The sequence below is a fragment of a genome, unplaced genomic scaffold (genome assembly GCF_019419815.1).
Source record: "Pyrus x bretschneideri cultivar Hongxiangsu unplaced genomic scaffold, Pyrus_bretschneideri_v1 Contig17, whole genome shotgun sequence".
Taxonomy (NCBI): domain Eukaryota; kingdom Viridiplantae; phylum Streptophyta; class Magnoliopsida; order Rosales; family Rosaceae; genus Pyrus; species Pyrus x bretschneideri.
Genome location: NW_025999468.1, coordinates 3,330,663 through 3,615,066, shown reverse-complemented (window position 1 = coordinate 3,615,066; position 284,404 = coordinate 3,330,663). Strand labels below are relative to the sequence as shown.

Sequence of the window (284,404 nt, the reverse complement as noted above, 5' to 3'; positions counted from 1 at the left end):
AAATATTATCCCATAATGGCGGATTATTTCTTATTTATTTCTATTTGTACATGGCCATGTATCATGTTATATGGTTACTTTATGTGTGTCTATTTTACACGACGATCTCTACAACTATGTGTCAAGCCATCTCCAGGCCAAAATTGTAAGCCATTTTATCCCGCAAATGTGCAATTCAAGTAGAGGGGTATATCCTAGTCAACAGAACGGCTATAAGTAGCCTTCTCGTTGACTTCTTATCTAACAAAGGTTTTTGTAGAGGTTCCGTTAGGCTTCTTCTATCTTCCTGCACTTTCTAAATACAGTAACTATTATTGTACAACCTTGTACTAGAAGAGATGGAAAAGAAATAGTTGAGGTTAAATGTAAAAAATAATATTTTAAAAAATTGAATCACAATCCGCCGTATTTTTTATTCTTAAACTGCTCATGACCTCATGTCATGTGATGATTCATATGTTAATCTTTTTTGATAAATAATAAAATTTAAAATCAAATATGCACAACTATACGTTATTCCATATAACGCTGGTATCTCTTTTCACAAGGAAAATTATGTCTTATCTTTCATTATATAGTAATATTTTAAAGAAAAAAATATACGAATTTTGTTTAATTAAGTTTGTTGTTTTTGTTATTTAATCCGATTTTCAAAAGATAACGAATAATAGTCAGTGTTGAAAATTACTGAGCATGAGAAAAACAACCTAGTAGGAAGTTGGCTAATGCTAATTGTAACGTAACTAGTGAGAGAGAGAGAGAGACTGAAAGGCATCCCCCATTGCCCAAAACCATAAGCATCAACGCCAGTCGCTTTCAATCCGTTCGGTCGGGAAGGAAGGCCCTCAATCACTCCTCTCTCTCTCTCTCACTCTCTCTCTCTAACTTTGAACAAAAGAATAGTAAGGCGGTGCCAGACACCTTGAGCTAAACCAATACCCATTCTCTTTTCATTTTCCTGAATGACTGCTCTCTCTCTCTCTCTCTCTCTCTCTCTCTCTCTCTCTCTGTGATGTGTGGACCCTACCCAAACAGCGGCACCATTGGTCTTTACTTGGTTTCCAAGCTCACCCACCACCCCCTCTCTCTCTCTCTCCTCTCTCCTCTCTCTCTCTCTCTCGCTCTCTCTAGTCTCTACAGTCTGCACTGCATGCATAGCCATATCCATATCATAACATTTCATCCTCATCCCATATATTTATTATAAATAAATCCAAACACCACCTCACCCCATCTCTCTTCCACTTCCTCCTCCTCCTGCCCCCTCCCCATCAACTTCATAACCCCCTAAATCCTCCCTCTCCTTCCTCTTTATTTTATTCATTTCTCTCCCCAAAAACCCAATAAATCCCAAAAATAAAAAAGAAAGAGAGAGGAAGGATAAACAAATATGAGAGGTGAGTATGTTGACAGCAAGAGTGACTCCCAAAACATCTTCTCCAAGCTTCACCACCCAAACCAACAAAACCCCCACCACCAACACTTACACCACCACGCCCACCAATTCTCCAGCCCCTTCCAAGTCATCCCCCTCCGCGAATCCCAAACCTCCGAAGAAGAAGACACCAGCCGAACCAGCAGCGGCACAGCCACCATCACCACCACCAACCCATCTCCCCACAATCCCCACCCCAACTCCTCCTCCGACCCCAACAACATCAACAACCCATCTGCCGATGGCGCCACCATTGAAGTCATCCGACGGCCCCGAGGCCGCCCACCTGGCTCCAAAAACAAACCCAAGCCCCCCGTCATCATAACTCGCGATTCTGAGCCTCCAATGAGCCCCTACATTCTCGAAGTGCACTCCGGAAACGACGTCGTCGAAGCAGTCTCCCGCTTCTGCTCTAGCAAAAATATTGGGCTCTGCGTTCTCACCGGCTCCGGAACCGTGGCAAACGTCACCCTTCGCCAGCCGTCAACTACGCCAGGCGCCACCGTAACTTTTCACGGCCGTTTCGACATCCTCTCCATATCCGCTACTTTCCTCTCCCAATCGTTGCCGTCTTGCCCCGTCTCCAACCCCAGCGGCTTCACCATCTCTCTGGCGGGCCCGCAGGGCCAGATCGTCGGGGGCCTCGTGGCCGGAGCCCTAATAGCCGCAGGAACCGTTTACCTAGTCGCCGCGTCGTTTACCAATCCTTCTTACCATCGGCTCCCCGTGGAAGACGAGGTGGTCAGGAACTCGGGTGAGGGTGAGGGTCATTCGCCGCAGGTTTCTGCGGGTGCAGCAGAGAGTGGGGGACACGCGCCGCAGCCGTCACAAACGTGTGGGATGACCATGTACAGCGGTCACTTGCCTACTGATGTAATATGGGTTCCAACTGCAAGGCAACCACCGCCTCCACCGCCTTACTGAGAACCTTGATGTCTCTCTTATTCGCCTTTTTTGTATTCTGTCTCTAGTTACTGTGAATTAAGAAACGAGAAGCTACTTTTATTGTTTTTTTTTGTAACTTTGGGTACTTTACATTTTAAATTTCTTGTTTAATTTCTATGTGAATTACCGTTGGTATTCTATGCGATTTTGGTTGTGTGTTTTCATGCAGGATTTTAATGTGACGTTAGAATTTAGAAAGCTGTTTTTCCTATTAATTAATTATCATTTGGTACTCTTATTTTGTCACCTGTTTATAATAGAAATAGTTAAGGAGCTGTTATTGACACTGATCATTAGTCATTGTTCGCGCTTCTCTCCTAATTTGAAACGTGAAACCTGAAGCATGATTATTGTAAAGTGTTAATTACAGTTATTTATAACTATTTTAGAGTGCTAATTACTCTTGTTATTCTATGTGATTTTAGTTATTGTTTAGATGATTATCTGTTAGTGTTTGATTTAAATTTTGAAGGGGGATATCAAACCATGCAGGAATTTTATGTGAATTTTGAAGCTGTTTTTGTTATTAATTAATTACTATTTGGTTCTGTAATTTTGTCAAATGTAAGTTATAAATTAGTGAGTGGTTGTTGACACTCTAAAATAATTATCCTTCATGCTTCTCTTGTAGTTTTCAAATGAAAACTGAAACGGAAAACGTAAAACATGACTATTTTAGAGTGTTAATATTTTTCGATGACTGTTTTAGAGTGCAATACACTAGTGTTTTCAGTATGGTAGTTAATGAATGTGGCAGTTATGTTACGGTCAAATGTAAGTTATAAGTTTTCAGCTGCTTTGAGCCTTTGGGGGGGGGGGGGGGGGGGGGGGACGGCGGGTTGTTGGTGGTCTTTAATGGGGTCTGGACCGGCTCTTTGCCTCTTGCCTCTTGGGCGATGTCAAAAGTCGAAGTCGAAATTCAAAAGTGCTGTTCTTTTTGGCTTTTGATTGGTTTTGGAGAGAGAGAGGGAGAGGTATTGGCGGTTTGTGGCTTTTGATTGCTTGAAGTTTAGAGCTGATTGCTCAATGGCTTGATGGGAAGGATGAGTTTCCTATGGGTGGGAGTACACTATTTGATTCCGATGCTTAGCTGTTTTCTGCTCTGGCTTTCTGCAGAAGCAGAAGCACCACTGGCTCATCAAAGATAATGCCTGATTTTTTTTTTCTTTGAATTTTTCTAGATTCTGGATTTGGATAGAGTGTATGACAGTGATGAAACGTGGCTTAGGGTTTGTCATTTGCCAGTCCAGTCGGTTCCTTTTCATACACGCACTTTCTTTTATCCAACAGCTACTTAAAGGAGCATTTTTCTCACCATCACACATCTCATCGTAACGAGATGTATAATGAGCTTACATTATAGTTATAGTGATGAGGAAAAATGCTTCCGTTACTTAAATGGTCTCTTCATGAATAGTATAAGACCATGTTAATAGTGAATCTCAAAGAAACGTTGCATACGTTTAGGAGTTATTCTGTTTAAAGAGAACTCTTAAAAGAAGAACATAACCTATTGTGATGTTCCGTATCACCTATAGAACAATTTGTACAAATTTTTCTTTACAAAAATTTATATTGACACAAGACGACACGATGATTAAATCTACTGTGCCATGAACTTGTAGAACTTGGTCACTACGTCATGAATTAGTATAATTATCGATTCACGATCAGATGTGTTGTAATTATATTTAAGGATTATATCTAATTATTTATGAGTGATTTTTTCTTAAGAAAATGAGATCAGCTGGTAGTTTTGCCACGATAATCCATCTTTTTTAAGGTTTGATATATCCATAAAAGCATTTCAACCTCTCTATCCATTATCTTGCAATTCATCAACATCAAAATTCAAATTGAAGACATACCATATGAAATAGTGCCTTCTCCTATGACTTTATATTTTCTCCATATTGGTTTTTTTTTTCAGTCAAATATGTGTGCGTACTTTGTGGTTTGTCACCATTTTACTGTGCTCCCCATCCTTTCCTTGATGGGAAAAAGCAACATAATGAAAGCCAAAGCATGCTGGCTCTTCCCGAGCCTCACAAAAACCATAATATTTCACGTTTTCTTTTATGTTTCTTCATTCTTGGAAGAAGAAGAAGAAGAAAACAGAAGTTAGAACCACTTTATTTCATGTCATGTTTTGCAGCTGTTGCAAAAGTGCAAATCAGTGTGGAATCTTCAATACTTTCTGCTTGAACTGATCACATGAAATAATTGAACGTGGGCGACTCATATTGTCCATGACGTTTTTATTGTTGGATTTTGAATGAAATTTCAATTCAAATGTGGGGTATTATTAGAAATTTTGAACAGAAATTTTATTATTTCACATTGGTCATTGTCAAAATGAGCATTTTTGCTCACCATCATTTAGTGCGGTGTATGCTCACCACCTTATTCATCACCGTTAGATGAGTTTGAATTTCAAGATTCGTGTAGTAGATAAGTACAAATCTCAAAATTCAAAATCATCTAATGGTAATAAATTGGGTGGTGAGCAAAAATGCACTCATTCCCAAAAGGATTCCTCACTTTACAAGGCTTTGTCCTTTATAGATAGTGATTGGAGTGAAGGACCATAGAGAAAGAAATTGAGTTTAACCTTGGAGTTAGGCTTTGGGGTGTACTAATTAATTGATAATTAATTAATAATTAACATATATAATTAATTATCAAAAGATAGGCTTGGGGCTCTGAAGCTTAAATTCTTTAATTAATTATTTTTAATTATTTTTGAATTTAATTAAATTATTTTTTATATGAACAGACTCATCTTTTCAGATGAAGTCTGAGAACGTATGAAAATATTTGAGAAACAGATGGAGCAACACACCCTTTGCGTTGAACAGTCGCCTCCCAAAAACATGTCTATTGCGAACAGACATATGCTCACTATAAATACATGCATCTACATATCATTCAATTCACTGAAAATCATTAATCTTTATATACCAAGCATACTGAGAGTACCACAAAGAAATTCGCTAGAAGTCTAGTTTTCCGGTGCAGGAATTCTAACTTAGATCGTTGAATCCTAGTGAAGCAAACGTCCATAGAACTACAAGCATTGAGTAGGGACAAAATTTCTGTTTCAAGGACCTTGTGGTACGCAAGCCTCGATCTTCTGTTTATCTGCTTAAATATTATTTCATTTTGTTTATTCTATGTAATATATTTATTCACATTTATTATTAGCATATTTAAGTTTATCACATATTGTTGACATATATCCAACATTTATGTGTGTCTTGAAATGTTTGTATTCACAAATTATACATTGGCAATTCCAATTAGGAAAAAGCCAGTCGATTTGTGCTCGAGTTTCACAGAACTGAATCGGGAGATTTCTTTTGAAATCTCTTCTATAGATTTTTCTAACAATGAGAAGAGAAATCTCGTTAAACTAATAGTTAATTAAATGTTGGTTTTTTTTTATCATGATTGACTTTAGATGTTATGATTTCAAAAACATTTCATGTCAAGAAATTGGTTACTAGAGAGAAAAAAAGAACTTGAGAGAGTTTGAGTAGCAAGCGGCAATTACCATTTATAATTTTTTTTTATTTTTTTATTTTTGTCTACCATCATTTTTCTGATTTAATGTTATTTATATGAAATAAATTGATTTTTGGCTTACAGTTTATTATATTGGAGAGTTAGATATGGCTAATGTGGATCCATTTGATACCGAATGTGTAGGTAATGTGGATGGATTTGATGCCGAATGTGCAAGTGATAAGAAATTGGATGTACTAAAAGTACATTAAGGGCTCATTTCAGAGTAAACTTTATCACAATATGAGAACATGTGTCGTGCTCAAACTTAACGGCTATATGTGTTCCAATATAATTGAATTATGTGTGAGTTTTTTAGGTGGTGTATTAGGGATTATGGCATCTTAGTGTCATAATTTATAACGGTCCAACTACAACAAAAATTAATGGGTCAAAAACCAAAAAGATTATTAGTAATAATAATTTGTAAAATTTGTAGTATTTTATAGCTAGTAGGAGTTCCAACTTTAAAGCTTTGAATAATAAAGCTTAATAAAAAAACTATAGTGTGTTGGACAATTGCTTTCATGCAATCTGTTGACTATGGCCTACGGCCATATGCATTCATGTGAAAGTGATTTTAAAATGATCAAAACGTTTTTTGTAAAAATATTTTTGAAACCAATTTTTAGTAAAAACGTAAGTGAATTCTAAAAATAAGCATTTAAAGTGCTTTTAAAACAAAAAATATTATATCTAAAAGCGCTCCAAGTATTTCAAACGAACCCGTAGTAGTATTGAAATTTGAAAAATAACTTAAGGTGAAATTGTTGTATCATGTCACTATGTTGATTCATACTCGTCGACTCGCCGTGATGATATTGCAAGTGCATTGAAATTTGAATTCGTTTACAAAGATTTCAATTGTCAAATATGAAATTTATGATAGGAAAATATTTGCATACATCTCATGGGGCGCACCACCTTACTCACCCCTTGCAATTAATATCATATTTCTACTTATTCATTTTTTTCAACTTTTATAATCAGAATATTGTCATTTCTTGATAATTATTTATATTGGTTGAACAAATAGATGGTGACACATCCCGGTCCGGGCCTCCATCACATTCCGGGCTCTACTTCACCATAGCACGATATTGTCAGCTTTGGGCCCCGACCATGCCGTCACGGTTTTGTTTATGGGAACTCATATGAGAACTTTCCAGGGGATCACCCATCCTGGGATTACTCTCGCGTGAACTCGCTTAACTTCGGAGTTCTTACAGAATTCGAAGCCAGTGAGCTCCCAAAAGACCTCGTGCTAGGTAGAGATGAGAATATACATATAAGGCTTACATGATCCATTCCCTTGACGATGTGGGATGTTATAGATGGTGTTGGTACTAAGTAACATATTTAAATAAACAATTCAATTATTTGATACATACATGATAATTAAATGATTTATGTTTTGATTATTTTTTGTAGAAATGATCTTGAAAGATGATCATGAAATTAAACAATAATGTTGTTGGTACTAAGTAACATATTTAAATGAACAATTCAGTTATTAAAAAATCAATGATAAAGATTAAATGCAAGTATTGTCTAGACATAGTACAAACCAAGGGTTCCAACAATATCAATATTGTCCCTAATTAATAAATTACAAAAAAACCTTGGTATTAATTGACATGAGGTTATGATATTTAAACTCTTCTTTTCTCATAGAGACAACCAATGTCCACATTTCAACAATTTCACCTAATATCAGCAAGGACAAGTGATCAATTTTTCGTCTAATCCCACCAAATTTTGGAGAATTATTTTGCCAAAACCCAAATTTTCTTTTATTTATAACTATTCTGTTTCCATTGCGTTGGACTTGGATGGATTAGTAGAGAATAAAGCTATCTAAGATTATGTTAATTTGCATATAAGTCATCATATATATAATTAACTAGCCGTGCAGGCGCCCAATTTTCTTGACTATTAGTAGTCTTTTATTCCCTTAATTTCAAACCCTCTTGTTTATTCTAAGAATTAATCATGTTTTCCTGCCAACTTAACTTTTGATTAATGATCTTAATGATTTCTGCGATCGTTATGATCAGCAGCCAACAATCGATGGACTCACTGTGTTCATTTTTTCGGTGCTAAAGCTAATCGATGGACTCAGTGTGTTCATTTCTACTTGACTTTCTTTTATCTGTGGACTTTTTTGTTTTTAGTTTTGTTTTTTTTCGTTTTTTTTTTTTTTTCTGGCTTTGGGTCTCTATTGTTGCCTTGAACTCGAAGTCTGTAATATACAAATGCATTTTGTAAAACGTGATTAATTGTGTCCCTAATTCTAGATTATTGAGTGATGAAATTGATGTGTGGAACATTGTATTTTCTAGATTCATATGAACAATAAAATTAACGAGATCACCGATGTTGAATAATTAAGCCGTATCCAATTTTTCGGAAACCGAAAATGTCAAACCAAAAACAAATGAAATTGAAATTTTCGGTAACCCGAAAAATTGGATTGGTTTCCTTTTGGTTTGGTAAACTGAAAAATTGGATCAAGCTTTGTTTGTTAGACCAACTGTTTTCGGATCTCCCATTTTTAGCCCATATATAAGTGACTTTGAGTACAAATTTTGGTGTAATTTTTATGAGAATTTGAGGGTTCGAAGTTGAGTGCCAAATTTTATCTTAACTTCAAAATTTAAATGGCATAACACCAAAGTTTAAGTTCAAGTTGAAACCTGAAATAGAAAGCAACTTGCAATTACAAAGAGATTACAAGAATTTTACCTTGACTTAAGCTAAAGGAGATAGACTGAGAGTGAGACTAAGGTGAGTCGTTGCTGAGCGCTGATGATGTCGAGAGGAATGAGAGAGAGAATGAGTCAAGAGGGAGGGGGAGAGAGAGAGTGAGTTGAGAGATAGGGAGAGGGTGAGTCGAGATAGAAGAGAAAGAATGACTTAATAAATTTGGCTTTAGGAATCAATGGTTGAGATTAATCTCAACCAAATACACTAAAATATATTTAATATAATAAATTTCAATTCGGTAATTTTTGGTTTCAGAAGTTTGATTCAATTCGATTTCATTGTTCAGTTCATAAAGTATTAAGCCCTACCACTAACAAAAATAGCAATTAGTAATTCATGGTAGTTATTGTTGAAGTAAGAATAGTGTTAGTAGTGGCAAAGCGTAAAAGATGTGGGCGTTGGTGTAAAAAGGGACCCTTTACTACTATTTTGTATTTATATTTAGTATATCGACATTTTTACACTAAGAGAAAGAGAAGTTCGGCTAAGTCACACAATGGGAAATCTAATTTGATATCGAATTCACCATCCACGAGATTCGAACCTAAGACCTCTCACTTTCAAGTGAAGAGGAATACTATCAGACAGTAGTGCTGAATGGTTGCTACTATTTGTTGTCACTGTTAACACAAACAGCGCCAAAATGACACTTTCTACACAAACTCAAATTTTTTTTACTCGTTGCAATTATTTTCCAATATTGTCTATTGGTGACTATTGCACTTTTTTTGTAGTAAATGGGAAACAAATTGGTTTGTTAGTTTTACCTAAGAGCATCTCCAAGCGAGGTAGTAGTTGGATAGTAAAGTTAAATTTGTTATGGTACTAAGAAAAAACGTATCTCCAACAAAAGTAGCAACCCAATTAGCAAATTGAAAAATTAGAAATTGACCTTGTATATTACAAGGCCAAATGCCACTTGTTCAAGTTAACAAGTTGAGTTCCGCAATATATTTTATTGAAAAAATTTGTTTGGTAAAGATTTTGAATATTAAAATTTGGGTTTCAAAAGATAAGAGAAAGTTATTAGATTAATATTTTAAAGTAGTTTGGGTGACAAATTTTTAAGATAGTCTAAAAGCGTCAAATAAGTTAACAAATAACAATTAAAAAAAAAAAATTTGCTAACTCGTTTGAAAATGCTCTAAAACCTCTAATGAAACCAAATCATGTTTAGTTCGGTCAGTTTGGGTCCAAGCCCATTATTTCTTTTTCTTTTGCATTTTTTTTCTAGTTGCTTAGTCATCCTTTTTATTTTAGTTATAACAAACCAAATTTTGCAATGAAATAAAAATAAAATGTGGCGACTAGCCTGAGTAAAAGATGTTGATCTATTTCTTTTTGCTACTTGTATTTTAATTTTTTTTAGCTGATTAGGACTTATTTGATTGGGTTACCACAGTGCATGCAGTTCCAACAATTGTTAAAAAATGTAACTTGGTACACGTGGCATCATATATAATTCCATCTTATTACATAGAATTTATTAAAAAAATTTATTTATTACAAAGAATGTATTAAAAATTTCATTTTCTTATTGCAGAGAATGTATTATATTGTTGTTAATTCATAATAAAATGAATAGCGCAAACGGTTAATTTAGTTACTAAATTATCACTTTAGTGAAAATTAGGTCTTTAAATTACTTTTTTAGAAAAAATCAATCCTTAAATTAAAAAAAATATGCCAATTACATCTCTAATATTATATTCAAAGCTACTATATTCAATTTCCCATTAATTTAAGTCACATTACTTGCATGTGATACACACGGAGGATAGATTGGTAGTTTTTCATAAAGAAATAGTGTATGGAATTAACTTTGGAGGGTAAATTGATAGTTTTTCATAAGAAATAGTGTAAAAAATGGAAGGTAAATTAGATGTTAGATTCGCAACCTAATGAAATGTTAAGGGTTTATAAGCGAAAAAATAGCGGTATTACACACTAAAGTATATCAAGTGACTTAAGTTGATAAAAAAATTGATAGAATAGCATTAAATATAATAATATGGATGATATTAGTAATTTTTAATGACTTTAAGAACTTATTTTACTGAAAAAATAAATCAAAGATCTAATTTTTACTAAAATGATAATTCAAATATTAAATCGGCACTTCGTTCAAATAAATATAAATTCCACATTCCGCGGCACCGACAATATAATATGCACGTGGTATTTTAGTCATTGTACTTCAATATGTATATTCAAATTGCTCATCGGGTCAGGGGCATACATAAACACGGGTCAAAGGGTGACCCTACTATGAATGGGATAATAAATTATGCCTTTGACTGGCCTTCTCAAAGAAAAAGAAAAATGAGTCGTTGAATGGATTCATAAAGAAGTTAATCTTTTATTATAAAATTGGGATAATATTTTATTCATAAATTATGCCTTTGACGGTCCTTAATTAATAATATTTTTTTATTGAAATTTTTGTGGATTTCAGTTTTGATCAAAATTCTTGACATTAATGTAATAATGTATTTCTATGTAAGTTATTATAATTTTAAATTAATATTTTTTTTTAGTTATTTATATTAATGAGATTTTTTAAATAAAATCCACAATTTATGGGATAAAAAAAATATTATAGATAAATTATACTCTCCAATAGATTATACATATACATGGATACGTTCATCAAAACTAAACAAAAAATTATTGCACCAAAACATGGGTACATTTTTCACAATATATATATATATATATATATATATATTAGGCTTAATAACATTATTAAATTTCTTCTATTAAACTTGGCATGGATACATTCTCAAATCAACCAAATAGAATGTATCCATATAAGTTTAAAAAATGGAATAGAAAAAAGATTGAATGAATTTTATATGAACAAATAGGTTCAATTTATATTAAAAAAGGTACATTTTACAGATAACAATTTGGTATATGAATGGGTACACATAAGATTAAAAAATTGAATTTTTTTTTTATGAAATTTTGAAATTAAAAAAAAAACTAATGTGCAAAAATTTATTCTAATTTTATTTTTTTATATTTTGAAAATTAATTAGGAGTTTAATAAAGATGTGAGTATTAAAACCCTAAATCAATTACTAATTTTTATTTTAAAAAATTATGTAACTGACATGTAATTCATTGATACATTAATACTAGGAACTTTGATCAAAATCTAAAAAGTGATAACGTCTCAATCAATGAACATTAGAAACTAGGAACCAAATACTAATTTTTCCTAAAATTAAACGGTAATAGAGTGAGTGCTTTAACTTATTTTTAAGTTCATGCAAGATCATTCCTTTCATTTATGTGAGATTTATTTTCAGCATTCCCCCTCACATATAGCTAATTTTCAAGTCTAACACGTAAACATTATAAATTGGATGACGTGGAGCACATGTAGACGTTAGGCTTCACACGCGGGACAACATGTTCTGATGTCATAAAAATAGTTGAAATTCTACTATAAAACTAATTAAAAAGCAACTCAACTTATAAATTCATATAAGGCCTTTCATTCCATCAACGAGAGATACATTAACTCTCAAGAGATGCAATGCGTGGCGAGGTTGATGAAAAGCATGAGCTAGCATACGGAAAGAGATCGTCGGACAGCAATCTTTCAGCCGAAAAGAAAAATGAGAACATTGTTGCTGCTTTCTTGGACATCGCCGTAACACAAGGGATACTTGCGGTGTGTACGGCTGTCTAACTTTTTTCATGACTTTCAGTTTCCGTGGAAAAGCTAAACCGTGTACATATCCACATATATTCAGGCGCGGTGCCTGCATGCATGCATGGATGCTTGCTATATGCTTTGCCCATGAAATTTGGTTGCATGCATGACTCTTCAACTGAATTCTTTTTTAGCTGGATATTAACAAACAATACCCTTCTCAAGTAATTTATATGTAATTAATTAGATTGATTCTTCCAACATATATACCGCCCAGTATCAAATTATCAAATATCGATCGGGACTTTATATCCACTCGTACGTACTTTGTTTCTGGAAAAAAAAAGGCAAATGGAATTCAAAATCAAGCTGAAATACAAAAGTCACTAAATTGTTGGAATATAATTATGATGATGTTGGTTTTACTATATGTGTATTTAATGTACAGAGGCGCATTATAAGATTGGTATATGGATATACGTATAATCAACGGGTGTGATAAGATTTATGACTAAGGTGGGTTGTAGGGGCGTAGTCCGGGAAGGATTTTTGTGAACGCATGCTTTAATTGTTTGAATCCACCATTAAATTCATATCTCTGCAATTTCCTTACTTTCTATTGAGATTTTTCAATAAGTGCCACCTTTGGTATGATCTTAATCTCTTTATTTACTTATTCTTGGTTTAATTAGTAGGTTAATTATTTATCTAGTCAGTTAGGGTTACGATTTTGAGAATAGTTTATATATATTCTACTGTTGTTGTTTCATGTTGATTATTATATTTATATAGGCAGAAAAATGAAGATATGATTTTATGGTACTAATTTCAGCTAGACCACCGAAGAAAAAAAATCCTAGCTCCGTCCTTGGTCTTATCATGAAAAGATAGACCATTTAAAAAAATCTCACAACTCTCAGCAAAGAGTATCTATAAAAGTATAGTTCATTCCTCCAGACAAATCATTCAAATGTGAAATCTATTCCTCTTATTCCCTTTGGTCTGCTATTTATCCCTTGATATTACTGCATAGTAATTAATAGTCTAACAACATTAAGACTTAGATCTTGTTATTGCCTAAAGAGCGTCCTAAATAAAATCAAGCAACTCTTTGCCGAGAGAATTAGTAATGCGATCGATTTGATATTTTATGCTTTTAAAGAACCGAGAGTAGTACTCCAAACTATGTAGAAAATAATAAAACACACCTATCCATGTTCAACTGGGAACTAAGTTCAAGCCGATGAGCACACATTAATTTCAACTTGACAAAAGAATTTGGATGATTCCACTCTTATCTATCCCCAACCAAAAACCACCAAATCCAAGTGGCTTAAACGTAGGCCAAATTCAAGACGACGGGGTCCACCCAAACAAGTGGATGGGAATAGGGCATGGGTTTGGTGCAACTTGGCATGAGGGTCTAAAGGCTGTCATCATTGGTGCTGACAGCGCTTTTGGTTTGATCTTTGAATTTGAAACTTAAAGAAGAAAGAACTTATATGACATCGGTATATTGTTATATCACAGTATCATTTTGTGCAAGTAAAATAAAACTTATGTAAGTTTTCGTTCATTATTTCAATTTTATTGACACGAAATATCACGTGAGATGTTATCCTTGCCGTATAAGTTATTCTGAATCTCAACTTGGAGAGGATGATGTGGACCAAGGTCTGTAAGTATGCATATATGGGCTAGGTCTGTAACGTGTGGGCCGTTTATTTGGAGTGATTCGATTCGGTTTGTCTTCCTTCAACGTTCAAATTCCCCGCCAACGATCACGTGCCGTGAGTAATAGTTGACTTTCCGGTCAACATTTATATGCCCCAACTTCTCACTTTTACTAAAATCCGACAGCCTCCACTTTCTTTTTCTATTTTTGGTTGGCCTTCACTCTTGACTACTTTTTTTTTTCTTTCTATTTTTGGTTCGCCTTCAATCTTGACTCAATTGCAGATAAGCCTTTTTTTCGGGGTGACGTTCGCACTACGAATGTTTGTTTGGGAACATTCACACTTTGTAACACATGTTCTATTTTAACTAGATAATATTTGCCACAAAAGTCCCACCCGAAGTTTTTCTTCCAAGGTTATACTCATTACCTAGGGGTGGATTTTTTTGCCAAATTGGCGTATCAACCATGTCATACCGCTTTTATGCCAAATTTTTTATGTCAATTGGTAATGGTACGATATTGTATCGTACTGAAATTTCTTGATACGGTATTAGTAATGGATACCATTACCATGGTATTATAGTACCGTAAAATATAATATAATATATAATTTATAAATTATATAATATATAATTATATAACACATATTTATAATATATATATTTATAATATTCCAATAATTTGAAAATAAAACCCTACTTATTAGCATTGGTGTTGGTGACTTTGATCTCTTGAGTTGGTGGAAATCAAACACAATAAAGTTCCCAATTCTTTCACAAATAGCTAAGGATATCTTTGCAACCCCCACTATTACTGTTGCTAGTGAAAATGCATTTAGCCTAGGGAGAAGGGTTGTGGACCCTTTTAGGGCATCATTGACTCCTAAAATGGTAGAAACACTAGTGTGTACTAGTGATTGGCTTAGGACGGATGAAGTAAACTTCTACAAGGAACCAACGAGAGATATGCGTCAATTTTACAAAGAAATGGGAGAAGTGGAAACAAGTATGATATGTTTTAATTTTTTTGGTAAATTTGTCATTAAATGGTTTTCAACTTTAATTCTTCTTGCTACTAATATGTTTTCCTTGCTTGTAATGTAGTCTTGACACAAGCTCAATCTTCTACAAATTCAATGCCTTCTCCAAAAGCTTTGGCATCTCAAGCTTGAAGGATTGATGAATGAATTTTACTTTTTGAAGTTTAGTTCCAATTTCATTTGGTTTGAAACTTTAGCTTCTATTTGGATTGTTAACTTCTATTTGTTTTGGTTCATAACTTCTATTTGGATTGTAGGCTTAATTTTCATCATGAATCTTGATGCATATCATTTGAATTATTGTGTGCGTGAATTGTGAATGATGAATAATAAATGAATTTAGGCTACAATGTATGAGATAAAGGTATAAGAAAAAAAAAAAGAAAAAAAAGTTTTTCCCTTGAAGTGAGTTACAAAAACAAAATTAGATTTTGTCCCAAAACAAAGTGACAATTACTATTATCATACCATGTCAACCAAATTATTTGGTAATACCGAACTTCGGTATACTGAAAGTTTGATACAAAAATTGGTACGAGATTTTTAGGACGATAATTGTACTTGACCCACCCCTACTTGTACCCGCCTTGTTTTTGTTTGATGTCGTATGTTGTTATCATGTGTCATGTGACATATGATGAGTTAGTCATATTTAGGTATCAAACTCTCCATAAACGAAAATCAGACCTTGAAATCTTCTATTTAGTTTTCGTCCGGTTGCACTATTTCCTATTTGCATTACAAGAGAGGCTTTTACTCAAACGCTGAACGAATTCCGCCATCTTTTGTTAACTTCAACACAAATTTTGATCCCCATAAACTAAAATTACGACATGAACGAAGCAATGACTTCTACTTCTCTACCTGTAGTCGCCTACGCACAATTAAACATTGTGAAACTCATTTGCATCAACGGCTAAAAGTTCACACTCACGCACCATATCTTCGTCGAAGCTTTAAGATGGTTGTGTTAATAATATTAGACTTGAACAGGGTAACCGGAAAAAAGGCCACGGCCTCCATCTCTTTTATTTACCGCTTTCAAACATAAAATATACGAGAATCAAATGTTTACCGTTCTTTCTCTACTATTGATTTTCTAAATTTTACATCCCCTAAAGAGTCGGGTCCTAATCTCTCCGTGCCGGTTTCCCTATTTCTACTACTACTACTTGCTAACTTTCTACATTGTTTAGTGGTGTCAGAGTGCAAAAAAGTAACCGTCGCTGCGCCAAACGAATCTACTGGCTTGCTACTCCCAATAGTTTCAGGGGAAACTGAAGCATACCTGTTCGAATCAGAGAGGGGTGAATGCTTAGTACTGGAGGGTGAGGAAGAGGATGTGGAAGAAGTGTCAGAATCCGAAAAATTTCTCCAGGATCTACTCCAACCACGCCCGGAATGACCAAATATGTAATCGGACAAGTCATCGGTGCTGGTAGAGCAACGAGTACTACCAGTACTATAAGAACTTTCGTCGGAGTTGTTGCTGATAAGGGAAGAATTGTCACTTGATGAGTCCTCTTCCAAAATCCTTCGCAGCTCCTCTGGTGGATATGCATTGGGTACAGAATGGTCAACACCCGAATGTGTGGAGAGTCTGGAGACAGATTTGGGTTTCAAGTTGGTAGCCTTTCCACCGATCCAAGAAGGAATGGCTCGATGTTTGGGATCATTAGATATAATTCTGTTCCTTATCAATCTCGGGGCCCTTGGCAAACATCTGCAAGGTAGTTCAGTCAAAAGCCCAAAAAACAGCGACGAAAGGAACTATACGAGAGAAAGATAGGAGAGAGAAGAGCAAACAAAACAGAAGAGATCCATCACCTTGAATAAAGAAGCATGTAAGCGCCTTTCGTCAAGACCTTTTCAAGTTCCACAGGGGTTACCTGCCCAACCAAAGCCAACACATTATCAGTTAAAAAGTCCTAGGATATGAAATTACAACAACATTCTGGTTATGCATGAAAATAAATAAGCAAGACACTGGAGACTAAAAGATAAGACATCGCTGAAAGGTCCAGTATAGAAATTCAAGTTGTAATTCTTAAAAGGGTTGGATGCTACCTAATAATGCATCATATCATCACAATTGGAGGTAAAACAAAATTTCATCGGTGACAAACATAGTTAATATAAATCCCTGTAGTTGTAGAGAACCAAATCTTCGGGTGACGTGGAAGGAGGTTGACCATTTGTGGGACAGTTCATTTTTTGTCATCCTTGTGGGCTACGGTTTCTTGTTTTACATGTAGACTAAATGAAGTTTGAAGGAGAAACCTTGTTCATTGCGTTGTATTTTCCTTCAGGTAACCCATTGACTTACAGTAGACACTAGATAGCTAAAAGCAAAAGCTAAATAACAACAAAGTAAAGAGTAAAGTTGCAACCCATATTAAAGAAATAACTTCGTAAAAAACATACCGTGCTGTCATCAACCTTGAACCACTTGTTGTGGGAATTCCTGACATAGCACACGTAGTGACCAGAAAATGCTGCATTCATGATATCTAAGTGCACAACCACCCCGTAAAGTCTGTATATAGGCGATTTATCACTTGTACCACTCATAAAAGGTGCCAAGTCCAGGATCTCAGGAAACCGGATAGGCTTATTGATCTTCCCAAACTTACCAGACTGTTTACAGGAGAACACATCAGATAAAAGAAAAGGAATCTACAAAAACCCGAGACTGAAAACACGTCCTTCAATAACTCAATTACCTGAAAACGCTTTAGTGCAATTGTAAGGATATTTGGAGCTTCCAGTATTGTCAACTTCTTTTTGGCCTTCTCATAAGATTTGCAACTGATTGACATGATATTGAAATGCACCAACAAAATTAGTGCATCTTAGCCAACAATTCCATAAAATTAGAAAAACTTAAATGTATTTATTTTTTGTTTATAGTTGTTCAAACTCTGAGGGCAGATCAATGAGTAACCATCCATAAGCAGACTACAAAAGGGGGAAAAGAGGGGGAATACAATAACTCCAGAAAAAAAAAAACTACATCCAGTATAATTTGATAACAATCGGACAAAAAAACTAACCTTGGTAAGGTCCAGAACTAAAATTGTAATAAGAACTTCATTTTTCGTGTACCCTTCACTCTAAACCAAACCTTGGCGAATAATCAAGCCAAAGCGAAGAAAATAATAGTATGATTCAATTTTGTATATAGAACAGAGAGTTTGAAGCCCTAGTTTGATGCCCTATAGCCCATAATATCTACTCAGAATGTGAAATTAATATAGTATTCATCGCATTGCCAAAATGGTTCACCAAGTTATAATTCATTGCCCTAAAGGTTGATTAAGAAAACATAATGTTTGCTGTAACCAGAATTAATAGATGTTCAAACATATTTATAGAAGAAAAGGGAAAAAAAGGACAACTAACCTGCTACATTGGTATTTGTTCTCCCCATCCAAGGTCTCAGTACCCGTAAATCGACGAAGAGCCTCTTCCAGGGTTCCTATATCACCCTCAATCTCTACAGTAAGATCCATCATTCTTTCCTGCCGCTCAGACTTGCCTTGGCACTTTGTGCATTTTATCTGCAACACAAAATCAAATTTATACATTCTATTAGGAAAATTATTATCCAAGCTCAGACAAGATAACACAAACTTGGTTGTATAAAACTTATAATAACAGTAATACATACCTTTGATCGAAGGTAGCCTCCAAATGTAAGGCCTATTAAAGTTGTTTCTTCGTTCAAAGAGCGCGAAGAATTAACCCCAGTTTCCGTAAGGCAAACAGATTGCATCATGTCAATTGCATACCTGTCAATTTAACTTATCAAGTCAATAAAAGGTTTTTCCAGAAGAACAGTAATACTGTTACTAATGCATAGAATAGTATGTTAGGCTCCAGAGATGTACAGAGTTGGCACACCTTAGAAATTCATGGGCATCTTCTTCTCTCCCATTACCAAGTTGACTTCCAATTTTTCTTAACTGGGAAAGGATTCCCATAGGAGGCAGAGGAGAGTTCCCTTCCTTTGCCATCAAAACTAGACTTTCAAACTCACACATGAAACACCATCCCTTCTTTACACCTGACCCATTAAAATCTCATCAATAAACTGTGCAGAATACAAGACCTACTGACTGTACCAAACAAGTACTTGCTAGGAATCCAAAGGGGAGAGCATGTTCGAAAGCTTACAAGCTTTAGAATGAAGTCCTTGAAGCAAATAAGCAGTCAGAGGTGGAGTAAATGACAAGCACTGTAGCACTGCATTGGCATAACAGCTGCAGAATAAAAATAGAGAATATGTTAAAAACAGAATGACCACACTTCTGATAAAAAAACTCAAAGCTTGATCCATCAAATCTGTTATAAAATGAAACGAGCAAAAACATATAATAAAGTTTTATGCACATAATAATTGAAGCAAATTCAGTTAAACAGTGTAATAATCGTGTCCTCACATCAAGGTCATTTTCCATTTCTGGTTTAGAAGACTGAAATATGGAATTGCACCATATATGTGGAACTGGGTAATACTGACTATGTAAAGCAACAAGTAGCAACATGCAAGTTCACCTTACCAAGAAGACATAGTAACTAAAAGCAAGGTTACAGCTGCAAGACTTTCTGAAGATCTAATCCGATTCACATGACTAATTGATTCTATGCAATTATTTTTCTTCCAAAAACGACCACATGAACAGGTACCACATGATGTTACCTGTTACCGCAATTTATAAGGCCAGAAGGGCGCAATTCCACCTTGTTCCAATTGTAAAGCTTGACGAATAATTCATAAGAAAAGAGTTCCTGCTGAAACAAATACAGATGATCAATTTACAATTATTTCTAGCCAGTTAAAATCTTAAGAAATAGGCACTACAAAACAGTAAAAGGTCAAACCTTCTCGCTATATTTTCCTGCAATCTCACTCCCAACTCCCAAAGGATAGTGCTTTGGTATTTTGGATCCTCGAAACTGATCGAAAACCTTAAATACAGAGGTTTTCAAGCCATTCCTATCATTTGAAAGATTTGTGGCTTGAGATGAAACAGTATCACTAGCCTCAACACAGTCCACTTTTCCAGATTTTACACGTGGAAGTGCACCTCCAACAGCAGATGCAAGGCGAGCATCAGAAACACTGGGTGGTGGAGTTCCAGCTTCCCTAGACTTTAAAACATCAGAAGTTCTGCTGCAGTTCTTAACAGCATGACCTGACCTTTCTGAACTTGTGGATAGCACTCTACTAGAGTTCAGAGCATCTGTGCTTTTTGAAACTCTTTCAGTGCCAAGAGATCTTTGAACTGAAGGCGAGGAGGATGACATAGACTTAATTTCTCTGAACTTCAAGGCATGTGAATTACTGCTAGATTCATTATCCTCTTTTTTCAACCCTTTACTGTTCCGTGATGGGGAATTCTTGACCTTAACAGCATCTCCACTAATCTTTTCTGATAAATCTGCTCCATGAGTAGACTTACTGAGCTCTGAAGAATCTAGAAGATCATCACCTAACCTCGTGCCCCTTGACTTGGAGCCTAGCCTATGAAGGGGAGGTGCAGTACTTCCAGACAAGTTGAATGAAAAATGTAAGGAATCTCCAGAATCAGATATCTTTGTATTACTGGCTACACTGGAATTGGACACTTGGGCATCACTCTTGGACCCTATGGAATCAAGAGTGTTCCCCCAGAAATCAGAAGAAGGTGTACAAGACTCGGCAACTGGACACTCACTCATGCCACTGTCGTTCAAACCTGAAGAAAAATTTGATCTCTGCACATTTTCTTCATCATTTATACTAGGTTTAACCTGATTCAACTTACTTAACTTAGCAAAACCATCAACAGAATCAACCAAGCTAGCAAACTTTGGAGATGATGGCTTAGATTGATCGATGTTGTTAACATTAAAGGGAATCTGCTGGATGTCAAAGGCATCATTAGCAGATGGTTGTCCATCTGATCTGTCAGGTTCAAATGAACTAACACTCCCACTGACAGAAACATCGTCCGAAGATTCAGTACTGCTGGCAGAAGTAGAAAATCCAGAAAACGAGGTAGCTGCTGAGTCAGACGTACAATTTGTTCCTTTCCTCTCGGCAAGAAATTCATCTTCACTATCATCATCCCTTATACATTCAACATCGGGAAAGCAATGAGGATTAGGCAATGCAGGTTCCCCAGAAGATTTTTCAACAGACTGCCTACTTTGAAACTTGTCGGTATTAATTTCAAGGTCTTCTTTGGTTACCTTCACACCAGAATCACTTCCCACATCAATATTCTGGTGAACTATGGTAAAAGGACGGCACTCTTCCTTGTGACCTTGTCGCCAGTGAACAATTTGACACTTCCCAGAACTGAAACATTTAATTAGATGTAATGTCCATGAAAATAAATACCATACCAATTACAGATGCCCGCATTTAAATGAATAAAACTATAATTCCACAAAGTTTTTAATTTCTTATCAAAGTTTATAGGGGTTGGCTACAGCCACCTACAAGGATTTTTATTTCATCATTCAGCATTATCAAACATATTATAGTGGCAACAGCTATTTAAAATTTTAACAAACTAACTATGGCATTTAGCCAATCTTTTACCATTTTTCCTTTCAGACAAGTAGCACAATCTCAGTTATGCCATGTGGTACTTCTTGAAAATAAGCATATACAAAAACAACAAAAAACGATCTACAAATGGCTGTTAATCATCGTTAGTTCGCAGATGTCGTAACATCTTAACAAACAATTCCCATAACATTTGTAAATACTCACGGGAGATTCTGTAACATCAAAAACAACATAAAAATCATCAAATTCGTTCCCCTGTCTGCGTCAAATACAGGTTTTCAAGTGTTAGCTTCTTCAACATATTCAGGAAATAAAATCAGATTAATTACCAAAAAAAACCACCCCTGATCAGCAAAAGGGAAAATAAGAGGGGGTGTATTCAATTGGGATTTTGAGGGATTTTAATTCTTTTAATGAATTTAGGGGTATTCAATCAGGATTTTAAGTGATTCATTGACATTCAATGTGTATTCAATCAGAATTTTTAAGATAGTTTATTAAAATCCTTAGAAATATTCAATTAGAATTTTAAAGATATTTATAACATTCCAGGTGTATTCAATTAGAATTAGAATTTAAAGAATTTGGAAAAGCTGAGGAATTAGAAGGAAGTGGAGAGATTTTGTAGTGTATTTTAAGCATCCACAGATCTCACCTCTCCCCATGAGATTTCAAGGGAATTGAATCAAAATTTTTCATAAAATCTTTACAAATCAGTTAAACTCCATAAACATCCATAGATTTATAAATCCATTAAAATCTCTCAAATTTCCAATTAAATACACCCACCTAAATAATTAATTGACTGGGATTCACATTGAAATTTCCCAAAAAAAATACTTAATATACTCAACATGCAATGTAATCAACAATCACAAATTACCACCCAAAACGCACAATTTGGAAACAAAATCACAGAAAATAGAATTAAATTTCAATATAATATATCAGAAAACTTACCAGTAGCGAACCGCTTTGCAGCGGGCGCAGCGCGTGGTGGTGGGGCAGTAACAAACAACGCAATAAGGACCCTTAATCTCAGCCACCGAAGCGGCGCCGTACCCAGCCGTGACCTCGAACTCAGCTCTAGCAGCTTCCTCCTTGGCCAAGACCAAAAGTCTCCTGATCTCCTCCCTCCTGGCGTTAGCGAGGCGCCATTTTCTCCGAACCACGAAGAATCCGATCACCGGCGCCAGAAAACAAGCCACCAGCACGAGGCTCCGAAACCCTAGATCCCCAGCCACATGCATTTATCCCCCTCCCAAAAACTCACGCTTCCAAGCAGACCCAAAAACATAGATTTAGTAATTACCAACGGCAACGCCTGCGGCGGCGGTTGTGGTGGTGATTGAAGAGACGGACGATCACAGCCGTCCAAATTGGGCCACGGGCGAAACCGACGGTTGCTAACGATGGCGGAAATCGGAGAGATGAAACGAAACTGCGAGGAAATGGGAATTCAGGTGGGAAAGGAGAACGCGTTTGGTTGCTTGGAGACAGTGTGAATTTTGGGATTTTTAGCGACGGTTTTTTTTTTCATTCGGACAATAAACTGGGGGAAAAATCGGTTCAGATTTTACTTTTAGGGCTCGTTCGTAAGGGAGCCAGAAATAGAGTTGTGAGAAATATTCGGGGAAAAAGTAAATTAAATTAAATTACAATTCAAAGAATATAATTTTCTATTTAATTTTTTTAATTTTGTTTTGTACGTTGAGAAAATATTTAATTCGGTTGGAAACAGAAAAATATTAAATTCGGAAAATTGAAGGTCGGGGGTAAGGAATTTTGCAGCAGGGCATCGAGAAGCGTGAATTCTTCGCTCTAATAATATTCGGTTCGACCGCCGGTCCGGTTCAATTTCCGGTTTGATTTGATTTGACGGATACGGAATTGGACGGTTGCATGGTGTCTCATGCGTGTGGAGAGTCAGAGACTCAAAGGTAGTGCGAGCGTGGGGCAAGTGATCGGGAGGAGATCCAACGGTGGTGATTGATTGGCCGCTGGAGGATGATGGTTCCCTCACCATTTTGGATGTTTGCCTGTATATAGTGAGTAGGAATCCACTAGGGATTAGGCAATTCAATGGTAGTTGTCTTTCCTTAGGTATACGTTGGTTGAAATTGGCAGTACATGGTGTAAGTTAGGTTCGATTTTCGACGGTGATATTGAATGAATTGAAGAAGATGGATAAGAAAAAAATATCAAGCATGTGCGGGAGGTAAAAATAAGTATGTGAATAGCACTTTACTTAAATGACCATAAATATTCCCAAAAAAATTACCCTAAGTATGTTAAATTGTAAAAGCAAACGCTACTTTAGCTAAATTAGAACTTTCGTATGTGTAAAATGCTTGGTTTTATATGATATGTGTGATCTGCAACTGATATTACGTATATGAGTTTTATTAGTATACTTGATGAAAGATTAAATGGTGAGATTTTCTTCGTCACTGAAAAAACACGTAAATCGTTTATAAATCGATGTTTAACAAGAAAAATAGAATTAAAAGTCGCTATTCTTGGTCAAAAATTGATGCACTCAGTAGACATTTACTTTTTATAGTCTTTTGATGACATTGAGAAGCCATTTCCATTTCGGATTTTAAAGCCATTTCAATTTTGATGTAATAATAATAATAATAATAATAATAATAATAATAATAATAATAATAATAATAATAATAATAACAATAATAATAATAATAATAATATCTTTAGTAAACAATACATTCACATAAAATGGAAGCAGGAGGCATAGCCTTCCATATAATTCAGAGTGCGGAAGTAAAGCATATAAAGAATGTAATGAATTAAATGTAAGGCTATGCCTCCTGCTTCTATTTTATATTTTACTTCCGCACTTTACATTCTATGGACGGCTTTGCCGCCTGCTGCTGTTAGTTCCGCCCCATTTGGTATCAGAGCCTAGTGGTTGGTAATTGCATTAGCATCTATCTGATCTATTTCTGATTCATACATTCTTATATTCTATCTGCATTTCTTAATCGTCGGTCCTCAGTTCTTCTTTCTTCCAGCCAAACAGTAAGGCGTGGTCCAAACATTAAGTCTCAGGAGAGGCATGAGCAGGGGAAGAGTCTAGACATACGAGGAAGGTGAATCTTTTAAGTCTTGCATATAGCATATTTGTTTTTGTGTGCATCATGAGTAGATTATTTAGATCTAATTCAATAGCCAGCACTAACTCTAGATCCAACTTAGGAACTATACCTGACATTGTCAATGAGGAACAAAAACTTGATTTTCAAACAGATGAAAGTATTGATTTTTCTGACTGGAACCTTTCAAAAGTTTCAACCAAAATATTTACAAGAAAAAATGGTCTTTGACTTCTTTTAAATCAGAACATCACGTCAAAACAGTTGAGAAGACTTATGCTCTTAGCAAAGAACATAAGACTTGTCAATTATTTTCTCCGAAACAAATTAAAGCGCATCGCAAAAATGGTCATAACTATCTTCATATTGGTTTAGTTCAAATCGCAGTTAAACCATTAACACGAAAAGGTCTCAACACTTCTATCCTTTTATGTTTACACGACGCTAGATTTACTGATTTCAACGATAGTATACTCGGAATGATCGAATCTAGTCTTTACAACGGACCTATCCATTTTGATTGTTTTCCAGATCTCACAATAAGTCTTTCAGACCCACATGTTTTAAAAGCTCTTACTCTCAATATCAAAACCTCCGGGTACCAAGTCCTGGAAGGAGCACAACCTTTGGCACTCATTTTTAGAATTTATTACAAAGTCACTGGCACAAACATGAATTTCAAGCTTTGAACAAAAGTCCTCGTGACCACACTCTTTTGATCCAAACAACCCAAGAAGGCGCAAACATAAGAGTACCAAGAACCATTAGGTGGTCAGACATCAGTCTCCCTTCAGATTGGTGTTTAATCAACGAAAGTAAACCGGTTTCCGTCCAAAACAGTCTTGTTAATCTTGACAACATTGAACAATATTTTAACGGCACTGTAAAAATCAATTTTGATAGACCAGCAAGAAAATCTTGTGAATCAATACATTCACATAAATCTTTTACTCCAAGCAGATAGTCTTTTTCTGGATCCACATCAACCGATAGACTGGGTCGAGATCAAGATTTAATCATATCTTTAGTAAACAAAAAGTTAAAAGAGCAGGAAGCTGCACAACAAGATTTAATCAATGATTTGCTCAAATTAAAGTCTGTCGACACTTCTTCACAAGTTGCACGTCCTGTTTATCATCCTCCAAACCAAGAAGAACCCACTTCTCCAACTGCTTCTGATTTTGAAACAACATCGGTGAATCACCAATTACTTGTTTTAAACAAACCACATAAAATCCGATGGAGTAAGCTTAAAGCAGACATCGCTTCTAAGGAAAATATTCCCAGAAGAAATATTTTTAGAAAAAAGTATTGTGATGATGAAAAGCTAGCCATTTATGCCGAGTGGAAAGCTTTTGTAGAACAATACCAATTTGAAATATCTTTCTTTGATTTCATTGAAAAACATTATGAGACCAAAAATAAAGTTACGGTTGTTACCAAAGAAAATTGGGTTAAGGAAGACAAAACTTTGGTTTCCTCTAGTCATCCTCCCAAAGAAACTATTTTAATTTCCACTGGTAATACCAACATCCCCGCAACTCCTTTCAAAATTCCAAAAGAAGATTCTGGTATTAAACCTGTCATCGAACAGAACAATTTTACAAACCAAAGTCTTCACACCATTGGAAAACAGTTAGACAAAATTGAAACCAAAATCGACAATTTGTCTCAACCAATTTCTTCTCCAAAAGAAAAACCTTTAGTAAACTTTACTAATACTTCTTCAAGCTCTACTGCTTTAAAATCTATGACTACTTTACAAAAAATTGATCATATGCTCACTGAGCTCAAAAAAGAGAAAATTGTCAATGTTTTGCAAAACAATAATGTTTCTGTTGAAGAAGAAAACACATCTAGCCCAGATTCTTCTCAGGACAAGGAAACTAGTTCTGCTATCCAAAATATTGAAAATGCTTTTCAAAACATTGATCTTCAGCCAACTTTTGATTTGAAACGCATTCATACTCGTCCTGTCAACCCTACTTCTCATACAAAAAACTGGTATCCCAAGCCAACTCCCCCTGATCTTCAGTTTGAAGAAAGAAATATCCAAAATCAATTTTCAGTCTCTGCTGACAAACTTTATGATTGGAATATAGATGGATTGTCAGAACAAGAACTTTTGAACAAACTCCAACATATGTCCATGGTCGCCAATAGCTACATTTCAAATCACAATTTTACACAAACACAAATCGTTGATCTTCTCGTCACTGGTTTCATTGGAATGCTTCATTCTTGGTGGGAAAAGCACTTAACTTCTCAGTCCAGAGATGAAATACGTTTTGCGGTCAAAAAAGATGAGGAAGGACTTCCCATCTTTGATGAAACGATAGGACAGGGAATACCCGACGGAGTAAATACTTTACTTTATACGATTATAGAACACTTTATAGGAACACCTAGCAACGTTACTACACGTATTCACGACCAACTGAGTAATTTAAGGTGTCCAACCTTAAGTGATTTCAGATGGTATAAAGATGTTTTTATATCCAGAGTTATGCTTCGGGAAGATAGTAATCAACCTTTTTGGAAAGAAAAATTTATTAATGGTTTACCAAACCTTTTTGCTCACAAAATTCGAAATGTTTTAGTAAACGAAGAAGGTGTCATACCTTATCATATCCTTACTTATGGTAACATAGTCAATGTTATACAAAAGGAAGGATTGAAAATGTGTATCGACATGAAGATTTCAAAACAAGTTAATAAAGATAAATCTATTGCTAAATACGAACTTGGAACGTTTTGTGAACAATACGGTTTACCTCTAATTGCTCCTTCGAGTAAAAAGAAAAAAACCCAACAAACCAGCAAGTTTTCTAAATATCAATCCAGATTTTATAAAAACAAAAGATCTTCCAACAAACCTTTTCAAACAAATAAATTTTATGAAAAACCATCTCCAAACAAAAAACCTTTTAGAAAGCCTAAAAAGGATTTTCAAAATAAAAAGGGAAAATGTTACAAATGTGGCAAGTTTGGTCATTTTGCAAATGAATGTAAAGTTAAAAAGGTTATTAACCAACTAAAAATCTCTGAAGAGGAGAAGGTTCAACTTATTCAGGCTTTAGAAATTAGAAATACCGACTCTAGTCAATCTGATAAAAATCCCGATTTTTCCGTCTCTGACTCTAGCAGTTCTAGCGACGTCTCCTCGCCAAACATTAAGTTTGGGTGCACGGACACTTGTTGTAATAAAATTTCAGTGCTTAATAAGCAAGAAGAACAAGAAGAGTTTTTAATGGAATTAATTAGTAAAGTTGATGACCCTGATTTAAAATCTTTTTATCTGAAAAAACTCAAAAATTTGATTTCTTCTCATGAACCTGGCACTAGTCAGACCTCTTCTCAAAAGATTTCTCTCAGCACCACTTTGGAACGGTTTAATAAACCAAAAAAGGATTTAACCATCCAGGATTTACAAAAAGAAATTAATCAAATTAAATCAGAAATTAAGTTTTTAAAATCGGAAAATACCGAAATTCGTTCACAACTCAGTAGAACACGTACACAAGCACTTGTAGAAGAAACAGGTAATTCTTCCTCAAACTCCGATTCCGACGCTCACTCAAAAAAATCTTCTTCTTCAAAGGATCTTGTTTTAAGTCTTTTAGACAAAATTAGAATTAGAAAATGGTATTCTAAAATCAAAATAATAATTCACGATTTTTCCTTAGAAACCATCGCTTTAATCGATTCAGGTGCAGATTTAAATTGCATTCAAGAAGGGTTAATACCTACAAAGTATTATCACAAATCAACTGAGGTACTTAGCGCTGCTAATCAATCCCCAATGAATTTAAAATATGAGATCCCCAAAGCTCATGTTTGTCAACAAAATGTTTGTTTTAAAACTCCATTCGTTTTAATTAAAAATATTTCTGATCCAGTTATTTTGGGATTCCCTTTCATTGCATTAATTTATCCTTTTAAAGTTCATCACAACTGTATTTCGACAAAGGTTTTTGGCCAAATTCTTACTTTTGAATTTTGCATAGAAACAGATCTTAAAAAGTTAAAACAACTACAAAAGGATAGTGTTTCAAAAACTCTCAACCAGATTACTGCAAAATCCCAACAAATTGCTTTTTTACAGGAAGAAATTCTTCACAAAAGAATTGAAGAACAGTTAACAAACAAATCTTTATTAGATTCTATTCGCCACTTTTCTGATAAGCTTACCAAAGAAATTTGTTCAGATCTTCCAAATGCTTTTTGGCATAGAAAACAACATATTGTTAAACTCCCTTATATTAAAGATTTTGTTGAATCAAAAATCCCTACCAAGGCACGACCGATTCAAATGAACCAAGAAGTTTTAGAGTTTTGTAAAACCGAAATTAATCAATACAGCCATTTTTCGATTGTTTATATTGATGATGTATTAATTTTCTCAAAATCAATAGATGAGCATTGGAAACATTTGCATGCATTTGTTAGGATCATTAGGTCTAATGGGTTAGTCGTCTCGGCATCTAAGATTAAGTTATTTCAGACCAAAGTTAGATTTTTAGGTTACCATATTTATAGGTCTACCATTCAACCAATTGATCGAGTCATCCAGTTTGCTGATAAGTTTCCAGACCAAATTATGGACAAAACCCAGCTTCAGCGATTCCTTGGATCTCTCAATTATGTTTCAGAATTTTATCCTCATCTTCGTCAACAATGTAAACCTTTGTTTGATCGTCTCAAGGAGAATCCTCCATCATGGACTCAAAATCATACTTCCATTGTTAAACAGATAAAGAATCATGTCAAGACTTTACCTTGCCTTGGCATTCAAACTCCCGGCTCTCTCAAAATAGTCGAGACCGATGCTTCTGATATCGGTTATGGAGGTATCCTCAAACAAAAAACTTCTTCCAAATCTCCTGAACAAATTGTTCGTTTCCATTCAGGAATTTGGAATCCGGCTCAAAGTAACTATAGTACTATTAAAAAAGAAATTTTATCAATTGTATTATGCATTAGCAAATTCCAAGATGATTTATTAAATCAAAAATTTTTAGTTCGTGTTGATTGCAAATCTGCAAAACATGTTTTACAAAAGGATGTTCAAAATATTGCATCAAAACAAATTTTTGCACGCTGGCAAGCCATATTAAGTATTTTTGATTTCGAAATTGAATACATTAAAGGCAGCCAGAATTGCATACCAGATTTTCTGACCAGAGAATTTTTGCAGGGGAAGAATGGGTTCCAATCCTAATCAAAGAAGGCTTCCAGCCACTCTCACCCAAACCCCAGCACCAGTAAAACAAGAGTCTATTCCCGACTCTTCTTTGGCCTTCGCCATTACAAACAGATTCACTCCATTAGGATCCACACTAGGAAATATCCGACCAAATTACCAAACAGCTTTAGCTACTCCTTTTGATCCTTACTCTTCAGTACGTTCTCCAACACCTTCACAACCCAAAACACCTAGCTATGCTAAAACCTCTCCATATATCCAAAACCCCACTACTGAAAAGCTTTTTTGCATACCTCTTGACATTGATAAAAATCAACCTCCAGAACGCATTGCTAAATTGCTTCTGCCCCCAAATTCTCATTATCTCCCAGCAGCACCATACAAAAGCCTCAAATACTACCAGGCCATTCTCTCTGAGACCGAAAGCATTGCTATTAAGCCAATCTATAGCACCACTAACCAAAATAAAATTTTATACCATTCACTTCATATTGGAAAATTTCTCATTGAGCAAGATTGGGGTCTCCCACTTTATCATACCAAACCCCTTCACACCCAGCATGTTCTCATACCAAACAACAATTATAATTATTATGATTACATTCAAGTTTGGATTAATATTTTTCTTCATCAGACGGAAGATTTTAGTCATTCATGGTTCGTGACTTTTGATAAAAGTTTCAGAATGAGATTCCCAGCATGGTTTCCAGACTGGTGGGCTACTCATGGCCCAAATATTTCCCTTGTTCCTGATGATCTTCGTTAAGCACTAAACAATAGTTTCAAGACTGGTTTTGACCGTAGCCGTTTTGACAGCAGGGTTTCCCTATTCTCTCTATTCATGGCCAAATACAGAGTTCCATGGATCTTAAAATGGAATTTCCAGTTAGACAATGGAGGAATCTTCAGGGCCCGGTGGGTAAAATGGTGGGACAAATTCAATCACCAGAAGATTCTTGATCTAGTTCGTGCAGATTTTCCCCAAAGTTCAACCCCAGCAATTGCTGCATCTCCCTCGCAGGCCTTGCCAGACACTCAGCAATTTCCTGAGCTCCCGAGAGCTCAAGAACCAGTTCAGTCTCTATCAGACATTAGTCCATCCTTCTCCCTCAAAGAAAAGTCCAAGTCAGCCAAATCCTCTAGCTCAAAGAAAGAAAAATCTGCAAAGACTACCCAGCTTCTGGATATGGCCCATCAGCTCATGGCTGAAGCAGCAATGCTCCAGAAAAAGAAAGGTTCCGATTTGGACTCTGACGCTTCTGATGCAGGATCTCAACCTCCCGCCAATTAGGCTGATCAAGTGGGCCTTCAAGACGCACAAGATCCGTTTGATTATTGAACTGCATTTTTTGCCCATGTGATTATGTTAGCCCAACAACATCATCAGCAGTAGCTGCTATCATCCCTTTCACAAAAGACAAGGCATTATTCTTCAATAGTGAAAAACAAAAAGGTCACTATTCACAATAGTGAAAAACAAAAAGGTCACTATTCATTTAACTTTTGTAAAAGAATCAAAGCATCTTCACTATTCATTCAGCTTTTGTAAAAGTAACAACGTGACTCCACAGTAGAGGTTCATCAGTCAGCCAGCGGGATTCCCGGATCAAAATGGCATCCTTCAATCATTCTTCTCCCTCTATAAAAGAAGAACTCATCTTCAGAAGAAGGATATAGTTTTTTAAACACTCTCTGCGTATTCAAAAGAACAGAGAATATTTCCAAACACTTGTAATACATATTATTCAGGATGCCTGCGAGCTCCACCTTGTTTACTTATTTCATCTGCCATTAGGAAATACCTGTTTGAAATCTGCATTGCAGTAAGTTTTCAATAAAACTTATTTTCAAAAATATATTTGCATCATTACATTTAATTCATTATTTTTTTTATATGCTTTACTTCCGCACTCTGAATTATATGGAAGGTTATGCCTCCTGCTGTTCTTTTTAATTCAATATATTGATATGTTTATTTGTTTTTATATGCTTTACTTCCGCACTCTTAATTATATGGAAGGCTATGCCTCCTACCACTAGTTCCGCCCCATTTGGTATCTGGTAGGAGGCATAGCCTTCCATATAATTAAGAGTGCGGAAGTAAAACATATAAAAACAAATAAACATATCAATATATTGAATTAAAAAGAACAGCAGGAGGCATAGCCTTCGATATAATTCAGAGTGCGGAAGTAAAACATATAAAGAAAATAATGAATTAAATGTAATGATGCAAATATATTTTTGAAAATAAGTTTTATTGAAAACTTACTGCAATGCAGATTACAAACAGGTATTGCCTAATGGCAAATGAAATAAGTAAACAAGGTGGAGCTCGCAGGCATCCTGAATAATATGTATTACAAGTGTTTGGAAATATTCTCTGTTCTTTTGAATACGCAGAGAGTGTTTAAAAAACTATATCCGTCCTCTGAAGATGAGTCCTCCTTATATAGAGCGAGGAGACTGAATGAGGCTTGCCAAATGGATCCAGGAATCCCGCTGTCTTCTGAAGAAGGCTGACAAAGCTGTGTAATCACGTTGTTTCTTCTTCAAAAGTTGAATGAATAGTGAAGATGCTTTAATTCTTTTACAAAAGTTAAATGAATAGTAAAGACGCTTTGATTCTTTTACAAAAGCTGGATGAATAGTGACCTTTTTGTTTTTCACTATTGGAGAATAATGGTTTGTCTTTTACGGAAGAGATGATAGCAGCTACTGCTGATGATGTTGTTTGGCTGGCACAATCACATGGGCAAATACTGTAGGTTAATAATCAAATGGGTCATGGGCATCTTGAAGTTCTGTTTGATCTGCCCATTTGGAGGGAAGTTGAGATGAGGCATCAGATGCGTCAGAGTCCGAATCTGAACCTTTTCTTTTTTGTAGCATTGCTGCTTCAGCCATGAGCAGTTGGGCCATATCCAGAAGCTGGGTAGACTTTGTAGATTTTTCTTTCTTCGAACTAGAGGACTTAGCAGGTTTTCCTTTGAGGGAAGATGACGGACTAATGTCTGATAGGGATTGAATTGGCTCCTGGGTTTTTAACAATTCAGGAAATTGTTGATGAACTGGCAAAGCTTGTGAGGACGAAGTTGAAACTTTGATTGGTAGTGCCTGAGAAGATACCTGGGGAAATTCCATTTTTACAAGATCAATAATTTTTTGGTAGTTGAATTTATCCCACCATTTTACCCATCGGGATCTGTAAATACCACCAGTGTCTACTTCAAAGTTCCATTTGAGAATCCATGGAATCTTATACTTGGCCATGAGCAGTGAAAAAATAGTAACTCTGTTGTCGAAACGACTTCTGTCAAAAATGGGCTGGAAATTGTTTGTGAGTACATGACGAAGGTCATCCGGAATGATAGAAGAGCTTGGGCCATGGGAAGCCCACCAATCTGGAAACCATGCAGGAAACCGTAATCTGAAACTTTTATCAAAGGTTATGAACCATGAATGGCTAAAGTCTTCTGTCTGGTGGAGAAAAATGTTGGTCCATGCTTGGATATAATCATAGTAATTGTAATGATTGTTTGGGATGAGGACATGCTGAGTATGAAGGGGTTTTGTGTGATAAAGGGGAATTCCCCATTCGAGTTCGGTAAGGAATTTTCCAATATGCAGTGAATGATACAATATTTTGTTTTGATGAGTGGTACTGTAAATTGGCTTAATAGCAATGCTTTCTGTTTCTGAAAGGATAGCCTGGTAATATTTTAGGCTTTTATAGGATTCAGTTGGTAAGAAATGAAAATTTGGTGGAAGGAGTAATTTGGCAATGCGCTCTGGGGGTTGGTTTTTGTCAATGTGAAGAGGGATGCTAAAAAGCTTTTCTGAATTGGGATTTTGGACATATGGGGATGTTTTAGCATAGCTAGGTGTTTTAGGCTGTGAAGGAGCTGGAGAACGAACTGAAGAGTAGGGATCATAAGGGGTGGCTAAAGCCGTTTGGTAGTTTGGTCGGATATTTCCTACTGTTGATCCAAAGGGAGTAAATCTGTTTGTAATGGCGAGGGCCGATGAAGAGTCGGGAATAGACTCTTGTTTTACTGGTGCTGGGGTTTGGGTGAGAGTGGCTGGAAGCCTTCTTTGATTAGGATTGGAACCCATTCTTCCCCTGCAAAAATTCTCTGGTCAGAAAATCTGGTATGCAATTCTGGCTGCCTTTAATGTATTCAATGTCAAAATCAAAAATACTTAATATGGCTTGCCACCGTGCAAAAATTTGTTTTGATGCAATATTTTGAACATCCTTTTGTAAAACATGTTTTGCAGATTTGCAATCAACACGAACTAAAAATTTTTGATTTAATAAATCATCTTGGAATTTCCTAATGCATAATACAATTGATAAAATCTCTTTTTTAATAGTACTATAGTTACTTTGAGCCGGATTCCAAATTCCTGAATGGAAACGAACAATTTTTCAGGAGATTCGGAAGAAGTTTTTTGTTTGAGGATACCTCTATAACCGATATCAGAAGCATCGGTCTCGACTATTTTGAGAGAGTCGGGAGTTGGAATGCCAAGGCAAGGTAAAGTCTTGACATGATTTTTTATCTGTTTAACAATGTAAGTATGATTTTGAGACCATGATGGAGGATTCTCCTTGAGACGATCAAACAAAGGTTTACATTGTTGACGAAGATGAGGATAAAATTCTGAAACATAATTGAAAGAACCAAGGAATCTCTGAAGCTGGGTTTTATCAATAATTTGATCTGGAAATTTATCAGCAAAATGGATGACTCGATCAATTGGCTGAATGGTAGACCTGTAAATATGGTAACCTAAAAATCTAACTTTGGTTTGAAATAACTTAATCTTAGATGCCGAGACGACTAACCCATTAGACCTAATGATCCTAACAAATGCATGCAAATGTTTCCAATGCTCACCTATTGATTTTGAGAAAATTAATACATCATCAATATAAACAATCGAAAAATGGCTGTATTGATTAAAAATCTCATTCATAATATTTTGAAATTCACTTGGTGCGTTTTTCAAACCGAAAGGCATTACATTCCATTCATAGTGTCCGAAAGGAGTTACAAAAGCAGTTTTGTACTTATCAGATTCATGAATTTGAATTTGCCAAAAGCCTGATTTCATGTCAAATTTGGAAAAAACAGTTGCTTGAGAAAGTCTTTTTATCAAATCTCTTTTGTTGGGGATTGGATATCGGATCCATTCTAAAACATCATTCAAAGGTTTGTAGTTAATAACTAATCGTGGAACGCCGCGTTCTAATTCTGCATTTTTCTGGACATAAAAAGCAGGGCAAGACCATGGAGATTTGCTTTTACGGATAATTACTTTTTCTAAAAGTTGATTAATTTCAGTTTTACAAAACTCTAAAACTTCTTGGTTCATTTGAATCGGTCGTGCTTTGGTGGGGATTTTTGATTCAACAAAATCTTTAATATAAGGGAGTTTAACAATATGTTGTTTTCTATGCCAAAAAGCATTTGGAAGATCTGAACAAATTTCTTTGGTAAGCTTATCAGAAAAGTGGGGAATAGAGTCTAATAAAGATTTGTTTGTTAACTGTTATTCAATTCTTTTGTGAAGAATTTCCTCCTGTAAAAAAGCAATTTGTTGGGATTTTGCAGTAATCTGGTTGAGAGTTTTTGAAACATTATCCTTTTGTAGTTGTTTTAACTTTTTAAGATCTGTTTCTACGCAAAATTCAAAAGTAATCTTTTGGCCAAAAACCTTTGTTGAAATACAGTTGTGATGAACTTTAAAAGGATAAATTAATGCAATGAAAGGAAGTCCCAAAATAACTGGATCAGAAATATTTTTAATTAAAACAAATGGAGTTTTAAAACAAACATTTTGTTGACAAACATGGGCTTTGGGGATCTCATATTTTAAATTCATTGGGGATTGATTAGCAGCGCTAAGTACCTCAGTTGATTTGTGATAATACTTTGTAGGTATTAACCCTTCTTGAATGCAATTTAAATCTGCGCCTGAATCAATTAAAGCGATAGTTTCTAAAGAAAAATCGTCAATTATTATTTTGATTTTAGAATACCATTTTCTAATTCTAATTTTGTCTAAAAGACTTAAAACAAGGTCCTTTGAAGAAGAAGATTTTTTTGAGTGAGTGTCGGAATCAGAGTTTGAGGAAGAATTACCTTGTTCTTCTAAAAGCGCTTGTGTACGAGCTCTACTGAGTTGTGAACGAATTTCTGTATTTTCAGATTTTAAAAATTTAATTTCTGATTTAATTTGGTTAATTTCTTTTTGTAAATCCTTGATGGTTAAATCCTTTTTTGGTTTATTAAACCGTTCCAAAGTGGTGCTGAGAGAAATCTTTTGAGAAGAAGTTTGACTAATGCCAGGTTCATGAGAAGAAATCAAATTTTTGAGTTTTTTCAAATAAAAAGATTTTAAATCAGGGTCATCGACTTTACTAATTAATTCCATTAAAAACTCTTCTTGTTCTTCTTGCTTATTAAGCACTGAAATTTTATTACAACAAGTGTCCGTGCACCCAAACTTAATATTTGGCGAGGAGACGTCGCTAGAACTGCTAGAGTCAGAGACGGAAAAATCGGAATTTTTATCAGATTGACTAGAGTCGGTATTTCTAATTTCTAAAGCCTGAATAAGTTGAACCTTCTCTTCTTCAGAGATTTTTAGTTGGTTAATAACCTTTTTAACTCTACATTCATTTGCATAATTACCAAATTTGCCACACTTGTAGCATTTTCCCTTTTTTATTTTGAAAATCCTTTTTAGGCTTTCGGAAAGGTTTTTTGCTTGGAGATGGTTTTTCATAAAATTTATTTGTTTGAAAAGGTTTGTTGGAAGATTTTTTGTTTTTATAAAATCTGGATTGATATTTGGAAAATCTGCTGGTTTGTTGGGCTTTTTTCTTTCTATTCGAAGGAGCAATCGGAGGTAAACCATATTGTTCACAAAATGTTCCAAGTTCGTATTTAGCAACAGATTTATCCTTATTAACTTGTTTTGAAATCTTCATGTCAATACACATTTTCAATCCTTCCTTTTGTATAACATTAACTATGTTACCATAAGTAAGGGTATGATAAGGTATGACACCTTCTTCGTTTACTAAAACATTTCGGATTTTGTGAGCAAAAAGATTTGGTAAACCATTGATAAATTTTTCTTTCCAAAATGGTTGATTACTATCTTCTCTAAGCATAACTCTGGATATGAGAACACCTTTATACCATCTGAAATCACTTAAGGTTGGACACCTTAAATTACTCAGTTGGTCGTGAATACGAGTAGTGACGTTGCTGGGTGTTCCTATAAAGTGTTCTATAATCGGATAAAGTAAAGTATTTACTCCGTCGAGTATTCCTTGTCCTATCGTTTCATCAAAGATGGGAAGTCCTTCCTCATCTTTTTTTACCGCAAAACGTATTTCATCTCTGGACTGAGAAGTTAAGTGCTTCTCCCACCAAGAATGAAGCATTCCAGTGAAACCAGTGACGAGAAGATCAACGATTTGTGTTTGTGTAAAATTGTGATTTGAAATGTAGCTATTAGCAACCATGGACATATGTTGAAGTTTGTTCAAAAGTTCTTGTTCCGACAATCCATCTATATTCCATTCATAGAGTTTGTCAGCAGAGACTGAAAATTGATTTTGGATATTTCTTTCTTCAAACTGAAGATCAGGGGGAGTTGGCCTGGGATACCAGTTTTTTGTAAGAGAAGTAGGGTTGACAGGATGAGTACGAATGCGTTTTAAATCAAAAGTTGGCTGAAGATCAATGTTTTGAAAAACATTTTCAATATTTTGAATAGCAGAACTAGTTTCCATGTCCTGAGAAGAATCTAGACCAGATGTGTTGTCTTCTTCAATGGAAACATCATTGTTTTGCAAAACATTAACAACTTTCTCTTTTTTGAGCTCAGTGAGCATATGATCAATTTTTTGTAAAGTAGTCATAGATTTTAAAGCAGTGGAACTTGAGGCAGTATCAGTAAAATTTACTAAAGGTTTTTCTTTTTGAGAAGATTTTGGTTGAGACAATTTGTCAATTTTTGTTTTAATTTTATCTAACTGTTTTCCAATAGTGTGAAGACTTTGGTTTGTAAAATTATTCTGCTCGATGACAGGTTTAACCCCAGAATCCTCTTTTGGAATTTTGAAAGGGGTTGCGGGAATGTTGGTATTACCAGTAGAAATTAAAATAGTTTCTTTGGGAGGATGACTAGAGGAAACCAAGGTTTTGTCTTCCTTAACCCAATTTTCTTTGGTAACAACCGTAACTTTATTTTTGGTTTCATAATGTTTTTCAATAAAATCAAAGAAAGATATTTCAAATTGGTATTGTTCCACAAAAGCTTTCCATTCGGCATATATGGCTAGCTTTTCTTCATCACAATACTTTTTTCTAAAAATATTTCTTCTGGGAATATTTTCCTTAGAAGCGATGTCTGCTTTAAGCTTCCTCCATCGGATTTTATGTGGTTTGTTTAAAACAAGTAATTGGTGATTCACCGATGTTGTTTCAAAATCAGAAGCAGTTGGAGAAGTGGGTTCTTCTTGGTTTGGAGGATGATAAACAGGACGTGCAACTTGTGAAGAAGTGTCGACAGACTTTAATTTGAGCAAATCATTGATTAAATCTTGTTGTGCAGCTTCCTGCTCTTTTAACTTTTTGTTTACTAAAGATATGATTAAATCTTGATCTCGACCCAGTCTATCGGTTGACGTGGATCCAGAAAAAGACTGTCTGCTTGGAGTAAAGGATTTATGTGAATGTATTGATTCACAAGATTTTCTTGCTGGTCTATCAAAATTGATTTTTACAGTGCCGTCAAAATATTGTTTAATGTTATCAAGATTAACAAGACTGTTTTGGACGGAAACCGGTTTACTTTCGTTGATTAAACACCAATCTGAAGGGAGACTGATGTCTGACCACCTAATGGTTCTTGGTACTCTTATGTTTGCGCCTTCTTGGGTTGTTTGGATCAAAAGAGTGTGGTCATGAGGACTTTTGTTCAAAGCTTGAAAATTCATGTTTGTGCCAGTGACTTTGTAATAAATTCTAAAAATGAGTGCCAAAGGTTGTGTTCCTTCCAGGACTTGGTACGCGGAGGTTTTGATATTGAGAGTAAGAGCTTTTAAAACATGTGGGTCTGAAAGACTTATTGTGAGATCTGGAAAACAATCAAAATGGATAGGTCCGTTGTAAAGACTAGATTCGATCATTCCGAGTATATTATCGTTGAAATCAGTAAATCTAGCGTCGCGTAAACATAAAAGGATAGAAGTGTTGAGACCTTTTCGTGTTAATGGTTTAATTGCGATTTGAACTAAACCAATATGAAGATAGTTATGACCATTTTTGCGATGCGCTTTGATTTGTTCCGGAGAAAATAATTGACAAGTCTCATGTTCTTTGCTAAGAGCATAAGCCTTCTCAACTGTTTTGACGTGATGTTCTGATTTAAAAGAAGTCAAAGACCATTTTTTCTTGTAAATATTTTGGGTTGAAACTTTTGGAAGGTTCCAGTCAGAAAAATCAATACTTTCATCTGTTTGAAAATCAAGTTTTTGTTCTTCATTGACAATGTCAGGTATAGTTCCTAAGTTGGATCTAGAGCTAGTGCTGGCTATTGAATTAGATCTAAATAATCTACTCATGATGCACACAAAAACAAATATGCTATATGCAAGACTTAAAAGATTCACCTTCCTCGTATGTCTAGACTCTTCCCCCGCTCATGCCTCTCCTGGGACTTAATGTTTGGACCACGCCTTACTGTTTGGCTGGAAGAAAGAAGAACTGAGGACCGACGATTAAGAAATGCAGATAGAATATAAGAATGTATGAATCAGAAATAGATCAGATAGATGCTAATGCAATTACTGTTTGGCTCTGATATAATAATAATAATAATAATAATAATAATAATATGGGCCATTGGAAATATAGAAAAATGGATGGACTTGTGTGCCGGTCAGTCAAAAGACGGAAAGCATGAAGTACAAAGATGATGATAAACCAACCAACATATTTTGACGAATGAGTAGGATGTCCCCTTTTTTCTTTTGGTATGGTAGTTTTTCCTCATAACGGGTGTCTTTTCTTTGTAGCAAAACGTTTTGCTGAAAAGACAAGAGCACATGAAAAAGAAGAATCCTAGTCCACATATTACAAGCAAAGAATTGTTGTGGTTTCAAAGTTTAAGCAATTGGTCTAAGATGTGAAATTCAATGTGTTTTTAATAGGGTGTAAATATTTTTTTTTTTTAACAAACAATATTATTTACACTAAGCAGAAGGGGTGGGCTGTCACACCCCAATACCGATATACATCCAAGATCGACACGTGACATCACCACATCTCTGTTTATCCATCATGTCTTGCCTCCAGAACAACCAAAACACAATCAATGATTCAACCACGCAATCATTTTTTTATATTTCATGGCTGCATCTAATATTAGCGTTAGACCGCCTACGTACCCTAAGAAGGGATCAAGCCTTTTGTAATTCACCCTTCACTGCACTCCGATGTTTATCCCAGTACGTTCTAACAGAAAGACATAGTATTCCTCAATCAATTATTGGGACTTGACAAGCATGAATTATTTGATTCAGGCTACATAACGAACCTGCATGACAATCAAGATTTCCATTCCATCAATCATATAAATCATTATGTTTTCAACATATACCGCAATCCATAGCATGTAACATATCAAAGAATCAACAAAGCACATTAGTATTATTCTCTAGTCACATTGATCAACTAATCTAATCATACTAATAACAATCATATCCAACATCATTCCATAATCACTTCAATTAACCAATTCCATGAATCAAAGATGCAAGATATTAACATTTAACTATGTTAATCAATCAACAAGATCACATATCATTTCACAAAATTTAATAAAAAAACTCTACACAGTTCCCTACTTGGATTATAAATAATAACATGGGAAATCTAATTTATATTCACAACGTCTACTGTGGGTAATTCTCATTCATTCGAATCTAGGGTTCCAGTCCAACTTTATGGAAATAAGCAAGAGTAATGATTCCAGACCACTCAACGGAATCGAACTAAAATATGGTCGCCTACCGAAATGTACCAAGTACAACTAATCCTCATCACCCCTAGTATGTGTATGGTCCTCCATTGCGGAAATACCAAGCAGAACCATATGCATAATCTAAGCGTGCAGACAGTGATCACCCATCGCGGATATACCAAACATGATCACCCCTGAAATGCATACGGTCCCCCATTGCGGATAAACCAAGCAGAACCATAGGCATCGTCTTATAACGTAGGCAGTGATCACCCATCGCGGATATATCAAGCATTGTCACCCCTAACAATCCTTCATCGCGTATATACCAAGCAGGATTGTATCCTATAGCTCTAGGTAGTGATCACCCATTGCGAATATACTAAGCATGATCAATCCTAGAATGCGTATGGTCCTCCATTGCTGATATACCAAGCATAACCATAAGCATAATTTAATCGTGTAGGTGGTGATCACCCATCGTGGATATACCAAGCATGATCACCTCTGTAATACGTATGGTCCCCTATCGTGGATATACTAAGCAGGACCATCCATGTACCATTGCTACATGGTGTAGTAAGTTCAACACACAACCTACCTCAACCTCAACCCCTATGAGTTACTGCACTATGAACTTCTCATGGCCACTAACTAACATGTCACACAAGCATAAAAGTTCTACAGAAATACTTCTAATAGGATTCTAGACTCACATTGTCATAACAGTTATTATACATATCATTCATATTATCAAAAAGATAAATACACACACACGCACACATGCGCACACACACACACACACACACACACACAAACACACACACACACACACACATATATATATATATCTATCACAATAAGGTGTCCCATACATGTAAACCGAGGTATATTATATATGGGATAACTCAATAACCAATACAGGCCCACTAAGCCCTACATAGTCTCTAGTAATACTAGTTTTAGTATTTAAGAACGAATAAGAACATTTTGACCAAAATCAACCCTAGTAAATCAATTAGGAAGATCTGCTCACTAGATTTCCAATCCGTAAGTTACTAAGGTCCTCAAATAATACGTACAAATCCTTACTAAAATTTGGTGACGATCTAACGATCGGTTTATCATTCACTAGAAAGGTCAAGGGGCAGCAATCTACGAAACTAGGCTCAAACAACGAAATAACATCAAAAAACTATCAAAATTAGATTTAGAATATCGAATTTATCCTAGAAAGACAAATTTGGCCCATTGGCCACGCGCCACCACATGCAGCGGTTTCCGGCGAACGGAAACCCAATTTTCCAACTAACTCAAAAAATTACCAAGTTTTACAAAAATGTAGAGTACATCTAGGGGAATAATTTTCATACTTGGGCCGAAGTCCAATACAACCTGAAAACCACCTCGATCTGTCGGAAACCTTAAAAATGGATGTTCTCGATTCATCGCCAAAACGAACTCTGACGCCTCATCCAATGCTTGGGCCTTACTCTTGGGGTTGAGGGGAGTCTATTGGTGGTGGTGATCGATGGCAATCGTTGTTGGAATCACTGGAAAAGGGAAAAACTAGCTGGACAAACCATAATTTTATGGCTTCGATTTGTAAAATTCGGTTAGGAATTTAGAAATCTAACACCACAGAGACATTGGGCTTGCCAAGAGCTTTCCATAGACATCAAAACCACCTCGAAAGGACATCGGACGAAAGAGATAGAACCGAGTCAAGAAACCGGGTCGGGTGGAGAAACCGGGTTGGTCGATTCACTTATTCTCCCTTCCCTCATTTCCCCTCATTTCCTCCTTCTGTTTGGTGCCCTTTTCTCCCTCATTTCTCTCCTTTTCTCCCTATTTCCCACTGCTATATGGCAGATTCCAGTCTCTTTTTTTTTTTTTTTTTACTAATTATGAAAAACCAAACTTTGTAACTAAATAATTAAAATTATAATATTAACAAAAATATAGTTAATAAATCTAATAGATACGAAATATGTAAATTAAATAATGAAATTCTGGGGATGGGATTTCACATGGGCTAAGTGACACACCTCGACCAAAATCAAGGCATGCTGGCCATCACGTGAGAGTGACGTAGCCATATGCGCAGTGCGGAAATGATATTGATAAAAAGAAATGCGAGTAACTAAGAACCAAGCTAGCTAATTTACACTAAGCAAATGTAAGTGCAAATCCCGATATTTAAGTGTGATACACCATAATCAGAGTATAGGTAGCCTAAGTGCATTCCAACAGGACACGTACCAATTATAGAATGCCAGAGGTGGTCCAACATTAGTGATAATCTGTCAGAACCGCCGTCAATTCCTCGTAAGCCACCAACAAGCACTCTTACCTAAAACCTGGAGGGGCGCAAAACAGAAAATGTAAGTGGGCAAAAACAAAGCTTTTCAAAACCATTTAAATTATCAAAGGTAGTAACCCATTGCCGTAAAACCTGTATAATTTCCCAGAAATTAGATTACATATCTATATCACAACCATGCTCAGAATAGCAAAATCCATAGGTATACCATGCCAAAAATCTCAGTATAACGAATTAGATAAACTGGGTGAAGTAAGTCAATGACAAGTAACATATCAGCCGGAGTCACCTAACATGACCTGTATGGTTGAGTCTATAGCTTATCCATCCAGCCAGAGTCACCTAATGTGACATGTATGGCTCAACCAATAGCTCAACAAGTATGTCTGCACACCAGTCGGAACCACCTAAAGTGGTCTATATGACAGGACTGGGTGTAAATAAATATGCTCAAGTGCTATGATCACGTGAAGACTGTACAAATGATGGTGGGTCACCTACGAGTAGGAACCACCTATAGTGGTTTGTACGACAAGACTATGCACCTAACTTGAATCCAAGGTGAGCGTATGGTGTGAAAGGTAAACATCACATGAAAGACTGTGCCCTGACCACGGGCGGGAGCACTAACATCAGGGTGCAGGTTATAAGTTGTAGATACATCTCATCATAATCATGCAACTCACATCCACAAGCTATAAACTCACCTGGAACTTACCTGAGCGTCCGCAACGTCAAACATAAATATGTGCAACTACTAAATGCATATTCTAAATATAAAACATTTGGCATGGCATTTTAAAACACAAGTCCATTTAAACACGTTTTCTGGGAAAATACCAAGCATATATATATATATATATATATATATATATATATATATATATATATATATATATATATATATACTGAAAACCAAAAGCCCACTCACTGATATGTGGAAGGGTCGTATCCCGAGTTTCGCTTGACTGCACTCGTCTTCTGGAAAAGTCTCACCTATATGCGAAACAACTATTTTAACGTTATTTTTAAGCACATAAACAAAACTAAGTAATAACTTCTCAGACGTTGCTCAATTGGGGTGTTTAAATATACCAACATGATCTACTCAACCCCACGAACATCCTAATATTTTAGAAAAAAAATTTCGATGTCCCACGTGCCGGCCAAGGTATGGACACACGCGTAGGCACGTGTTTGCCACCTTGGACGGAATCCTTAACGGCGTTAGGAAATATTCCGTTAAATAATGGAATATACCATTAAATATACCTGACGTCGTTAGCATATTCTGTCAACTTTGACAGAATATTCTCTTCCTTCTTCCTTGGTTCGTCGGAGTCCGATGCCCGCCACCGCTGCTATCGCCGGATTCTGGGAAAATTTCAAACCTTAATATTTCATCCATTTCTTAACTAAAATTCATGAAATTTGTACCAAATGAAGCTTAGGACGAAGGGAACACATCCTTACCACTTTTAGGACTTAAAACTGACGGAATCTCGCTGGAAAAATTCATGAAAACCGGCCAAACCCTGCAACTCGATAAACCCAAGTGTTCCTACATCAAAACTATTCTAAAATTGATCCAAAGTGCTAGAAAAGCAAGAATAGAACCTTCTTAAGTCTCAAAACTACCTGAAACCTTCGCGATGAGATCGGATAACTTGAGTTCTACAAGTCCTCACGTCCAATCAAAACTATAGCTCGACTCTTGAGCTTGCAAGGAACATGAAAACGACTTCCACAACTTCGATCTATGAGTGATGAAGTTGGTTGAAAGGTTGTTCGTACAGTTGTACGAAATAGAAGAAAAATCCAAGAGGGAGAGAGAAAAATGGTGAACGGGTGTGTGTGTGGTCCAGGTTGGCAACCAAACAAAACAAACAAAAATCTTAACTTCCAATTGGGTCCAAATATTTAGGAAGGAAAAGAATTGGTCCCAAGCCCTAAGCTCATTTAAACAACACACTCAATGTTCAAGGGCATAAAAGTCATTTCCACATTATCGAGGATAAAATATATTATAATTCGGAACAGATTGTCAGACTAAGCCTCAGAGCATCTTCAATGGAGACCCTAAATGAAGTCCTTACAACCGTAAAGTCCCTAAATATGGGGACAAATGACTTCCAATGAGCTGGAATTAAACTCCTCAAAGTGCCACAATACACATGGACTCACCAGATACCTCAAAAAAATTCTCAACTATGAGGACTACATATAGGGACTCAAATAGTGGACTTCATATTAATTTTGAGGGGGAATGGTGCTGCTCTTTATGTTTTTTCCCTTGTTTTTTGAACCCATCCAAGTGGGGCAACTTCTCATTTGCCCTTTTTTTTTTTTTTTTTTTTTAATTTTTATTTTAATTCTTGAAAAATCAATGGTAGAGATAATTTTTTTATTTTTATCTATGGTTATAATATTTCAATGAAATGAATAATAATTTTTTAATATTTTAGTCCTTATATTTAGGGATTATATTGTAAGGAATTTTCATTGTAGACTATTTTTTTAGGAACTCGAATTTTACCATTGGAGATGCTTTCACAATGGGCTTGGGCGATAATTGAACCTAAGACGTCTCACTTACAAATGAAGATGAATACTATTAGACCGTAGTACTAAGTGTAAGGATGTTAATTTTAGATTAAAAAAATTATATGATATGAATTGGGTGGGACTTATTTGACACATACTCACACAAATCATATTGATTCTCAATTAAATTATATTCCCAAAGTCATAGGTTTACTATTCATGTCTAATGGCAAGTGATTATCTAGTTTGGTATTGTTGAAATTTTTTAAAAAACAGTTTTTTGAAAAAAGTTGAGGTTAAAATTGTGTTTGGTAAATGAAAAAAAAAAGTGTTTTTTTCTAAAATTAAGGATCCAAAGCAGCAGAAAGCAGAAGCAACTCTACCCTTACTTCTGAAAACAACATATTTTTTCACAACATACCAACCCCAAACTAGTCAAGTGGCATTTTATTTTTATTTTATTAATTGTTAGACGACAGTTGTTGTTCATCAAAATTAACAAAAATGAAATCTCCTAATAAAACATCACCTCGGAATAGCATTTGTCATATATGACAAGTGTGAGCACATATATTTTCTGTCTCTAAAATATTATGCCAACAAGTCACACACAATAGAAATTCACTATATAAAAACATATAAGTTATGATTGATAATTTTTGCACACTTTTTAAATATTTGTTGCTCTTCTATCCCTTTGTCTTTTAACTTATAGGTAGGCCTTGAACAAAGAGCAAACAAATATTAAAAATTTGCAAAGTTCTGTGAAAGTCACCACCTATAAGTCATCTTAGTTTTTTTCCACAACGTATACTTAGTTTTGATTTTTTTTTTTTTTTTAAATCTATGATTGCAGAGTGTAAGCTTACGTAACATTAGTTCTGTAAGTCGTTATCAAAATCAATTCTTATTTGTACCTCGTATAATTAAAGAGAGAAAACCATAGTTGCAAGAAAGAAAAAAAAAAAAGATAACGAACTCATCATTGTTGACCCCTACTTTTGTCCTTGGGGCTGGTGGAAAACCCTCAAGGTCTCTTCCCTCGTATAACCATGGAGAGGAAATCATAGTCGCAAGAAAGAAAGGAAAAAAAAGGTAATGAACTCATCATTGTTGACCCTTACTTTGTCCTTAGGGCCAGTGGAAATCCCTTTAAGGTCTATTCCCTCTCACCCCCACCCCATTTGTTTCTCTCATCTTTTAACCATCATCATCTCTTATTATAGTTGCCCTCTCACACTATCAAAAAGGATCTTTCCAAAAAAATAATGTTATGTATTCCTAAATGCTTCCCTATGTTAGTCTTGTGTTGAATTTGAAAAATACTTAACAATATCATTTTTCAATTGTATTACTCGAAAAACAAAAGTTAAATATGTGAAAGTTGATATTATGACCTGAGACAGTAGAGAACTAATTTAGAAGACTCAAGATTCCTCTAGCAACTTTAGTAGAGGCTTTACTGAAAATCAGACAATCATCAACAAATACTAGATTAGAAACTGGCGAAATAAATAAAATTGAAATCAACATGATGAAAGTGCTAAAAAAAGAATTAAACAAGTCAAAAGAGCAAAGCTAATGGATATATCTCAACATAAAACTTAATGAGGAAAATTCGTGTTGCTTGTGTAGAAAGTATTGAATCAAATGCAATCGCCCATAGGCAAATCACATAAATATAAAATATAGATGGTGTTTTTTTGTTTTTTCAAAAGGTAGGGGGTTGTTTTCTATTCAACTTTTCTCTCTCTCCCATATATTTCCCAAAAAAGACAAAAAAAAAAAAAAAAAAAAAAAAAAGAAGGGTTTCATGCTGGTTGGATATTACATACCAGCCCCAAGTGAACAACCACATAATTAACGGTATTTACAATAAAAATAAAATTATAAAATAAAAAGGTACACAAAATAAAAATTAAGAATAAAAAATAATTTTAAATTTGTTTTCACTCTTAAAATGTTGTTTTCAGTGATTCTCTTCATTTCCTCCCACCACCCTTCCTGTTTTCTCATTTCTCTAATACTCTGTTTGGATGAGTAAATTTAAGATTACTGTTGATGCACAAAATCGGCAAGGACTTTGGTACAAGAGAAAGTGTGAAGTTTGTGACCTTCGCTAGGTTGCTCTGGTCATTAGTGTGGATAAGTATGTAAATGAATAGAGACAAGGAAGCAAACAACATAAGACGTACGTGATTCACCCAGATTGGCTACGTCCACGAAGTAGAGGAGTTCTTATTCGTTGTGAAGAGTTTACACAAATACATAGGTTCAAGCTCTCTTTTAGTGAGTTCTAGTGAATAGTTTAGTACAAATGGCATTAGGAATTATGGTGGGAGAATGATCCCCTTTTATAGAAGAGAGTTTCTAGCTTTGTTCTGACATTGACACGTGTCGTGTTGTGAGTAGCCTATGATATCGACACGTGTCACGCTGTGATTGGCTTCTGATACTGACATGTGTCGTGTTGTGATTGGCCTCCTGGTTGGAGGAAAAGTCTTGTGGGTCCTTGACGGTATGCTGTTGACCGGTGCTTAGTAGTTTCGGGATTGGTCAAGTATGGTACAAACAATTACTATGGAATTTTAAAAAGACATAATTTTATTTTCTAAAATTTGTGAGTTTTCTTGTTTGGCTAACCTAAAAAACAATGAAATTTTAATACGGAATTCGTTATTTTTATACTCACTCATGGAAACTTAGAAATGACACTTATTTACATGGATTTTAAAATTGGAATTGAAGGTCTCAAATCCCAAGATTTTTTTTCCATGCGAAAATTCTAAATTTCTATGTTTATGAATTTAAATAAGGGAATTGATACATGTTAAGTTATAAATTTTGACTTTTGTCAAAATTTCAATTTATTTTCTTCATCCAAACATTGTGTAATACTTTTTCTATATTTCATGCATAGCATAAATGTAAAAACTAAAAAGTGAAATTATTATAAAATGAATTCACATTATGTGCTGAGTTAAAATTAATTTGAATAAATGGTAAGTGATTAATTTTATAAGTTATAAAAAAAATTTCACTCTACCTTTAATTTGAAACAGGACGGGATTTAGTTAGGGTAAAGAAGCCATATACTCCCTTAAATGGCTCACGGATTGTTCACGCGACAAATCATACAAAATAATAAATGCAAAATTTAAAATCTGATGTTGAGCATATATAAATTGTTAAGCGTGTAATTGGATAAAATAAAAGTTCAGATGAAAAATTAAAATCATACAACTTTAAGGAGGTGTTTGTTTTCCCTCACTAAAGTTCACTGGACTCGATTGAACTAAGGGTTAGTCCAGTTTGGTGTTTGCTAGCAGCATGGCCTAGGTTTAATGAGACTAAGGGGGACTCAGCCTACACTAAAAGCTTCACTAACTGATCCTAGCGAGCGCCCCCCCTCCCCAACCAAAAAAATTGGGAGGATTGCTAAGAACTCTATGCAGCTTCGCCCTTCCTATCTACTTCGTCCCTTTGCTTAGCCGCTGTGCGCATCTCGACTTCTCGCCGTTTAGAGAAACCCAAACCAAAACTAGTTCTTCCTCACTTCACCCCTCCCGTTGTGGGCATCTCAATTTCTCGCCGTTTGAAGAAACCCAAAACAAAAACCCAAATCGAAGAGACCACTTGAAAATCGCCCGGCGAGATCCATAAGGAAAGAGGGTCATTGTTTGGAAGCTCTGATGCAGAACCTTCGATTCGAATTGCATAACTCCAATTCTTTGGAGCTCTGCAATAACTCCAATCCTTTGAAGCTTTGCACCACCTATAGAGCCTTTTCAAGAAACAAAAAAGAGCAAGAAAAAGTTCGAATACCCCAATGCTTTGAAGCTTTGCATCAGTTGTAGAGCAACTTTTCCAGAAGAAAAAAAGGAACAAAAGAGCAGGAAAAGGGAAAGCATTCGAGAATTCTAGAAAAAAGTAAAAGAAAAAGAAAAAAAAAGAATTAATTTTTATTATTATACTTCTTAATCCGACATTGTACCAAACGTTTCACTATGTCAATCAAGCTTAGTCTAGTCTAAGCTAGTCGGACTTAGTCCTTGAAGTTAGTTTAGTGCAACAAACGCACCCCAAAGGAATAAACAAAAACTTTCTTTTTTAGTTTTATTTCTAAAAAAAAAAAAAAAAAAAAAAAAAAAAAAAAAGAAAGATTGGTCACAAGGATAAAATTGGAAGTTAAAAACTGCAAAAATATTGTTGGGTCTGGACTTTGAAGAACTAATAACATGGGCCCGGCCCAAAAAGAAAAATATAAACATACGAGTGTGAGTGAATCAGCCCTAATATTGATTCTCTTTCTCCCCAACTGAGCAACAGTTAAAAACTCTCCTTCAAGCCGCAACCGGACTTCTCTGAGATTTCCCCTCACCTTCTCTGCATTTGAAGCTCTGCCTCCAAATCTTCCGCAAAGCTTCGTTCGAACACTGTAAGTCCTTATCTCCACTCTCTCTCTCTCTCTCTCTCTCTCTCTCTTCATATGCGTATGTTTGAATTCGTTTTCTGCAGAGTTTCATCACAAATTGAATCGATTCTGAAATCTATTTATTCATATGTAGCCAATTTTGTAAATTTTCTCGCTTTCGCTTAGGGTTTTGTTGCAAGACATATAATCTGTGAAAGAGTTTTGAATCGGAGAATATGTTTCATGCTGATTTTCTGACGAACAGGAAGACGAGCTCTAGGCTGAATTTTCTTACCGTTTCTCGGAAACCAAACATAGATTTTATTTTTTTCATGACCGGAATTTTTTTTTTTTTTTTGTATGTTTATGCTGTGAAATTGGGTATTTTAATTTTTGCCTGTTCTGTTAGTTCTCTTACGATAAGATCTTTTTGTGTATGTTTTGAATGCAGATTCTTGTGATTTTTCTTTGACTTGTTGCGGTTTTCTTGTACGAAAGGATGGCATCTCGATTTTGGACTCAGGTATTTACTTTAATTTGTGATATGATTAGGGTTTTGTTTATAAATACTTCTGGCTTGTGTGTTTCTGTTAGATAGTGTTTCCTAATTTGTTATTTTGTGTTAATTTAGCCTGGGAGCGATTCTGAGGAAGAGGAGAGCGACTATGAAGAGGAGGTTGAACCTACAGGTGGTGAGACTACCACTGAACCAGGCCTAAACCCTTACCTTCAGGCTAATGCAAGTGATAGCGAAGATTCTGATGACCAGAAGCGAGTCGTTAGATCAGCGAAGGACAAGCGCTTTGATGAATTGTCTGCTACTGTTCATCAAATGAAGAATGCCATGAATATCAATGACTGGGTTAGCTTGCAGGAGAGCTTTGACAAGATAAATAAGCAGCTTGAGAAGGTCATGCGTGTTACCGAGGCTGTAAAAGTACCTACTCTTTACATAAAAGCTCTTGTATTGTTGGAAGACTTTCTGGCTCAGGCTTTAGCAAACAAAGATGCTAAGAAGAAGATGAGTAGTAGCAATGCCAAGGCCTTGAACTCAATGAAACAGAAACTGAAGAAGAACAATAAGCAATATGAGGACTTAATTAATAATTATAGGGAGAATCCTGAGCAGAGTGAAGATGATAAGCCTCCGGAAGAGGAATCGGATGATAGCGATGGAACAGAATCTGTAATTGATCCTAATGATATTGTGTCTTCAGATAACGAACAACCGGATGAGGACGACCCAGAAGAGGACGAGCCAACTGAAGAAGGTTGGCAGAAGAAGATGAGTAAGAAAGATAAGCTCATGGATAAGCAATTCAGTAAGGACCCTAGTGAGATCACATGGGATAGTGTTAACAAGAAATTTAAAGAGGTTGTGGCTGCTCGGGGCAGGAAGGGAACTGGAAGGTTTGAGCAGGTCGAGCAGCTTACGTTCTTGACAAAGGTTGCTAAGACCCCTGCACAGAAGCTGGAGATATTTTTCAGTGTTGTTTCTGCTCAGTTTGATGTGAATCCTGGTCTCAACGGGCACATGCCTATAAATGTGTGGAAGAAATGTGTGCAGAATATGCAAGTTATACTTGATATTCTTGTGAAGTATCCTAATATTGCGGTGGATGACATGGTAGAGCCTGATGAAAATGAATCCCAGAAGGGACCAGATTATGATGGGACAATTAGGGTTTGGGGAAACTTGGTGGCCTTCTTGGAAAGGATAGATACTGAATTCTTCAAGAGCTTGCAATGCATTGATCCCCACACTCGTGAGTACATTGAAAGACTCAGGGATGAGCCTATGTTTTTGGTTCTAGCTCAAAATGTTCAAGAGTATTTAGAACAGGTTGAAAATTACAAAGCTGCTGCGAAGGTAGCCCTAAGGCGGGTTGAACTTATTTATTATAAACCACAAGAAGTTTATGATGCCATGCGAAAATTGGCTGAACATACAGGAGATAGTGATTATGGTGAAGAACCTAAAGCTGCTGAGGAAAGTCGTGCTCCATCTTCATTTATTGTAGTTCCCGAGCTCGTTCCTCGAAAACCCACCTTCTCTGAGAGTAGCAGGACTATGATGGATATATTGGTTTCCCTTATATACAAGTATGGGGATGAGAGGACTAAAGCTCGTGCAATGCTTTGTGATATTTACCACCATGCTCTACTGGATCAGTTTTCCACCTCCCGTGACTTGCTGCTTATGAGTCACCTGCAAGATAATGTTCAGCAGATGGACATTTCGACCCAGATACTTTATAACAGGGCCATGGCCCAACTTGGTCTGTGTGCATTTCGTAATGGATTAATTACTGAAGCACATAGCTGCCTTTCTGAACTGTATTCTGGTGGAAGAGTGAAAGAGTTGCTTGCCCAAGGTGTCTCACAAAGTAGATATCATGAAAAAACTCCCGAACAGGTGTGCAAGTGCCTCTGTTATATTTTTACATGTTCTTGTTCATTTTATTATCGCTTTATTTGTGTATCGCCACCCAACTCGTATCCCAAGAATTTCTTCTTCCAAAGTCCCTCACAGGGAGCAAGATCCCATAATATAGTGGGACCAAACCTATGTGAGAATTGGGGCAAAAATTGGGGAAGAGCAGGGTCATATAGCATCATTCTTCTATATTATTTGAAGTCATTGTTTTGTTCGCAAAAAGAAATCCACAAGTTTAAAACTTTAGTGTCTTTTTTTAGAACTAGCTGTTGGTTTCAACAACCAAATAAAACTTGTATGAAATCTTTCCTTTATAACAGTGCTGAAATGATTTATTATTTAAGAATTACATTATCTGTAAAAACTATTTTTTGTGAATTCGATAAAGTCCTGACAAGCATATTATATGCTTTAAATTTATACCTGCACGTTGCAATAATATGTCGAAAGTTTAAACTAGGACTTGTTAGAGTTATATTATTAAATCATTTAAGATGTTTGTGAACATTTAAGGTGTCAAAATCTTTACTCTTAACGTTCTTATTGCTCATCTAGAGTGGTTTTTCGCCAAAGATACTGATTCTGTGGAGTTATTAAATTCATTTTATTTTTGGCCCTGTATTACTACTCTGAAATTGCTGCAGGTGCGCTGTTTGCCTAATTGATAGAACAAAATGATCACTTGAGTAAGTTAGGTAGGAACAACAGATGATTCTCATTCGGAAAAGCTGAAACTTGTAATAGAGTATGGTGTAGCCACATGTTATGGGAAATTGTTGTAACCAGACTCTACAATAGTACTGCTCTGAGTACACTTTGATATCATGCCTCTATTCTATATAATTGTTTTATTTTTTTTCCTTTTTCAGGAAAGGCTGGAGAGGAGACGACAAATGCCTTACCATATGCATATCAACCCTGAACTCCTGGAGGCAGTGCATTTGATATGTGCCATGCTGCTGGAAGTGCCTAATATGGCAGCTAACACCCATGATGCGAAGCGCAGACTGGTCAGCAAGACATTCCGACGGTTGCTTGAGGTCAGTGAGAAGCAAACATTCACTGGTCCTCCAGAAAATGTTAGGGACCACGTAATGGCAGCTTCCAGGGCCCTTGTCAAAGGTGACTTCCAGAAGGCCATTGATGTCATCAATTCTCTTGATATTTGGAAGCTCCTGAGGAACCGTGAGCATGTCCTTGAGATGCTCAAGGCTAAGATCAAGGAAGAAGCTCTCAGGACCTATCTTTTTACCTTCTCCTCATCCTACAAGACTCTGAGCTTGGAACAACTCAGCATGTTGTTTGACCTTACAGAGGCCCAGACACACAGCATTGTTAGCAAGATGATGATCAACGAAGAGCTCCTTGCCAGTTGGGACCAGCCAACATGTTGCATTGTTTTCCATGACATTGAGCAGACTAGGCTGCAGGCGCTAGCATTCCAGTTGACTGAGAAGCTGTCAATCCTTGCAGAAAGTAATGAAAGGGCAACAGAAGCAAGAATTGGTGGCGGTGGTGGATTAGATCTACCTCAAAGGCGCAGAGACAACCAGGACTACGGTGCTGGATCAGTTGCTGGGAGTGGCGGTAGATGGCAAGATAACATGTCCTTCAATCAAAGGCAAGGTGGTGGTGCTGGGCGCACAGGATACAACACTGGAGGGAGACAATTCAACCAAAATGCTGGAGGTGGCTATAATAGGGACCGCACAGGCCAATACAGAGGGACAGGGCAAAACACCCGTTATCAAGATGGTGCATATGCGGGATCAGGGAGGTCCGCCAGGGGTTCTCAGGATACTTCAAGTCGCATGGTCAGTCTAAACAAGGGGCTTCGCGCTTAAACATCTACAAAAGAAGCATAGTTATTTAGCAGCATTTTGATTACAGTGCTTTCTGTTTTGTTTTTGTTCTCGATTAAGCTATCCCGATCGTTTGGATTTTCATATTTAGAGGCTTAAATTTTGGACCTATAAACTTTGAGAGGTGGGGTTTTGTATGCTAAAACATCATGGTTATCAAAGCATGCAAGGTTTTTCTTTGTTTTTGTTTAATATTTTGCCTGATAAATTACATTTTACCACATTAAGTTTCGGAACGTGAACACAGTTCAGGATGTTTGCTTGGAAGAAGAATATAGATCGAAAGGCAGAATATACTCGGAAGAGAGACGAAGTAATGGGCTGTTTTATTGACTTTTATCTCGACGTGACGTTACTTGGCATTTGGTTTTGATGCGTCAATTTTTATGTACTTCACGGCCAATCGTTTTTCTGGGTTGCTTACTGATGCTTGGTTTGTCGGAAAGAGATCCTCTCCGGATCTTTTCCACCAATACCACTTCATCCAACGGTCAAAAATTATTATAACTTTAAAGAGGTCAAAATAGGTGGGCCGTTGGATGAAATTTTAAAGGCCTGGATCACTTGATCCGGTGACCTTAGTAGAAGAGATCTAGAGAGGATCTCTTTCCTTGGTTTGTCAAACAGCTTTCTTGATTGCTGACCCGAATCGGGTTCCAACATGGTGAAAATGAGCAATTGTTGTGCTAAATGCTGTTTATCACTTGAACTATAAACTCTTTATTGCGGTTTAAGATTGTTATTTTTTAACTTTCCCTTAGATCAAAACCTAACCTGTATGAACTGTGCCCACACGCGTTGTATGAACATTTAACGGCGCCGACATATTCTGCTAACAACAAGTATATTCTTTGATGTCAATGGATTATTTCATAGGAAAACTAATGAAAAAGATTTAAAAACTTTGAGTTTTAATTAAAAGGACAAAAATGTGTTGTAAGTGAATAGTACCAGGAGTTACTTTTTAGAGTAAAAATGTCATTTTTCGTTAAAGTGAACAGTATCGGAAGTGTTTCATTAAAATTTCCTTATTTCATTGCGTGACCGGAATCTAGAAGATTTCGGCAACATTGATGGAATAAACCACCTCGGCGCATGACACCTGAAATATACTTTTAATCACTTTCAACCTCTGTTTTGAGCAAACGAGAATTTCAAGTCTTTTCCTTAGTATTTACGAAGTAGTTTAAAGATTAGTGTAGTGGTTTTCCATATAAGAGAGACTTATCCCATGAATTACAAGGGCCAAGCAAGGCACGGCTACGACTTTATTTTCAATCTATTTTAAGTATATAGTTTTCATGATCGCTTTGACGATTGTTTTGCAACATGCCACTTTTAATGAGAAATTTTATATTGTTGAGATTTATGAAATTATGACGGCATTGATCCTACATATTTTATTTGCTCATCATGCATGCTTACATCGGTGAATTTAGTACTCGTTAGGGCCATGATTAGCTTCAAGTGTATGTTCACGTTGTACCGTTGCACTCACTTTGGATCCATTATAGGTGTTAACCTGTACTAGTTGCTTTTGCATCTAGAATTCGTATATGATGCGCTTAGTACTAGCTTCACGTATATGTAGTACTTGAGCGTAAATCATTACACCCACCCTGTTCATGTGGCTACTTTCTGCATGGGACTCTTGTGTGCTGCATAATTTGATGAGCATATATATATATATATATTGTTGTTAGGATATTGTGGTTTACGTGTACCCTTAAATTAATTGTTTTACACTGATACTTTATTTTTCATACTTACACGTAATATGATTTTGGAAACTATACTGGTTTTACAGCGAGAAGTTATTATGTTGTGAAAAATCAAAGGTTTTTAGTAAATCGCTATTTTTGCCCACTCACACTTTCTATTTTGTGACCCTCCACGACTTTGTAGTTGGTTTCTGTGGCGAGTGAGGGATTATTAGGGTTCTGACACTCCAATTAATGTAGGGAATTTATTTCCTGTAATTTGTACAATATCTATCTTACACAGGATAAGAATATCCTTACTTTTACTACACAATATCTATTCTCTAATACTCATGCATTGTAATAAGGATTCATCCGCATTGCACTCTCACTCTTAGTTTTAATTTAGCTCTCGACTTTGGTTTTAATTTATTCATATTTTTGCACATCACTTGCATATTATGACTTCTTCACCTTCCAAATGCAAGTATTCGCCAATATCCCTCGAATTCCGGTGTCTACTTGAATATGTGGGTCGAGGTATGTCATTTTACATAACCATTATGTTTTGACTAGCATTCACATTTCAAGCTTCTGCATTACTGATTATGGCCACATGATGATGCTTGAATGAGAATTTCCTTTTTCCTTAGCAAATTTAACAACTAAAATTTAGACCCATCCATTTAAAATATGCATTTGTATGTAAAGAAATGGATAATAACTATATTATGCGCAACCATTTAATACTATGGTCTAGTATATTTCTTTAGACCCATCCATTTAAAATATGCATTTGTATGTAAAGAAATGGATAATAACTATATTATGCACAACCATTTAATACTACGGTCTAGTATATTTCTCTTTACTTGTAAGTGAGAGGTCTTAGGTTTAATTCTTACCAAAGGTGAATTTGAACCACATTATTGCTAGTCTATTGTGAGACTTAGCCTATTGTAACGATCCGTCCCTAACTTTACGGTTTTTATAATTTTAGAAGTGTGATTTTACCAAAGAACCCTTCGAGGCGAAAAATGTTGACCGTTTTGTCATGCCATGTTTCCTTAGTATATCTTTGTAGTACTCGTCGCTATGAACGGGTGAATGCACGCAGAATTAAAATTGGAGCTAGACTGAGGATTTTACGAAAGTCAAAACGTTGGGGGTATATTGGTAATTTTGTGTCTCACGGGATATTTTTCTGTTTCGTCTTTTCATGTCTTGTTTGGTGAGCCAGTGGGGCCTACCCCTGTCTTCTTTGTTCTTCAGCCCATCCATTTTTTCTCTCATTTCTTCCTTCTTCTTGTGAACCTCTCTATCTTCCTTTCTCTCCTTTCATCTCTCTACAATTCTCTCTCCCCGAGCTCTCACCCACACAACAACCACAAAGACAACACCCTCACCACCCCCCACGTCCTCTGCGAGACCTTTGGACCCAAGGAAAGGAGGAAAATTCCTTAAACTTCTCATCCCATCGCTGCACAGTAACCGTCAATTTGCAAAAAGTCCCTCATGTGAGTTGTCATCGTCTCCGATGCAGGTAAGCCCCTAGAAACCTCTAGATCGTGTTTTAAGGTTAGATTAGAGTAGTTATTAAGTGTTAATCGCGTGTTAGATGTAGAAACAACTTGGGAAGCCAATTTCTAGTTTTCCGACGAAGACATCCTTTTTACAAGCATTTTCCGGCCACCAGTCGGCCTCTTTTTGGTACGAATCCCTTCTCCTCATTCCAAGCTTCATTTCCATAGCTAGAATGTAAAAATGGTGAAGAAATGAGCTCAAACGGAGCTCTGGAAAATTTCCCCAGAATTAGGCTAGTTTCAGACCTCGCGAGGAAGGCGACGTGTGAGGCTAAGCGTGTGATTGTCGTACTCGGTGCGTGGAGCACACATGCCTCCCTGAAGGTACTGTGCTCTATCGTTATCGACGACGACAACCACGGCGGGGCCAATGACTTTTCCGGCCAACTTTTCGGCGACCCAACTCGGCACGTGCGGTGGCGCGTGGCTTCCCAAGCCATCGTCCCGTGGCGCCACGTGGGGGAACCCAAGGTCCCTCCTTAGGTTTTTAGACATCTCAAATCCAAATTCGGCATCCGTTTTCCCAAATTCAATCGTTTTAGTAGGGTTTTTCTAATTGATCTTTTTATGTGCTTAGGTACATTTATTTGTGGCGACCCCATCCTTTCTAGTTTGCAAGGCTATTCAGTGACAAAATATTTGTGAGTAGACCCCTTCTTAGAATGCATGATTTTAAATGCTAAGGTTGCGTACACGAAAAACATGATACGTCTATTTGGGTACATTAGCGGTTGATTTATGAGCTTTTATGGATTTGTCTGCGGGTGCTTTCGATATCACTTTTAGAGATGAATTTATTGTATACAAACATTTTTGGCATGTTAGAGTTTCTAGAAAAAAAAACCTATTTTGTAGTATTATATTATTTTCAAAATAAAGGGCTAATATGTTCAAAAAGAAAACGGTTTTACTTAGTATTATTATTATAAACTTTGGTCCACTCACATTTTGTTTTGCGCTCCCTTCAGGACTTAGAATCGAGGCGTACAATCCTAGCGTTATGGCACTTCCGCATTGGTATCTTCAAGTCCTCTCGGTGTAGGACCCACTTTCTTTGTAATCGCATTTATTTCGTAATATTCGTTTCACACTATTCTTGATTAATTGTATGCCCTGAACACGTTCCAACATCCGCACATTTTCATTAAATTTAAGTTTACTTATTTTATTTACCTTCGTTCTTCCTTTATAACTCGCATGCATGTTAAAATGGTTTCGTCACCCTTGGGTGTCGGCCAGCACGTGCCCATCTTGGTATTTGGGAATATCAGGGTCAAGGCGTGTCACCTACTCTCTCACCCACTTAGTGTAGATAATATCATTTGTTCGAAGGAAAAAAAAATACTACATTCTGCATATAAAATAAAACAATAAAAAAAATTACCTTCTGCATATAAAGTAAAAGTCTAAACCATTTTGGCATTTTTCAAAATAAGTTAACACAAGTGGTACTTTTAGCACATGATAAAAATTGGCACACTTGCCTAATTGGGTCCAGAATAAAACTAAAAAATCATGCAAGTTTGCTAGAGGACAATGCTAACGTTGGGTAGGCAAATGCTTGACAAATTATCGTTAATAAATACAATTATACAACCATAATGGACTAAACAATATTTAAACATTTATAAAATTATACTCACATTTATGTCGTGCTTGCACAATATGCATCATTCTCAACCTCTTTTCTTTTCACTTATATTAACAAATCAAAGAACGAGAAATAAAAAGAAATTTTATGAGAAACTCTAATTCTTTTTATTGCCTAAAATAAACAAGGTATAAAAGAATTGTCATAAGTAAAGAATAAGACTATTATTGGTAAGATGACTAATGTTGTTCTTAAAAATTACACAATCTACATGGCGCACAGACTGAATTATGAGCTATTTATGTCCTTTTGAATTTGAGTGACAAGATACACAATAGAATACTGATACTAAAATTCACAATATTTCCAACTGTTCAACAAAAGCAACCAACCCTCACTAGGGACAATGCCCACAGGCTCCCAAAAGAAAGTCCAAAAGAAATACAAGAAAAGATATCGAGGTAACCTAATCACTTCAAAATCTCTGACCTCTGTCAACTACCCCAAGAACTACTCGTATCTACTAAGCTCTAGTTTGGTACTGAGGTAATTCTGAAAAAAAAGTGGCTATAAAAAAAAGTTGGGAGCTTTTTTATGTTTGGTAAACATTCAGCTTCATCTTTTTTTTTTCACAGTTTTGGATGAAAAAAAGCCAAAAACACAAAGCTGCAAAACCCAGCTTTCAAAAACTAGCTTTTTTTCACATCTGTTTTACATAAAAGTTTATCAAACACTATAATACTGCTTTTTTTTTTTTTTTTTTTTCTTTGAAAAGCACTTTTACAAAAATGTTTACCAAACACTCTGCTGCTTTATTTCACAACTGCTTATTTTCACAGCACAGTAGAAGCAGTTTTTTTTCAAAGCACATCAATACCAAACCAGCCCTAACACTTGTCACCTACACAATTGCCCCTACACATGGTCCACTTAAAATACAGTCTTCTTGTTAAAAAATGAGATTCATCTAATTTTCATGTTATCTCCTCCTCAACCTTACGGACTTGGCTAGAATAAATTCATGATTCATGTACTTAGTACAATCACCCTATTAAGTGAAACATGTTAGTAATGACATTCAACGATTATATGTGAGCATCGATGATAACATAGGAAATTAAAGTTAAGATATATAGTCTTCATCTAGGTACATAAATGTATTCATAACTGAACATCAAGCTTTGTAAATATTTGGAAGAAATTACAGTTAAGATACATAGTATTCTTCTGGTGGAGAAAGTTTCTGCAGATGTAAAATGAATAGTGTATAGCAGCAATAAGGTATAAGTAACAACACGGGTGTATTACCATCTATCTTTTACCATCTTTCATTGAGTTTGCGTCGTGTACTGACAAAAGCATAACAGAATTACTGAATACCTTTGAACCGTTGCAAGCTTGTCAATAATCCGTGCAGTAACAAGACATTAAATTTGATGCAAGAAAACACAAGGGATGACGCAAAGGTAGATATGTGTGTCTGGAAATCGCAGGAAGGCGAAGGGCCGGAATGAAAGATGTAGTCGATGAACAAGAAGTGAATATTTTTGTCCTACCGTGGAGAGGCTTTGGTAATTACGAACTAGTCTAAAAGGACAAGGTACTGTTTATAAATTGAGATGGATGTACTTGTTTTATGATTTCACATATGTTGACTTATTGTCACCCACACAAGTTTCGTACTTTATTTGGATTGTTGCTTTGCCCGGTGCACCATTCCCACATAGTAGGGGCGATTGTGCAGGTGACATGTGTTAGTAGATATGAGGAGCTCTTGGGATAGCAAACAGAGAGCTTGGAATGATTAGGTTACCCCTATATCTTTCCTTGTATTTATCACTGTTCTAAAAATCGGCCTAGGCGCTGGGCGGTGGAGCCCAGCCCTGATTTTAGGCGAGGCATTTGGAAAAATCAGTTCGAAGCTAGGTGGTGCCTAGGCGGGCTAGGCGGGCCTAGGCAGTTTTTTTTATATATATATATTTATATTTTTTTATTAATTGTGGGCTTTTTTCTTTTTTGGTTTCATGGTAGTATACTTATGGAAATGGTGTACCTAATTTGCAAATGATGGATTTACTACAAGTTCATCCAATAGTGAAACGAATTGGAGCACTTTTGAGGGGATACATACAAAGAAAAGAAATAAACTAGATACAACAAGGTTAAATAATTTAGTGTATGTCTAATCCAATACAAGGATCATGATTCATGAACAAGAAGAATTTAGTCTATCATCCAAATCCTCCTTATTATGATTATATGTTTACTGTTTTTTAAATATTGAACTTTTTGGATGTATATAATTTGTGTATTATTCTACTTCTATTTTTGCATTTTATCATTCTTTTATTATCCATACAAGTATAAATTTTTTTAGGTGTAAATAGACACTTGACACATCCCGACCGAAATCAAGGCATGCTAGCCGTCACGTGAGGGTGGCTTAGCCATGTGCACAGTGCAGAAGCAAAATATAAAAATAAAAGTACGAATAAATAAAAACCAAACTACTAAACAATGTAGTTAACTTACAAGTGCAAGTGTAAGTGTAACAAACAATATTCAGAGCACGGAAAGCCTATTGCAGTCCAGAGGAACAAACACTAGCTAAACACACCCAGATGTGGTCCTACACTGGTGATAATCTGTCAGATATGCCGTGGATTCCTCGTAAGCCACCAAAAGAGCAAACCAAACTAGAACCTGGAGGGGCGCAAAACAGAAAGTGTGAGTGGGCAAAAACAAAGCTTTTCAAAATCATTTCATTATCAAAAGTTCTAACCCTTCGCCATAAAACCTGTATAATTTCCCAGAAATAAAATACACACATATATCAAAAACATGTTCAAAAATATGCCATGTCGAATGCCTCCACATAAAATATAAGTAACCCAGGTAATGTCAATCAATGCAATGTAACATGTCAGCCGGAGTCACCTAACGTGGCCTGTATGGCTGAATCTAGAGCTCAAATCCGCAACTCACTAACTATACCTGCACACGAGTCGGAACCACCTAAAGTGGTCTGTACGACAGGACTGGGTGTAAATAAATAAGCTCAAGTGCTACGATCACATGAAGACTGGGCAAATAATCGCGGGTCACCTATGAGTCGGAACCACCTATAGTGGTCTGTACGACATGACTGTGCACCTAACTTGGATCCAAGATGAGCGTGTGGTGCGGGAGGTGAACATCACGTAAAGGACTGTGGCCTACTCTGGGCAGGAGCACTAACACTGGGGATGCAAGTTATGAGCTCTCTATGCATCTCACATAACCACTAATTCATAACCATAAACCATAAACTTACCTGTCACTTACCTGTGTGTCCGCAACACCAAACATACATATATGCAACTACTAATGCATAAATAAATATGCAAACGTTATGCATGGCATTTAAAACATATAAACATTTCATTTCATTTTCTGGGAAAAACCACAAGTATATAGGTATATATGGAAAACCAAAAGCCCACTCACTGATATGTGGAAGGGTCGTAACCCCCTTGCCTCGAGTGACTGCGCTCGTCCTCGGGATAGGTTTCACCTATATGCAAAACAACTATAAAAACGTCAATTAAAGCACATAACCAAAACTACGTAATAACTTCTCATACAATGCTCAAATGGGGTGTGTGAATACACCAACGTGATCTACTCAACCTCACAAACATCCCCATAATTTTAAAATAATTTTTCGAGGCTCCACGCGCCTGCGAGGGCACGGCCCTACGCGCCTCCCACGCGTGGCCACGTGCCAGGCACACTGACGGCATTAGTTAACACCGTCAGGAATATTCTGTTAAACCCTAACAGATTCCGTTAAAACTGACTGACGGCGTCAGAATATTCTATCCAAACTGACGGAATATTCCGTCTTCTTCTCCGGCGAATCGTCGGTCGCTGGAAAACTGGAAAATTTTCAAATCTTCGTTTCTCACTCATTTTTTCACCAATTTCTATGAAATTTGCACCAATGGAAAGTTGGAGATGAGTAGAACAACGTTATACCTGTTTGAAACCTCAAAGATCACAGGATCTCGCCGGAGAAATTCGAGGAAAATCAGCCAAATTTGCAACTCACGATCCTGACGTCCAAATCCTTCCAACGAACCACCCCGAGTTTCCTAAGGACCTCATTAAGCTTCCTATAAGCTTCAAATTCTCTGAAAAACAACATTTCACGTGTGCATGAACAGTGACCAAAACGGAGATTCTTGGTTCGACGTGAAATCGAAGGATTCCTTACCTGAAATTGGTATGGTTGAACTCCTATGGTCTTCACGAACACAAAGGTATAATTTTCCACCTTGATCTGCAACGTTTACAAGGGTTTTGGGTCTTGTCCGTACAAATGGAGAAGTAGAGAGAGAGAGATTGTTCGAGACAGAGAAGGTACACGGGGGAAGGAGATAAGGATGAGGGTAAGTGTGTGGTCCAGATGCAACCATCCAAACAACACAACAACCACCCAAAATAACAAATACCCACCAAGGGCAAAAACGTCAATTAACACCTAGGTACGAATAATTCGGGACGGGCTGTCACACACTTATTTACAAGATATATAATAAATTTACATAAATTCGCTTAGACCACCTAGGCGTTAGGCCCCTGCCCGCTGCCCGACTAGCACCTAACGATTTTTAGAACCTTGGTATTTATTTTGGACTGTCTTTTTGGGAGCCTAAGGGCATGTCACCCTAGTGAGCGTTAGTTACATTTTGTTGTAAATATTGTGAATTTCAGTTCAGTATTTCTTATTTTTATTTCCTTGCACCCATGCACCTGAGCGCCACGTGTTGATCCTATAGACGTATGTCAAGATCAAGGCGTAACATATGCACCCTTCCATTAGAGATTGCATTCTTTCAATCATAGACATAAAATTGGACCTACATGTATTGATCACAAAAGTTAATTCACGAATTTTCTAGTATGCACCGGTGTGTACTATTTATCGATATTTGTGACTGTTAAACTCTTACCTGTTAGATATTTAACTATACATCTAACTCTTCATTCTTCTGAAAAATATTATACACCAGAGTATATAGTAAAAATTTTAGTCACATCGTTTCATAATTCATGATTCATATCATGTGTGAAGTGTGCGACACTGCATGCAACCTTGGCTGCCGTATGCTTTGTACCTTCTGTGGCGTTTGTAGAAAAGTAATAGACAAGGGTCTCGTGAGCGAGTACTGATGAAATTTATAATTGACTTGAGCATCTTCTAAAAAATATCCAAATCATTGTGCATTTGTTATTATTTGGATTGTATTTGTAGCATCTCAAAGTTGTGGTTTTGGAGCCTATTCGCAATTTTATGTTTTTTTTCTTTGGTTTTGGCTTCTATGGCCGTCTCTAATTGAATGGACTAAATATAATTCTGTTCAGATTTATAGCCTTGCAAGAAATTACTTTTTGATGAATAGTGTCAGACTATATTCATCTACTATCTCTAATCGAATGAGATAAGCATAGCCTGCTCTTTTTGAAACAATTGAACCAAAATTCACGAAAAAAAAAGAGGACCAGTCGTCGAGCTTCGTGTCTCTCACTAGGCCGAGGAAGCTCTATTTTAGCATTTTTTTTCTTGAGGTGTTTGATTCGGCTAATGTGATCAATGAAACTCCAGAAGTTTAAACTTTGGAAATTTTGTCTCAATTTGTGAGATGAAGAACAATCAGCGAGCATGAACAATGATTCAATTCAGTAATAGCACGCGCCGTGGATTGGGTTTTGTTTCAACATTTGACAGTTAGATATGCATCTGCTATTGGTGACCCCAAGTAAACGGGCTGGGTATCAGACCAAACTTGGCCAACCCGATGCCTTTTTGGTCATGTTTTGACTTGGTGAGCTCCATTAATTAAATTTTAACCCAATCTTCATTTAGTGATGGGTTTTTTTTTTTACTTCAAATCCTGTCATATTTTGACCTTTTAACCCTCTCCATTGAAGATGAAAACAATTGTTGTGACATCCAAGTAATTGAGATTAACAGTGTAATCACGGGAGTATGGTGGGGTAATGTGCCAAACTACAAACTAAGTGATAAAACCACAGCCACGAAAAGTTCTTTCGAATCTAACCTTTGTGAGTATTGTGAGATTCCTTATGGAACTCGAAATTAATTAAGTGTAACTTATATGTAATCGGGGTATGTCTTTCAATATTTCTTTCTTGCTTCTCATGTGATTGATTATACGAAGAGTGAAATAGGAACATTGAAAATATATTTCTGACATTTATGATCGTTTTCCCTTAACCATTCTAGATATTGGAATAGTATCAATTGTGAGTGAACAATCATTAACATATAATGTTTGCGAGCCATGAATTAGCAACGATTGTGATAGCATCAAGTGCAAACTATTGACTGACGCTACAACAACTCGTTACCTATATATATCTAGTTTTTTTTTTGTTTTGTTTTGTTTTGTTTTTTTTTAAATCTTTTTAGAAATTGTAGGAAGACATATTCACATTTTTAGAGTTGGATAATGATTTCTGCATAATCTTTTTGTCCTTTTCCGTATTTTAATTTATTTTTTGTATTTAGATTGAATGTTTTAAATAAAAATAAATAAATAAATAAAAGAGACTCACACTAATTGGGCGATCACGTGCATGTTGTTGCCCCCATCTCCCCATCTGTCAGAAAATTCAAAATTAAAAGGGAAATTTGGAAAAATAAACAAAATTTTGACTATGAACTGAATTTTAACCAACCATTATTATCTTTTATAATTCTAATCAAAATTTGACATGAAAGTACATCAATACCCTTCTTAAACTAAATTAATTACAAAAATATATCATCTCCATCTATTCATGGTCCAAATTTTGACTATGTATCAAAACTCCCTTCTGTTTTTTTTTTCTTTTTTTTTTTCACAGGATTTCTGAGGAGGAATATGTCAAAGCCATCAAGGAGGAAATTAACAAGGTTGTTAAACTTGAGGAAGAGCTCGACATTGATGTCCTGATTATATTACCTGTCAATTAAAAATTATGTTCTCCCTTTAAGCTGAGGGAGTCTCTTATGCAGAAAGAATGCATTTTCCATTTAACTGAGTGTCAAAATATAAATGGGTCTTTGGAAATAATATGCCTACCTTAATCAGCTTCTGCTGAGATTAGAAAGAGAATAATTATCCAGTCCGTTAGGTCTACAGGTGTTAATTCTATCAGACGAACGATAGGGTTGAGTACTTTGGAGAGCAATTGTCGTGCTTTTCCTTTACCGCCAATGGGTAGGTGCAATCATATGGATCTCGATGAGTAAAACCTCCAATCGTCTACGATGATGTGAGCCGCCCCAAGCCTATAATTGTGTTCTGGTCATCTGCTGCTTAGAGCATGACTGCCTGCCCTATGACTGTTCTTGACTAAAGCAAAGTATAGATAGAAAAGATATAGGTTTGCAAATATTTTAGTTAAGGATGGGTATAGTAGTATTTTCATATTAAGTTTTGGTTAGATTTATAATAATTTGTAATAGTTGGCTAGAATGATCCAATTTTTGACTATTTTTCTAAATTTTCAAAATTAGAAGACACTAACACTAATTGGGCGATCACGAACATGTTAGTGGAGCCGGTGCTGGGCCATGGCGAAAAGTTTCTTAACCCCGTGACCGACCGCATCTCGGCATCGGCCCAAGTAAGGACAGTAAGCAAAGATGGTGCTGTCATCCACTGCTGCTATGCAAAACCCCTCCAATGGTGTCTTCTTATATCCATTGCACACTTAAAAATGTAAAATCATACGACTTGAATTGCTAATGAGCTATTGAATTGCTAATGAGCTGGATGTCAAAATGGGTTCATAAAATACCATGACTTCATACCTAATGAAGTAGATCAACAATTCATTAGTTAAAAGTTAATGGAAAACTTACTCGACCTAAATTGAACATGAAACGAACTGTAAACTCAGACGTTTTAGATTCAAACATTCACACAGAAGTGAAAACATTCGACTTTACCTCATACGTATGGTTTTCAAGTGATTGTATCCACTCAAATTTCACCTTAGGACCTCGAACAGGCGTTAGGTATTCTTTATTTCCGAAAAAGAAAATAAGTTAAAAAGAAATAATGTCATCAGGAACCCTAAACCTAAAGTCTAACTTCCTCGCTTAGTTTGACTAATGTAATTTGATGTTTTGTGCAGTACTTATAACACATCCTAGGTCACACGACGCAATATTTGAGATTCACTCAGAAATTTGAAATTCACCAAGTAGCAGTAGCACCCCTCTATTTTCTCAGGCAGATAGATATGGAGGTTGAAGTTTAGGGTTTGAACTCTGCTAAATAACGACATTCTTCTTTTGGACCAATCAAAGAGCTTTGCTGTTTTGGGATCCTGCATATGAACTGATCAGTTGTCATAAGCTGCACATCCTCCAAACTCATCATTTTTGGGTGTATTCTCACCAATGGTCCCCATAATTTTCACATGATTTTATAGGATATTAACTTATAAATTCGCAGTAATTCTTGGGATGCATTGCTTGCAATAATTTAACTCCACCAAACTTTATATATATATCTTGGCTCTCATAACCCTTGACGCACACTACAAGCTTTCTTTCCTCAGCTTATCTCGACTCCAAAGTCATGGACTTGAAGAATACTTCCCCATTTTTCTTCTTTGCCCTATTGATCTCTGTTACCAAAGCCCTTGATCCTTCTTGTGTCTCCCAATCTGACGGCTCCGATGACATCTCCATCATTCCCACCTACAGCAAATGCTCTCCCTTCTCCCCACCCAAAACAGACTCTTTGGTCACCACTGTCCTCAACATGGCCTCCAAAGATCCAGCTAGGGTTAACTACTTGTCAACCCTAGTGGCCCAAAAGACCACCTCTGCTCCGATTGCTTCAGGCCAGCAGGTCCTCAACATTGCCAACTACGTGGTCCAGCTCAAGCTCGGTACCCCGGGTCAACTCATGAACATGGTCCTAGACACTAGCAACGACATTACTTGGGCGCCATGTTCCGGCTGCACGGGGTGCTCCTCTACCACCTTCTCACCCAACTCATCGAGCACATATGGGTCACTTGAATGCTCTGTGCCCGAATGTGCTCAAGCTCGCGGACTCTCGTGCCCGGCCACTGGGTCTACTGGGGCCAATGTTTGCTTCTTTAACCAATCGTACGGTGGAGATTCATCATTTTCTGCCACCTTAGTGCAAGATGCTTTGAGATTAGGTAAAGATGTCATTCCCAAATACTCTTTTGGTTGCATCAATTCCATCTCGGGTGGGTCCGTCCCTTCTCAAGGGTTATTAGGCCTGGGTCGCGGATCCATGTCGTTACCCTCACAATCCGGGTCGCTCTACTCGGGTGTGTTTTCGTATTGTTTACCAAGTTTCAAATCATACTACTTTTCGGGGTCACTCAAGCTTGGCCCGCCAGGCCAGCCCAAGGCAATCCGGACCACCCCACTTCTAAGAAACCCACGCCGTCCGTCACTGTACTATGTCAACCTGACCGGAATCAGTGTGGGCCGGGTTCTCGTACCGATTTCCCCAGAGCTTCTAGCATTCAACCCTAACACCGGGGCGGGAACAATCATAGACTCGGGCACAGTCATAACTCGATTCGTGCCACCCGTCTACACGGCACTCCGCGACGAATTTAGAAAACAAGTGAATGGAACATTTTCGTCATTGGGAGCCTTTGACACTTGTTTTTCTGCCACCAATGAAGTTGTGGCCCCAGCCATTACGTTTCAATTCACGGGGTTGAAGTTGACACTGCCATTGGAGAACAGCTTGATTCACAGCAGCTCAGGCTCACTGGCTTGCTTAGCGATGGCGGCAGCTCCCAATAATGCGAACTCGGTGTTGAACGTGATAGCCAATTTGCAGCAGCAGAACCTTAGAATTTTGTTTGACGTTGCCAACTCTGTCGTTGGCATTGCTCGTGAGAGTTGTAATTAACTAGTTACGTCGGGTTTCTGGTGTTTTGTCTCTTTGTGTTGTATTTAAATTGTCGCAATGCAATATATATAGGTGATGGCTTGTGACAAATAAAAATGCAGGATAAGCCCTGCTGGTGTTGAATTTGGAGATGGTGTGTAAGCTGTTAATAATTACTGGGAAGAGAACTTAATTATTGGAGTTTTTATTCTGAATCTCTGATTGTGACTTGATGAGCTTTGAAATGAACTAATTTTGGAGTTCACATAACTATAACAGTAGCCGTTTAGATTAAAAGAACACAAGAATTTAACGAGGTTAGTAATTTATGTTTTCGTTCTTGTGATCACCTTGAGAAATTTCATTAGTAGAAAGAAGCAACTTTAGCTAAAAGAACTCGCTTAATTATCCCTTTTTGTTAAATCCTAGGTCTTAATTTCTTTGTCACCTGTTCTAAGCCATAAGCGTCTGATATTGTCAAACACTTAATTGTCCAAATTTTCGACTACAAACTTCGTCCCAACAATTTTAGTGATCCAAACCATAAAACGTAACAAAAACAAACAAGGTAGTGCAGAGGCCAAATATTTAAAAATGTTAAACAACAACTGACATACAACTCACATTTACTCTTGCAGTTGATTCCCCTAATTGATTACGACTCAAGCAATTGAAGGTAACTAAATTTTTTTGCCTCAAGAATAAGGCGTTGAGTAATTCAACAAAAATGCAAATATCCATTATGACTTGTGAGTCTATGACCCGCAGGCAAATTCTTGACAATTATTGGGTTATAAGAGTTTGGAACAATGACTCCCATCGACCCGCCACTTTCATTACTGGGCTAACTCCAAAGTGGCTTAGAGTCTCAAATTTAGACTTAGTAAATGGGCCGTGTTTGTCATATTCACGTCATTTTTATGTCATACTTATAATCATAATAGATCGTGTCGTGTTAAAGCCGTTATCTTAACGGGTTCGTAACAAGTGACCCAATAACGACCTGCACGACTCTTTAACAAGTCGTGTCGTTTCGTGCCAAGTTAATAGGTCATACAAGAAATTGTCATGCATAATGTCAAGACGTGACAAACGGTAGTGTTCGTGTCGTTTACGTGTCATACCCGTTTTTTTAACTGGTTTTTAACATGTGACCCTTTAACGACCTAATTCGTATTGACCCCAAATCTGTTATTTTCATGTCATTTCTTGTCGAGTTAATAGGTTGTGCAAGAAAGCCAGCCCTACTCAAACCTTTCTTTATCAAAGGCAAGATAGAACATTTTAAACACACGGTTGGTGAAACTAGAGAACAAATCCACACAAGATAAAACATAATAAACTTGATAAAAACTTAATAAACTTAATAAAATGCATATATAATATTATGAAAAGAAGATGAATTTAGATGCCTCATTTATGAGAAAACTGTGAGATTACTTGTTAATGTTTTGTCTTTTGTGTATTTGAATCAAAAGGAATTTCAGTGTTTTGGTAAGAAATCAGAGCAGAGAAAATGAGAATGAAGGGAAGTGACGGCTGCTCAACATTGCAGCTTTACACACACACACACACACACACACACACACATATCATCAAAATGGTAAGGTTTTTGGTCCCATTTACGGTCATCAGTCTTATCTCCATTAAGAAAGAAGACAAAGGACTCTACCTAACCTTGTAGTGTTCTAATCTTAACCATACAACCCAGTTTTAGGGCTGGTTTGGTATTGCTGTGCTTTAAAAAAAAGCTGCTTCTGTTGTGCTGTGAAAAAAAGCGGCTGTAAAAAAAAGCCAGCAGAGTGTTTGGTAAGTTTTTTTGTGAAAGTGCTTTTGGAAAAAAAAGCAGTATGATAGTGTTTGGTAAACTTTTATGTAAAACAGCTGTGACTGTAAAATGACCAAAAAGGGTATAATACTAGATGTGCCATTAATTTAATTTTCTTAACCAATAAAGGTGAATTACTAAATATACTTTATTTGTAAAACAAACATATTTATAAACTTTATCTTAAATATTAATTAGTATGACAAACTACTTCAATTGAAATATTTTAGAATGAATAGTTAAAATTCATTAGTACAATATTGTTAATGTACTTAAATTTGGATTCCGTAGCACGGATAGAAAAACCCTTGTATCATGTGCAGTGCCAAATCATGAATCAAATCATGAATCACTATTATTGAGTAGAATCAGATCACAAATATTAGAAACAATAACGAGCTCAACTCGCAAATACAAATCATCCAAAATTACAGGGGAATAAAGAGAAACTGAAACAAGTGTGGCTTCCATCTGCACTGCTTTGGCTGTAGAGGCACAAGGACGATCCCTCTCTCTCCCTATCTACAGATAAATATATCTTATAACCGCTGTTCAATGCTTGGTAAACTTCCTAAGGACTTCAAAGTAATCGGGGAATGTTTTTCTGGTACAACCGGGATCCTTGATAGTAACTGGAACGTCTCCACAGGCAGCAAGAGAGAAAGCCATGGCCATTCGGTGGTCATCATACGTGTCTATTGCTGTCACGTTTAATTTTTCTGGCGGTGTGATTATGCAGTAATCTGGTCCCTCTTCAACAGTTGCTCCCAGCTGAAATTTAGGTCCGAAAAATGTTAGAGAAGTAATAAGCATATGAAAGTGTGGGACTATCAAGTGTGAGGGCAGCCAACTAAAACGAACCTTTCTTAGTTCAGTGCATATGGCGATCATCCTTTCTGTCTCCTTCACTCTCCAACTTGCCACTGATGATAAGAACTCAAGAAGTCAAAGCAGGCCTTTGTGATTGTTTTCACATGTTATTTTTGAATAATATGAACTACTTTTAAAACCATAAGCATTCTGCTCAGATACGCAAAAAGATTAATCTTGAATGATAAATGTATCAGCAAAGGCCTCAACCCGGAAAATATTCATCCTCACTTCTAACTGTTAAGAAAAGGATTTTTAGCATGGATCCATTAACCACGAGATTGATTTGTTACTTGTCTATTTACCAGTTCTAAACACCTATGCGGACTCCACCCACCCTATTCCTTTATTGTCTACTAACAACGAAAATAGTGAGCACAAGCCATTCACAGGAAAAAGACTAGACCATACCATCTCTTATGGCAGTTGGTCCATCAGCAAAAAGAGCAACTACAGCAAGAGTCATGGCAACATCTGGCATGTTGTTCATGTTGACGTCAACAGCTTTCAAGTGTTTTCCTCCAGAAGAAAGTCGTTGAGGTCCTGTAACTGTGACAGAATATCTACTTCACATATCACGCGATTACCCATATGACTAAACTCAATAGAATCTATCAAGTAAAATTGGATTGTTTGAACCACAATGCCTCTACTAGACAATCTTAACGCCATTAGCATCTAAATCCCAACAATAATCCGTTTCATCTCTTTTACTCGTTCCTCTTGTAGCAGCCATAGCTACCGATGCATATCGATGGAATTTGAATTTCGCAAACCCTTCTCGCATCACAACCAATAAAAGTTGACAAACAAAAAATTAAACATCTTTTGTGCCTGATTGTTGCAAATTTATTGTCTTTGCAATTCCTACATGACTTGAGCTACAAAACTAAAAACCATCCAATCAATCCGGAGCCTCGGCTAATCGAACTTCAGCTAATTAAGCTAACCAACAATTTCGCTAACCAAAAAACTAAATCAAAATTAAACTTGCATAATCAGACTTCAGCTAAGCTAATCATATAAATCAAACTAATAAACCATTTCACATATTTCTTTCAAGTTACCATATCGATTTCACCGAACGATCTCCTCCGCTATGACATCCGACACGGAACCGAGCCAAACACCAACTGACTCGGCGAGTCAGATCGGAGCGAACCGGACCGCAAGCTTTGGACTTTCAGCCGCAATTCAGATAAACAAATTTGAATTGGCGCTGGAGAAGACGATAATGGGAAGCGAACAAAGCGGAAGAGAAAAATTTCGGCCCCTTTTTCGAACCTTTTTTTTCGATTTTGTTTTGTTTCTCTCTCTAGAAATTGAGGTATGGAAGATTGTATACGAAAAAGATTTGAAAGCGAAGAAGGAAGAGGAGAACAGGGAAACGAAGAGGAGAACACAGGCGAGAAAAGGGCAAAATCGAAAAAATGGAAAAACCAAAATAAGGGTATGAAATTTTACGAGAAACAAAATCTGGGATAAGAAGAATTGCAACGCAGCAAAAGAAAAGAGCAGCCAAACCCTAATCTAAAAATTTAATTAATTAATTATAGCAAAAATTGAAAGCAAGTCGAGTAGTTGGTACCTGGAAGGCGACGGCGGTGTGGCGTTGAGAGTGACGGAGAGAAACGAAAAGGAGGAGGAGGAAGAGGTGCAGCGGCGGGAGGGAAGAGGGGTGTAGAGTGCAGCGGCGGGAGTTTTTTGCAACAGAGAAGGAGAGAGTGCAGAGTGTAGGATCGGGAGAAGGAGAAAGGAGAAAGGAGGGGGCAGTTTTGGTAAATTGAAAAAATTCATTAATTGGGTACTGTAGCTCCGCGTTTTGGAAAAATAAGCCGCTTCTGGAAGCTGCAAAATGCAGCTTCCACTTTTTGGCTTTTTTTCATGTGAAACTTTGAAATAAAGCTGTTTTGGGATGTTTACCAAACACCAAAATCCTTATCAGCTTTTTTTCATGGCAGCTTTTTAAAAAATCACCTCAACCCCAAACTGGGGCTTAATCTGCCCTCCATTTGTCTATTCGGACTTGGCTAGAGAACTAGCCGTTGGTCTTTTGAACTCAACCATCATTTTGAACTTCGTGAATATGTTGAACACCTCAGACTTATACCTCATGAAATATGCCCAACACATCCTAGTATGATCATCTATGAAGGTTAAATTTTTTTTGTTCTTACTCACTTTTGCAGTTTGCATTGAACCACAAACATCTATGTGGATAATTTCCACAGATTGTGTAGCTCTCCAAGTCTTGCATGTCTCAAAACTATCTCTATGATGCTTGCTAAGACACATCCTCCACAGGTTTCATTTCCTTCTTGCAGCTCAGGTAGTCCTAGGACCATTTCCAGTTTCCGCAAGTCTCTCAAACTTTGAAAATTCAAGTGGCTATATCTCTTATACCATAGCCAAGTAGTCTTTGTGACACTTGTTCTCAGTGAGATAGACTGACGGTAGCTTAGTAACAATGGAAAGCTTCTGTTTACTGTCATTTAAACCCTGGTAACCAAGTTCTCCAAGCCTCTGTCATCAAAGATTTCTACCATTGAGTCACCAAAAATAGAAAATAGCATGTAGTATCATCTGGCCTACACTTAACAAATTCTTATCAAGCCCAGGTACCAACAAGACTTCTTTGATATATCTTCTTCCTTGTTTTGTTTCAATATATCACCAAAGTGCTTCTACCAGTGGCTTTCACAAGTTGTCCGTTGCCCATTTTAACTCTTCCAGTAAATTCCCTGTCAATGTTGATGAGTAAAGACTTATGTGCAGTCATACGGTTGCTGCACCCATTGTCAATGTACCATACACATTTATTCTTCTCAATGGTAGTGACATTGCAAGCATAGAACAAATTTGTCTCCTCTTCAACTTTGTGTGCATATTTTACAGTTGATTTCCTTTAGAACCACAGTCCTCGGACAAATGACCAAACGTTTTACATTTGTGACATTTGGGTTTCCCCTTGAACCAACAAACACCGAGATGATCATTATCACAGATTTTGCAGAGCGGCTTTGGGCCTTATGCACTATTATTTCTCACAGGCAAGCTTGGTTTTCCTTCCCATTTTTTACTTTTCCCTTTCCATGTTTTCTTTTGTTGCTTGAAGTTGTTATATGACCAGTTGAATCCCCTCTCTAGGATTAACACTAAAGGACTAAAAAGTCCTTTCTATGGGCGCACCAGCATGCCTTTCTAGCCTTTGCTCAAAAGCTTTCAAAGAAGCCATAACTTGTGCATGTGTCGATGTCCTTAGCCTACTCTATAACTTTACTATAGAATCATAGGGTCTTGTCAAACTGATTAGTAATTCTGTACAAGTCTTTCCTTGGGTAGTTCTTCCCCAAGAGTTGTCATTTGGTTCACAGCATCAAACAATCTATTAAGAGGTTCACCCTCTCTCGTGCGTGTATATCAGAATCACGTCTAAGAGATTGAAGTTCTACTTGGGTTATCTTCTTGTCACCTCTGTATTCTCTTTGCAGGACCTCTCATGGCCGTCTCTTCATGTGATATTCGGGGGGAAATGGCATCTGAAACTGCCCCTTGTATTGTTCCCAGAGCTTTAGCATCTCTCATCTCATTATCTCTCAATATATTTTTCAAATCACAGAGTTCCTCATCATCCTCTAACTCATCATCAGACTCTGGAATTTCATACCCTTAATTGAACCATTTTCCAGTGGTCTTGTGACTTGAAGATGGTGGTCATCCTAATCCTTCTCATAGTTCTCTCCGTTGAAAATATGAGCTCTAAGCTCACTGCTGCTTAATCCAGACTTCCTATCAGTTCTTGAATCGCTTTCTAGGCTCTGATACCATGTTAATGTATTGTATTTGTGTATTTGAATCAAAGGGAGTTTCAGTGTTTCGGTAAGAAATCAAAGCAGAGAGAATGTGAATGAAAGGAAGGCATGGCTCCCCAACATTGCAGCTTTACATTCATATATGCATCATCAAATTGGTAGGTTTCTGGTCCCTTTTACAGTCGTCAATCTTACCTCCATTGAGAAAGAAGATAAAGGACTCTACCTAACCTTGTACTGTTCTAATCTTAACCATACAACCCAGTTTGAATCTCACCCCTCCATTTGTCTCTTTGGACTTTGCTTGAGAACTAGCTGTTGGTCTTTTAAACAAAACTAGCCGTTGGCTTCTTCTTGTTGCTGGAAACTGTTTGGCTTCCAACATTTCTCACTAGCCTGTAAAACCATGATCTCAATTCATACACATCTGGGCAGCTTAGCTTTGAATCATGACTAAATGATACAAGTACCAAAAATCAATGAAAGAATTAGCAGCAGCACACTCTATATATATATATATATATATATATATATATCTCTCTCTGTATTTCTTTGTTTGTTTTGATTTTTTTGTTTAATAACATAACACCCCTCCAACTTTCAATTGAAACCATTCCTCGTGTCACAAACGCTTCATCTTCTTTTATGGTCAATTGATCTTCAGAGAGCTTCTTCTTCATGACGACGAATTATATAAACTCTAAGCCCATACATACAAGGTAGTACACACCAACACAACAAACGCAATCGAAAAAAGAAAACAAAAAAGAAAAAACATTAACAAAACAACGACAATTTTTGCTTGCTATATTGTTACCTCTCTCTCTCCATCTCTCTCTCTCTCTCTGAAATCATGAAACTCCCTCTGCTCTCTCTCTCTCTGTCTCTATGCCTCGGAAACTTTTTTCTGTCTAACCCCACCATTGATGCACCGCAACACCTTCGTCCCGAAGCTGTCCGTACAATGCCAAGCACTGCCAATATGCCCTGCGGCTCCTAACATTAATTTTTCGATTATGTCCCTGTGGCTTGCACTCCAAGAAAAGCTCATCCACCAAATGAATCGCTTTACTCTTCACCATCTCCTCCACCACCTCGGCCTCAGCCTTCATCACCACGTACTCCTCATCCTTCACATTCTTGTTCAGCCACTCCGATATTCCGGTCTGAACCACCTCCTTCCCGGAACTATCCTCTGTCACTGTCTCGATCTTGTACATCTCAAAGTTCTTGTCCCGGGTAGGGTAGTTCTTCGCGAACCAGCTCGTCCCACTTCCGCCTTCCTTTTCTGGCAACCCTACGTCAATGAAAACCCTTCTAGGGTAGCTCTCAAGCGAGTCACCCATCAAGTCTGGGAGGTACCTCGTTCGCTTCAAGTAACGCCTCGATTTCCCAGATGAGGCTCTCGGGGGCTCTAGAAGCACATCTTCAAGCTTCTTCAGCGCCTCCTTCTTTGCCTCCTCAGCCAAGAGCCTTCTCCTTGTGGGAGAGGTGGTGGTAGAGGATGAAGTTTCGGTTGCATGGGTGCTGGTCTTCCTCATTGCCAAAATGGTCGTCTCAAATCGCCTCAGGTACACCATCTTGTAGTTGTTAGGCTTCTTGAAGCTGTTGGAGGCGTCATTGCTGAGCGGAAGCACGACAATCCCACTGATTTTAAGGGTCCTTTCGATAAACTTTGAGGCATCAGGGAAGGCAGAGACGAAGGCAAAGTCGATTGAGTTTTCAGGGGTTGAGCTTTGTTTGTCGGAGTTGATGAGCTCGATTTCATTAATATCATCGTTATCGAGGATCTGAGATGCTTTGATAGCTTCTTCATCTCCGTTGCTTACGTAAACAGCTTTATGTGTGCCTTTCTTGTATAGACCTTCGTTGGCCAAGTCGCGGAAGATCAAGGGCAGAAGCTCCAGATTAACCACGTCGGATGAGCTCATTATTTCAGGCAGAGAAGTGGTTGCTGTGGGAAGGAGTGAGTTCAACCACGGGAGTGAGGCGATGCACAAAGCCAAGATCAAAGAACGAGCAACGAGGATCAAGGCTCTGGAATTGGGAACCCGAATAACCAAATACTTGGCATCTGGATACAATCCGATTGGAGCAGCATGCTTCGGGTGGCATTTGGTACGGAAGCCTTGGATCAAATTGATCGCCATAGTTGCGAAAAAATTTGGGTATTATTACTGTGTGCAAATTTGAGAATTTCTAGACTAATAATTCGGTCGGACAGGTAAAAGATTGAATTGTGAGAAAAAAAAAAAAAAAAAGAGAGCAGATGAATGATTGTTTTGGGACAGAGAGGGAGAGGGCCACACGAAGAGCGAAAATAATTTAGCGAGTACAAAACCGGGCGGCGGTGTGATTCCCACCCACGAGGGCCACACGAGCGCTTTGCATTCTAGACCATAATAACATCAACTGCCTCATCCTCTGCACCTCCATTCCTCTTGATTTTTTTACCCAGATCGGTGTGTTTAATGTGAGTCTCCGCCAATTGCTACACTTTATTTGCTCGTCGTCATCATCATAACTTGTACGATGCATGTGTAAATTAGCGAGACATTGTGCGCGAAAACCACATTACACCCCGATCAGAGATTCATGGAGGGAGGACTGCAGAGAAAGGCGTTGTTGTTTCTTTTTTTTTTTTTTTGTTTGTTTGGTCTAGAGGAAAATGATATGTACAATTGGGCGATGGGGTGGTGGGAATGGGAGAGAGGAAGAATATATATTTATATACACGGGACGCTTTACAGACAGGTTTTGAAAGGGAGAGAGAAGGGGGAGGTCTTAAAACACGGACAGAGCTAAATTTTGCTGTGAGAAAGAAATGGCCGGTGCAACGAGAATCGAGTTTGGCCGTTGCTTCGTCCTTCATGCATATTCGTGCATGTATGCATGGATTGTAATTTTTCCTATCAAACTGCTATAATTAAGCGTAATTGGTTGTAACATACACAGCGACTTCAGGGTGGCATATATGCATTGCTTCACTTAGAATCATTGATATAGGTAACATTTTGCTAACATATTGGTTGGGTGGCTTGTGAACCACGCGCAGTGGATGTATACTATTAGAATGTCTACCGAATAGGTTCCGAAACCATCTATAATTGGAAACAAGTACTTCTATTTGTACCATCTTAACTGATCATTTATTATCTCGGATAGGGGTATATACACCGTTAGATAGATAAGCAATAATTATATATATTGCTACATAGAAAGATAATACAAAACATGCCTGCTCCGTTGAGATAATACACCTAATTTTATTCCAATTTGAAGTAGAGCAATGCTAGGTCTTATTAAAGAGGTGGTACAACGTGATCTCTCAAAATTTGGTCTCTTTAGTATTTTCTTTAACAATATGCTTCTATCTTGAGCATATGTATAAAAAGGACCCACACACCTCCCTCAAAGAGCCTCAGCCCACCTTCAACGGCCTCTCCCAGTTTTATTCAAACTAACAGTAACAGTAGATATGACTCCGAAAAGAAAAGAAAAGAAAAATTCTATGGCATTGCTAGCTAGCTTGAAGCATTTTGTTTTAATTATAAATTAGAAACCATACACTTTCAAATTATAAATATAGCTTTCACCATTTCACAATAAGAATGTTTATCATAAAAGCACATCAAATGAAATAAACAATACAACAATTTTAACAAGTTGCTCAAACCAAACCACCAGTGTAAGGGACTCCAGTGTCAGGCAACCAATTATCCCCCAGCAAGAAGTTGGAGACTGTAAAATTAGCAGCAACAGTTGCATTGATCACATGGTAACCGGGCCATGTAACTCTATTTGTAGTGTTTGATCCAGGACCAGTGTTATTGTACTCAGCATAATACAATGTACTCAGTGCAAAGTCTCCACTCCAAGCAAGCCATCCAGCAGGATCAATTAAACTTCCCATGAAAGTTTGCATGTAAACTGTTCTTGAATACTCCTTCCATGGCCTCCCTAGATAGGTCTGGACAGTATAATTACTCGAAGCCAAATCAGGTGTAGGTGTAATAGTGCAATTGTGGATTGAAGTTCCTGTGTTCTGATTCGGGTCCGTTCTACCTTGAGCTGTGATGGGATTGGATTGCCCTTGATTAGGCTGACGAGGGTAGATATTGCAATTTTGTAGAACAACAGCAGCATTGCCGAATATGAAATCAACTGTTCCATAGATATCACATTCTCTGTAGAATTGTCTAAGGGAATGTGTGTACAAGGTATCTTGGTACCCTTCAAAGCTGCAACTATAGAACACTGAAAAATCCGCTCCGCTTCGAAGTGCAACTGCTTGTCCTTTGCTTGGTCCAGCTGTGTTACGTACAGTGATGTTTACTGCCATAAACCCTTGTGCCACCACAGCTGCAATGGTGATCACGAAGCAAATTATATAGCTTATATCAATCATCTTTAAAATATTTGCAATTGTAACATATTGTATAGATTTTTAATTCTCACACACACATATATTTTGTCAGACAATCATATATATATATGTATATATGTTACGTTGTCAGCTTGTTTATTAAATTTTGAACCTCACCTAAAGTAGCAGAATTGAAAGTTGTCGATCCATCTCCTACGCTGTTATTTCCTGTGATGATAGTCTGATTGATACCATCTCCGACGAACAACAAATACTTCTTTTGTGATATAATTGACACGTACTCTTTATAAACACCGGCAGTGATATATATCATGAAGTACCCACCACTAGCAACAGAGTTATTTGGTGCAACGGCAATGGCTTGATTGATGGTGGTGAAGTTTCCACTTCCATCTTGACTCACAACCACAATGTCCTTCACCAAAACTTCTTCGTCTCCCACCTGAAGTAGCCTTCTTCCCCGATGATTGATAGCGGAGTCATAAATTGCACGAGCATGGGTTGACATTTTCAAGTTCAAACGTCCCTTCCCGAATTTGAACTGCCTCTTGGGTTGCTTTGGCACCCCATTTTTGTCCTTAGGCACCCAACCCTTGGTAAAGAGAGCCAAAGAGGTACTATACAATTTTGTGTTGTTAGAGAGTGGAACTGATAGATCACCTAGGACACTCCCAGCTGAAGAAGGCAGAGATGCAATCCCATCGGAACAAGTTTGATGGTTGGTTAGAATTGCGCTAAGCAATGTTTGGACATCATCGGCATCCAAGATAGGAAGAACATCACTCGCTTTGTTAACAGTTTCGAGGGAGCTCGATAAGAAATCAATGTTTAACAATGCAAGCTGCTTGCAGTCCTCAAGTGCTTGGATTGCAGGATTTGTTAAACTTGAACCCTTTTGAAGATATTTTTCATACAAATCTAAGAGCTTATGGGATTCGGAAAGTGCACGTTGGACTGAAAACCTGCCAAAGTCATAGACACTTTCGTTGTTGTGGGGAAGGACAGATGTGCAGTAAGAAGGATGTGGGGTGGACTTGCAAATGGTTTCTGGTGGGAGAGGAGTGTTTAGAGGGACATCTGCTAGAGATCGAGAGCTGAGGAAATGGAAGATTATGAGAAATGATGAAACTTTCACAAGATGAAAGAACTTAGAAGCCATTGCCACAATGGAGAGGTTTGAGGAATTAGTGTGTAATAAGGTCACGGGGTGTACATCTATATATAATATGATCAGGAATTTGACTATTATTTTAGAGAATATAAAGTTGGTATAGATTGTCGAGAAGTAAACGTGCACGATTTTATGTCCAGATTAAGAGTGCTCCAGTCTTCACAATTCAGATGGATATACACTATATTGATATATTGACGAGGAAGAATGGAGGCTACAGCAGCTGTCACATATATATTAATCAATATAGAATACGAATGTGCATGTTAGATTTTATTATACTTCATAATGTATATGTCATTCTATTTTGTAGTTTATGATAAAATTATATATATATATTTTTTTTTTAAGTATAGACACACACTTATTTACACGAAATATAATACATTTAATTAAGTCCACCTAGTCCGCCTAGGCCACGCCTAGCCGTCTAACCGCTAGGCCCTAATCCACTGCCCGTCTAATGCCTAACATCTTCTAGAATCTTGATTCTATGCTGTTGAAAGCTAGATCCACATGAGGTGTGTGATGCATAGCTGAAAAAAAGGCCAGTTACTATCTGAATGACTAAATAAATACCAGCTAACGTGCCGAACCCCCACCAATAAGAAATAACTAAGATTGCTTAGAAAATGGGTGTTATTCCCCCATGGCAATAACGAGAAACGGTTTATCTTTATTCTTACGAGGCGTAACTATATATATATATATATATATTTTTTTTTTTTTTTTTTTTTACTTTCATATCAATATCAATTATTACGAGCAGAGTAAATTGAAACATTGACTAATGTTATGAATAATATTGGACTACTTAAAGAATGACTAAGAGTTCCTACTTAAAATTTTTCGTTGCCGATTTATAGAACTTCGTGTATATGATCAACCATTCATATTATAAATCACTTTATAAATATCACATCTGCAAAAAATCAATTAAAACTAAGGTCGTTAGTCATCAAACTGTATAAAAACAGTTGATCGTAATTGGTAATAACATTACGAACCGTCTATGTCTTTTTTACAATAGATTGACTAAAAGATCTTAGTTTTAATTTTTATTTTATTTTATTTTATTTTTTTGCAGAGATGATCTTTATACAATAATTTATAATATGAACAGTTGTGATAATTAGCACAAAACTCTATGATTCGAACATGTAAATTTTTTGGTAGGAGTTCCTATCTTTGAATAGGCAAATGTTGTTCTAACGTGATTACCTCGTTAAATAGTGTAGAAACAAGATTTTTCCTTTGATGCTATTGGTTTATTTAACGATATACTAGTAATAGATATATTCCTGGACGAGTCGTTTGTGTCGCTCCACTGTCCTGTCATATGTCATTTGTCGACGTTGGGGTCAATTGGCATTTGGTGCCTAAACGGAATATATATATTAAAACACCATGTACACAAGTGGACGTATTCAATTTAATCATTTTTAGTGTCGGTGACATAGCAGGCCATGTTCCAACCTTACGTAGTCTAATATTCCAAAGGATATTAAGAGTGGCTTAATTGAAAAATAAAAGGTATTTGGAAGTTATTAGGTGATGAGGATTAGAGATGGATGGCATAACCCTAAGTTTAGAGAAGAACGCGTTAGGGCCGCCGCATCCATGCGTATAGTCAACGTACACGACGTGCATGATGTTTGGGCGCGCACCAGAAGACATAGATCCCCAATACATATTACATACATATATACACACAAAAAGTTGACGAAATTAAGTACCCTACGGTGTTATAAAAATCTTCGCTTAACACTGTCTAGACCCGTATAGGCGTTAGGCGACTATCATGATTAATCCATAAGCGTTTAAAAAAATAAGAAATGGTGACAACCTGTTAATACCCCTAGGCACTTGTCTAGACTGCATAGATTATGATTCTCACTTAGAAAATTGATGATTTTTATTTTGCAATTTTTTTTTCAATAAATTGTAAGAGACTTAGACTTATTGGATACTTTGATGAACATTCATTATATGTTTGGTAATTTATGTATTTTTTAAGCATAAGTAAACATTTATTTACATGTTATATAATAAATTTATTTAAAATTAAACAAACCGTCTAGGTAGGCTAGGCCCCTTCTTGCCGTCCAACTAGCGCCTTGTGCTTTTTAAAATCATGCCCTATATATAATTAAAAGGAAAATTGTAAAATGAGTAAATTATTCATTTCAAAACGAGAATATTTTTAAGAGATATTTCGCCTACCATTTTTAAAGATATTTCAACTACCATCTCTTCAAGGGAGGAGAATTTTTAAAGGTATTTCACCTACCAAAATTATTATTATATGAGTTCTTCCAAAAAAAAAAAAAAATTATTATTATATGATATAATCAAGCATCGGAATTTGGATCAGAGGCATACTCCGTTCTTTAAGAAATTAAGGTAAACTAGCCTAAGGCCTGATTTGGTACTAAGATGATTTTAAAAAAGCTGGTATTAAAAAAGTTGGGAGCTATTTTTGTATTTGGTAAACATTCAATTTCAGTTTTTTTTCACAGTTTTGGGTGAAAAAAAGCCAAAAACAAGAAGCTGCAAAATCCAGCTTTGAAAAACCGACTTTTTTTTACATCTGTTTTACATAAAAGTTTACCAAACACTATAATACTGCTTTTTATTTTTTCAAAAGCACTTTTACAAAAAAGTTTACCAAACACTCTGCTGCTTTATTTCACAGCTGCTTATTTTCACAGTACAGCAGAAACAGCTTTTTTTCAAAGCACAGCAATACCAAACCAGCCCTAACTAGGGTAAACAAGTTAGACTAGTTAACCGACAGTAATACATTTATACTAAATAATACAAATGTATTTCTGTCGGTTATAACCGACAGGAAATCCAACATAAGCAAAAAAAAAAAATGGCCAGCCCGAGGCTGGCTGGCTGGCAGAAAGTGGCTAGCCCTCTAGCCCTTTGGGATTCCGTGGGGCCCTCTCGGATTCCAGAGCCCTCTGGCTTAGCCTTCGGTTGGAGACGGTTTTTGAACTATTTACGGCCCTCTGATCCTTTGGACCCTTCGGTTGGAGATGGCCTAACAGAAGGGACCAACCCTTGATTTTGGAGAGTTGAACGACAAAGTCTTCAAGCTAGTTATTAGTCACTTGCTATTTCATAAATAAGATACAACACCGACTCCTTTGATTGAAAACCAGTTCCATAGTTAAGCATGTGATTTCTCAGATTATATATATCTAGTTTAACAAGTTGGGTTGCATGACAAAGTCAGAGAACAAATACAGCTGCTGCGCTGCATGCTTCAATCTAATTAGTAGTTTAGACTGCTTTACTCACTTCTGAAACAATTTGCTCTACCATGGAATTCTGTTAATCTCTAGGTATAACAAACCCGCACATGTCTACTTGATGTTCTATACTAATCACACCAAGCTAGATTGAGTTGACACGGAAATATAGGAGTTTCTGGGTTTGACTTTGCTTGATTAGATTACGTAGTCATCTTACCCATCGTTTCTCAACTCGATCATCATTTCCATAATCTGTTTGACTAACAAATAGTTCATCAACTTGGCAGTCTACCTGATTAATCTTTGACTTCAAACTCTTTTACATTTGAGCACCAGATATAAAGGTTGTTTAAAGATAGACTTTTACAAGTCTTATTTTCTAGACAAAAAAATTCACTCAATTTTAATAAAAGATAATGCTAGGGAAACTAAAATTTTTAAACTAAATGACATGGAAGTTGATGATTGGATCATAACTTAAGTGTTGATTAATGACTTATTTCTTAGTGACACGTCATTGAATTTGCAATTTTAGTCTACAAAGTTAATCTCTCTAGCATTATTCTTTAATAAAACCCAAATTAATGAAAAATTGCCAATAGGAAAGTAATTTGACCTCTTATTATGAAATATTTACCCCTAACATATAATATGAACATATTATACCCCCAATATATATAATATATATGCACATATATAGTACTACATACACATTCAAAAATATTATACTAGTTAATTTATGGTGAGCAAATACCATATATTTTATAGGTAAGTTAATTTTGTTCTCCCATAAGGCTATAAAAGGAAAAAAAAAAAAAATCTCCCGTAAGGCTATAAAAGGAACTTTCAAAAAGAATTTGTATGTCTTTTCTTTTCTTTATTCACTAGATGGATTCACAAAAATAAAACTGTTATGCACTATCATAAACTTTCACTATTTTCCTTAAGCTATCGATGGTTGTTTTTATTTTTGTTTAACTATACAACGATATATTTACATTAAGGGATGATAATAAAAATACTTCTAAACTCGCTATTCACTAGATTTAAACTTAAAATATCTTACAAATTAAGAGGAATATCACTAAACTGTAGAAGTAAGTAGTGGAACATCGATGACTATTAAGAATTCTGACTACAGAGTACGTATGAAACTATTAAATGATTATATTATTATGGTTCTTCTAACACATTACAATACGTAAGTGGTAGCCACGTATCAGTCTCTTGAACAATTCCTTCATTTTCATCTAAAGTATCTTTTGACTATAATGTTCACTAGATCCTAAGCATATATTTTTCCATTTTGGCTTCTTATTTTGTTATGATTATTTCAGTTTGCCTATTGTTTAATGTTCAAGCTTTTAAATGAAAATATTGACTTTCATGTCTAGATGTGTTGCCCACCCTACAAGAATAAATATTCTAACGCATACATTATTCTCTCATAATCGTACGCATAGATCTAATTTATTCACACCAAATTTTTTTTTTTTTTTTTTCTTTTTCTGCTGCCAAAAACTCACATAAATATATACATGATGCTTCTACAATGTGAGTTCAATTGAACGATATGAGTGCTGTGGAGCTAAAAATAATTTAGAAAATTCTACAACTGACACATAGTATTTTATTTATTATTAACGATAATGTCCTCATTAAATTGATGAGACTCACATTTGTTCCATGCACAGTTCAACCATCAAAGAGTATTGAGCTGCTGACTACAATTTCTTCTGAAATTGGTATCAGGTGGAATATCTTGTATATAAAAATTATAATCTACTAGACTGACTAACCAAACCCGCTAGTCAACTAAGATAGATTTGTTAGTCAATAAATCTAAAATTCAAATACCAATTTCAATTTCCAAAAACTATTTTAGTCAGGAAGGCTGTGTTTCGTTACAAGTTATTAATGTGTCAATTAAGCATAGTAGTGAATACAATAAACAATATGCCAAAATGATTTGACAAAAATTAAGGGTATTTTTGTCATTTTATCCTTATTTTATGGAGATTTTTTCATTGAATGACCAAAATGTTTGATTGTGGACAAACTCAGGGACCAATTCTATCGATTTCAAATCTCAGAGACCAAAGTAAGGAATTATCCAAATCTCATGGACCATTTTGGCTAAAAGCCAATATTAAATTTCCATTTTCGGGCATGAGATTGGTTCTTCAAGCGTATCTAACTTTGACTACTGATGGTAATGGTGGTGATGACGATGATGGTGATGCTAGGCCAGAGTTGGCAATGGAAGAAGGCCATACTGGAGGTATCCTTACAAAATAATACGTCTATATAATTTTATTTAATATTAATTAATGATAAACTTTTAGGTTCGGTATGGCTAAAACTAATATTGCCCCGATAGCCCTTAGTGATATTAATCAGGAGTGCAGTCCCCTTTATATATATTGGAGTAATGCGACCAACTCTTTAAACCAAATTTACAAGTCACACGATGAGTCACCAATAGAAAATAAGTACGTTAATCAACATTTAAGTAATAATCTAATCATAAATAACCATGTCATATAGTTTACAAAATTTTATTTAAAAAGTTGGTCTCTCTAGCATTATCCTATAGATTGTATATTATTTTGTTATATTTTCTAGCATTACCCTATAGATTGTATATTATTTTGTTATATTTTCTAAAGTAGGATTACTTTGTTATATCTTCTGTAGAATTTTTCCATTTGTTTTCAAATTGTAATAATTATTTTTAGGACAAATTTGGTTCCTATCCCTAATTCGGGTGCATTTGTGCTCACCATCTACTTATTATTATTGGGTGACTTTATATTTTGAGATTTGTGTATATCTGCTATACATAACTCTAAATTTAAACTCATCTAACATTGATAAATAGAGTAGTGTGTATCACCATCACTTAAAGGTAGTGAGCAAAAATATTCTCCCCTAACTTTCAGTATTGTGTGATTGAAGCCTTATGAATTGTAAAATTTGATCGAGGTCATATATGTAGTAGGTATATATATTACATTTGCATGAATTCATTAGTTTCTAATCCTATTCATGTACTACAGTATAATAACATTCATCCTTACTTGTAAGTGAGAGGTCTCAGGTTCGATTCTCGCCAAATATAAATATGAACTACATTATTGTTAGCCCATTGTAAAGCTATACTCAACCCCTTAGTGTAGATAATATCTATTGTTCAATAAAAATCCTATTCACCTAGGTATATTTTCTTGTTTTCTATCACCTTCACTATAAGTAAAATATTTCCTTATAGACAATATCAACACAATACATTTTCTTGTTTTCTATGACCTGCACTATAGGTAAATATATTTTCCATGACTTTAAACTAAAACTATTGACTTTCATGACTGGATGTGTTCCCTAACTAAAAGAACAAATATTCTAGAGCATACGTTGTTATCTAATAGTCATATGCATACACCATAAGAAACTTTCATTTTGAAGAATATTTTTTTTAAGGACAAACGATAAGAAAATCTACATTAAACTACGTTGAGGGAGATTTGAACACATAATTTCGGATACAAGAACAAATATTGGTCTTAATTAACTGAGTTACAAACCACTTGCTTTACCTTTAAAGAATTCGGTTGCCTACATGATTAAATTATAAAAACCGCGTTAATTAAGAAAGGCTTAATTCATAAAATACAAATTCCAGCGGAGTGATTGCTCAAAAGACAAGTCTATGAGATGAATGAGACCAACTAAACCCAAGTTGCCGAGTTTGTTGGGTCGTCGGCCGCAGTTGATTGGATCCATATTTGCCTATAAATTGATGTTATCCATGGCAAGTGGAAATTAACTACTTATATTGACTTGAATGGATTGACATTACTTAGTCATAGATCGATAATCCTGCTTTCACACACTTAATTATAGTGGACTTACAACCATCACACGATGGTTTAATGGTTGAGAATGAATTCTAAGTCCGTATTCTACATGACACGTACTGAATTCGATTCCTGTCATTGGTGAATTACACGATAGGGGTCAGGAAAAAATTGAAATGCATATATGAGTCATCCTAACCTCCGAAAGAATGAATTGTTGCGACAATGCTTGCAAGTCCCTTAAAAAATTAAAAAAATTTATAGTGGACTTACTAAATCTAATGTAGTCAATAACGTACCTCATGATGAAACAGGTGCATGCATTCTTTCTCTCTTTCTCAATCATAAGGCGAGTTGAAAGACTTTTAGTTTTTATTTTTTTTATGGTTTGACATTTTTTTGTCTATGTATGTTAATTCTTTTGTGATACGGTACATAATAAAAGAGATAAAGACAAAAGAATAATAAACCTGAGATGGATAAGTTAAATATACCCCTCATAATATTACGCATCAATACTTAACAAGAGGATCATTCGAAACGACGAAGAAAACTTATGTGATATAAGTGTATAGCAACGATTTAAACATATTCAGGAGTGTCAAACCCATTTGAGCAACAATAAAGGATGGATGACAAGTTTAATACCAGATTAAAATAGATTATTATTTTTTAATATGTGAGGTGTCTCATTATACACGGATGATAAACTAATTCCCTCTCATTCAGGACTTGTAACACATGAGATGGTATTGTACCTTTGATCCCCAAGTCAAATGGTACATCAAAGCAAAGCCGATGGCCCTAATAAATGCAAGGAGTTCAAACTCAAGTTTTGTTTCAAAACCTTTTCTCGCTTTCCACTAGACCAACCTTTTAGAAAAAGGATATCATTTACTTTTAAAAGGTCATAACGCCTTTCGATCAAAATGGTCCCCATAATAGAAAATAAAACTTTGTTATGTGGGGATGTAAACAATTGGCTTGGAAATTGAGGTAACGAAAGTCTTCTTCAGACTGGGCGTTGAGGCCTCTTTCAAAGGCCCACATGAATTCTTTGTGTTGGGATTTTTCATCTAAAGGCCCACATAAATGATTTGTGTTGTGATTAAAGGCCCACATGAATCAAAATAACCATAAATAAATAGGCAGCACTCTTTGTCAACAAGCGACGCTTTGGCCGAGTGGTTAAGGCGTGTGCCTGCTAAGTACATGGGGTTTCCCCGCGAGAGTTCGAATCTCTCAGGCGTCGTCTCTTTTTTTATTTTTTTCTTACTTTGTTTTTTTCCTCTGGTTGGGCCCACGGAATGAAAATATATGCTAATTTATCGTTTTGTTCGACTGCTTGTCCCCACAGACTTGTGGTTAGAAAATACTGAAATACTTCTATGAGTTTTTTTTATATTTAAAAGGAGTGAATAATTGTGATTTGTCATCAATTGTCTATTTTAAATAATAATAATAATAATAATCTAACGGTTGCTTGGCCCCACAAACTTGCCACCAATTATCCATCTTTTAAAAGAAAAATAATAATATAATAGCTGTAGTAAGAGTTTAATAAATAATTAATAACAACAAAATTATTAACCACGTTTAAAACTTGAAATAAAAAATTGAAAAGTTGATTCCTCTTTCTTCCCCCTTCGTCTTCCGAATTTGAACTCAAAATTTTTAAATTTGAATATATTTAAGAAAAGATTGCAACGAGACTCGTAATGCATTAACAATTTTGATACATCTGAATTTTTTCGAAGTGTTCCAAACTTATTTCGATAAATAAACTTTAAAATATTCTGAATTCTTATATACTCAAATTTTGTATTTTGTTATTAACTTTTGTATTTTAATGTTAGTTTTAGATATATTTTGTTAATTTTTGTTTGTATTAAACATACTTCTATATGTTCAAATAGATAAGGCAAACACTTAGTGAACAAAATATGATAAAATAGATAGTTATATTAATATACCACCAAATAACTTACATTTAATAAATTACATGTAATAAAAAGACAGAGAATATTCAAAAACTTTTAAAAACATATGAATTTTCAATTATGTTCCTAAATTTTTTAGATTACTCCGCTTCTAAAATTTCCGAAAATTCCAAACTTGAAAATTGTGTTCCTATCCAATTTCGAAATTTCAGACCGAAAATTGAAAATTTGGTTTTCAATCCGGTCCTTTCGAAAAACACCCCTAATCTCTCCAAGTGAATATTATAACCCCAAAACAAAGTAGAATGACTTATATGGCATCGAATGCACCATGACATCCCGTATAATAATATAAAGAATATGTTTGTTACTCTCCACATAATCTTGTACTAATAATACGAAATACTACCATGACGGTATGCCATGTTATACACAAATTGCTAAAACAAAAAAGTTAAAATGAAAACCAATAGACTGAATAAATTAGTGGAGTGCAGAAGGTTAAAGAGAAGAGCGGAAGCAACTTTTTATTGAACAATTTACTGGTAAATCCCAAATTAGATCCTGAATTAGTGCTTAACCTTTTAGATAAGCTCCTTCCTCCCTCAGTTGTTACCTCCCCTGCCAACTTTCTTTCCCAAATGATATGAAGCTTCAATTACGTCCACCGAAATTCTAGTGAGATTTTATTCCCTGTTAAGTGGTTGACCACGGAAATTGAAATCCTTAGATATCTTTTTTGGGTGGATGTCATTTGCCCATCGGTTACTCGTTCCTCTCTATTTATCAAGCACGCCAAATGGATGACCTCAAAACTTTAGTCTGGGAATCCAGTTGGTCAAGTGATGAAACGTAAGAGTTATATGAGTAGTGATTTTCACAGTTTCAGTTTAACCTTCGATGGTTTTATTGTTAGTGTAATTAAATTGAAAAATAATTAGTAATTGGTGATTTAAAAGCGAAGAGGTTTTTTTATGGAACCTTAATTTTTTTTCATGGTATTAGAGCATATTGTCTCATTTCTCATGTGTGAAACTCAACGGTTATAGGTGCTCACGTCACCCGAATTCCATTGTCACGTGATAGGTTTGAAAATTCGTTACACGTAAGGAGACGTTTTGAGAGTATCATGAGTCCCACATCGGAGAACAGACATCGCATTTGTTTATAAGCAGTCAGACTACTATTCATCTTGCCAATTAATTTTATGATAAAAACTCAAACGTTTTTGCCATTTAGTACTACGGTTAAGTGGTATTTCTCTTCACTTGGAAGTGAGAGGTCGTAGATTTGTTTCTTACCAAAGGCGAATTTGAATCAAATTATTGCTAACTCATTGTGAGACTTAGCTCACTCCCCCACCCCTTTAGTGTATATAATATCATTTGTTTTTTTTTATTTAAAAAAAAAAAAGAACTCAAACCTTGTTTAATGCTGATATTGTTATCGGTCTGAACATGTGTGTAATATTCTCTCAAGTAGGAATGCACATAAAGAAAACTACCGAAAGTGTTGGGTGATGATGAATGCATGAAACTTCACTTTCGTGGAGGTCAGGTTAGGTTCTTATTCTGGATCCCCTCCATTATTTTGTGGCAGCCACACGACTGAGTATGCGACCATGAGTGCTTGGGGACCCATGCTTTATGTATAACCTGAGGCTGCTGTGCAAGATGCTTCACATATGGAGGAGGTTAGGGTAAAAAGAAAAAACATATATTAAGCGTTGAGACTTGTGAGTATGAATTATGTATCGAGTGGAGAAGGGAAGAGAAGTCTTGCCTATTAATCTAGATAATTTCGAGCTTATGGTGGAAGGTCAACTTTTCTCATAAAGTCAAATAAGAATAAAACTAAAAATAGTAACTAGCTAAAGATGAACGAGTTGATAGAGTTTCAACTTCTTTGTGATGTCAATGGTTGATCGAATCTAATGTGAACTATAGGGATCATTTGTTCAACTTCACACCAAATACTTCTTAGAGACATGAATTATTTTGTCCAAACCAAATGATTTCCCACAATTTTCAAACTCAAATGGGCCAAACAGTCCCAATATTTGACATTAAGAGTATGCTCTAGTAAATTTACGTATTATACATGTATTTACATATAATATGTGTACCACGTATTTTAATACATGTATTAAACACATACGTGAGTACTTTTTACATTTAATACATGTTATTTCACACATTTTCAATAATACATATAAACTTAAAATAAAAATAATAATCTCTACTAATTAATAAAGCACTCATTGTCAACCAAAACCCTCTAATTAAAACAGAACATGAATAAGAAATATGGGGCAGAAATGTAATTTCACACAACCAAATTTTGCTATTTCTTTTCCAAAGCCTTACCTACATGTAATCCTAAGATATCTCTAATTTAAAAAATTAAAAAATAATTAAATAAAACTTCACACTCCCACATTCTCTATCACTCTTTTCCTCTCTCCTTCTAGTATATATAAAATTAACGTATTTTCAACATATTTTGAATATATATAAATTTAATAATTAAAAAAAGTTGCTGAATTTTTCAAAGTAAATTTTTAGCAAAGTTATCCAATATTAACTTACGTATTATTCAAATATTATACCAGTTATGTAGTTTATCAATGTTAAGATATATATATATATATATATATATATATATATTTAGGAATTGTTATTGGCACTCCAAAAATCTTATTCTACATTCCAAACTTTTTATATTTGGAAAGAAAAAAAACACTTGCGAGGAGTGTAGAATGAGATTTTTGAAGTGCCAATAACACTTCCCATATTTTTATCAAACGATATTATCTACATTAAAGAGAGTTGCACGCTGAATGTGATGGTCACGATTTCTATCAACGAATTGGTGAAAATCAAATCTAAGACCTCTTACTTACAAGTAAAAAAGAATATTACAGTTCTTACTAAAACGTAGTATTGAGTGATATCAATGCTAAGTTAGACTCCACCAATCAAACCAACACAATTTTGGTTGTCCAAGAAGAGCAACTATTTTTGAAAGTCACTTTTATTGTAAATGTTCTGTCTGGTAATGTTTTATAAAATAAATTATTGGCATATTATATAGAATATAAAACAAAAAGAATTTTGCAGGTTTATTATAGTGCTTCTAGTATTTTAATTCGAAAATGATTGTTTAAGAAATAAAACATTAGAATGGAAAACTACCAAATGAAAATTTGTTGCCCTTTTGAGCTACTTTAGGACCTCAAATTGACTCCCTTTCACTGACATTACAATTATCAACAACTCTCCAATCCTTCAAACAGTAAATTAAACAGTAATATATGAGGCTACAATCTCACTATTTGAATCATTCAATTAAAGGATCATACTTGCATTCATTTGATTCTGACTAAAAAGATTATGATGTGTTCTTACAAAAATTGAATACGATATGTTATGAATGAAAATTGAAATAACCGTCATGAAATTCAAACTAATTAAATGTCTCCAATTTGATTGGCTTTTTACAAGGTTGAGATTTTGAAGGAAGACTTTTTTCTTTTGACAAACGATAACGTTAGTAGAAAATGGGATGGATGACGATTGAACCCGCATAAAGGTGCTTAAACATGATTATTTTCCACTACCGCAATAAACCATTATCTGTGAAGGGGGACTTTTTTTTATTGGGAAATTCTCATTCACTTCCATCAAGTATTGTGAAATTCTCACTTTACTATTTTTAGTTCTTTTCGTCATAGTTTCATACCTAAACTTTATTTTTTTCTGACACTTTAATACTTTCATTAGGCTTTCCGTCAAATTCTCCACTAAATGATGACGTGACATAACGTTGGCCGACCATATTTGCCATTTAAATGAGAGATTCTCTTGTAAATTCAAGCCATGGTGTCTGAGCGCTAATTCTTGGAAGACATGGTGGACCAAAAATTATGTCATGACATCACTTAAGGAATAACTTGACGGAAAGCCCAACATAAGTATTAAAGTGTCAGAAAATCAAAGTTTAGATATGAAACTGAGACGAGAAAAACTAAAAGTAATAAAGTGCAAAATTCATGATACTTGAAGGTAATATCTTCCTATATAATACTTCTTTTTTTGTCGAACCTTCCTATATAATACTTGAAAATAGTAAAGTGAGAAAATGAAAAATGAATCGAAGTTGGGTCGACATACTTATAATTCTTTAAAATATATATGTACGCATAATATAATACGCAATATTACGTGGTTTCAATTACTACGAGTCTATCGCGGCGGGTAGATGCTTTGAAAACTCGTCCAGAAGACGAGGAGTATTCTGAGTTTTGAAATTAAAAATAACGAGTGAAATTGTCAGAGGTTGAAAGACCGAGCCCTAAAAGGTTGCTGGGACAGACTTACTCCTGACGGCTGCCATAGGGTTAACGTTTGGTTTGACGCGTTGCCATGCTTGGAAGTCAAGCCGGCTTATTAGATACCCAATAAAATTCCTTTAAGAGAAGAAAGTTAGGGCTTAAGTAACTAAATGCCCCAACAACCCTGTGGAAATTATCAATCAATATACCCCCCCAATTTTGCAATACTATCACTCTACCAAGACTTTCTCTCTCTATCTCACATCTCTTCATTGTCAATATTTTTGTCACGCCAACTACATTTTCTAGCTACTCAGGTGCAACTTGGTTGGACCATCCGAACCCGTCCATGTCCAACTTGATTTTAAACTTAAACAAATAGATTTTTTTTTTTTTTTAGTTATAACCCGTCCGAACCCAATTCAATTTGAACTCGTTCATTGATTGGGTTGATCATTTGTCTGTCCATTCCGAATCCAATCCAATCCGATTAACCAAACCCGACAATAGCCCATATCAATTATTATGTGCTTCTGTGATTATATATCATATATAAGTATCTTCTTCTTCTTTCTGTGATAAATTGCAGAATTCAAAGCTCTTGGAGAGCACATCAAAGTCATTTATCAAGTGGCCATGGCGCCCCTGCCATTACTGCTTCAATCTCCCATATTTCCCGAGGAACGTTTGTCATGTTCTTACAACCGTTAGCCGTGACAAGGTACAAAATTCAGAACCAAGTATAAGCACACATCACCAGTACAGAGAAAATAAGATATGTATGGAATCACAAAGGCTGAAGTGAGATCAGCAGCATGCTAGCATGTAACTATTTTGTTTTGTTCTATATTTAAGGAAACTGTTATTATTACTCTAAAAATCTCATTCTACACTTCTCACAAGTATATTTTTCTTTCTAATTATATAAAGTTTGGAGTGTCAAATGAGATTTTAGGAGTGCTAATAACAATTTTCATATTTAATAGGAATTCCTATTATATTGACTTTCAAAGGAAAAGACTTGAGTTGGGTACTTGCTTTGGTATTTCTTGTATTTTAATTCAAACTTTGCATGAACTCGATTAAAACTTGAAAAAGTTGGGCAACCCGAACCCAACCCAAGTAAACCCGAACCCAATTAAACCTGAACCCAAATGAATCCGATTAAAACCCAACCCAAACCCGATCCCTAATTGTAAAAGTTGGGTTAGGATAAGGTTGACCTTTCAACTCGCCCAACCCGCCCGAGTTGCACCCTTATTCAGAACTACGGTTTGGTGGTATTCCTCTTCACTTGGAAGTGGGATGTCTAGGCTGCCCATTGTGTGGCTTAGCCGAACTCCTCCTGCCCTTAGTGTAAAAATATAATGTACTAAAAAAAAAAAAAACCTACATTTTCTATATTACATTTACACTACCTCTCCAATTGGCATGACGACCTATCTGTATTGGCGGGCCTTCATTTTTATTAGAGAGGTAACGCAAATGTAGTATTCATGATATTGAAATAATATATCAAGAGTCTTGTTCTCCTAGACTCCAGGCTCCATAGAAATTGTGATCAGTGTTTAAAATATCGGTGGAAATATCGATAGGTAGATTTGTGGAAATATCAATGGATATATTGTATATCGATATCGATATCGATTGTCTTCGATGGAAATTATGGAAATTTGCTCAAAACCACAGATATTTAAAATTATTTTTTAAGGAATGTCATATGAAGCCACAACACACGTATGAATAAAAAAATTAATGATTATATACTGTGTAAACAATAAGTATGTGATATGTGAGAAGAAAAACTTGCTTATAATGACAAGTAATAAAACAAAGCATTTCACTAGAAAGAATAAATTATACATAATTTAATTGAAATTTTCGTCATGAAAGCTGCACAAGTTTTATTGAAGTAAACTAATACCATAAAGAAAGAAATTAAAAAAAATAAAGAACGCATAGGCTCATGGATATTTCCTGAAAACTTTTTGCAAATTGTCTGTAAACAGTAGATATTTTTTGAAAATATCGTGGATATGGGGGTAAAGTTCCCCCTCTTTCCATATTGTTTACTAAATTTTTGGATATCCAGAATATTTCAAACATTGATTTTGATCACCCACTATTCTATCTTAATTCAACGGCTGAGGACAAAGTACAACAAAAGTTTAAACCACATACTATTGCATTAAAATCGAACAATAAGTAACCACAATTTATATATAGATTAAATGAACGGTACCAATATACCAAATATTAATAACATACGAACGAAAAATCGAGTATCCCATAGTACAAAATTAACGAGTCAATAGACAAAGTCGAGGGAAGGAGACAGCGTATGAGGAAAAGTCGGAGCAATTAAGCTGTAAAATTGCTCTAGACGGTTGTAGCTCAGCGGGTAAGTCCCTATCATTGTGGGGGTATTAAGATAATAAGCGGAAAATTAGAGGCCGCTAGATCTAAGGCAAAGGGTCCCAGCAATCAATCAACCTATAACCGCGTCGTATGACTCTCACCAATGTTTACTAGGCGCGGCCCGCGGCGCATCTCGCATCCTCGTTGCCCCCTCCTTCCCACTTTCTTTCCTCGCAGTTGTTGCTACTCTCCAATTCCCACTATATAAGTACAGCCTCTACTCCCTCAGCCTCCAACTCAACCATTCGAACACAGTACATTGGCAGATACATACAGCATATGTCTCAGAGGCCCAACGTCCCTCACTCCTCGTCCATTGCCTTTGCCCTCCACTCCCACCTCTTGATCACCAGTGACATGAACCCTAATTGGTCCTCCTGAAAACCCCTTTCCCCCCAATTTAGTTTTGATCCAATTTTTTCAATTCTTTCATTCTTTTTCTAACGGACGATCCCAAAAAAAGGGAAAAAACCCCCCAAGATTCGACCTTTGATTTATTTGAGCAAATGGGTATCAAAGGATTTGTCGAGGGAGGCGTCGCTTCCATTGTCGCCGGCTGCTCCACCCACCCGCTGGATCTTATCAAGGTCCGTATGCAGCTCCAGGGCGAGAACAACCCCGCCCGGGCCGCCGCCCCCCAGCGCATCCACAATCTCCGCCCTGCTTTTGCTTTTCATTCCCATTCTGCCACCCTGGTTGCCCCGCCTCCGCCGGCCGCCGCCGCACGTGCCGGTCCAATCTCGGTCGGAGTCAAAATTTTTCAGACCGAAGGCGTTAAGGCGTTGTTCTCTGGAGTCTCCGCCACCGTCCTCCGCCAGACTCTCTACTCCACCACCCGAATGGGCCTTTACGAAATTTTGAAAGTCAGATGGGCAGACTCGAACTCCGGGAACCTGCCCCTGCCCCGAAAAATTCTTGCCGGACTCGTCGCCGGTGGAGTTGGTGCTGCCGTCGGAAACCCCGCCGACGTGGCCATGGTCCGGATGCAGGCTGGCGGCCGTGACTACAAGAACGTGATCGACGCGATTACGAAGATGGCGAGGAGCGAAGGGGTTCTTAGCCTGTGGCGCGGGTCCAGCCTTACGGTAAACCGCGCGATGATCGTGACGGCGTCGCAGCTGGCGTCGTACGACCAGTTCAAGGAGGCCATTCTCGATAGGCACTTGATGAAGGACGGCCTCGGGACGCACGTGACCGCGAGTTTCGCGGCGGGGTTTGTGGCCTCCGTGGCCTCGAATCCGATCGACGTGATTAAGACTAGGGTTATGAACATGAAGGTGGAAGCCGGGCGGGACCCGCCGTACACTGGGGCCCTGGACTGTGCCCTAAAGACTGTGAGGGCGGAGGGGCCCATGGCCCTTTACAAGGGCTTCATCCCTACGATTTCGAGGCAGGGGCCATTCACTGTGGTGCTGTTTGTGACGCTTGAGCAGATCAGGAAGGTGCTCAAGGACTATTGAGAGTTGGGATCCGACCAATGACGATGATGAAAAATAATCACCATGAATATTATTATTATTTTTCCTTTTTCGACTATGAGAATTATCTTTATTAATTAATGAAATCTTCTTTATCAATCAAATGAGGGGGAAACGATTAATTAGTTTTCTAACACACAAACAAAAATGATGGGTAATAACTAATAATGTAATTTCACAGGTCTAAATTTTATTTTTTTTTATTGAAGTTTCACTTATATATGATGTTAAAATAGTTCCAATATTAAAAAAAAAATAGTTCCAATATATAGATTGGATGTTAAGGTCCTATCTGGTGTTCTGGGTTTGAAACTCTCTCTCTAAATTATTGTAATAGTTTCGAACTCTCTCCTCTCACCCTAATATGAGTCATGACGATATTTCAGCAATGGGCGATTGCATGATGACTTTTTTGGAATATGGATAACGAACTTACTTTGTAAAATCATTTGATATCAAGTTCAACACTGAGACCCAGAAACTTCAACTTGTGTTCAAAATTTATGAGCATATATCCTAAGCAACTGGAACAAAAATTGCATATTCATTCATCCATACAGATGCAACGCCCGCAAATAACTGAGCAATTTGGGTGTGCCTGCCAGCATAAATGAACAGTTTGGGGTTGCAAATAAATCAGTTTTACAACAAGGAAATGCTTCATCTGTACACACATCCCTCTCGTCCTTCACGGAACAAATAAACTTTTGTTATCATCTGCTGTCCGTCCTCGGAGAAGTTTTCAGTTTACTACCCTCTACAAGTCGACCCTTCTCCACGGATACAGATAAATGGCTTTCTGATTTTCCTCTGCCCAGGTTATGCTGCTGCTGTTGGCTTTCTGATCTCTTTCCTCCTCTCTCTGAATGACTCTCCGCCTTCCTAAGTTTCTCTGGCTTTTCCGAGGTTTCATAACTCTTGTCGTATTGGAGCGACTGACTTTTATCCAAACTTTGAGCAGGACCGCGGCCTTGAATCTCATTTGCTATTTGGCTCCGCCGCTCCTTCAATAAATTCAGTCGTGATGTCAACTTTGTTATTGCTGAAGTTGCGGAATTACCTCCCTGTTATGCCACAGACAAAGAGGTATGTAACTATTTCTACCCTTCTATCTAATCACACAAATAAATCAGCTCAGCAAGCAAGCATTAGTAAAAATACAAAGCAACAAGTAGAAACATAGACGTTTTCTAGTCCTTTCAATCCGCGTTGTAATCCTCCCCCCATTATTCCAAGTTGCAATCCATAATAGTAATCGACATCATCAAAACGAAAGACAGAATGCATATGTGCAATGTGGAAAGCGAATCTTCATTTTAATGGTAATCTGGTTAAAATTTTATTGAACCAGAACTAATATGACCGATCTTACCTCAACCCCACCGCCTTTCTTGGAGTTGGTTGAAGCTGTAGGCTTGGCTACCACTGTCTCTACTGCAGAAGAATCAACTGGCGGCGCAACAGACCGAGAGTTGCTTTTGTTTGCTGCATCTGTTTTCTTTCCATTCACATTTTCCGTTCCATCTTGATGAGTATCCTGTTGAACATACCCTAATATTAGTTCAAACATAGTTATTCCTTTAACGAATCCACTTTAGCACAAACTGCTCGCTAAGTTCATCCTACAAGTTTTATAAAGGCTTAATTTCCTTTTCTATTCTACTTTGAACTCATTTAAAGTGAAGAGAGGAAATTCGGACTCGGGTGCATAGGTGGGAACACATCTGCTCTAGCCAATGTGACTACGCCCATATCTGCTTCTAAAGGCTCAGTTTAGCTAAAACATAATTGGACCGGTTGCAAGACCAAAATAATACAAAAAATAAGTTAACCACGACATCTATTCATGTCGATATCTCAAATGTCAAAATAAATGTACCTTGCTTCTTGACGATTCGAAATGGGAAGGGACTATGTTTTCACTGTCCTTCTGTCTATCTGTTGTGTGCCTAAAAATGACAGAAAAGGGGACAAAGAAAGTGCCATTGAGTCATCACAGGAAAACTATGTCTGCATTCATGTAACTTGCATTCGAAGACTTGTAAGCATTAATTGTTATAACCACATATCACGAACTCTCTTTGACAAACATAGAAGAATGATCTAACAAGAAAGCATCATGAAATAACAAAAGATCTCACTGTTTTGCTTGATGATCACCACTATTTCGGGATGGAATGGAAGCATCAGACATAGAGCCACGGTTTCTTTCACGTTGTTGATTAAGCTGCACGCCTAGATCATCAACCTTCTTCTTCAAGTTGGAAACATTCTCTTCTGCCTGAGCTATTTCAATAAGATCTGCCCTTGTCTATATAGCACATATGCAAGTTAATATTTTGTTGCATGATAAAAGCTCTTATGCCATAACAATTTAAGGGCACAATACTAACTTTTTCATCAACTGTGGCTAAATTGGGCACACGTCCCCCCGACATTTTTAGTCCTGCTTCAAGAGCTGCTGTTAAATCCTTCTCCTTCTGTAACTGTTCCTGTAGTCTCGCCACCTACAAGGACGTTTAATGCCCAATATCAGTATTAACTTCATTCATCTTGGTTAATCACTTAATAACCATTAATAATAATCGAACTAGCATTATATTCTACGGATGCAGAAGCGTGTTTAGATAAATAAGAAAAATTGTTCTCTCAGTATGGAATTTACATCTTGCTTGAGAGCTAGGCGACGCTCACGCAAGGCCGTCTTCTCTCTCTCCAGACTTGCTTGTAGAGCAGCATTCCCTTCAACCTGTAAAGGAAACTGACAACTAACTTAACAATTCCAAACAACTTGATACGGTGTAATTGGATAGTGAGATACCTCTTCTGCAATTCTGTTTTCTAACTCAGATTTAGTCCTCTCGAGATTCTGGATTTCAGCCCTTTATACAGGAGGAAAAATTAGATGTTAGAACAAAACCAATGACGCGAAGAGAAGCTTCAAAAATTAGAAGTTCACTGCATCCTAAATGTTAACACTAATGGATCATCTTGAGAAAGTAAAACACTGACACACTTTGGAAAAAATGTACTACTGATGCATGCTCATGTGCGTGCACGCGTGAGCCTGTATGTATGAAGTGTGCAATGCAGGGCATCCACTGACAATGAAAAAGATTATAGGCAAATCTCTATGAGGGAAAGAAACTCTTCAGAGATGGAATTTGCATCACTTACTCTTCCGCAAGGCTGTAATCAATGGATTCCATGGAAAGGTTCTTCCTTGCCTGAACCAGAAATCCCCCCACCCGCCAAAGGAAAAAACGAAACTCAATTAACAAAAACTCTCTGAATTGGAGACGGTTTATGGGAAAATTGCAAGTCCCTTCCCAGATAACATAATCTAGGAAGGTATAGATAATGATGAAAGGCCAAATAAGCAAAAGACTGTATCACCAGTCCAGTAAACATAGACTTACAGCCATACGTCCCCAACCAGTACGATTCCTAACATGCCCAGATCCATTGGATATAGATGAAGATTTTTGAATAGATGGGGATGGAAGAACATGATCGGGTGGCTGTTGCCGTGAACTTATTTCTCTAGAAACCTCTTCTACTACGGCAGACTCACTAGCCTGCTCTGGCGCATTAGTTTTGCTTGAACTCAGTTTATTCTCACTGCTCTCTAAAGCAGGTTGAGGCTGCAATATTTTAGTTGAGCTTGATGACAACTTCTTGTGAGCTTTACCATCGTTGCCTCCATGAGGAGACTTCATGCCTGGTCTTAAACCGTCACCATCCTGCAAAGAGTGAATATGTTATACACGAATCTCCAAGTTTTTCTGGCAACAGACTAGGAACAAACAGTAAGACAAGAACAAAAAGCAGAATGCTAACGCTAATGTCTGGCACTAATAATTTAACCAACTTGAAAGCACCAAATCTCAACCACAAGGTCTGGCACTAAAATATATTGAAGGACTAAATATGTAACAAGCCTTATTATCATGCAGATCATTGTCTTCAGATTCACCACTCTCACTAAATGTTCCATCTCCATCAGAAACACTTTCAACATCTTCATCCTCTGTTCCTGCATCAGTTTCATCATCTTCATAGTAATCATCATCATCATCAGTTGCCCCCTCAGTCTCACTTTCACTATCTTCTGTGTCACTGTATAGTTCCGGGGACAAGGGACCACCTTCCTGCAAATACATGGAGAAAGAACCAACTCGGTTCAACTTCCTAATTATGAAATATTCTCAACATCATAACTAAACAGAAATCCGGAGTCCAAACTATTGATGTGAAATAATTCTAGAGTGAGCTAGTCGATAAACTTCTATGAAAAACAACACTGAATAGAATATACTCGCAGCTCAAAACCAGCACAAAGTAGAAAGTGTTATCGTTAAAGTAATGGTAAAAGGTAAAAGGATTGTTCGAGTGTACCCCAAATATGTGATTATACTCCTCCAACAAAGTTATAACAATTGCTTGAGCATGATTAGCGGCAGCAGCAGCTTGCAATAGTTGAACAGAACCATCACCCCCCACATCAAAATCATTGTCAACTTCACAATCCCCAGCTAAGAGTGGACGAAGAAGTAAAGGAGCCATACAAGCTGCCACAGCAGAGCAGCTCATTCGGTTCACAGCTTTCTGAGCAGCCACACTTTGCATCATCAAAAGAATTCTGAACCGGAAAAGGATACAAATTAAATTTTGACAAAGTATAACCGGGCATTATGTGAATGCAAGATAGTAAAGAAAGAGAGATAACGCAGGGAACAAAAAGGAAATCTCCCAAAACTGGTGTCCAAGTAGGAGATAACTGAAGTTTATGCAAGCAAATGGCTTAACTACAGCTAAGGAGTCTCGCTAAAAGAAAATTATTTCTAGTAACCTTCTCTAGCACTATAATTCGCACTGCACAAGCATGTTAAAACTTCTTTACAGGAGGCGCTTGATACTTAAAGAAACGAGGAAAACAATCTAAATGTCAAATAATTAACAAACGAAAGCAATAATCTATTCAATCAAACACGGAAAAAAAAGAAGATATCCTAGCGTTAGATACTCAACTGCATGTGCAAAACACACTCGTACACAAAACGGAACTAAACCAAAACTCAGATAACGAAGTAACATAAAACTAACCTTTGCAGTAAACGGCGATTTGGCTCTGGGAATGTATCACATATTGTCGTGCGCATAGCATTGACTCTACCACCACGATCATTAACTAATCATTGGGAAATTTGTATTAAGGAATTAGAACAACAGTAACATTAATTTAACACTCAAATGTTGCGTAGAAGACAGACACACATAGACCCAAAGGCCAAATTGAAGCGCTTGACAATATAAAACTTCCCCTCTCAGGAAACACCCATTGACATTTAGGCATAAGTCAAACTCCGGGAACTTTTGTGTAAACAACAAACTCCAATTTATCGTTCTCTATCTGACACGACAACCAAATAGGAAGGGATGGTTCTTGACACAAGTCTAACTAGAAAAAGATCTGTCTATAACTTTGAGACGTGGGAAAATGGACATTCCCTGAGCAAGTAAGATTTAGTAATAACAAAATACCGAACTGAGCTTTATAGTATTAGTTTCCAACCACTATGCTTCAAATAATTTTCTTTCCACTCCAATTTCAAAAAACATAAACAAAAAAGATCCAGGAAACCTCCCATCCCCGTTATTGCCATTTAGTAACCTGGGTTTTGAGCCAACATCTTGAAGCTCGATTACTCTTTTCTTTGTTTTCCTTGTTAGAATATAGAAACTCTAATGATTGACTTCAGGCCAAGAAAGAATGTAGCTAGGCTAAATGAGGCTTCATTTGGGTTGGCCCTAATATGAATGACAAGACTGATGCATATTATAAAATGATATTAAGAGACTGTTAAAAGAATTAGCAGTTCTATGTGAGAGTTTCTTAGCCAGACTTTACGACACAATAAATATCATAACTAATCGAAAAAGTACAAAGTAACAGATGATATAGTTTAAATCAAATGTACCATACCAGATTTACGAAAGGCTTCTAACAGTGCATTACAGCAAGATGCAGGGACAGGGGGAGATGGCAACTCCCGGAGGACATACTGGAAATTTGCATCAAGAAAGAAAATATATAACCTTCAGAACATTCTATAATCTACACGAAGAAATCAACATTTAATTGAGAAAAATAGGTACCTTGACACAATCAGCAATAACATGTGCGTCCTCCTGAGGAGAAAACTCAGTTTTCCCTGATGCATAAAAACACAACCCAAAAATATCTCAGATATCAAAAAGGATCATTATTTAGAATTTTTTTCCACTAATACAACTCCACAAACCACAAGTGATAAATTGAATTTAGATTCTAGAGTTTCAATTAAAACAGCCAATCCTGAATAAAAATATACAGTTTGGATTGTTGAAAAAAATACGAAGATATATAATCCATAACCTTATTTGAGGGATCCTTCAATAGAAGGGACAGTATATATAAATGGTGTGTGTGTATATATATATATATACGTATGAATGTATGTATGTATGTATGTATGTATATAGTTCATAACAGCTCCATTGAACAATAAATGTATAACTTAAAAAAAAAATGTTGATAAACACCAAATATTATTAAAAGGGAAAGAAACACTAACCCTGTTCATACTCTCTTATTCTACTTTGAACATCTTCAACATCTGCAGCTTGTCGTAAGATCCCTTCTACTTTGACTCCTAATTATATCAAATGATCAGACACATATTTCAAACAAGAAAAGAAATTAATCTATTTCGAAACCAGTGATGGCCGAGGTCACACAGACTTAAGATTGCTCATAGTCAAATTACAAGTACCATCAGTTGACAGCTTCCCCTTAAGAGCCTTCAGTATAAGTATGTAAAATTATTAGGTCTTAGACATTAATACCTATCATATGCAACGGATATGCATTAAAAGAATACATCCAAATCAAAAGACTAGCTTCCAATTAAGGCTTCTCAGACGGTGCAGGCATTAACAATGTTCAATATACTACAAGAACTGGGGGTCGGTGCACTCGACTGTATATATGTATGTTATTAAACCACCAAGGTAAGTTGAAATGACATCTGATAGTGAGATATGGAGAACCCACCATATTCTTCTACGAACCTAAAGGCTTTTTCCAAGAAAGATGGAGCTCCATCAACATCTTCCAAGGCCAGTAGAACAGGCACTCCAACGACTGTAGATTTCACTGGCTTCTTATCCTTTGCTGTAAAAGAAATACAGACAACAACAATATTTCAGTGAGGTGGTACAAGGATAGCAAGAAAAAGTTTTAAAAAAAAATCCAATGCAAGGCCCGATCGTAAGAAAATCCGTATCTGAAGATACTAGCTAAACAATCTGACAGGATTTTATACTCGGTTGGGTAGCCATGATGCAGACTGAGTACCACAACACTAAATATCATGTGGCAAAACATTCTACATATAAAAACACAAGTCGACTCTTTGTATTCAGCTGTCTAATTGAATTTGTATAGTGGCTTGAAGTTATTTCAATACTTGACTACTTTTGCTATCTTACCATATTGTTTGCGCTTGAACTCTAAGTTAAATAAATATACTTGAAGTTTTCTCCATTTTTCTTAAAACGTACGAAATTTCATTTCTGGTATACCACATAAAGTTGATATAATAGACTGTCAGGTAATGTACGATTTAACACCAAATACTGGTTCAATGAGACTATGCAAACAGCTGAAAGAAAAATGTACACCAGATGGCATAAACATGTGCAGTAGTAAACGGTATGTAAGGAGAGTCACTATAAGAAGAGCATACACTGGTCCGCAGAACCATCAACAGCCTCAGTCTTATCATTCCCTAACGTTCCATTTTGCCCCATAGCATGACCACCACCACTTGGGGCTTGCGCCAACGCATTTTCAAGTGCAGTCTTCCACTCATGTAAATCTTCCAATGTTTCAGCCTGCAGAAGAGGTAATACACAACAAATCAGCAGAAGATAGCAAGATCAACTTCACCTCCATACCTAACTTTTGGCCAAAAGGATTTCACAAGTCAACTTTTTTTAACCAACTTCTCAACGTTTTCCACAAAAATAGAGTGTTATGCATTTTTCTTTACAAAAGAATATCTCAATGAACTTCTATGAAATGGTTAAAGGAATTCAGCCCCACAATGCTGTGTCCCCAACAAGTAGTGCCTCCTTGAAGTCCTAACTTGGCCACACAACTAATGTAGTGTCCCAACAAGCTTGAAATGTGGTTATGATAGGATATGATAACACCAAATAAGACCTAAAGTCAAATAATCAACAAACATTTACCTTCTTTAAAAGGAATATGGAAAAAAATGTACTCAGATTATCATCGAAACAATTAATCATCATCCTTATAGGATGACAATTTTATCATGCATAGAATACAGGACTTTGAACACAGAAGATTTTACTGACAGAAAATCTTTATCCATAAGCGAACAGATTTATGTGAGGAATTTGTTTTCCGAGTCAGTTGAATATATTCTTTTATGTGGATGTTATCAGTAGAAACTGTTGTGACTTGCGCAAATTAACTTTCTTATTTATAAAAAAGTAGTTGTAAATCTAAAAATTCAACCAAGCGAAATAATAGGGATAAAAGGGAAAGCACACCTTAAGTGTGAAGGCTCGTCCATCACGGCCATCTGGAAAGAGCACGGTCAAGAGTTTCTTGTCTGCTTTGACAACCACACTAGAAAAATTGTACAATTAAAAGACGCGAGGTTAGCAGTAATACAAGAGCAGAACAGCAGATAAATACAATTCAGAATTACAAGCCAACCTGCCTGAATTGTTGAGGTCAATACCACCCAGGGTCAAGTTCACTTCACTCCCCTTTAGAGCAGCACTCTGGCAACGTAGAATTATGGTAAATGAAACATTAGGAAGGAGAGAGAGAGAGAGAGAGAGAGAGAGAGAGTAATAATGTCTACAAGAAGAACAGATGCAAGCACATGCACACACTATTACCGGACAAAGAATTACTTACTGGATCACTTCTGAAGAAAACGAGTGATGTGCGAGTTAGGATAAACCATCTTTTCTTCCAGGACGTCCACCCAATTCCTTTGGATGATATAAATAACGGTCCACTCTTGAATATCTGCAAAACAGCTTAACTTCAGAGGGCATAGTTTTACTTTGGTTAACCAAGAGATAAAAAAAAAGAAAGAAAAAGATATTACACGACAATGAATAGCATAGGATATTATTTCACCCTCTTGCATCTAAATTATCCACGAGCACTTAGTCTCGAATGCTCTTGTCTTTTCACAAATGGTATAGGTCTATTAGAATGGTCAGTTGAAAAGCTTAGACTGTGCAACAAGATAAAAACTACAATTCTGTGGCATTGCAATCATATGTTGTTAATCCTTTTTACAAAACTTTGTCCTTGAAATTTTAGCTGCAAGAAATATATGCACACGAGGTAACATCACAGGTTCTGCCAAGCACAGGACTAAGTTTCCATATGAGCCGATCACAGTAATGGTGAATGATAAAAATGAAAATTAGATTTTGATGAGCACACCGATAACAGGTTAATGCGAACCAGGGATAGTATAAATGTAAACATTTTCATCCACGCTGATGTTATGATTGAATAAAAATGACATTACCGTGTTGCCACCACGAGAAGGCTGAGATTCAGGTGGGCCAGGGCTACCAGATGGGGGAGGAGGAGGCGGAGGAGGAGGAGCATCGCCTTCTCCCTGAAACACAAAACAATCCGATAAATTTCCTTTTCAATTTGCCTAACAATTAAAATGCATGTGCAATATTTATGTGGATACATATAGATCAAAGCTATTAGAAAAAGGAAAGCAGCATTTGTAATGAAACCAAAACTTATATACCTGAGGCGCATTGGTGATTCGGTTAGTCATCCTTTGATGGATTCCAGAGTTACAGAATCATATTCGACACGGATCAGCACCAACCGGTTCCTACATTGGTAAAAAACTCAACAATGTAATTCAAACCATCAAACCCAGAAACCAAATTCAACACAAACCCACAAAAGCAACAACATTTCTCATCGAGCAATCAAACCCAGAATCCATTTTTCAAATAAGAAAAAACCCAACTCCCAAAAATCACAAAAAATGTACCTTGTATAGAAATCGAAACGTGGGTTGTTGTTGTTGGATTGGAAAGAGAAAGGCGATGATGGGATCCCTTTCTTTTTCTTTTAAATTTATTTTGTTTTTGCTGACAGATTAGAGACAGAGGGAGGGAGAAATTGTCGTGTTGTTGTCACCAACAGGAACAGACACAGAACAGAGAGAGAAAGAAAGCAGGGGGGGTGTGGGTGTGGGTGTGGTGGTTGGTCAAGCAGGACCCCAAAGAGAACGGGCCCTCCGTACACCTATTCTTGGTCAGTCTTTCCTTCGAACGTGTTGGAGGGAAAAACGTGCAGGGCTCCCCTCGGTTTTTTTTTTTTAAAAGGTTTCGATTGTGCTGACACGTGGCCTTACTTCCCCTTGATCACGTCCTTAAGACATGGCCAACTGGATAACTTAACACATTGTTGCTCTAATTGTATTTCTTAACATTTGGACATTGTTAATCAAACGGTTAAACGGTATCTGATTTGACTGACTTTTAGCATAATTAATTTAATCTTTAAACGGTGATGGATTATAGCAAATATGCAGATTATGTTCATCAAATAACATTACATATAAAAAGAAGAGTCAATAATATAAGATGAAAAGTTCAAGTAAGAGAGTTGTTAGCATCATCTTGCAAATTTTTTAGAAAACTGCTTCGAAAGATCTCTCTTTTAAGTAATGCTGCGGTTGATCCATTCAGGCATCCAAGCCCACCCATACCTGCCTTTGAACACCAGGCACCAACACAACTAACCTGTACGGACAAACTGGATAAGATTGAAAGGACAAGGATTGTCGGCCTTCCCGTGCTCTTTGTTTGTGTAGTTACGGTTAAGCCACGTCAACATTTTATATTACTATTTATTTTTATCTTATTATTTCTATAAAAAAATGTTTATGTGCCTTAACCGTGACCACACAAAACAGGAGGGTACGGGAGGGCACCGAAAGTGGGAGGGCATACAATTCTTGTCTAGATTGAAAGATGCCCAACATGTACGGACGGCACTGGAATGTAACTAAGCAACATTTGAAAGATTGGAGTTTTAACGAAACATTTTTGTTACTGTTCACTTTTAACAAAAAATATATTTTTAGTCTAAAAAGTCATTCCTGATACTATGCACTTATAACACATTTTTGTATTTTTGGTTGAAACTCAAAGTTTTCAAGCCATTTTCATTAGTTTTCATTTGAAAGATAGGGCCAGTTGAGTTAATTGATAAATTTGGTTAAAATTTTATACAATGACTCCACATTATTTAGGCTAATCACTTTATTTGGTTGACATATATCATCATATACAGTATATTTATACATTTAATTGTAGTAAACCGGTAAGGTTTGTAGGTTAAATAATTAGTGATTAAGGGAATGAAAATTAGTGAGAATCGAACCCTTACAAGAATGAATATACATAATTATTTTTTCCCACAGTTCTACTGCAACAAAGCGTTATTTTCCTTACAAGATTATATTTAGAAAAGAAAAAAAGTCTCTTTTTTAACTATAAAAAATACACGTTTAAGAAAACAAGTATTTTTACACAACAAACATTTAAGAAAACATTTTTTTTTTAAGTGGTTTGTAGTTCAATTGATTAATGTTTCGTGTTTAAATTTTTCTCTTTATAATAAAATTTAGATTCTATCGTTTGTCAAAAAAATACACATTCTTTTTTATGTAAACGATGTATTTATACCAAAGTACTAATCCACAGAGTCCACGTTTATATGAGTGTATTTGTCGAGTTGAGAGAGCATTTGAGCCACAGCTTTTGTAGGAGCCAAATATGACTCCGAATTAAAGGCGCCAATCCGCGCAACTTTTGGAAGACAAATAATTGTTTGCGCTGATTTTGGCGATTGCCCATGATGCTGATGCCACCCCGAATAAAAGGGCCCTTGTGAGCGTAAAAGTAAAACCACATCACCACGATATGAAGCAAAATCCACTGTGTGCCTTTTTTTAATAAAGAACTTTAATAAAAAATTTCTAGTACGGTTCATTTTAATGAAAAATTATATTTTTACATTAAAAAGTCAATCATGATACTATTTAATTTACCTTTTATTTTGTCTTTAATGTTAAAACTCAAATTTTCAAGTCATTTTCATTAGTTTTCTTTTCTTTTCTTTTTTTTTTATCAAAGATTCAAATTTAACATCTCTTCTTATATTGTTAAAAAACAAAAATGATTTTACTACAAATATTGATAACATATTAATTATAAAAAAGGCGATATAATAGTCACTTAGTAGTTAGTACTACGGTTTAGTGATATTCCTCTTCACTTGTAAGTGAGAGGTCTTATGTTCGATTATTGACAAAGGTGAATTTGAACCATATTATTGCTAGCCTATTGTAAGGATAAGCCCACCCCGTTCCCCCTCAGCACTTTAGTGTCCGAAGCCTAAGGATAAATCTATAGAGCCGTTGATTGGTGTGTAAAAGAAATCATGACTATTGGTTTGTGTGTGGTAGGCCAAATAAATAAGTCAATGGAGACCGTTGAATTCAATTTATGTGGCCTAGATAAATTGATCTTTAGATTCCAGACACTAAGATCTGGAGCAGATCCAATTCCACCATCATTGTCCCCTTTCTGCTTGTGGTGGTAAATTTGTAATCAATTGGCACATAAAGTAGTTCAGGCATCATCATTCAAAAAGTGACCCCAAATTGGGAGTACACATAGTACATAATGATAAGGGAACTGAATTCTCTCCATATCCACCAAACCTGAGCCACCTAATTAATTAATCCTGTAATACCTTTAAAATTTAAAATGTATAAATATGTGGAGTAAATCGAGAATAAATAGATTTATGATTATGAAAATTTGATTAGAGAAATTTTAGAATTTTGTTACTAGAAATTATTATAATTTACGTCATAAAATTTATCGATAAGAGAAAAAGATAAAAATGCCCTAGTTGGTTTAGCGTAATTAGATGAGGACATATTTTATCTTTATTTGGATAGAGGACGACCTTATGAGCGCCTAGGTGAAAACCATTCGTGAAAAGAGATGTGCCACGTGTGTGGCTGGGATGAAAAGAGGAAAAAAAAAAAGTGGGGAGATGGCATTGGCGGAGGGGGGGTTACAACTTAGGCCATCTCTAACCGAAGGGTACAGAGGGCTAGAGGGTCGAAAATCGTCTCCAACCGAGGGCTAGGCGAGAAGGCTCATGGGCCCCATGATATTTGAAAGGGCCAAAGGGCTGGCTGGAATTTTTTTTAATACTATCAGTTTTGCTATCAATTATAACCGATATAAATAAAAGAAATAGTGTCGGTTATAATCGACACAAATAACATGGAAAATTTTGATTATAACGACTAGCTGACGTCAGCTAGCCGTTATTTTTGAATTTTTTTTTTTTTACTTCATTTTTTTTCCTATAACTTCATTTTTTTTAATTCCATTTTTTTGCTATAACTTCTATTTTACAAAATTTGTTTCATATTTTTTTTCAATTCTATTTTTTTCCTATAACTTCTATTTTAAAAATTTGTTTCCTATTTGTTTCCCATAACTTCTATTTCACAAAATTTGTTTCATATTTTTTTTAATTCTATTTTTTTCCTATAACTCCTATTTTACAAAATTTGTTTTATATATTTTTTAATTCTATTTTTTTCCTATAACTTCCTAAGCTATTATACAACATTAAATTAAATTAAGTAACATGAAACAATATTAAACAATATAAAACAACATTAAATAACATTAACCAACATAAAAATTATACAACATTAAAATAACATTTAACAACATGAAACTTAAACAACATTTTTAAAAACATTTAACAACATAAAACTTACACGCCTACTCCATGCTTCTTTTGCCCCAACGATGTGCAACAAGATCCTGTTGTAGGTACTTGTTTGTGGCATGAAAATGTATCATTCTATAGCACCTCATGTACTTATTTATAGAGATACTACCAATTCTTGGATTGAAAGGCAAATTAGGCTCATCATATATTTTTGCACGAGCCCTTCTTGACCTATTTGGATCTTCTTGGTCGTCATCGGACTCTCCATCAATATACCCATCTGGCTCATCCTCCACTATCATATTGTGTAATATGATGCAAGACATCATGATGGAGTCCAAACTATCTCGACTCCACCCTTTTACCGGTTCACTGACGATCTTCCACCGTGCTTGTAGAATACCAAAAGCTCTCTCAACATCTTCTGGTATACCTCTTGATGTAAGGTGAACAACTTTTCCGCGTCATTCCTAGGGTTTGGAATTGCTTGGACAAGTGTCGCCCACTTTGGGTGTATGCCATCTGCCAAGTAATACCCCATATTGACGGCCGTTGATGTAGTAGTCAAGTTGAGATGCTTGACCTTCCGTCAGGCGATTGAAGAGGGGTAAACGCCCAAGAACTGTAATGTCATTTTAGGATCCAGGGACTCCAAAGAAAGCATGCCAGATCCATATGTCATATGAGGCAACCTCCTCTAACACAACAGTTGGCTTTCTCGACCTTCTGCTAAAGCCTCTTTGCCATCTGGTGGGACAGTTCTTCCAATCCCAATGCATGCAGTCTAATGACCCTATCATGCCCGGAAACCCACAGTCTTCATCTTTGCGAATGAGCCGAATCAGATCTTCTTGATTTGGCTCACGAAGGTACTCATCTTTGTAAACCTGAACAATTGTGTCACAGAATTGTTCAAGAGTATCAAGGCATGTAGACTCAGACATACCATGGGTTTCATCCATCGAATCAGCTGAAGAGTCATAGGCCATCATTCAGAGTGCAACAGTAACCTTCTGATGAGGTGAGAAACCAGGGCGCCCTGTTATGTCCCCTTTTTGTCGAAAGCATAGATTGACCTACTGGACATCACGAAGTAAACGCTCGAAGACATGACGCCTCATTTGGAAGCGACATCTGAAATCCTCTTCTGTGTACATCAAGTTAGGGTTGAAGTAGTTGTTCATCAGATTGGCATGCATCATCGCCCTGTTTCGTGGTTTGTAAGAGCAAATAGCAACAGAGCCACCTCATTGAGGTTGGCCCTCAGTTGGCTGACACACCATGACCGTAGCCATGGTTGCTGTTCTGTTTTGTTTGTTGCGCCTTACTTAAACTTCTTCATCAGACTCCTCATCTTCTCGTCTCATTTGCGCCCGTTTTTCTTGAATTGGATGAGGACCCCCGGTTGGAATTAGAAGAAGATTCAAAGTTGGAATTCATTGCAAAATTGAATTGAAAGAGATTGAATTCAAAGTTGTGTGAATTATAGTCCAATATCCACCCTATTTATAGCAAAAAAAAAAAAAAAAAAAAAAAAATTTCAAATCCAACGGCTATCTGATGTCAACATGATGTCAGCTACCAATGACTAGTTGATGTCACTTAGTTGTTGGATTTGAATTTAAGTTGTAGTTTTTAAATAATAAATTATGTTTGACCCTATGATCTTTTGGGCCTCGTTTGAAGACGGTTTTTTGTGACAATGCCAAAACGAGCTCTATGGCCCTATATTGTTCATTAAAATATTAATATCTTAGAGGGTCAGATGGCTAAAACGTGCCCTCTGGTCAGCCCTCGGTCGGACATGGCCTTACAAGGAATCCCACTGTCCCGAAACAAGGAAGCAGAAAAGGGGGGAGAGAACGGAAAAAAGAAAGGGGGACAAGGATATAAACTATGTATGAATATTTGAGAGAAGTCGAAGGAAATATAGAAGGCACCAGGAGAAGCAAAGAGAAATAAGGAATTAAGATGTTACTGGAAACTGAGAGAAAGGGGTACAACCATGTCGTTTGAATCATAACAGAAATATGATTGCTTTTGTAGAACGCAGCATAGGTAACGATTCCCATCTCTCTTTATTCCTTACATAGCTGCTTTGTATCAATCTTTCTTATTATTTTCAATTTTATACATTGGGTGTTATGATCAAATATCTTGTTCTAGGGTTTGGATTAAAAGGTCAAGTCTTGTTAATTGTGGAGTATAAACATGAAATCGAAGTTATAAACATGAATTCTGAATTGTGTGGAAACATTCTGAATATGTAATTTGGATTATAAGAGTATAGGTTCTAAATTGCAGGAAATTATTAAATCTTCACAGAAAAACTATGTTTCAAGTAGCCTATTTTGGCTTTTGATTTCTATGTCCTTATGGATTTCCTTTGAGCCAATATTATGTGGTTTAAAACTAGACATGTCCATGATCACAACCCACCTGATTTCACTTAATTCCATTGAGTATTGATATGTCAGAATCACATTCAAACTTGAGTCCCAAAGCTGCCAGACAGCAGCAAATACTGGGTTTCCAGTTTCGAGACTCTATTTTGAAACTTGCATAACTTTCAACTTAGAAACCTCCCGTTTTTCTACAAATCTTCTATGCTTTTGAAGTACACAAAACAAGCCTCGAAACTCATGTAAGTTTGCATCAACCGGTATAGTTATGAGTGTTCAAAATCAGGTTAATCTTGGTTGACTAAAACAGCTTTTCTACAGTTTTTGTGGAGAAGAGGTTGCTCCTTTGCAATGTTCGTTCTTCTCTAAATTTTAATTCTAATTTACTTATCGATATTGAGTTTATTAAATCACTTTATATGGTATGTATTGGGTTTCAAAGAACCATTTTCTTATACTATTATAAGCTCAATGACTTAATGTATTGATACACTTACTACGCCTATTGAAACACATAATCACTTATAGTCCAGAATTATTTCCATTCAAACGTATTGGTAATGATGAAATCAACCAAAATGGCATATGAATTGGGGGCTGTTAAATTAGTATTCCAAGTACTTTGACTAGGATTAAGTTCATGTCATGCATTTAGTAATGTCTTATATTGTCAAAATGGATTTAGCCATGTTGGTGGATCCATGTATTAGTAACTGAGAGCAATGCTTAGGAATCCAGGTAGAGGAAATACGACAGACATTTTTGGAGTTTGATTATACTAAACTTTGTGGAATGTTACCTTATCATTTATCTTATTGGTTGATTACTTGTGTACATAATTGGATTACATGAATGGTAATTGAATTAATGCTTTTGTTGGATGTCTTTTGGTGTGATTATGGCTTGCTTTGATATGAGATGGAATTCTTATCAGACTTTGTAATAACATGAGGTATGTTAGGGAACTATGAATGGCTTGATCCCTCCAAAGGGTACATAAGTAGTCTAACGAGAAGTTAGATGCAACCATAAAATAAATGAGATTAAATTTTAGTGGAAAATCGTCAAAGAAAGAAATGATAGAACGATTATTAACATAAAGGGTAACTATGACATTTTTGGTCTACCACTAAGGGTAAATTCCGAAATTAATTGGCAGGGCTGTACAAATCCGGACATTTGAAATTTGATCCAATATCTCCTCTTTAGACACCTGTCTAACTTTTAAAACAAATTTACTTAGTAATCAGCTTCTGGGGATCAAAGCGGTCTACTCAAGCTTATCATAAGGACTTCGGGTCCTTCTCAGTTAGAAATTTAGTTTGCAGGGCCTTCGCCATGTGCTTTCGAATGAAAATAAGGACCTTAACTTTATGGGACTCATTGGTAGCATCATCTAGGATGGCATCAAATAACTTTCTCGCCTTGAGGTGCATCTTGATATCTTGGGCCTACTTTAGTGTCAAAAATATTGAGAGGAGTGATGTCCAACTTGTTCAAGTTTAACATCCTTTCTACAGTAAAGGAAGTAAATTAAAACTTTAGATTTAATCAAAATGGACGTAAAATAACCAAACTAAAGGTTTGTTTTACAAGAAAACTTCAAGCTTCTATTTGGTGACTAAGATGTGAACTTCTGTGAGCTTGGACCAAAGATGTGAACTTCTGTGAGCTTGGATCAAAGATGTGAACTCATAGTGAGACACAAGTTCGTGGATCTAATTGGGCTTGGTTTTTGTTGTTTCTTGACTTAGAAAATTTGTAAAGTTAAGTAAGCTTGAAACTCAAAATGAATTGATTCAATTCATGTTGCTTAAATGAATTAGTTGGGCTCTTATTTGCATATTTGACTCAAATATGAAATTGGGCAAATTCAAGAATTGGGCTTTCGACTGGAAAACAAAAATTGTGCTATCAATGACCTATTCATCACCGATTAGTGGATGGACATAAACAAAACTCATATATTTTTCCTTTTCAACAAGCCTAAACTATTTTATTTTATATATACTCTATAATTATAATTGGGACATGTAGACCTGAGGACGTAAATAAGATAATGTTTAGATTATAACCAGTCCATATTATATAATTCTTAATTGCACATCATATTAATTAGCTCTTCCAATTTCCTTATTTACAAATGTTATACGAAAATTAGAACACTTCCATGTAAATAGCTCACTCCCTCACTATTCCACCTTTTAGTGTAGATAATATCGTTTGTTCAGGAAAAAAAAAAAAAATCAGTAGTCTCGGACATAAACAACTAACTGGTCAGTAATATGGTGTTACTTTTATTACTGGAGTACATACAAAACCCAGAACTTGTATGGGCTAAGTGATGGATCAGGTACAAGAACGATTGACGGATTCAACTCAATTAGGTTTTTGGTTTGGAACCCAAGTGACTTCCTTGACTTTAAGAAAATGGCAGATGGGAACGGTTCCTGGCTCAACTTTGAGCTCCTTGAAGGCATAATGATTAGGAACCCATCCAGATGTGTCTTCATGGCAGGCTGCCACTGCTTTAGCTTTTGTCCCATCAGCTCCTTGCAGAGGCACCATATAAGTCCTTGTTTTTTCAATTGCATGGCAGTAGAAGACGGCATACACATAGGCCACCTTATGGCACACCGTGAATTTGTTGCCTGCCAGCTCCTTCACTCCAGGAGTTATTGTGTACTTCTGTATCGGGGCAGCTCCATTTTTTTCCACCTCCGTCGCGATTGCTCGAACATTTTTTCCTAATATGGCAGTTGCAAAGTCAATCATCGATTCTAACGAGGTGGCACACTGTTTTGCTTCATTTCTCGCGACTTGATGTTCACATTCTTGAATAGTACTGTTAATCAGATTGGCTGCCGTGGACTCCGGTTTCACTGAGAATTTGTTGAGAATTTCTGGCAGTTTGCTTGATTCGAAGGGGATCGACTCAACAGTTTTGCGGGAAAGGAAAGGTGTGGTAATTGCAGAATTTCCTGCTAAGCGGTAATTCATTGTCGTGCCAGGATGAAGGTCCTTCTCCAAGAAGAAAATTGTTCCGGTTGGGTCGACTATATTTTCAGAGGCATCATCTGGGAATTCTTCTGCAACACCATTTTCAAAGGTATCAAATATTTCAGCATTTAAATGGAGCGTTCGCACCAATGGCAAATTTAAACTACATTATTACTAGCTCATTGTGAGGCTAAGCTCATCTTCTCCCCTTTAGTGTAAATAATATCGTTTGTTAATAACATAAAAAAAGGGAGCGTTCTCATATGTACCTCCGTAATCAAAAATGTACTTCTCATCTGCATCTTTTGGATAAACCCAATTCCCATCCTTTTGAACTTGGTTGTGAAGGATAACTCCCCCTTTCCCAACACTAATGAAGTCTGCAGAAATGTTCTCAAACATAAATCGAAAACAACTAAGATATTTTAGCAGGGAATCAGACATTTTCCAAACTTTACCCTAAGTTCTTTTTAAGAAGAAAAAAAATTTACGAAGATTGAAATTTTCAAACGAAAAGGTGTGCGCGAAAATGAATGGAAATGCATACCAACTTGCTTGACATACTAAAGTCGAACAAAATTGAACTATGAAAGTTCAAAGCAAGGCCGAAAATGAAAATTCATGTAAACCGCAACGATGAAGATTATTATGTAAAATGGTGGAAGATCTCTCTCTATGAGTACATATGAGTCGTACTAACCGGGCTTGACGAGTTGGCTGAGAAATTTGGGCATTGGTGTGTTTGGCAGGACGGAGTTCCAGTAAAGTTGAGGTGGTGGAACAGGTAAGGCAGCAGCATGGCTTCCCGCTAGTGTGAGCTGCATGCAAAATCTGAGCTATCCTTAGTAAAGAGTCTAAGAGCAATATAAAGAAAGTGTAATTAGTAATTAAATACGAGATTTATCAAAGTAAAATCATATCGAAAATTAAAACTTCAGAGCTCACTTACAGTAAGAAAAACAAAGAATATGGAGAGGAGGAACCCCATCATGAAGATTAAGGAATCTACAAATTTTGCAACGGAAGAGAAAACTCAAAGAGATGGATGGTAGGACAGTAGCAGAGATGGTTTCTGTGTTTATAGGGGGAATAAGAAATGGAGGAGTGAAATTGTCGGGATTAGGTGTAAACATGTAGCCTCTTCCATTGCCCCGTGTAAAGTTTCTCCAGCAACAGCAACGTAGAGCATGCATGCAGATGCAGTTGCAGTGGCCTGCGCTTTTCTTCTTTTGAAGATAAGGTATTTGTATTTTTGTGGGGAAAATGGAGAGTGGAATTAAGTGCATTAAATTAAGAGTAATATTAGGGAGATTAAATTTGGAAAACTAAATGATTAGTTGATGATTGGTTTATTACTTCAACGTTGATAGACATGCTTATTTCTATTGATGACATATCATTTAGTTTACAATTTTAGTCTCCAAATTTAGTCTCCCTAGCATTACTCTTAAATTGCTATGTAAACTAAATTTTTAGACTAAATTTACAAATCATATGATGTGTCACCAATAGGAAATAAGCATGTTAATTAACACTTAAGTAATAATACAATCATCAACAATCATGTCATATAGTTTATAAAATTTAGTTTAAAAGTTCTCTCTAGCATATTACCCCTTTAATTTAAGTTGTATTTTTTCTTAAAAGTGTTATTCTTACCATATTTTTTATATCACATTCATACCACCTCTCTAAGAAAGATGAAATCCACATGTGTTGGTGGACCCTATTTTTATTAAAAAGCTGGTTCAAATAATGAAAAATGTGAATGTAGTATAACTCTTTTTGCCTGAAAATTTTCTTCTTTTCAAGTTTCATTTATATGGGAAAAATAGAGAATGAATAATTTTTGGATTCTTACTTTGTTGATGAGCTCATTCCCCTATCTTCATCGTAGAATTCATATTCGGAACTGTTGTCATTTGAAGATCATCCCTAAAAAAAAAAAAATATATTGAAACTAGAGAGCATTTAGTTTTTCAAATGTGTTAAATAAATCAATAGTAGCGTGGGTACCAAGTAACATGTTAATGGTGAACTGTCCATTTATTCGATATATTCGACTAAATGATCTCTGGTTCGAACAATTTTCCGCAAGGATAATCTTTGAATGAAGATTAAGACATTGAATGTTTAGAATTAATAAATTTCTACGATGAAGATACGTTATTTGCAAGTGGGAAAATGAATGCAGTTATTATTCAACTAAATTTGGAATTTCATTTATTTTTCTCTCTTTGATTGGCGGGGCTTCCAAAAAAGATGCGAAAAAAAAATTCAAATTTGTTATGGCCTATTTTCTCCAGAGGGTGCGACAAGAATAGATAGAAAGAGAATTGAGGAATTTCAGGGATATTGATTTCCCTTTGCGTGTGCCTTTATTTATAGTAAAATCAAGAGGGAGAGAAACTTCATCTCCAAGTAATACAAATCCTAATAGGAAATAATCACTAGCATAAAGAGTAAACCAAATCTACTAAGGATTTACACAATCACACTTGTACTAGAATTTATGTCACAACACTTCCCTTGCGTGTGTAAATACTCAAGTAGTCGTCGCTTTATATCTTCATTGATAATGAAAAAGCAGCTGATGAAGTCGTCGGCTTAATAAACAAATGTGAGTTTCAAGACAAACCAGAAGGAAATGCATGAACGGTAAAATTCACAAAACCTTGCTACAGTAAAACCAAGGTAAGAAAAAACCCATAGTCTAAGGAGAAATGTGAGAACTTAAATCAAGTCAAACCTAAACATCTTCGGGAAGAAAGTAGAACACATATAATATGACCAGCCTAGGATACGTGCCTCATTAAAATCTAGCCCGGTAAGTGGTTTTTGTCACCATAAAAGTTAGCCGATGGAAGTTCATCGAGAAAGACTGGTCGCTCAAAACCCATAGCTTAAAGCCTTAACCGACAAAAATAGACTTTTGTAAGATGAAACAGGGTTTGCCTGATGAATAGATTCGTCAAGTAAACATGCATTGACTATCTTGCCCGACTATGAGGTTTTGTTGCCCTGCAACAAATTAAATAATGTTAAAAACTTGACCCGACAAAAATGACATCAGCCCAACTGTTTAAAACCAAAGTAAAAAAATAATATAAAGTTTGCTCGACAAAAATATTCATCGGGCTAAATTTTTTTTATTTTTAAAAGTTCGTTTTAAAAACAATATTTAGATAATAATTTATTTAATTCTAATTATACTAATTTAAAATTTTCGTTTTAAAAAGGAATAGCACCTGAAAGTCGCTCGAGGGCTCGGGAAGGCGAATGCCAGAAGCTGATAAGATTGGGCTACCCCAACAATGTAGAGGCACATTGCTTCTCAGTTGTGCGCATTAGTTTTTCGCTGTTGAAGAACTTCTTCTTTCAGGTGCTTAAATTCTTCTCTTTGGCGCGCTAGCTCTATCTTCACCTGCTAAAGTCTGGAAGACATGTTAGCCGAAGGATGAGAGCTCGACAAAGAAGAAGAACCCCCAACATTAGAAACCTGACCACCTCCAAGGTTGCGAAATTCGTTGCCTTTCTGTCGCCCAACCCCATCCATCAACAACTATCGATACACCTCTAGATCAGATGTTAGCTCATCCATATGCACATCCAATTGCTACTGGAGAGGTTGGCAAGGTACGTCCTTCTTCTGAGTCATAGAAACCTAAAACAAAAAGAGAAACTAATTAAGATTATCGATCATAATTTAAACATTTTTTATTGTATGAAATTTAAATTTAAAAGTAGAACGGAATAGTTAAATAAAATGTCGTTTGTGACCTTGTTGCCATAATTGGCATGCGTCTACCCCCAAACCTCCACTTCGGAGAAATGCCCACTCTCCCCCTATTCCTCGACCTGGTAAGATAGGGAACGAGAACTAGAGTGATGAAGGTACGGCTTCTTCTCCCATTTACCTTTATTTGCCGCTGATTTAGGCTTTAAATTACAAAAAGTTAATTAAACATAACATTTAAAAAAAAATTAAACTAAAAATTAAAATAGAAATAAAACTTACTAAAAAATTTCGCTCGGGAAATGAGTGCACAACTGCTGCCACTCGTTTATCCTTTCTTGAAACTCCTCCAATGGATCGTTAAGAGTTACATCAGGAAACCGACAAGTCATGTAGTAGCAGTGGAGCTTGTACTTCTACTCCTTATACCGCTCCATCCACACCCAGTTTTCTCCTCCGTGTTCCACTCAAAGTTGGCCTAAAATTCAACAAAAAATAATATAAAAAAAGGTTTAAAACTACATTAAATAAGGAAAAAAATTAATAAATTAAGAAAGTTGTATACTTACTAAAAGCTGTCTAATCATCTCGACATGGACTTGGGGAATGCATGTCTTCCAAAAATCAGCGACCATGGGGTACTTGGTGTAGATGACGGCACCTATGTTGTGGGTGAACAAATTGTTGACCTTATCACTCGTTCACTGTGACTCGGGAAGTAATCAACACAGATTCGCTTATATGTTACCCGGGTGATCCCGTTGCTCGCCAACCTTTATAGATCCCTTGAACTTTACTCTTCGGTCTGGCAGGAGCTCTCTATCCCCTGCATGATGCACGATCACCAAATTGGCGTACGCGCTGTGACTGCCATAAGTAAGGTGGGATAGGATGAGGCTACATGCTTGTGGCGTCTATGGCTGTAAGGGCGCTTGGAAAATTGCGCCACCTACTCCAATGGTGCTGAACTACTAAAACATGTTGTCAGGGCCAGCCTTAAGGGTAGCCGGGGAAAGCGGTCACCTAGGCCCCCAAGCTTCCGGGGGCGCCCAATTTTTTTATATATCCTGTATAACATATAAATATATAAACGTAAAAAAAATTTCACAATTGAGTTGTTAGTGCAGTGGAAATGGTCCCCTCTGTTTTTGTTGAGGTGGATAGTTCGAAACATCGTGGAGGCTCCCCAATCCTTTCAAATGCATTTTTTTTCTTGATTGCTTTTGAAAGTACCCTCGAAAAATAAATAACAAAAAAAAAAAAAAAACACTATCAATCTTAGACTCTTGACTACAAACACATAGTACATTTTTTTCTCATTTGCTTTTGAAAGTACCCTCGAAAAATAAATAACAAAAAAAAAAACACTCTCAATCTTAGACTCTTGACTGCAAACACTTAGTACATTTGTGCCTAAAAACGTAAAGCGTGTAATATTAAGTATGTATATCATTTTTATTTTGATATTAATTTTAATGATATTTAATGTAGAAATAAACTTTTTATGCAATTAGCGAATTCTTTTTCATACATATCAATGCACAAAGAGTCAAAGGCCAGAAAACTTTAGGGCCCCACTTCAAAATTTCACTTAGGGTCCCCAAATTCTCAGAGTCGGACCTACCTGCTGCCGACTCAACACGGGCTGCCTGGGCCCTGCTGGCCACCTAGGTGGCACTGGGGGCCGACCACTCACTTTAACTAGAAGCGGAGGCTACTGGTGATCAAGTGCGATGGTTGGAAAAAAAATCACAATTCCACAAATTTCCTACAATTTCTCAAATGTATACAATTTTACTAAATCTTCATATTTTCCTACAAATTTTCACAAATTTCTACAATTTTACGAAATTTTCATATTTTCCTACAAATTTTCATAAATTTCACAATTACACAAAAAAAATTCACAATTTTACCACCTAAAACTTTCATAATTTTACAACCTAAAATAACTACCCGGAAACCTTCACCTATGAACACCTAATATACATTATTGTTAACCCATTGTGAGGCTTCACCCACTCTTCTTTCCTTTAGTGTAGATAATATCATTTGTTAAAAACAAATAAATAAGTACAACCCCGCCCCCACAACCATACCCTACCACCCACCCACCTTATCCTCCCCCCCCCCCACCCCACCACCGTACACCATCCCCCACCCCCATAATCACAACAAAAAATACAAAAAACTCACATAATTCACTATCCTAACAATTCATACAAATTAATATCAAATAAAAAGAGAGAGATAGAGAGAGATATCGGACTTACAACAGATCTTCCATAGAATTTTTAATTTCGTAGCAATGTGCGGACAACAATTTCTAGTTAGCAAATAAAGTAAGTAAACAACATTGTAAGAAGGTCTTGGTTTTTCAAATCATGAGATAATAGCTGCTGGCCACTTTTCTCGTCGGATTTGTTTGCTTTTAGAATGCTAATGGTGTAAGGTTGTTATCATTGCCTCTCTAGGTTAGCTTCGTTGGTTTTTTCAAAGCATCTCTCCTATACTTGTTCTTATCACAGTCCCTTGCTTATTGAAAATCATTTCCAGTTTAATTTATCTCAACTCTATTGTTTTCTTTTTCGTATTCATATTATAAGAAGAATTTTGCGTTGCAAATGAATATATATAAATATATGTGTGTGTGTGTGTGTGTGTATATGTATGTATGTACATGTGTGTGTGTGTGTGTGTGTGTGTGTGTGTGTGGGCAGTAAGTAGTCTCGGACATAAACAACCAACTGATCAGTCTTATAAAGTTCATTTTATTACTGGAGGATATACAAAACCCAAAACTTGTATGGGCTAAGTGATGGATCATGTACAAGAACCGATCGATTGACGGATCCAATCAAGTGGGTTTTTAGTCTGGAACCCAAGTGACATCCTCGACTTTAAGAAAATGGCAGATGGGAACGGTTCCTGGCTCAACATTGAGCTCTTTGATGGCATAATGATTAAGGGCCCATCCGAATGTGTCTTCATGGCAGGCTGCCACTGCTTTAGCTTTTGTCCCATCAACTCCTTGCAGAGCCACCATATAAGTCTTTATCTTTTCAACTGCATGGCAGTAGAAGACGGCATGCACATAGGTCACCTTATGACACACAGTGAATTTGTTGCCTGGCAGCTCCTTCACTCCAGGAGTTATTAAGTACTTCAGCTCTATTTTTTCCACCTCTGCTGCGATTGCTCGAACAGTTTTTTCCTAACGTGGAGGTGGCAAAGTCAATCATCGACTCTAACGAGGTGGCACACTGTTTTGCTTCATTTCTTGTGACTTGATGAAGTTCACAATATTGAATAGTACTGTTAATCAGATTGGCTGCCTCAAACTCCGGTTTGTAAGGAGTAATCAATCTAAGGGTTATACTCTTGACCAGTGTCATAAGATTAGACAAGTAGTTAGGAGTTTGTTAAATAGCTACCTTAGTTGTATAAATACTATAAGGCTTTTTATATTAGCATCCCACAAAATGTTGAATGCAACTCACATTAAATTTAATATTAAATGACTTATTTACCTTACTATGCAATGATAATTTTGACCTTATTAGGCTTTTTTAAAAAAAAAAAATTCTAAATACACCCCAAATCACTTTTAGCATATTATTTATCTTCTCAACTATCAAAACCCTCACACCATCCATTGTTGAACAAAACCCTAACCAATGAAACTACAAACATGTTGATTGAGAAACATCTTCATTTATAGCTACTATTTGGTTGGGAACATATCCTGCAAGTTTCAAGCAGCCGAAGTGCAAAACGAGAAATGGCCGTTGTTTTCAGAAGAATACTCTTCCCCTGTTTTATATCAGAGCTTGTGAAGGCAGATCAGCAACTTCTAGCTGGACTCGTCATCATGAAATTTATGCACACAAATGCATCGCTCGGTCTTGTTAATGTTGCGGAGGCGAGTCTTAATCGATTTTTGGAGGTGGCGCTCTACATGACTTGCTTGATGAGATGCATTCATCGGAAGCATTGAACAATATTGTTTACAGTTTGAGAGGCAAGTTGGACAATATGAGGTGTATAGAAAATGTGGGATGTATAGAAAATATAAGGTGTATATTGAGAATGTGGGGTGTAGGGGTATTATGGGAAAGTATGTGGGGTGTATTAAGATAATTTTTCAATGAAAAAGCAAATGTGGGTGTATTAAGTATGTGGGGTTTATTTACAATTTGTGAAGTGTTAATATATGTTAATGTAAATAGTTAAGGAAAAAATCAATACAAAACAGATTACTTCTTCTCTAAGAACTCTCTCTCTCTCTCTCTCTCTCTCTCTCTCTCTCTTTCTCTCTCTAAGTCTGATGTGTTCATTCTCTGTTGCATAAGATTAGGTCTGGCAAACGGGTCGTGTCTATCGTGTTCATGTCGTTTTCGTGTAACACCTGTTATCTAAACGGGTCGTGTCGTGTCACACCCGTTATCTTAACGGGTCCTTAACAGGTCGTGTCACTTTACCGAACGGGTAAAGTGACCCGACCCGTTATGACCCGTTAAGAAAAAAAATATTTTTTTAAAATTTGCACATACCACACATTGCCACATAAATATTACTTCAAAACATTAAAACATTTCTCGTTCAAGTACTATAACTACACTCGAAAATAAAAGCCTAATAAAAAAATAATACATACACTACTAATCTATTACAAATATTAAATGTGCAAGGATAAAGAATTTTTGTTTTTAAGATTGTAAGTCTTTCTCAAAAGTTTACACCTCCATTTACAAAATCTTCAATTTACATCGATCATCATGAAATTGTATTGGAACTTTGGCTTGATCTATTGCCTTTAAGAGTTATGTTGAAGATGTTTTCAATAAGGTTTTCCACGTCAGAACTCTCTTTCGCATAAACTAAGTATAGAAAAACCAAACATTAAAAATCATTCAAATTATGAAAAGTTTACCAAAATAATTATGAAAAGAAATAAAATAATAATACTATACCATATAAAAATATATTACCTCCTTTTCCAAATAACCAATCTCGTGTGCACAACAAAGCTTGAGCCATTTCTGGTAACAATGAACTACGATACTGATCTAGTACTCTACCCCCAATACTAAATGCAAATTCTGATGCAACAATTGAAATGAGAGTCGTTAACACATCTCGTGCTAACTGAGAAAGTATCGGATAATGAAAACGCTCCATTTGCCACCAAGAAAGAACATCTATGTCTACTTTTCTATCTATTCTTTTATCCTCCAAATACTTCTGCAATTCATTTTTTTCAATCGAACTTGAACCATCATAATTATTATCAAAATCCTACATCATAAAAAATCATGCATCATGTCAATTTCAAATATAATTTTAAAACTTATTATAGTACTAATACTACAATCTACAAATATATAAAGTAAATAAAAACAAACTTAGGTTACCTCAAAGATAACATCTACAGATTCTGTTTGATGAATAGGCACTGAATTCACTGCAGTATTTTAATAAAAAAAAATATATATATAATTATGAAATGGACGGTTGAGATTTAATCTCAGCCGATCCAATGGTCATCAATTTTTAAATTTAATTTAATATATATAATTATATTATATAATTATTATAGTTTTTACTTTTTAGGGATATAAAATTGTTATATTAATGTATATAATTATTAATATTATAGTTGATTCATACTTTTATTAAGTATATAAATTATAACATAAGATTTTGTGATATCCACATCCATATTTTAAATTGAAGATCAAATTTATTCTTTGTATTCATATAGGGTCAAGGAGTGTAGCTGTAAAAATTCATCAAAATCATAGTTAAAATAACCGTTAAATCTTGATTTTTCGTTTATAATCGTCGAAAAGCTTTATCCCGTTACTTGATCTCTGAATGTTTTTTTTTTTTTTGTGATTTTTTGCTGATGTGATCTCCAAGCATATATAAACAATTTTGACGGTTTGGATTGTTGAAATTAGTTTTGGAGAATTCGTATCCCATCAAAACGATAGATTGACTAACACTTAGAGTTTATTTATACTTTCATTAAGTATAACATAAGATTTTGTGGTATCCACTTGTGTAAATATTTTAAATTGAAGATCGAATTCATTCATTGTATTCATAGAGGTTCAAGGAGTGTAGCTGTAAAAATTCATCAAAATCGGAGTTAAAATAACCGTTAAATCTTGATTTTTTGTTTATAACCGTTGAAAAGCTTTGTCCTGTTACTTGATCTTTGAATGTTTTTTTTTTTTTGTGATTTTTTGCTGATGTGATCTCCAAGCATATACAAACAAGTTTGACGGTTTGGATCGTTGAAATTAGTTTTGGAGAATTCGTATCCTATCAAAATGATAGATTGACTAACACTTAGAGTTTATTTATACTTTCATTAAGTATAACATAAGATTTTGTGGTATCCACTTGTGTAAGTATTTTCCTTAACAGATAACAGGTCGGGTCATATTACCTGATAATATTAACGAGTCAATTTCGGATCAGATCATATTACCCATTTACTTTAACGGGTGTTAAACGATACGATCCGTTAAGATATCGGATATGATACGAATGTTAGGTCTACTCATATAATTAGCCTCTTTTATAGCACTTACAGGTGTTTTGTAATGTTTTTAGGCCCAAAAGTTTTACTAATTTTGGGGTCTTGTTTTCTAATCCTATAAACAAAGGCTCACTGGGTCTTAAAAAAGAAGCTATTGGACCAAAACAAATTGTTTCATTTCAGTAGTTGGACCAAACCAAAACAACCAAAATGACGTGGTTTATGATTTAGGGCTTTTAATTTCTTTTTCCCTTCTTCTTCCACTCTCCGCTGCAATCTTTGCCATCCAAGCTGCACCGATGATTTCAATCCATTCTTTTGCCGTTTCCAAGCCGCATCGACCGTTTTCAGGCAAATCTAGTTGCTCTCGCTCTCATATTGTGATCGATACCGATCTAAAGAATGGATGCTTTACACATTTATTCAGTTTGGTTTGCACAATTGACCTTGATTTAGGTGGTCCCACCTATGAAATTCCTAATATACTATGATGTACTCCATATTAAATTATAAAAAAAATTTATGTAACGATATATTTACATTAAGAAGAACAGTGAATCCTAATATGAAGTTTGATTATGATTAGTTAATGTTGTCGTTAGACAATAGGATTTGCCTAACATTTGTTTAGTTGTCTAGATCAAACTATACAATAATTCAATCACCAAAAATATGCCCGCTCAGCTCATCACAAAGAGAGAATCATTATTTTACAAAACAAATGAACCATTCCGTATTTCCATGTGAGTGGGATGTGTTCCCTTCCACGGAACCAAACACAGACTTTAGCATTTGTCATCCTATCCTATGTAGTCCAAATTTATATAAACTAATTTAACAAGCAAATATATTTAATCACCCCTAGTAGCTTAATGGTTAGGGACAAATTTCAGGCACGTAACCACACAACACTCCTGTATTTGATTTTTGGTACTAGTGAATCGCACAATAATGACCAAGGAAAGGCTGAAATGCTTTTTTGAGTCTTTCCGACCCCCAAAAAAGTGAACACTGTCAAAATTAAGTATTTACTTGCAACACTAACTGCAAGTAAAAACATGATTAAGAATTTACTTGTTTGTGCATCGTTGATTCGAAATTTTGATGATTTATCTTTTGTATAATTAAGTAGTCGTATTATTAATAATAAAAAAAAATATTTGTAAACGTGACAATTGGTTCATTGAGCCTTTGAGGTACAAATATGAGGTATTGGTATATTCTCCTCTACGGCTTCGAAAACCAAATCCCACAAAAACAAGTACAATAATAAAGCTATTTTTTAAACAAAAATAAAAGCACCATTAGTACATTTTTAATCAATCATGTTGTTGCATTGCAACACTAACTGCCGCGCCCGACAAGTATCTTCGAACCGAAACCCCCCAAAATCTTCTTCCTTCCAACCTCCTCACCGATCCAACAACTGCAACTGACTCTAAATTATTACGAAGCTCAGAGCCATGGAGGTCGAGGTCGAGGTCTCCGGCACGAAGCCCTCGGCCGACGCGAAATTGAGGAGAGTGGATTCGCAGCACAAGGATCAGCTCCGCGTGAAGAGGAAGACTCTGCAGGCGGTGCTCGAGCAGTGCCAGAGGGCGCTCGAGTCGCTCGGTACAACTGGGGGTGCTGACGAGGAGGATGATGGGTATGATGACGAAGATGACGACGATAACAGTTCTCGTGGTGCCGCCGTTGACGACGACCGCCGACAGGGAAGGGGATCGACGAGTTCGCTGGCTGACTGCGAAGCCGACGAGGTATGGATTGTTGATGATTTTGATGAATTTAGGGTTCTGTGTGGGAATTGGGAGGTTTTGGGCTTGATTTGGGTTGAATTTGTGGCCTTTTGGAGGTGAATTATATGCACATAGCTTGAAATTTGATAATTTTGGTTTGGAGTTTGAAATTGGGATTCAGGTGATTCTTTAGATTTTAAGACTATTTGGCATAGATATTGAATTAAATAGCAATCGAGCTGCTCCCGGTTCAATCTATGGTGAATGGTAGTTAATTGTGAGCTTCATACTTGATTACTATGGTTAATGGCGATGTCGAGTTTGATAACTTTGTCGAGTGTGGACCGTTATTTCTTATAAGGTTAGAGGATGTAGCTTTTCATGATCGACTTTCTCGAATTTGATAACTATGTTGCTTTGATTGGCTCTGTAAAACAATATATCTGCCAACCAATATGTAATCTGGCACTACGCAGTGGACGTCTGATTCCTCTATGCTAACCTCATATTATCTTTTTTTCGTGTTATGATATCTTCACTGAAGAAATTGGTGTTATCTTCAAAAGTTGTCTAGTCCAAACTGAAACCTCGTATCACTAGTATTGCTTTTGCTGTTAATTTTTTTATTTCCTAGTAAGGGATGGTGTACTCTTCATTATGAAAGCTTTCCATATTCTAACATAGATACCATGTTCATCTTGATGCAGTTATGCAACCTTCTTAAATCTAGAGTTGAATGCCCCGACTTCCTTCAAAAGCTAGAAAGTGCACAAGCATCAGTTCCGCAAAATATACCTGGTAATCCAAAGATAATTGCATTTTAGACATCGAGTTCTCTATATGTGTACTTGCTGAACTGTTCTTGTATGGCAGCAGAAGAAGGTAATACGTGGGATCTGGTTAGTGAGAATGATCTATGGGAAGATGAGGATAGCAAATTTGGTGAAGAAGACTACGTTCTTGTTAGGCAAGAAGATATAGTAGAGGGTATTGCATGCTTTATGGCTGCATACCTGTTGTCCCTTAAACAGACTAAGGTATCTTGAAAGTCTGCTGAGCATAACTTCATTTGATTTTTTCGTTTTACTACCACAACTATGATTGACGCAGATGCAAAAAAAGCAAAAAACACCATGATTAACGTATACTGAGAAAGTTCCACCTATATGACGGTAGTGTGTGCAAGCCGTATCCATCTTCGTTTTACGAAGAGAATGAAGAAAAGAAAAATGGAGATTGATTATTTATCCTGCTTTCTGGACATGCTAGGGTTAAACAAGCATAATGCTAATTGAAAATTTTGGCCCCACTTTTGGTCCTAGTTTCATCCTAGTCTAGTATTTGGCTTTGACCTGTATGGTGAATATATGGGCATGCATATGTCCTAAAATTTTTGTACTACTTGATCTATGATAGTGTTGGTTGGCCTTTTGATCTTTTACATTTACTACTATTCTTCCTTTTTGTTAGGGGTCATCTATGCGGTAGCCTATTTTCCTTGTATCTTATCAGTTATTACTCATAGATGCCACTCCCAATGTTTCCCTACATAGTTTTTAAATTTATATTTTCCTCACTCGTCAGACACCTTAGCATTATACCATCTTGACATGGATAAGATGCTAATACATAGTCGTAGCTTCTTGTTATTTGCACTTATTTGCTTCCACTCTCAATCTGTCTATACCAATTAGGTTTCTAAATTGATCCTTTCTGATTATGCCTATCATTTCATCTTGACATCTCATCTCTGTTAGGTGGATATTTAACTCTTGCTTTTGCTTTAAAGCCCATCATCGTTATGTAAAAGCATGTTTTTTTAATCTCTTTTAGGAGTACCATAAAGAATAGTTTACTTAGTGACATTTCATGGTCTTTTTGTTTTAGTCTATCTGGTAGTCTTTTAAAAAGCAGGTTGGTGTGTGATGTATGACCTAATGATCATTAGACCATGACAGACCCTAAAAAATTTAGCTTTCACTCCGTTTGTAGTTTCCATCTTTTGTCGCTGCTAGTACTTACATGTATCATTTACCGTGTGGATCAATGCAAGTAGATTAAGAGGTTCAAACCCTTGAATTCATAATTAATGAACTATTACGCATTAGCTCTAGTGTTAGAATTTTTAACTTGTTGACATGTCAATACCTTCGGCAGATTTTTTTTAATTGTGCATATGTAGCCTTTTGTGGTCATTTGAGCATGTTTCATACACCAAATTGGATTGGATGGAGGTATCCACTCTTTTTAATTGGTTGTTGTCTGATTTGCAGGAATTGACCCCTAATCAACTTCAGAAAGGTTAGTCTAAAACCTGTTTTTAAATTACTTCGTAAGTTTACACGGATATAGAAAAATCTAGCTTCAAATCTTGTAGTACTATATACATTTTGTGCTTTATTTGATTAGATTTGGTGTCCGCATTTTACAAATGGAATCTTAGATGTCCTATTCTTGTGTAGCCCTTAGCAAAACATTCTCAGTGAAAAATAAGAAGGGAAAGCTTCGTAAGGCATGGGACGGAAGTAAAGTTATTTATAATGTAGCATCGTGGGGGGCAACTGCCATTGGGTAGGTACTTACTCTCATAATGCAGCATGTTCTGGATTACTCTCATAATTTAACGATTTTTACTTACTGAACTTTTACTAGTGCAACTTTAGACAGCAATCGGTGTCTCGTTCCTAATTTAAATCTCTTCTTTGACCTCCCTTTTTTTCGTTATTTACAGGATATACCAAAACCCTGTAATCATAAGGGTTGCCACAAAAGCCTTCTGGACATCTTGCCAAGTTCTATCAAAGTTTCTCTAATTTGTCTCTACTGCTGGGGGAAGGGGATTTAGCGTTCAAGATTTGCTTGTTTTATTCAGTACTTTGTGTACTTCCAACGCAGCCTCGTGTTCTACAAGTCTGTAACGTTACTGGCGTTCGTTTCATGATACGGATGTGTTGATTCCTTGATGAAATTTGATCCTGTAAATATTTGTTTCTGGTTGAAGAGTGCGGTTCAAATTTATGTAACATAGCACTGAACGCGTGTTGGACATTTTAGATATTTCCTTACTGCTGCACGAAGTCAGGAAAGATGTCTTCGATCGCGTTAGGTAGGCGTTTTATGTAGGAAAAATTCAAAATGTATTGCTTTCTATGTTGGATGTTGAAGAAATAAAGCAAAGAGATGACTTTTAAGTGAAGCCTCATAACATAAAGCATCTAATGTCGTGAATGTATGTTTCTCCGAACTTGTTGGTGTTTGGTTAGGGATTTCTCTTGTTCAAGCAATTTGGACAAATCTTTGTCCACCAATCTTACGTGGGCAAAAGAATGATGGAACCAAAAGAGGCAATCTTATTTTCAGTTTCATTGTTACGTAGCTACCTACTGAACATAAACATTGCTCGCTCGGGGAGCTAGCAGTTGGGCAGCAAAATTAGATCTGTTATGTCACATAGGAAAAACGCATCTATAATGGAGGTAGCAACTCAATTAGTAAATTAAAGAATTAGCAACTGACCTTGTAAATACTTTTTTCATGTTAGCAAATCGTGTCTCGCAACATAATTAAAATGAAATATGAGCCCCGCAAGATAAAAAAAAGTTAAAATATTAATATTTTAAAGTGAGATAAAATTTGAAGCGTTGTTGAAGAGTGGGTTGGAGTGACAAACTTTTTAAAGTAGCATAAAACTGCCAAAAGGGTTAGCATGGTACACTTTTAAAGAAAATTTTTGCTAGCTCCTTTGCAAATGCTCTTGAGTCTAGTGGTATTGCTCGTCACATGTAAGTTAAAGGTCTTAAGTTCGATTCTCACCGAATTTGAATCAAATTGTTATGGCTAGCCTATTGTGAGGTTTAGTCTACTCTTTACCCCTTAGTGCAGATAATATCGAATGTATGAGTTTAATCAATAGTTCATTATGAATATGTTACTTGGTAGATACACCGTTAATATATTTGATACATTTGGGTAACCGAGCGATCTTTTATTTAAATTATTGTTTTGTAATGAAGATCTTCATGAAGATTAAAAAATTGAACGGTTCATCATAATTATGTTTCTTAGTAGCTCACCATTGATATATTTGATGATACATTTGGGTGACCTAACGATCTTTGATTTTAATGAGGGGTGATCTTCAAATGAAGATTAGAAAATTGAATGGTTCTGGTTATGAAACTTCTATGGCAAAGATATGTTATTTGCAAACGGGAGAATGAATATGCTACTTGATAGCTACATCGTTGATATATTTGATATAATTGGGTGACTTAACGATCTCTAATTTGAATAATTTTTTGTAAGGACAATCTTCAAATAAAGATTAAAAACTAGACTGTTATGATTATGAAACTTCTATGGCTAAAATACGTTATGTGCAAATGGAAGAATGAGTTCATTCCTAGGGAGGGAATGCAAGTATTATTCCTTTTTGTGTGTGTATGTTTATGTAAGTTTAAGGGAAAGAAAACTAATTAGTCATGAAATCCTGAAGGTTGTATTGTTTATTTGTTATTTGGAAAATGCTAAGATTCTCTCAAAGTAAGACTCCCTATGGACTTTCTCAAAGTGAGAATCTCTATGGATTCTCTGACACCTCACAATTTAACATTAATTTTTGTATCAATATTATAAAATATTGTATCAAAAACATGAGGTGACAAATAGTCCATGGAGAATCCTACTTTTGAGATAGTTTTCTTAAAATTTCCCTTGTTATTTATACCTCTACCCTTAAATCCATCAAAATCCATCTCCTATTACAATCGTAGCATATTTGGATTTAGATGTATTATTTAAAATCCTCTTAAATCCTAATTTGACTACATCATGATTTTAAGGTCTTTTAAAATTATAAGTGACTAAACCTGGATTTTAAAATCTATTAAAATACTATCCAATCCTATCAAATTCTAATTTGACTACACCTTCTTAGGCTAAATCAAACCAAATCAATCCGCACTCATCCCTAATCATAGAAGTATTTAGTCATAAAAACATAAGGTAAGAGATGTCGTTCAGTATTACGGTTTAGTAGTATTCCTTTTTACTTGTAAGTGAAAGATCTTAAATTTGATTATCGCTAAAAGTAAATTCGAATTACATTATTGACTTTCCACATTTTTAATGTAGATAATATTATTTGTTAAAATATATATATACACACACAACTTAAGGTGAAAAACAAAATAAAGGAAAAAGAAATGATTTTTAACAGTATTGTTTTTGTCTCTTTGTATAGACCGTTGTTTTCTAATGTGTATAAAGCACTGCAAAAGTCAACATGATGATTTCCGGATCTTTTGGTGAGGATAATAGAGATTTATAAATTGTATTAGTTTATTGTATATTATACAGTTAATTTTTGTTAAATACATTTCAAATTTAATTTTAAAGAAAAATATTTAAAATAAATTTTAATCGCACAATATACGATTTCAATTCCTAAAATTCCCATAAAAAAAAATCCGTCCACAATCCGGATTCCTGCCAAAAGAAATTGAATTCGGCCCATTGCCCAAAAGTCGAAGTTAGTTTGTGTCGTGTCGGGGACCCTACGAATGGGACTGGTCTGATTTGGGAGTTCGGAAATTGCCAGCTAGTCGAACTCAACTTAGGCGTGCGTGTTAGGGTTAGGGTTTGTCATTCGTGTGATATCAGGTGAGCGCTCCCTCCAATCCCGCTCCCGCTCCAGCTCCCTCCGTCGCAGACAACCGTCGGCCTCCCTGTTGCAAATTTACAATGGCTGCCTACGGCATAATCACGGCCTTCCAAGCGTCTTGGCTAAGATCCTCTTACTCCGGAGCCCATCCATGCAGACTGCCGCCATCATCATCATCAGTTGGGTTTCTCTCTCTGTCTTCACCATCATCATCAGCTGGTAAAATTTCGCAGCGCCGGCGCGTGTTGTCTTCGGAGCAGGAGGCCTCCGGAGGAGGAGGTCTGACGTACAAGGATGCTGGTGTAGATATAGATGCTGGAACGGCGCTTGTTGATAAAATTAAAGCCATGGCTCCTGAAATTGGATCCTTTGGGGGTATTGTCCATGATGAGATACTCGGCGGTACGTATGATTAATTTACGTATATAATCAATTAATTAATTAATTAATTAATGTTTGAATTTTGTTGTATGGTGATAATTCCTCAACAACAGATGACCTATGCCTTGTTCACGGGACGGATGGCGTTGGAACTAAACTTAAGCTTGCATTTGAGACTGGAATTCATGATACCATTGGCATTGATTTGGTAATCTTCCACCTCCGTTTCTTATATACATATTATTTTCTTTGGATAATTGCTTTTCCAATGCCCAGACTATATTCGTTCTATCGTTTGTTTGTTCGTTCGTTCGTTCAACTCCCAGGTTGCCATGAATGTCAATGATATCGTTACTTGTGGGGCGAAGCCATTATCTTTCCAGGATTACTTTGCTACAGGCCGCCTTGATGTTGATATTGTTGTGCGGAAGCTTCAAATATGAAACCAAAGCTAATACGGCAAAATATGACAAGACAAATAATCCAAAAAAAAGGGCACAAGGATTTATACTGGTTCGGCGTAAGCTTACATCCAGTTCCGAGACGGCGAGGAAATTCCACTAATGTCAAAAGGAGATTACAAATAGAGTTTTAACTCTCAAACCCAATAGCCCACATACACCCAATAGCTCTCACTCTCACAAAGAACAAATGGAGAAGATGGAAACATATAACAAATTCCTTCTCTCCCAAAAGCCACAAAATGTAGCACAAATATCTTTGATTGAGTGATTACTAACAAAGGAGGGGAAGAGCTTCAAATGGGAGAACCGAATGCTTTCCCTGGCTATCCTCCGCTCCGCTGCACCCCCCCGCACCCTCCCTTTTACCATAAGGCATAACAAAATGCCTTAATATAAAATGTTCAACTTTTTCCCATGGGAGAGCCGAATGCTCTCCCCTTGGATGCTTCTTTATGCTTTCTGCCCACTGCTCTCTGCCAAAGCACATGGGGTGCCAAGTTTCAAAGAGAAGCCGAAAGCACCACCTATAGCCAAACAAAGGAACAAACATTCAACAAACAACATGATGCTTCCTCATCATGATGTTCCTTCATCATTTTCTTATTTCTTGCTTTCGGCTTCTTTAACAAATGCAGCAGTTGCTGCCAATTAAAACAATAGGAAAACCACCCCGTGGCTTTCACATGGACCAAATAAACAAAACAACTTAACGGGCAATTGGGTCAATAAGTGGACCGCCACAATTTGGCCACCAATCCAACAATCTCCACCTTGGCCAAATTCCGAAAGCGTCATGATGAGCCAAACCACAAAATCCAACAATCTCCACCTTTGGGAAATTTCCACACAGCATCACAAAGAGTCGAATCAACAATCACCATAAGCACCCAAAGTACACACTAAAGACAACGGGAACTAAATCAAATTCCCCAAACTTACCAGTGCTCATAACAATTTCCACCTCGACTCAAACTGTACCAAAGCCAACAAAAGTAGACCATTTCTCTACCGTCTTCTCCAATTTTGCAAACCATAAGTGCCTTGATCAAAACAAAAAGTGAATCAAACGAAGAACTGTGATTCTTCAATATCACCAACAAAAGATCAAGTACACCATACCAAAGTTGGACACACAATGAACTCCACCTGCTCACAAACACCATGGTCTTAAACTACACCAATAGACTCATTCACATAGCATGGCACATTCTCCAAGTCAAAACTGATTACAAATTTGGCAACAAAGTCTCACATACCATATACGAAAATATGCCCTTCACTCAAGTTTACCATCATCACATGAGCACCAACAGGACAACCAAAATTTCAAATTCAAATAATCAGTAGGAGATCCAAAACCATACCTCAACTGGAGTCTTCAAGAAAACTAATTGCAGATGATGGAGACCAACAAACCAAATAGCAGTGGCAAACAAATCCAACCAAATGTCCATAGCCCAAACAAAGTTAGAAAGCATATAACTTGCCTTCTACACGAGGGTTCCACACAAATGTTCTGCAGTGCATGTGGTGTATCCAAAATAGTGTGGTGCCTCACTATCCAAACTTGCAGAACTCAACAAATTGGCCCTCACTGAATTCAACTTTACCAAAAAAAAGCAAAACCATACCAATATCTAAAACAATAAAAAACACCGATGAAGAGCAACTGACATAACACAAACATACATAGAGGCTACTAAGCAACTTTCTCAAATCATAACAAGGAATCCTTACAAACTCTTAAATCTCCATATGTAGTGGAGAGATTTAAGAGTACCCACAACACCAAATTCTCTTTCTTTTTCTTCAGCAGACCAATCTTGTGGCAAGGCTTCCACACCCTGTAGCGCCTTAAGCAACCCTTGTTGAACTAGCACAACTCGCATCTTAACCCGCCAAAGGCTAAAATCATTCCTCCCATTGAATTTTTCAATATCATATTTCACCGACATATTCGATGGTTTCATAGACATACTTGTACAAAGCCCCAAGTCAAAACCCAGAGCTCTGATACAACTTGTTGTGCGGAAGCTTCAAATATGAAACCAAAGCTAATACGGCAAAATATGACAAGACAAATAATCCAAAAAAAAGGGCACAAGGATTTATACTGGTTCGGCGTAAGCCTACATCCAGTTCCGAGACTGCGAGGAAATTCCACTAATGTCAAAAAGAGATTACAAATAGAGTTTTAACTCTCAAACCCAATAGCCCACATACACCCAATAGCTCTCACTCTCACAAAGAACAAATGGAGAAGATGGAAACATATACCAAATTCCTTCTCCCCCAAAAGCCACAAAATGTAGCACAAATATCTTTGATTGAGTGATTACTAACAAAGGAGGAGAAGAGCTTCAAATGGGAGAACCGAATGCTTTCCCTGGCTATCCTCCGCTCCGCTGCACCCCCCCCCCCCCCCCCCCGCACCCTCCCTTTTACCATAAGGCATAACAAAATGCCTTAATATAAAATGTTCAACTTTTTCCCATGGGAGAGCCGAATGCTCTCCCCTTGGATGCTTCTTTATGCTTTCTGCCCACTGCTCTCTGCCAAAGCACATGGGGTGCCAAGTTTCAAAGAGAAGCCGAAAGCACCACCTATAGCCAAACAAAGGAACAAACATTCAACAAACAACATGATGCTTCCTCATCATGATGTTCCTTCATCATTTTCTTATTTCTTGCTTTCGGCTTCTTTAACAAATGCAGCAGTTGCTGCCAATTAAAACAATAAGAAAACCACCCCGTGGCTTTCACATGGACCAAATAAACAAAACAACTTAACGGGCAATTGGGTCAATAAGTGGACCACCACAATTTGGCCACCAATCCAACAGATATCGCTGTCAAGGTAGACTTCACGCACGCACAATGCCTAAGCTCTTGGATTGCATAAGTACATTATCATGCCCAATAACTGCACTGTTCTTCTTCTTCTTCTTCTTCTTCTTCTTCTTCTTCTTAGGTTATACAAGGTATTCGCGATGGTTGCCAACAATCTGGCTGCAGCTGTAAACTTTCAGGCGGAGAGGTATTCGCGACTAACTAGTTATTTTGAATTGTGCCATTAATAATTGCCCTGTGACTCTGTAAGCTGGAGAATAAATCTTTCCCAACATGGGGAATAAATCTTAATGTTTGCCTCAATTTATACGAACTTTTTTGTAAGTTATACATGTGTTGCTGATAATTGCGTACGATTTCAGACTGCAGAGATGCCGGGTTTTTACAAAGACGGCGAGTATGACCTGGGCGGCTCTGCTGTTGGAGCTGTGAAAAAGGATTCGATCATTGATGGGAAAAACATTGCTCCCGGAGATGTCATCATTGGCCTGCCGTCCAGCGGGGTTCATTCCAATGGTTTCTCTCTTGTGAGAAGGTTGGCGATTCAGCTTCTTACATATTTAAAAAATTAACGTTCAGTTTTCGTTAGCTCTTTTCATACGATAGTATGTAGTCTATAGCACGTAGCTTGAGTATGCGATTAAATTCTGTCTCGCCGGCGGGTTGGTTGACTCGACTACTCATGGAAAAATATCCCTACCTTAGTACTGTTGCATCCATATCTTTACAGGGTTCTTGCTGATACTGGGGTTTCTCTCAAGGACCAACTGCCTGGGGGAGAAGGTGTTACATTTGGCGAAGCTTTGATGGTCCCGACTGTGATATATGTTAATCAGGTAGGGTCGACATCGATCAAACCCTACTTCCGCTTCCCATTATCATGCTCTGCAGATGCATATTTCTGCAGGACTAAATAACTAGCTGCTGACAATCAAAATGAAAATGCTCCCGTCATTGAGCTTTTTGTTAACTTATTATTGCCTTGCACTAAAACATGCAGGTCCTTGACTTAATAAGCAAGGGAGGTGTCAAAGGAGTAGCTCATATCACAGGGGGTGGTTTCACAGAAAATATACCCCGAGTGTTCCCGAAGGGCCTAGGAGCGGTCATTTATAAAGACTCATGGGAAGTCCCACCAGTTTTCAAATGGATCCAGAAGGCTGGAAGAGTAGAAGAGGCTGAGATGAGACGGACTTTTAACATGGGAATTGGAATGGTTCTTGTTGTGAGTCCGGAGGCATCCCACAGGATACTTGAAGAGGATGGGAATGGAGCTGCTTATAAAGTATACCGCATCGTTGAGGTTGTAAGCAGTCATGAAGGAGTGATTTATGTATAGTTGATTTTAGGTCAATTTAACTTGTGACTGTATCATGAATGTTAACTTTGTGACTCTATCTTGGGATTGACGGACCCCTATACAAATTTAAGCAGAGAATTTATGGATTCTAATAATGAATGTTGTTGTTTCCTTGGGCTTTTAGACAGAAGTCAATCCCATGACGTTTAATTCGAGCAGCAGGTTTAGAATGAGGAATCAGATGCGGTGCAACTATTGGTCTCGTTTGTTTCGTTTGTTCGTTCTTCTTCTTCTTAGGTTATGTAAGGCACTTGCGATGGTTGCCAACCAACAATCTGGCTGCAGCTGTAAACTTTCAGGCGAACGGTTCGCAGTCCATGGTGACCAGATGAAACTCAAAGCAGCACAGTCATATTGCCTTGAGGTTTCATGGCTCTCAGTTCTTAATAGTCGGTTAATATTATTTACTCGAAACATGAAGGATATTTCATTCGTCTATTAGATAGAAGTCAATCTGATGACGATGAAATCGGACCACTGGTTTAGGGGAACGAATCGGACGCAATGCAACTGTTGGTCTCGTTTGTTCGTTCGTTCAAATCTCAGTTGCAATTAGACTACTTACCTAAGATTTTGCTAATATTATCAAGGAAAGTGGTACTAAACATGCCCTAAAACCGACGTGTCAAAGGACATCGTTGCCACCGTACAACATACAACATAACATAATGAAAAGCATTACAACCTAGAAAGTCCAGCAGAAGCAAAAGCAGACGACCTTCCCATCGACCAAATGAAACCTTCTCCCTTATCAGGGCTTGTTATCAAGCATCAGCTTCCGGATGCAATCTGTGATATATTTCGCAACAGAAATTTCCAGCCAAAGCGTTCCCGTTCCGCGACCAAACTTGCTGATCTCGCTTTGCTCTATGCACTCCAACGCATAACCCTCCATACCTACTGGCACTTGAATATTTGTCTTGGACTTATAGTAATACTCCTCTATCTTAAAACTAAACTGGGACAGATCAGTAACGCAGAAACCATGGAGCTTTAATGGATCAAATCCTATATTTGACTTCAAGGCTTTTGCCGTGGACCTCATTGCATGCTCTATTGGTTGGGTCAGGAAGCATATGAAAGCATCAGCACAATGAAGGGCGATGGCATTGATCGTACGATCGATAATGGGAGAATTGAATGCTAGCATCTGATCATAAGTGAACTTCATAGCATTTCTGGAAATGCCTGCTGCCACTATCACCATTTTGGCACCTTGTAAACACCTCTTTAACTCCTCCACATTGCCACCAAGCTCAGCCTCCTTGAAGTCATCTTTACAGATTGATATGTCAGCGCCCGCAATGCTAACACTATCAATCAAAGCTCCGCCCACAACTCTTGAGAGATCCCCCAAAACAGCTACCTTGTATGTGATGGTAACATCTGGATTCTCATCATTTGTCTGTGTGCCAATGTTATTGGTGGCTTTCACCTCCAAATTGTGCTTCTTGACGACCAACTGAGACCGAAGTGACTGCTGCATTGTCACTTTCATTGGAACATTGACTTGCTTTGGCAGTGCCACCCTGCCATTGTGCCCAATACCAGAATGAATTCCTTCGAATCCGACCGCAGACATCATTTTAGCAGCCATCTAAACAAACAATTGAAAAACCAAGTAAAACACAATTCATTCATTTTGGCGTCTACATTTACAATAAATTTGGTAACTTAGCCATCCAACACTGCTAACTAATATAGTAATGGGTAGTAAGTCGATGGAGTTTAGGCATGCAAATATCAGAAGCCTATCCACTTAATCACTGACATTTTTGTAAGACAATCTAGACAAAATGCAGCAAATAAGGCTTTTTAGCCATTAGGGTTAAAAATGACGGAGGAGACGAAAAAGGAGAAAGCACGCACTGCTCTTGAGAGCTTTTCAAGTTTGTTTTCAAGGTGTTTTCTATCCATGTTAATAATAATATTTTATGATTGTTCAAAACTAGTTTCGTTTGCTTGGGCAAGGTCAAGAGCCATAGCAAGAATATGTAGTTTCTTTTCAATTTGCTTATGATATTATGCATGCAAGTTTTGAATTATTAATCATCGGTTTAAACTATCTAATTGTCTTGATGATTGGCCACCATTAGGATATTTAGAAAAGTAATTTGATGCAATTTTGGCAGAGGGATGTCCTGAAATTGACGCTGGCTTCTTGTGGTTAATATGTGTCACTTCTTAGAATGGACGACACATCTTAAGGGTTATATGGTTTTTCAAAAGGTTTTCACATAACTTAATGAGTCTTGCATGTTCACATTCAATCTGGACGCCACGGACAGGTTACATGTTAGATATACGTTCTATGTTGGAGGTTCCAAGTAGGATATATTTTAGGAAAACCTAACCTTCAAATATGCATGCGTAAATCGTAAGTAATTGGAAGAACTACATTGAATTGTTAAGGTGACGGTGGAACCTAGTGCTCAAATCTATTTTCAAAACTATTTTCTTTCGTTCTCTTTACTTTGTTAGTTTATTTAATTATTTTTAATTAAATTCGTTTTTAATATTTTAGGTAATAAAATCAACCTCCTTCAAACTTTGTTTTCAAATAATTAATTAAGATTTGGTATTTACATAAATTATTCATTCAATCCCTGTGGAGAACGACATTGCTTGAGCTGCTATACTACAACTAATTTGTACTCTTGCAAGTATTTTTAAATGTTTTTATCTCTACTTTTGCAGATGGTAAAAATCCCATCAAAAATCACTAGCCTCAAGGAAATAAACTAAGATATTTCTGTATTATTTTTAGGAAAAAATCATAAATCCTAGCTTAATCTTTAAAGCTAGGATCCTTGATGTCCAAAGCACCTAGAAACAGGAAAAATGAGAAAAAAAATCAAACCAATGTACCAAGTTTCATTGCTCTAATAAAAGCTAAAGCCTGAAGATTTTTTAGTAAAATCACTAGCCACAAGGAAATAAACATTGATATTTTTGTATTATTTTGGAAAAAAAATCATAAATCCCTGCTTTATTGTTTAAAGCTAGGATCTCTGATGTTCAAAGTGCCTAGAAACTAAGGAAAAATAAGAAAGAATCAAACCAAAACACCAAGCTTCATTGCTCTGAGAAAAACTAAAGCCTTATAATAAAGATCATTGAACAAAATCACTAGCCTCAAGGAAATAAACTGAGATATTTTGTATTATTTTTGGAAAAAAATGATAAGTCGTAGTTTTATTGTTTAAAGCTAGGGTCTTTGATGTCCAAAGCACCTAGAAAACTAAGGAAAAATAGAAAAAATCAAACCAAAACACCAAGCTTCATTGCTCTAACAAAAGCTAAAGCCTTTAAATATTTTTGAGCAAAATCACTAGCCTCAAGGAAATGAACTAAGATATTTTTGTATTACTTCAAGGGGAAAAAATCATAAACCCTAGCTTGATTGTCTAAAGCCAGGATCTTTGATGTCCAAAGCACCTAGAAACTAAGGAAAAATAAGAAAAAATTCAACCAATATACCAAGCTTCCACTGCTCTAATAAAAGCTAAAGCCCTTAAAATTTTTTTGAACACAATCACTACCCTGAAGGAAATGAACTAATATATTTTTGTGTCATTTTTGGGGGAAAAAAAAATCATTAACCCTAGCTGTATTCTTGAAAGCTAGGATCTTTGATGTCCAGAGCAACTAGAAACTAAGGAAAATAAGAAAAAATAAAACCAATACCAAGCTTCATTGCTCTGATAAAAGCTAAAGCCTTTTAAAGATTTTTGAGCAAAATTACTAGCCTCAAGGAAATAACAATGATATTTTTGTATTATTTTGGAAAAGAATTATAAATCCTAACTTTATTATTTAAAGCTAGGATCTTTGATGTCCAGAGAGCACCTAGAAACTAAGGAAAATTAGGAAAAAATAAAACCAAAACAACAAGCTTCAGTGCTCTGATAAAAGCTAACGCCTTTAAAGATTTTTTAGCAAAATAACTACCCTCAGGGAAATAAACAATTATGCTTTTGTATTATTTTGGAAAAAATTATCATAAATCCTAGTTTTATTGCTTAAAGCTAGGATCTTTGTTGTCCAAAAACACCTAGAAACTAAGGAAAAATAAGAAAAATCAAACGAAAACACCAAGCTTCATTGCTATAATAAAAGCTAAAGCCTTTAGAGATTTGTGAGCAAAAGCATAGCCTCAAGGAAATAAACTAAGATATTTTTGTGTATTATTTTTTCAAAGAGAACCATAAACCCCAGCTTTATTGCTTAAAGCTGGAATCTTTGATGTCCGAAGCACCTAGAAACTAAAATGAGAAAAATCAAACAACACAAAGTTTCATTGCTCTAATAAAAGCTAACGCCATTTTTGAGCAAAATCACTAGCCTCAAGGAAATAAAGTAACATATTTTTGGAAAAAAAAAATCATAAAACCCTAGCTTTATTGCTTAAAGGTAGGATCTTTGATGTCCGAGGCACCCAGAAACTAAGGAAAAATGAGAAGGGAAGAGAAAAAAATAAAAGCTAAAGCATCATGTTTCCTTCCTCTAATTCAAGAACAGCTATACACACACAAGCGTAGTCTAAAAAGATATCATACCGTAATTAGCAGCTAATCGAAGATCTCTGGTGTGCAATTTTGTTTCCACACCAAAGTGTATTTATAGGCAGGAAGGCGAGAGGGGCGGAAGGGGGGAGAGGGGCATGGGGGTGGGGGTGTTGGAGGGATCCTTGGCCATGCTGTAAGGACGTGAATTCAGCATAATCAAAACCTTAAAAAACAAGGGAATAAGAGAGACAGAGAGAGAGAGAGTAATGAACAGTGCCACGTGTCAGCATAATCAAAACCTTAAAAAACAAGGGAATAAGAGAGACAGAGAGAGAGAGAGTAATGAACAGTGCCACGTGTCAGCATAATCAAAACCTTAAAAAACAAGGGAATAAGAGACAGAGAGAGAGAGAGTAATGAACAGTTAGATTGGATCGATTTTATTTTGTCTTTCAAAAACTTTATATTAATTTTATTTGGGTAAATCACATTTTCATGCTTAAGGTTTGGGGTTTATTTCAATTCCTTACAACATCTTCAAAACATTTCATTTTCATATCTTAAGTACTATTTTATTTCAAAATAATACATCCGTTACATTTTTTATTCATTGATCCGTTAAGTGCTGACGTGGCAGCCACATATATATCTGCCACATGGCTGCCACATATATGTCATGTGTCAGCACAATCAAAACCTTAAAAACAAGGGAATAAGAGAGAGAGAGAGAGAGAGAGTAATGAACAGTTAGATTTGATCGATTTTATTTTGTCTTTCAAAAATTTTATAGGGAAAATTTGAAATAGATCCAATTTTATAGACTACCTTTTGAAATAGGTCCAATTTTTAGTGACTTTTGACTTTTGAAATAGGTCTAATTTTTAGTTACTTTGGACCTATTTCAAAAAACCCCAATTTTATATCAATTTTTCGTTTTTGTTTTAGTATATAGCAAGTGTCACGAGTTTGAGTGGCTCATTCCATTTTTCAATTTGCTACATACTACATCGTAACTATAGAGAGATAGAGAGATAATTAATGATCAGCTGGGCTGGATCAGTTTTATGTCTTTCAAAAAATTTCACTCAATTTTTCGTTTTTGTTTTAGTATATAGCAAGCGTCACGCGTCACGAGTTTGAGTGCCTCATTCCATTCTTTAATTTGCAACATACTATACATACACGACATCATCGTAACATCCTAGCTGCTTGTAGTATAAAGAGAGAAAGAAAGAGATCTAGAGAGTAATAAACAGCTGGACTGGATCAATTTATTTTGTCTTTCAAAAATTCACCCTCAATTTTATTTTGTTTTAGTATATAGCAAGAAGTTTGAGTGGCTCATTCCATTCTTCGGTTTGCGACATACTACATACATCACCTCATCGTAACATCCTAGCTACTTGTAGTATATCTATGTGTTACTCCCTCTACGTTTGGTTTACGTATTATTTCTAATTCTACGCTTATCAAATCAATATGCGTAATGAGCAGAAATGTATAATGAGGAAAACTAATGAAAAATGTTTGAAAACTTTGAGTTTTAACGAAAATGACGAAATAAAGGGTAAAGTGAATAGTAATAAGATTGACTTTTTAGTGTAAAAATGTGGTTTTTCGTTAAAGTGAACAGTATCGGGAGCTTTTTGCACTAGTAGAAAAACATGTTTGCGCGACTGAATTTTGGGTGACGGAGCAAATTTCATCACGCAAAGTATGTTTGCGCAACCAAAAACACAAAACGTCGCACAAACGGCCTTTGCACGACAGCACTTTGCGCGACGAATTTTTTGTCCCATTGCTTGATCTCTGAATGTTTGTTTTTTGCGATTTTTGGCGTATGCGATCTCGAAGTATATACAAACAAGTTTGACGGTTGGATCGTTGAAACTAATTTCGTATAATGCGTTTCCCATCAAATTCAATGGTATATGTATTTACTAAGTATATTTTAATTTATTTGTTTTATACTTATAAGAAAAAGGGCAAAAAAAAAAAGGGGGGACTTTGCGCGACGCAGTTGTACCTATGTCGCGCAAAGTCCCCCCCTTTTTTTCTTTTTTTCCCTTTTCCTTTTATTTTGGGGTTCTTGCATTGCCTTTTTCTTTTGTGGTATCCACTTGTGTAAATGTTTTAAATTGACGATCGAATCAGTTCATTGTATTCATATAGGGTTATATAGTATAGCTGTAAAAAAATCATCAAAATCGAAGTTAAAATAACCGTTAAATCGTGATTTTTTGTTTATAGCAGTCGAAAAGATTTGTCCCGTTATTTGATCTCTACACGTTTGTTTTTTGCGATTTTTGGCATATGCAATCTCGAAGCATATACAAACAAGTTTGATGGTTAGATCGTTGAAACTAGTTTCGTACAATGCGTATCCCATCAAAACGTTAGATTCACTAACACTTGGAGTTTATTTATACTTTCATTAAGTATAACATAAGATTTTGTGGTATCCACTTGTGTAAATATTTTAAATCAATGATTGAATCAGTTCGTTGTATTTATATAGGGTCAAGGAGAGCTGCAAAAAATCATCAAAATCGGAGTTAATATAATCATTAAATTGTGATTTTTCGTTTATAACCGTCGAAGAGATTTGTCCCGTTACTTAATCTCTACATGTTTGTTTTTTGCGATTTTTGGCGTATGTGATCTCGAAGCATATACAAACAAGTTTGACAATTGGACCTTTGAAATTAGTTTCGTACAATGCGTATCCCATCAAAACATTAGATTCACTAACACTTGGAATTTATTTATACTTTCATGAAGTATAACATAAGATTTTGTGGTATCCACTTGTGTAAATATTTTAAATTGACGATCAAATGAGTTTATTGTATTCATATAAGATCAAGGAGTGTAGTTGTAAAAAATCATCAAAATCGGAGTTAAAATAACCGTTAAATCGTACTTTTTCGTTTATAACCGTCGAAATGTTTTGTCCCGTTACTTGATTTCTGCATGTGTTTTTTTTTAAGATTTTTGGCATATGCGATCTCGAAGCATATACAAACAAGTTTGACGGTTGGATCGTTGTATTCCATCAAAACATTAGATTCACTAACTCTTGGAGTTTATTTATACTTTCATTAAGTATAACATAAGATTTTGTGGTATCCACTTGTGTAAATGTTTTAAATTAACGATCGAATTAGTTTATATATATATAGGGTTAAAGAGTGTAGCTCTAAAAAATCATCAAAATCAAAGTTAAAATAATCGTTAAATCGTGATTTTTTGTTTATAACCATCGAAAAGGTTTGTCTCGTTACGTGATATTTGAATGTTTGTTTTTTGCGCAAAGTGTTTTTTGACTTTCCACATGTAGGATCTCTATTTATTTATTTAGTCCACTCTTTCTGACTCTAAAAACTACTATATCCACGACGAACCCAAAACATTAACATACATCAGGAACGTTGCCTACTTCCAAAATAGTAAGAATTACACTTTCTACCATAATTTGATCAAAAATCTACAACACCATATAAAGGACCTCTGGGTTGCACACTAGCTAGTATAACTAAGAAAAATTGAAGGAAACCAGTTAACAAGTACATTGCATCAACTCATCACAAAAATCTTGCTTGTCTCTTTTAAGTTGCCTAATTCTAAGTAAGTTGAGTGGACTACATGAACATTCTTCCACAAATTCTTCTACTCGATAGCGCTCAAGTCTGAATCGAGAGCAACAAAAGTAATAAGAAAATTCTCAAAAAAAAAAGATGCAAATCGAGTGCTTTTGAAGCAACAAATCCACAATTCAAGCTGGGTAAAACAATTTGAACCATTTCAAGTAAATATTCAATCAAAGCAACTGATGCCCAGATAAAATCGATGCAAATTCAAAACCCGAAACAAATTAAGAACTAATTAAACAACATGCACAAACCTAAACGATCCCACATAACCCATAATTCGCCAAAAAAAATGATGATCGACCCTAAATTATAATCGAAATTGTCAAAACGAAACGAATAAATTTTTGATCTCGATCATAACTATACCGGCGCCGGGGGGGGTGGATTTGGAACAAGATTGAAACACACAGTATCACTATAAGCATAGCACGGACGTCTCTGGTATCCACTTGTGTAAATGTTTTAAATTGACGATCGAATTAATTCATTGTATTCATATAGGGTTAAAGAGTGTAGCTGTAAAAAATCTATAAAATTGGAGTTAAATTAACCGTTAAATCGTGATTTTTCGTTTATTGCCATCGAAAAGGTTTGTCCAGTTACTTGATCTCTGAATGTTTGTTTTTTTGCAATTTTTGGCGTACACGATCTCGAAGCATATACAAATAAGTTTGACGGTTAGATCGTTGAAACTAGTTTCGTACAATACGTTTCTCATCAAGTTCAATGATATATATATTTACTAAGTTGATTTTAATTCATTTATTTAGTACTTCTAACACTTAAGAAATTGATTAATATATATGTAAAAAAAAAATTATTGTGGGTTTTTATTAGAAAAATATATTATTGTGGGGTTTATGTAAAAAAAATTTGAATTTGAAAGGAGTAAAGTCACATTTTCAATAATTTTTATAATAATTGAAAAAAAAAAAATTTACCTTGCGTGACGCCTTAACATGGTCATCGCGCAAAAGCACTTTGTGCGACGTCAAATTGTATGCCTACATCGCGCAAGTTATGATAATTTTGGTGGTACAATAGTAAAAAATAGGCCTTTTTTTTTCAATTTTCCTAAGTTTGGACCTCTTCCCTCTTTCCCTCTTTCCCATATAATTAATACACCTTCTTTCCCATATAAACCCTGTTGCTCATCTGACCTTCTCTCTTTCCCGTACAAGGTGCAACTGGTTCTTCACAAGCTATGGTTAACTTTAGCTTGTGATTCTCACTTCTTTTTCCCTTTTTCCCTCTCTTTCCCATATATTGAATCCAAATTTGGTTTTTAATACTCATCTCTCTCCCTCTCGTTCACAAGCTTTCCTCTTCACAATCTCAAATCCCTTTCTTTCCCGTACACATCTCTCTCCCTCTCGTTCCCACCACCACTTCTCCGTCAATTGTCTCTTTCCCTCTTGTTCTAAACGATGGGTAGCGACGCGAAACTCGAAGCCGATGCAAATCAAGTCCCAAAATCAAGGTGAAGGTTTCTGATTTTCGATGGGTTTTTGTTATTTAGGGTTTAGGCTCAAATTGCATGTTGGGTTTTTGTCAAATTGCTTTTTTAGTGATATGATTTGAGCATTGCTGAAATGAATCTGCAGTATTATAATGCTTTCAATCCAATTGTCGTTATCCCAACGAAGACTTTTTGAAAGTCAAAGCCTTTGTGCAATTTCCCCTGTTTGTTTATATAGAGGATATTAGGTGAAGATATATTTAGGACCTTGGATCTACAAGTTAAGAGGGGAGAGAAGACATGTAAAATTACAACATAAGTTTCCAGTGCAACTGTTCGTGTAGTAAACTTTGCTATCTGATGGTTGTGGACCTGATTAAGTTATAACATTAACTAACGTAAACCTTGATAGCACAAGTTGTCTAATTACGCTGAAAGTCTCTCAAACTTACAAGTTCTACCGAATTCCTATTTCGCATCTTAATTCCTCACGGGGGGATGTAGCAAACTTTGATTTGCACCAAGTTCTTGTTGAATAAATAAAAGCTTGCAATGACCTGTACAAACTGTTATAGTTGGAATATACCATACATAGGAAGTCAGAACTTGTGGGTGATCTGTGATCTCTAGCCTTGAATTCTGCTTGCATTCCATTTATTTATGTGAATTGTAATGCATCTGTAACTTTTACCAATTGCCTGACATATTAATATTCTGAAACTGAAATGTACATAGCATCACAATCTCAAGTTGGCTCGTTTTGTTCTAATATTTTTTTTACTGGTTGTCGTGTCTCTAGTGTCCCAGTGCAATCCTTCAAAGTAATTGTCTGGTCGCTGTAGGGGAACAACTACAGTTAGTGTTCTTATTAGATGTAAATTTTTCTACTTTTTACACTTATTTCAAAATTTATCATATGCTCAGCTATGTTACCTTTTTTCCCCCGCTTCTTCTTTCTCCACATCTCATTTTTAGACATGATAACTCTTAAAGACATATAAGCATGAACTGTAATTCTACTGGTGAATACTGCAGATTCATTTCAACAATGCTCAAATTATGCTCTAAAGTTCTTAATTACATAACTAGATCACCGAAAATATGAATTGAATTTGAGTCTTCATCTCGTACCGAAAAATGACTTAAATTTGAGTCTCAGTTCTCTTTCTCTTCTCCCTTTTTCCTTTTCCCTTTAATTTTCTCGTTTCTCTATTTTGCTTCTCTGCAATAATTAAATACATATTCCAAGCATATATATATATATATATATATATATATGTGTGTGTATATGCAAATAATTGGGAGATTAGTTGGTTGGATGATGGATTGCAAAATGTTTGCCACTGCAATTTGGAATTTCCATTTCTTATTCTGTTTTAATTTTTATTATAGTTTGATTAATTTAACCATATCAGTAATTTAAGTTCTGATTTTTAAATGGATTAATGGGTTTCCTACTTTGCTTGATATCAAAGTTCTTAACTACATAACTAGATCACCGAAAATAAGACTTGAATTTGAGTCTTCATCCCACGTACCGAAAAATGACTTAAATTTGACCTTCTTCTGTTGATTAATGTCATCTGTAATAAGGTAAACTTATGTGCTTTAGCTTTTCGTTCTGATTCTTTATATTGGCGAAGATATTGTTTCTTCTTTGTCGTCATCCTCTTTTTGTATCACCTTTTTCCTTGAAATACACTACTACAAAAGGACCTAATAGTGTCAGTTGTTGCGTCGGTTTAATATTATATAGTGGCGAAAAAGAGATTTGCGACACTCACTGAAGATGACGTCGTATTTACTGTCGCTTATAAGCGTCATAAAATTTCTATGTCGCTTTTAAACCGACATAAAAATTTAGTGTCGCTTATAACCGACATATATTTTAATATTTTTAAGTACTGGCGTTGCTTTAAATAAAATAGTGTCGCTTTTAAGCGACATAAACTATGGGTGTCGGTTTTAGGCGACCCTAATTCTTGTTTTTAATATTTTAAATCCTGCGTCGGTTTTGAGCGCCATATATTTTGAAAACCAGTGTCGGTTGTAAGCGACACATTGATCGTCTTTATATCCTCTCCCCCGTGTTTTCTTTTTCTTCTCTTTCACTTTTCTTATTCGTTCTTCCAATTTTTACAAAGTCTCCCGTGTTCTCTCTCTTTCAGCTTTCTCCTTTGGTTTTCAAACTTCATTTGTTCCTCTTCACAACAGTAAGTTTTTCTTGCTTATAATATTTTTATTTTCTCCTCTTATGTTTAATTTTTAGTTACAATTTATTTTTGTAGGAAATTTATTTGAGTTGGTTGAGTACATAAAGAATTGTTGACGTCGAAATTCTTCAACAAATCAGGTTTGTATCACTAACTTCTTTAATTTTTAAATTGTATAATACACAAGTTTATTTATTCAAAAATTATAATTTAAGCACTTAGATAAAATTCTACTATTTTTGTTAAATTAATAAAAATTTAGTCGAATTAATTAATTTTGTCACTCTAATTGTTATTTTAATTTGTTGTTATTTTGATAATTTTTTGTTGTTATTTACTAGAATGGATTAGATGAACATAATTTGAATTGTTATGAGAAAATGGAATGAATAATATTTATAAGCATTTATGTTAAATTAACAATATTAAATATAACATAAACTTATAATATTGAGTAATATAAGAATATATTATGTTAATTTTTTTTTTTGCACTCTAATTGTTATTTTAATTTGTTGTTATTTTGATAATTTTTTGTTGTTATTTACTAGAATGGATTAGATGAACATAATTTGAATTGTTATGAGAAAATGGAATGAATAATATTTATAAGCATTTATGTTAAATTAACAATATTAAATATAACATAAACTTATAATATTGAGTAATATAAGAATATATTATGTTTTTTTTTTTTTTTGCACTCTAATTGTTATTTTAATTTGTTGTTATTTTGATAATTTTTTGTTGTTATTTACTAGAATGGATTAGATGAACATAATTTGAATTGTTATGAGAAAATGGAATGAATAATATTTATAAGCATTTATGTTAAATTAACAATATTAAATATAACATAAACTTATAATATTGAGTAATATAAGAATATATTATGTTATTTTTTTTTTTTTTTGCACTCTAATTGTTATTTTAATTTGTTGTTATTTTGATAATTTTTTGTTGTTATTTACTAGAATGGATTAGATGAACATAATTTGAATTGTTATGAGAAAATGGAATGAATAATATTTATAAGCATTTATGTTAAATTAACAATATTAAATATAACATAAACTTATAATATTGAGTAATATAAGAATATATTATGTTAATTTTTTTTTTTTGCACTCTAATTGTTATTTTAATTTGTTGTTATTTTGATAATTTTTTGTTGTTATTTACTAGAATGGATTAGATGAACATAATTTGAATTGTTATGAGAAAATGGAATGAATAATATTTATAAGCATTTATGTTAAATTAACAATATTAAATATAACATAAACTTATAATATTGAGTAATATAAGAATATATTATGTTTTTTTTTTGTTTTGCACTCTAATTGTTATTTTAATTTGTTGTTATTTTGATAATTTTTTGTTGTTATTTACTAGAATGGATTAGATGAACATAATTTGAATTGTTATGAGAAAATGGAATGAATAATATTTATAAGCATTTATGTTAAATTAACAATATTAAATATAACATAAACTTATAATATTGAGTAATATAAGAATATATTATGTTATTTTTTTTTTTTTTGCACTCTAATTGTTATTTTAATTTGTTGTTATTTTGATAATTTTTTGTTGTTATTTACTAGAATGGATTAGATGAACATAATTTGAATTGTTATGAGAAAATGGAATGAATAATATTTATAAGCATTTATGTTAAATTAACAATATTAAATATAACATAAACTTATAATATTGAGTAATATAAGAATATATTATGTTTTTTTTTTTTTTTTGCACTCTAATTGTTATTTTAATTTGTTGTTATTTTGATAATTTTTTGTTGTTATTTACTAGAATGGATTAGATGAACATAATTTGAATTGTTATGAGAAAATGGAATGAATAATATTTATAAGCATTTATGTTAAATTAACAATATTAAATATAACATAAACTTATAATATTGAGTAATATAAGAATATATTATGTTAATTTTTTTTTTTGCATTCTAATTGTTATTTTAATTTGTTGTTATTTTGATAATTTTTTGTTGTTATTTACTAGAATGGATTAGATGAACATAATTTGAATTGTTATGAGAAAATGGAATGAATAATATTTATAAGCATTTATGTTAAATTAACAATATTAAATATAACATAAACTTATAATATTGAGTAATATAAGAATATATTATGTTTTTTTTTTTTTTGCACTCTAATTGTTATTTTAATTTGTTGTTATTTTGATAATTTTTTGTTGTTATTTACTAGAATGGATTAGATGAACATAATTTGAATTGTTATGAGAAAATGGAATGAATAATATTTATAAGCATTTATGTTAAATTAACAATATTAAATATAACATAAATTTATAATATTGAGTAATATAAGAATATATTATGTTAATTTTTTTTTTTTGCACTCTAATAAGAATATAACCTAAACTTATAATATTTAGGAATATAAGAATATAAGAATATAACCTAAACTTATAATATAAGAATATCCTTTCATATAAGAATATAACCTTTCATATAAGAATATAACCTAAACTTATAATATTTAGGAATATAAGAATATAAGAATATAACCTAAACTTATAATATAAGAATATCCTTTCATATAAGAATATAACCTTTCATATAAGAATATAACCTAAACTTATAATAATTAGGAATATAAGAATATATTAATTAATTTTTTTTGCACTCTAATTGTTATTTGAATTTGTTGTTATTTTGATAAGTTTGATAACTTTTGGTTGTTATTTATTAGAATGGATTAGATGAGCATAATTTTGATAACTTTTTGTTGTTATTTTAATTTGTTTTTACTATAATAGGTGTTGAAAATTAAAAGATTGCAATCGTGATAGAGTTCGAGGGGTGAAAGATAGAAATTGAAAATTTTGATAGTTATGCCTACATGATAGGGATTGAAAGATTGTAGGCATCTTAGTGTCAACGTAATATTTTACCTTCGTAAAGTGGTAAAATATGGACAAGAGTTGGTTGACAATACCCCGAAATTTTGAAGCGTATACAACTGGAATTAATTTGTTTTTGGATCAAGCAGTTGCAAATGGTGTTGCTCCTGATAAGTTTAGATGTCCTTGCAAAAGATGTTGTAATCGATATACTTTTGTTAGGAACACCATTGTTGAACATCTCATATTGTATGATATGGATAAAGATTATAAAAACGCTTGTTGGCGACATCATGGCGAGCAAAACATTGGAGAGCAAAATGTGGGAATTGGAGAAGAAGAAACAGAAGATGAGGTGATTAGCATGCATGATTTTCTTAATGATGTATTTGTCCAACCATTAACAGAAGAAGGTGTTGGGCCATCTACTGAGCCCCCTATTGGGGAAGGGCGTCCAGAAGAGGTGCAGACTTTTTTTAAGTTGCTTGAAGAGGCAGATCAAGATTTGTGGCCAGGTTGTAAGGAGTTTAAGAAATTGGAAGCAGTTGTAAGATTGTATCAGATCAAGTGTTTAGCGGGAATGCCTGATGAGATCTTCACCACTTTACTGGAGTTAATTAAAAGAATGTTGCCTGAAGGGGATTGTTTGCCTGAATCCTGTTATAAGGCAAAAAAACTTATAAATGACTTGGGGTTGTCGTATGTGAAAATTGATGCATGTCCCAATGATTGCATGATTTATTGGAAAGATACTTCAGATTTGACCGTGTGCTCAGTTTGTGGTAAATCAAGATATAAAATTACCAATGCAGAGGATAGCTCGAGGAAAAAGGTCGCAGCAAAGGTTATGTGGTATTTTCCTTTAAAACCACGATTGCAACGATTTTTTATGTCGAAGCATATGGCTGAACATATGAGATGGCATGCAACTGAATGTCCTAAGGATGAGTTTATGAGACATCCTTCAGATTCTCCCGCATGGAAGCATTTGGATAATTTATATCCGCATTTTGCGTCAGAAATTCGAAATGTGCGATTAGGGTTAGCCAGTGATGGATTTAATCCTTTTGGGAAAATGAGGAATGATCATAGCACATGGCCTGTGGTGCTTTCTGTTTATAATTTGCCACCTTGGATGTGCATGAAGCAACCAAATTTGTTATTGTCTTTGTTAATACCAGGACCGCGCAGTCCTGGTAAAGAGATTGATGTATACATGCGTCCATTGATTGACGAGCTGAATGAGTTGTGGGAGGTGGGCATTCCCACTTATGATGCGTATTCCAACCAAAGTTTTACGATGAAGGCTATCATGTTATGGACTATAAGTGATTTTCCGGCTTATGGAATGTTGTCAGGATGGAGTACACATGGTTATAAAGCTTGTCCACATTGCATGCATGATAAAGAATCTATTTACTTGCCAGCGAGTCGCAAGATTTGTTATATGGGGCATCAACGTTTTCTTGAAGATAATCATAGGTTTCGAAGGTAAACCATCACTTTTAATGGTCGTCGAGAGCATCGTAGTGCACCAAGGCAGTGGACTGGTTTACAATGTCTCGAAGAACTTTCTACATTGAGATTTACTTTTGGAAAACCAAACAAGGATGCTTCAGTTGGGCAACGCAGAAGAAGAGCTTCGAGCAGTACAAGTAGTAACAGTCAGTGGAAGAAGAAATCGATTTTTTATGAACTACCTTATTGGAGGCATCTGTTGATTAGACACAATCTTGATGTTATGCATATCGAGAAGAATATATGTGACAGTGTGGTGGGAACATTGCTAGATATAGAAAAGTCTAAAGATGGATTGGCGGCACGTGCAGATCTTGAATTCTTGAACATAAGACATAGTCAACACCCACGTAGAGAAGGAAATAGAACATTTCGACCTCCAGCATTGTTCACATTGAAAAGAGAAGAAAAAACTGCGTTTTGTAAAGTATTGTCTACTATTCGGGTCCCAGATGAATATTCATCAAATCTGTCGCGATGTGTGCACGTGAATGAACGAAAAATACATGGGTTGAAAAGTCATGATTGCCATGTTTTAATGCAGCAGTTACTCCCGCTTGCAATACGTCCGGTTTTGCCTAAAGCTGTTACTATGGTTTTATTAGAGTTGAGTGCAATTTTCAGACAGTTATGTAGTAAGAAGGAGTCTGAGGAATGATTTAAGCAACTGAATTCAAGAATTGCCTTGACATTATGTCAACTTGAGAAAATATTCCCTCCTGCATTTTTTGATATAATGGTGCACCTCCCAGTTCACTTGGCAGATGAAGCAGCTCTTGCAGGGCTATTCAATATAGATGAATGTATCCAATTGAACGGTAATGAATAAATTTTTATAATTTTTTTACAATTGTAGTCATAACTTTAATTAATAATTATAATAATTTGTATTTCGTTTTATAATTGTAGGTATTTGCAAACACTTAAGCGCTATGTTCGTAATAAAGGTCGTCCTGAAGGTTCTATTGCTGAAGCATATTTGGTGGATGAGTGCTTGTCATTTTGTTCCATGTATCTTAGAGACGTTGAGTCTCGTCGTACCCGTAGAGGCCGAAATGAAGATGGTATTGGACGTGGAGTATCTAGTAGGTTATCAATTTTTGACTCGAAAGGATGTTATATGGGTTCAGGAGAAAATGTGGAGCTCGATCTAAATGTTCTTGATCAGTGCCATAGATACATTCTAAATAATTGTGATGAGGTTAGCCCATTTAGAAGGTAAGAACGTTTAATCATACGTCTTAATGTTTTATTGGTTTTCTTAACTTTGAAAAAATAATTATCTAAATTGGACATAATTGTGTAGGCAACATGAAGAATTCTTGAAAACTAAACATCGTCGAGAAAGGTTAACTATGCGACAAATTAAGGAGCTAAGCAAGAAAGAATTTCCAGAATGGTTCATGCAACATGTGAGTTGATATAACAATCATATTATTTATTTATTGTTTTGCATTTTAATTATAACATGTTTATAGTTATTGTGTCAATTTTTATCTTAATGCTTATTACAGATGAATTCAAGATATGATGCTAATGACACATTGATATCTCAAGACTTGCATTGGCTAGCTAATTATCCTAGTAGGGTTGTGAGTAGATACAAAAGTCACATTGTTCATGGATTTAGATTTCGTATAAAATCTGTGGATGATAAGCATAAGAATCAAAATTGTGGTGTCTTTGTACCTGCAAATGTTCCTGGAGCAATTGGGCAAGTGAATTGTTATGGCAGAGTTGTAGATATGTTCGAGGTCAAATATTGTGGTCCTACTGAAGCAGGAGATAGGGGTCGAGCTGTGATGTTATTTAAGTGCGAATGGGTTAATAGTGAAAGTCCACGAGGAATGAAGACTGATCAATATGGATTTACTATGGTGAATTTCAATCAATTGGGATTTAAAGAGGATCCTTTCATACTAGCATCACAAGCATTACAGGCATTTTACGTGGAGGACACGATTGAAAAAGGTTGGCACGTAGTTGTTCGAACTCAGCCAAGAGATTTATTTGACGTGTTAGAGGATAGTGATGCTATTGATGATTATGCCATGCCGAACTTGGATGATCGAATTCTTGATAATGAAAATTTCCATACAAGGGTTGGCGTGGAAGAGACTCCCTTTCTTGAATCATTAGCGTTGCCTACCGAGTTCGTTAATCATGCAAATACCGACGATGAGTTAACAGATGATAACAGGGAATAAATATATTAATTATTTTTTGTATTAATTAGACTTTGTTTCATTTTGTATTCTATGATATCCTATCATAAAATTATATTTCTGTTTTTTTTTTTTCTTGTTTCTTGTCGCTTTTAACCGACGGCAAATGTCATGTGTGTCAGACTTAGCGTCGGTTTTAACCGACGCAACCTTAGCCTAAACCGACGCAACGTTAATCTTACGTCGGTTTTATGCGACGCATTATTATCATATTTCGACGCAATGTTGTGAATCATATGTAATAATTATATATAATTTAACAGTTTTAAAAACTATAATAATTATATATATTAACTTAAAAACTATAATAATTATATATTAATTTAACAGTTTTACACCCCTAAAGACTATAATAATTATAATTATTATTATATATAATTATATATATTAATTTAAAAACTATAATAATTATATATTAATTTAACAGTTTTATATAATTATATATATTAATTTAAAAACTATAATAATTATATATAATTATATATTAATTTAACAGTTTTACACCCCTAAAAATTATAATAATTATATATATAATTATTATACGAATTCTACGAAACTAATTTCAACGATCCAACCGTCAAACATGTTTGTATATAATTTGAGATCGTATACGAAAAAAATCGCAAAAAACAAACATTCTGGGATAAAGTAACGGGACAAAAAATTTCGACGGTTATCAACGAAAAATGACGATTTAACGGTTATTTTAAGTCCGATTTTGATGATTTTTTGCAGCTACACTCCTTGAACCTATATGAATACAATGAATGAATTCGATCTTCAAATTAAAATATTTATACTAGTGGATACCACAAAATCTTACGTTATACTTAATGAAAGTGTGAATAAACTCTTAAGTCTTAGTGAATCTATCGTTTTGATGGGATACGCATTCTACGAAACTAATTTCAACGATCCAACCGTCAAACATGTTTGTATATAATTCGAGATCGTATACGAAAAAAATCGCAAAAAACAAACATTCTGGGATGAAGTAACGGGACAAAAGATTTCGACGGTTATCAACGAAAAATGACGATTTAACGGTTATTTTAAGTCCGATTTTGATGATTTTTTGCAGCTACACTCCTTGAACCTATATGAATACAATGAATGAATTCGATCTTCAAATTAAAATATTTATACTAGTGGATACCACAAAATCTTACGTTATACTTAATGAAAGTGTGAATAAACTCTTAAGTCTTAGTGAATCTATCGTTTTGATGGGATACGCATTCTACGAAACTAATTTCAACGATCCAACCGTCAAACATGTTTGTATATAATTCGAGATCGTATACGAAAAAAATCGCAAAAAAAAAACATTCTGGGATGAAGTAACGGGACAAAAAATTTCGACGGTTATCAACGAAAAATGACGATTTAACGGTTATTTTAAGTCCGATTTTGATGATTTTTTGCAGCTACACTCCTTGAACCTATATGAATACAATGAATGAATTCGATCTTCAAATTAAAATATTTATACTAGTGGATACCATAAAATCTTACGTTATACTTAATGAAAGTGTGATGATCAATGAAAATTGATGATTTTGTAAAAAGAATAAAATGCAAGCTTTGAGTTACATTGGCAAGGTTTAAACTTTTGAGAAATGCTCATCTAATCCATTATAGTAAATAACAACCAAATGTTATCAAAGTTATCAAAATAACAACAAATTAAATGTTATCAAAGTCATCTAATCCATTATAGTAAATAACAACCAAATGTTATCAAAGTTAAACTTTTGAGAAATGTTACCAAATGTTATATTACTAAATATTATAAGTTTATGTTATATTTAATATTGTTAATTTAACATAAATGCTTATAAATATTATTCATTCCATTTTCTCAAAACAACTCAAATTATGTTCATCTAATCCATTCTAGTAAATAACAACAAAAAATTATCAAAATAAAAACAAATTAAAATAACAATTACAGTGCAAAAAAAATTGATTCAACTTAATAAATTTATTTATTAAAATATTATATGAGATAACATAACTGATTACTTTTTAATTTTGGATTAAAATTTTTTAATTTTTTTGTTTCTATTTTTATCCTTGTTCTCTTTTTTTTTGTAACTTAAAACTTTTTTTTTTATGTTGGGCGGGAATTTTCCTGGTTTTTTTGCACGGGGGAATGGGTTGGAAGACTTTGTCAGTCATTATCATATCAAATTATGCTTATAGTGGCTTTAACCGATGCAAAATTATACAATTTCGAGAGTATCTGCTACAATGGATTTTCTGTCAGAGACACTACACAAATTTGTTCTTATTTCGACGCAAATTTTATCTTATTTGGACACAAACTTGTTCTTATTTCGATGTTATAAAAATCTGTCAGTCTAACGTCGGTTTTAACCGACGCAATGTGGCCTAATTTCGACGCTACTGACATAGTATGTCAGCCTATAATGATGGTTGAGTCAGACGGCACTGTCCTCAGTCAAAAGCTATAAGACATAGTGTCGGTTTTAAGCGACACAATGGGTCCTTATTTCGACGCAATGGGTCCTTATTTCGACACTATGCCATATAACGTCGGTTTTAACCGACGCAATGGTCTGAAAATTATGTCAGGCTTTCTGCCCAAAGTATGTCAAGCCCAAAGTATGTCAAGTCTGTAGCTTTCTGCCCAAAGTATGTCAGGTCTGTGTAGGCTTTCTGTCAAAGTCAGACCTTGTGTCGGTTTTAACCGACGCAAAGTGTTCATATTTCGACGCTATGCAATTATCCACATTTAATCTTCTTGATTTCCTATCTCGTCTCTATCCCCCACTTCCCCACCTGCTTCCCCACTTCTGTCTCTCGTCTCTATCCCCCACTTCCCCACTTCTGTCTCTCCTCCCACTTCTGTCTCTCCTCCCACTTCTGTCTCTCCTCTCTATCCCCCACTTCCCCACTTCTGTCTCTCATCTCTATCCCCCACTTCAGCCATATTCCTTCCACTTCTGTCTCTCGTCTCTTTCCCCCATTTCAGCCATATTCCTTCTCCTTCCATTAAATTTTGCTATGGATAGTTCTCGTGAAGATCAACGTTCTGAAGAACGTCACTTGGAAGAAGACGAGGGTGATGCTGGTTCTTTTTTGAATTGTTATTAATCTCAGTTTTTATTTTTATTTTTTTGTGTGTGTGTTTGAACTATTATTATTGCTAAACTGAAAATATACATTTGTTTCCTGGTTTTTAATTGTGTGTTTGTATTAACAAGGTACATCTCAACGGAGGCGTGGACCCTCAATTCCTAAATGGACAAAACAGCTTTGTTCGTTTGATTCGTCTGGAAAATGCATTAGTGATAATGCTAGTGCTTTTTCAAAACATGTAGTAGCGGAGGTTAGGGACTATAGAAATCTGCCGTTGGAGAAAGATTGGCGTAAGGTTACGGAAGAAGATAAGGAAGCTTTCTGGAATAAAATAAAGGTATATATAGATGTTTTTATTTTTAGTTGAAAATAGAAGAATAGGTCAATGATTGTAATAATATTTCACTAGCGTGATTTTTTTTGTTTTTTGTTTTTATGTATGTAGGGAAATATTTTTTTTGAAGATGCAGATATAGTAAAAATGTCTTTGATCCGTCATATGACGCTTAAGATTGCAGAGCATGCGCACAAAGAGTTTAGAAATAAGTTAAAAAAAAAGTATTATACTAAAAGAGCAGAAGAGGTGCGCAGCGAGCCTCCTCCTGATGTGATTCCTGCCCAATGGGATGATTTGTTGGCATCTTGGAATAGAGACAAAACAAAGGTAAACCTTACACGATTTATTTCGTTATAACTTTAAAGTTGCCTAATATAATCTTTTTTTTTTCGTTCGTTTTTTTTCAGGAGGTTGCTGAAAAAAATAAGATTAATCGGGGATTGAAATCAATGAACCATACTACTGGTACAAAATCCTTTGCAAGAGTGCGGGAAGAATATGTATGGATTGTACATTTTGAAGAGATGATTAATTTTAAATAATTATATTTATTTTTAGTATGAGGTTTGCTTAATTTGTTTGTATGAAATTTTATTTTTGATAAAGCGGAAGAAGCATGGGAAAGAAGCAGATCCTGTAACCTTTTTTCGTGAATGTCATACACGAAAAGATAAAACATCGATTGATGAAACATCGGAGCGTACAGGGGTAATTGATTTTTTCGTGTTAGTATTTGATTTTATTAGTATTTATTATCTATATCTTATTTTTCTGTTTTACGATTGAATTTTTGTTTTTAAAAATTGTAATGCAAGTCAACAATGGAGAGCAACCTGCAAACATTGATTGAGTCGGGCCAAGACGATAATGAAGATCTTAGGACCCAAGTTTATGTTGATACTATGGGTCCTGAGAGGTATAATAGAGTCAGAGGATACGGTCATGGTGTGACTCCTGATATGGTGTCTTATGCATCTTCTTCATCTTCTACATCAATTTCCTCCAAGAGATCATCTAAGAGTTCAATGGCGTTGCTGATGACTCAAAATAATGAGTTGAAAATGAGGGACAAAAATAATAATAAACGGATTTCGGACCTAGAGAACAAGCAAAATCAGTTGTTTGCATGGTTTTTTCAAAGATTTCAGCCACAACCACCGTATAGCCCGGGAACCCAACAATCAGGCCACAGTCAACCTCCTCAACAGTCGGGCCAAAGTCAGCCTCCCCCTGCATATCTGTATACTGGCCATAATCAGCAACCTCCATATCCTGTGTATCCGATGCCTGCGCAGCCCATGCCATACATGCAGCAGCCGCCTTATCAAGTGCCAGTATATCGACCTGAGATGGCTGCTCCTAGTGGATCTTTTCCTGAAGTTCCAGTTGGGGGGTTTTCTGGAATGCTTGCAGGTGTTGGATTTGATGTGGACTTGTCGAGGATTTTTGGATCATATGGAGGATCTCAAGGAGGAGGATCTCAAGGAGAAGGTTCTCAAGCAGAAGAATCTGGACGACGTTCAGGCGCAGATTCGGTTGGGTAGTTTAATTGGTTCTTTTTCTTGTCGGTTAAATACGACAGTATAATTGGTCTATCTTTTTGTTTTTTTATGTTATGTTTGTAATGTCGGATTTAATGTTTGTTACGACGGACGACTTTTTGGATTTTATGTGAAATGTTAGATGTACAGTTTGGCACTATTGTTTTTGTTATTTATTTTCATTAATGTTTATTTAGATCTTAAAATTTATAATTTTGATTATATAATTTACTTTAGTTGGAATTAATTAAAATTGCATGCAGTTGTCCATCTATTTTTATTATTATTAACAAATATAGTGTCGGTTAAGACCGTTACTAGATTTTATATTTTATTTATTTAATTGTTATCTAACGTCGGTTTAAGGAATATTTTATTTATTTAATTTTAATATAATGTCGCTTTAAAGCGACAGTAGACTGCATACTTTATAATTAAATAGCTGATGCACGTGTAAGTATGCGTCGCTTTAAACCGACGTTAAAGTTAGTGTCGCTTTAAAGCGACACTGTGTAGTGGCGGATTAAGCTCAAAAAGCGACACTGAAGCCCTTTCGCGACGCTAGCAATAGTGTCGCTATTGAAAAGCGACATTACATTGTTTAATGTCGGATTTGTGCCAAATTTTCGACAGAAATTTGATTTCTCGTCGGTTTGTTCTCCGCCGGTGATAGCATATATTGTAGTAGTGATAAAATAAAGTATCAACTCTAGGACAAGTAAAAGTTGATGCTTGCCAGTGATATCTCTGGACAGTAGCTGACAAGAAGTGAATCACCAGATACTGGCAAATTGCAAATGAATCATATCAGCCATACAACAGTCACATTTATTTTGTGTATCTAATTGTTGATCCACACACATATACATAAGCACATACAATAATTTTTTGTGATCAGGGTTGTTCATAAGGTTGTTGCATATAATTTGTTACTTGCTCAATCTAAATATACATTGTCCATACTTGTTTTGAAATGAAGAATGTTGGTAACCTGCTTATTACTTTGGTTGCTAATTGATTAGTTTCTAATGTTCTAATTTTATGATTCAAAAAGTGTATAGATGTCGCATTTGATCACTCGTTGTCGGAGTGTGACCAATGCGCCTCCCACATTATCAGCATCTACTGCTCCAGGCGTGAGTGCTCCATTTGAATGGGGAGCCTACACCCCTTACTGAGGCTACTCCTACGGCATCCCAGGTGCCTATCTCATCAACGTCATCAGTGTCCGTTCACCCATTTAGTGCACGGCGGCCTCACAGGCGCTGCTGCGAGCCGAACCCTTCTGATCACACTTCGGCGACGTCCAGAATCGAGGGTGAGGCCTCCCAGCCAGGTAGTTTTTTTCTAATTCTTGATCACTACGTTATATTTTTTTTTTCATTTTAAAATTATTTTTTTTATGATGCTGAAAATTTGCTGGATTGTGAAAATGTGTTGTGGGTTGTGAATTATTGTTATTTTATTGTTTTAAGGTTTTGGGAAATGCTATACTATTAGGCGAAGTTGTGTCGAATTTTCTGTGCAAATTGAAGCTTAGGGTTTTCACCATTTAAGTATTTTTGGCCAGCTAAAAAAAAAAAATTAGGGGGCCTAGTCGAATGTTGAAGCCGGCACAAAGTGTACATCTGACTGGCTCCAAGATCAAGATTGAGTATGACCCACTACATCATAGAGCGGCTACAACACAGCAGCATAGCATCGTCGCTAGTAGCTATGGTGTTGTTATTAAACAAAATTGTCCTATGCAATGGGAGATGTGGACAGAAATTCCCGATAGGACGAAAGACTTGGTTCTGCATAAAAATATTGTTCTTCTTGATGTTCTGTATATTCATTTTGACTTACTGGATTACTTAGGTATGTATCTAATCTGGCAATGAAATTAAATCATTCAACTCTTTTATCTGGTTATTTAATTCATTTTGATCTATTTCATCAATTTTTGAAATTAACTCTTCTGTTTCTTTTTCAAATTCATAAGCTAATCTTATCGATTCTTGTTTATTATAATCTTGTACTTTATGCCATGTCTGAGTTGCTTGTTCATGAATGTCATTGGGTTCATAAATTATTTTTCCGATTCTTGCATTCTTTTCTTCATCTAAATAAACAAATTCGGATTCAATATCATTTTTTTAGTTTTGTTTACAAATATTAAAAACCAAAATATATTATTTTAATATTATTATATTTCTTACTATTATTTTATTGTTTTTCATATTCGTAGGTCATTTTTGATCTTGATGATATATCCCTCGAGGTCAAGGCCTACTTAGATGAGACCTTAGCAACCCGGTACAAACATTGGAAGAACTATCTTCACACGCATTTTAAGCTATGGGATACTCCGGAGATTGCTCGCCTACATGGTTGCCTAAGCGAGTTGAACGACCGGCCAGAGGTTTGGGAGTGGCTCTGCAAACATTTTACGGACCCAAAATTTGTGGTATGTACATAATATTTAAATAATAGTTTATTATTGTTTTAGTTATTTTTTAAAGCTTTTTTTATTAATTTATTTCAAATAGTCGCACTAACATGTATATTGTGTGTTTAACAGAAGTAATATGTTGCTGGCAAGATAGCTCGGGAGTCAAAGACACTTCTCCACCATTCCGGTTCGAAGCCCTTTTCATATAGGCTTAAGGCACGACATCAGGTAAAAGTATATTAATTTAGAAATTTTATACAATTTATTTATTATTATTGATTAATAAAATTTTCTTAATGTTTTTTTTTTCTCTAGGAGGGTTCTAAATTCCCAGAGATCGACATGTTCGAGGACGTTTACATTCGACCTGGAGATGCGACCGCTGGGCAGCTTCATGTAAGTATATGTAATTGTTATTATTCTTATATGTATGAATCGTTCAAATATTATTTATATATATTTTTTTTCTTTATTATTACATGATATTATGGTGGAAAAGTGCACTGCTGTTCTCCAAGAAACAACATCACAGCTTCCCCCGGAGACCCCAATTGAGGACGTCACGGTACCCGAGGATGCAGGTTTTCAAATCCTGACTGATGTCCTGGATCAGAACTTCGGTCATCATCACGGCAAGGTTGTTTGGTGCATGGGGAACGCATGACTTCGTGAGACTAGTGCCTCTTCTTCCAGATCGAACACCAAAGAGGTCGATTCATTGAAAGAGGAAGTGACAACCTTAAATGGTCAGCTTGAGGTCCAGGGCGAGCAAATGAGGGCCCAAGGTGAGCAGCTGCAGGCTTATGCCGGGCAGATGAAAGACCTTATACGAGCCATACAGATGACCGGCCTCCAAATCTTACTACCAGTACCTGATCTTGCTACACCTTCAACCTCCGAGTCACTTCACCCTACCGATACCCAGTAGCCACTTCACCTAGAAGACTACTTGTAGTTTTTTCTTTTTTATTCGGACATCTTGTTTGTATATTTTCATATATTTTATAATTAAATACTTTTCTTTGATTAATTAATTATTATTTAGAATTTAATTACAATATTATTAAAAATTAAGAAAATAATATTTTTTACCAAAACGAAAAATCCACTTTGCATGACGTAGACTGCATCGCGCAAAGTATCTTTGCACAACTTAGAAACATGCGTTGCGCGACCGCAGTCTACGTCGCGCAAAGATCTTGCGCGATGATGGGGTTACTGCCTCAAAGCCACTTTGTGCGACATAGGCTGAGTCGCACAAAGTGGATTTGTGCGACGAAGGGGTTCCATGCGTCGTGCAAAGCCTTCTGTCACTGCTTTGCCATGACGGTTTGCGCGTAACGAAGGTTTGTTGGGCAAAATTTTGCGCGACATTTTTTGACTTTGCGCAACGAAGGACCTGCGTCACGCAAAGTGTTTTTTGTACTAGTGTCATTATAGTTCTCATAATAATGTTGGGGGGTGGGGACTTATCACCATTAGGATATTATTATCATATGTATTAAAATTTATAATGCAAGTGACCATTTCAAAATAGCATTAGGAAGGGATACGGGAAAGGTCGAGAGGTTTTTTCACCATGATTCACCCCAAATAGCCTCGCCTAGTGATCATAAAGCGCAATTTAAATGATTGCCCGAATTTTGGTAAACATACCAAGTTTTCGGTTTCTACCTAGGGCTATGCAATTCTTGTACGCAGTTAGTTGGTCTACCTTAAGGCCCATTGCCACCCAAACTATATGACGTTACAGTTGGTTACTAGGTACGAACCTAATGATTTTCATATTTACGCATTTGGGTGTGCATTCCATGTGCTAAGTTGCGCCGCTACAATGTAGCACCATGGGTCCTCAAAGAAGGATGTGTATCTGTTGTTGATCATGATTCTCCTTCACACTAGCTCTCTTAGAGCCCTTGCATGCAATTTTTTTATTGATCATTTTCGGGTTGTCACTTTAATAAGACAATCTTCCTGCTGTTAAGGGGAGATAAGAATGTCAACGTTCCTGTAAAACGGCGCGAAGTTATGTGGACGTTGCCCATTATGTCTCATCTCGATCCCCATATCGCACAAATGTGATAAGTAAGTGCAATGAATTCTAGTTTTCAAAATGTTGCTCTAGACGCATTCTTCTGATCTAGCTAAAGTGATGAGATCATATACCAACTGCAAACATGCATGTAAGGATGGACATACTTAACAGACGTCGAGTTAACATCCCTGGAGGGTGTGCCGCCCCTGTTGGATGGTTTGGAGGCCCATGTTAGACAATCCGGTACACCGACGGATAGCCGATCAATTTGTCTTGGCTTGGAGCATGACAGATCACTCGGCTCATAGGATTCACTTCCCTAGAAGAGTAAGACCCGACATAACAATGAATCCATACTTGATCGCTGTCTCAAATCATTTCCATCTCATGAGATTAATCCGGATTACTCGCGAGACTTGAAGTTCTTAATCCAGTATACTAGTTTGGATGAGCTAAATGGAATTGAAATGAGATTACCATCGATGATATTTTCACTTATATGGTAGCTACTGACATAAATGAAAAGTGACGATATCGAACCGTGTTCTATTGATTAAGTGACAACATAGAACTGATTGGACAACCGAAATTACAATCCAGGTCAAATTTCTTACCAAAGTGTGTTCGCCCCTGTCGTTCCTACACTACCCAAGGTAATCCTATTGTGTTACAAGATGGAAAGGAAGAGTTATGAGATGAATAAAATAGTGCGATATGATGCACGCCTTACGGCGCAAGGTTTCTCTCAAAACGTCATATGATTGATAGCAGCATTATGAAATATGGTTAGTGTTTCTCCATGGGATATAGATACAGAGATTTATATGTAAGTTCCTGAATAATTATATGGACTGGTTCAAATAATTCCAAAACCATGGAACACCCTCTTAACTTGTTTAAGGCGTTCACTTACAATCCGACAAATGCGGTATACCCGTCTAAGTGATTATTTAATCATTCAGGGATATAAATTATTTCCTTGCGTGTTAAACTATGAAGTCTTATTCCGAATTGCTAAAGTTACAGTTTATGTCGTTGATATGAATCTCACAAGACTCCATAAGAGTTTGAGAAAACTGCCTCGCACCTGAAGATGGAATTTGAGATTAATGATCTTAGGAAAACTCGTTTATACCTTAACCTGAAGTTGAAGCGTTATTCTAATGATATTTTGGTCTACCAGTTGAACTACACCTCGAAGGTGTCACCCTTGAGTATACCTTTGATTATCCATACGTTATATGCAAATGAAACCCTTAAGAGGTTATAGAATCCGAAATTCCATATCTAAGTTCAACTTTTCTCTTCGTTGTACTTAGCTCATTGTTTTTAGACAGGATATCTCTTTTGTTGTTGATCTGTTGGTAAAGATGCAGCAATGCACCTACACACAACCACTGAGTTGCTATTAAAGATATACCCTGAAGGTACTACGAGGGCAAATCCCAATGCATCTCGAGCGGATCCAACCCACCTGATCCTCGGATGATGCTTTCCTTGTTGTTATGCTAATGTTGGTTACTTATCAAACCCACACAAGGCAAAATCCCCGAATGATTATGTCTTTACTGTTAGGGATATCGCAATATCTTGAAGGTCCATGATATGACCATTAGTGGCGAAACCTTCGAATCGTTCCAAGACTTACCTTACTTCACTACGCCACAAGTGAGACATGGTTAGAAGTTCTTGTTGAGCATTTCGAAGTACTTGCTATTTTTCATCTATCGTTGAGTCCTAACGACGATCCATGAAGATTATGCCATATGTATCTACCCAACCAAGACATAATACATTAACGAAGTCAACGCCAAGACATATTGCGTCTACATAAGCAAAGTATCAGGAGATTGAAGTCATGCAAGCCGATCCCAGACAACCTTGCCAACCTCTATACAACGTCACTACCGAAGTCAACATTCCAGAAGCTAGTCCGAGGAATTGGTATGTCTAACTATCATATGCAATGCTTGTAGTTCTCATTTGGAAGTTATGTCAAACTCAGGGGGAGTATCCAGAAGTATACTCACTTGATTTTAATGTACTATTTTTCCCTACGATTAGGAGCATTTTTCCCATTGGGTTTTTGTTACCTAACTAGGTTTTAACGAGGCACCCATCCTGGGCTGATCATAGCCTTGTGAGCTCTTCTACTTGCGTCCAAAAGACGTATAGTTTTGACTTACTGGAACTTCTCACTTTTCTCCTTAGCCTATGGGTTTTTCTCCCACCTTGGGTTTTACCATAGCAAGGTTTTGTGAGTTTTACTTTTTATACATTCTTCTGTTGATCTGAGACTCACATTTGCTCATTGTGCCGACGACTTCATCAACTGTACTTGCTTCATCACTGAAGACCTGATGCACCATTTAGTTGTGTATTTACACACTCAATGGAGAGTGTTGTTGTCCTTTTAGATTAAGAATGTGATTGTGTAAATCCTAGCATATCTTGGAATATCTCTTATATTCCTATTAGGAGTTGATTACCTATTAAGAGTTGTAATCCTAAAAGGGTAAGGAATTAACATTCCCTACTACTATAAATAAATGCACAATGAGATGGAATAAAACACACCTCACAATTACACATCTCTCTTTTTCTCTCTATGTCGCAGCTTCTCTCTCTATATGGCCTCCATAATTATTCAATAAATTATACCTACAACAAATATGTCATTTTTATTAAAAATAACAGTAACGGAAGTGTTTCATAAAATTTCCTTTTTTTTTTATTCTTTTTATTTTTTGGTTGAGATGTAAATTTACGAAACAACAACCCTAGCCATTGCCTCAGCTCGCGTTTTATTCCCGCCACTCTCTCTTTGTGAGCTCCGTCGCTTTCGGCATAAACCCAGCTAGTCACTCAGTTACCATGGTCTCCTCCTTGAAACCAAACACTCAGCTCTCTCGCTGCTTACCCACTTCGCCCAGACCCCCTTTCTCCAACCCCGACTCCGCCCAAACTCAACTATGCACACTCCTACCTGGGTCTCACTCCGCCGCCTTCTCCTCCCTGTCCATGTCTTCCTCCCCCGAAACTTCCCGGAAAACCCACGTGCTTTCAGCCTCCAAAAACGAATCCGGAGGAAGTGACAGCGGGTATGACTCTCTGACGTATAAGGGCGCCGGTGTTGATATTGACGCCGGCGCGGAACTTGTTCGGCGAATTAAAAAAATGGCTCCCGGGATTGGAGGTTTTGGGGGTCTTTTCCCTTTCGGTACGAATATTATTATTCTAGCTGTTTGAGTTTTTTATTACTTGGGGTGATATGTGCTCTGTTTGTTTGAATTTTGGATTACTTTGGGATGATGAACTTTTGTGGTGATTGCAGATGATAAATACCTGGTTGCCGGCACGGATGGCGTCGGGACGAAGCTTAAGCTTGCTTTCGAAACTGGAATTCACGATACCATTGGTATTGATCTGGTAATGCTGATTTTGTTTTCAAGTGAATTGTCATGTGGTACACAATTGTCATCGACTAGTTACTTCTGTGCTAATCAATCTCGATTCGCAGGTTGCTATGAGCGTCAATGATATTGTTACTTCTGGTGCTAAGCCGTTATTTTTCCTTGATTACTATGCTACAAGCCGCCTCAATGTTGATCTTGCTGAAAAGGTAGAGCTCACAATGTCTGAGTTGCTTGGGTTGTGTAAATACATATCACTAATTGAAGCTTACTCAAGTTTTGTGTTTGTTTTACCTTTTCTAGGTTGTAAAAGGTATTGTCGATGGTTGCCAGCAATCTGACTGTGTTCTTTTAGGTGGAGAGGTACGTATGATTAATAATCAGTTCGTATGTTAATATGTATATCAAGCATATTTTTTTGCTGTTTATTTGGATATATAGCATTTTTGTCCCACACACATGTTAATACTTTGATAAGGTAGGGGCTCGCTGAATTGCTTGTACCGAGCATATATAATTGCGGTTAATTTGTCTGTGTATGGTGTTTGTTCTTATTTTTGCACGCATGTTATACATATTTTGGATAAGGTAGGGCATCAATGAATTGCATATGTTTTCAGACTGCAGAGATGCCAGGATTTTACGCAGATGGTGAGTATGACCTCAGTGGTTTTGCTGTTGGAGTAGTGGAAAAAGATGCAGTGATTGATGGGAAAAACATTGTGGCTGGAGATGTTCTCGTTGGCCTACCCTCCAGTGGGGTTCATTCTAATGGTTTTTCTCTTGTAAGAAGGTTGGTGCAGTCAAATAAAATTAGTTCTTGCTGGTTTTCATGTGCTAAATGTAATAGACGCAATTAACCTGAAGAATTTTATCTGGTATATCTTTACAGGGTTCTGGCTCACAGCGGTCTTTCTCTGAAGGATCAGCTACCCGGAGAAGATATTACATTAGGTGAAGCTTTGATGGCCCCAACTGTGATATACGTTAAGCAGGTGAACACTAAAACCTGCTTCCAATTATTTTGTATCTGTGCTTATCGTCTGGTGTTTTGCTAGTTGCTGAAAATGCTCTCCTCTTTTTCTCGATGGACCAAAAACAGGTCCTTGACATAATCAGCAAGGGAGGTGTAAAGGGGATAGCCCACATAACAGGGGGTGGTTTCACAGACAACATACCTCGAGTGTTTCCTAAAGGCCTCGGCGCTGTCATCTATAATGGTTCTTGGGAAGTCCCGGCTGTTTTCAAATGGATCCAAGAGGTATAAATATACGACATCTAGGAACCCAACTTTGGTTTTCAAACTTTTATTAGATATATCTCTTTGAGCTGGCATCTTGAAACTATGAACTCTATTGTTTATGATTTTTTTCTTATTTCTATCACTAGGCTGGAAGAATAGAAGAGGCCGAGATGATGCGAACATTTAACATGGGTGTTGGGATGGTTCTTGTTGTGAGTCGAGAGGCAGCTCACAGAATACTTGAGGATGCAAATGAAGCTAATAAAGCTTACCGCATTGGTGAGGTTGTACGTGGTGAAGGAGTTAGTTACAGTAATGTCTAGTGTCTGAATCCTGTTGTTATATTTGCTCCTTGAGCCTATTTGACAAGGTGAGATACGAGGTAAGGTAAGTGCGGCTTGGATTTTGCGGTTTATGTATCTTGACGTTCAGAAGTTCAATGGAATTTGTATGTCAGAGTTGTCATGAAAGTTTGAATTCACTGTGATGGTACGGCTTTGTTCAAGTCATGTAGTAATCGCTTTCACCGCTAATATTCAAATTTGATTCTGAATCTTGTATTCAGCGTACAAAAAAATGCCATATCCGCACTGGTACACCGGGCATTTTTCATGCCGATGCTTTCAAGCTAACCGATGAACAACAGTTACAGGATTGCTTGTTACTTTTAACCGAGGAATTAACGACTAATACTCTGTCAAGAGTAGACGGCCAGAAGACGAATGACAAAATTGTCATTTGCTATCTCTAGAGCAGCCGAGTTGCTTGCTCCCTCTACAAAAATATGCAGCGCCCGGCTTATGGACTTCAATACGAAAACGCAACCTGTCTCCCCAACTTGTTCAGATTCGACGTGTTTGATACAATACCTAAAAGTAATAGGTATTGTCCTTGTTATTAGCCGCATCCTTGCAAAGCATCGACCGGACTTCCATGATTGATCTAGGAGGCTCCAGGTCTTTCTCCTGCAATGCATTTCCCAACAACTGCTGCATCTGTGATGCAAATGTATCATCCAGAATCTGTAATTGGGAATGAGCGAACGTTATAAGGGAAACTGCCATACACAGAAGAAAGAAAAAGTGGGGAGGTTCGGAGTTCAATCACTACTTACAGAGACAGCAATACGCGAACCCTTATACCATGATTTGTTTTCTTTTCGGTTCTCTAAGAAACTCAGAACATCCTGCGACAGGAAAAGAGCCACATTAGATAAGCAAAAGCATCAGCTCAGAGCACCAGATTCTTGAAATGTTAGATGGATGAATTTACCTGTCCCATTCGGTCCCAATAACCTCGACAAATTGCAATGAAGACTTGAGTCCCGAACACAGTATGCAGGTGATTAACTGTGGTTGTCAGCTGGTCTTTCAGAAGCTGCATTCTACTTCTCACATCAGATTCTACCACGGTTTCTTTCGAATCTTGGAGAATCTTCTTCAGTTTTGTAGCACTCTGCAACTTTGACTGGAATAAAAGTCAAAAATCAGTTACACTTACAAAAGTCACTACATAATTTAAGCGTCCATACAGTATACAGAATGGAAGAAGACAGTGCTTGCTTACTGCAAACATGTGCAGAAGGCGAGTAATTCTTTTTATTGGCCAAGTAATTCAGATCGTTGCACAAATATACCAGTAATTCAGATCTTTATGCACCAGAATCCAGTCTCAGATGTAGCATACATAGAACATGCATTAAGACACGCTTTTTTCTTCGATGGTCATTTGCATTTAAAAGGCATTTTGTACAATGTAACAGATTGGCAATTAACACGTTAACCTTTTTATTCATCTTATCTATACTTGGATCATCTCCCGAGCAATTTTCTTTTTCTTTTAACACAACTAATTCAAACAGAAAGGTGAAAACCACAATAATACTCACATTCTCCGCGAGTTTTTCAACAACTGCCTGTAGGTAATATTTTAACTTGGCTCTCAACATTACAGTGACTTCACTGAGACGCTCTCCAGGAACTGTGTTCCCACCACCCGGAATGCAGGAACCCCATGATTTGAACTGAACTTCGACTTGGGGACGAAGGACATCAAGCATTCTTTTTAAGGAATTCAACAGAATTCCCAACTGAAATGCAAATATCAAATTCTTTATAAAAAAATAAAAATAAAAAATAAAATAAAATAAGAAATTTACAATACTTCGAGATACCCCAAAACTTTGGAAAAGTCAACTAACCTCTTCAGGGACCTTATAGGCGCTCACAGACCTTTTGGCCAGTTTCTGAACATACTTGAGGCCAAATTTCTTTGGGGCTAAATTTTCCTTTAATGGTGACAGGACGTCGGCATACTGCTTGTCTAGGGATTCTATGATCGCCTTCTCAATATCAGCAATAGCCTATGTATTGAAAAGAGTTGAAATTATCAAACAAGCTTAATATATGTACATTTATTTCTATCTCCAATATGATAATACACAAGTACAATTTCCTAGGAATGAGTAGCTCTGTATTTTATTCTTTAATCATCATGTAGCAAAAAAGATTAGATTAAATAAGCAAATGAATGGAGAAGGTTCACAAATCACTAAAAGTTAAGGTGTGTGCACTGTTTGCAGTATGAACATATCTGCATTAATTGCATGGAAATGAGCCGTTCATAATGTGGATCGTACATTCATGGATGGGTTACATATGTCTAAACCCAGCATAAATTGTTGGGATATGTTCATAATGAACGATGGTGACAAGAAACACAAAGTTGACAAAAGACTTTGAGACACAAGGAACCCAACTTACATTCTCTAGAACGCACGCATATTCAGGCCATCTGGAAATGATGATCTCATAGTCACTCAAAGTTCCTCTCAGATGATCATACATTTCATCCACAAAAGGAGTCGTGGAATGCTGTGTCCTAACTCCTGACCACTTTACCTGCAAATGTATAACTTTTAGACACCTTATTGAACTGGAATGTTAAAGCGTCACCAATTTACATAAATGAGGATATCTTTAGAAGCATCCTTTAACATTGCCCTCCAAAAATTCCACTACAAAATTTGTTGATAAACCACAAAATATGATATGGACTCATAAGTACCTTGTCTAATTTGCATGCTTCGAGCAACGACCCGCGCTTATTTTGAATCCATAGCATAATATAGAGGTGGAACAATTCTTTTGCATCAACTCCACCTTTAATATGACTGAGATAACAAAGAAAATGAGTTAGAACGATGCAAACCAAGAAATATAATCAAGTGTTAACAGTAGTCGTAGTAGTAATAGTAGTAACATTACCCAATGTTCCAACTGGAAAGGTCTCTTTGGAAATCTGCTGTGGCTATAACAAGGTCTCCTACGGGGGATGAAGGACCCGTTGGGGGGCAAGCAATGAGGAAAGCACGCAATCTACTGCAGAGCTCTGTGCTGTATATTGATGATGACAGATGTGGGAGGTCTACGAAACTGTGCAATGAATGATAAAGCGTCAGAATTTTATCTGTACAACATCAAACAGCCAGACAAACTACCAAGAGAAAACTATGCAGATAAGCAGTGTGGAAACATAAAGTATGACCTGAAAGAATGGATAACTACATATGGGGAGATTATCTTAGTCTTTCGTGACTGCAGTGGTTCAAATAAAAGAAACAACTTTTTTATATTTTCACAAACATAAAGAAAGACAAATTAATCTCTTAACATGATCAACCATCTCACAAGAAATATTAAACAAACTAAATTAATTATGCAAGAATATAGTTAAATGATAATAAAATGATAACAAAGACTGAAATCAGTGGTTATTGCATCTCAGAATGCGAGGGAAATGATTAATTAAAAATCTTAATAATATAGAGACTTAGTTGACACTATTAATATTAGATATAATTATCGAAAAGGCCAATTTCTAGTTTTCTTTTCACCTAGGGCCTTAATTTTCAAGGGGCATCCCCTCACATTCCATAACAAGATCCATTGACCAGAGATAGGGGAAGTGTTCATCTATTTCGAGCCATTCAGTATAGCAGTTAGCACTTCATCTCAGAGTATACATGCACGCAGAATAATTATATTCATTAAAGATAATTTGACAGGAACAGGATTATACATACATAAGACATCAAATCTCAACACAAGATTCAACATCCTATGTCAAAATATCACTTGCCATAGGCTTACAATACTGTAACCGCAAATAATAGCATTTTATCATAATTTTCCTAACAATAAAACAAATCAACTGTTTAAAAATCTAAAGAAGCATACAAAAGAAGATAGTGCATCAAATGGAAAAATATTTTTCAAAATATTGAAATCAGATTTGAGAGTGTCACTTGATGGTTTAAGGTGTATACCTGGGGAGTATATGCTGATTATGGATCTCAATATCAGTGCAGATTTCATTTCTAATGTTAAGGCACAGAGATTTCATTTTCTGGTAAGCAGTCGCCATACTTAAAGTATCAATCAAAATTCCATCACTGTTGCTGGTAATATATTCATCAGTCTCAGCTAAGTGCCTCCGTGATCTCTTTCTTGCAGCAACCTGGCCAGTCACATAATCCTTAGAGAAAAGAATAGATATACCACCTATGCAAATCATTGTTAAATAAACTGGAAGTTTCTCAAACCTGGAAATGGTGGCATAAAGCAGTTTGCGCCTCGGGAGACAAGATATCATGAAGAAGCGTGTAAAGTTTGACAGCAGGCTCCAATGCAGGTGCAGCACGCCCAGTTGCAGGTTGAAAGACCTCCATAATTCCTGAAAGCGATGACTCATCCAAGGACTTGTAATTCTCAAAAAGTAAGGCAAGAGTTTGTTGAATTTGATCTTTAGTTTCTCCTAAGATTCGGTTCTGTGATAATAGAAAGTATTGTTAGAAGAGAAATGACAAGTAGAATGCAATACTAAAACCCCATTCCAAAACAATAAAGTTAGTCAAAACATAAAAGTTAACATCAAAAGAAAAAACAATGATACATGCTTCACAAGTACCTCTTGGTGACTCAACATGCTCTTGTTGTCGCCTTTCATCAAAACAGGCCTTAGCAAATCGTACACCAAGTTGAGGCAATCAGCTGTTGGTGTAGCTACATCCATAACATAAGAGAGATACCTATCGAGAGCATGACTCGGATATGAAATCAGTGAACAAGACGAAGCGGTTTATAACAATGATTCACATGGTCAAATCATTTTAACAGAATCAAGCAATCAATCCAACAACATTCCATTACCTCAGCTTAACGTATACATCGGAAACACCGTAATATGTTGCAAACTCAGTTAAAAGCCATTTCCATGGACCATGCAACACTAGATTCCTTTGTTGAAAATGCTGAACCTTCATAGCAGCTTCTAAAACAAGGTCATATGCAACTGTTTCTGCAACAGAGCCACACTGAACCAGAAATGCAAAAACAATCACAAAAGCCATTTTGCAATACATTGTATATAATGGAAGTATCCATGTTTTTACAATCAGCTAATGGATTAATGATCTTTTTTTTTTTTTACAATATTAAAAGTCAAAATAATTATAAACAAAACTATATGCTTTCTTCCCTTTTCTTGTTTTTTTTCCCCTATCCTTTTATGGCCCAGGACTGGGACGTGGTGGGTAACATATATTGCTGAAGAATAATACGAGAAATCGCTGAAGGAAAGATTCAACTCTTATCACTCCACCATCTTTAGAAGACCAGCACAATATTTAACGAGGGTATACATTAATTTGTACAACCTTGAGCTAAATACTGTTAACCACCAGTTAAAACAAAAAACAAAGAGATGCTTCCTGTCTGTCATGCCTACATATATACTCTATACCTACAGATCCTAACCCCTGATAACGAAAAAGTAATGAGAAGATCATTTTTACATCTATGTCTTGAACCGTCAAGATAAAAGTGTGCTTGCAACCTTGTATGATAATTAAAATAAGATTTTTTTTTTTTTTTTTTTTTCCCTTTCTGAAGGATTACCATTGAATTAGATTCCAAAAATATAATTCATTAATGAAACAAAAAATGGAGAAACTCTTAATAAACAAGGCTAAAATATATTTTTCTTCTCAAAAATATATATTAAAGGATATCAAAGTAACAAATATACACCTTGGGGTTGTCATCTGAACTTGTTGAATAATATGTAGATAGCTGCATCTTTCCCACAAGTTCGTGTTCTGGTTCACTATAGACAGAGAACCAGCGTTGCTTGTCAGCCTGCAATCAACAATAAGATGAGCCTTTCCGCTGGAACCATTATAATATTAATTTACCCTAAAGCTACCATAAAGATTAAGAAGGCATTACTGGGTCATCAACAATAGTTGCCACTTGAACAATGACTCTACCAAAATGCTTTCCCTTCGAATCAAGGACTTCGACTATTAGATCATCTCCCAAACTATCTGGAAAGCTGTAAGACATGTCAGTACCTTTCTCAACTTTCTCAAGCAGATTTAGTTTAGAAAAAACAAGAACAAGAGAACATACAAGACATGAGTTTCACTGGATCCAGGTTGCATCTTGACCGCATCTTCTTCAGTTGAACTTTTCAGTCTTAACAAACAAGAGTACGTTTCTGATTCCATTTAAAAGTGATGATTAACATTCCAGTAACTAATGAAAGACACTTGAAGAGAATTATGTTATATACACTACAAAGTACAAACACAGTAGTAGATTATCCGAAAATTGTATCATGCAAAAACAAAATGAGGCAGCCTAATTAGTGGCCATAAATTTCTGATACAAGAATATGCTAGTCACAGTTGAAAAGCAAATACTAACTAAATAAATCTAGGATTTAATGATAGCATAAGCACATTTTCTATATCTATTAGCGCGTGGAAATTATTTGCATATTTCTATATCTATATCTATCAGTTTCCTTCATCTAAGTTGTATGAAAGGTTGCACACTATCAATTATACTCTTGGAGACAATAGATCTGTTCCGGTGAAGTGGGATATTGAGAATAGTGAAAGAGATGGTGCAGGTTATATGAATGAACTTCTATCATCAATCTTTGTGGTACAAGGGGAATTTCAAAATAACATGCAGAGAAAAAGAGAGAGAGAGAGCAATGAATTTTCCATGCTCATACCATGCACAACTTCATATGAGGACGAACTGTCGCGTAGACTTGTTACACCAGTTTTCAGGAGTCCAGACACCTGTTTTATATACCGAGTACCAGCATGCACATACGCCAAGCTTTGACGTGAAAAAGAACCATTTGACGGTACACGAGGTGCAACTCGAATATTTCTAAGGGCTTGCCATCCAGAAGCAAGTGTAGACTGGAAGCTGGAGAGATGATAACGAATTGTTTCCAGTTTGATTACTGGTGGCCTTAGAGCAGAAATACTGCAGCCAGTAGGTGGGTCCAGGCCCATTTTAATTCTACGCACTGCACAATGAAAAGAATTCAGGACAACCTCATAACCAAGCACCTGACTAGTAAGAATTTAAAAACAGGAGTTAGATGCTACCTTGCACTTTCATCTTGCCAACAATTTTCTTTGGTTTTGGAGCAGCTTTCTCACTTGCAAGCTCTGAAGTCTGCTTTGCCAACAGTTCTTCCTCTGATTGTAAAAGCACTTGTCGTAAACTACAGTTTGACAATAAGGTTTGAACAAGATTAGTAGTGATACTGGAAAAGATAAAATTGTAGTTTTTCACATCATGCACTGTACTATTTTAAGCTTTCAACACTAAATATTCTACTAATTCTTCTGATAAAAGAAATTGTCAACATCAATGAAGTCCGTTCAAACTTTAATCTCAAAACCCATTGTAACCTAACTCACTTCTGGCATAGTCGTCAAACTATAAAGTTGCACAAAAAAACACAGTTACTTAATTTGTTACATTGCATAACATTGATTAGACAAGGAATTCATGCAAGGATTCAAACACAAAACTGGCGACAGATATATAATTATACAGGGTTCAATAAGAATGTATCGAAAATCCGTATAAATTAAGAGTACGATAGAAGAATAAGGTGATAAAAAGCATGGACTCACCTAAATGCATCTCGTAGAAGAGCACATTCATTTTCCAAGAACATGGGAGCTTCCATGCATTCCATAGCCCAAGCATGAAGGCACAAACGCACACATGCTTCATATGCAATGAAACCATGCCATGGCCCTAGAGCACTGATATTGGTTTACAGCACATAAAGTCTATAAATTTTAGATGGCAGAAACAAGGGTTAAATTTAAAATCCAAGTACAATTACGGCATTGGTTAGAGATACCTTGCATAAAATGTTGGGAGGCGAGCTGGACAAGATGGCGTGGCAGCTTCAGAACTAGTTGTAGTTCTGTTAACAGAGATTGACAATAAGTTGGTCCATTTACCGAAACTAAATTCATACATATGTGACAAAATGTATGACTGTGACTGAGAAACATCAAAGTTATAGCAGCATGCATGGTTCAAGTACTTAAGTTTGTGAAACCAAAAGTTTCATGTCTCTTTCCAACATAAGCACAGACACATGCCATTTTTCCCAAAGAGGACTGTAGTAACATGCATACCTTGCGAACTGTTCAAGATTCCCATTTCCAGTAACGCCGTCCTGCATTTTACCAGTGGTTGTTCTGAATTCAGATGAAGAGGTAGCATGCGGTGTCCTATGCACTCTAGTTGGACTTTTTGCATCATCCTGTTTAATTTCCTGAGTTACACCACAAAAGGGTGGTGCACTGGGAACCTCGTCATCGGAAAACATTTTACTCTGCAGGTTTCTGGAATCCAAATTCTGCAAAATGGACAGGTTCAGAAAGAGTATTAGTACGGTAGTACACCATTGTTTAGATACCGCAGATGTTATTATGCTGCAATGCTGGCCTGTCAGATAGAAATTCCCTTGATACATGTACAAAACTTTTGTATCTTATCAATTTTAGTTTTACCGATAAATAAATGGAAATGGTATCCAATAGTTATTAGCTAACATTGATTTAGCCAGCATAACTGTAGAAGTCTCAAGTAGGAGTGTGATAGCATGCTGTCTTGGATTATTGGATATCAAACAACAAGCCAGGTACTATTAAGGATATAAATTCACAAACCTTTTCAGCAGCACTTTCCAAGTTCCTACGTGAAGGCACGCTTGAGGCATATCCCTCAGAAGCATAAGCTTTATTATGTGACAACCCACTCTTGATGCTTCCTCCTGCTTGTGAAGTAGAAAACTCTGAGCTTGCAGCCGAATCAGATGACTCATCCTCAGAATAACCATTCTGCGCAACTGGATACTTCCTCGCTCCCTTCACCAACCTCTCTGCCACATGTTTATGTCTCCCCACAACAGTGTCCATCGAGGAACTGACGTCTGAGTAAGTATAATCACTGCCATAATTGGGCTGCCCTTGCGACGGCTTCCCATACCTACAAGCAGCAGCACTAGGAACCCTCTCATCTTGCGGTGATGAATCCAGCGAGTACCTGCCTCCATATATTCCATCTTCCGAATCAGTGGTTCTATCATTGTCAGAAGCAGACCCACTCTCATCCCCATCAACCGGAATTGTCTGAACCGGTATGGCATTGGAGGGCAAGTGCCCGCTTCTAAATTTAGACGGAGGGGGGAGTCCAAACCCCCTGCCGCCACTACCACTGCGAATGCGCGTAATCGGATCAATTCTACTCCTCAAATTAGAACCCGAAAATGGAACTTCCTCCTTCTGATTAAGAAACAAAACCCATAAAACCAAATTTCAGAATTCAGAACAAAGTTTTGAACTTTGAAGCACACATGCAAAATTAACACAAACCCAGACCCTAAATTCCTAAAAACACCAGAATAAGAAGCAGCATTCACTCAACCAACAGCAAAAATTAAACCCTTCCTTATTTATTTATATTTTAGTAAATTCAAAAAAGGAAAGAGGGTAATGATTTTTCTTCACAAACCTCTCTAACCCAACGAAGGGCACTCCTATCAAGTCCTTCAGTGAACATATTTCTTCTGGGTTCTTCGTCTTCCTTTACCTGCACAAAAAGTATAAAAATCAAAAAATCAAAACCCACAATCAAAAATTCAAAAAAAAAAAAAAGAACTCTTTTTTTTCACCAGAATCTTCCCGCAGACAACTTACATATGGCAAGGCAGAAAGCCAGATAGAGAGAGGGATTTCAGAGAAAAAGTAAAATCAGCGAGATTTTGGAAGAGAAAAAGTGCTTCTGCAAAAAGCTATTGTGGAAGATGAGCTTGTTTAATGATCTCTCTGTTTCTTCGGGGTGTGGAAATCCGTCACTCACACACTCTGAACTATATTCTGACTTATTTCTTTCTACTTTCTTCTCTTAATTAATTTTTGGATTTTTTTTCTGCTTTACTTTTCAATGTTATCATTGCTATAGATTTTCAAAATTCCCAACAAATCTTGTACGTGGTTGGTGACTCCGTAGGAATATTTTGGATTTGAAAGCCCAAACGGCGACGTAGAAGGGTGTGGAGATAAGTTGAATGAATTAAAAGTTCCGACTAGATTATTTGATAAATTATATTCCGAAAATAAAAAGGCCGCTGTATCCGTCGTGCTATAGTCAACGTAGAGAAATTTTTTAATATGTCAAGTGATAAATCATATGTTATTATTTAAATAAATAAAAAAAATTTCTAAGTTTATAATAAATAACGTATGTTTTCGTGTTCTAAATACACTTAAAAATCTCTCATCAACCTTGCAAAGCAGAGCTCGAAGTTTTTGTTTTTAGCATTTTTGAATTATTTATCTCAAGTGAGAAGAATTATAATAATTTCCTAAATTCCGAACGTTGTAGTGGGTGGGGACACACTATTTGGTCTGATTTCGCGCTTAAACAAGATTTCCACAAACATGGATTGGTGTTGTAGTGGGGTCCCACATGCCGTACTTTTCTTCTTTTGTAACTTATTTGGCAACGGAAAATGAGATCATATCTTCTGCAATTAAAATCAAAATCGTTCCGGTGTTTTTGTAATTCTAATTATTAACTGACACATATTAAATTCTAACAAAAAAAAATTACAGAAAGTTTGAAAAAAGACGTGTTAGTTAATAATTAGAGCCATATCCACACAATTTTGGGTGGGAAAAATTTGATCTCACTAAAAACACCTTTTCAGGCAAGAAATCAAACTTTAATATTGTCAATAATATTATGTGATTGTTCATTTTTGGTCAATATGTAATATGTAAATAGTTTAATGGCTTGTTTGGATGTGCTTTTAAAATAACTTTTAGAGAAAATATTTTTGGGTTCCAAAATCACTTGAAGTGATTTCTACAATAAGCACCAATTATGTGCTTCTTTTAGAAAGCATTTTAAATGCTTTTTCAAGATTTACTAACATTTTTATTAAGAATTGTTTCTAAAAATATTTTCACCAAAAATGTTTTCAATCATTTTAAAAACACATTCAAACAAACTCTAACGCTATGTTTGGATGAGAAATAAACTTAGAATTTGGGTAAAAATCAGAATTTATAAATTAACATGCACAAATTCTCTTGTTTGGATTCATAAACATAGAAATTTAGAATTTCCTGTAGAAAAAAAATTATAATTTGGGACCTCCAATTCCTAGGTTTAAATTTCATGTAAATATGTATCATTTCCTAATTTTTATGGTTGAGTATTTAAAAATAACAAATTCCGTATTCAATTTCATTTGCTCTTTTAGGTTAGCCAAACAAGAAAATTCACAAATTCTAGAAAATAAAATCTCATCATTTCAATTTCTGTCATTTTAAAATTTTAGTAATCTTAAATTTTTTTTATCCAATCATAGTGTAACATATTTTCAACTAAACCCTAAAATCCATAAATAAGTTATCCAATGAGAATCATATGTATAATTTGATTTCTCCCCCACCGTTCACACGTACATTTAGAAAAGGTAGCACAACAAGTAGCTCTTTATCACAGTAGTGAAAATATGTTGTGTCTTTACATGATGGCTTGAGTTCGAATTTCTTCGGTGACTAATATAACATTTAACTTACTAACACTATTTCTCGACTAAAAAAAAAAAGGTAGCACACCAAAATTAAAATTAAAATCAAACAATAGTTAAATTTGCATCCATATATTAATGGCCTTTTTTTATTGGGACCCCACAATGTTATAAATACACTCCATTTTATTTTCTTTTGTTTTTTGGTCTGAATTTCCTTTTCAACCCTAATTTAAATTAGATAAAAAACAAAAAAACAAAACCAAAAAACAAGAGAATTGATGCATATCAATTTATAAAAACAAAACCAAAAAACAAGAGAATGGGGTGTTAATAAAAGCACCCTATATTAATTCCTATAATGTTTTCTTGCTACAACATTTATTGTTATAAATGCCACATTGCTCATTAATTTGCCATATTTACTCTTATCATATTTTGACGTTTTATATTCCCTCACTCCAACAATTATTTATACTGTTATATGTCATGGTGAAATTTTTGAGAGTAGGTACGATATTCATCGATGAAAAAGAAAATGTACAAATCAGGATGAAGATACCATGCATAATAGGTCTCGATAAAAATTTTGTCGGAGATTTCAACCTGGTCGAAAGAAAAATGTTTCCAGCACTAACAAACTTATAGTTAACTATTATCATCGAAAAGCACAAAATAGTAAAAAACTAATAAATCGTCACAAAGCACAATCGTGCAATTGTATTAGCACATCAGTAAGAATTGCAGGTGGATGCTCTTCTTCCCTCAACTCTCATCATAAAATCATAATCGGACTTCGGTCCGTTAATCAACAAATTTCATCTTGTGATGATAGGATAGGAGGGCATGCAAGCCTATATGGTACGAATTTAAGGTTTATATTCGAGCAGCTCATTGCAGCATAACTAAATGGGTATAAGAATATGTTAGATTCGGTGGATTCAAACAACTTCGAGTATTTATTTTCGACATTCATGAGAAATTATTTTGTTTACTTTCTTGGATTGAGGTTTAGGGTTCGTTAATATGTATGACAATATACTTTTTTAGGGTATTTATTTTAATATACTTTTTTGTTTATACATGCATTGGGATTTTGCGGCTAAACAGAAATTATAACAATAGTTAACGTAAGTTTAGTCAAGTTGAGTATAATTGGGTAAGGAGGGTAAGTCAAGAATTCTTGTGGGCCTCCTCACCCCCGATTCTAGACTTTCTCACCCTCTTCTCCTTCAAAACCCCACTTAACTATTTGACAAAATATAAATTAACTACAATAGTGTTCTATCATTTTTGTAATCATGCTCGAATCTTTCTTCTTGTTATTTAAATACGTTTCATATAGATATCCCTTATATTGTAAAAACCATGTAATTTGTAGTGTTAATATATTGCTCATTTGGAAGTTGTTTTAGAATGGTTGAAAGCGTTTTTGGTAAAATAGTTTTCAAACCAATTCTTTGTAAAAATGTACGTAAATCCTAGAAAAACACTTAAAGTGCTTCCTGCAAGAAACGCATTAATTGGTGCTTCTTGTATGAAGCACTTTAAATGTTTTTGGAACAGAAAAGCTTGTTTTCTAAAAGTATTTTCAATAATTTAAAATCACATTCAAACAAGCAGATAATCTACTTGATTTAGTTTGTTTTGGGTACGAGTTTGGGCACACTTTAATTTGAAAAATAAATAATGTTCACTTTGTACTTCCACTTGAGATTGGAATCGGAATGGACCAACCCATTTGTTTAATGAGTTTAAATTACTATGTTTCCTTGTCTTTTTCAATTTACTTTTGAGTGTGATAATTAAATAACAGATTCGATGTGGCTTATGCCTTAGCCCTCAGGCTACGTGTTATTTGTGCAAGGGGTGTGAGCCACCGGTCACATGCGGCTCATACCGCCAACCAAACATTGGACGCACGCGAACTGTGTACATCTTGCGTAACCCTTAAACTCGCTACCGCACCATCTTTATACAAGTGAAACACAAATATGGATACGAGAATACAATACAATATACATGAATAAAATGTTACCTTACTTTTTTATGTATGTATGTATGTATGTATGTATGTATGTATTATTATTATTATTATTATTATTATATATAAAAGATATATTGATGATAGACTTATCTCTTTCTTCATGCAGTTCTAGTACCACATGAGACAGCAACATACTATTAGTGTCCGGGTCAAACAATACACAAAAGCAGAGCTATGATCCCAATAAATGATCTGTGAGAGTTTCAACTTAATTGGATTTCTAAAGTTTATCTCGCTTTCCAATACACCAACCATTAAAGTTTGGATTAGATTAAGTAACAATTATCTTAGGCCATAGCACACAAGCAAAACACACAAAATGACTATTAGTAAGGCATTTTCCGTCCTAAATTCCTAATCCCTACATGTTTATAGAGTGCAAGTAATGTGTTGCTTAATTTTTTTTGTTATAGAATTGTAACTTTCACACTTTCCTTCTCTTTCTAGATAAATTGGATTCTTCCTCTTATTTCCATATACGTCGATTTCAAAACAAAACATGAAAAATAAAGTGCGAAAATCATTTTACTTTTCCAAATAACCATTAAATTGATAAAGAAATCTCTCATTTACCCATAAATAAGAATACTACTAACCGTAGTACTAAATGAGTTAGCGCCTTTTTAAAAACAGTACTAAAAATCCGCAGTTTCACTCAGACTCCACAGATAGTTCAAATTCTAGTGCTGTTTTTTTTTTTCGTTGGAAAATAGCAGGCAACCGTTGGAGAGGGACCATGACTGATATGGACAAATTGGATATTTGAATTGAATCTCACCCCAAGACAATCATCCATTACTTGTCTTTTCTTTTGCTTCCTGGACCATTTGGTTTGTCAATTTGCAGTCCGGGACAAAATCATTTGAAATTTGAAAAATCGGTCATTCCATCGACAAAACTTTCATATGCTCTTTTGGGTTATCGGAATGTATGCAATTATTTAACTATAATTAAATCCAAATTAGAATAAAACATATCAAATTAGGCTGACAATGTCGATACTGTGCAGAAAATGTTGACAAAGGAGGATGATTTCATGTATAATATTCTCATAAACCAGCTTATTTATCATCCCTAATTACATCGTTACAAACGCTCATAACGAAAAAGTCTCGTAAGTGGATTTTTATTTCTGGGTTAACTCGACCAGATTCGCAATTCCAAATCCAAGGACAAGATACAGAGGGAAGAAGATGAAACTTTCCAGATGCGTAAATTCAAATACATGCATAATAAAGGAAGGATGAAATTAACCGTACAAGGCATCCACGTTGCACTCTCCGAGGAAAATTTTGATGCTTCGTGGTGAACCGCAGTTGCCTTCAGCGATGATTGCTCTGTCGTTGGCAGCCATGTGAGCAACGATCTTGTAGATCATTTCAATCTGGAGGAGTTGGGTAAGAACGTTAGCAAAAGAAATGAACTACTTGAAATTAGTTTTTGTTAACGAGAGATAACTATCAAAGGGGAAACTGGTAATACATCTTCAGTAGCATGGCACCGGTCAGCTACTTCTTCAAGCGTCAACGGTTCAACAGGATCCTTGCAGCTGAAACGGAAAGATAGTGACAGTGAGAATCAGAAACAAACAGCGACAACCCCGGTTGCATTTTTGGTGACATATGGTAGAAGTGGTCCTTCATTCGGATTTTGTTTCTTTCCAAACAATGACAAGGTTGTCATATTCGTAATAGTATAACAGATAAGACCTTCCACATATTTCTTTCCACATTTGAGAGGCCTTCAAATTCAAAATTCGGCATTTCAACACCGGGATGTGACACCAAATGTGTTCCATAGAAAATTGTCTTTTTCCTTTTTATTCCGTTAAAAATACAAAATCCGGATTCTGTGTGCTCATCTTTCCGAATAATGATCCTCTTGCCACACTTGCCGAAAATTTTGTTTCTTTTGGGAAATGATCTGTTGTAAGAAATTTCCCTTTTCCCTTTAATTTTGTAAAAATATAAAATCATACGCCAGGACGATAAACATAGAATTGCGAAAGTCTCTTCATTTCAGAACCTATGCAAAAATGAGCTTGATTGCTAATAATTTGACAGCATACCTGGCCTCATTGAGTACTGCTAAAACCCGCTTCTGAAGGGCTAATACTTCTCCCGCTGCTTTTTTCCCAGCTTCAACACCTGAGACAACAATTAAATGCAGGGGATTTAACAAAGGCAGATGAAAAGAAGAAAAATTATGTATCAATAATAAATGAACGTTCTCAGTTTTAATACCCAGGGCAAATGCATAATGCACTAAAACAAAATAAACAAAAAAAATCTTTCACTCTCATTCATTCACTTTCAGACCCAAGGATGGTCAAAACATATTATTTACCAGGTTGATGGTAGGCGTTAATGTTGACAAGTGAAGCATATATCCCGACTGCTCTTTCATATAGTGCAATGAGAGCGCCGACAGATCTCGGTGTCACTTCTTCCACTGTAACTGTAATTGACTCCCGGTTGTTTGAATAAAGAGCCGACCTTGTTCCCTGTAAAACCTCAGTTTAGAATCTTTACATAGATGCAGGTATGCGGAGGATATAAAAACATAAAAAACCAGTATCAGCTATGAAAACAATAAAACATGAAGTGACACCCAACAGGTAGTCACTTATTATTGGCTCTTATAATGGATCTAACCTGTAGCATTCCAAACAGGTAGTCACCACATGTTACGCCGGGTTCAAGCTCCCAATCATGACCAGGGGGCCTATCACGTAGGACTTCAATAAATGTCACAAAGAAATTGTGCACACCATCTCTCAGTTGTTGAATGTAGCTGTCGAAACAGGTGCATCAGGCTCACAAGTAGCTTACACCAAATTATGGATCAAATTAGTAATAAAAACTGAAAACTTACGCATGCTGATCCGTGCTCCCTTTATTTCCGTAGACAGTAAGTCCTTGATTCACCTGTGAAAGCAAAAGGAGAGCTCATTCTGAAACTATCAATTACAAAATACTGACAACCACCGTTGAAGCATCTATTATGGATACTACTAATTAGGCACGAACAGACTTAAATAACCTACTATGCTTGGTCATCAAATCAAGAAGGTTCAGAACGCATTCTATGCTAAATCCCTAAGTGACAACTAATGGAGCTAAACACATTACGAAGGGGATCAAAATTCAAAGATCAGGACTTGCAGAACTTAATAAAAGCTCGACACTATCTGCGACGCTACGTACACATTTAAATCTCATATTATTCCACACTAGCCCTAAACTCATCACATATGCCAACTGGTCTAAGTGATGAAGCATTGGAGCATGGTTGCCTTGGGAACTTATACAAGGGCAAAAATATGGTACGAATGTCTGTTTTTATCTGGCTGAAAACATGGTACAGAAGTCAAAACTAAACCAGACTTCTATTTATTAGTGCAAATACCTACAATGCAGAGGGTAACATCTAAAAATATCGCAAAATCCAAGTCTATATTGAAAACTGAACTAAATGTTTTCAGGACGATCAACTTTTACCCACTCAAAATCAAAGTAAATGAACAAAAGAATGGTATACCGATTGCTACACATACCCGATTACCATCAAGGTCAAATTCCTTCCCAATAGATTCCATGACCAGCTGTTGCAAATACCGACTAAATAATAAGAGGCTGTCCTTGTAAGGAAGAACAACCATATCCTGACGAAATGCGAAGAGCTAACATTCAGAAACTTTGGAATGAAAAAAACCCACCATCAAAAGATCAGACTAAAATTTCATAGTATTTAGGGAGTAGAATAGAAGAATAAAAAGTACCTTTGATCCCACACCGTCAGAAGCCCAATACCAGCATAAAGCAAGCAACGCAGCCGGGTTATTCCTAAGCTGAACAAAAAAGCATGAAATACATTTGTCATTTGTTTTCCACTGCTATTTTGATTAGGGGACGTACTAGCCAAACAACATAACTAGTCATTACTTATTACTTCCCATTTAGTTATGCAATTTTAATCTCATGGTTTAAACTTGAGGTCAGACTGGAAAATCATTCACCGTTGGGAAAAACGACCAACTGTATGACCAAAAACTAAAAAGAAGAAATGAGAGTAACAGAATACAACAGTAACAGAGCAGGTAAGTCAGTGACTTCTCCAAAAAGAGCTATCAAATTTGAGGAGCCAGTGGTGAAAAGTTAAATGATTGGAAAACAACAAAATTATCCATCACTACAGACAAAATGGTTTTCTTCAGACGTAAAGTAAACTCTCATATACAACCTGACTGACATTGTGATTCAGAAAATTCCCTCTGACCAAACAGGCAGCACTATATCCAATCAACCATAAAAAACAGAGGTAGCAAATTGATGCTCACCACAGTGGTTCTGTTTGCCACATCCATCAAGTGTCCGCCAGCAAGCATTTCTTTAATATCAATTCCCTGAAGAGGATCAGTTATATAAGATTACCCATGTTAAAAATGAATGGTGCTCATATCAGAACCTGAATTTAAGGTCTACAACCTGCAGTGCTGCCGGAAGAAGACCAACTGCAGACATTTCAGATGTTCTGCCACCAACCCAGTCAAACATGGGGAATCTAGCTAACCATCCTTCAATTCTGGCGGTGTTGTCCAATAATGAATTTTCTTGAGTTATAGCAACACCCTACACACACAAATAAATGACAAGTTGGCGATTACAATAAGAGGAGACGGACCTGCATCAAGAGTACAGGCAACAATGGAACTATAAGTTACATCAAGATATAGCACTGCCCAAGATTAAATAAGAGGCAAAAGGTCCAGTCAATGAGGTTCTATTTTGCATTCAAAATAGGGAATACGATGCAGACAAACAGAGAAATCCAAATAGCGCTAAAACTCCTCGTAAATTATGAAAAGTAAGCCAGCTGTAAAAATTAATTGAAATTAAATATCAAAGGGTGGGGTAGACAACTAAGATCTTTTGATTAATAGGCACAAGGCACTCATCAAAATAAGAGATCCGGGGCTTAAATCATGGAAAAGAAAGATGGCGAATGCAATTTCTTCATGCACGTGGCATGTTCGTCAGTCACAGTGTTGGACACCATAAATGATAATAGAAAATAAAATAGAGCTTAACATCCACTTGTAGATGCAAGAATGAGTAATTACACGAGTAAAGGAATGCCAAACCACATCCAGCCAGCTAATAAACCTAATATTGTACCACACAACTCTAGCTCCAATAGAGACACCATGGATTTCTATTTTTCTATAACGAAGAGAACTTTTATCGATAAGTTCCGCAGCAGAATATTAATAAAGCAGAAAGAAAAACCTGAGATCAAAACCTGTTTTGCAAAATTCAGGCCAGCCTCACGGAAGGCCTTCTGTACTTCCAGTAACCCATTTCTCGTTTCAGGAGTACCTCCACTCTGAAGGAAAAAAATATTGAATTCATATCAGCATCTTTGCATTATGACATAATTAAGAACAAGGATTTTAGAATACAAAAACTAGATGGAAATGTACACTGAATGCATGCATTGTGTCTCATCTTAAATTAGTTTTCTCACCTTTGTGGTACCAAAAGGACTTATTTTTCTGAAATCTGGGGCTGCTAGAAACTAATTGGAAAAAAAAAGTGCAGTCCATGTGGCTTTGCCAGGAAAGTGGGGATGAAGTAAAATTGTTCGTTATAGCATAAAGGAGATGTGTTTTAAACCGTATCATCACATCTATTCGAGGGACTGATGGGAGTCACTTTATGTAGTACAATTAACGTATAATAACAGAATAAAAGGCAAAGATATTTTGTATTCAAACCTTTGAAATCACAATGACGAGTGTAGAAGCCAACTCAGGACCAAGCTGTGCAATCTGATGATCAATTCCTGCTGGATCGGTATTGTCAATAAATCTTATCTGCCAACTCGACAAAAAAAAAAAATCATTTGCACATTGATAAAGAATCAAAATAGGAGGGATAAAGTGATTGGCACTGAACTACACCCATATTTCATACAATTCTTCCAATTCCAACTGAAAGCACCTGAGTAAACCGCCCTTCCGGCGAAGATGGGGGAAGTCTATAATGTCACGGAAAAGGTTGCGTGTAGGTAGAAAGTACAATGCACTTGTAAATGTACCTTAAGAGGAGGGTTATCAGGAGCTAATGCCTCAGCAACGAACTGTGGTCCAAGTGCTGAACCACCAATTCCAACTGAAAGCACCTGAGTAAACCGCCCTTCCGGCGAAGATGGCGGCTTAATCTGCAATTTCAAACAAACCCCATTTCTTCAAATTATCAAATTACACAGACAAACATCTCTATTTATCAAATTATCAGTAACTAATCAGATTTAACACCAATTAACAAACGGACATTGAAAGACAAAAATCTGACCTTACCGCTGACGACGTCGTATGAGAACTTAAGCAGCGCCTCGAGTGTGTTCTCAATCTGCAACCTGAGGAAAGAGTTGGGGGCAAGCTTAGGATTACGGAGCCAGTAATGGCCGACCATGCGGCCCTCATCGGGATTAGCAATCGCGCCTTTCTCCAGCTCCTCCATAGCCTTGAACGCCGCCTGGAACCGGGGCTCCATTTCGGAAACGAACTCGTCGGTGAACCCGACCCGACTCACATCCAGAAACAACCCGAGCTCCTTGTGCTGGTACAACCAGTCAACGTACCTCCGCCACAGTGCATGCGGGTCCTTCACCAGCTCCTTCTTCTTACTCGGAGCCCCATCGGTCTTCGCTAACTCCGCCGAGACATCCCTGGCCACGGATAGAGCAAAGCCCCGATCCGCCGATTTGACCCGAGCCGGAAACGCAACCGAAACCGATACGAAGTCCTTCCGCAGCGAACTCGCCGGTTTCAGCTGGCGCTTGATCGTCGGAGAAGCAGAGTAAATGCCGGAGATTGAAGCCATTGGAATCGCCGATTGAGGAATTTTCAAGGATTTTGTTGCTCTCACACACCGTCACACCATGGATGCGTGCCTGGGAGTTGGAGTTGGGAAATGCGTATGGCTTTTGGCTTTTGTATCTCTCTCTCTATTTTTGGTATGGGCGGCCGGCATTTCACATGGTTCACACATTGATTGGTTGGTAGTTTATTATCTCGTTGACGGAATATCCTCCGTTGGTGGTGCAATTACGGGAATGCCCACGAATATTCTTGCGTTTTCTGTCTATCGCGGTCTTCTGTGTGCCTCGTCATTAGCCGGCGCACGGATTTGGCTACCCGATGTCTTGAAAGGTCAATTTGGTCAAAAGCCATCGACCGGCGTTATTGCCGTGATTATTGGCTTTTGATTTCCGAGTTGTTGAACCTCAATTATTTTGGTCCTTTCCATTAACAAGAATAATGATAAAAATATTTTCAATTTTGTCAAATTATTTTGATCTATTGTTTATTAAATGAAGAGTATTTGTTGTCATGTCAGTTCTTATTTAACAAAATTTTTTACAAAAATACCAAAATGATTAAATACAAACTCAAAGATTATTTCTATTGATTTCAAATTTCAATAACCAAAGTGAGGAGTTATGCAATCTCATGGACCATTTTGGTTAAAAACCTAATTATTTAATTCCCACATGATATCAACCAAGATTCACACCATTTTTTTTTTGGCCGACTTGTACTTATGTGTTATGGCTTAAAATTTGCAAGTTAACAAATTAAAATATTAAACTCTTGACTGGTTTGGAATATGGGTTAAAATGAAATAAACACAAAGATTTAAGTAGTTCACCCTTTAAAAGTGGATTACATCCAATGTGTTGCTCAAATTCTATTGATTGCATGACTAAAAATAGTGCTTTGCTAATGCATCAATTATCTCTCCTCAGTTGTCCCACCTCCATACATAAGGCTCTCATCCCTTTATATGGGCCTCAATGAACCCCTTAGTTGTGGGTTTTCTTCACCTAACATTTAATGTACCACCAATATAGACTAGCACACTAACACATTTTCACTTATCAACCAGATATTTGGCAGTAACGTGACTTGTGTTCAACTAAAATGACACGTTCTATTAGAATGATGTGGGGCGAGCCACAATTTGAATGCAGACTAGTTGCTAACGTCAGCTAGCTGTCATATTTGAATTTTTTTTTAAACGCTTTTTCTTTTTTTTTACAATTTTTTTTTAATTTTAAAATTCTTTCTTTTTTTATCGTCATCGGACTCTCCATCAATATACTCATCTCACTCATCCTCCACAATCATGTTGTGTAATATGATGCAAGACATCATGATGGAGTCCAAATTTTCTCGACTCCACCCTCTTGCAGGTTCCTTGATGATCTTCCACCGTGCTTGTAGAATACCGAAAGCTCTCTCAACATCTTTTGGTATGCCTCTTGTTGTAAGGTAAACCATTTTTTGGCGTCATTCATAGGGTTTGGAATTGAGGGGTGGAGCCATGGAGGGGGTGGAGGGGTGTCAGGTGCGGAAGATGAAGGGGGGGTTCTGGGGTTTTTTTTTTTTTAAAAAAAACTTTTCTTTAATTAATTATTTTAATATTTTAAATTTTTTTATTAAGTGTTTAGCCACATGGTATAAATGTGGTAGTCACGTCAGCACAAATGAGGATCTCATATTTGCCACGTCATCACTTAATGGTTAACTTAACAGATTTTTTAACGGTTGTATGAAATTGAAATAAAATAGTACGTGAGGTATGAAAGTGAAATGTTTTAAAAATATTGTAAGAAATTGAAATCAACCTTAAATCTAAGGGTGTAAAATGTAATTTGCCCTAACATGTCACATCCTTGCCTGAGCCCCCACCACATTCCAGACTCGACTCCACTGTAGCACGATATTGTCCAATTTGGGCTCCGACCACGCCCTCACGGTTTTGTTTCTGGGAACTCACACGAGAACTTCCCAGTGGGTCACCCATCCTGGGATTGCTCTCGTGCGAACTCACTTATCTTCGGAGTTCCGATGGAATCCGAAGCCAGTGAGCTCCCAATATGCCTTGTGCTAGGTAGAGATGAGAATATACATATAAGGCTTATATGATCCACTCCCCTGAGCGATGTGGGATGTAACATAACATTAAACAACATTAAAAAAAAACATTTAACAACGTAAAACTTAAATGCTTACTCCATGCTTCTTTTGGCCCAAAGATGTGCAACAAGATCCTGTTGTAAGTACTTGTTTGTGGCGCGGGAATGTATCATCTTATAGCGCCTCATGTACTCATTTAAAAAGTTACTACCAGTTCTTGCATTCAAAGGTAAATTAGGATCATCATATATTTTTGCACGAGCTCTTATTGACCTATTTGGATCTTCTTGGTCGTCATCAGTCTCTCCATCAATATACTCATCTCGCTCATCCTCCACAATCATGTTGTGTAATATGATGCAAGACATCATGATGGAGTCCAAATTTTCTTGACTCCACCCTCTTGCAGGTTCCTTGATGATCTTCCACCGTGCTTGTAGAATACCAAAGCTCTCTCAACATCTTTCCGGTATGCCTCTTGTTGTAAGGTAAACCACTTTTCGACGTCATTCATAGGGTTTGGAATTGCTTGGATAAGTGTTGCCCACTTTGGGTAGATGCCATCTGTCAAGTAATACCTCATCTGCTAAGGAATTGCTTTGCCAATTTTTTTTTTTTTTAAATATTAAAAAGTTCTCATTTTGTTCCTATAAATTTAAGTTGTAGTTTTTAAATTTAATTTGTAATTTTTAAATTTAAGTTGTAGTTTTTAAATATAAGTTGTAGGTTTTAAATTTAAACTGTTGTAATTTTTATATTTAAATAATAAATTATGTTTGACCCTATGATCCTTTGGCCCTCGGTTGGAGATTATTTTTTGTCACAAGGCTATGTTTGGCCCTATGACCATTTGACCCTCGGTTAGAGATAGTAAGAAATATGACCCTGCACTGTTCATTAAAATATTAATTTCTTAAATGGCTAGATGGCTAAAACGAGCCATCTGGCTCTCTTTCGATTGGAGATGGCCTAAAAGAAATTTTGGTGTTGCTCTCTCATTGGCAGTATTCCTCAAAAGTTTAAATAAAATGTTGCCTAATTTAAAATAAAATTAGATATTTTCTTTTCCATCTTCGTGGAATGAGTGTTTTCCTCCAAATATTTTTGGTTCTAAGTTTGACAAGAAACATGGACAAACAAAGGAAAATAGTTATGTCAAAAAAAAAAAAAAAATATATATATATATATATATTACTTTGAAGATATTTCTCAATGAGTAGAAAAAAATCCACATTTAGCTTTTCCTGGTTCTAAAATTAGAAATTTACAACCCAACAAAAAAAGTCAATTTATCTTTCAATTAGATATTATGAACACCCAAAATAGTGTTAAAAGGTTTTTTTGTCGAACGAAGTCAAAGTAAGGATCCTAGTAGTTGTAATTCGATTCTCATTTTTGTGTTTGGTCAAATACTGGCGAAAAACAATTGTGTATATGTATGGTAGTGTGAATTCGATTTTCACCGATTGTTTAATCACTAACGTCGTCGTTTATAAAAAAATATTTTTACAATTTTTTATGTTTTTGGTTTTCATATATAAAATTAAAAATAAAAATAAAAACAAGGAAATGGATGAGATAGAGTAAAAGCAATCGCACCCCCACAGAGTTCCTACCATTATTCTCCCCCATTTCTCCCGTCTCCCAAAATCCCAACCCAAATCTCTCCCTCTCTCTATCTAGCTTTCTCTGTGATATTTCTCATTTCACCGACGCCGACAACACAAGCATGATGTGGGACGAGTGGGGCGACACCATTTTCTCCGACACCGACCAACAACAACAGCAACAACAATCCGACCAGGATTCCCACCTCAATTTCGATTTCTTCTCCGACCTCTCCAAGCCCAAGGTCTTGTTCTTTCGCCCGCACAATTAGGGTTTTTAATCATTTGTTTTCCATCTTTTTAGCCGTTAGTTTACTCAATTACATGAGTTTTGTGTATTTAGGATTACTATAAGATACTGGAAGTGGATTATGATGCCAACGACGATGCTATTCGCTCCAACTACATCCGCCTCGCCTTGGTTTGTAATTTTCGATTTTTTTACACATTTTTTAGTTTTTTTTTAACATTTTAATTTTCGGGTTCGTTTGTTGCTTACTGAACTGCTTTAAATTTTGCTTCTTTGTGATTTGTTGGTGCAGAAATGGCATCCGGATAAGCACAAGGACCAGGATAGTGCCACCTCTAGGTTTCAAGAGATAAACGAGGCCTATCAAGGTGCCTTTTTACGTTCTTGCCCAATATGCATTTTGCTTATACTTTCGAGCTAGCGTTGGTTGCTTAGAGTTTTCGGACTCCCAGGAACAATGGGTTTGTTGCAAGAATTTGAGCTATTACTAAGAGCACCCAATTTGATGTGGGTAATTTGTGTGTACTTTAGGACCGTGTGTGCCCAATGGCACTCTAGTTTGATAATCAGACACTTCGTTATTAGATATGGCTATGTGGGGTTAAATAGTTTTTGCTAGCAAGTGTGGGCAGTGTTCTTGGTTTAGTATTTTTAAAGGACTGTGTTGGCGAAGAGGTTTGTGGAGTATAAGAATCTCTTGTTGCTGAATTGCTACAGCTACCTAACAATCGAACATTTAGGTAGCTGTTACTGGCCTATTCTTAATTTCTTATATCCGTTTAGTCGAAGACGTTGGTGTGTGATCAATTATCCATGGCTCACCAAACCGACAGAGGCTGTATGAAAGTAGTTTTTGAGCCCCTTGGTGATATAGTTCAAAACATGTATCAGGGAGCACTTTTTTGGGAAAATAATGACTTGGTGCATGATTGTTTTATTATCGAGTACAGGAGTATAGCTAGAGTTTTTAGAAAGGTGAAGGAGTATGAAATTGGTATTGGGCATTGAAATTACTGGCTCCTTAGATTACTTCAAAATTAGAAATGACTCCGGAATGGCAAACCATCAAGCTCAATATATGGGAAAACCTGGATAGGCTTGCGAAGTAATACAGCAGGGACAGCAAATTTTTGCAAAGACGATTTTTCCAACTTGTTCTTCTTTGTTAATGGGAATCGTTTTATAAGTCATGCGTCTCTCATGGCCAATAATGTTCATCCATTTAATTTCCCAACATGACGAAAAGGTATCTGCAAAATATTATATAGATATAAGTTTTCTGTTAGCTATGGGTTTGCTAACCTTCGGGAGGCATGCTTCACAAAGGTAACATATAGACTATGCTGCTTGATTATAGGCTATATGTGTTTCCTTAAATCCTCTGATTTGTATTGACATATTCAGATTTGAGCTACTTATTTCGATTTTTGTTGGTTTCCTAAAAGATTAGATGGGACTTGGGAGGATGCATATAGGTTGGCTTTCTGCACCCATAATTTGTGCCTGTCGTACATTAAATTAACCTGATTTCAGAACAAGCATGATTGAGGCAGTAGTCATTTGGATTAGTTCCTCCTACTTAAATGCAGCCTTGGAGTGTTATTTCCGACAAAACGAATATGTGCATGCATTACGTATGTTATTGGCCTTAGAAAACTTTAGACATATATCCATTTTGATAGTCTAGTTTAAATGGTAACCCAGTAATTTGAATGTTGTTGCTTTATTCTAACTAATGCATGAAGTGTGAGTGCTAAGAAAAGCCAAAAGGTGTCTCTGTGGCTGGCACTTAGAAGACTTGTGTTAATTGGCTGATTTTCTTCTAGGCATGACTGAGGACTGTATTTCGGTTTTGTTTTTTAATCTAACGAAGGTGTTTCAATTTCGTTGAACAGTTTTGAGTGATCCAGTGAAGAGAGTAGAATATGACAAGAAAGGGATGCTTTATGTCTACGACTATAATATAACTGTAAGAATTCCCTCGTTTGTACCATCAAGATACGTTTCTTTTTCCTGCATCTACAGTTTCCTTCCGTGGTTTTCTTCCTTCTAACGTATAGTTTGTTGACTGCAGGAGTATCTAAACCGCTACAAGGGTCTTATATTGACGTGCAGTGGCCTGGGGATGAGGACTTCAATTTGGTAAGACAAAACAACCTGCACAGAAATCCTTTTCGTTAAAGTCGGGAAAATCTTTACAACGTGCAAGGCACATATTTGCTGACACTTCAAGTGGCATAGTAAGGGAAAACAATGATCTGTGTCCTTGGTTCTATTTGGAGGTTACTATTATCATGTGCACGTGTATAAAATAGAGGAACAAAGGATATCACTTTCTGTCGTGATGTCTTTTGCCTACCTGCCCATGTTAGATGTCACCTCTTTCTTGTAGAGTTGTATTTGTATAATAATCTACTTGCCCCCAATGCCTATCCAATAATTATGGAATCATTCGATGCTCGACCCGGGACAAACCCTTTTTGTTTGTTTTGGGAACTGATAATGTACGTGGGTGACATTTGAGAGCACATTGAAGCTTGTTACTGCTTTTTTTATGGTTCTTGTGGTTTTGCTTTTTGATCCGTTAGAATTCTTATTCCGTTGGAAATCTGTGTGTTCTAGTTTTGGTGGATGCCGTGCTAGGACAGTCGCTCCAACTCATGCTTGAGCGGCCCTTTTTATTTGGTGAACGAGTGGCCTTTAATCCTTATGTGTTTTGGTGGTATCTACTTGCATCAACGGTTGATAGTCTTTCATGCACATGTGGGAATGTTAGGACCCAATTGCCCCATGTTGAAATTAAAATAGCATGTCTTGGCGTGGTTTGTGACGAGTTCTCGGTAATATCATAACAGTTGATATCAAAGCCTGATTGTACCACGTAACTAGGCCTAGTCTTGAAGAGATACTCTCATGCAACTACTTACGTCGCATGAAAAACTTTTATTGGATAGTTTGGGTAATATTTAAACCCATGACAAACATTTAATAGATGAGTGACATCATTGAGATTATGCATTGGTTGCAAAAGACAATCTCTCCTAATCTTCACGAAGCTGTTTCGAAGGAAAGATTTACCATCGAGCTAGTGTTAATGTGGACATAACGAACCAACAAGGATGCAGTAGGAAGCGTGATGGTATGTTAGAATCCAACAGTCGCAGAACGAAAAACTAAATTTCTTGGACGGTTCGTATCCTTTTTGTATACAAGCCGAAGCCGGTTTTTATAGGCAAGTTCTACCTACAGGTTCTATTGGGCATAGCTGCACAGACCTTGTTCAATTAGTGCTTGAAACCAGAAGATGACCGGAAGCTCTCGAAACCCTAGCATGCCTTGCAAGTAGAGGTGGCTAATGATTCAACTGTACAGAAAACAATGTGTCATAACTGAGATGCTTCCTTGCAAGTAGAGGTGCCCTAGAACGAGACCGGCTGTGCACGGTACTGCAAAATTTTCTAATTCTCCACCTTGTTTAAATACTACAACATCAAGCTACATTGGACCTTACTAACCTGGTTTCAAACCCTTTGATTTATAAGCTTTCCTCCGGCATAATGTTAATGAAGTTCATCAGCATTGCAGAACAAAGATCCAGTGCCATTATCTTTCAAATTCCACTTTCACGTTAAGGGTTGAGCTTTCCCTACCTCATAGTATCATGAAAGTCGAAAGATGATCCATTTCCTCTTGCCAGAAAGACGACCTAGACTGCAACTGCAAATCAGATCAGAAGGTTTTCTTAATCCCATTACTCTATGTTGAATTGCCAGCATCTTCATCACCTTGGGGTTTTCAAGCCTAGGATGTAACTTTTCTCTTGCATCTGAAATCCGTCTCAGGGCTTAATCCTGCTCTCCAACAACCAACTCATCGAGAAGTTCAAATGCAGACAGAAGCTTTCTTTCTCTGCAGATTGATTCAACCAAAACAGCCCAGGAATCAGGCAGTGGCTTAAACCCCATCTCCATTAATCCAAACAAAGCCATGGACGCCTCTTCTGCCATTCCAGCCTCAGAAATGCGAACCAGCAACTCATTTGAAGTTGCATAATGTGGTATGAACCCCCTACCCATCATTAACCCCAACAACGCAGTCGCCTTCTTCAATTCACCTTTTTGACACAAGAGATTCAACACAATCCTGTAGCTTGCCTTGTTGAGATAGACACCCTCGTAAGGAAGTTTCTCCAGCATCTCAAGAGCATCCTCAATTCTGCCTTCTCTGCACAACCCTCCAAGTATCACATTGAAAGTCACAGTATCAGCTTTGCACTCTCTCTCTTTCATCTCTTTGAGCAACTCTATAGCTTCATTCACTTTCCCAGTCCTACAGCAGCAATTAATCAAACCAGTGTATCCAACCGTATCAGGCTTTATACCGAAGCTCATCATTTCATGGAAAACTTCCCTGGCCTCCTTCAATCTCTTCTCTTTACATAAACCATTCATCAGAGTGGTATAATTGAATACATTTGGGTTGCATCCATTGCTCTTCATAAACTCCAATATCTTCCTAGCCCTGTCGACTTTGCCACCATGGCAAAACCCATTAATCAAAATGTTGTAAGTTAGGGCATCAGGCAAGATTTGGTCCTTTGAGATCATTTCTTCAAACAACTCCATTGCTTCTGCGAGTCTTCCACTTTCACAGAGACCACCCAAGAGAGTTGAATATGTAATCAAATTAGGGTAAGAAATTTTGGACCTTTTCATTTCCTTCAGAACCTCAAAAGCAGAATCAAGATCCCCATTCTTGCAATGGTGCTTAACCAAGATGTTGACAATGCATGTATTTGGCTTGAAGCTAAAGTTCTTTTTCAAATGCGTGAGAAATTGTCGGGCCAAATCAACCTGATTTGCTTCAATCAGTAAATTGAGACAAGTACTGATGGATTTGAGAGACGGTTTTTCTCGAACTATTGGCTGGATAGCATAGAACATTTCAAGCACTCTTTCATGCATAGAGGATTTTGAAAAATGGCTCATGAGATTAAGGAATATACCCTCATGAAATTTGCAGGTCTCATAGGTCATTTGATGAAGAATTGCATCGATAGCCTTGAACTTCTTGGACTGAGCAAGCTTCTGGAGGATGGTTCCATAGGTGGCATTGTTGTGATTAAAACCCTTTTGTTCAGATACCATGTTAAATATTTCCAAGGCATGCTGTGGATCTCTCCCACGTTTGATTAAGTTGATGGCAGATTCGTGAGAAATATATTTGCCTTTCCTCCTCGTTTCTGTCTGGGTGCCTGTGGTTTCGGGTGGGGGGTCTGGTTTGTGAAGTTTAACTCTTGAAAAGTGAAGAGGAGAGATCCATGGAAGTGACGATGAGAGTGTCGAAGGAGAGGATGAGAACCAACGGCACTGACTTTTATTCACTCTCATAGCATTCATGAAAACTGCTGCTGTCTTGTTAGGGCCCGGTCATCTGAAGAATATGAGGATCTTAAATACTTATGCATGTCAGCTGTTTTAAAGAAAAAGTGTAAAGCCATTGCTAAAAACTGAAAACAACTTGGTACAGGATGTGGCAACGTTAACAATAACGTGATGACAAAACTATATAAAACAGGATTCATCTTAAGGAATTGCAAATTGAGCAAAAAAAACGAGATTATGTTTTTGTAAAACATGCATAAAATTCCATTTTAAATTTCTAATCAAAATTAATTTCAAACAATAATATAAACAGACACACGGCACATGTAACGAGCTGATGAGGAGACTCTTTGGAATCATATTGGCTAATCTAGGAAGGATGTCTTTAGACACAGAAGGCATCAACCAAAAGAGAACAGAAAGCAAGCAGATTCGGAAATCAAGCATCTTTCTGCCTTGATATCCAATGTAAATGAACTTACTCTTGTCCCTGTAACACCCTAGCTCTCTAGACAATAGCTATTTCACTTGAATCATCCACCAAACCCACAAAAACAGTTCATTGTGCATCATCTTGGAAACAATTGAACGCCAAATGACAGACTGGAAGGAAAAACAAGTTCTTGAACAGAGTGCACGAGAATTAGGCGTTGCAGGCTCTCAATCCTCAATCAGTAACACGAATTATGCCGCAAGCCAGTGCATCTACTGAATTGGGTTTTTAGCAATCAAGTAGGTGCACCTGCTTGTGATATGTATTAAATTTCTATATAATTCCTCTTACAAATTGAGGATTGAGAGGCCGTAACGCCTAATTATCACGCAATCTTCTCAAGAAACTTGTTTTTCCATCCAGTTTGTCATTCGACATTCAATTATTTCACAAATGATGAAAAAGTGAAGGGTTTTTGTGGGTTTGGGAAACCTTAAATCTGAACTTGAATCCACTAACCTACTCTCTGAAAAATCAACCAACCACATTCCCCATAAATTCAAAATTCAAATACTCAAATGGACTGATTAATGGGCAGAAAATGTTCCAAATTTCAATTCCGTTGTCTTTAATTATTTATTTTTCCTTCAAAATTCCTTGCAAATCAACGGAAATTCGTACAAACAAATAAAAAAATTGGATTAAAAACACAATTGCAAATTTGCAATGCCTGGAAAGACTTACCTGGAGGATTAATGTGAAAAGCCAACACTTTCTGTAACCAAAATCTAGCTGTTAACTTGAGTTGCAGGGCGGAGGTGAAGGGCAGCTTCCGCTCTCAAGGAAGAAGGCGCACCAAATCAAAAACGCCACGTCGTGTCTGTGGGGTTTCTATTTCTTCGTTTATGTGTGTGATTTCGGCCCAAGAAAAAGCCCAAACTTGCATACGCCCATCTTTCTTTCTTATTTTTAAGGAAAATTCTTCAATCCAATGCCCTTTGAGCCCTTTGGTGATTTAAAATGAGGAAAACTAATGAAAATGACATGAGGTTTTGAGTTTTAACAATAAAGATAAAATAAATAGTACCAAGATTGATTTTTTAGTGTAAAAATGTGGTTTTTCGTTAAAGTGAACAATATCGGGAGCTTTTCGTTAAAGTTGTCTTTAAAATGTGTCAATTTGCCACTTAGAACCACAATCTAGTAGTATTCCTCTTCACTTGTAAGTAAAATATTTTAGATTCAATTTTCGCCAAAGGTGATTTTTAGCGAGTTTAAACAACATTATTGCTAGTCTATTGTGATGTTAAGTCCACCCACTCTCCTTTAGTGTATATAATATTGTTTGTTAAAAAAAAAATATCTCAATTTGCCTTAGACCGTCTATTTGTTAATATTTCCGTCAAATTAAGGGTAATCTTTGATTCTTTCAAGTGAAAAGCAACCTAATAAAAAAAAGTGTCAAATTTGATGGAAAAATTAAAGGAAAACTAATGAAAAGGGTTTTAAAACTTTAACTTTTAACGATAAAGACAAAATTAAGGATAAATTAAATAATACCATGATTGATTTTTTAGTGTAAAAATGTAATTTTTCGTTAAAATGAACAGTACCTGAAGTTTTTCGTTAAAGTTCTCAAAAATTAACTGGCCGGCAGTTTAAAGTAAATTTACATATTTTAAAAGAAAACTCATAACTAATTGCACATAACTCATAAAAAAAAAATGAAAATCGAAAGTATTGATAAGTCTCTCCCCTTTAGAAACTCTATACACAAACATTTGATCCGCCACCTAACATGAAAATAAAATCTTAAAATTTCCATTCTTTATATCATTGAGTGCACTGATTAAAGGATAAAATAAAATAATTTGTTTATGAAAATAGCCATGATTGAGATGGAGACATCATGCTTTCATCTAAAAGTTTTGCCATATTAGATGGTCATCTACGAGATTCAAATTGAATAGCTCTTATTTTTTTTAACAAACGATATTATTTACACTAAGGTAATATAATGTTTTCGATAATAATCGAATATAAGATCTTTCACTTCTAAGTAAAGAAGAATATTACTAAATTAGTGACCGTCCATCTTTCAAGGTTTATTGTAAGCTATTGATGTGCACAGTAATCCCAATTTTTTCTTGGAGAACTGTAGTCTTAACTATGAAGAACAAATTTATTTGGATTGACCAAAATGTTCTAATAAAAAAAAAATTAGAAAACAATAAATTTAAAAATGAATTATTTGAAATTGTTTTCCTTCTTTCATTCTTATCCAATTCTTGGAATAATAGACAACTTTGCCTTATAAACGTCATCGAAATTCCTAGATTCGGGAAGCACTCCATCCAAATATTACTATGTTATTCCGCTCAAGTGTTTGTGATACTCGTATTATTAGTAACAAATTATAGTTCTTTAAAATTAATTTTGAGACGTCCCCTGTTACACATAAATATATCCGAATAAACGTTTTTGATGATTTACCACACATCCAATTTTCACTTTTAATGTGAATGGACCACTTTTATCTCTATCTTAAAAATTTCGCCTAAACAACAACACGCGAATACACAAAAGGACAATTTTCGGCACAACATTAACAACAAAATTGCGGGGGCTCTATTTAGCTTACGTTGCATGAGTTAGGGTAAACGGTAAACCCAATTTTTACCCCAAGTTATTTAGAGCATTTCCATCCATCCAAAAAAGGCAAAGGGCAAGGGCAATTGAATTGCCCAAAATCCGCCAAAGTGGCCCCAGCGGCTCATAACACGGCAGGCAATTGCTGGGGTCTACCAAGACGTTAGGTTATCTTTAACCGAAAGAGGATCAAAAGATTGTTTTAACCCGCTGATCTTGTAAGATATTTTATATTTTAATAAATCATACACTAAAGTGGCCCCAAATCTTAAAAAGGCAAGGCTAGGGCAAGGACAATTGTATTGCCCAAAATCCACCAAAGTGGCCCTAGCGGCTCAAAACATGGTAGGCAATTGCTGGGCTCTACCAAGCCTGTTGGAATGCCTGGCCTTCAGTTGTCAGGACTTGCGCCAGCAAGCATTAGACGACATCAGCGTGATGTCAAAAGTGAGTCGACGGGTCCTGCGACCACAAGGTAAGACATAGTCCAACGACTTTCCAACGAGTTGAGGATTTGAACAGTTGGATTTTCAACCGTAAAAAAAATTGAAAATTTGATTATTGTGTTACGTGGCGCAATCCGATGCTCCTGATTTCTAATGAATATAGAAATCAACGACCATGATTAATCCAACGAGTGGTATTGCTCCTATGGGTTTTGAAAATGAAAAGAGAAAAATTAGTAAGTAAATGAACTTGACGAAATATATAACGCAAATTCACTGATGTAGCTCAACTTAAAAAAATATAAAAATAAAATGGAGTTGGATGATAGATTGTCAAAAATCTTCTTGGGGTGGTATTTGTGTTAGTTGGTGTAAACTAGGTTTTCATCTGTCTATTTTCTCCTTATAAAATGTCCAAGCTCTAACCTTAAACTAGGTTTCGATCTTTTGTTTTCCATTTCTCTTAAAATTGAACTAATTACTAACATTACGTGGTAATTATCAATTGGACCGTTTGTTAATCATATATCACAACGATAATACTCTTAAATTTTTCTTGTGAACAACCATTAAGATTACTTGAACGCTATATTAGTTGCAAGAGAATTTCTCGCACCGGCCAAACTCTATAAACTTTGTTATCTTTTGTTTTGTCATGCCACCTACTTCATACCTATTTAGTCTCAAGTCACTAAAGTTCCAACAAATGTCCAACAAATTTCCAAAGCGTGACAAAGCAGATAGTTAATGGCAGGCATTGACGGCATAGAGAAAAAGGCAAAACGACATTGTTCCCAACGATAACCTAAAATTAAAAAAAATAAAAAAATAAAAAAATAAAAAGTTAATTTAGGAAAGTGAAAAATTAAAAAATTTGATAAGGACGCAAATTATGGTTTTTTAATAAACAAAAAAATGAGATATTAGATTCGGTGCTCTGAGTTGGTGAGTTTAATTGACCGTGGTCACAAGTAGGGTAAAATCATAACCTATCCAGAGTTCAGACTCAAAAGGAATGAATATCGGTAGTTTACCGTCATGTATTTAAAAAAAAAAAAAAAACTTAAAAAAAAATTGAAAAATGATGACTGGCATTTCCATTTCCGTAATAACCACCTTGAGCTTATCTGTAACTTTGTGCCAGCACCAACTCTCGAATCCCTTTGGGGCCCCCTTCCGCTTCTTTTAATCCCCGCCTTCTCCCCCTTTCTTTCTCTCAGACATTTTCACAAACACCTCACGCGCAATCGCCGAGCTCGTCTTCCAACACCCGTTCCGATGGCTTCCGTTGTCCCCGATAACCTCACCAGGGAGCAGTACGTGTACCTGGCGAAGCTCTCCGAGCAAGCGGAGCGCTATGAGGAGATGGTCCAGTTCATGGAGAAGCTGGTCGTTGGTTCGACTCCGGCCGCCGAGCTGACCGTCGAGGAGCGCAACCTTCTCTCCGTCGCGTACAAGAACGTGATCGGCTCGCTCCGTGCCGCCTGGCGCATCGTGTCGTCGATCGAGCAGAAGGAGGAGGGCCGGAAGAACGAGGAACACGTGGCGCTCGTCAAGGAATACAGATCCAAGGTCGAGTCCGAGCTCTCTGATGTCTGCGCTAGCATATTGAAGCTCTTGGACTCCAATCTCGTGCCGTCGGCGTCGGCCAGTGAGTCCAAGGTCTTCTATCTGAAGATGAAGGGCGACTACCACCGCTACATGGCGGAGTTCAAGTCCGCCGAGGAGAGAAAGACTGCTGCTGAGGACACCATGCTTGCTTACAAGGCTGCCCAGGTAACGTCGTCGTCTCGATTGTCATAAAGTTTTGACCTTTTGAACATCTGGGTATTTACAATTTGAGGGTTTTGAGGCTCTCAGTCAGCGTTGACATTTTTAATTATTTACGTAATTTTTTAATTTCTGGGTTTGCTACTGAAATTAAAGAGAAAAAAAAAAAACCCCAAAATGTGAATTATGTTAATTTTCTATCTTTTGAGGAGATTGGTAATTGGAATTGGTTAGATTTTGAAAGATAAAATTTTGAGGTTTAATTTGGTGTGTGAAGGACATAGCGCTTGCGGATCTGTCACCAACTCACCCAATAAGATTGGGTCTGGCACTGAATTTCTCAGTGTTCTACTATGAGATTCTCAATCAGTCTGATAAAGCTTGCAGCATGGCCAAACAGGTAACTTTCCTATCTCACTATAATCTTGTTAGAATCTTGGAAGTGCTTCTGGGAAAGCCATAATCACTTCTGAGGTATGTGCTTCTCTCTTAAACCATAATTGAGTTATGTAGAAGCACGTTGGAGGTGTTTCTCCATCTCTTGAATGATTTGGTAAGTGATTTTATGGGTGTGCTTCTCCGCGAAAAGTGATTCTGGCCTTCCCAGAACGACTCCCAAACGGGCCCATTACGATTTTGCGATGTTGCTTTTCTTTCTTTCTTTGTACTATTTTAGTGAATTTCGTTAGGATGTGTTACAGTGTTGTCTCGCTGCGTAAGTGTTTTATATGATATCAACTTTGTTATTTAATATTTACTTAAGCAAAGCTTGTATGAATTAGTTTCTGTATGTTCTATTTATAGGCACCAAATCTGAATAATTCACGATATGAAATGGGTTTAGGTTGTTTACTTTGTGGGGAGAGGACTTTAAAATCTCTCATAAAAGTTTTGGTGATACTTAACATAGTTGCTCTTTGATATTTTGTGTGTGCTAGTTGTTATTTCCATGCTTGCTGTACGGAAAGTTAGATGAATTATTGAGGTGATCATTGTTTATTATTAAAAGAACTTATCCCCATGTGTTTGGCAGTGGGCAGTGTCTTGAAAATCTTGTTGGATTGGTGCTATTTTATACGTGTCTGTCGAGTTGTTTTGTCAAATTGCAAATTTGTTATATCCTTTGATGAAACTTGAATGGTTTGCTTCATATTAGTTTTTTTTTTTTTTTTTTTTTTTTTGTTGGTAATCCATTGGGGAATCAAACTTGGGACCTCTTCCAACGTTGGGAAGAGAGGTAAGACTAAACCAAGAGCTAGTTGGTAGATTACTTAAATTTTATATTGTATCGCCTGCATACCAATCCGTTTCATTACCCAACTTTCAGCAGATGATGAAATGAAACATTTTCTGTAAGACATGCCACGGTAAGTCACGATGGAAAATACATGCTTGCTTCCTGACATTCATGCATTTAAAAAGCTTGAAGATTAAAACTTCGTCTTGCTAAGTTTTTGTGTACTTGAGATGTGTGGTTGTAGCTGTGTGCCTTCCTTTTGAAGTGGTCTATTTATCTTCTAAGATGCTTTGTATTGTGAATAATTAGGCATTTGAGGAAGCTATTGCTGAGCTAGACACTCTGGGAGAAGAATCATACAAGGACAGCACTCTAATCATGCAACTTCTAAGGGACAACCTCACTCTTTGGACTTCTGATGCTTCGGTTAGCCCCGCCTTCACTCCTCTCTCTCCCCCTCTCAAGATTGATGATGATCTGTTTTATATGTTATTTTATATGTTGTGTTTATGCAGGACCAGTTGGACGAGCCATAGAGGGCAGCGAAAGGCGGAAAGGCCACATTCGTCCTCTGGAGGAGCCTCCACATTCATCCTCTGGAGGAGCGCCGGTGGGCATTGAATGCCGTTTTCCTGTGCTGATTGGAAGAAAGTGTGTTAATTTGTACATTGTTCCGCAACGTTGATACTGAACTTGTTTTCAAATTTGTCTTTTAAGTGATTTGTGATGGATAGAATTTGATGTTGACAGCAACCAGCTTTTTTTAATCTAAGTTTGGATTACGGGGTGAGATAATCAAGGATGACAAGATAGAAAATTTTATTTTCATTGGATTAATCGATATTTTGATAGACCATCGGATACCTCGATACCTCGTTACATGGATTAGTAACTTTTCTTGCATTAGGAAAAGTAACGTGGACGGTTTTTTAACCATTTTGTTTTAAGTTTTCACCAAAATGTTGTTTGGTAAGTTGGTAACTGATTTCAATTTTCGATTTTCAGAAAGATGAAACTGTTTTCAAAATCGATTTCAGTTTTCGCTTTCGTTTTCACACCCTTTTTATCATTCACCAATTCCATGTCACAAAACAGGCATCGCACCCATCTCAAAATTCAATATCTAAAACCCTTTGACTTAGATTAGGCCGCTCGACTCTTGTTGGTTCTTTCTAAAAAAGACGATGAGGAGACGCACAATGCCATGGAGGGGTACATTTAACTGATATAAAGTCCATATATCATCTTAGAAAAACCGACAGGAAACCCGACAGCGATAAGTAATTCCTGGTTTCAACTGTACCACTATGAAAACATCATGCAGCTTGTTTTATTTGCACACATACTTACACATAGATAAACACCATTCGAACCATCTGCTTGCCTCCTTCAAGAAACACTCCAACGGTTCTATGTACTCGATCCGTTATAAGAAGCTTTGAGTCAGTCCCTTGTGCTGTTTTTGATCCATTCTAGGTACGGGAGACTGCCTGCGTTGATAGGTAAGGCAATAACTTCCGGAACACTGATAAACGAGAAAACAAGAAAAGAGAGAGAGGTCAGTCTTAGCAGAGGGGGATTACAGGGTGCAGAAACATTCTGAATCTACAAGGTAGGATTTGTGGCAACGGTTCTGGCTGAAGGGACTAGGCATAGGGTCTGGTCTATAAGTTACGTAGAGCATTGTGGCTGCCACAATCTTCCAATTATTTGGAATTTTCAGCTTGCAACTAAGTTATAACAATTATAAGAAATTTATTCTGCAGAAGCTTTGAGCTTACTCGTATGGATGGTTTGCCTTGACATGCGCGGTCAAAGCTTCAAAAAGGGATTGCCTTGTCTTGATTATAAGAAGTTCTTCAGAATCTGTCTGGACCTATCCATGAAAAAGAAAAGGTGAAATAAGTACACACATATTTTCCATATCTCGTGCTTTACTTATGAAACTGTACAAATTTCAAAGCAACAAATAGCTTGTGAACAATCCAAATTGGAAGGGTTATTAAGGGTATCTCTGCACCCTTCTCTATGATCTGTACCTCTCCTTTCCACTCATAGATGGACTCAATGCCTGCATTCACAATATTCAACATGAATCAGACAAGAAATACGAGCTTGATGCAAGTTGTATGCAAGAATGTTAATGAAAAAATTCATAAGTTCAGTTGTCAATTCAAAGATTACAATGCAAATGTCAATATCAATAGAAGGGAGGACACGAGAATCTTATTTTTAAAGGACACAAATAACAGTTCAAGTAGATAGCACGCATGTTAACAAGTACATAGCTTGGCCAATCCAAGCAAACATCGATGTTCCTTCCATACTAAGCAATTAACCAAGGCAATCAAAACTTAAGTAGTCCGCACATTGTAATCATGATCTAGCAGTAACAAAAAAACCATAGGCGAGAAACAAAAAAGGGTTCCCCGGGGGAGGGGGGTTGATAAATAAGGTACACAATCTAAGTACGAACTAAGTTCCACAACCATGTTTTAGCAGATGGTACAAGAAATAAAATGTTTGGCACTTTGGCTTACTCCAAGTCAGATGGTTGGTGTTGACCCGAAAATTATGATTATTTAGACATATAAAAAAACTAAATTATCAACTTGCAAAATTTGTGTTCAGTCTTTCCATCATTATTTAGCTTTCCCAGAAAAAGAGGTCAGTAATATCATTGGAACAAGCATATGTAAACTTAACAGCCCATGCTCTTTAGAATATATACAGATGAGATGAATTGGTCTGCAACAAAAGCAGTAGGCAAAACAATATACAAGCACAATGTAAGGATTAATATGAAGCACATACCTGGCACTAGGTTAACACAGGCTGCAAGTTTTTCTCTGACTAAGCTTTCAGCCAACTTCTTTCCTGCAGAAACATAGTATGTCATAAAAGATAAAATAAGTAAAGTAGCTTTAGCTTCAGTCTTCCAAACCTTAAACGAAAGCTTGGTAGTTGTGAAATTTTGAAGCTATGAGAAAAGCATGCAACACATAAAATTGAGTAGAGGGCTAACCAAACCTACTGTATGTCTCAAGGAAAAAAATGAGACTGCAGGTGTAACCCATGTGAATTGTTTATTATTGGAGTGTCAACTAAATATATCACAATACTTGGAAGACAAATCAGAATGCTTTCTTCATAAATCCAATTACTGAACCCTTGCTTGTAAGCATTATAACACGTCCGAGTTAAATTCTAGTGACCTAATATTCGCACATTGCAAAGTTAGCAGGATGGTTCAAAACACTGAATCACATTGGTGCATCCAATTTTTATGTGCTTTCCCGTGGAAGATACTGCCATATTTTCCCCTAACTTGCAGATATCCATTCACTAGAAACGCCACGAAAATCGCCTATTTGCCAAAGAACGCTCAAGACAAAGTATCCACGCAGACTACAGTCAAATCATCATAATTTCACACAAAAATTCAACCATATACTCATCATGTTTCTCAATAATTAAGCACCCAATGACGAAAATCATAATCTTTTCGAAAACAAAACAAAACCCATATCAAAAAATGCAAAACAAAGAAAACCCATTAATCATTTTGATCAATAAATACTAACCTACTTCTCTGCTGGGCACAGTCACATAAACAACAATGCTTGGAACAGTAGTATCGCTACTCCCTTCCATTCTCACAGAACCAACGCCTTCTGATTGGCTCCCAAACTTTGATCTATAAACCCACAACACAGTAAACAGTGAAATTAAATAAAAAACCCTTTCGGCATCAGAGACCGAAGGAGAAGAAGGTGGCCGTGGCGTACCTCAAGAGAGGGGCAAAAGGGAGAGACTGAGCGGTGCCCGTTCTGAAGGCGGAGAAGGAGAGAGTGGGAAGGAGGTTGGAGATGCCCAAGGTGAATACGCAGAATGCTCCCACCAGGGGGAGACGGCGTCGAATTGTGGCGGAGGAGGAGATGGTTCGAAGGGCGTCGGCTCTGCAGCAGAGTGTAGAAGCCATTTGTGGAGGAGCAGCTGGCGGGTATGTATACTTTTGTTGGGCGTCATCATTAAGCCTGTTTGGGATTCGTTACTTGATGCTCTAACCCGGGATAACATAATCCCAACAGCCAAGCAATTCTAATTTTCCCTTGAGAGAGGCGGTTATCCTTCTTAGATTTGGGCCACAGGGCCCAATTGTATTTAAACTGGGCCGTAAGGAAACAGATTACATTTGGGCCTAGCATTTTTTTTTTGTCAATTGCGCCTAGCATGTAGAAATTAGGTTTTTTTTTTTTTTAACAAGAATATTATCTACATTAAATTAGAGGAGTGAACTTAGTCTCATAATGGACTATCAATAATGAGATTCAAATTTTGCTTTGACGATAATCGAATTTAAGACTTCTAACTTATAAGTAAAGAGGAATACTACAAGATGATAGTATTTTTTTTTTGAACAAACGGTAGTATGTACACTAAAAGGATGAGAAAGTGGGGTAATCCTTACAATGAACTTACCATAATATTGTGGTTTAATTTCGCGTTTGACGAGAATCAAAACTAAAATCTCTTATTTACAAGTGAATGAAAGGAATACTAGTATTAAGCGGCTTAAATTGGTTTATTTTCTCTCTTCTTGAAATTATACACCAAGGACGAAAAGGAGAAGCGTGGGAAAGGTTCAGACTTCGGTTTTCCATTTGAGAGTTGCAGCTGCGCCGTTTGGGGAGTGCTCTTTATCCTTCTACCCATTTCATACCATTTTCCCTCCGTTTCTCGGCAACCAATTAGGTCTTACAACTATTCACTGGTTAGACTAGCATCTTTTCGGGTCACCTCAGAAGCTCCTATCAGTTTCCAGGTACTTCTTCCCACCTTTGAATCCCTTACCATCTGTTTGGTTACCAAGAAAACTGTCAGAGGCAAAAATATAGATAGAAAATTGGAGCTTTATCTTTGTCTAGGTCTGCAGCAAGTAATAATTTCTGTAAACTTCTCTTCATTTTGAACAGGGGTTTCAAGAATTTTATTGATAAAGGGGAAAATAATACTGTTGGCAATTCCTTGGAAAATTATGAAATGAAGTATTTGGAGAATACATTTGGATTTCGTATATTGTCTTTAATTTTCTCTGTAACCAAACAGAGTCTAGGAGTTTTTGTTTACCATTTAGTTTTCGATTCAAATGTGGTGAGACTTATATTTTGCCATGCTTCTGTTTCATGTAACTAAAACAGAAAACATATGAAATTTTAGGTAGAGAAGTGTCTGAAGATATCAAAATTATAAATGGGTTCGAAGTCCAAGCGTGCTTCAAGACTTAAAGATAGGATCAGCGACTTACCGGATTCAGTTCTTTGTCACATACTTTCCTTTGTTCCAACAAAATATTCTGTGAGGACTAGTGTTTTGTCTACAAGATGGAAGAACATGTGGGCCGCTGTTCCCAATATAGATTTGGACAATGAGGATTTTCCCAACTATCATGGTTTTACGATGTTTGTTGATCGTGTACTTCTCTTCCGTGGCTCATCCGACATTGAAAATTTTCATCTTGATTGTCACTGTATGGGGGATTTCCCTCGTATTGATGCTTGGATTCGCACAGCCATTATGCGTAATGTTGCTGAACTTGATCTTTGTGTTTAACCACTTGAGCAGAATATTTTTGAGTTGCCTAAAGGCCTTTTCGTGTGCAAAACACTGAGGGTTCTGAAGTTGATGGCAAGTTTTGTTACCAATACGCCTACGTCATGATGCTTACCAAGTCTCAAAAGCCTTTCTGTTACAGTTAGGTATCCTGATAACGACCTGATAGAAAAGTTTTTGTCTCGCTGCCGTGCAGTTGAAGATTTAGCTATAATGGAGTTGTTGGAGAACATGAAGTTTGGAATTTCAATATCTCTGCAGTTGGACTGAAGACCTTAAGAATAGATTTGGAAACTGCCCCTGATTGAGGAGATGTTTGTGATTTGGCTATGAATAACGAGTGCATTGATGCACCAAAGCTTGAAAACTTTGATTACAAGCAGATTTTCTTGTCAAATTGTGTATTGGAGAATGCAAAATCCCTGGTCAAAGCCACTATTCATTTCGATGAACATTTTGCTTGTGAATGTCCTGTCCATGCTAGCCGCGTAACTACTCTTCTGCTACAAATTTGTAACGTTAAATGTCTGTCTCTTGCGGCACATTGTTTGGAGGTAAGTGTGCTCTTGTTTCTTACAATATGTTTGGTAGAGAGGATTATATTTGATAAGGAAAGAAGAGGGTGGTTGACAAAGGGGCAAGAAAATATAGATGCTGCATATTTTCTGCAAAGAAGGAAGGGTCTATGACTTTCATTTCCTTCAAATTGGATAGGTTGAACTTAAGCAGTTTTGTAATTGTGAAGATTATTGTACCCTTTTTCACTCAAGACCCAATGAGGAAAAGTTTTTGCATCTTTTCTTCCATGATATCCTAAACTACACAAGGGATTGACACATGATTGCATCCTTTCATCATCCATTCTACTTGCCCTATTGATAATTCTTATCATTTTTTCTTCACACTAGCCATGGTTTTTGTAACTTGCAGCCCTCTACTTTGTTCATTTATAGTTGGAAATTGTGAGGCCTTGGTGCAACAGAAAAGTTGCTCCTTTGTGACCGAAAGGTCACGGGTTCAAGTCATGGAAACAGTCTCTTTGCAAAGTAAGGGTAAGGCTGCATACAAGACGAGCCTTGTTGGCTTGGGGTTGCCCTTATAGTTAGAAATTGTATAGATGCATTAGTATATGTTTTAACTACTACTCTAGTTTCTAATACTCTATTTTTTATGAAGGTCTGTCAGCTGCCTGCTTTTGCTAATTTGAGCCAACTGAAGCTAGTTCTTAATGCTTGCTGTTCTTGGTGGGCAGAGTTCCTCCAGAGATCACCTGTTCTGGAATATCTTGTCGTAGACTTTAATGTAAGACATATAGATTTATGCTACGTAACACCAACTTGCAGCTCTTAGGCTGAGTTTTTGGATGAGGGTTTTCCTAGTTCCAAGGGATTGATGTCAAGTTATTAAAGAATGGACCACAAAATGCAACATAGAAGGGATTAGAAAAACCTCCATGATCATTACATAGGCATATGAGAGGGATTTGCTAATCCCTACTTGGGAGGTGTCATCTACAAACCTCTCTCACATGCCTTGTAATGCTCAAGGAAGGCTTTTCTAATCCCCTCCGATTAACATTTTATGATCCACTACTTCATAAGTTGACATCAATCTGTTGGGACTTGGAAAACTCTTATCCAAACATAGCCTTAATGATTCTCATTTCATTCATTCTTTTAAATCACTGTCAGGTCTTCCGTAGTTGTGGTTTTGAATCTGAGCTGGTACGAGAATACCCACATTTTCAATTCAAGTTGCCAAGGGTTCGATGGAATCCGCCAGATTTTGTGCCTAGTTGTTTGCACTATCTGTATAACAGGATTAATGGGAAGGCCGCATGAGGTGGAAGTGGCAAAATTTTTGCTAGAAAATGGAAAGGTGTTGAAAAGAATGACAATACATACCTGTCGTGGTATTTTGCGTACAAGGAAGGAATTATACAAGAAGTTTTTGATGTTTCATCAGGGTTCGAACACATGCGAGGTTGAATTTCCCTAAGATGTAGATTTTTCTCATTCACAAGGATCTATCTTTGAAGTTCGAGTGGTTTAGAATGATACTGTAATCAAAGTTGTAAAAGCACCAGTTTTGTTGATCTTTTGATTAATCTATTTGTAGTACAACTTTCTTCCACACTACGTTGTGATCGACAGTCTCACGACGTCGGTTTCCGATCCTATTAGTTTACAATTTCTATCAGATATGAGATGTAGGAAGCCAATTTGTTCAATAGAATGAATTAAGCATATTTTGGGTCATGCCTGAGATTTCATGTTTCTTCTCAACAACTCTGCTTTACCTTCTGTAAGAAACAGGCACAGGTACAGCTTTCTATTGGGCTGTGGAGGGTTCCACCAGCCCCTTGCATTGGGTTTATTTTCATTACATTTGTATGAGAGTCATGCATGCAGGTAAGAATACGATGACCATTTAGCATATGTTTAGGATGAAAGAGTATCTTTTAAGGATCTTCAAGTCTCTTGCAAAAAAAACATAATATTTGCACTGAAAGCATAATGATTCTATTAGTAATAGCAAATTTGTTTTTAATACGAGCGACATTCATACTCTAAATTACATTTAAGAGGGGCAGTTTGAACACATAATACAGTGGAGGAAGACACTAATCACCGTAGCAATCCACCACTTGCATTAATTGTAAATCCTTTTATTTGAGGTATTGGGAGAAACTAATGGTAGGCAATATTGTTGTTTGATGCAAAAACATTGATCACCAATTCCTAATTCAAGCCTATCTGAATATAAGATTGAAGATACTGATCCTAATTCTATTTGCATCTCTTTCGTTGGAGTTCTATAGTGCATATTTCACAAGCTCGCAATCTCTTTCCATAAAAGTTAAACTCTTCAACCCTTAGTAAAATCATTTCCAAAGTGCTTGTTGATTAGCAAAGTAATAGCAGTTAGTTCTGACATAGAGTATTGTTAAGTTGTGTTTTACATACATCATCCAATTCCCTTATGTTTAATTACTCATCGAGCCACTACTAACATGATAATTTGAAATGATAATACGCAATCTAATTAATAAACAACTAGTAAAATCATATTAAAAATATTATATATAAAACCGATTAGAAACGAAAAGATGTGATTACAAACCAAGCAAAGACATGACTGAATAAACAAGTGTGAATACTACAAATTGCGATTAAACTGATCCTAGCTAGGAGCATCAATTTGAAGTGCAACATTTTGTGGCATGCTTTGACATTTTGTTAAATGGTTTTTGGCATCTCCAAATTTTGGCAGTGAGAGTGCACTTGATTTACCTAACACAAATCATGGACTGGAATTCTCAATATTTAACAAATTTCCCCATTCCCAAACATATGGCTGGAAAACAGAATCCCAAAAGCATATATAAGGCCATCCCTAACCGATCCGGCCAGAGGTTTATAGGGCTAAAAATAATCCGAAATGACACGAAAACAGTCTCTAACCAAGGGTTAGGCCAAAGGGCTCATGGGCCCCATGGGCCCAAATAAGCCAACCAGCCCCGGGCCGGTCCAAATGAGCCAGCCAGCCAGCCCCGGGCAGGCCCAAATAATTCAAATCCAATAGCTACTGGCATTAGCATAATGCAGTAGTCGTTGGAAACTCAACGATGCTTCGAAAATTTGAGTTCTGAACGACCTCCAAATTTTCAGACTTACTTAAGAAAACCATGTATATCTCTCAAATGCGTATTCAACGCCATATTGTGCATGTCTCAACTATTGCACTGTGCGATCAGTTAATCAGGTGAATAATGTAATTGCTCTTAAGTATTTATCCAAAGTTCAAAGCCCATATGAGTTTTCTAATATTTGAGAATTAAGTATGATAAAGATAGAGTGGGCCTTGCATGCCATCTCAATCTAGTTTAGAAAATAATTTATTATTGCTAGGAGCAAGAGACCAAATGAGATTTTCTAATGATATGAAATTGGGATCAAAATCCTCTCCTGAGCTTAGAAGGTAGAGTTCTTTAAATAAATCACACGGATCGTTAGATCAAAATTTAAAGATTATAAATAAGAGGTCCCTCTAAAAATTATAATAATTGTAGCCGTTAGATTTTGATCCAACGAGCCGTGTGATTTACTTAAAAGGCCTAAGCTCAGGAGAGGATCCTGATTCATTGCACGAGAGGCACGAAAAGGGAGGACGTGTGGACCCCAATATTGTGCCACGTGGACTTCTTATTTTTGATCGATGGCTGTGGGCTTGTAGTGGAGACACATAAGACGCGGCGGATGTTCTGGTTTCGATCGATGGCGGACCACGGCGTTGCTGCTGCAGCAGCACAGTGCTTGGATTCACACGACCAAAATCAATAGGTTATAGACTCAATGTCACTCTTTTTGGTTTTTTAGCTTTGTTTCTTCTTATTTTTTTTGTTCTTGTAGCAATAACAAATAATAGTAATAAATGACCAAAATTAAAAGAAATGTAAAAAATGCCACATAGACGCATAACAATAATAAATGACGTACTATTTATTCCAACCGAGATGTCAAAACTGATATGGAAAAGAAGACTAAGCTGACATGGACAAAGAGACATCAAATTTGAAATTGTCTTCAAATATCATTTTTGCTATTTCCAAAGGCATTTCACTTGCCTTACCTTAAATGCTAGCATATTTAAGTATTATTTTATTATTTTTAAACCAATAACAACTCAACTTTTATTATTTTTGTTTGAAAAAAAAACATTAATGAAGCAATAAATTTTGGCACATTCGGTGGAAGGAAAATATTGAAAATATATCAAATTGCCAAATCAACCATCAAATTGAAGTTTGTCGTTTAAATTTGACATCTCCTTTAGAGATGCTCTTACATTTTAATTAATAATTTTCAACTTACTTTCTCACTTAGGTCTTGTTAGAATACTCTTTCCAGTTGGTTTTGTCAGTCAAAGGATGTTGCTTATAAGTTAAATTAATTAATGAAATGGTGAATCTCAAGGTCTTTGGTTTTCAACGTCTAGCACCTCTTCACATATTCATTTTAACTTTCCTCACACATTCAGTCAATTTATTGATTAAATACAATTGCCACAAATTAAGAGAGATGTATAGAAGGTAAAAAATAACGTGTGGATAGAACTATCCCTAGTAAATGTAATTTTAAGCCAAGTTTATTAGAAGACTACACATTCATTTTAACTTTCCTCACACATTTTGTCAATTTATTCGAGTCAATACAATTGCCACAAATTAAGAGGGGTGTATGGAAGAAAAAAAATAACGTGTGGATAGAACTATCCCTAGTAAATGCAATTTTAAGCCAAGTTTATTAGAAGACTACTATTATTTTCGGTTGTAAATTGTATATCTATTTGTGTCTATCTTCATGCAAGACATAAATAGATACACAACTTGTTTACAAGGCTGATTGTCACGAGATCAAGCTAATTAGTAATCGGAGTATTATTAAAGATTTTTAATTATCTCTTGATTATCTCTTGTCGCATAAGATACAAAATAATATACAAGTAGATTCTCAATTGTATTAATTAAGAAGGAACATGAATTCTATTAATTATAAACAATGACTCGATCTCCATCACTTCCCATGAACTTCTAGCAGTGAAAAAGAATAACAATATATACCGAATGGATGAGTTAAAAAATACAGTGGGTGTGAGTGACACTCTGTATAGCTCGGATCTCAAACAAGAAGAAGACTCTCTCTATCTCTCTCTCTCTCTCTCTCTCTCTCAGATTCAGAAGTGCCAAAACAAAAAGTCTTAGGAGGAGGAAGGGTGTGGCACACAAAATGGGGCCATGGGTGAGACCACCGGATAAGGTGGGTTATGAGCGTAAGGTGGGGTAGGAGCATGGTGAGTCCAGTGTTTGAAATTTCTTCGATACAGTCGAAATTTTTATGAAAATATCTAAAAATTTAAAGAAAAATATGGAAATAGAGGGTAGAAACATTTAAGTTTAAGCTAAAATCGATAAGTTTCGTCGATATTTTCTGACATATCAGTTAAATATCAAAGAAATTCTTATATTTCGTCCAAACCAGTGTTTGACAATCCCTAAAGTTTAATTTTGAATTTCCATTATTTCCATCGAAGGCAACCAATATCGACATGCAATATATCCATCGATATTTTCAGACCCTGGGTGAAACACAAAAAAGAAAATTGTAGCAATGTCCTTCAACTAAAAATTCATGACCCTTGGTCTTTAGAGCATGTCCAATGGAAGTCCCTATTTAGAGACTCTCACCACCACTTTTAACTTTTAAGTACTTATTTAGGAACTTAAAGGGAATCTTTGTGTTCCTAAAAGAATATAGCCTCTAATGGTAGAGTCCTTATAGTAGAATCCCTAAATTTGAAAATTTTATGATTTTATGTGATAATTTGATTAGGTGCACATTTTTTGTTTATGTTAACTTTTTTCTAATCAATTAAAAGCATTAAAATTAAAAGCTTAAAATCTTCAATCAAGATTGTGGATCCTGTTTTCCCCTCCAGGTGCACATTTTTTTTGTTTATGTTAGCCATTTGTAATTAATTAAAAGCATTAAAACATTAAAAGCTTCAATCAAGAATGTGGGCTCCGTTTTCCACTCAAGGTTATCCTTATATAGTCCTTATATTTGAGGACATACAATATGTATCCGGTGAGTCTTCATACTTTAAGGACTCACTTTTCGACCCATTAGAGATTCATTTATCCTTATATTTGTTTTATACCCATTTTATATGATGGTTGCCCCTATTTAGGAACTCCACTGGAGATGCTCTTAACTCATCAAAACATGTAGCTATGGTCATTTTCATCAACTCCGTTAAAACTTCTGTCAAAATGAGTCACATGCCACACACGTGAGGTCAGAATCAAGGGGAAAATATGGAAAACTAAATGAAAAAATTGCAGAAATTGTCCCTCAACTTTAACCCAATTGGAAGCATGGTCCCTCAATTTTAACTCAATTGTAGCAATGATTCTTCCAACATGACTCGTTTTGACGGAAGTTTTGAAGGAGTTCACGAAAAGGACTATACTTGCACATTTTAAAAAGTTAAGGGATCATTGATCATGAATTTTTAATTAAAAGATTATTTCTTCAATTAAATTAAAATTAAAGAATCATTGTTCTAATTTTCTCGACACAAGATGAGACCGAGTAACATGACAATATCAAGAGAGTGGAGTAAAAGATAACTTTTGTGTGTAGACCGTATGAGCCACTTGATCCCCTCTCCGAATATTAGACCTTCTTCCTCACTCCTCACTCCTCACTCCTCACTCACTTGGAACTGAGTACTCATCTCTTATTGATATAAAGACAGATAGTCTTTGAAATTAGCAAAAGATCTGACATGGAACAAGTGATTAATATTAGGGCTTAATAAAAAAATAAAAATAAAAAAGACAGAAAAAACAAATTGAGTGTGAAGCTGTGAAAGAGGAAAAGGTGAATTGCAAAGAGCAGAAAAAGGAGCATTTCAAAGAAGGCATAAGGAAGAAAAGGGTTAGAAATTTGTGTCCCTAAAGTCTCTTTTGGATGTATAGTATATATAAGCATGCGTTAATATTGAATCCAAGGAATAAGTATCCAAGGTTAAAAGACATATTTAGTTATCCTAATCAGTGGTCCAAAACCCTAATTAGAATTTTACCAATGTGTTTTGAATTCGATGGTCATGGTCAAATTAATCAAACAGATGGGAACCCATTTAAGTAATAATATTTCAAGTCGTGAAATGATAGTTTATGGACTTGCATCGCATCGCATCACATAAGATTTGTCATAATTATGTGTCTTGGCCTTGTCCCTTGGAATCAATGGTTGATAAAAATTCAACCAATTAAGTTCAAAAATTTATGCGATGCACTGACAAAGTACATAACAAATAGTTTGACTGAAAGCTATAATTTCTTAAGCATAATTTGTACCACCACGTACTATCAATTTAACGAGAAAATTTTAGTGGATACTAACATACACACACACACATATACATATACATATATATATATATATATATATATATTAGTAGAACAATAGTGATAGTGAATTAAATAGTTAATTGTTAGGAAGAAGAGTCAGTAGGAATCAAACTCACATCAGAATGCATAAATATGATTGTTTTCCGTCACTATAATAAAGTGTCATTTGCATTAATTATAGTGTATATAATTACTCTACTCTAAATAAATCTATCATCCACCAAAGTAATAGCATGTGACTAGTAACATCATACGACAATACGTGTACCACTCAAAACTTTGTCAATTCAATGACTTGTAATAGATAATGGGAAGTAATTTCCGTACACTATTTTTTCTCCTCTTACAAATTATGACCCTTCATTCTTTTGACTTCTTCAATGCAGATGTAAAAAATAAACTTAAGTGTATAGGAGGAGAGAAATACGCGTATAAATCACTTCCCTAGGCAGTACTTTGAATTCTACCCGAAGAAACTGAAAGCTTGAATTTCAAGTTTCAACCATGCTGCAGTAACTAAAACCATGCATTCTGCACAAATTCAATATCAAGACCTAGTCGAGAAGCATCTGAGTGAAGGACCATAAAAAATAGACCAGCTTTTTAACCCTAAAGTTTTAAATTTTCATGATTCATGTCCCCAAAGTTTTAATCCAAGTAAATAAATCAACAGCATTATCAAGGAGAAAGATATAATGTTCCATTGACTGAGGGGTTAACAGCATATTTGATAACTTCGTATAGCCTCATTGACTCAATCGAATCTAAATTCCGTTATCTAAATTTGTAAGTATGCATGCACTCATTGAATTACATGGTAATTTCCTAATTAAGTGTCCTAATCTGGCAGGATTAGCAGTCGTAGTTGCTGAATGTTATGGAAAATTTGTACTTATAGATAATCCACACTTTTGACACATTCCAAAAAGTAATAACGCTCCTAGAAGTGGGGAAAAAAGCAAAAGCACAGCTCCTTTGGGGATTTTTTTGGTCACTAAAAAGATAACCTTTATTTATTTTTTTTCCAACATAGCTTCTGGTGCTTACAGTATCGATGGGCATGATTTGCATGCAAGTAAAAGGAGGAATAGGAAACACGCATGTATTCTTTGCTGGTTTACAGTACGGTTTGGGCTGAATAAGTTGGCTACTAATGGTGAATATACATGCAAATTCTCTTGCTGGTTAGAAATGATTCGTAGCATTGTTATGTAATATTATTAATTTATATATATTTTTAGTACATATTTTATTTATTAAAAATATGCGTCAAAACGTAAATTTGTTATTCATTTCTATATATGATGTTGATACGTAAATTATGGAATTATAACCACACCACAATAAGAAAATTCTATGCCTTGTAAGATTTAATCCTAACACTTATTTTTCATCCGTTTATTCTCACTTTAGCTAAAGCATAGTCTCCCTAACATTATTCATAATTACATAATTAATCTTGTTTTTATGTATTTTTGGTCAGGATATGTAAGTTTGGTAGCAATGTGTTTCTACCAAAAAAAAGGGTTTGGCAGTTCTCAGTGGGCACCATATATTATATTTGAGATGTGATATTCTATTTTATTCTAGTGGTAGTGCCAAGGTTTATATCAATTAGAAACTTTGAACTTCATAGTTAATGATCATTACATAAAATATTAAGAACCTTCGAGACAGTCTTCCACCATTTAAAAGAGAAAATAGGGAGGAAACTTAGTGATATCATATACTGGTCTACGTATATACCACATGGTAAGAGAAAAAAAAAAAGCTCTTCCATAATGTACCATTACTTTTCAAATGACAACAAATGGTTTGATTTATTTCAATCAAACTATTCTATATAACCACCTTGGAGTGGTTCAGTGATTATGGAAGAATTTCAGGTCATATTTTACACAGCACATCTTGAGTTCGATTCTTGATGCTAATGAATCACACAATGATGGAGAGAGGGAGACTTAAATGCATCTCCTCGAAAAAGTATACTGTCTTGACAAAGCTACAAACTAATTTGCTTTTCTTTAAAAAAAAATATTCTACGTAAGAAAACCATTTGAATTAAGTAAAGAGGACGCCACACTACCCTACTCAAAGGTGGGGTTCGGCGACAATATGTTTTTCTCTATAGCAGCCTGGTTTTACTTAGGGTTTTGGGAGATTACATGATAAGAGTAACTTGGCTAGCTAGCATTGCCAAGATAATTATTGTTATTTTAGTTTTTTTTTAATTTGAAAAATGAAGCCAATAAATATGGTAAGTTCAGTCATATATTGTTCTTGTCATTCACCAATGGTAAAATCATGTAGAAATGATAACACGACATAAACATGTAGAAAGAATTTTTAGATTTTGGTTAATTTTTTAGTAGATTTGGCACGAGAACTAACGTTTCGGTATAACTCTGGTAAATGCTCAATCAGAAACACCTCAGGGACACAAAAGAGGCTGATGTTTCTCAAGCATATTAGAGATAAAGCTCCTTACCTCAGCGGCCAGCCTCGCTTTTTTCAGGCAAACATGCACATAAAATCGATAAACACAACACTAATTTAGATATCTGAATAAATTTAAACTTAAATATTTAGATAGGTTGAAGAACTGGATTTACATATAAAGTAATCTCATATGGCAGGAGAATAATAAGATGGTAAAATACAATACCACATCTATTATCGTTAATAAGTTACGCCAAATAATGATGAACCTTCTGATAAATTTTTTTGGCCTAAAATGGCTTATCACCAACATGACCGGCCGGTATTGTACAATTTAAGCACTTATTGTTAAGTAATAGATTTTATCACAAAAGACATCGGTGTTATTAGGGGTGGAATCTCTCGTATATTAATATTTTTTCATATGCTCGATATGAGATCCTATTCTCCAACACGCCCCTCACAAGTGGCAAGTGGCCCCACATGGGGTCACACAGGAAACCAATTCCCATATTGGGAACTGGTCAACTCTTTATCCCAGAGCTAACGCCAATCTTTTGAGAACACGATCGGTCGGTATTCAGTCAAATGGAGCCAACACCAATCTTTTCAAAGGCCTAGTCAGTATTCAGCCATTGGAGCCAACACCAATCTTTTCGAAGCCCTAATCATTCAATATATTAAGTTGGAGCTCACGCAACTTTTCGAAAAGCCCAACTTAAGGAAGCAGATTCGAGTCTAGTAACTCGAGCCCAGGATGTGCTAAGAGAATAGTTTGCTTTGATACTATTATAAACTTTTTAGCACCAGCATGGTCCACCACCACCAACATCGATATAATCCCAACTTAACCACCTCTTGCGCAATGAAATTTATTGCTTGAGTTTAATCCCAATGGGATAAGCATGAGCAGCCAATTAGTTAAGAACTTTTATCAAAATAGAAAAAGAAAAAGAAGAATATTAATCTATGTATACCTATCAAGGTTCATTATGCATCCTATCCTCAATTTTGTACGTATTATTCCTTCTTAATAAATATCGTACTTTTGACTTGATAGAGCACTAAAATCTAATTAAACCTTCCCGCTAATGTATATTTTGTCTCCAAATTGAGTCCCACGTTTAACATCAACTTCTTCAGATTTCATCGTGCGTTCGCTTGTTCTTCTTAATCTCCATAACCCTACTCTTTTAGATCATCTCTAGACCTAGATATACAGCTTTGCATCATAAGAGTGTTGAGCGTGAAAAACATCTAGCATTGAGAGTTAGACTGAGATTTATTTGAGCGAAACACTTTAGTTTTTATCATATCATATTCATTTACTGTGTGATTAATTTATCAAACGCTTTTACACTTTCTTACTCACAACATTTTTTAAAATACAAATTGTAACTGCTTTAGTTTACAGCTAATATTTAAAAAAAATAAAACACAACAATCCCACGCTAACCCTAAATACTATTAGTAATGAAATAGTTATAGACAGCAAAAAGCTTATAAATTAGGAGCTAATTTCTCTACAACTATACAGTAAAGGGACATAAAATAAGTCAAACATTTACAATATACATGCCTATTCTATTCCCTGATTGTAAGATATTATGATTTCTTTCCAACATACAGTCGTGTTTTAAAAGAGAATATTTTTGCAGTTTCCAAAAAAAAAAAAAAAAAAAAATAGAGAGAGTATTTTTGCTCATCTCTTAAGTGATTTTGATAATCACTATCCTACTTATTATAATTGGATGAATTTAAATTTTAAGTTTTGTGTCTATTTACTATACAGATCTTGAAATTTAAACTTATCTAACAGTAATAAATAGAGTGTTGAGAATCATCATCACTTGAGAATGATGAACAAAAATACCCATTTTAGAATGAGAAATGCTAAAGAGATTGCCTCAAAAGTAATACTCTCATTGGACTCTCTGCCACTTCATATTTTTGGCACAATGTTTTATAATGTTAACACGAGAATTAACTCTAAACTTTGAGTTGTCATAGAGTTTATGGAGAGTTTCACTTTGAGGAGAAATTTTTTTATTTGTAACCGGAACACATATAACACATCACGTGTCATCATATAAGCGAAGAAAAGCTTTATTTTTTAAGTACTTAATTTTTTAAATCAAATATTTCATAAATTCGATAATAACACGTAATTTATCATTCCGTACATTAAAAATCTCTCCACTATGAGAATCCGTAGCATTTCTCTTTTTTTGTTTGGTCAAACTAATCCGTAGCATTTATCTTTTAAAAATGCTTTTTCATTACAGGTCATCAGTCAGCTGCTTGCACAAGGGTACACGCGTCAGCATGAGAGCAAAAAGACATCCTCCATGGCCCATTGTTCCCCTCTCGGGTCTCCAACATACACAATTACCTTTTTATCCTTCTTGTTTGAGCCATATTACTAGCACAAGTACGTCTTAATTGTCTTTTGGTGAATTTCCTAAGTTAATTGATCCACAGAATTACGTTCAATGAATCAATAATCCCAGAGGCTTCCAAGTTCCAACCGCTGCTTCACCTCCCAAAAAGCAAGATGGCTTTTTTCAAGAAAAAAATAATTTTGTAAACGAAAAATAACCAAACCGGCATAACTCGTGCATTGTCAACAGTCTAACAGTATAACATGGTATGTTGTCAGGATGTGCATATTGATCATTAATTAAATTGCTTTTTATCTAAATATTTGGTCTAAATTTATAATATAACAACACGAGTATCTCGTACTGCAACATTGTTTCATATTGGAACGTTACCTACCAAACAAATATTAGAAAATACATAAACAATTGGTGCAATGTAAATAAGAAGTATATAAAGAAATTTGGAAAATCTACATGATTTAGAATTTTTTTTTTCAATTTGAAAACCTAAAATAAGAAGAACAATATTTTGGTACAATGTGTTTAAAAAAATTCTTCTTTTACAAGAAAATAAAGAAAAAGAAATACATGAAGTACAATCGGAAGCACCAAAGGATTAAAAGAAGTTGTAATGCCCCATGAGTAACATTATAGGGAAGGTTTTGATTCTCTTGTCGCTATTTTTTCTTGGGTCTAGGGTTTGATTGCTTGATTGTTCCATGAAGAAATTTTTCAGTATGGTGAAAATACAGCCTAGTGCACTAAATGTCATTATACAAGTGGTTGAATTCCCCTAAGGATTTAACTCTGGCTTAAATTATTCCAGACCCACCAAAACTGTCATATTTCAAACCTTATTTTTTTGTTTGTTACCTAAATCTAACGACTACGATCAAAAGAGATCAAATCTAATGTTAAAAATAAATAAATAAAAAGATTTGACGGCCCAAAATTAAATCTAACGTCTAAAATAATTTAAGAAATTTATTTAAATCAAATTTAACTTAAAACTGTATATATGATTTTTAATTACTTATTGAAATTTAAATATTTTTAGATTAAATGTTCATAAAAATAAATTAGGATAATCTACATATATATATATATATTTAAAGTTATTGACAAAAATAAAGGTTAAAATCTTTATTTTAATAATTTTGAGGTAAAATTTTAAGCCACAAAGAGTAGAGAAGAAAAACAATTTCTGGGTTATGATTTAAAATTGTTTGATTTAAATTTTTAAGCTTTATTCTCAAAGAGTTGGAGATGATTTTAAGAAAAATGGAATGATTAAAAAAAAAAAATTGACAAGGAAATAAAAATGAGTAGGTAGCCATGGCATATGGTGGTTAAGCGAATTTACTAATCGATTTCTCATTGACATGGAAAATATCCAAAATTAAAATTCTAGTAAATGTTCTTGCCATGCACATTGCACGCCCTTAACATAATTTTCACCCTCTCTCTCTCTCTCTCCCCTACACAAAATCTGGCAATTACCCTTCTGGTCTCCAGCTGTGTATATTTTCTCAATTTCGTTTTCTTCTGATTCCCTATTGGTGCCCTTTCTCTCTCTCTCTCTCTCTCTCTCTCTACCCTAGAAAGCTCCCCTCATTCCTTCATAAGCTCCCCTTAAGCGTCAGTCTTTTCAGCCAACCCTTGAGAGAGCGGGAGAGAGAGACTTCACTCCAAATACACTATTCATTTTATTTTCTTTCATCATATTTATTCTTCTTCTGTTCTTCATCTTCTGTTCTTTGATTTCTAATCTCAATCTTCTTCGTCCCCAATATATCTGGAAAAAAAACGTAGATAAATGAAATACACGCACTAAATATATAAAACCAAAAACCCAAGTTCCAGTCTTTATTCATTTTGTTTCATAGTTGATGAAATTTGGGTATCCCTAGTGAGAGAAAGTGAGGGGAGAGAGAGAGAGAGAGAGAGAATGGCACCCAGTTTTGACTGTGCGGTTTCAAGCCTGCTATGCGCAGAAGAAAACATTTTTGATATTGACGATTTTGGGTCTGAGGAGGCTCCTAGAAATCATCGAAACGACAGTCAGAAGGGAGCGTTTTGTGATGATGGAGAAGAAGGGCTGCCATTGCAGGGTCAGAGTGATGAGTATTTGGGTTCAATGGTAGAAAAGGAATTTCACCACTTGCCTGCTTCTGATTACTTGATGAGGTTGCAAAGTGGGGACTTGGACCTTGCTGCTAGACAACAGGCTGTTGATTGGATTGGAAAGGTCATTTCGTTACTCTCTCTGTCCTTTTTTTTTTTTTTTTTTCTTTTTTTTATTCAGTTTTTCTTTGTTTTGGGGTTCTTTTTAATTTGATGGTTGTTGCATTTCCCCAATCAGAAAGAGCTATTCTTTTCATTTGGTTAATGGATTCAGACACAAACTTTATGTTTGGGGAGTTTGATAAAAAAAATGGGTTTGGGGTTGTCTTTGGTTTGGTTTGATTTGGTTTGATTCGGTTTGGTTTGGTGGAGAATATTTCCTGGTTTGCTATTTGGGAAACAGAAATTGGATTTATGTTTCTACACTTTCCCCTGTTCTAAGCTGAAAATGCCAAAGAGACCAACCCAGAAATTGGATTTATATTTTCTCTGATTAATTAAGTTCTTAATGATTATTGCTATCATAGTGGGTTTTTTTTTTTTTTTTTTTTTTTTTTTTTTTTTTGGAAAACACTAACGTTGTGTTTTTTGGCTAATCAGGCAAATGCACATTTCAGTTTTGGACCTCTATGTCAATACCTATCCATAAACTACTTGGATCGATTCCTTTCTGCCTATGAATTACCTGTAAGTCTTGATCAATAAATCGAAATTGAAATTGAAAACAGGACTTACATATTGTGTGTTTAATTGCAATCCAAGTCCATTGCTGATTTTACCTATCCATAAACCATCTGCAGAATGGCAAAGCTTGGACTATGCAATTGTTGGCTGTGGCATGCTTGTCCCTTGCTGCAAAAATGGAGGAGATCGATGTCCCTATCTCTCTAGATTTACAGGTTATGATCAAACCATTTACACCCTCTATACTCTTTTAAGTCTTGTTAATTTGATCATTCTTGAATTTTCTGTGACGGGAATTCGAACTTGGGTGCAAGAGGGCAGACGCGCATCTAGATTGTCCTAAAGATGTGAGCTTTTTGATACAGGTGGTAGAGTCAAAATTTGTGTTTGAGGCAAGAACAATTCAAAGGATGGAGCTTTTGGTGTTAAGCACATTAAGATGGAGAATGCAAGCGGTCACCCCTTTCACATTCATAGACTCTTTCCTTCTCATGATCAATGATGATCAAACCAATCTCAAAACTTCAATCTTGAGATCATCCCACCTGATTGTGACCGCTGCCAAGGGTACTAATCTGGTGCTACAAGTCATAATTTGTGTCTCAAATTGTACCAATCATGGTGAAAAAGCAGCTGATGTTTGGTGGGAATTGAATGCAGGAATTGACTTGTTGGAATACAGGCCCTCAGAGGTGGCAGCAGCAGTAGCAATTTCTGTGGCAGGAGAGGCCAAAACATTAGACAATGAGAAAGCAATCTCTATGCTCAGTCAACATGTACACTTAGTAAAGGTATATCATAATTTGGTTTCTTTGGTGGTCCAAGTCCCAAAAGAGAGAGAGACATAAATGATGATGATGATTTTTAGCTTTTGCTCTTATCATTTTGAGTTGATTGTAAATTACAATTGCGAAATGCGATTAACACTTCAAAAAGGTCATCATGCATTCCGAAAATATAAGAGAGAGAATAAATGGCGGACGTTTAAAGTGTCAATAGAAACTCCTGATACTATTCTACATACAATGCAATACAAATGTGTAAGATTAACTAGACATGTTATAATTTTATTGACTTTTGTTTATGGTTTGGTTTGGTTTGGTTATGCAGGAGAGAGTGGCAAAGTGTGTAAATTTGATTCATGATATGACATTAATGGGTGGGACACCCATGAAGGAAGCTAGTGGGTCAGCCCAGAGTGGGACCCCCATGAATGAAGCTAGTGGGTCAGCCCAGAGTGTGCCCCTGAGTCCAATAGGGGTGTTGGATGCTGGATGCTTCAGCTACAAAAGTGATGAAACCACAGTTGGGTCATGTGTAAATTCCTTCCACAGTGGCTCAGATTCTAAAAGAAGGAAGCTAAACAGACCCTGTGAGGTGGGGTTGTAGAGACCCAAATATGTCATTTTGTTACATAAGTAGGATTTTGGTGTGTTTTCTGAAGTTATTCAAAGAAAAAAACAGGGTGGAAAAATGAGGACAGAGAATGGGAGAGGGATGGGAGTGGGATGATAAGTTAGGTCATGGACTCAATATGCATCATGCTTTTGGCATGAGGAAAATAGAAACCTCTCCAGCTGTTAAATATTAGACTTCTTAGCAGCCAGAGCCTCCCAAGCAGAGAAACTGAGAATAGGGTAGCGATTTTCGCACTCTATCCCGTGTTCGGTTTTGTGAGGTACAGTTTGTGTTAGGGTTTGGAGTTTTGTCTATTTATTGGTTACAAAAAAGAAAAACATAAATTTGAAAAGTAATATATGATTGCTGGAATTTTTATATATGTTCATATGTTTCTCTGGCAGTCTCAATTAATTATGATTATTATCTACTGTTCTAAAAAGCAGCCTAGGTTTTTATTCGTTGTCCGATTATCGTCTAGCGCATTTAAAACCTTGATTATATGTAAGGTTAGTCTAATAATCTGTCAGGGGTACTGGGGTAACTTTATCTAGTGACCTGTTTGTGTTTGACTGTTTGTCGAATTGGACCGTGGGGGTGATGGGTATCTGCAGTTTTGCTTTGATGATATGGGCAGGGAACTTTGGGAAGACAATATTGAATTCTTAATTCTGCCCCCAACAACCTACCATGAGAAATTTAACAGAAGAGATGGTGATATCTTTGTCAGAACAAACAGAAGCACCTATTTTATTTCTCCACCTACACCATTTTTGTCCATCTACTTGGGGAGTCAACATGCTACAAAAGCAAACACTAACGTCTGTTCAAGCCCTAAATGCAAGAGAAATATGTCTTGGTTGTATGTTTTCTTCGTTTGTGTTTCTCGCCACGTGGTTATGGGGATATGCAACCGGAAATAACTAAGAATCACTATGTAATTAGCATCTCTTAAGCTCTAAGTTGGAGGTTTTTTAGTTTGTTTCGATGTTAGAAGAAAGAAATTGGGTGTTTGGGGAAAAAAAACTAACATGTAACGTGAATTTACACCATTCATCTTATATCGTTCTTCCTGCTCATTTTTTTCGTATTTTGTGTTGGGGGTTAAGTCGGTGACAATTAGCAATTGTCAGCTAAATATAACGGTAGCTCTACAATGTATTTTACATGCATCAACAGTTGATAGTCGCCTAAATATACGATGTATTCTTAACATTTTTCTAGTGTAAAGATAGATAAAGGTGCCCTATATGCAAATGAGACTAAGCTTGGCCACTTTCAGGAATGATCGTGTGACTCAAAAGCACTGGTCCTCAAACGAGTAGGAATAAGTATGTATACAAGAAAAAGCCATCAACCTCTCATTCCTTTTAAAAATTATCTGAAACATGTATTGATAATCAGTCTACAACCGAAGTTGAATTCTTTTGTATCCACAACACTTATCGCGTGTTGTCGCATTAGATTTTCTCGACGACAATTAGACTTGGGTAAATTTCTGAATTTTTACATAGGTGAGAAGCGAAAACTCCCAAAGGAATAGTTGATAACAACAACAGAATGCTTTATCAACAAGTGGTCAGCTTGTTTATTAGAGCAGTAACAAAAACTGCAGGAATAATGTCGTGCATTCAGATTTTACAAAGTTAATATTACCGACAATCCTGAAAGGAACATCAAATTTTACTAAGGAAATTGTAATGTGGAATATATTCTCCCTAGAGAATAAATTGTACATGGGCAGCCGGCTAGGGTTCCAAACTTCCAATTAAACGAGATGGGGGTAATCGAATCAATTAATTTCGATCAATTATGTAAGCAGAGACATTTGTTATCCACTAGTAATCTCGATTTTTTTATTTATTTATTTAGAGAATCTTTTACAACACTAATACCACAGAATCCTGCAAAATGAAAATGTGCAAGGAAATAGATAAATATATGAAACGAAGGACATGAGCCATGAAACTGTAAATGAACCGTCCCTCTAAACCAAACCCTAAAACCCTAAAAGCTATTGTCAACAGCCACACTCTAAACCAATGACCAATGCCAAACCGTTTGAACGATGAAATCGAGAATGACTTACATGATACGAGAAAGACTTATATGATACCGAGATATCAAGATGGTGGTGTTCCATACCAATCATGCAACATTATGTGAAGTAATTAATACATGTGACGTGTGATAGGTTTGGAATGTCTCGATGGTGTACTGAAAGCGTAAGTAGGTCCTTCACATTGGGATGGGCCCATGGCTTAGACAACTATTTCAGACGAAAAGACAGTTCGAAGTGATGCAGAACCATCAAAATCTGATGTCAATTTTGGAACATTTCTGGGAGAAACTTCTCGCTGAGAAAAAGGCATTGGTTTAAAGAAAAAATGAGTTATCCTAAACCTTCACATTATTGCTTACCCTACCAACCAAAGTGGTAGGCTAGACGAATGAGAAAATTAACCTAAGGTCCCAACCCAAGTGAGAGTGAAAAAACATTCTCATTTTCCCAGTGTCATGATCATGCAAGGGGCTGGTGAGTCGGTCATTTGTCAAGAAAATGAAGGAGCGGGCTGAATTGTCGCTTCCACGAAACTATCACATAAAAGAGCAGGCTGAGAAGGGTGATGGGGCTTCTAGTAGTGGTGAAAAGGCATCCTATTAGGAAAGTAGATTGCCTATGATAAGTCATGGGAGCAAAGAGATGGTCATGTGAGGAGAGATACAGAAAAAAAAGAGGTAACTTTTTGTGACACATGTAAAACGAGAGGTAGAGAGAGGGGTATAGGCTCCGAGACATGGAAATTCATCTCCACTATCAGACCTTCAAACCGGATCAACTTGTGAGTTCTTCTTGGAAGAAAAGGTTGTTACTAATACGGTACGAGTATTCTCCTTTTATACATCTCACAAATCATGTTCCAAACAGCCAAAGAGTTAAAATCTAGAGAGAGAGAGAGAGAGAGAGAGAGAGGACATACCACATAGCACATGTGGACAATGGGTCATTGAATAGTTTTAAGTTGCCTGAACTGAGCCTGAAGTGACAAAAACTCAACTGTCTATAAATATTGACGATACAAGAAAAGTGTATAGGAAGGTGAATTGGCACAAAGAATTATTTCTGATAATATATTTACCAAAAGGGTTAAACCAGTAGAGAGGAGAGCGTGACAGTAACCCTAAACTAAACCAATTCTATCTGATTTTGAGAGGCAAAACAACTGAATCTTATGATTATAGCACATGAACAGTTTTTACATCAATTTCGAAATAATTTAATTTGCTATCAACAATTTATCCATGTAAAAGCAAGTTAAAGACATACTTAATGGAAAAAAAGTACATTGTGAAAGGGTAAGTGATGGGATTAGTAGCGAATGAGCGTGTGGATGACGAATGGTTAGGATCAACCCTAACACTCATGCGCTTGATTCTAGCATCTCCCTATTGTAAAAAATAGCTTGGGGCTCTTAACATCTTTCGGCCTACACTACACATATTATGTTTTGGGCCCTAAGAATAAACATGTAGGACATCCCTTTACATGTAATTAATGGATAGATCACAAAAGATAGATTATTTGCAAGAACAAAACATTAAAATTTGATTTTCCTATCACTTGAATTAAGTACCAAATCCGATGAACCTGAATACACATACCATGCTCGCATCAATTTTGTTTTCCTGATTTGATTTTCCTGGAACGAAAGTTTCGATTAAATTGAAAATTGATTATCCATTAGTTTGATTCATATAGTAAATCAAATCCGATGAACTTAAACTGCATACTGACCTTCGTCGTCGATCAAAGAAGAAGCTCCCGCCGATCTCTCTCTCTCTCTCTCTCTCTCTCTCTCTCTCTCTCTCCCTCTCTCGCGCGGCGGGGCTCAAGGCTGGATGTGAGCTGGAATTGGCGATGGAACTTGTAAGCGTAAGAAAAGGCGGGACTGGTTATGGTTTGATTTCAAGAGACCTTCTGATGCTGATCTGGCTGCTTAAATTACTATTATGTCCCTGTTATTGGGTCCATGAATTTATTAACTTGGTTACTTGGCCCAAGTTTTGGTGTGGCACCACCATTGGGCCTAGTTTTGGGCTGAATCCTATCATTCATTAACCAAGGTCACGAGCCCATCAGGTCCAAATTTGTTTTGGTACAATCTCACGAGTGTTGTAGACCCATTTTATAGACAATAGAATCGAGAGAAACGACAGAGGGGGGAGAGAGAGAGAGAGAGAGAAGGTAATCGAGGAATTTTGTGATATGATTCTTCATGTTTTGTGTCTGTATGTATTGTAAATAGCAGACTTACTTATCTACAAGTAATATAAAGTTCAGTAAGAAAGATGCAGTCAGTGCATCAAATCTTCAAGCAAATGTAAAAGCAGTTGAAGAAGTTGTATTGTCTAATCGCCACAAGTGGCAAATGCGAGTTTTTAATGGGGATTGCATGTAGAAGAAAGTCTCACCCAAACCTGGGTATAGTAAAACCTAGTGGGACAAGCTTATAGACATTGGAGAAAACGGTGAGTTAATACAATATGTTGATACTTAACATCTTCAAGACGTAAGTTGTAGAAAATGGTGAGTTAATACAACATGATGATACTTAACATCTTCGGTCAGTTTTCGTTAGGTATTATTTATATTTAATTTTAAAATTTAAATTTTGAAATGATTTTTGACTGCACAAAATACAATAAATTGTTATGATCACCAAATCCCTATGATCCTTAGGAAAATGGTCCGGCGAGGATCCTGAGGAAAATGTTCCGGAGAGGATCCTTTTCCGATGACTATCACCCCATCATTGTACGTAGTGGTACTTTTAGGTACATCTCTTCTGACTTGGATGGGTTAACCCCATGCGCAATTTATCCTTTTCTTTTAAAGCTCATTATTTTTGTCTATTTATTCACTCATGCCCTTGCACTTCACCATTATTCTTTTCAACCATAAATATTGGTGGGCTTTGCAGTCCATTTTCCCAGTCCTTTTATTTTGGTTTAACCATATAAGTCTTGTTTTCTTGATCACCTGATGACCAAAGATTCACAGTTACTCACTATTCAGTTTGATATCAATAGTTGAAAATGAAACATTATAATAAATTTATTTATTGAGTAAACTGTCGATTTACCTCCTGAACTTTCACTTAGCTTTTGATTTCCCCCCTTAACTTTTTTATTGGAAAATTAAGGACTCAAACTAATTTTTTTAGCCGATTTGCCCCCTACCGTTAGTTTTTCATATATTCCATCCATATTTTCATTAAGTGAGACCATGTGCACAACATGTGAGGATAGTTAACTCATTTCACTCTTAAAAATGATTAAAAAACTAAAAAACACAAAACAAAACAAAACAAAACTTTCCCTTTATTTTTTCCCGTTAATTCCTATCCAAAATTTTATTTTTCCCTCTCATTCCTATGCATGAGTAATGACATATGGTGTTATTGTCTTCATAAGTAGCTAAGTTAGTCTTTTTCTTGAAGCATGTGCTACCATTTTTATTTTCTCTAACAAATTAATAATTTGACAAATGCTCATGGTGTTATTTTCTTCAAAGCAATGCATTAATATAAGAAACATGTTCATAATACTCTTAAAAAATGCTCAAGATAATTACATACTTTTCATAATGTCATAAAAATCCTAATACAATTCCACAAAATGATCTTTAAAAAGTTGGAAAACATAAGAGATTTTACCATCCATAAGGTATATAACCCATAGAATCTCGATTACAAAATATGGGCATTCCACTTAACCAAACACAAGCAAAATAAGGTTTTAGTTATCAAAACAAGAGCACAAACATTCAGTTAGAGAAAATAAAAATGGTAGTACATGCTTCAAGAAAAAGACTAACTTAGCTACTTAAGAAGACAATAACACCATATGTCATTTCTCATGCATAGGAATGAGAGGGAAAAGTAAAATTGAGGATAGGAATTAGCGGGAAAAAATAGAGGGAATGTTTCGTTTTTTTATTTATTTTCACTTTTTTAAACATTTTTAAGAGTGAAAAACTACCCTCACATGTTGTGCACATTATCTCACTTAACAAAAATATGAATGGAATATATGAAAAACTAGCGGTATGGGGCAAATCGGCTAAAAAAATTAGTTTGAGTCCTTAATTTTCCAATAGAAAAGTTAGGGGGGAAATCGAAAGTTAAGTGAAAGTTCAAGGGGTAAATGGACATTTTGCTCTTTATTTATTCGTCATCCTTCATATCAAATCTAAGGATCAGTAACCATACATTTTTTGATCATTTGGTGACTGAGAGAATAATTTTGTGAAGGTTTTTTTTTTTTTTTTTTTCAATTTTATATTTATTATTAATATTTTTAATCCAAAATGGTTCCTAAAATTGGTATAACTCCTCACTTTGGTTTTTGAAATTCGAAATCGATAGAAGTGGTCCCCGAGTTTGTCAACTATTGATCATTTTGGTTATTCTATGAAAAATCTCTATTAAATATGGACCAAAATGATAAAAAATAGTCTTAACTTAATAAACAATGGCCAAAATGATACAAAAAAAATTGATGGTATTTTTGTTATTTTATCCTTATTTAACTGATATTTTTCACGGATTGACCAAAATGATTGATGACTGACAAACTTAGAAATCAGTTCAATCAATTCTAAATCTTAGTGACCAAAATGAAAATTATGTTAATTTTAGAGACCATTTTGATTAAAAAAAATTTGTTAACCGCGAACCACGAATATATAGCGAAAGAAAAGGCGGGCCTGGTTGTCGTTTGATTTCAAGGGACCTTCTGATGCTGATCTGGCTGCTTAAATTACTATTGTGTCCCTGCTATTGGGTCCATAAATTTATTAACTTCGTTACTTGGCCCAAGTTTTAGCGTGGCACCACCTTAGGGCCTAGTTTTGGGCTGAAGCCCATCATTCTTTATATACCTTATCAAATCCAGGGTCTCGAGCCCATCAGGTCCAAATGTGTTTTGGTACAATCTCACGACTGTTGTAGACCCATTTTATAGACAACAGAATCGAGAGAGAGAGAGAGAGAGAGAGAGAATTGAGGAATTTTATGATATGATTCTTCATGTTTTGTGTCTGTATTTATAGTAAATATAGCAGATTTATTTGTCTACAAGAAATATAAAGTTTAGTAAGAAAGATGTAGTCGGTGCATCAAATCTTCAGGCAAATGTAAAAGTAGTTGACGAAGTCGTCTTTTATCGTTGACACAATGGCAAACGCGAGTCTCTAATGGGGATAGCATGTAGAAGAAAGTCTCACCCAAGCCTGGCTATAGTAAAACCCAATGGGACAAACTCATAGACAAGGTAGAAAATGGTGAGTTAATGCACCATGTTGATACTTAACATCTTCAGGACATAAGTAGTAGAAAATGCACACAAGGCTATGACCAACTCAAAATAAGTGCCTCGTCAAAATCTCATCAAGTTAATAAAAACCCGGTGGAAAAAATGCTCCTAATCTATTAAAAAAAAAATACATTTAGGTCAAATAATTAGATTTCAGGAGACTTTCCCTGAGTTCGACAAAGGTAATTAAGCTCAATGAGGAAAACGCATCTCATAACTGAGAAAACGGCCCATTTTGGCCAGAAACTGATACTAGAAACACATAAACGCTCTCAACTTCATTGTTTCTCAAAACTAAGTAATTATAATTAAAAAAAAAATCAAATACGGGTCGAATTTAAAATCTGATAAATGAATAGTAAAATTTAGAAACTAGAAAGCCGAATTTACCGAAAGTTGCCTTTTGTGTTTTGGCAAGTCCCTATTACCGACTCGAACGAATCGAATGGCATGTCTCGAAACGGCCCACAAACTTTATCTTGATGGGTCTAATTGATCCATAATTTAGAGATGGAAAGGTAATTAGAATTCCACAACGGACAATCAAACAAGTTAACACCACAATGTGACACCAATGGACCACGAAACCACATAATTTTCTTTCCATTGGCCTTCTTTGCCTTTTTCTTCTTCAAAATATTATTCCATGCTTGCAAATCTGTAATAGAGTGGAGTTTGACGTCTCGATACAAAAACAGAGGGAAATGATGTCCACACACCTTTATAAGCCTTTCATGTGTTTTGTTTATATGTTTTAGTTATCAGATTAAATAGTCAAATGAAAATAACGATCTGAATTAAACAAAGATATGTGAGAGGCCAAAATAACGTGTTTATCATTTCTCGTAAGTAAAACATATTTTCCTATGGGTATCAATTTTTTTCCTATTATAATTTATATTACTATTATAAGATAGATTGAGAAAATTAAGAACGTTTGAACACAATAAGCAATGCGTTGAAGAAAAAAACTTTAACTACCACAACAATCCATTATTTATTTATGGAATCAATTGACCACATTATGATTTCATAACTTAGATGCATTTGTTGTTGTTTCTTCTCACGTCTGTCTTGCCCTGAAATCTACCAGTGCGATGATAACTAGTTTGATTAAGTTGCCCTTTTATGTTTTCTTAATTTTTTTTTACATTAAGGACCTTTTGAATGTTATTTCAAATATTAACTTTAATATTTGTATTAATTTTTAATGTTAAAATTTCTTATTGTAAAATATATCATTACACTAAAAGAAAAAAAATATGATTAAAATTGTTACCATTTCGTCCAAAAAAAAAATTTCAAATGACAACATTTTATATGTCTCCAAGCAAAAAATAAAAAATAAAAAATAAAGCAAAATTGAACAGGTTATTGAACTCTGGTGTATTAAAAAACAAAAACGAAAAACAATTGATGGCAAGTTAAAGTTACTATTATTTACTCTTTTCGGACTCAAAAGAGGTTACAAAATTTTTTATTCTAACGGTAACCACAGTTAAACAGACTCACTAGCGAAACATTAAATCCAAAGCCTCTCATGTGTTGAACTCGGTTGTTGGGACCAGTGTAAAATACTGAGGTGGAGGATCCAGTAGAATCTGATGCATCATGCATCACGGTTAATAAAGCACTTGATCACTATTACTCACCACGTAGTGGTACTTTTAGGTTCTTCTCTTCTGACTTGGATGGGTTGACCCCATGCGCAATTTACCCTTTTCATTTAAAGCTCATTATTTTTGTCTATTTATTCACTCATGCCCTGGCACTTAACCATTATTCTTTTCAACCATAAATATTGGTGGGCTTTGTACTCGATTTTCCCAATCCTTTTATTTTGGTTTAACCGTATAAGTCTCGTTTTCTTGATCATTTGATGATCAAAGGCTCATAATTACACATTATTTAGTTTCGTATTAATAGTTGAAAATGAAACATTAAAAGTACATTTATTTATTCGTCATCCTTCCTATCAAATATAAGGATAAGTGATCATACATTTTTTGATCACTTAGTGACTGAGAGAACAATTTTGTTAAAGCTTTTTTTTTTTTTTTTTTTTTTTTTTTTTTTTTATTTGTACTTTTGAAAATTTTTTTTTATCCAAAATGGGTCATAAGGTATAACTTCTCATTTTAGTTCTTGAGATTCGAAATCGATAGAAGTAATCCTTGAGTTTGTCAATCATCAATTATTTTGATCATTCCATGAAAAATCTCTATTAAATATGGACCAAAATGATAAAAATACTCTCAACTTAATAAGCAATGGGCCAAAATGATACAACAAAAATTGATGGTATTTTTGTTATTTTATCCTTATTTAACTGATTGACCAAAATGATTGATGAAGGACAAACTTAAGAATCAGTTCTATCAATTCTAAATCTTAGTGACCAAAATAAAAATTATGTTAATTTTAGAGACCATTTTGACTAAAAAATTTTTGTTAACTGCGAACCAGGATGTAAGATATTAATGTGGTAGAGAAGTTGAATTGCAGTTGTCAATGGAATGACTTGTTGGTATATTTATATAAAATTGCAGTTTCACTTTCAAGGTTGATCTCATTTTTCATGTTATAATTAGGGTTTGGCATTGCATAGATATGGTACCTGACAAACAATCATCAAGCTTAGTGGGAGAAAAAGAACAAAATATGTAAAAAAAAAAAAAAAGTCAATAACAAGTACCTAATTAGTTTGTTTGGGTTCACAGATTCATGAATTAAACATGCATGCGTGCCTAATATGAACACGTGGCCTAAGGAATGTGAATATGTCGAGCTACTTAACTATAAAGCCTGGGTGTACTATATTCTAACAATTTGGCAACAACTAGTCATTAGGAATTTTTAAAATATAGTTAAAACTTTTGACCTAAAAGTATTTTGATTTAGGTAAATTTTGGCTTTTGATGAAGATTAAAAAAGGGTTTAGGAGAAGATGTACTAGAATTTAGTTTTGTGATATATGTTATAGTTGTTTACTAGTTTTTGTTTTTTTGTTTTTTTTTCTGATGAAGATAGTTTAGAATTACTTTTCCGTACATACGAAGTCGTAAGATAAATTATGCATGCATCGTATGTGCAATTACTACGAACCATAGATAGTGAATCACTTAAATGTTTAGATCCGTGAAGAACGTTCAATAAAAATCATGGTGTTTGTAGAAAGGACATTAATTTGGAAACCGTGTTGGGTGAAAATACAGAAAACCTAGGAGCTGTTAGGGGTGAAAATGAAAAATCCCAAAAAAAAGCAGACCAGGGGTCAAAACGCGAAATTCCAAAACACAAGGCACTAAACCCAAAAATAATAAAAAATTACCGCAAAACATGCAAAGAGGGTAGAATCTCACACGCTAGAAAGCACGCTTAACTGGCGGCTAACGCGTCCGCAATAATTCCCGCTGATGCGGTGGGCCCCGTTTCCGATAATCCCATTCTCTACGCCACGTGGCGGGCATCTGACCAACTCCCCATGCGGGCCCCCTGCCGAACATAAAAAAACAGACGGCAGAGCAGAGGCTTGCCTGAAAAGCCCATTTAACTATGGTTTGACCAAAAAACCCTCCTCCCCTTGTTGTGGAACCACGAGCCCAAAGCATGCGCCTATTTAATTTTCTTCTCCCCATGCGCCCAATGCGACTAGATCCCGACGCTGATACGGTGCGTATCGTACAGCACCCTCTTGCTTTTCACGCTCATCATTTCCTCTCGCTGTCACCTTAATCCTCACCCACCTGTAACGTCTTTATCCGGGCGTGACGAGAAGGATTTTTTCGGTATAAGCATTGCTACTGTGCGGACTGTGTCACGGATACAGCGTTATGTGGTACACATGATGGACATTTAAGGTTTACCATAGTCCATCACCAGTGATATTTTCAACTTAACCAATTATCGTTTGATGTCGAATTTTATCATAAAAAATATCGATGACATTACAAGTAAAATATCACATATATTAATTGTGTATTATTATGTCATATGGTAATATATGATTTTATTCTCCAACACGTCTCCTCACAAGTGACCCCACACAACAAGATTTACATGTGGGATCTATTACTTCAAGGATTAAACGACATGGATTACATTGATTTGCGGTAGTAAAATTTAGGGATAATGTTGGTCGTTGCCTATTTTAGGGATCAAGCTGATAAAATATGCCAAGAAAAACTCATAAAAGGCCCAAAAAGGAAATCTACATGGTGAACTTTTTTTTATGAAACAGATACAGATCCACTATGACGTTGTGTATAAACAATACATTATCATGCTGATTTCACATGATATGACATTATGTCATTGATACAAAATGATGTAGCAGCAGTAACTTTGTGTTATAAAAGTTACTATTTCCATGACTGGTTTTATTTTCATACGTACAAGATGTGGCGTGTCATGTAAGTTGCTCTCAAGCGTAACGAGAGATTATCTCTTATAACCGACGTATAATTTTGGTGGCGTTATCAGTCTAATGAATGCTTCTTACATGCTAAAAGTTTGCTTCGAATATTTAATAAATGTATGTCATGTAGTGTTACGGGTTGAGACTTGGGAGCTCCTTCGAGCGTACGTGACCCTCCTAAGGCCTGATTTGGTACTGTGGTGATTTTGAAAAAAGCTGGTATAAAAAAAAGCTGGGAGCTGTTTTTGTGTTTGGTAAACATTCAGCTTCAGTTTTTTTTCACAGTTTTGGATGAAAAAAAGCTAAAAACAAGAAGTTGCAAAACCTAACTTTGAAAAACTGGTTTTTTTTGCATCGGTTTTACATAAAAGTTTACCAAACACTATAATATTGCTCTTTTTTTTCAAAAGCACTTTTACAAAAAAGTTTACCAAACACTCTGCTGCTTTATTTCAGAACTGTTTATTCTTATGGCACAGTAAAAACAGTTTTTTTTCAAAACACACCAATACCAAACCAGTCCTAAATCTGCCACGTAGGCAGTTAAGTTGAGAACAGTACATAAAATGGTGGCAGCAATGAGCAACACTGGTGGGGGGAGATAAGACGGCTTGTTAATTAAAGTTTGGGAGTCGCGTGACTAGCTTTTTCCTATAAAGTCTGCTGTTTTGTTGCTGTACGGAGATTTGGTTGTCTGGCATTTAGATTTTCTGCCCTTTTTAAATTCATCTCTCCTATTTTAATCTTCTCAAAATCTTCCAATCTTTTGGCGTATTTGCTTGCAAGGTCAGTGATTAATCTTATTTTACTATTTGGACAAGTTCTAGTTACATTTTTACCCTTCATTTTTTAATATAAGAACTTTAACGAAAAACTTGCCGTACTGTTCATTTTAATGAAAAATCATATTTTTACACTAAAAAGTCAATCCTGATACTATTCACTTTACCTTTTATTTTTTTATTTTCGTTAAATCTCAAAAATTTCAAATTATTTTCATTAGTTTCCTTTTTGATATAGGGTATTTTTAAGATAAAATCATTGCATTTTATAAGATAAGAAAGTTTGAACACGATATTGAAATGAGTTGAAAAAAAAAAAAATCTAACCATTAGTGTAATGCACTACTTGTTGTTTTTACTGGGCATTAAAGTAAGAAGAAAATTCTAGAATGGAGCATGTGTTTTTTTTTATCACAATAGAATGGAGCATGTGTTGAAGCTGTTAACTTGGTTAAAGTATATTTTAATTTTACTATATTGTCCTTAATCCCATGTTTATTATTTAGTTTATTATTATATTTATTAAGGAAGTTTCTTATCAATAAGAAAAAAGCGTATACTATTACAATTAAAGCTTGATTTGAGGCGTCAACAAAACACTGCCGTCTCTTTCAAAAACAAAAGCCCTTTAACGACCCAAGTAAATGATATACGTGTGTAAATGAGCAGAGTGAAGCCAAGGGTTGATTTGGTATTGTCGTATTTTGAAAAAAAAAATTGTTTTTATTATGCTGTAAGAATAAATTTATTTTTGTTGTTTCACGTTTTTAGCTTTTTTTTCATCAAAAATTGTGAAAATAAGCTATTTTAAATGTTTATCAAATACTATTTTGAGCTTAGGCTTTTTTTTATTTTTTTTTTATACTTATTCTTTTTATAAAAACATTTCTATATCAAACCAGTTCTAAATTCACGTCCCGCTCAACTAAAAATTTCCTTGCTCAGTCTTGACTCAACTCATTTGAAATCGAACTTTAGCTTTTTGTTGGCTTGGCTCGGCTCATTTGTAGGATGAGCTTGGACTTAGATCATATGTGTGGCTACCCTTGGTGAAAATCACAAATTAATGAAACTCAATATAATAATTATTTCACCCATCGGACTGTCACTGCCACTCCCACATAGACCATCCGACTGTCACTGTCACTTCTACGTAAAGCTCATTTGGAAATATTTTTAAAATAATCGAAAACGTAACTAGTAGAAGTGTTTTGTGGGTTCCAAAAACATTTTAGTTTCCTACAAGAATCACCAGTTATATACTTTTTGCAGTAGAAGACACTTTAAGTGTTTTTTCAAAATTCATTTGCACTTTTACTAAAAATTAATTTAAAAAATATTCTCATAAAAAACATTTTCAATCATTTTAAAAATATTTCTAAATAAACGCACAATCTACATTTCTCTTCCTCCTTTTTTCACCCTTTACATTCTTCATACATTATGCATGTATGTATTATTGTGTCTGAATGGGGATTAGCCTAATAGGTGTTTACTTTGATGGGTCAAATTTATGATAATTACAGCACTACTACGGGTGGATTACCTTGACTTAGTGGTCCGAACCTAATTAACAGAAAGTAACCCAGATGTGGAATTTTACAATTACCTGGGCGAAAACATGTGAACCCTAAACAGCCAAATCATGTCTCGTGAACCAATTTTCAACCTTAGCATACAAGTTATGTGGAAGCATGAGCCATATATGTCACATTGGTGTTACCCTAATTATTACTTAGAAATGCACGCACGGTGCAATTCATTACAACTTAATTAGCGGTAATTAGTAATCAGTGCGCTACTAGTCTATAATGCCTTCCCCTTTGTCCACAAAAGAAAAGTTTCCCACTAGATTGCTTAATATTACTACCTTACAAGAAACCACAATGAATCGCACTTTATCAACTAACTGTAGAAATGCTACTTGGTAGTACGATCTAGTGATATTACTCTTCACTTGTAAGTGAGAGGTCTTAGATTCGATTATCGTCAAAGACGAATTTGAATCATATTATTGCTAACCCATTGTGATGCTAAGTCCACCCCTCCCCCTTAGCATAAATAATTTCGTTTGTCCTAAAAAAAAAAACCTAACTATATATATATATAGGCCCTTTAAGGGAATGGATCCATTTAAAAAAAAAAAAAAGGGATTAGTTGTGAGACTCACTTTAGATCAAATTGCAACAATCTGAACCGTATATTTTGTAAGCTTCAATTCATTAATCATCCTTGCAAAAATTTAATTCAATTTGAAACCATTTGCCTATTTAATTATCATAATGAAATTTCATTGTTTCTTATAAAACAAAGTATTCGTCAATTTCTTTTAACTCAATTAGACGCCTCAAATATTTTCAATTTGGATAATATTTTTCAGGAATGATCTAAGAGGTGCAACTTGAAAAATAGACGGTTCGAATTGTTAAAATTCGATGTGGTGTGGGTCCACAACGATCCCCATTTAAAAAAATGGGGATCCCAACCCTTAAAGGATTAGGATTCTTAAGAAAATTGAAAATCAGAAAATGAAAACGACTTTCTTGAGTTTTCAAAATTTGGCTTTCAATTTTTAGTTTTCAAAAAATTAAAACTAGAAATAATTATCAAATGAGTTTTCAATTATATTTTCCAAAAACACCAAAAAAAACATGTTAGTTACCCTAAGCCCTAAACCATGTCATGATGCTCTACTACATAAAATCGAAGTTTGCAACCATCCCTATTTGGTTCATCCATGGCCATATATGGAGTTACTGTTTTATTTTTGACTCGAGATACCTAATGCTCAAGGGATTTGTGGTGTGTTGGGTCCAGGAATACTTCACTCGCTGGTTCTGAAATTTCAAATACCATATAAGTAGAGAGTAGTGCTGCCTAAACGGGCACCAACAATTCTCTCCATTTGAACACTTAGCTCTAGCTAGTGGGTGGATGATAAGTTTATCTCTTCATCATCACATCTATAAGAAGGGATGGACAAATACCCATTGGTTATGGGTAATCAGGTTATCCACCCATTTAAATTTGACAGTTACGGTTATAGGTAATCATTTAGATAAATAAACGGTTATGGGTATAACCGTTTACCCGTGAAATTTAAATAAGCGGTTATGGGTATTATCCGCGGTTATAAACGGGTACCCATTTAACCGTTTATTTTAATATTTGTAAAACTTAAAAAAAAAAAAAAAAAAAAAGTTTCTAACTAGGTTTAGTATCCCGAGATATATTTGGTTATAAAGGGCCATATAATATATGAATGTATGTATATACCTCACTTGAGAAAAAAAATATAGTTGATAGAACGGGCTAATGTTTAATATATGTGATTGAATGTGCTAAAACATTAGAGTGTTCGACAGTTTTGTTTTGGAGTCTTTTGGAGCTTTGACAAATTCAAGATAATGATTACCTTGAACATTTAGAAACACGTTATTATCAAATGATGCGTACATATATATATACATTTATATATGACCCCAAAATTAGAAATCGATTAAATGGTTTGGATAGATGAACATATGTTTCTAAATAAAAATCTAAATATTTATCAAATTAACTTATTAGCAGACTGATTTGTACTTACATACATACATACATATATATATATGTGTATATAAGAATATTAATTAACCTACAACCATGCATGATTCTTGTAATAGATTGACCATCAAATAATTGGGAGACATCGCATATATTTATAAATAATATTACCGTTAATATAAAAATACATGTTAAATGTACTTATAACGGTATTTAATAGTTAAAAAAAAAAAATTATGACAATTTTTTTTTAATTTTCAAGTTGTTAAAAAAATAGGTAGACGGGTAACAAAAAAAAGTAAACGGGGTAAACGGGTACGCGGTTATGGGTAAATGGGTATGCGGTTATGGGTATGGTTAATCGTTTATAAACGGTTATGGGTATGGGTATACCTGTTTATGTAAATACCCAACGGATAAACGGTTATGCGGGTAAAATCTTAAACGGTTATGGGTAAATAATCGCGGTTACCCGCCCGTCATAACCGTTGCCTATCCCTATCTATAAGACTCTAATGCGAAAGTTTCTATTTTCTTGCCATCGAAGGAACATAGACGTTCAACAAGATATTTCAAACCATGCTTGATAGTTCAAGCAAATATCTTATTGCGAAATTCTGTTAATTAAATAAAAATACTTATATTGTATGTCTTGAATAAAAATGTTTAATGCGATTGTTGCACTGACATGCATAGTTTTTAATCTATTTATATTATAATACGTGAATTAGTAACGATAGAACGTAACAATCACATCTAAACTATGACTTTTTGTCTTGTTTTCAAGTGTTTATTAGTGCCATGGATAAATAAAAAATAAAAAATATCTCAAGCTTGAATTTTTAATGAGAGTTTTTATATATGCTTCTCATAAAAACGTCACTTAACTACAAATGATTAATAATTAGGTATGAAAACATGACTTATAAGCATCAAAGCTTACATCAGAAGGACCCAATAATTAGGGTTTGGAAGAAGACAATTGAAACTTGCCCATCATAATATTTTTTATTTTTTTTTGTGATGGAAGCGTGCTTGGCTGCACGTGTTTGATGATGTAAATTTCAAGACTAACCACACCTACTAAAAATTCAATCGTGCGATCTCGAACTACTAATACTTATATTAACTTATAAAAACACCAACTTAAACAAAGAGATGGAGAGGGTTGACACTTTCTAAATAATGGGACATTTCTTTTTGGTAAAGTATATAATTAGTGCATTCATCTAAAGTGAGAGTGGAAAAAGTCTAAGAAAGTGGGTGGTATGTTGCCATAGAATATGGGAGGAGGAGGAGGGGAGGGCAACAGCAAATTAGCAATTGGCATGGATTCCCTCCTTTTGTTCTTCCTTTATTTTTTTGTTGTGGGTTTTGGGTTCTTATTTTTAACAAAAAGAAGAGCATATGATTCTTTGAGTGCGGGCTGGTGGAGAGAGTATTGTTTTTGCTTTCCAAGCGTGGATGTGTTTGTTGGAGAATGCACAACCAAATGGCTCCATGGTCTTATGTCCCACGCTTCCCCACCGGACTCAAATATAGCTTATTATGTTAATCTGCCAATTAATGGTCATCAAAAGAAACTCTCCATCTCAGAATTTTTTTTATTGTGCCCGAAATATAGATGGTATACGTATCACGTGTCAGAGGAAAGTTTTATTTTTCAAGTTGTCAATATATAAGTAGCGCCGCTATTAGAATAACATAATTTTTTTGAAGAAATGCAAGTACTTCTTGAAAAATCACTCGAAATGATTTATGAAAGCATTTTTTTTTAAAGCATATGCACTTTTAATTTTTTTCGGCCAAACACTATTAGAAGCGTTTGTGGTTATTTTAAAAGCATTTATATACATGTCCTTAATATATAATACTGTAAAATTATATATATGAAGCAATCTAAAATGTTATGCTGTCAAACTAAATCAATATTGCATAGTCAAATATGATTCCACGTGATCAATGAACTTAATTACTCCGAAATTTGACGATCCATCGGTGCATATCGAAAAAAGATATTGTAACTTGCTCCACAATTGATACATGAACCAAAAACAGTTCAAGATCTATCATGCTTGACAGCACTCATCTTGCTTTCACCATAACTATGAGATTTGTGCTATATATGATTTGAAGGCAAGTTAAACCTAAAAGTATATGCATATGATTAACTGTTGAAACAAATCATTCATGTCAATCATAAAACCATGTACACCAACACTACCTTTACATATTAGTTATAACAAAAAAAATATTTTTATTAGACTGTTAATCAAGACCTTTACACTCAAATCCCTCCGTATATTTGCTCATTTTCATCTCATTGGGTGTTAATTTTGAACGCGACAAGCACTTAAACGAACATAAACAAGACGTTAAGGTATTTTACACTAGTTTTTGCAAGTCTGATTTATGTATATAAAAATCAGACTATCTGAGTTTTATCCTTAAAACATTGTTTTTGTAGTGATGTCGTTTCATAGTTTTTAGCGTTATACTCAGATAAAAATCAAACTCATATTAAACTCAACAATTGAACTCACCTTATCAAACTCAAATGTTCATCCTAGCATGTATACTTTAGAAAAACGAAAAAGGTATATTTGACCAATTAACATTCAAAGATGCATGATTCTGCTTGGTGTTCACCCGTGAGCTCTTTAGCTGAATAACTTTAGAAAAGTTCACAGAATATATACTTGATCAAGATAATATATACAGGATAAGAGATGTGTTTTTGGAAAAAAGGGAGAAAAACATGATGAACATCCATAGAATATGGAGGGTCCACTATCAGTGATGACTGAGCTGAAATATTGAAGAATCATCCGTATAAGCTTGAATTTAAAAAACGAAATAAAAAGAAAAAGAAAAGGAAAAGGAAAACAATTTGTGTTGCAAGAGACTTTAGTCAAGTGGTCAATCCACAACAATTATTCTTTGTCATTGACACATTGTTACATTTTAATTCGACCATTCAACATTTTTATTCTTAAAAGATTATAAAGCTTTAAGACGTGCGGAGGAAAGCAAATATTTCTTCTTCTTTAAAAAAAATACTTGTACATTCTCCGTTGTGTTGTTAACTAGCTGCTCATAGCCGAGTGGGGTGCTCTATTGACTTGAAAGCTTAGGACGTGTTTAATGTACCCTCACATACTATTCCTTTGAGAATAAATATCAAGTACTAATACCCACTGAATTTAAACCCTATCATTAATCAATCACTTTAATACCAAATTTAATAACAAATTCACGTTATCAGACTCGACATTCTTGTTATTTTAGATGAACACGGGACAAAAGAAACCTTGCTTTTCCTTATATATTTATTATTTAATTAAGGTTTGCTTTACATCTCATGTTGTAATTTGTACATGGGAGAGTGTTTGAGTGCCACTAAAAAGGGTCGACCCGATGAGATTGGAGGGGGAGGGAAGGACTTGATTGGGCGTGGCCATTTGTTCCCTCCACTCCAAACAAGAGGGCGTGAAAGCCTGTATATAATTGACAGTTAAATAAGCTTAATACATATATACTTAGGTAATACGGATCTTCTTACCCGTGCTTTAGATCTCTTTCGAGTGATCAAGTCATGGGTCTACCATTTATAATTATATTTTTGATACGACCAAATGCCATGCCTGGCTCTCCACAGTCGGCACTAGAGTCTAGGGCACAAGTTCTCTTTGATTGCTCCACTTCTTTTTTCCTACATGTTTTTTAACTGCAGGCCCTGGTCTGGTTGTATAAAGCGAGTCGCATATCAAATTAGAATCCTATGAAAAATTTGCATTTTATTAAATAAGGCAATACTTTGATTTATTATTTGTCCGGTTGTCTCGAGCATTTTATTTAACAAGTAAAGCAAAATCCTGTTTTATGATCACAATTTTTTTGAGTTGATGTGCTTTTGTTGTACTAATGCTAGAGGATGCGATAGAAGTTACCCCAAAACGAGAAAATAAGTGTGAGAGCGAGAATATGCAAACGTGTATATTAGGGTTTATAGTTTAGCACAATATTATTATATCAATCATGAGAATATATTCTTATGAGAGGATCAATATAATCTTATTGTCATTTAATATTATGGTGGTATAGTAATATTATTCTTCGCTTGTAAGAATAAAGTTTTAAGTTCGGATTTCATTGATGACAAGATCAATACCAAATTATTATAACTAGTATATTGTGAGAGTTAGCCAAAATTCTCATATCCCTAAATATAAATAATATCGATTTATAATTTTTTTTAATACAAGCGATAAACTACATAAGGGAAGAGCAAGGGGTTGAGCTCGAGATGCAGTGTGCTAAAGAACAAGGCCCTAATCACCAAAACAATTCAGCACTTGCAAATATAATCTTACCTTATTACTGTTGTTTTATGGCGGATAGTGCCAAACAAATCCATAGCTTGTACAATTCATGGTAGACGAAAGCTTATTGCTGTTTGTAAGGCCTCATTTGATATGTCATTATGTATTGGCTATTTAGTACAAAAATACACTAAATAAACTAGGTTCATATTATTAAATTGTATTCAACTCTTTATACGAGCTGTCAAACGAGACCTAAGAATTTTAGATTGCGGCTATTTGGGTTTTAGGAGATAATCCTTGAACTTGATGCAGTTGATATGGTGGCACCGATGAATGCTAATGGGAAGTGCAATGGGATGGATGGGTAATAGTGAAGAATCTGGAGAGCATGTCACAAGATTTCTGAATTTCTTTTTGCTAGTTAGAGTGGCTAAACTTTTTAAACAGTTTATATCTTTTTATTATGGTGTTTTGTTTTAATAAAATAAAGAAAATAATGACGAGTGTAAGTTCTTCAACACATGATATTTTATTATTTCATCGAGACATCACGTGATGATAAATTTATTTTACATAAGTTGTCTCTCGAGGATGGTAGCATTTCCATTTTTATTCTTTGCTTATGGGTTTATAGTTGTATGTGTGTGTTGTTATACTCTTTTTCTTTATAGGAATTTTTTTTTTTTGTTTAAATTTTACTTTGAGGGTTTTTTTTTAAGGAATTGTTATTGGCACTCCAAACTTTCTATTTTTAGAAAGAAAAAAACACTTGTAAGAAGTGTAGAATGAGATTTTTGGAGTGCCAATAATAGTTCTCTTTTTTTATTGAGAAATTTTTAACGAGGGCACACTTGCATCTAGCGCTTTGTAGTTTGTAACCATCTTTTATGAATGAATAAAATCAAATTTTCTAATAAATGACAACAAAAAGGTTCCAATTTTGAAATTCACTTTCCTACCTGATCAAAGAAGAGAAACATATATCTTAAGTTAGTGATTTCACAATCACAGTAAGTGGCCCAGTGGTAAGGATGCGAACTGTGGCTCACCAATAAACAAAAAATGTGGGAGGTCCTATGTTTTTTTTTTTTTTATTTATTTATTTTTTATTTTTTTATTCAGTGTTAGAAAAATAAACAAACAAGATTTTTATTTTTTATTTTATAAATAATTTGAAGATGAGATAATACTTGGAATGGTTATGGTATCCAAAAACCTTTTTTACCTTCCACACGCTTCTCTTAGGTTTTTATTGTTGAATTGAATAAATTGCAGAAAATCTAACGATGAAAATTAACATAGTGTATGAAAAAAAAAAAAAACAAACATAGATGGCACCACATACTTGAAAATATCGGAAATTGATTCTCTCCGAATCCCTTCAATCAAATCCACTAAATCAAGAGATTCAGACCATTAAAATTTGATCCAATAACTACAAACACCGGCCCATTTTAAAAGTTATAATAACTTTGACCATTTGATCAAATTTTAATGATTCAAAATCCACTAATTTGATAAATTTGATGAAAGGGATTCGGAAATGATCCCTTTACGAAAACAACCATCTTCTAAATCATTTGCTGATTAAGCTTAATCAAATGCACCTGAATACACTCTTGGTTCTGGCCAACCATTGATGGCTACTTTCAAGGTCGAGACATATCCATATGTCACATCAACCAAAAGTATTCTTGTACCCTATATACGGCGGGGTATCCCTAGACCTATTGCCATCTTAACCTGCCAACCCTAAATGAGTAGGCCATTGATGATAATACTAGCAAATGAGATACAATTGTCAGGTGGAGTATGGTTTGAATGGTCAAGCTCCAAATAATTGGGGTTCATGTGAAACATTGGATACCAACTCCTTTTTACCTTATAAATCATGTATATACATTTGCCTAATTTTCCCTTTCGTTCTTCTTTTAGTTTTACTATCCCTTTTGCTCTTTCTGCATCATTTCCACGGTTTGTAACATAAAAGTGAGGAGCACCTAATTTTGAATTCGTGTTGCTATCTAAAATAGGAAGTGGTTCTCACTCTCATGATGCGTGGTCAAAATAAACTCGATTTTATTGGTTTTTAATAGTAAAAATGTAGCAAATTTTACACGTGTGTAACATATATTTAGTAATTATTCGTTGTTGATGTATTTAAATTTCATGTTAAGTACGCTAACATTAAAGAAACGCCTAATTATAAAGTTATTGGTGCTAACCGTGAAGACAATTGTTTTGTAGCAAGATGGAAGAGAGGAGAGTGAGAGGGAGACGAAGAGGAAATTGCCCTTACTCTTCCTCTTTCCAAACGAGTGGACTTATGAGGGCAATTTCATTGCTTTGCCCTTGCCCTTACCCCACCATAAAACGGGACTTGCTCTTAGAAATGAGGATTTTCAAAGCTCAACATTTAAGGGATGACATTATAACTACACGGTGTTATAGTTTGAGTCCTAAACCTTGTTCCAAATGATGATATAAGGTTATGTTGAAATTTTCTCCCTCACATTCTTTAGTGTAGATAGTATCGTTTGTTAAAAAAAAAAAGATCATAAATTTTTTTTTTGTAACTTGAGTTATGGTTATATGATTAAGGATGAAATACTATAAATCATAACGCATAATTATTTTCTAACATGGTGTATGCAATTTCTTCCATTCCCTATTATTATTTAACATCAAACTCATTGTTTATTTTCTCAGCATTTGAGATTTTCTTGACGAAGGTCTTTTACGAAGGCTCACAATTTATATTTTGTTTTCTGTGTGATATTTATCTGACATTATATCTTTTGTAAGATGCAATTTTTATTCTTGATATTCACGTCCGATTTTGATTAACATTTTTAATTGTCTTTTATACTATCCTATGATGTTTTTTTATTGAGACATCTATTATTTAGAAAAAAGAAAACTTAAAATTATACTAAAAATGGCAAGCACGCTAAAAAGCTTATGAAAATGAAAATGAGAAGGGCAAAGCTCTAATAAAAATAAAATCAGGAGGGTATCTTGGTAATTTCGAATGTATAGTAGCATGACACGTGTGCAATGCAGAAGAAGCGTCCCGACTCTGAGACTAGCCAACCAGAGTTACTGGCGCGGCTTCGTTCGAACCCAACGACGTCTTTAACACACCGCAAATAATGTCGTTGACTATTTGACCTGACTCCAATGGCACGCTCAGTTGGGGTGATGATAAAACCACGAGTCGGTGACGGGACGGGGTCACCCCATTATAGAAAAAGCAAAAAGAGAAGGGCAAAGAATTCGATCCCCCAAGCAGGGACATTTCTGGAAACTCCGTTTCTATATAATCCCAGCCTCCGTGCCCTCCTCACGTTTTAGCCTTCGACTGTGCCTGCAATCTTTATTTTCTCCCTCTCTCTCCCACCTGCTTGTTGTGAAAGCTTCCGGAGCGCTGTAATTCAATCTCGTTCCCTTAAGCAATCTCGCTTTCGAATTGGGTTTTCTGCGCTGTAAGTTTTCTCTTCGATTTCACAGCTTTTGATGGCGGATTGGTCGATTTATTCATGTTTTTGGATCTCGACTTTCTGTTTGTTTCCCGAGAAAATGAACTGGAAAATTTCCGGGATGAAAAGGCTAACATTTTTTTGTCTGTCGCTTCGTTTTCCATTGCAGGGGATTAAGGAAAAGGTGTTGGAGATCCGTAGACTTGTACTGTGGGTAAAGCCAGAACAGCATGCGGTGGTGGTTGAGTCTCTCTGTTGATATTGTTCGTAAAGTCATCTCTTTGAACCTTTACTGCAGAGTAATTCTGTAATTCTTCGTTTTACTGAGCAGTGAAAATTCAAATTCCTGAAAACCCTTCAATTTTCTTACTATTTATCTGAATATTTTCCATGGGATCCACTTTTTTCATCGTCGTTCCTTGTTATGTTCGTCAGATCAGTTGATTTGAATCCGAAAAGCCTAAATCTTTAGCTGAAATTCTGTTTAAATTCCCTCTCATTTGCTTGTATTTGGTTAATTTAGCTTAAGTTCATCTACTCTTTTCTTGTTTTCTCCGTTTGGTTCTAGTTGATCAGCCTTCACTCTTTCGATTTTCGGGTTCACTTTTGTGTCAGTCAATCAGCTCAGAGTTTCTCAGATTCGATTTGGGATTTAGTGTATTACTGTTTGTTGCAATAGTTGTTGTTTGGAAGTTGTCATTTTAAAAAAATTGAAGTGCCGGGAAGTTGTTTAGTTATGGTGTGCCAAGCAGCGAGCCAAACAAGATTTCGGGCATTGAAACACGAAAATGGGATTGATGGGAGCGCCACCATAATTGTTAGAGTAATAGCATGCTTTCAACCTCTACAGGATTGCCAGGTTAGTCAATCTCAAGCATAATTTGCTATTTGTTATCCCAAAACTGTCATTTGAAGGGTTAATTCGGGTTTATTCGTTCTGTTTTTTGCGCTTGATAATGGTTGATGGTGCCTAATATATGATTGTTGGGTATTTTCCAGGCTGAATATTTTCGACATTTGCTGAAACCCGTAACGTAGGAAGATTGCTGTATATTGTGTTCAAGTTGAGCTGGATATTTTAGTTTATTTCATTCTTGCTGAAAGTGAGACATAAATCAACTATTTCTGTTTGTACATACGTCCTTCTGGTACGTTTTATATTTCCGATTTGATGGATTGTAGTTTATTGTCTTTGGTTTGTATTTTCGGATTTCTCTTGAGTTTTTAGAAGTTTATATATTTGTGATTGGACTTGTAGGTGGTTGTTTTGGTTGGATGGGTGAAAATTTTGGAACCTGGATTCGTCAGCAGCATCTTGGCGGGCAACCACCCGATCCGAATGCCATTGTTGCTCCACTTGGCTCGGGGCAACAAAACTTCGTTTCTGCATATGGGAAACTAGGCACTAATACTATGCCACCATATGCATCTTCCGAGTTGCCTCATCCACAAGTCGGCAGACCAAATGAACCTCACGGCTCGTTCTATTGCTTACCCCGTATCAGACAGGCCTTCATGCCTGCCACCGACAATGGTCTCAAAGATAGAGTTTCTTCTGCCCATCACGGAATTCCTGGGGAGACATTTGTGCCGAATGCAGACAGTGCCTTTGAACAGAAGGGACTCCTTGTTAACAATCCTTGTGGGGATCAGGCAACTTTGATCTTTAGTTCTGGGATAGTGAATCCCATGCGGTGCCGTACTTCTTGGAATCCGTTCCAACAAGGAGCTTATTATTTGGATGGGGATGATCCTCGAAATGATAGAGATTTTAAAAATTTATCGGGAGCAGTTTTGACCGATGAATTCAAAGGAAACGATGAAAATGGTGCTGAAAGTGAGATGCATGAAGACACCGAAGAACTGAATGCCTTGCTCTACTCAGATGGTGATAGCGATTATACCGAGGACGATGAAGTTACTAGCACAGGCCATTCCCCTAGTACAATGACAGTTCATGACAAGCAAAATTGGTTTGAAGAAGTTGCTAGTTCTGATGGAATGAATAAAAAGCGGAAGCTATTTGATGAAGTTTATGATCATGTACGATCCGTCATGGACACTGCGAGTTCCAAGAAACACAACCGACCTCTGGAGTTGGAGGATGATGCCGAATCCAGTTGTGCCTGCAACAGAAGTTCTGGATTAAGAGAAGTGGATTCCTTTACCAGCAACAAGAAGATGAGAAAGGAAAAAATCCGCGAAACCATTAACATTCTGCAGAACATAATTCCCGATGGTAAGGGAAAGGATGCGATGGTGGTGCTGGATGAAGCAATCCACTACTTAAAATCGTTGAAGCTCAAAGCCAAGGCTTTGGGACTCGACTCTCTCTGAGCTTCAATACGTCACTCGCTTCCAGCAGTGCTTCTAGTAAGCACTTTGTATCACTCATCATCAGTTCTTGTCAATTAGTAATATAGTTAAAAGTGATTATGGAGAATAAGTCCTGTGTACATGTGCTGCTTGCGGATGCCGTACGACGTGAAACAGGTTCCGGCTAGGGTGGCGAAAGCGGGAGCGGCCCGGGAGAGGAAGAATCGAGCTCAAAACCCCTCTTGATGAAGCATTTGTTCAATGATTGAAGTGGTGAACGATTTGTTTATAGGGTTAAGAGAAAGTGACAAGCGCACCTGGGGGAGAAAGAAGGAGAGCATGGCATGCGTTGGCATGGGGACGGGGTGAATTCAAAGAGAAGAAGGGGAGGGGCCCCACCAAAAGAGGAGAAGAGTGCACGCCCCTTGTGTTTTTTAGGTCCCAACACTTGACTTTCCTCTCACTTTTTGTGTTTACTTGTTATCTCTCTCTCGGTGTACAGCTTTGCACGGCAAGAAGGCCTTCTCCAGCTCCATCATGCTGCCAGCTTGCCACAAGGGGTCCCAAAACCAACCATCCTGTGTTGTGCAGAAACAAAAGATGCAATCCATGACAGCCAAGTGAGCAGAGGGAAACCCACATGGGGTTTTCAGCGAGTAAGGAGTAGTTACTGTTTACTGTTACTCGATGGCGAAATGACAGATTTACCCCATGAGAAGACGGGGTTACGTTGCGGCAACTAAAGAGACTGACCGCAATTGGTTTGAATTTGTTTCAGTTAGTTTAGCACGAGATCGCTTCACACCTCGCGGTGCTTACACCTCTCGCCTATCGAAGTTGTGTTTTAGACTCTAGTGATGTTATTACTGTGGTTAATTTCAGTGTGGTTTTTGGGGGAGGGGGATGTAAATTACGTGTGTTAGGAGTTACTGTTGTCCTGATGTCTATGTACTTACGTCTTACGTCGCGTGCAAGCATTTATGATACGAGACAGCGATGTGTGTTTCAATATTTGTGTGTCGTGAATCATGTGATTGTGATTCCCCTTGGTTTTTGTTGTATGAGATGTTGTTTTGTCTCCGAAATTAGAAATATTTTCTTGCATTCAGTTATGTAATTGAGCGGGACGAGCGTGCGTTTGCGGGGGAGGGACCACTGGGTTTGCATTGTTAGGGAGAGGAAATATACGTGCGTGAAGGGCAGGGGTAAGTTAAAGGGAAATTATTATAAACGATGACTATGATGTAATTGTTTTATTATAACCAAAAGTCTAGAATGCGTAGATGATGTTTTACCGCAGTGGTGGAAAGCGAACATGTCTATGCACTAGAGTACGAGTTCAAATCCCACGGACCTTCCTCTTCTCTAACAACTAACAATTTAATCTATTGCCGTTATTGATTTTTAGAAAAATGAATATATCCAAAGATCCTCAAAATGAAGGTAGGGAGTCATCCTTAAAACAAGTGAGGGTGCGTACAGGTAGGACGCCACATGTTTTGGATTAAGCCACGTGTGATTTGGAATATTTTAGTGAGGCGTGTCTACGTATTAGGAGACACGCATTAGGGGATCCAAGAGTAAATTGGAGTGTCCAAATCAACAAAGGTGTCCAAAAACAGGTACTTAAATTAAAACCACTCCTCACTAAAGTATTCCAAATCTCATGTGAAGACAAATTTTCTTTGTAATGGAAATTGGAGCCCAAGTTCACTTTAGCCCGCAAGAGAGAACGGCCCATCCTCTGAGTTTCAAACGCAGCTCAAGCCTTGTCGTAGAGTCCATAAACCATGACTTACGAAAACGACATGCCGTATTCCTGATGACGATACAACGTGACCCACGGCTCAACCATACTAATCACCGCCAAAAAAGTGATCAACGGTGGTTAAACACCACGCGGACGTCTCACAGCCGTCGATCTCACTTGATAGTAGAAAGTAGAAATAAATAAATAAATTTGTTAAAAAAAATAAATTAAAATCGTAAAGGAAAAGACCGGTGTTCGTGTTCCTGAAAATTGGACAAGGAGGAGAATCGAGAAGCTTTTCTTCTTCTGCAAGTAGCTTACTGAAGATTATCGGACCGGTACACTCGATCGCGTTTCGGTTTCGGGTTTTCGGCTCTTCCGTCTTCAATGAAGGGTGTGCCTTTTCACGACGGCAACATCCACGACTTGATTGAGAGACGATACGTCGACGTTCGGCACGTATGTTCTTCGTCCTTCCCTCTGTTGAGTTTTGGAAATTTTGGAACGCAATTCGGCATGGATTTTCGTGTTTTTGTGAGGATTGGGTGACTAATTTTGCTTTCTGTTTACAGGATGCCAATCACAGGTTGCAGATACACTCGTCGTTGGTGCGAAGGCTTTCGCAGGAAAGGGAATTGGAGGTTGGTTGGTTTCGATTTCAGTTCCAGCATTTCATTTCGCTTCCAGTTAATGTAGTAAATGCGAATTCATGTGATGTGAGGTGGAAAATGTGATAATCAATGGCAGTTGGAAATTTGTTAGTTGAATTATCCATCTGGTTCTTCAGTTGTTAATTGTGTGTTTAGGGTTAGAGGGAACGCGGTTCGACTGGAAACTAGGTTCTTGATGATGCTACTATTGACTTATGAGTTAAAAAATTGTATCGGCACTTCATTTGAAATATGATCAAGTTGTTTTTTCAGGATTTTAATTTATGGACTATGTTGAACTAAATTGCTGATTGGGCGAAACACTACCGCAATTGTACTCTTCTTTTTGAATATGAGTTTGAGACTGTAATGACACTAGTCGGGCAGCTCAGTGAACTTTTAGTGTAGTGTATTGGACGACAATATCGTCCCCTTGATATTAGGAGTAGATTTGATCCGTATGAATCAATGTAAATCATCTTTGTTTCCTTCCTAGAATAGACTTCCTTGTATTATATAAGTCTTGTATTATATAAGTCTTGTACTCAATTGTAAGTGAATGAGAATTATTCAAAGTTGATTCCCAGACTTCATATTTCTAAACCCTAGCCGAGTTACCTTTCAACATGGTATCAGAGCACCGTTTCTGGTGACTCTGAATACCCACACAGCTTCCGCAAATCCTAACAGACACAACATCACCTAAACCACCATGGGCGATCCAATACCTAAGGCGTCCATTGACACCCAAAAACCTATGGAGACATTCACAGATGTCTCGAATCCTTTTATTATACATCCCTCGGATCAACCTGGGAATATCTTGGTCTCCAAAACACTTCAAGGAGACAACTACAATACCTGGAGTCGTGCTATGCGAATTAGCTTGAGCGCGAAAAATAAACTTGGCATGGTTGATGGCACCATTAACCCTCCATCAGAGACTGACAAACAATTTGCATCATGGCAAAGATGCAATGATATGGTCCTTGCCTGGATTCTCAACTCAGTCCACGACGACATTGCGAGCAGCGTTTCTTATTACACAACAGCAGCCGATGTTTGGGCTGACCTGCGAGATCGTTTCTCACAAGGAAACGACTCACGTATTTATCAAATCAGGAGAGAGATCGTTGAACACAGACAGGAACAACAATCGATCCAGGTTTACTACACGAAACTGAAAGCGTTGTGGGATGAACTGGCATCCTACAATGAAACTCCGACTTGCACCTGTGGGGGATTGAAGAAGATGAATGATCGAGATGAGAAAGAAAGGGTGATGCAGTTCCTGATGGGTTTGAACGACTCTTATGCAGCAGTACGTGGACAGATACTATTGATGCAGCCACTACCAGACACTCGGAGGGCATATTCCCTTGTTCTCCAACAAGAGAAGCAAGTAGAGGTATCTCTAAATCGTAACAATATAAATATGCATGCTATGAATATAACCCGTAACAGGGAGACTGCTGCATCAAAAGGAAACACCATTCAATGCTCATATTGTGATCAAAAATACCATACCGTGGATCGATGCTTTTACCTGTATGGTTTCCCGCCTGGCCATAAGTATCATGGCAAATCAGTCAAGCCACCAAATAAAAGAAAACCTGCGGCAAACCAAGTCACGGTGGAGACCGAGACCACCAAGGGTGTAGACTCACGACACAAGGCGACGTCCAGTGACGGTCCAAAGTTCACCACAGAAGAATATAATCAACTTATGGCAATGCTCAAGAAGAGCAACATTGATGGTAATCCGCAGCATTTTGCAAATGCAACAGGTACAATCACACCTTCTTCTGACTTGTCAGAGAAAACTTTATATTGGATCATTGATAGTGGGGCAACAGACCATGTATCTCCTTCTCCTCATTTGCTTGACAAGAAGTCATTATCCATGCTGGATTCTGTACAATTGCCGAATGGAGGACATGCCTTAATAGACTCGATTGGTTCTATACAAGTTACCCCACACATTAAACTTGATGGCGTGCTCCATGTGCCTAACTTCCGAGTTCACTTATTATCTGTTAGCAAACTTACTGAAGCATTACGATGCATAGTGATTTTCTTCCCTGATTTCTGTGTGATACAGGACATGGATACGAGGAGGACGATTGGCCTGGGCAAGCGATATAATGGGCTTTACTACTTGGCGCCAGAACACAACCTTCGCCTTGCTCATCACATTAGCCGCAACTCCACCCTCTGGCACCAACGATTAGGGCACCCTTCTACCGGTCCTCTGCAAACTTTAACCAAACAAGTTCCATCAATAGTATTTGATTCCAGTCATACATGTGACGTTTGTCCTCTTGCTAAACAAACTCGGTTATCTTTTCCGTCCAGTTTTATTTCTTCTAAAGCACCTTTTGATTTGATACATTGTGATATTTGGGGACCTCACCGAGTCAATTCCCATTCAGGGGCTCGGTATTTTTTAACGATTGTTGATGATTATTCTCGCTATACTTGGATACATCTCATGCGTTTTAAATCCGAAACACAAGGATTGTTACGTTCCTTTATTGCTTGGGTCCAAACACAATTTCATTGCATGCTTAAAACACTTAGGGCTGATAATGGTGGTGAATTTACCTCTTTACGTTCCTTTTTTGATGACAAGGGTATCATATTCCAAACTTCTTGTCCGTCCACGCCTCAACAAAATGGGGTTGTTGAACGGAAACACCGTCATCTCCTCAATGTTGGTCGAGCTCTACGGTTTCAAGCCAATTTACCACAACATTTTTGGGGGGAAAGCATACAAACAGCGTGTTATTTAATTAATCGTTTACCTACACCTCTTCTTGGTCATAAAACTCCTTATGAGCTTTTGCATTGTCAAACTCCCGATTTTTCGCATCTTCGGGTTTTCGGTTGTTTGTGTTATGCTACCAACCTCCATCCTCACCATAAGTTTGACCAACGTGCTCAAAGATGTATTTTTGTTGGGTATCCATTAGGTCAGAAGGGCTATCGTGTTTATGACCTTACCACACACAAAATTTTTTCCACTCGTGACGTGATCTTCCATGAAACTATGTTCCCTTTTTCCTCTCAACCACTTGACCATCACCCTGCTCCACCTATCCTACCTATTCCCACCGACTCTCCATCTCATCCTCTTCCCACCGATTCTCCATCTCATCCTAATCCCACACCGCCACCGCCTGACACCCTTTTATCCACACCGACCGACACCCTTTTATTCACACCGACAGAAACTGCTCCTCTTACTCCCATCGAACCCTCTCTCTCCACCACACCTGCCCCACCTGCCCCTCGCCAATCTGGCCGCGCCCTCAAGCCCTCTGTCAGGCTTCAGGGATACCATTTATATCATGTGCAATCTCTTGCTCCCAGCGCCACGTCCTCCTCCATGTCAGGTACTCGCTATCCCTTATCTCCCTATGTATCTTATGCTCATCTTTCACCATCGCATCGCTCTTTTGCTTGTGCTATTTCGACTCTTGTCGAACCCACCACTTTTGCACAGGCTAACGGTGATCCTCAATGGCGTGCTGCCATGGACTCTGAGCTTCTGGCCCTTGAACAAAACAACACATGGACTCTCACTACCTTACCTCCTGGTCATCGCGCAATCGGTTGCAAATGGGTCTACAAAATCAAGTACAACTCTGACGGTACCGTCGAGCGTTATAAAGCTCGTCTTGTGGCCAAAGGTTTTACTCAACGCGAAGGTATCGATTACAAGGAAACTTTTGCTCCTGTTGCCAAACTCATCACCGTCCGTTGTTTGTTAGCCGTTGCTTCGGTTCGTCATTGGTCCTTACATCAAATGGATGTCCATAATGCCTTCCTTCATGGTGACCTTTGTGAGGAAGTTTATATGCAGCTGCCTCCTGGACTTCGTCGGCAGGGGGAGCATAATGTATGCCGACTCAACAAGTCCCTTTATGGCCTTAAGCAAGCCTCTCGCAGCTGGTTCCATAAATTTTCCACTGCCATAAGTCAAGCCGGCTACCAGCAGTCAATGGCCGACTACTCCCTATTCACTAAGGTGCGTGGAAATTCGTTTACAGCCGTCTTGCTTTATGTTGACGACATGATTATCACAGGCAACGATGAGGTTGCCATCCATGACCTCAAGCAATTTCTTCAATCCCATTTTCGCATTAAGGACCTTGGACACTTAAAGTACTTCCTTGGTGTGGAGGTGGCTCGGTCTTCTCAAGGAATTGCCATCTCACAACGTAAATATACACTTGACATTATTGATGAGGCCGGCTTACTTGGTGCAAAGCCTGCAAAGTTCCCAATGGAAGAAAACTTGAGATTATCTCCAACGGAAGGGCAACTTCTCCATAATGCCTCGCAATACAGGAGGCTTGTTGGGAAACTTATTTATCTCACAATCACGAGGCCGGAGATTTCATACTCGGTCCATATACTCAGCCAATTTATGCAACAACCAAGAAAGCCTCATCTAGACGCGGTGCATCGTCTTCTACGATACTTAAAGGGGTCACCTGGACAAGGACTTCTTTTTCCTTCAAATGGGAGTTTGACGTTGAAGGGATATTGCGACGCCGATTGGGCTCGCTGTCCACTTACAAGAAGATCTGTCACAGGCTATTGTATTTTTCTTGGAGGAGCACTAGTTTCTTGGAAAACCAAGAAACAATCTACCGTTTCGAGATCCTCAGCTGAAGCGGAGTATCGTGCCATGGCTTCAGCTACATGTGAGCTTACGTGGATGAAGTACCTATTGGCTGATCTGCAAATTGATCACAAGGGTCCGGCAAAGTTACACTGTGACAACCAAGCTGCACTCCACATAGCTGCCAATCCCGTTTTTCACGAACGCACCAAACACATAGAGATCGACTGCCATGTTGTTCGTGAACGACTGCGCTCTGGGGTTATTTCGACAACCTATGTACCTACTGGACAGCAGCTTGCCGATATATTCACCAAGCCACTTGGACAGTCAGCATTCCGTTCTCTACTTGGCAAGATGGGTGTTCTTGACATTCACACTCCACCTTGAGGGGGAGTATTGGACGACAATATCGTCCCCTTGATATTAGGAGTAGATTTGATCCGTATGAATCAATGTAAATCATCTTTGTTTCCTTCCTAGAATAGACTTCCTTGTATTATATAAGTCTTGTATTATATAAGTCTTGTACTCAATTGTAAGTGAATGAGAATTATTCAAAGTTGATTCCCAGACTTCATATTTCTAAACCCTAGCCGAGTTACCTTTCAACATAGTGGGGGAACAACTGACAGTCAAACTTCTGCACATGGGGCTGAAGTCGTGATTTTTTTAGTTTCTACGATTCAGGGCACCTAATTTTCTTACTGAGGTTCAGACTGTAATGACACTTCATTCTTTGCTTTTATGTGCATGAACAAGTGTGAAAATCTGATTGGTACTCAAATTTATTTGGTACATCAAACTAATATGATTTCTATTGTTGAGCTTCCGGTGCGGAGGTATGGTTTGGAAATATGAAATTTGGCTGTTGCATAATCAATTTGAAGAGACATGTCATAGTCTTATGTTTTAGCTCATTTCCTATGTTTACTTTTCTTCTTTGGACGTGATTATGGAAAAAAAAAAAAATTCCACTGAGTTCAAAATTGTGGAAGTTTTATATATATATATATATATATATATGTTTACATTTCTATAATTATCATTTTATGATTCTCTCTCTCTTTCTCTCTCTCTCTCTCTCTCTAGGGGCATCAAGGTTGTGTTAATTCCATTGCTTGGAATTCGAATGGCTCGCTTTTAATATCTGGATCAGATGACACACGGGTTTGTTAATTACTTAATTCCATGATATTACTTATAAATTTATAACATTTCCCAAGTGATTCATAGTTAGCACAGAAATAGAAGAACGATACATGAAGTAAGGGGGATTGTAAAATTTTACATAATATGATATTTTCGTGGTGTGTGCAATGTTATTCTACATGGTTAAGATGCAGACACTTTCAGAACCATCCTATTGACTTGGATACATGTGTTGAATTTTATTGAAATTATATATCTCATGGATCACATATATTTCTTCATCGAGAATTGTTTTCACATTGCATTACACTGCTCCCTAAGTCACTACTTCTGCAAAGATGAAGAAATATGGATGGGATAGATGGTGCTTGAACAGAAGTTAAGCATTCTTTTCCGTTGGAATAGTCTTTTGTTGTCGCAGTCAAAAGCTTGGTAATGCTTCGTAAAGGGAAAGTGAAGATGTATATTTGTGAAATGCAGCTGTATATGTACTGCATTGTGACCATGTTATTAATGCCTCCGTATTTTGCAGATAAATATCTGGAACTACTCTAGTCGGAGGCTTTTGCATTCTATAGAGACTGGGCATTGTGCGAACATATTTTGTACAAAATTTGTCCCTGAAACTTCTGATGAGCTCGTGGTCTCTGGAGCTGGAGATGCAGAAGTAATGTTTAAACATTTATAAATTGTGAATGGAACACCCTATGCTTACACTTAAATACTAAACATAAGTTAAACTTATCTTTTCACAGGTTCGATTATTTAATTTGTCTGGTTTAAATGGGAGAGGAACTGATGATAATGCTATTTCTCCATCAGCTGTGTATCAATGCCACACTAGAAGAGTAAAAAAGTTAGCTGTAAGATTCCAGATTGTAGAGAAATTTCACGTCAAATGTTTGTGTGGTATCTTTAATGACTCGAGAAGAAAATTATGTTTTGTGGGGTTGTTCTCGGTTTTATGAGTATCAAACATGTCTCATAGTTTCTGCCTGCTACTTGTTGCAGGTTGAAGTTGGAAATCCCAATGTGGTATGGAGTGCAAGTGAAGATGGAACTTTGAGACAGCATGACTTCCGAGAGGGTACTTCTTGCCCACCTGCTGGATCCACTAATCAAGAATGTCGCAATGTTTTGGTAAGTACTTACGTTAATTAGATCTTATACTTCATTTAATATAACATGAAAACATCAATTTGTCATGTTGTAAACTCAGGTATAAACTCAGGTTATAAACTCGGGTAGTTAAAATTAGATGGAACTCTGAAGGGGATCAGGGAATGTTAAACTGGGGTTTATTTTGATGGATAAAAAAAACTAATAGCAAGTCAAAAGTGTGAGTAGCAGGACAGATGTGGAAAGCATAAAGGAATATGGAAAAATTTGGAGATGAAACTATTGGTTTTCTATGATAGTTTAGAACGCATGCATATATTTTTTGTGCCCTCAATAGGGTTTTATAGGACTTTTTTTTATTGAATTTCAACAGTTAGATTAACGCTTCATGCTCACTACATATGCCAAATTTTTGGTCATTCTAATCACTAACATTCCTTCTATATTATATTAGCATTAGGAGTTTTTGACTTTTCTATCTTAGAAATCAAACCTTCTTACTGGAATAAGTCTACATCAAATTGCTTGAAATTCGACTTCGAAAAATTAAATCCAACGACTGGATTAACAAATTAAATTTATTAAAAAGTCATTCCGTGATGTAAAATATAGAAACAGAAACCTTCCTCTGTAAGTTTTCCAATTGTATTGAATGAAGCCTTAGCTGCCTTAGGCTAGTTACAAGAATACCCTCAACTACCTTAACTAATTACAGTTACTAACAGAACTAATTACATTTAGCTTTAATAAACTATTTAACAGTAACTGTATTGGATGACTTGTCATTCTCCCTAATATAAAACTCATTAACTTTTTTCTTTTTATTTTATAAGGAATAAAAATCATTAGTTTTATGTTCGTGTTAATTGATCATGCTCCATAGTCCATATAACATTTTCCTGTAGTGATGATTTCTTGAGAATGGATATCTAGCTAATGTTGTCAAGGAAATATGGCACTTCATTATTTTGTGACAATTTCATCAAACTTCTTGTAAATTATTTGTTACATCTTGTCAAGCAGCCACAGAGAAGGAAGTTATAATAATGAAGATTAATGTTCTTAAGGGATTTCATCTTGAATTGATACTCGACCAGTAAATAAAGCCATTGGCAAGCTGTAGAATCCAACTTTATCTAGACTACTATGTATTACAATTTACGAGGAATAGATATGTATAAACTCCTGATGTGTCCTTGTACCTAGTATTCTGTGTATATTTGTGTAAAAACTAAATTTTATTTCCATATTTTCAATACATGGTAGTAGCAATCTTTACCTGGCACCAGGGTAGGAACTTAGATGTGTAATCTTTCTTTTAATTGGGAGTTTGTTTCTCAAATGTGCCATGTCCATGATTGACTGGTAATTTGTCTAGGTTGATGAACTTCTATTTAAAATCTTCATCTCAGTGAATATTTCTTTTCTTCTCTCTAATACTCTCAAAATGTATTTACAATACAGTATTGATGAACTTTCTCCATTGAGTCGCATTAAAAATTTGCTTTAGCAAAAAAACTTGTGTAGATTTGATAGTTAACCATTCTTTTGCAGCCTGGACCGTTGGGTGCTTTCTATTTCCCTCTCTCCTAATTCTTTGGAAATCATTGTTTACAAATATATTCGTAATGGCAGCTTGACTTGCGGTGTGGAGCAAAGAAGTCACTGGCTGATCCCCCCAAACAAAATTTTTCTTTAAAATCTTGTGATATCAGTTCCACTAGACCTCATTTACTCCTAGTTGGCGGGAGGTACTTTGCTGTTGTTGGTTCTTAATGCAATGAGTTTATATAACTTCCTTCTGCTCTTCAATTTCAACTGAATCTCGTCTTGAATGTTTGCAGTGATGCATTTGCACGTTTATATGATAGAAGGATGCTGCCACCACTGACATCCTGTCGGAAACGGACAGCGCCACCTCCTTGTGTTAACTATTTTTGTCCAATGCATCTCTCTGACCGTGTTAGTTCAAAGTTCTTAATACTCAATTGCATCCTGTCTTCATAAGAACTCAAATTCTAGTTTTTGTTTGGTAAAATGTATGCTGGTTGTGCTTGCATCAAACTATTTGATACAATGTTTGGACGTTTTGTTCTTTCTTTTATGGATTACAGTTTTAAGTCAGAGATGTTACAGTGTTTAGCAGGAAAATTTATGTAAATCTTGCTCAGGTTTTTGTGGATATGCTTTGGAGCATCATTTTCTTTCAATTGTAACTTCTTTTCTCTGACCCCAGAACATTTTTACTCTTTTAGTTGTTATTTATCCTTTTACCTTATAATGGATAAACTCTTTCATGCTATCCTAATTATCTTCCCTCCACATACAACCTCTTCTAGGGCAGGCAAGAAGAAGTTGTTGATGGAAGTTTTGGATGTTTGATTAGTATGCCTGATTTTAATGTATAACCAGTTGGTTTATCACATATATATTGAAGAAACTTGTATATTTTTTCAGGGACGTGCTAGCTTGCATTTGACTCATGTTGCATTTAGTCCAGATGGAGAAGAGGTTCTACTTAGTTATAGTGGGGAGCATGTATATTTGATGAATGTAAATCATGGTATGTTAATTATCCTTCAAACCATTTTGCTTATGCAGTTAAATGTTGTGATTTACATAGCAAAGGTGTAGTTTATTTTAGGATGAAAATATTGTTGGTTAATTTATCATTGATTCAGATGAAGATCCAATTATGATTGGACTATTTATGACAACAAATATATATATATATATATATATATATTTTTTTTTTTTTACACAGAGTGTGACAACAAAAATCTTAGATTTCACTTTCTTATTCCGTTATTCGTCAGTTTTGTCTTCATCTGGTTGTATCATATTAGTAAATTCCAGCTAAAAAATATAGATTGGTTTTGCAATTCCAGCTGGTGAGAGTGTTATGCAGTATACTCCTGGAGATGTTTCGAAACTAACGAGCTTCAGTTCTCTACTCAATGGTGTCGAACTGCATCAACCAGCATCCAATATGTTCGGAAATGATGTTCCTAAAAGGGGCAACATTGCTGCTAGGGTGTGCGTCTTTTCTTATTTAGTTGTTGCATCCTTATCATTTTTATTTTGGCTGAAGGGAATTGGTAGTAGCTGGTATTCTCTTGCAAATCCATTTGTGGCTTATCTAATATAATATAGTTGTTTCAGTTTGAGAAGTGCAGGAATCTAATTCAAATTGCTGAAAGATCCTTGGACTGGACAGATTATATTTATGGCATTGAAGTATGCAATGAGGTGTTGGATGGAAACAGTTGTGGTATTTGGCCTACAGTGAAGCATGATTGCCTTTGTATTCGTGCGGGATTGTTGCTTAAGGTAATTTTTTACTGTGTGAAGTTACTTGGTTGAAAACATATTCATTAGTTGAAGTTTTCTGGCGCTTGATTTTCCCTTTTTTTTTTCCTTTTCCAGCGCAAGTGGAAAAATGATGTTCATATGGCTATAAGAGATTGTTATAATGCTAGGAGGCTCAATAGCTCCTCTTTCAGTGCTCATTACTATATGTCTGAAGCTTTATCGCAGGTAAATTTTGTGGTGCTTCCTGCAGTTGACTGATTACTAATCAAGCCTTTATTACAATCATCTCTGCAGTCATCTTGATTTTCCCAATTGGCCATTTTACATTTTTTTTTTCTCCTTTTGTTAGGTTGAGTCATTGTAATGTTCTACAAATTATTTCATGTCACTATATAGTCTTCTGTAGGACAGGACGGATTGAGATTAAGAGGATCAAATTTTTACCAGGTTAACGTGTGTTACAGAAGTTGCAATATTGCAATACAACCTTTTTTTTATTTATTGGAATGTGTTTAAACTTGTTGCCTTTTCCTATATAGTCGTGATATCCTTGCTAGGATTGTAAATCTGATTTTCAAATTTATGGGTGTGTACACCAGTTTCTGTTGCTTGTTTATGTATCACCTATAAATTATTGGTCCCCAATATACTTTGACAACAAGTGCAATTTATATACACTAGGTTATGTCACTCCAGTGATGGGAGTTACTGCAATATATTGAAAGTTGCACAGGAGAAAAAAAATAGGGCAGGGAAGAGAGAAATTGGTAGATAGAAGTTGAGCGTAATTATTATAAAATATTATATTAACCTTGGTTTTTAAATCTGTGGTTATACTTTCTTTGAAAAGAAATCTATGATCATACATGTTTAACATAAAAGGGGTATAATTGGCATGGTTCTTAGACTGTAAACCTTTGTCGGCGTGGGTTTATAATTTACTTATGAAAGTTATTGTAGACCATTCATTTATGTTGTTCTCTTGAGGGCCTAAATTTTACTCCTATAATGCTGAGAAACTGTTTGTTAGTTTATGACTGAAACAAGGAAATGCGATGAGCTTGTACCTGTCTTTTTGTTTGTGTTTGTGACTTATTGGTTGGTAATTTCTGTTTCCTTGCAGTTGGCTAAACATAAAGAAGCTCTGGAATTTGCTATCGCAGCCCAATCTTTGGCTCCATCAAATTTTCAAGTAGCAGAACGATTGGAGCATGTAAAAAGGGATCTTGCTGCAGGTTTGTGACTTTCAGTGTTTTTGCCTTGTGCAATCCTTTGGTCCCCAAATAGTTTTTCAATTGATCAGCTTCTAATTTTATTCAGTACAGTAGTTTTGGCTTGACCATTTTAAGTAGACTAGAACTAAAACATTTGGTGTTTCCCTCTTAACCTATTGTTCCTGTTTTTTGAATAACTACAGCATACTGGAATGACAACAATATTTTTTAATAATTCGATATGTTGTATAATTTGGGGATGCATACATGGGTTGTAGACATGCCAACTTCCAAAATCTCGATGTTTTTACTTTTTTTTTTTTTTTTTCTTTCCTTTTTCATCTGCACAAAGGCATTTTTTGTTGTTACTTGGGGAAAACCATATTTGGAAAAATTAAAATAATTGACAATATAAGAACTGTTGTAGTTTTCTATCTAAATCTTTAACAGTTCAACACCTTCATTTCTTCTAAATGAATAATGTGAATTGGGGATTGATTTCTAGCCATTAATTTAACTAATCAAAGAAGAATTAAGGGCCAGAAATTAGTGACTATGAGATTCAATGTACTTCGCTGATGGTAGTTGGATTGCTGAGCCAATTGCCAATCATCCTATAAAATGAATGCGTTGTAAATTGACATGATTTGTAAAGTAATATTTATGGCATCTTTTGTATTGATTCTTTATTGTGCAGTTCTAATTGTTTGTTTTAATGTCTAGCTGAATCTGAAAGAAATGGTAAGCCAAATGATGGAGCACCCAGGTCTGAACCTCGAGGCGAAAGAGTACTATCACTGAGTGAAATACTCTACCGATCAGAGGGTAATAGTGATGTTTCACAAGATGGTCCACGATCTGAAAGAGAAGATTCTGATTATGATGAGGAATTGGAGTTGGACTTTGAAACGTCGATCTCAGGTGATGAAGAGCATGACATCGAGCCCAATATTCTACAAGGAAGCTTAAACTTGAGAATTCATCGAAGAAGTGATTCTGCTAGAGAAGTTGGTGGTGCAAACTGCTCATCTGGATCCCCTTCTTCGTCGTCTCAAAATGAAAGACTAACATATCAGGTTGCTTTCATACTTCTGATGCGACTCTGGTGTTTTCAGATTGATGACATGCAATGCTGTTGTCAGCCTTATCTTATATGCCATTGTGCTGATTTTTATCTTGTTGCATTCCTTCTTTGTTTACTTGTTGAGGATTGATTATGATTTCTTTTTTGATTGTTTGTGAAATTGGTCCAAGTATAGGTTCACTTTGTTGGATGGTATAAAAACGTTGTTGACTTCTATGTGATCTGTTCTATAATTTATTCCTCATTCTAGGTATTCATTGCTCAGCCACTGATTCTTTCTATGCCCTTTTCTGTGATAAGTCTTCATAAATCCTTTAATGAAGCAAGAAGAAAATTTGTTTTTTATGGCTTAAGCACCAGCTTAGAAAATTAATGTAGAGGTTAACTATATGTTTAAATGTAATTATGATAACTTGGCTTCTTACTATTTAATTTAGGTTTCCTGTTATATAAGGACATGTTGGTATATGAGATTGCCTTTCTATTATAGGAGAAAATGTTGGATATGAGATTGCCAGTATAAAGATTGGAGTGGAAGTTGTTCTTAGTTTAATTTTAGTTCTATCTTAATTTTCTCTGTTCTTAATTTTACATCACCATTCGGAAAAGTCCAATTTTTATGCACTGATTCTTTTATTTTATTGGTTGAATAGCATTAACTTTGTGCTGGATCAGCTCCAAATTCGATCCTTTTGTTTTTTCTTTAGTGTCAATAAAATAATTTCTTTAATTTAATACGTTCTTGTTTTCTTCTCAAATTTACATTTCAGCCTGAGGCAGCGATTGATATGAAACAGAGATATGTTGGCCATTGTAATGTTGGAACGGACATAAAACAGGCCAGCTTTCTTGGGCAGCGAGGTAATTTGGTTTGGTGTTGATATTACTTAAGAGTACGATGCTATTGAGTGGTGAAATTATTAGTACTCGGTCCTTGTTGGTATCGAATGATAGTATCACAGGTAAAAAATCTGCATCTTTTTGTGGAATGTTATCCTTTTTTCTATATTCATGAGCTGTGGTAGTGTGTGGTTACTTCCCTTAGATGAATCTACATAGCAGAGTTACCTCAATGGCTCGTCATACAAATGCTACATGGCATCCTCAAATGTATTGAATTTGATCTTAGTCACATCAATATTATTCAGTTTCATTTTTGTTGCTTGACAGGGTGGTTTGTAGGTCTCAAGTGTCAAGTATGGTAACCATTTCATTTGTAGTGTTTAGTTCACTTTTTGTGCTTGAGATATGAAGAAAGTATGGTGTTTGGGGGGTGGTGTGGGGGCGGGTTGGGGGGTTTTGCTCGGGGGGCGGGGGGGGGGGGGGTGTGTGGGGGGTGTGGGGGGGGGGGGGGGGCGTTGTCAAGAAGGGTGATGGGAGGAGGGGAGAAGAAATAAAGAATGAACTAAAGCAAAATCTGAAGTAAAACAACTTATATAGATTTTAGTTTTTATTTTTGTCTTTCCTTGGGACATTTCCTCTACATCTCTCCTACCATTGTTCCTCCACTCCTGTAAAACTAAAACGAAAAATGAACTGGTTATCAAGCCGGCCTAAGGTGTTGATACAGAGTCCTATCCTTTATACCTGTTTTGTTATATCTTTCAGTCTTTGCATGATTTCGACTAATGGATGGACTTTTTATTACTTTCTCCTTGTGCATTCTAGTGACAGTCCCTTCAATTTAATTTGTACTTTTTTTATTGGAGCTTAGTCATGAGCTAGAAAAAATTCTGGCTTATTTGTTGAGTATAAATGGCTCTTCATGTCTTTCTTATAATTCATCTTGATTTAAAGGATAAAAGTTTGTGTTTCTACCGACATTGCCATGCATGATGCCCTGCATACAGACATTGTCATGCATGATGGGCGATTTTATTTATTTTAGTGAAACATATGTGTGCACTTAACAGTTGGTCCATTTATCTTAACTAAAAGGACGAGCTTGAGTTTCAAAAAGACTGGTTTCATGGTCATGTTGTTATCTCTATTGATTTGCAGGAGAATATGTTGCTAGTGGAAGTGATGATGGCAGATGGTTTGTCTGGGAGAAGCGAACTGGTAGACTGATAAAAATGCTTCAAGGAGATGAAGCCGGTATTGTTTTCCCCTGCCACGGAAAATAATGAGGTTACCAACTTCCCATAGTAGCATGATTTAGTAACATCTTTTTGTCTCACTCTGCAGTTGTGAACTGTATACAGTGCCATCCATTTGATTGTGTTGTGGCAACTAGTGGAATTGACAACACAATAAAAGTGGGTATTATGAAGTCAACTCTATTTTCTTTCTTTTTTGGGTGGGTTGGGGTGGGGGATTACAGTATTATATTTAATTTGTTATGGTTCATTATTCTAGATTTGGACGCCAAGTGCCTCAGTCCCATCTATTGTAGCTGGTGGAGCAGCAGGACCAGAAAATGCTGACGTTTTGGTAGTCATGGAATCCAATCAGCGCACATTAAGCCATGATCGCGAGACTATCCTGTAAGACGTGAAAATCCCTGACTCTATATGATTATCCCATTTGTTGCAAAACATGCTTTAGTGACAACTATATTTAATTTTAACAAACGTAGTCTCAACATGATGCATTAAATACTGAAATTAATACAAGCATGTGGTGGGAAAAATGAATTCATGATTGTGCATATGGCATTTTAGATCTTCTTACTAGTCTAATTCATGGTTTCATTTTAGATTATATATGCATTGTTGATTTTGTGGCTTTGCATCCTCTCTTCTTCGAGTGACTAATGCCGTTTATCTTGGGTACAGCCATTCTGAAATTTTGGAGCATTTTCGAATGCACGAGTTTGCTGAAGGAAGCTTGCACCCATTTGAGTGCGCTCAGAGCTGACAAGGTCTAGTGGATGTAATGGAGGTAACGATCATGTCTTACGTCAAACCTCTTTGTTTCTTGTTCTTCCCGGACTCCATTTACATGATTGAGCATTTGATAATTGTGAATTAAAATTTCCGTGCAGTGTCTTTGGCTTCATGTTGTCACAGTTTTCTTTTGAGTGTAGAATATTTTGGATTTGGTATCCTGGGACTCACGTGTGTCTCCACAGGAACAAGACATATTAACGTAAATCGATAAAACTACTTCCAAAATTTTTGAATTAAACTTACAAGGCATACATCTACGGTTCTGTCATATTTGAATACAAAAATCTTAAATGTAAATCCAAGTTTTTCGCTAAAACTTCCATGTAGAATTTTAATGCAAGTATAGGACAATCGTCTGTATGGCTTGCCTCAATTTTTAAATTAAACTTACAAGGCATACATCTACAATATTTTAACGCTGACGGTCAATTCTTTAATAAGCAAAATGTTATGGATATACAGACTACGCTCTCGTCATACTTCGTGGTTGCTTCAGGACTGTGCAGGTTGTGGTATGTGTCCTTCTAGACCTACACTTGGATGCTAATAGAGACTGAAGTTTGCGATGTTTTTGTTTTGGACAATGGAGGAGGAAGTTGCTGATTTCATGACATGGTACGTATGACTGGTTCTGATCTTTCTTTGTTATTACAGATGCGTTATGGTAGGGATTTTAAACGAAGGGCAATCAGGTTTTTGTTTTCTGTGATGCCAGAAGTTGATCCGATACAACCGATATTGGTGTTGGTAGAAATCTTGTAGGTTATAGAGAAGGATTATCGTATCCCTAAATTTGTTGAAAACATAGAGATGTTATTATCCGGTTTTCAACTGTAAAGTTTTTCCAGTTGAAATTTTCTGTTTATCCCGTCTTCGTTTTGTTTTCGTGACTCTCTAAAGTTGAGGAATGAGCCTTCATTTTATTTTTGTGTATTCACTTGCTTTCCTGTTTCATGTACAGAATTAAGAAAGTGAAAGCTCCTACATTGGCTGTACCTGTTTCCATGTGACATTTGATGTTTCTGTCATTGCATTTTTTAAGGGCTTTTTTGGATGCAACGATTGTGGAGGGTTTAGGTTAAATCCGACAATAGCTTCGACGTATAACGTGGAATCAAACTCGCCTTCTATGGGAGTTAAATTCAAAACCTCACTTACAAATGAAAGAAAACCAGTAGGTTGGGTTTTAATGTCCAGTTCCAGTTCACTGCTTTGTTGATTCTGTGTTATTTAATCCCTAAAAGCAATATACGCACGACAACAATGGTAGCTTAAATTCGACGTTGCTTAGGCTACTTACTTAGGGCAATGTATCCGTCTCTTTTACCCAAGTTCGAAAGTTGAAGAAAACGAAAGTTGATGGGGTTACCTTCCGTTGTGTTGCTTGTTAGTTTATGTAGCCACGGGTGCCTAATGTTACCTCCGTCTCCAAAACTGCATTTCATTAGAAATGGTTTGGTCATTGGTTTTTACGCTATTGGAGTTTTGGGTCATTAACTAAAAATTCGTAAGTATTAGCCCTTGAAGTTATTATAATGTAGAGCAATGGTTTTTTTTGGATAACTCTGTTAAAACTCCTCTTTTTATTTACCCCTTAAAATCCTTTACTTTGGTAAAATTTGTAACAGAGTTGCCTAAAAGTAAGTACGATTGCTACACATTGTGACAAGTGTATGCATCGATACATATTTTTGTAGACCAAAGACCTATTTGAGTCAAAGTTTAGGAACCAATGTTTTAATTTTCTCCATTTGATTATTGTAATGTTACAGAGTGAGTAGAATTAAGGGTGCAGGTTGAATTGAAATTTATAATTTTACCGTTAAAATTTTCGTTCCAGATCTAAAAATTTCTAAAACTATTGGATAAAAATTCAAATACCCGAACTTCTGAAATTTTTATTCAAATTTCTTCCAAAATGTTCCAAACTAATTCCGACAAAAATCTAAAATATTCAAATTTTTTTTAATTATAGTTATGTATCAACTTTCATGTTTTTATTAAGTCCATTGTCCATAGTATTTGTATTTAATTATATACTTATGTATTAAAATGATAAATATACTAGTATACTCCAAAATTAATAGAATTTATACATAAACATATATACAAGTATACTCCAAAATTAATAAAATGATAAATATACTAGTATAATACCACATTTCAATACACAAAAAGTTCAAGAATTCCAAAACTTGTAAAATATATGGATTTCGAATAATCCAAAAAATTTGATCCGACTCGAAATCTTGGAATAGAAATTGAAAACCTTGTTTCTGAACCAAGCCGACTAAAAATAACCCCTAATCCAAATTCAATTGGTTTTGCTCCTAAATCGTAACCAAACCGGATACCTACCTACCGATTCAAAATGGCGTGTTACATACCCGGTGCCCCAACACCACCTTGAATCGGATACCTACCTACCTACCTACCCGATTCAATAACTAGGCACCTACCTGCCTGATAGCAGAAACACGTGTACAACCTGACAGACAGATGATTACTGCTCACTTGTCGGTGTGTTAGGATCAGGATCCTCCCCTAATCTAAGGATGATGATCCTCATGATCAAGGGATGTGCGCTGTTGGATGAAAATTCAATGGTTATAATTATTATAACTTTAAAGAGACCCCTTGTTTGTAGCCGTTGAATTTTCATCCAACGACCCATATCTCTTGGTCATGAGGATCCTCTCCTAAATTAGGAGAGAATACTGGTCCGGTGTGTTATGTTTTCATTCTACCAAGAATAGGATTCTCTCCCTTTTATTTTCATCCCATTCTCTCTTATTCTCTCACATATTATTTTTTATTTTCTTTTGATTATTAAAAATTTAACACAAAATATTAACGTGATTTAATCGTAACCGTTCAAATAGAAAAAAAAAAAAAGAATGAAAACTAGAAAGAGAGAAAATCCTACTCCATTTTTCGAGAACCAAAACAACATAATCGTTGGATGTACAAGTGAAACATTATGACAAGGAGGACCAGGAGGAGAATAACTATTTGAAGTGGCTTGAGATTCCAAGAAGATAAAATATGCATCCCAAGTTCCCAACTGCACCGTCTATCAAGGGTTTATGTTCTACCATTACCCAAAGCATGTGGTCATGTAATTCACCCTCGCCCAATGTGCTACATTTATTGTCCAAATAAAATATTTCTTTCAATTATTTTGGAAGTCAGAAAGGATGTATCAGAGCATTTCTAAAAGAGAAGTCAAAAAGTCCATATCAATAATAATAGCAAAAAAAAAACATAGCATTAGTGATCTTCAACCGAAATATTAATTCTTATGTGGTATGTGTGGATTGGTAGCAAAGGTGTTGCTGTCAAACTTTAAATCTATTTCTAGTGATTAATAAATGATTTTCTGTTTTATAAATACCTATTACAATTTTTTTGTTTTTGTCCAATGATAGATTTGTTAGATTAAATGTTAGATTAGGGAGCCGACAAGATTCGAACTCAGGCTGTAGTGCAAGGGCAACACTCATCTCCATCACTATGGTAGTGGGTCATTTGCAAAAATACCTATTACAATTATGAAAAGTAAATAATATAAATAATACGTTAAATTTGACATATCGATTGGAAAAAAAAAAAAGAAAAAAAAAAAAGGAAGAAGATCAAAGTGCCACATAAGCTTTCAAATTTAAATTTTATGTTTAAATTTTGATATTTCTTTTGGAGATAGTGTTATAGTTGTGGAAGTGTAAATAACGTTGTTTGAGCATGCGCATACAAAAAATCTTTTATCTTTACGTTTATGTATTTTTAATTTATTGAATATTTTTCTTCAAGTTTCATCTCCTCGTGTCTATTACCTATATAATGTTATAGATTGTTCCCAAAACAAAAAAGCACGAGAGATTCTAACATTGCCATTAGACTGAATTTTGTGAATTAGGGTTGGGCATTATAATTCGTGGGGAAGAAATTTAGTGTAGTTGACCTTAACAAGTTGAAAATTAGGGTTGCTGAAATTTGAATCATGCTTTCTTCAACCGCAAGAATGAAGGAGAGTTCAATTGTTTGAATCTAGATTTGGTCTTTAATTATCAATTTATAACTCACTCAATTGTTTATTTCATGAGTGGGTAGTACTTGAGCCGACCGTTTGGTTTGGACAGTTAAGATAATAATAATGGTTAGTTTCCCCATTTATTTTAGGGAGTTTTAACGAAACACTTTCGGTATTGTTCACTTTTAATGAAAAACCATATTTTTACATTTTCCTGATATTATTCACTACACATTTATTTGTCATTTGTCATTTTTGATAATTTTTTTTTTTTTTTTAGACTTTTGGCAAAAAGTCAGCTTTCCTTTTATTTTAAGGTTTAGGCAGCTGAGTCATCCATGCCCTGTTTGATGGGCAAGATGTGATGAGTTATTTCTAATTAAATTGGATTTGTAGCCAAGCCAATATTTGGTGAGAAAAATTATAGCACATACCGGATTGACTACACATCCGAAATAAAAGAAAATATGGTGGGTTATGTAACCCAACCACACACATAAGTTATGTAACTCATCTCTGCCAATCCAATTCTATCTCCAAGATTCAATCTTATTCAGCCCATCAAACGATCCCTAGGAGTAGGAAGGAGGACTTTAATATGAATTGTATATGTTTTATTGCAACTGGACATTGTTGAGTGGTTCCGGGCTTCCAGATCGAATTCATTACATTCTATTTGTATTGCGCTTTACATCATTCAAACTACATTTTTGTATCACCACTAGTTTTGGTAAATGATGAATATAATAGGAGGAATGGAAGATCACTTGCATGGTTTTGGTATTCCCATCCATAAGGCAATTTCAACATATTTTGTTGATCTAAAAAGTTTGTGCCACTTGTACGAGAAGGCAAATAAATAAAGTTCTTTTGATAGCTTGCCAGTGAGCATTTCCAAGATTATTTTGATAGTAGCTTACCATGTCCACAACATGGCAAATGTACAAACGCGTGCAAAACATTGCATACACTATCACAGAGGCATATGGTACGTTTGTCATTTTTTTCCTTGTCTTAGGACACTGGTCTAATGACATTAGGTACCCTTTTCTCATAGGGCTATCTATGGGTTTGCATTTTCAACATTTGAAGCCGTTTGAGTACCTTCTTAATGTAAGTCTCTTGAGACAAACTTAGAAGTTTGTTTGAACAGTCCCTTGTGATTTCAACTTTAAGTACATAATGTGCTTCACCCATACCCATCATCACGAAATGAGATGAACGCCTGGCTAGATTTCTTAAGATACCACAGTGATCCTCTTCAATTACCTTAAACCCGACAAGTTGATCCATGTAGATTTCTTCGTCAAGTTCTTAACGGTTCAATGGTTTAGCTTGACATGGAGGATGAAACTAATGCAACCTAACATTGAGGTAAGCTGCTTAACATGCTTGGTTGGATTGGTTCAAGAAAAATTGTAATGCGCGCTTTATTATGTTAAGTAGCATTCATGATGATTTGATTGGTGAGTATGAAAGTTACTCAATTGCCAAGGAAATGTGGGACCAATTGAAATTTGTTTTCAGTGGCACCTTCACCACTAGACTGCGAAGTCTAATGCTCAAATTTAAGGTTTATAGGAAGGACCTTGGCACTCTATCCTTGAACATTTGAGAAAGATGTCTAGGATGGTACCAAATTTGAAATCCACCAGGAGTATCACCAATGAACAAGAAGTTCAAGCTGTGATAAGATCTCTACTAGACCTATGGAATTCCTTAAAAGAAAATAATGACACACAATGTCAAATTAAAAAAAATTCATGATATTTCACACAATGTTCTAAAAATCGATGGGTGTTTAGTTAGATGGTAAGGAGAAGAATATCCACCTTTTTTGAGCATTTATGTATCCTAAATCTGCATAATCACTTACAGCACTATGGAAAACATCTGTTCTTTGGTCAAGCCTCATGCAATCGTATCGATTTTTTGATCAATCGATATTATCCACACTAAGGAGGAGGGGGTGGGCTTAACCTTACAATGGGCTAGCAATAATGTGGTTCAAATTTGCCTTTGGTGAGAATTGAACTTAAGATCTCTCACTTGCAAGTGAAGAGGAATACCACTAGATTATAATACTAAGTAACTGCAATCCTATTGATTTATCTACTTACTAAGCTCCGAAGATCATGCAAATGAATTTATAAAACGATGCTTAAGAATTTAACAATAGATGAAAACTCAAGAGGCCACCAGTTAAAATTAAGGTACATTCATATTGGCTTCATCTAAGCCCTAACAAAATAAATTAGTTCCAACTAAAAGTAAAAGAAAGATAAAATCCAGAATCCATGGTGATGCATGTCCAAAACTCTTCTTCCATGAGCATTGTGTATTGAATATGGGATATGGTAATGCAGAGAGAGCTTGGGCATGCTTATATGGTAGAGAATAACAAAAAATCTACTAAAAAAAGTCTAGGAAAATTCTCCTAAAACAAAACAAAATCCTAAGGACTTGAGAACAAACTAGGAAAGAACTCCTTTTGACTTGGGAAACACATTAGCCACTTTGCACGCCAAATTTGAGATTGTTCCAGCTTTTAGAAAATTCTGGAAGGTATGAAACTTGTAGATCTATGTCTTAGTTTTCCATAAATATATCACATTATTTGATCAAATCAGGAACGGCTTCAAATATCCATTCTTTTATACCTATGTAATTCTGAGGGGAATGCAACTTTCGCCTGATTGACTTGCAAAACTGGAATGTTTGGCTCATAGAAAATTAAGAAATTTAGATACAACGGTCTTCAACCTCTTAGATATCTCCTTCAATTGGTCTTGCATCAAAACCATTACGGAAAGTCAATTAAGTGTGCATATTTGTTGAAAAGATAGAAAACAAAGTAATAAGGCTCTTTTAATTAAATTTTCATAACAAAACCTAAAGATAATTGATATGGTAATATGAGAAATAATGCACCTATCACAAGCAATGATCTTTCTTGCAAGTCCAAAACCTCGCAGATCGTCAAGTTGGCTACGAAAAGGAGTTGTCTTTTAGAATTTTCGCCTCCTAAGCCCTTGGGTTGAGATGATAACCTTAGAAATTAAACTTAAAAAAAAAAAAGAACTATAAGAGTAGAGAGCTTTATCTCTCTTGTCTAATACTGGCATAATGTTTTTTTTTTTTTTTTTTAGTGTCTTCTTCCTTCTCCAAACCCTCCTTAACTAGCAGTTGGGGAGAGAGTAGAATGATGGATATGCCCCAAAAATCTTGAGAATATTTCTTAGGGATTTTTCCCAATTTTCTTTAATTATAACAAAAAATAATTGAGATATTTTCACAATCAAATATCCTTATTTGAGTGGACTAAATATTGTGATTTATTTAATAAATACTAGCATATGGGCATACACAAAGTGTGTGAGAAAATTTTTTATTTTTGTTTTTGAAATAGAAGGAGAGAGGAAAAGAGTGATAGAGAATGTGGGAGTGGGTATTTTTAAAATTTTTTTAATTAGAGATATGTTAGGATTACATGTAAGTGAAAAAAAAAAAAAAGCAAAATTTGGTTGTGTAAAATTATATTTTTACCC

At 36.0% G+C, this 284,404-nt stretch overlaps 23 protein-coding genes, 3 long non-coding RNA genes and 1 other non-coding gene across 41 annotated transcripts; 16 read left to right on the top strand and 11 right to left on the bottom strand.

The window, feature by feature from the left end:
* The first annotated feature begins 1,230 nt into the window (after nt 1-1,230).
* Nucleotides 1,231-2,544, top strand: LOC103964960 (AT-hook motif nuclear-localized protein 28-like). The gene has a single exon (XM_048581442.1). The coding sequence runs from the start codon at nt 1,391-1,393 to the stop codon at nt 2,357-2,359; it is 969 nt and encodes a 322-aa protein (XP_048437399.1). The 5' UTR covers nt 1,231-1,390; the 3' UTR covers nt 2,360-2,544.
* An 11,522-nt stretch (nt 2,545-14,066) lies between these two features.
* LOC125475956 lies at nt 14,067-15,441 on the top strand. Its single transcript, XR_007257293.1, has 2 exons — nt 14,067-15,057; nt 15,156-15,441. It is a non-coding gene; the product is annotated as an uncharacterized LOC125475956 (long non-coding RNA).
* Nucleotides 15,442-16,086: 645 nt separating this feature from the next.
* Nucleotides 16,087-23,221, bottom strand: LOC103964961 (ubiquitin carboxyl-terminal hydrolase 16). Of its 2 annotated transcripts, none has more exons than XM_048581441.1 (11): nt 22,614-23,221; nt 19,976-21,437; nt 19,794-19,885; nt 19,268-19,353; nt 18,995-19,157; nt 18,762-18,882; nt 18,494-18,651; nt 17,815-17,899; nt 17,516-17,728; nt 16,919-16,980; nt 16,087-16,814 (listed from the first exon to the last, which is right to left on the bottom strand). In XM_048581441.1, the coding sequence occupies exons 1-11, from the start codon at nt 22,901-22,903 to the stop codon at nt 16,163-16,165; spliced, it is 3,384 nt and encodes a 1,127-aa protein (XP_048437398.1). In that variant the 5' UTR covers nt 22,904-23,221; the 3' UTR covers nt 16,087-16,162. The 2 variants fall into 2 exon arrangements, with proteins under 2 accessions (XP_048437398.1, XP_009376247.2); XM_009377972.3 differs by having other exon boundaries at nt 19,794-19,882.
* A 26,958-nt stretch (nt 23,222-50,179) lies between these two features.
* Nucleotides 50,180-54,786, top strand: LOC103964962 (eukaryotic translation initiation factor 3 subunit C-like). Its single transcript, XM_009377973.3, has 4 exons — nt 50,180-50,332; nt 50,760-50,831; nt 50,940-52,724; nt 53,615-54,786. The coding sequence occupies exons 2-4, from the start codon at nt 50,808-50,810 to the stop codon at nt 54,587-54,589; spliced, it is 2,784 nt and encodes a 927-aa protein (XP_009376248.1). The 5' UTR covers nt 50,180-50,332; nt 50,760-50,807; the 3' UTR covers nt 54,590-54,786.
* Nucleotides 54,787-62,978: 8,192 nt separating this feature from the next.
* LOC125475902 lies at nt 62,979-63,920 on the bottom strand. Of its 2 annotated transcripts, none has more exons than XR_007257262.1 (3): nt 63,737-63,920; nt 63,499-63,653; nt 62,979-63,034 (listed from the first exon to the last, which is right to left on the bottom strand). It is a non-coding gene; the product is annotated as an uncharacterized LOC125475902 (long non-coding RNA). The 2 variants fall into 2 exon arrangements; XR_007257263.1 differs by having other exon boundaries at nt 62,992-63,049.
* Nucleotides 63,921-68,057: 4,137 nt separating this feature from the next.
* Nucleotides 68,058-69,632, top strand: LOC103964963 (aspartyl protease AED3-like). The gene has a single exon (XM_009377975.3). It carries the CDS (start codon nt 68,121-68,123, stop codon nt 69,447-69,449), a length of 1,329 nt encoding a protein of 442 aa, XP_009376250.1. The 5' UTR covers nt 68,058-68,120; the 3' UTR covers nt 69,450-69,632.
* Nucleotides 69,633-71,574: 1,942 nt separating this feature from the next.
* LOC103964964 (3-phosphoshikimate 1-carboxyvinyltransferase 2) lies at nt 71,575-73,880 on the bottom strand. Its single transcript, XM_048581440.1, has 4 exons — nt 73,715-73,880; nt 72,538-72,675; nt 72,118-72,179; nt 71,575-72,027 (listed from the first exon to the last, which is right to left on the bottom strand). Exons 2-4 carry the CDS (start codon nt 72,614-72,616, stop codon nt 71,809-71,811), a joined length of 360 nt encoding a protein of 119 aa, XP_048437397.1. The 5' UTR covers nt 72,617-72,675; nt 73,715-73,880; the 3' UTR covers nt 71,575-71,808.
* A 5,583-nt stretch (nt 73,881-79,463) lies between these two features.
* Nucleotides 79,464-81,536, bottom strand: LOC125475994 (probable pectinesterase/pectinesterase inhibitor 20). Its single transcript, XM_048581531.1, has 2 exons — nt 80,482-81,536; nt 79,464-80,300 (listed from the first exon to the last, which is right to left on the bottom strand). Exons 1-2 carry the CDS (start codon nt 81,482-81,484, stop codon nt 79,609-79,611), a joined length of 1,695 nt encoding a protein of 564 aa, XP_048437488.1. The 5' UTR covers nt 81,485-81,536; the 3' UTR covers nt 79,464-79,608.
* Nucleotides 81,537-89,786: 8,250 nt separating this feature from the next.
* On the top strand, nt 89,787-89,868 carry TRNAS-GCU. The gene has a single exon. It is a non-coding gene; the product is annotated as a tRNA-Ser (tRNA).
* A 7,587-nt stretch (nt 89,869-97,455) lies between these two features.
* On the top strand, nt 97,456-98,889 carry LOC103934535 (mitochondrial uncoupling protein 5-like). The gene has a single exon (XM_009344285.3). It carries the CDS (start codon nt 97,814-97,816, stop codon nt 98,765-98,767), a length of 954 nt encoding a protein of 317 aa, XP_009342560.2. The 5' UTR covers nt 97,456-97,813; the 3' UTR covers nt 98,768-98,889.
* Nucleotides 98,890-99,262: 373 nt separating this feature from the next.
* On the bottom strand, nt 99,263-109,099 carry LOC125475955 (rho GTPase-activating protein REN1-like). Of its 2 annotated transcripts, XM_048581438.1 has the most exons (23): nt 108,910-109,099; nt 108,655-108,744; nt 108,418-108,510; nt 107,787-107,900; nt 107,580-107,647; nt 107,411-107,489; nt 106,576-106,723; nt 105,882-106,001; nt 105,403-105,480; nt 104,945-105,000; nt 104,772-104,850; nt 103,892-103,976; nt 103,184-103,427; nt 102,727-102,936; nt 102,205-102,528; nt 101,963-102,012; nt 101,607-101,667; nt 101,451-101,534; nt 101,179-101,292; nt 100,927-101,096; nt 100,665-100,734; nt 100,158-100,322; nt 99,263-99,849 (listed from the first exon to the last, which is right to left on the bottom strand). In XM_048581438.1, exons 2-23 carry the CDS (start codon nt 108,682-108,684, stop codon nt 99,499-99,501), a joined length of 2,793 nt encoding a protein of 930 aa, XP_048437395.1. In that variant the 5' UTR covers nt 108,685-108,744; nt 108,910-109,099; the 3' UTR covers nt 99,263-99,498. The 2 variants fall into 2 exon arrangements, with proteins under 2 accessions (XP_048437395.1, XP_048437396.1); XM_048581439.1 differs by lacking the exon at nt 108,910-109,099 and having other exon boundaries at nt 108,655-108,893.
* A 7,744-nt stretch (nt 109,100-116,843) lies between these two features.
* On the bottom strand, nt 116,844-119,084 carry LOC125476084 (BURP domain-containing protein 3-like). Its single transcript, XM_048581817.1, has 4 exons — nt 119,046-119,084; nt 118,797-118,914; nt 118,386-118,476; nt 116,844-118,259 (listed from the first exon to the last, which is right to left on the bottom strand). Exons 1-4 carry the CDS (start codon nt 119,082-119,084, stop codon nt 117,476-117,478), a joined length of 1,032 nt encoding a protein of 343 aa, XP_048437774.1. The 3' UTR covers nt 116,844-117,475.
* A 10,712-nt stretch (nt 119,085-129,796) lies between these two features.
* On the top strand, nt 129,797-133,317 carry LOC125475954. 3 transcript variants are annotated; one of them, XM_048581436.1, is made up of 6 exons: nt 129,797-130,142; nt 130,829-130,919; nt 130,998-131,158; nt 132,395-132,422; nt 132,584-132,692; nt 132,853-133,317. In XM_048581436.1, exons 1-6 carry the CDS (start codon nt 129,846-129,848, stop codon nt 132,932-132,934), a joined length of 768 nt encoding a protein of 255 aa, XP_048437393.1. In that variant the 5' UTR covers nt 129,797-129,845; the 3' UTR covers nt 132,935-133,317. The 3 variants fall into 3 exon arrangements, with proteins under 3 accessions (XP_048437393.1, XP_048437391.1, XP_048437394.1); XM_048581434.1 differs by having other exon boundaries at nt 130,995-131,158; XM_048581437.1 differs by having other exon boundaries at nt 130,995-131,158; nt 132,584-132,696.
* A 2,317-nt stretch (nt 133,318-135,634) lies between these two features.
* On the top strand, nt 135,635-140,960 carry LOC125475953 (phosphoribosylformylglycinamidine cyclo-ligase, chloroplastic/mitochondrial-like). Its single transcript, XM_048581433.1, has 8 exons — nt 135,635-136,185; nt 136,278-136,372; nt 136,491-136,578; nt 139,471-139,484; nt 139,599-139,664; nt 139,840-140,012; nt 140,208-140,313; nt 140,478-140,960. The coding sequence occupies exons 1-8, from the start codon at nt 135,864-135,866 to the stop codon at nt 140,814-140,816; spliced, it is 1,203 nt and encodes a 400-aa protein (XP_048437390.1). The 5' UTR covers nt 135,635-135,863; the 3' UTR covers nt 140,817-140,960.
* Nucleotides 140,961-141,588: 628 nt separating this feature from the next.
* LOC125476083 (malate dehydrogenase, chloroplastic-like) lies at nt 141,589-142,434 on the bottom strand. The gene has a single exon (XM_048581816.1). It carries the CDS (start codon nt 142,432-142,434, stop codon nt 141,589-141,591), a length of 846 nt encoding a protein of 281 aa, XP_048437773.1.
* Nucleotides 142,435-171,626: 29,192 nt separating this feature from the next.
* Nucleotides 171,627-173,886, top strand: LOC103962788 (phosphoribosylformylglycinamidine cyclo-ligase, chloroplastic/mitochondrial-like). Its single transcript, XM_009375563.3, has 8 exons — nt 171,627-171,980; nt 172,095-172,189; nt 172,281-172,382; nt 172,477-172,536; nt 172,794-172,966; nt 173,066-173,168; nt 173,276-173,434; nt 173,563-173,886. The coding sequence occupies exons 1-8, from the start codon at nt 171,635-171,637 to the stop codon at nt 173,737-173,739; spliced, it is 1,215 nt and encodes a 404-aa protein (XP_009373838.2). The 5' UTR covers nt 171,627-171,634; the 3' UTR covers nt 173,740-173,886.
* A 39-nt stretch (nt 173,887-173,925) lies between these two features.
* LOC125475951 lies at nt 173,926-183,782 on the bottom strand. Its single transcript, XM_048581432.1, has 23 exons — nt 183,510-183,782; nt 183,325-183,402; nt 182,481-183,095; nt 181,944-182,167; nt 181,661-181,726; nt 181,425-181,559; nt 180,888-181,006; nt 180,500-180,805; nt 179,887-179,974; nt 179,704-179,809; nt 179,506-179,613; nt 178,627-178,790; nt 178,385-178,505; nt 178,020-178,244; nt 177,744-177,934; nt 176,683-176,850; nt 176,483-176,588; nt 176,179-176,316; nt 175,617-175,778; nt 175,305-175,505; nt 174,689-174,883; nt 174,531-174,602; nt 173,926-174,438 (listed from the first exon to the last, which is right to left on the bottom strand). The coding sequence occupies exons 2-23, from the start codon at nt 183,370-183,372 to the stop codon at nt 174,286-174,288; spliced, it is 3,711 nt and encodes a 1,236-aa protein (XP_048437389.1). The 5' UTR covers nt 183,373-183,402; nt 183,510-183,782; the 3' UTR covers nt 173,926-174,285.
* A 4,631-nt stretch (nt 183,783-188,413) lies between these two features.
* LOC125475950 (glucose-6-phosphate isomerase 1, chloroplastic-like) lies at nt 188,414-194,287 on the bottom strand. Its single transcript, XM_048581431.1, has 14 exons — nt 193,757-194,287; nt 193,500-193,622; nt 193,177-193,275; nt 192,702-192,785; nt 191,888-192,031; nt 191,740-191,805; nt 191,182-191,250; nt 190,957-191,064; nt 190,275-190,327; nt 190,055-190,193; nt 189,747-189,903; nt 189,469-189,547; nt 188,883-188,949; nt 188,414-188,784 (listed from the first exon to the last, which is right to left on the bottom strand). The coding sequence occupies exons 1-14, from the start codon at nt 194,285-194,287 to the stop codon at nt 188,650-188,652; spliced, it is 1,854 nt and encodes a 617-aa protein (XP_048437388.1). The 3' UTR covers nt 188,414-188,649.
* Nucleotides 194,288-197,961: 3,674 nt separating this feature from the next.
* LOC125475949 (chaperone protein DnaJ-like) lies at nt 197,962-200,798 on the top strand. Its single transcript, XM_048581430.1, has 5 exons — nt 197,962-198,238; nt 198,337-198,414; nt 198,536-198,611; nt 200,139-200,212; nt 200,318-200,798. Exons 1-5 carry the CDS (start codon nt 198,116-198,118, stop codon nt 200,387-200,389), a joined length of 423 nt encoding a protein of 140 aa, XP_048437387.1. The 5' UTR covers nt 197,962-198,115; the 3' UTR covers nt 200,390-200,798.
* Nucleotides 200,799-201,140: 342 nt separating this feature from the next.
* LOC125475947 (pentatricopeptide repeat-containing protein At5g18475) lies at nt 201,141-204,974 on the bottom strand. Of its 3 annotated transcripts, XR_007257292.1 has the most exons (3): nt 204,805-204,973; nt 201,759-203,676; nt 201,141-201,607 (listed from the first exon to the last, which is right to left on the bottom strand). XR_007257292.1 is itself a non-coding variant. In XM_048581427.1 (2 exons), exon 2 carries the CDS (start codon nt 203,640-203,642, stop codon nt 202,089-202,091), a length of 1,554 nt encoding a protein of 517 aa, XP_048437384.1. In that variant the 5' UTR covers nt 203,643-203,715; nt 204,805-204,974; the 3' UTR covers nt 201,401-202,088. The 3 variants fall into 3 exon arrangements, 2 of the variants coding, with proteins under 2 accessions (XP_048437384.1, XP_048437383.1); XM_048581427.1 differs by having other exon boundaries at nt 201,401-203,715; nt 204,805-204,974; XM_048581426.1 differs by having other exon boundaries at nt 201,401-203,676.
* A 3,320-nt stretch (nt 204,975-208,294) lies between these two features.
* LOC125475948 (14-3-3-like protein B) lies at nt 208,295-210,957 on the top strand. Its single transcript, XM_048581428.1, has 4 exons — nt 208,295-208,931; nt 209,203-209,325; nt 210,472-210,588; nt 210,678-210,957. Exons 1-4 carry the CDS (start codon nt 208,434-208,436, stop codon nt 210,696-210,698), a joined length of 759 nt encoding a protein of 252 aa, XP_048437385.1. The 5' UTR covers nt 208,295-208,433; the 3' UTR covers nt 210,699-210,957.
* Nucleotides 210,958-211,353: 396 nt separating this feature from the next.
* Nucleotides 211,354-214,159, bottom strand: LOC103962749 (protein CutA, chloroplastic-like). Its single transcript, XM_048581429.1, has 6 exons — nt 213,951-214,159; nt 213,747-213,859; nt 212,977-213,039; nt 212,202-212,233; nt 211,944-212,038; nt 211,354-211,687 (listed from the first exon to the last, which is right to left on the bottom strand). Exons 1-6 carry the CDS (start codon nt 214,142-214,144, stop codon nt 211,606-211,608), a joined length of 579 nt encoding a protein of 192 aa, XP_048437386.1. The 5' UTR covers nt 214,145-214,159; the 3' UTR covers nt 211,354-211,605.
* A 609-nt stretch (nt 214,160-214,768) lies between these two features.
* On the top strand, nt 214,769-218,042 carry LOC125476082 (FBD-associated F-box protein At5g18780-like). Its single transcript, XM_048581815.1, has 4 exons — nt 214,769-214,987; nt 215,383-215,773; nt 215,918-216,011; nt 217,467-218,042. Exons 2-4 carry the CDS (start codon nt 215,416-215,418, stop codon nt 217,771-217,773), a joined length of 759 nt encoding a protein of 252 aa, XP_048437772.1. The 5' UTR covers nt 214,769-214,987; nt 215,383-215,415; the 3' UTR covers nt 217,774-218,042.
* An 11,938-nt stretch (nt 218,043-229,980) lies between these two features.
* On the top strand, nt 229,981-233,170 carry LOC125475946 (cyclin-D2-1-like). Its single transcript, XM_048581424.1, has 6 exons — nt 229,981-230,824; nt 231,301-231,387; nt 231,501-231,599; nt 231,750-231,951; nt 232,045-232,175; nt 232,495-233,170. Exons 1-6 carry the CDS (start codon nt 230,525-230,527, stop codon nt 232,771-232,773), a joined length of 1,098 nt encoding a protein of 365 aa, XP_048437381.1. The 5' UTR covers nt 229,981-230,524; the 3' UTR covers nt 232,774-233,170.
* Nucleotides 233,171-257,211: 24,041 nt separating this feature from the next.
* Nucleotides 257,212-258,442, top strand: LOC125475945. The gene is made up of 3 exons (XR_007257291.1): nt 257,212-257,567; nt 257,708-257,856; nt 257,967-258,442. It is a non-coding gene; the product is annotated as an uncharacterized LOC125475945 (long non-coding RNA).
* Nucleotides 258,443-258,480: 38 nt separating this feature from the next.
* Nucleotides 258,481-259,588, top strand: LOC125475944 (transcription factor SAC51-like). Its single transcript, XM_048581423.1, has 2 exons — nt 258,481-259,081; nt 259,202-259,588. The coding sequence occupies exon 1, from the start codon at nt 258,551-258,553 to the stop codon at nt 259,043-259,045; it is 495 nt and encodes a 164-aa protein (XP_048437380.1). The 5' UTR covers nt 258,481-258,550; the 3' UTR covers nt 259,046-259,081; nt 259,202-259,588.
* Nucleotides 259,589-261,064: 1,476 nt separating this feature from the next.
* LOC125475943 (protein ALTERED SEED GERMINATION 2-like) lies at nt 261,065-278,033 on the top strand. 8 transcript variants are annotated; one of them, XR_007257290.1, is made up of 21 exons: nt 261,065-261,233; nt 261,347-261,415; nt 267,147-267,224; nt 267,739-267,873; nt 267,962-268,069; nt 268,218-268,346; nt 269,961-270,076; nt 270,170-270,287; nt 270,783-270,888; nt 271,214-271,359; nt 271,488-271,655; nt 271,752-271,862; nt 272,761-272,872; nt 273,575-273,927; nt 274,706-274,796; nt 275,937-276,032; nt 276,123-276,193; nt 276,294-276,421; nt 276,713-276,818; nt 277,333-277,441; nt 277,788-278,033. XR_007257290.1 is itself a non-coding variant. In XM_048581422.1 (21 exons), the coding sequence occupies exons 1-19, from the start codon at nt 261,162-261,164 to the stop codon at nt 276,792-276,794; spliced, it is 2,289 nt and encodes a 762-aa protein (XP_048437379.1). In that variant the 5' UTR covers nt 261,065-261,161; the 3' UTR covers nt 276,795-276,818; nt 277,323-277,338; nt 277,481-277,694. The 8 variants fall into 8 exon arrangements, 4 of the variants coding, with proteins under 4 accessions (XP_048437379.1, XP_048437378.1, XP_048437377.1 ...); XR_007257288.1 differs by having other exon boundaries at nt 277,323-277,441; XR_007257287.1 differs by having other exon boundaries at nt 277,289-277,441.
* The last annotated feature ends 6,371 nt before the right edge of the window (nt 278,034-284,404 follow it).

What these genes read in the sequence shown, in the direction of transcription:
- LOC103964960 (XM_048581442.1), top strand. Translation starts at nt 1,391, where the DNA reads ATGAGAGGTGAGTATGTTGACAGCAAGAGTGACTCCCAAAACATCTTC.
- LOC103964961 (XM_048581441.1), bottom strand. Translation starts at nt 22,903, where the DNA reads ATGCATGTGGCTGGGGATCTAGGGTTTCGGAGCCTCGTGCTGGTGGCT. An exon ending in CAGGAAAATATAGCGAGAAG is followed by an intron (nt 19,886 to 19,975) that starts GTTTGACCTTTT and finishes TATTTGTTTCAG; the next exon opens with CAGGAACTCTTTTCTTATGA. An exon ending in CTTATAAATTGCGGTAACAG is followed by an intron (nt 19,354 to 19,793) that starts GTAACATCATGT and finishes TTTATTCTGCAG; the next exon opens with CTGTTATGCCAATGCAGTGC.
- LOC103964962 (XM_009377973.3), top strand. Translation starts at nt 50,808, where the DNA reads ATGGCATCTCGATTTTGGACTCAG. An exon ending in CATCTCGATTTTGGACTCAG is followed by an intron (nt 50,832 to 50,939) that starts GTATTTACTTTA and finishes GTGTTAATTTAG; the next exon opens with CCTGGGAGCGATTCTGAGGA. An exon ending in ATGAAAAAACTCCCGAACAG is followed by an intron (nt 52,725 to 53,614) that starts GTGTGCAAGTGC and finishes TTCCTTTTTCAG; the next exon opens with GAAAGGCTGGAGAGGAGACG.
- LOC103964963 (XM_009377975.3), top strand. Translation starts at nt 68,121, where the DNA reads ATGGACTTGAAGAATACTTCCCCATTTTTCTTCTTTGCCCTATTGATC.
- LOC103964964 (XM_048581440.1), bottom strand. Translation starts at nt 72,616, where the DNA reads ATGAACAACATGCCAGATGTTGCCATGACTCTTGCTGTAGTTGCTCTT. An exon ending in ACCAACTGCCATAAGAGATG is followed by an intron (nt 72,180 to 72,537) that starts GTATGGTCTAGT and finishes TCTTATCATCAG; the next exon opens with TGGCAAGTTGGAGAGTGAAG. An exon ending in TATGCACTGAACTAAGAAAG is followed by an intron (nt 72,028 to 72,117) that starts GTTCGTTTTAGT and finishes CCTAAATTTCAG; the next exon opens with CTGGGAGCAACTGTTGAAGA.
- LOC125475994 (XM_048581531.1), bottom strand. Translation starts at nt 81,484, where the DNA reads ATGGCTTCTAAGTTCTTTCATCTTGTGAAAGTTTCATCATTTCTCATA. An exon ending in TTTCAATTCTGCTACTTTAG is followed by an intron (nt 80,301 to 80,481) that starts GTGAGGTTCAAA and finishes TCACCATTGCAG; the next exon opens with CTGTGGTGGCACAAGGGTTT.
- LOC103934535 (XM_009344285.3), top strand. Translation starts at nt 97,814, where the DNA reads ATGGGTATCAAAGGATTTGTCGAGGGAGGCGTCGCTTCCATTGTCGCC.
- LOC125475955 (XM_048581438.1), bottom strand. Translation starts at nt 108,684, where the DNA reads ATGACTAACCGAATCACCAATGCGCCTCAG. An exon ending in AGAAGCCTTTCGTAAATCTG is followed by an intron (nt 103,977 to 104,771) that starts GTATGGTACATT and finishes CCCAATGATTAG; the next exon opens with TTAATGATCGTGGTGGTAGA. An exon ending in AGAAAGGCGGTGGGGTTGAG is followed by an intron (nt 99,850 to 100,157) that starts GTAAGATCGGTC and finishes GTGGCATAACAG; the next exon opens with GGAGGTAATTCCGCAACTTC.
- LOC125476084 (XM_048581817.1), bottom strand. Translation starts at nt 119,084, where the DNA reads ATGGGGTTCCTCCTCTCCATATTCTTTGTTTTTCTTACT. An exon ending in TATTCTTTGTTTTTCTTACT is followed by an intron (nt 118,915 to 119,045) that starts GTAAGTGAGCTC and finishes TTTTGCATGCAG; the next exon opens with CTCACACTAGCGGGAAGCCA. An exon ending in CCAAAAGATGCAGATGAGAA is followed by an intron (nt 118,260 to 118,385) that starts GTACATTTTTGA and finishes GTAATAATGTAG; the next exon opens with TTTAAATTTGCCATTGGTGC.
- LOC125475954 (XM_048581434.1), top strand. Translation starts at nt 129,846, where the DNA reads ATGGAGGTCGAGGTCGAGGTCTCCGGCACGAAGCCCTCGGCCGACGCG. An exon ending in TGTCCCTTAAACAGACTAAG is followed by an intron (nt 131,159 to 132,394) that starts GTATCTTGAAAG and finishes TCTGATTTGCAG; the next exon opens with GAATTGACCCCTAATCAACT. An exon ending in TGGGGGGCAACTGCCATTGG is followed by an intron (nt 132,693 to 132,852) that starts GTAGGTACTTAC and finishes CGTTATTTACAG; the next exon opens with GATATACCAAAACCCTGTAA.
- LOC125475953 (XM_048581433.1), top strand. Translation starts at nt 135,864, where the DNA reads ATGGCTGCCTACGGCATAATCACGGCCTTCCAAGCGTCTTGGCTAAGA. An exon ending in ATACCATTGGCATTGATTTG is followed by an intron (nt 136,373 to 136,490) that starts GTAATCTTCCAC and finishes TTCAACTCCCAG; the next exon opens with GTTGCCATGAATGTCAATGA. An exon ending in CTGTGATATATGTTAATCAG is followed by an intron (nt 140,314 to 140,477) that starts GTAGGGTCGACA and finishes TAAAACATGCAG; the next exon opens with GTCCTTGACTTAATAAGCAA.
- LOC125476083 (XM_048581816.1), bottom strand. Translation starts at nt 142,434, where the DNA reads ATGGCTGCTAAAATGATGTCTGCGGTCGGATTCGAAGGAATTCATTCT.
- LOC103962788 (XM_009375563.3), top strand. Translation starts at nt 171,635, where the DNA reads ATGGTCTCCTCCTTGAAACCAAACACTCAGCTCTCTCGCTGCTTACCC. An exon ending in ATGTTGATCTTGCTGAAAAG is followed by an intron (nt 172,383 to 172,476) that starts GTAGAGCTCACA and finishes TACCTTTTCTAG; the next exon opens with GTTGTAAAAGGTATTGTCGA. An exon ending in CTGTGATATACGTTAAGCAG is followed by an intron (nt 173,169 to 173,275) that starts GTGAACACTAAA and finishes GACCAAAAACAG; the next exon opens with GTCCTTGACATAATCAGCAA.
- LOC125475951 (XM_048581432.1), bottom strand. Translation starts at nt 183,372, where the DNA reads ATGTTCACTGAAGGACTTGATAGGAGTGCCCTTCGTTGGGTTAGAGAG. An exon ending in CAACTATTGTTGATGACCCA is followed by an intron (nt 179,614 to 179,703) that starts GTAATGCCTTCT and finishes TGTTGATTGCAG; the next exon opens with GCTGACAAGCAACGCTGGTT. An exon ending in AATCAGCATATACTCCCCAG is followed by an intron (nt 176,851 to 177,743) that starts GTATACACCTTA and finishes TTCATTGCACAG; the next exon opens with TTTCGTAGACCTCCCACATC.
- LOC125475950 (XM_048581431.1), bottom strand. Translation starts at nt 194,287, where the DNA reads ATGGCTTCAATCTCCGGCATTTACTCTGCTTCTCCGACGATCAAGCGC. An exon ending in CTGATAACCCTCCTCTTAAG is followed by an intron (nt 193,276 to 193,499) that starts GTACATTTACAA and finishes TCGAGTTGGCAG; the next exon opens with ATAAGATTTATTGACAATAC. An exon ending in GGTGCCATGCTACTGAAGAT is followed by an intron (nt 188,785 to 188,882) that starts GTATTACCAGTT and finishes CAACTCCTCCAG; the next exon opens with ATTGAAATGATCTACAAGAT.
- LOC125475949 (XM_048581430.1), top strand. Translation starts at nt 198,116, where the DNA reads ATGATGTGGGACGAGTGGGGCGACACCATTTTCTCCGACACCGACCAA. An exon ending in ACTACATCCGCCTCGCCTTG is followed by an intron (nt 198,415 to 198,535) that starts GTTTGTAATTTT and finishes TTGTTGGTGCAG; the next exon opens with AAATGGCATCCGGATAAGCA. An exon ending in GATAAACGAGGCCTATCAAG is followed by an intron (nt 198,612 to 200,138) that starts GTGCCTTTTTAC and finishes TTCGTTGAACAG; the next exon opens with TTTTGAGTGATCCAGTGAAG.
- LOC125475947 (XM_048581427.1), bottom strand. Translation starts at nt 203,642, where the DNA reads ATGAATGCTATGAGAGTGAATAAAAGTCAGTGCCGTTGGTTCTCATCC.
- LOC125475948 (XM_048581428.1), top strand. Translation starts at nt 208,434, where the DNA reads ATGGCTTCCGTTGTCCCCGATAACCTCACCAGGGAGCAGTACGTGTAC. An exon ending in TTGCTTACAAGGCTGCCCAG is followed by an intron (nt 208,932 to 209,202) that starts GTAACGTCGTCG and finishes TGGTGTGTGAAG; the next exon opens with GACATAGCGCTTGCGGATCT. An exon ending in TTTGGACTTCTGATGCTTCG is followed by an intron (nt 210,589 to 210,677) that starts GTTAGCCCCGCC and finishes GTGTTTATGCAG; the next exon opens with GACCAGTTGGACGAGCCATA.
- LOC103962749 (XM_048581429.1), bottom strand. Translation starts at nt 214,144, where the DNA reads ATGGCTTCTACACTCTGCTGCAGAGCCGACGCCCTTCGAACCATCTCC. An exon ending in TCTATGAGTGGAAAGGAGAG is followed by an intron (nt 212,039 to 212,201) that starts GTACAGATCATA and finishes TTTCATGGATAG; the next exon opens with GTCCAGACAGATTCTGAAGA. An exon ending in AAGGCAAACCATCCATACGA is followed by an intron (nt 211,688 to 211,943) that starts GTAAGCTCAAAG and finishes CTCGTTTATCAG; the next exon opens with TGTTCCGGAAGTTATTGCCT.
- LOC125476082 (XM_048581815.1), top strand. Translation starts at nt 215,416, where the DNA reads ATGGGTTCGAAGTCCAAGCGTGCTTCAAGACTTAAAGATAGGATCAGC. An exon ending in TGAACTTGATCTTTGTGTTT is followed by an intron (nt 215,774 to 215,917) that starts AACCACTTGAGC and finishes TTTCTGTTACAG; the next exon opens with TTAGGTATCCTGATAACGAC. An exon ending in GAGTTGTTGGAGAACATGAA is followed by an intron (nt 216,012 to 217,466) that starts GTTTGGAATTTC and finishes AATCACTGTCAG; the next exon opens with GTCTTCCGTAGTTGTGGTTT.
- LOC125475946 (XM_048581424.1), top strand. Translation starts at nt 230,525, where the DNA reads ATGGCACCCAGTTTTGACTGTGCGGTTTCAAGCCTGCTATGCGCAGAA. An exon ending in CTATCTCTCTAGATTTACAG is followed by an intron (nt 231,600 to 231,749) that starts GTTATGATCAAA and finishes TTTTTGATACAG; the next exon opens with GTGGTAGAGTCAAAATTTGT. An exon ending in GATTGTGACCGCTGCCAAGG is followed by an intron (nt 231,952 to 232,044) that starts GTACTAATCTGG and finishes AATTGAATGCAG; the next exon opens with GAATTGACTTGTTGGAATAC.
- LOC125475944 (XM_048581423.1), top strand. Translation starts at nt 258,551, where the DNA reads ATGCATGAAGACACCGAAGAACTGAATGCCTTGCTCTACTCAGATGGT.
- LOC125475943 (XM_048581421.1), top strand. Translation starts at nt 261,162, where the DNA reads ATGAAGGGTGTGCCTTTTCACGACGGCAACATCCACGACTTGATTGAG. An exon ending in GATACGTCGACGTTCGGCAC is followed by an intron (nt 261,234 to 261,346) that starts GTATGTTCTTCG and finishes TTCTGTTTACAG; the next exon opens with GATGCCAATCACAGGTTGCA. An exon ending in GAATTGACAACACAATAAAA is followed by an intron (nt 276,194 to 276,293) that starts GTGGGTATTATG and finishes TCATTATTCTAG; the next exon opens with ATTTGGACGCCAAGTGCCTC.